The following is a 288,358-nucleotide window of genomic DNA, read 5'->3' on the forward strand; positions in this document are numbered from 1 at the left end:
TCACCGTGTAATCCTTTAACAGACAGACGCACGCTTGTCGCTGCTGCTTTGAGGATGCAAGTGCGGCTACAGCCCACACAATTCACAAAGACAGAAAAAAAAAAAGGAATATTTTTATTGTTTGTGGAGCGCACTTTGAGGGTTACACCACCCTTTAACAGACAGACGCACGCTTGTCGCTGCTGCTTTAAGGATGCAGGTGCGGCTACAGCCCACACATTTCACAAAGACCGGAAAAAAAAGAACAATATTTTAATTGTTTGTGTAGCACACTTTGAGGGTGTCACCACCCTTTAACAGACAGACGCACGCTTGTCGCTGCTGCTTTAAGGATGCAGGTGCGGCTACAGCCCACACAATTCACAAAGACAGAAAAAAGAAGAAGAATATTTTTATTGTTTGTGTAGCACACTTTGAGGGTGTCACCACCCTTTAACAGACAGACGCACGCTTGTCGCTGCTGCTTTGAGGATGCAAGTGCGGCTACATCGCACACAAGTCACAAACACGTTAAAAAATAGTTTTTTATTTTTTGGAGCACTTTGAGAGTTACACCACCCTTTAACAGACAGACGCACGCTTGTCGCTGTTGCTTTGAGGATGCAGGTGGAATCTAGACGGGATTTGGAACCGGGGACACACTACCTCCATCAATTGTCTAAATCCCACTGCACTAATGGCGGATACCGGACGCACGTCTAACACCAACATAGCAGTCAAGGCCTCAATTATACGTTTTGCTTCAGGATGACTGCTGTCGTACTTCATCCTCATCGCTAGGGACTGTTGGAGGGTCAATTGTTTAGTAAAAGTAGTGATGTTCCTACTTCCTCTCTGGGATGATGAACAACTCCCAGCAGCAGCAATAGCACTATGAGGAAGTGGTTCTTGATCTTTCCCTATTTTATTTTTATCGGAGAAAGTTTGGTCCTCCATTTATGTTATATTGATATATACGTGCGGCTAAAGCGCACACAAACACAGAAAATATTTTTTTATTTTTGCTGGAGAGTAGTGCACTTTGTGGGTTACACCACCCTTTAAGAAATGAGCCAGCCGGCTCTTTACTTATGGGACACAGGCGCACGCTTGGCGCTGCTCCTTTGTTGATGCACGTGCAGCCACAGTGCACACAAGTCACAAACACAGAAAATATATATTTTTTTGGTTTGGAGTGTACTTTGGGGGTTACAGCACCCTTTAACGGTCAAGCCAGCTGGCCCTTTACTTATGACACAGGCGCACGCTTGGCACTACTTTGTTGATGCACGTGCGGCTACTGCGCACACAATTCACAAACACAGAAAATATATTTTTTTTTGGTTTGGACTGGAGTGTACTTTGGGGGTTACAGCACCCTTTAATGGTCAAGCCAGCCGGCCCTTTACTTATGACACAGGTGCACGCTTGGCACTACTTTGTTGATGCACGTGCGGCTACTGCGCACACAATTCACAAACACAGAAAATAATTTTTTTTTTGGTTTGGACTGGAGTGTACTTTGGGGGTTACAGCACCCTTTAACTGTCAAGCCAGCTGGCCCTTTACTTATGACACAGGCGCACGCTTGGCACTACTTTGTTGATGCACGTGCGGCTACTGCGCACACAATTCACAAACACAGAAAATATTTTTTTTTTTGGTTTGGACTGGAGTGTACTTTGGGGGTTACAGCACCCTTTAATGGTCAAGCCAGCCGGCCCTTTACTTATGACACAGGTGCACGCTTGGCACTACTTTGTTGATGCACGTGCGGCTACTGCGCACACAATTCACAAACACAGAAAATATTTTTTTTTTTGGTTTGGACTGGAGTGTACTTTGGGGGTTACAGCGCCCTTTAATGGTCAAGCCAGCCGGCCCTTTACTTATGACACAGGCGCACGCTTGGCACTACTTTGTTGATGCACGTGCGGCTACTGCGCACACAATTCACAAACACAGAAAATAATATTTTTTTTGGTTTGGACTGGAGTGTACTTTGGGGGTTACAGCACCCTTTAACGGTCAAGCCAGCCAGCCCTTTACTTATGACACAGGCGCACGCTTGGCACTACTTTGTTGATGCACGTGCGGCTACTGCGCACACAATTCACAAACACACAAAAAATATAATTTTTTTAGCACTTGGGGGGAGCACCCCTGATGGACAGAGCACCCCCTGGACAACACTACAGCACCCCTTTAGGACTGGGACACTGCACAGGACTTTGGAGTGGACACAACCCCTATGGAGAACTGACTGCACAACACAGTCCAGCCAGCCCCTATGGACTTTGAAGTAGTGGACACAGCCCCTATTAACAACAGCAGCACAGCACAACACAGCCAGCCCCTATGGACTTTGAAGTAGTGGACAACAGCAGCACAGCGCAGCACAGCACAGCACAACACTACTCTGCACTACACTACACTACACAGCCCAGCCAGCCCTAACTCCCACCCTCCCTCTTCACTGTCCACAGCCGAGTGAGAAAATGGCGCCGACGCGGGTACCTTATATAGGTTCCAAAACCCGCGAGACTCGGAAGGCGGGATGATGACGTTTTGCCTCGATTTCAGATCCGAGTCAGGCGGGAAAAGTCGAGCCTGACTCGGATCTGCCTCGGATCGGGGGGGCTCGGGGGGGTTCGGATTTCAGAAATCCGAACCCGCTCACTCCTAGTTGGGACATCTAGATTGTCAGTGGTACTGGCCTGTTAAACACTGATCACCGTCAGTATAGAAGATAGCCCATAGTGCAATGCACCCTTACAGTCTTGTGTTTCTGCTTTCAGTGCTGACCAGGCAGTTAAAGTAAGACATCACTGCTGATTTCTTCTCATAGATCCTGCTGCACTCGGCTTTCAGGCTCTCACTGTAAAGAGATAAAGGATACTGGATCACTGGTGTACAGTGACATTCATCAGTTATTGCCAATGCTACAGTATGCAACAGAAGATCTTTAAATAGCAAGTAAAAAAACTGACCAATAGATACTGATACATAGCAAAGCATGTATTACTAAGTTAACGCTATAAATGTGTTGACAAAGGTTTTGACAAAGGTGTTCTACTTCTATGTGCACTATATATTTACATAAGCACTATATCATGGAAATACATGTTTATGTTAAAATAAAACCAGTTATAATTACTTTCCAATTAAACAAGCACATAGAAATAGTCTGACATGTATTCAGGATATAAACATAATGGTCTATATATCGGTATAATATAAAGGTATATATATGAATGCATAATTAATAATATGATTATTGTATTACATGCCTATTTTTGTATGAAAGTGTTACTAAAGGTGCGTACACACTAGGCGATCAGGAAAGACAGTACGATTACGACATGGGAGGTGTGGCAGCGGCAGGCCATGGCCATCTTCTCTCCTAAAGACAGAATGAGCTTCTGTGCAGAAGCTCATTCTGTCTAAGGGCCGGGCAGATGCGGATCACAGCCAAAAGTTGGAGAGCTCCGATCGTGGCAGCGTGCTGCGAGAGAGGAGGGTAGCAGCGCTGGTGGGGTTCACTGACAGTGCGGTAGGTGGGGGCAGCGACTGGTGGGGGGGGTTGCAGAGGCAGAGCCCTGGAATGCCCCTAGGTATTTGCTTATAGTGCCTATGCCTAGGGCCGGCTCTGACACAATGGATAGGAGTAGATGTACTAAACCTTAAGGAAAGATAAAGTGTAGAGAGATAAAGTACCAACCAATCAGCTCCTAACTGTCATCTCACAGGCTGTGTTTGAAAAATGACAGTTGGGAGCTAATTGGCTGGCACCTTATCACTTTCTTATCACTTTTCACTCTGTCTCCTAACACTGCTTAGTAAATAGACCCCTTTATCTCTCCAATGCTTAGTACATCTCCCCCGTATTAGGGTTGGGTATGAATTACCCGGTTCAAATCCCAACGCTGGCAGCCTGAAGGTGCAGAATCCCGACAGCGGCAGTAAGTAACCTATCCAGGGATCGCAGAGGGCTCGGATAGTGCAGGTAAGTATACATGAATGGCTACTAAACATTTATATTTATCGTGAGCCACTTCCTGTTCTATAACAATAGTCCCCTAAGTTTTCTGTTCGGGCCAATGTGTTCTCTTTTCCCGTGGTGGGTAATGTGTCCTTTTTCTTTTCACTGTGGGGGAGGGTCAATGTTTTTTTTTTTTGTGTGGGGGAGCAATGTGTGTTTTACTCTCCTGTGGGGGGGCAAGGTGTGTGTTCTTTTAATGTGTGTGTGTGTGTGTGTGTGTGTGTGTGTGGGGGGGACTATGTGTGTTTTTTTTCTTGTGGGAGCATAATTTAATAATTTTATAGTATTATGGGCCTGATTCAGAGCCGGACGCTCTGACCAGAGTGCTCGCTCTGAATCAGGGCCCTCCTACCTAAAAATGGAGCGGCCTCCTGGCCGCTTGCATAGCTGTGGGTGACCACCCACAGCTTATGCGAGCGACCAAAAAGATGGTCGCGATGGTCAAGACCATCGCGACCATCGGGCTTGCGACGAGACCCTGCGGTAGTGTGTCACTGCCGCAAGCCCAGGAGTGCTTTTGGCACTATCAGAGCCAAAAGCACTCCCACTGACATCACTAGTGATGTCAGTGAGGCCGGCTCCAGACGGAAGGCGTTCCCACGGGAACGCCTCCGTCTGGACAGCAACGCCCCCGGCACGCCCACCAAAGGGGGCGTGCTGTCAGTCACCATCGACAGCACGCCCCCTTTGGTGCGAGACTCGTATGCGGGTCTCGCGCATGCGCACGACGGAGCTCCCTCCGTCGTGCGCATGCGCATTAGGGCACCATCGACCCGCTTGTGAGTGCTCAGCGCTCGCGAGCGGGTCTGAATTAGGCCCTATGTACATAGTTAGCTCTCCAAAATTGTTGCACAGGGTGCGAGTAGACCTCGGGCCGGCCCTGATTACTAGTGTGCCCTTTACACATGTGTTTGCACTTTGTATAGGAGGAAGTACACCATTATCATTTTTAAGATGTTTGCAATGAAAAGTCAAACCAAAGCTACGTGTATTTACATGTATACATTACATTTTCAACTTGTGGGTTTAGTCATCCTTTAATGGGCAGATTTAAATATAAATTATTATGTCCACCCTGTGCCATGTCGATGTGTTGCACAGTTCTACTGGAAAATTACTTGGTAAACTGCAGTTCAAGGAAGTAGAGAATGATATTTGCACTTAACATGTAAATGTTATGCAAGGTCCATGTAGGCAGAAATCTTTCTACAGAGTACATACAAATGTTTCTGGGTTTCATTGTTACAAAACAGGGAAGGATGTTGCTTTAAATTTGGAGTTTAGCTGTAAAGTACCAGAAAGTGGACCCTGCTTGGATGATATATGTATCACTCACATGAGCCAATATGTCCCCCGGAGTATAAACTCTTGGCATGTCAACAAAGACTGTGTAACACGTAATGTCTGGTATACAGCACTAACAACATTCTGGAATAAAACAGATATTTGTTACAATTCATGTTGTAGATCTTAGCTTAGTTATATAACCTCTGCACAGTTATGAAATGACAAGTATATTATATAGTGAGTTTGTGCAGTACAATAAGAAGCTATTCACAGACGGCAAGCACATAATTCACACTCCTTTCATATTTATCCTGTAAGTTTTTTATTAGTAGTGTTGGTGGAATGGGTATGTAATGCCGGCTGTCAGGATGCCTTCTGTCAAAATACCAACAGCGGCATCCCAATGGTTGGCATCCCAATAGGGGTCAGGTAAGTATACTTACCTTCCCCCTTTCTCCCCCTAACCCTCCCTTCTTGTCGCCTAACCCTAACCCTTCCCATTCCACACTATAACCCTCCCCGTTAGTGCGTAAATCTAAGTCTCCCCCCTTCATGCCTAAACCTAACCCTACCCCCTTAGTGCCTAACCCTAACCCCCACCCCACCAATGGTGCCTAACCCAAACCCCCCTCCGCCCCCCCTAGTGATGCCTAACCCTCCCCCCTCGGGGTGCCTAACCCCCCGCAAAAATGTTGACACCTATCTTAAGTACCGTGTCAGACTTTGAGTGTTGGGATTCAGACCGGCGGCATACCATCCACTGGTCTGATAACTACATCCTGCGTTGGTGGAGGCATGTCACTAGTGTGCTAAAAGGATACTCCATTAGATGACCCAGCATAGAAGCGGTGGTAAAAAGCCATGGTAAACGCATCAGGTCTGGGGTTGCTGTGTCATAACTATGGATGCTAAACTGGCAATCAGTTTGCTGACTGGCCTTGAGGCTATAGTGGATATTAATGACATCAGTTTTATACAATGTGTACATATCAGTACTTTTGATCAAAAATGTAAAATTCCCAATCACTACTAAGCTATTCCACTCAACTGGACTATCATTTTCTACTTACTTTTGCAACAGAGCAGTCAACAGAAACTTCAACTGAGTGCAGAAACCTGGGGAAGTCCAATGCAGCTGGAAACAAGAATGGAAAGAAGTAAGGTCCGCACTGGTCAGACATCTCTGGCAAAGACATCCGAGCATACAAACCTAAATACTGTACTGGTGAAACAGACGCACCCACTGTATGGCCGCTACAATCAATCACTAATTGTACTCACTCACACTCACCAATCTGTAGCATGTTTGCTATGGAATTTAACAATAAAATAAAAATATGGTCATTTAAGTGTAACAGCTACAGACATAAGATTAGTATTAGTTTATGCGCAATAGATCATTTGAACTTGGCAATACATACTATTACAAAATGCTAGCCTTAAAATGCGATTTTTTTCGCACCGTGTATGCTTACCTTTTTGCAATCTGAGACTTGTTTTCCTCAAGTCTGACTTGAAACTCTCTGCAACTGGGGAACTGAGACCGGGGCTGAAATGGGCACAGAACTTCAGGAAGTGGGTGTGAATGTGAATGCAGTGGACGTACAGTCGCAATAAAAGTACATTAAGGGTGTGGTGTGGGCATGTATTGTATTCACAAATTGAGAGTAACTCGGCCACCAAAAAGTCTCAATTGCAGCCTCCTGAAGGGGTCTGACATGTCAGGTCTAACTCTGTGACAGCGTAGAGTTGATAGTGATTACTGCGAAGACGCTAATGGTGACTGCTTCTGATTTGTGGCAAATGTAAACAACACACCCATTTATACATATACAGAAAACAGCAGGAGCAATGTTTAAAAAAAGTCACCCTACATTGCACTAAACCCTCCTGCATGTACACTATGTAGACAAAATTGGTTGGACATCACATCGCAAGCAGAATGCATACCATTGCACACGAGTTCCAAATGGCTACTAATGTGGCGGTTTCGACAAGAACGCTTGGTCGGGAGGCCCATGCCCTTGCAGTTCTATGGAAACAACAAATGTTTTTATCAGGACGACAATGCCACCTGTCATGTTTCCAGGGTGACGCTGGACTGGTATACAGAAAATTCGGTAACCCAGATGGACTGGCCAGCTCAAAGTCCAGATCTTAACCCCATTAAGAACCTCTGGAGTGACGGGTGCGATCTAGGCTCGACATTCTTCAGTGTCACAGTTGGTTACTGTACTTAAGGCTGAATGGCAAAACATACCACCTGATGTTCTGTTGTCCAGGAACTTGTGGACAGTTTGCCAAGAAGGGTGTCTGCAGTAATCACTGCACGTGGTGGTCCTACAATGTACTGATGTCAATAAAATCTCTTCGATCTTTTTGCTGTCAGTGTCCAATCACTTTTGTGTACATAGTGTATAATTGCGAACACTTAAAATTAAAAAAAATATATTATATTTGCATCTGCTTTGAAGAGCAACTCAGATTTTTAAGCATACTTGCCAACTCTCCCTCATTGTCAGGGAGACTTCCTGAAATAGTAGCAATCTCCCTGTCTCCCTGAAGAGTCTAGCAATCTCCCTGATTGCACCTTACCCCCCATTATGAAGCTGTTATATTAAAAAAAACATAGATATATACATTCAAATTGGATCATTAGTATAATTTCCCTGCATTGGTTATAGGGCACAATCAGGGCCGGATAAGGGAGGGGCGACAGGGGCGGTCGTCCCTGGGCCCCCACACACAGAGGACCCCCACACTACTGCATGCAGCAGCACAGTCAGTGCTGCTGCATCAGCTTGGGGCAGGGCGGTAGTGTGGACGGCACATAAGTGCCGCCCGCACTACACAGCACAAACACACAGCCGCCGGCGCCGGCAGCTGTGTGTTTGTTTTAGTAGCCGATGAGAGTCACACAGACTCTCATCGGCTGCTGCGCTGCGGCCCACTGCCGGAGCCTCCGTCTTCCGGCTCCCGCAGTGGCTGATGGGAGAGACGATGACGTCTCTCCCATCATGCAGAGCGGGCCGGCCTGGGAGAACGCCAGACGGAAGAGCAGATGCCGGAGCGGGGCTTAAGGTAAGTGGAGAATTTTTTTTTTTTCAGTGTGTGTGTCTGGGGGTGGGGACAACTACTCCTAAGGGCACTGCTGCATTTGGACTACTACTAGGGGCACTGCTGTGTGGGGGGGGAAGTACTACTAGGGGCACTGCTGTGGGGGAGGAAGTACTACTAGGGGCACTGCTGTGTGGGGGGGGGAAGTACTACTAGGGGCACTGCTGTGGGGGGGGGAAAGTACTACTAGGGGCACTGCTGGGGGGGGAAGTACTACTAGGGGCACTGCTGTGGGGGGGGGGAGTACTACTAGAGGCACTGCTGTGGGAGGGGGGGAAATACTACTAGGGGCACTGCTGTGGGGGGGAGGAAAGTAGTACTAGGGGCACTGCTGGGGGGGGTATGTACTACTAGGGGCACTGCTGTGGGGGGGGGAAGTACTACTAGAGGCACTGCTGTGGGAGGGGGGGAAATACTACTAGTGGCACTGCTGTGTGGGGGGGGGACCTGCTGTGTGGGGGGGGAGTACTACTAGGGGCACTGCTGTGGGGGGGGAGGACTACTACTAGGGGCACTGCTGGGGGGGAAAGGATGACTACTACTAGGGGCACTGCTGTGGGGGGGGGAAGGACTACTACTAGGGACTTATAGGGGTACTACTAGGGGCACTGCTGGGGGGGGGAAGGACTACTACTAGGGACTTCTGGGGGTACTACTAGGGGCACTGCTGGGGGGGATTGGACTATTACTAGGGACACTGCTGGGGGTACTACTAGGGGCACTGCTGAGGATACTACTGGGGGCAATGCACACTGCTGCGATCACTACTGGGGGACACAGCATAGAGGGTGATTATTACTAGGGGTACTCCTGGGGGGACTACTGTTGAGGGGGGACTGCTACTGGGGGCATGGCTGGACTGGGCTCGTCTCTGTGTGGCTTGAAGGGGGCCCCCGCAACTTAGTTGCCCTGGGGCCCCCACAAGCCTTAATCCGGCCCTGGGCACAATGATCCCTATGCATTTTCTGAAAAGTTTTAGTGTGTTTTCATCAACATATACATCTTACTAACTGCTTTGGGGCTCGTTTACATTTGGGTGTAAGTATATTTTATGACACACCTCTCAGATGTAGCAGTACACACCCTCTGAAACGCCACGTTCATAGGTGCTGCTTTCACAATCTCCCTGAAATGCTTTTTCAAAGTAGGTAAGTATGATTTTAAGCCACTTGGTACTATAAAGTTGCATATTCCAGCCATTAACCTCCATATCTTCCAGTTCATTATGTACTGCAGTTTTTAGTATTGTAAGGTTAGTGAAGTCACACCTCTCTAGTCACATTCCAGTCTCATCTCAGGAAAGTTCGACAGGAGGGCAGATGTGCAGTCAAGGGGAGGAAGTCGCAGCTTGGGATTAGCGTATGTATCTGACTGTGAATAGGTTGCAGAGCAGCGATATTTTAGAAAATCGCACATTGCGATTGCAACAGACTATGAATAAGGCCCTAAATGTCAAAATGTTATCCAACATGAAACAGTCGGCACCACCTATAGACTGTAAGGGGTAAATTTACTAAAGGTCGATTTTAATCGATTTCAAATCGATCAACATCAATGTTGTGTTTCAGGAGCTTTTTTATATTGATTTTTAAATGTGAGTAAATGTGTGATTTAACCCCTGAAACACATCGGTGTTGATTCATCCATTAAAATCGATTGAAATTGACATTTAGTAAATTTACCCCTAAGTATGTACTGCACTATAATGAGATTTTTAAACTTGAAAACCATATTTTGACTCCTGAATTAGAGACTTTTCCAGTAATGACTGTGCCTTTATTTTTTACAGTCTGTATGTATTTAATAAATAAAATACGGACATTGTGACTTTACTCATTATGACATCTATTAATAAAATGGCATAACTAAATTAGATTTCAGCACCAATAACAGTTGCATTCCATTGATAAATTCCTTCATAGCCAGCATCCCCAAATACAACTGCTTCAGTTTGTGTAGTTTACAGATTTTTGTACAATGTTCTATTTTAAATATTTACAATAAATTAAATGTCACCATTAAATTATAGCTAGATCTAAGTTGCTTTATAAAAACAAATCACCAATATCATTTACAATTATATGCAGAAACATTTACAAACATAAAACTATCAAAATAAAAAGTTTTTTCTTTTACTATGGAGATGATTTTTCCACAAACACGAGACTTTCTATCAGCAAAACCATTAAAAAAGTCTTTGCAGTTAGCTTATTTGAGAATTAAATGGTTGCTAACAGAGAACAATAGTTTGCAGTGAGATTTGTGACATACAATATAACTTAAGTCGCCTTAAGCTCAAAGATATTGACCATAAAAATAACCTATATTGTTCGGTGCCAACTAAATATCCATTGCTGCTCTGTTAATAAGTAGTATTACAGCCCCACTCTATTACAGACAGCTGAAGCCACTCCTACATAGGAATGGCCATCGACCATCGATAATTAACAAACATCAGTGGTTAACTACCGATGGGTGGTGATTTGCCGTTGATGGCATAGATCCAATGGTTCATCGATGGCATAGATCCAATGGGCTGTCCACAAATGGTTCATCCATTGATGGACAGCCCACCGATGGCCATTCCTGCTCCTACATCATTATGACGGGATTTAATGCTGGTCAAAAAGCAGAGAAAACAGTTTCTGGAGTTACTGGTGGCTTCACTCTCTAACGCCAAGGCATTTGTGAATGTCATACAAGATATTTTGTAAATTGGATATACTTGTATTTTTTTTTTCTTGTTTTTTTTTAAGGTTAAATAGCCCTTTAAGTATACCACTGACAGTCAAACAAGACTGAAGAGAAAACAGCTCCACTGCATGATGCATAAGCACAATCCAATTCAAACATAAACTGAAATAAGAGATACATCTAACTCACGGTCTTTATAGGCGACTCCCAATGGGCCCTCACTCTCATAAACGACTAAAATAAGTGGGTACTGTTCTGTTGTCCTGGAAAGCTGCTGGACCTGCCAGGTTGGACTGATAGGGTAGGGATGTCCCTCACAGAAATAGGTCTGTCTCTCTGGTGCAACTCCAGTTTGTTTGGTGACAGTTTCCATAAATATACCCACACTGTACCAAGAGAACAAGCAGAAGACTTGAATTTACATCCTGCCACATAATAGAAAGACATTATATTGGTGACACAGTAGCATACTTGCAAACTATCCCTGATTGTCACGGAGACTCCCTGAAATAGTAGCAATCTGTAACTGTTATATACTTGGGAAAAATGGAGATATTTCAGTTCAAATGGTATAATCAGTGCCATTTCCCAGCATTGGTTATAAGACACAATGGCCCTCATTCAGACCCACTCGCGAGCGGCGGTCCGCTCGCAAGTGGGTCGATGGTCTGCACTGCGTATGCGCACGACGGAGGGAGCTCCGTCGTGCGCATGCGCGAGACGCGCCGAGCGAAGGACTTTCCTTCGCTCGGAGTGTCTCATCAAAGGGGGCGTGGTGTCGATGTTGACTGACAGCACACCCCCTTTGGTGGGCGTGCCGGGGACGTGCCTGCCAGACGGAGGCGTTCCCAAGGGAACGCATACCGTCTGAAGCCGGCCCCACTGACATCACTAGTGATGTCAGTGGGAGTGATTTTGGCTCTGATAGAGCCAAAATCACTCCTGGCCTTGCGGTTGAAAAACTCAACCGCAGGCTTTTGCTCGCAGTTTCGATGGTCGCGATGGTCAAGACCGTCGCGACCATCATCCTGCACGCTCGTATATGCTGTGGGTGGTGACCCACAGCTATATGAGCGTCCAGGAGGAAGCTCCATATTAATGGAGGTGGGCCCTGATTCAGAGCGAGTGCTCTGGTCAGAGCGTCTGGCTCTGAATCAGGGCCAATGATCCCTATGGCTACATACATTTCATATAAGGTTTCTCTTGACCACTTATATGGAACCCCTTTAAAACACAATACATGAGCAAGCCCTGAAAAGTATCAGTGTAACAAGTAGATCTTACTAACAAGTAGATCTCACAGAAAGGGTAGTGGATAAGTGGAATAGCCTCCCATCAGATGTGGTTGAAGCTAATACGGTGAAACAATTTAAACACGCTTGGGATAGGCATAAGAATATCCTTAAGAGAGACGTAAGGAGTAAATAGGGTTGAAGTTGCCTAAATGATACATGAAAAGGGGCAGACTAGATGGGCCAAGTGGTTCTCACCCTATTACATTTGGCCCTTAGTGTTACGCTATAAATAAATGATACATAAGCATAGATAAGGTTTGTGCATCTAAGTGTTGCTCCATCACAAAGATATAAAATAGATTTCCTGGATCATAAAAGGACAATAATTAACCTTTGTTTGCAATACTGCAGATAAAATGCTTACGAGTTATAATGGTGTAAGTAAATCTTCAGCATCCGGGCCTGGGGCAAGGAGAACACATGGATGGCCATCCCCTCCAGCATGTTGTTGGTTTCAGCAAAGAACTGATCAAAGCCCCAGCATTTGTCCTGGTCAGCCTCCAGGATATTTGGAAAAATGGATTTCAGCTGGGTCTTCAATCCTCTGTAAAGAAGCAGCTAACAATAATAAAAGCTCATATGTTTTATTTTGAAATCAGGTATACCTAGCATCGTAGTGTCTACCTCCAGCTGTCTTATGAATAGCTGATTGTGAGCAACACAACACAATTGTACAAGCAAAATGCCAAAGTCATTTCTTCATTAGTATTGTCATGTACCAAGTTACCTAGTGAGCGTGTCAAAGACAGCAATCTCATCTGATTTGAGGTTTTGCCCAGGCATGGGCAATCAGGGAATTCCATAGGGAATGGAAAACATAATATATATATATATATATATATATATATTACATGTCTCCAAATATTCCAATGAACTTGGAGTGGTGGACACTAGTTTAATGAGAGCCTTACTGATCAGAGATCTGGTTCTTACATTGTCTGAGATGGCAGCAAGCAGTCCCTACGGACTAATGATTATAGTGGGACTACTTTTGTATATTAATATGTGTGCATAAAATGTACACAACACAGGAAGTAAATACCCCCTAAACCCATGATTTAATGAACAATAGATGAGGCTCTAATGTGCTGTATACTTAACAAAAAAAAAAAAGAAAAGTTGCAATTAATTGAGAGGTTTGGACATTGGGGTGATGTTATATTTGCTCACGGGCACATTCTTATTACAGATCATCGGGACAGCTGCAGCTGTGACTACTGAAAGGCATGTAACATTGGGAGGGCATGGGGCTACAGCTGGAGGAAGAGACCGGCCAGGGAAGACGTCAATAAGGTAAATGTTAATAAAATTGACTGTTGCGATAATTTTCTTTTCTGCAGCCATAAGGGCCTCATTTAGGCTCAAGTGCAAAGCAAAATGAAGGGAGCAAATTTGCATTTGGTAAAAGTTAAACCATGTTTCACTGCAGGTGGGTCAAGACAGATGTGGGTTTAAGAGGGGGCATATCCTAGCTCAACTTTAATTCACAATGTAAAAATAAAGCTGCCAGGTCTGTGGAAACAAAGTAGGTTTTTAACATGTGGAAGTGAGGATGGGAGTAGACATAGTTCCACACTTAAAGTACATTAGTAAGCTGCAAGTAAGTTTTGTCATTTAATTTTGCAACTTTAATCAGTGATATTCTCCTATATATGAGACACTTTATTAAAAAGTTATCACTTGCCTATCTTGCTGGAGAAAGATGTGACAAGGGGAAACTAGAAGGGTGCTATAAAGGGACAAGTGGCCAATGAAATTGTGTTATGGTGTTTACGCTCTTATCTTGCAGTAGTCATTGTTGGATCTGGTGCGTGGAGGAGTTATATGGTAATAGCCAACTATAATATTTACACGAAAGGAGGTGGAACATCAACATACACTGGATATAGTTCTACCGGAGCACTGTTTTACAAAATGTTTCTTTGCATTTAATAAAAAGTTTAAGAATTTTGGTAGAGCGCAATTAATAAGAAGGTGACTTTTACACTCATTTTGTTTGCTCTGTTCTCATAGAGATAGGTTAACACTGTGCAGAAAAAAGTCCAACAACCTGACACAATTTCATAGACTTGTTTAATTACCAATGATGAAATCTTAGCTTGCATTCTTGTTACTACACTGCAGCCAATCACCAATCTGCCTCTGATCTAGGGGTGAGCGGGTTCGGATTTCTGAAATCCGAACCCCCCCGAGCCCCCCCGATCCGAGGCCGATCCGAGTCAGGCTCGACTTTTCCCGCCTGACTCGGATCTGAAATCGAGGCAAAACGTCATCATCCCGCCTTCCGAGTCTCGCGGGTTTTGGATCCTATATAAGGTACCCGCGTCGGCGCCATTTTCTCACTCGACTGTGGACAGTGAAGAGGGAGGGTGGGAGTTAGGGCTGGCTGGGCTGTGTAGTGTAGTGTAGTGTAGTGCAGAGTAGTGTTGTGCTGTGCTGCGCTGTGCTGCTGTTGTCCACTACTTCAAAGTCCATAGGGGCTGGCTGTGTGGTGCTGTGCTGCTGTTGTTAATAGGGGCTGTGTCCACTACTTCAAAGTCCATAGGGGCTGGCTGGACTGTGTTGTGCAGTCAGTTCTCCATAGGGGCTATGTCCACTCCAAAGTTCTGTGCAGTGTCCCAGTCCTAAAGGGGTGCTGTAGTGTTGTCCAGGGGGTGCTCTGTCCATCAGGGGTGCTCCCCCCAAAGTGCTAAAAAAATAATATTTTTTGTGTGTTTGTGAATTGTGTGCGCAGTAGCCGCACATGCATCAACAAAGTAGTGCCAAGCATGCGCCTGTGTCATAAGTAAAGGGCCGGCTGGCTTGACCGTTAAAGGGTGCTGTAACCCCCAAAGTACACTCCAAACCAAAAAAATATATATTTTCTGTGTTTGTGAATTGTGTGCGCAGTAGCCGCACGTGCATCAACAAAGTAGTGCCAAGCGTGCGCCTGTGTCATAAGTAAAGGGCCGGCTGGCTTGACCGTTAAAGGTGCTGTAACCCCCAAAGTACACTCCAGTCCAAACCAAAAAAAAAAATATTTTCTGTGTTTGTGAATTGTGTGCGCAGTAGCCGCACGTGCATCAACAAAGTAGTGCCAAGCGTGCGCCTGTGTCATAAGTAAAGGGCCGGCTGGCTTGACCGTTAAAGGGTGCTGTAACCCCCAAAGTACACTCCAGTCCAAACCAAAAAAAAAATATTTTCTGTGTTTGTGAATTGTGTGCGCAGTAGCCGCACGTGCATCAACAAAGTAGTGCCAAGCGTGCGCCTGTGTCATAAGTAAAGGGCCGGCTGGCTTGACCGTTAAAGGGTGCTGTAACCCCCAAAGTACACTCCAGTACAAACCAAAAAAAAAATGATTTTCTGTGTTTGTGAATTGTGTGCGCAGTAGCCGCACGTGCATCAACAAAGCAGCGCCAAGCGTGCGTCTGTGTCCCATAAGTAAAGAGCCGGCTGGCTCATTTCTTAAAGGGTGGTGTAACCCACAAAGTGCACTACTCTCCAGCAAAAATAAAAAAATATTTTCTGTGTTTGTGTGCGCCTTAGCCGCAGGTATATATCAATATAACATAAATGGAGGACCAAACTTTCTCCGATAAAAATAAAATAGGGAAAGATCAAGAACCATTTCCTCCTAGTGCTGTTGCTGCTGCTGGGAGTTGTTCATCATCCCAGAGAGGAAGTAGGAACATCACTACTTTTACTAAACAATTGACCCTCCAACAGTCCCTAGCGATGAGGATGAAGTACGACAGCAGTCATCCTGAAGCAAAACGTATAACTGAGGCCTTGACTGCTATGTTGGTGTTAGACGTGCATCCGGTATCCGCCATTAGTGCAGTGGGATTTAGACAATTGATGGAGGTAGTGTGTCCCCGGTTCCAAATCCCGTCTAGATTCCACCTGCATCCTCAAAGCAGCAGCGACAAGCGTGCGTCTGTCTGTTAAAGGGTGGTGTAACCCTCAAAGTGCTCCAAAAAATAAAAAACTATTTTTTTAATGTGTTTGTGACTTGTGTGCGATGTAGCCGCACGTGCATCAACATAGTAGCAGCGCCAAGCGTGCGCCTGTGTCATAAGTCAAGGGCTGGTTTGGACATCTGGTCCGGACTGAAGGACGTGCCAACAATTTCTGACAAGTCTACTGTCACTGCATATGATACTGTCCTCAAAGCAGCAGCGACAAGCGTGCGTCTGTCTGTTAAAGGGTGGTGACACCCTCAAAGTGTGCTACACAAACAATAAAAATATTCTTCTTTTTTCTGTCTTTGTGAATTGTGTGGGCTGTAGCCGCACTTGCATCCTCAAAGCAGCAGCGACAAGCGTGCATCTGTCTGTTAAAGGGTGGTGACACCCTCAAAGTGTGCTACACAAACAATAAAAATATTCTTCTTTTTTCTGTCTTTGTGAATTGTGTGGGCTGTAGCCGCACTTGCATCCTCAAAGCAGCAGCGACAAGCGTGCGTCTGTCTGTTAAAGGGTGGTGTAACCCTCAAAGTGCTCCAAAAAATAAAAAACTATTTTTTTAATGTGTTTGTGACTTGTGTGCGATGTAGCCGCATGTGCATCAACATAGTAGCAGCGCCAAGCGTGCGCCTGTGTCATAAGTCAAGGGCTGGTTTGGACATCTGGTCCGGACTGAAGGACGTGCCAACAATTTCTGACAAGTCTACTGTCACTGCATATGATACTGTCCTCAAAGCAGCAGCGACAAGCGTGCGTCTGTCTGTTAAAGGGTGGTGACACCCTCAAAGTGTGCTACACAAACAATAAAAATATTCTTTTTTTTTCTGACTTTGTGAATTGTGTGGGCTGTAGCCGCACTTGCATCCTCAAAGCAGCAGCGACAAGCGTGCGTCTGTCTGTTAAAGGATTACATCGGTGACAGCATCCAAGTAGGCATGTCAGACAGTCCGTACCTGTACTGGCAGGAAAAAGAAGCAATTTGGAGGTCCCTGTACAAACTGGCTCTATTTTACCTGAGTTGCCCCCCCTCCAGTGTGTACTCCGAAAGAGTGTTTAGTGCAGCCGGGAACCTTGTCAGCGAAAGGCGTAGGAGGTTGCTTCCACAAAATGTGGAGAAGATGATGTTCATAAAATGAATTATAAACTCTTCCAGGGAGACCAGCCTCCAGAACGTACAGAGGGACCTGTGGTTGTGGATTCCAGCGGGGAAGAATTAATACTCTGTGAGGATGAGGATGTACACAACACTGAAGAGGGTGAGGGATCGGTGGATGAGGAGGATGAGGACGACATCTTGCCTCCATAGAGCCAGTTTGTGCAGGGACAGATTAATTGCCAGCTTGTTTTGTGGGGGCCCAAACGAACCAATCATTTCAGCCACAGTCGTGTGGCAGACCCTGGCACTGAAATGTTTGGTTTGTTAAAGTGTGCATGTCCTGTTTATACAACATAAGGGTGGGTGGGAGGGCCCAAGGACAATTCCATCTTGCACCTCTTTTTTTTCTTTGCATTATGTATAGTTTGGGGCCTAGTTTTTCAAACTGCCATCCTGTCTGCCACTGCAGTGTCACTCCTAGATGGACCACGTGTTTGTGCCGCCCACTCGTATCTCTTAGCATAGTCATCCAGCTACCTTGGTGCAACCTTTTGGACATAAAAACACTATTGTGAGGTGTGAGGTGTTCAGAATAGACTGGAAATGAGTGGAAATTAAGGTTATTGAGGTTAATAATAGCATAGGAGCAGAAAAACCCACAAATTCTGTGATTTTAGCTGTTTTTATGCTTTTTTTCAAAAAAATACAGATCCAAAACACAAAACCCAGAACCCAAAACACGGAAGGGTGGTTTTGGCAAAACCAATCCAGATCCAAAACACGAAGAAAGATCCAGATCCAAAACCAAAACACAAAACACGAAAAGTGGCCGGTGCACACCCCTACTCTGATCAATTAATTTTTCAAGTGACTAAATAAACAGAAGTGGTTTTTGAAAGGCTCAGCAAACACAAAATTACCTTATTTATAAACACCTGCCCCAAGTGACTCCTCCATCCCCTGTTCCTACCCTGGTGCAGGTATTCATTGCCCTTACAGAAAAAAGCACAGGACTGCAATGATAAATGAATGAACGGTAATTTCCCAAGGCAATGCAAGGTCATTTTCCATGACAATCCTGTGCCATTTTTCAAGAGGGTGGGAAGACCTGCATTAGACATTAAACAGCAGAGCCATAACTAGACTTTCTGATGCCCTGTGCCAGAAAGAGCATTGGCGCCCCCCTCATTTTTCAAAGGGACATGATGCAACCAAAAAAGGGCCATGGCCTTATGGGGAAGGGCCAGGGAAGCTATAGGAGAGGCCAGGAGATGCTGGGGATGAAATAAGAGGAAGCTACAAGTAAGAATGATAATAAACAGAAATTTGACAGGCCCAAACAGCGCCCCCTGCCCTGTGGTGCCCTGTGCGATGGCACCGGCCACACTACCCTAACTACGGCCCTGATAAACAGAAACCTGTCATGCCATATTCTCTCTAAGGGCCGTATTCAATTGGAGGCGAAAAGTCAGTTTCTGCGTGCTTTTGGCAGAAACTTTTCGCCGATGACGTCATTTTCGCCTGTTTGGCTTTTAACCCGTATTCAAATTGAAAGACTTTCTTCAATGCAATGTAATAGGTGAAAAAGTTTCGCCTATGAATGGGAGGTGGAAAAAAGATCAGAATATGGATTTTGGGGTGCAACGTTGCGGGAACCCCCCTGCAGCCTTCAGACAGTTCCCCAAATGGTAATCTGTGTCAAAAAAATGTAAAAAAATACTTAAGGACACCCAAAAAAATTACTTTGAAAAAGGGGGTGAAAAAAAAAATTGGGGGTACAAACTTAAAAAATAGCGAACTTGACTCTGGGGGGGGGGTCCCCAAGTATGCCCCAAGTGTTTTTTTGATTGCAGGTGCTTGCGGCAGGTGGATTTTTCACGATTTTTCAACTTCACTTTAGCAACTTTTAAATATGCTGACCCCCATTTTCAAGTACCCCAAATTTGCTGGGATAAGTTATTTTCTGGAAAAAAAGCTCCTAAATACTATTCTGCACCACGTATAGAAAAACGCTATTTAACAGCTATTTAGCCCGTTTAAAAACACCAAATACCTTCAGCAAGCCAAATCGGTTGTACCATAGCTAACCCCAATATCAGAGCATCTTTTGGGGGGTGTCATTCTGATTTCCCCAAAAATGACAGTACTTTCCACATGTTTCAGTGTCGCCGGGTCCCGATTTCGCGTACTTCCATATTGAATACGGGGTAAAGCAGGGACGGCCGCAATATTTTTCCGCCTGCAGAACAGGCGAAGTAGGCGGAAAGTCCAGGCCACGAAAAAGTATCGCGGCTCGGCTCATATTGAATACGGCTCAAAATGGTGAACACTTCCAATAATTAAAATTGTAATTTGTTGCAGTAAAAAATAGCCATCATTTTATCATTGAGCAACATAATTGTTTTACTAAAATAACGAGGACACTGTACCAATAGACTCCAAGGAAATAAACATTTGAATACATCTAATTGTCTTACTCTGATAGGCGGCAGTTAACTGGCAGATCGTAAATCCACTCAATGGGGCCTCGCTCTTTCCTCTGCACTCCTGCAATGGCTCCCTGTGGCTTTTCTGTGGTTATTTTGTGCCTGTATGTTAGTAAAAGATATATAAAAATATAATAATGGCACTCCACTAACCCAGTTTTATTCATATAATACGGTCTCTCAAAAATACTCCTCAAACATTACCACTGAATTAGCAACAGTGAAGTAATTCATGTCACTGTGGAAATAGTCTACATTAGATAAGATGATCTATTAGACTATGGTTACCAAACTGTTATATACCAACTCTCCCAGAAAAAAACACATACCCTGGATACGTGCTCATACCTGGCCACAGCTCTCCTGCACATCACAATACTCTATAGTGCTGAATGCAGTCCTCCAGTGACTGCCATGATATATAGTTCCAAAGACCATTCTATTACAGTGTCTCAAATATCATGCATCATACTGTATATGGCCACCCCAATATAAGCCTATTACATAGCCCTAATACCCGCCCAATGAACATTGATACAGTTGACGACACTTGGGGCTGAATCAGCGTTGTAAGAAAGGCGGTCTCAGTTGTGACCACATTGCGTGCTAAGAAATAAGTACAAATCTTCTCCTGTGTCAGTGCTGGCTGCATCTATATCACCCGCTAGTGAAAGCAGCCGTCAACTATCAGAGCGCATTTGTACCAGTCCTATTCCTGGTGCAAGAGATCTATCCCAAATCATACAGATCTCTGCATATGACTCTGAAGAGCCTGTAATCTGCCTGCGTGCCCCCAGAGCGAGGCAGCTGAGATGCATATAGTACCACTTTGCATTGCTTACACTTGCGTATGCTTGTCTCGTACACATGCACAATGCGAAAAATCACATTGCACATAGAAAATAGAATAAGGACATTTTACAGTTACTTAAACTAACTAATTCATTTATACTATCTATGTAAATATTAGGTGCAAAATCACCTTTAAAGGTGGTGCTTTGTTTATAGACTTTACATAGTTTCTATGATTTTGTTACTAAAGTGTGTTGCAACGTTCCCCAAAATCCCTTTACCTCCTACAAGAGTTCTCCTCTCAACATATATAGATTATTGCTAATAGAGCTGTGAATTCATTAATTAAAGTCTGCATCAATAAGAATGTTTAATGTGCTTTCATAGATATACACCAGCACTGTCTCACGCATTCATGTTTATGTCAGAGATGGCCTCACACACAGCATAGGGAAAGACAAGACAACCAAGCACTCTCTGACATATGAACTGATTATATATATATATATATATATTAGGGGTGTGCACCGGCCACTTTTCGTGTTTTGTGTTTTGGTTTTGGATCTGGATCTTTCTTCGTGTTTTGGATCTGGATTGGTTTTGCCAAAACCACCCTTCCGTGTTTTGGGTTCTGGGTTTTGTGTTTTGGATCTGTATTTTTTTTTAAAAAAGCATAAAAACAGCTAAAATCACAGAATTTGTTGGTTTCTCTGCTCCTATGCTATTATTAACCTCAATAACCTTAATTTCCACTCATTTCCAGTCTATTCTGAACACCTCACACCTCACAATAGTGTTTTTATGTCCAAAAGGTTGCACCGAGGTAGCTGGATGACTATGCTAAGCGACACGAGTGGGCGGCACAAACACGTGACCCATCTAGGAGTGACACTGCAGTGGCAGACAGGATGGCAGTTAGAAAAACTAGGCCCCAAACTGTACATAATGCAAAGAAAAAAAAGAAATGCAAGATGGAATTGTCCTTGGGCCCTCCCACCCACCCTTATGTTGCATAAACAGGACATGCACACTTTAACAAATCAATCATTTCAGCGCCAGGGTCTGCCACACAACTGTGGCTGAAATGATTGGTTCGTTTGGGCCCCCACAAAACAAGCTGGCAATTAATGTGTCCCTGCACAAACTGGCTCTACGGAGGCAAGATGTCATCCTCATCCTCCTCATCCACCGATTCCTCACCCTCTTCAGTGTGTACATCCTCATCCTCACAAAGTATTAACTCGTCCCCACTTGAATCCACCACCACAGGTCCCTCTGTACCTTCTGGAGGCTGGTCTCCCTGGAAGAGCTGATAATTCATTTTGATGAACATCATCTTCTCCACATTCTGTGGAAGCAACCTCCTACGCCTTTCGCTGACAAGGTTCCCGGCTGCACTAAACACTCTTTCGGAGTACACACTGGAGGGGGGGCAACTCAGGTAAAATAGAGCCAGCTTGTACAGGGGCCTCCAAATTGCCTCTTTTTCCTGCCAGTACAGGTATGGACTGTCTGACATGCCTACTTGGATGCTGTCACCGATGTAATCCTCCACCATTCTGTCAATGGTGACAGTATCATATGCAGTGACAGTAGACATGTCAGAAATTGTTGCCAGGTCCTTCAGTCCGGACCAGATGTCCAAACTTGGTCCTGCCTGCCCTGCATCACCGCCAGCGGGTTGCTTAGGATACCTAAGTTTTTTCCTGGCAGCCCCAGTTGCGGGAGAAAATGAAGAAGGAGCCGTTGACGTGTCACGTTCCGCTTCAGCTGACAGTGTGTTCACCAGCAGGTCTTTGCACCTCTGCAGGCTTGTGTCGGCCGGAAAGAGAGACACCACATAGGCTTTAAACCTAGGATCAAGCACGGTGGCCAAAATGTAGTGGTCTGATTTCAACAGATTGACCACCCTGGAATCCTGGCAAAGCGAATGAAGGGCTTCATCCACAAGTCCCACATGCCGAGCGGAATCGCTCCGTCTTAGCTCCTCCTTCACTTTCTCCAGCTGCTTCTGCAAAAGCCTGATGAGGGGAATGACCTGACTCAAGCTAGCTGTGTCTGAACTGACTTCACGTGTGGCAAGTTCGAAGGGCTGGAGAACCTTGCACAACACGGAAATCATTCTCCACTGCGCTTGAGTCAGGTGCATACCCCCTCCTTTGCCTATGTCATAGGTGGATGTATAGGCTTGTATGGCCTTTTGCTGCTCCTCCATCCTCTGAAGCATATAGAGGGTTGAGTTCCACCGCGTCACAACCTCTTGCTTCAGGTGATGGCGGGGCAGGTTCAAGAGTGTTTGCTGGCGCTCCAGTCTTCGGCACGCAGTCGCTGAATGGCGAAAGTGGCCAGAAATTTTTCGGGCCACCCAAAGCGTCTCCTGCACGCCCCTGTCGCTTTTCAGAAAATTCTGCACCACCAAGTTTATTGTGTGAGCAAAACATGGGACGTGCTGGAATTTGCCCAGACGTAATGCCCGCACAATATTGGTGGCGTTGTCAGATATCACAAATCCCCAGGAGAGTCTAAGTGGGGTAAGCCACTGGGCGATGATTTCCCTCAGTTTCTCTAAGAGGTTGTCGGCGGTGTGCCTCTTACTGAAACCGGTGATACACAGCGTAGCCTGCCTTGTAACGAGCTGGCGTTTCTGAGATGCTGCTACTGGTGACGCTGCTGCTGTTGCTGCGTAAGGTGATACATCTACCCAGTGGGCTGTCACAGTCATATAGTCCTTAGTCTGCCCTGTTCCACTTGTCCACATGTCCGTGGTTAAGTGGACATTGTGTACAACGGCATTTTTCAGGACACTGAGGACACTTTTTCTGACGTTTCTGTACAGTCTCGGTATCGCCTGCCTAGTGAAGTGGAATCTAGACGGGATTTGGAACCGGGGACACACTACCTCCATCAATTGTCTAAATCCCACTGCACTAATGGCGGATACCGGGCGCACGTCTAACACCAACATAGCAGTCAAGGCCTCAGTTATACGTTTTGCTTCAGGATGACTGCTGTCGTACTTCATCCTCCTCGCTAAGGACTGTTGGAGGGTCAATTGTTTAGTAAAAGTAGTGGTGTTCCTACTTCCTCTCTGGGATGATGAACGACTCCCAGCAGCAGCAACAGCAGCAGCGGCAGCAGTAGGCGTAGCAATGCAGGATCCTCCAGAGGAATCCCGGATAGGAGAGTCAGTCATGCCAGTGACATGGCCTGCAGGACTACTTCCGATCCTGACTAAGGAGGAAATTGACGAGGAGGGAGTTGACGGTGTGGTTTGCAGGCTCTTTGATACAACAGGACAACGGGATTTAGGTGTCCCTGGACTGCTTACGGTCTTAGCCAAAGTTTCTGAACTTGACAGTAACTTTTTATGAACGCGCTGCAGGTGCCGTATAAGGGAGGATGTTCCTAGGTGGTTGACGTCCCTACCCCTACTTATTTCACCTTTACATATGGTACATATGGCAAGACAGTTGTTGTCCGGATTTGGATAGAAATATTGCCAGACCAAAGAGGTGGAATGTTTGGTCTTCTGCCCAGGCATGACCGTGATGGGCTTTTTCATCCCACGGACAACAACTGTCTCCCCCGGAGCCTGATTTAAACAAACCACATCACCATCAGAATCCTCCTCGCCAACTTCCTCCTCAGCGCCAGCTACACCAGTATCCTCATCCTGTTGTACTTCAACAGTGACATCTTCAATTTGCATATCAGCAAGTGGACTGTGGGTGCTCCTTTCAGCACTTGCAGGGGGCGTGCAAATGGTGGAAAGAGCCACCTCTTCCCGTCCAGTGCTGGGAAGGTCAGGCATCGCAACCACCACCACACTTGGACTCTCCTTGGGGATTTGTGATATCTTCTTAGAAAGCACAGTTCTTCGCTGTGCTTTTGCCAGCTTAACTCTTTTGATTTTTTTAGTGGGAGGAGGGCTTCCATCGTCATGTGAAGCTGAACCACTAGTCATGAACATACTAGGGATCGACCTTAGCCATTCCTTGCCACTCCGTGTCGTAAATGGCATATTGGCAAGTTTACATTTCTCTTCAGCTGATTTAAATGTCTTTTTCAAGGTCATTTTCCTGAACTTTGCCATTTGGGATTGTATGTGCCCTCTACTATGACATTGGGCATCGGCCTTGGCAGACGACGTTGATGGCATGTTATCGTCTATGTCATGACTAGTGGCAGCAGCTTCAGCACTAGGAGGAAGTGGTTCTTGATCTTTCTCTATTTTATTTTTATCGGAGAAAGTTTGGTCCTCCATTTATGTTATATCGATTTGATATATACGGCTAAACACAGAAAATAATTTTTTTTTTGGTTTGGACTGGAGTGTACTTTCGGGGGTTACAGCACCCTTAACGGTCAAGCCAGCCGGCCCTTTACTTATGACACAGGCGCACGCTTGGCACTACTTTGTTGATGCACGTGCGGCTACTGCGCACGCAATTCACAAACACAGAAAATAATTTTTTTTTTGGTTTGGACTGGAGTGTACTTTCGGGGGTTACAGCACCCTTAACGGTCAAGCCAGCCGGCCCTTTACTTATGACACAGGCGCACGCTTGGCACTACTTTGTTGATGCACGTGCGGCTACTGCGCACACAATTCACAAACACAGAAAATAATTTTTTTTTGGTTTGGACTGGAGTGTACTTTCGGGGGTTACAGCACCCTTAACAGTCAAGCCAGCCGGCCCTTTACTTATGACACAGGCGCACGCTTGGCACTACTTTGTTGATGCACGTGCGGCTACTGCGCACGCAATTCACAAACACAGAAAATAATTTTTTTTTTGGTTTGGACTGGAGTGTACTTTCGGGGGTTACAGCACCCTTAACGGTCAAGCCAGCCGGCCCTTTACTTATGACACAGGCGCACGCTTGGCACTACTTTGTTGATGCACGTGCGGCTACTGCGCACACAATTCACAAACACAGAAAATAATTTTTTTTTTGGTTTGGACTGGAGTGTACTTTGGGGGTTACAGCACCCTTTAACGGTCAAGCCAGCCGGCCCTTTACTTATGACACAGGCGCATGCTTGGCACTACTTTGTTGATGCACGTGCGGCTACTGCGCACACAATTCACAAACACAGAAAATAATTTTTTTTTTGGTTTGGACTGGAGTGTACTTTCAGGGGTTACAGCACCCTTAACGGTCAAGCCAGCCGGCCCTTTACTTATGACACAGGCGCACGCTTGGCACTACTTTGTTGATGCACGTGCGGCTACTGCGCACGCAATTCACAAACACAGAAAATAATTTTTTTTTTGGTTTGGACTGGAGTGTACTTTCGGGGGTTACAGCACCCTTAACGGTCAAGCCAGCCGGCCCTTTACTTATGACACAGGCGCACGCTTGGCACTACTTTGTTGATGCACGTGCGGCTACTGCGCACACAATTCACAAACACAGAAAATAATTTTTTTTTGGTTTGGACTGGAGTGTACTTTCGGGGGTTACAGCACCCTTTAACGGTCAAGCCAGCCGGCCCTTTACTTATGACACAGGCGCATGCTTGGCACTACTTTGTTGATGCACGTGCGGCTACTGCGCACACAATTCACAAACACAGAAAATAATTTTTTTTTTGGTTTGGACTGGAGTGTACTTTCAGGGGTTACAGCACCCTTAACGGTCAAGCCAGCCGGCCCTTTACTTATGACACAGGCGCACGCTTGGCACTACTTTGTTGATGCACGTGCGGCTACTGCGCACGCAATTCACAAACACAGAAAATAATTTTTTTTTTGGTTTGGACTGGAGTGTACTTTCGGGGGTTACAGCACCCTTAACGGTCAAGCCAGCCGGCCCTTTACTTATGACACAGGCGCACGCTTGGCACTACTTTGTTGATGCACGTGCGGCTACTGCGCACGCAATTCACAAACACAGAAAGTAATTTTTTTTTTGGTTTGGACTGGAGTGTACTTTCGGGGGTTACAGCACCCTTAACGGTCAAGCCAGCCGGCCCTTTACTTATGACACAAGCGCACGCTTGGCACTACTTTGTTGATGCACGTGCGGCTACTGCGCACACAATTCACAAACACAGAAAATAATTTTTTTTTGGTTTGGATTGGAGTGTACTTTCAGGGGTTACAGCACTCTTTAACGGTCAAGCCAGCCGGCCCTTTACTTATGACACAGGCGCACGCTTGGCACTACTTTGTTGATGCACGTGCGGCTACTGCGCACACAATTCACAAACACAGAAAATAATTTTTTTTTTGGTTTGGACTGGAGTGTACTTTGGGGGTTACAGCACCCTTTAACGGTCAAGCCAGCCGGCCCTTTACTTATGACACAGGCGCATGCTTGGCACTACTTTGTTGATGCACGTGCGGCTACTGCGCACACCATTCACAAACACAGAAAATAATTTTTTTTTTGGTTTGGACTGGAGTGTACTTTTGGGGGTTACAGCACCCTTAACGGTCAAGCCAGCCGGCCCTTTACTTATGACACAGGCGCACGCTTGGCACTACTTTGTTGATGCACGTGCGGCTACTGCGCACGCAATTCACAAACACAGAAAATAATTTTTTTTTTGGTTTGGACTGGAGTGTACTTTCGGGGGTTACAGCACCCTTAACGGTCAAGCCAGCCGGCCCTTTACTTATGACACAGGCGCACGCTTGGCACTACTTTGTTGATGCACGTGCGGCTACTGCGCACACAATTCACAAACACAGAAAATAATTTTTTTTTTGGTTTGGACTGGAGTGTACTTTCGGGGGTTACAGCACCCTTAACGGTCAAGCCAGCCGGCCCTTTACTTATGACACAGGCGCACGCTTGGCACTACTTTGTTGATGCACGTGCGGCTACTGCGCACACAATTCACAAACACAGAAAATAATTTTTTTTTTGGTTTGGACTGGAGTGTACTTTCGGGGGTTACAGCACCCTTAACGGTCAAGCCAGCCGGCCCTTTACTTATGACACAGGCGCACGCTTGGCACTACTTTGTTGATGCACGTGCGGCTACTGCGCACACAATTCACAAACACAGAAAATAATTTTTTTTTTGGTTTGGACTGGAGTGTACTTTCGGGGGTTACAGCACCCTTAACGGTCAAGCCAGCCGGCCCTTTACTTATGACACAGGCGCACGCTTGGCACTACTTTGTTGATGCACGTGCGGCTACTGCGCACACAATTCACAAACACAGAAAATATATTATTTTTTTAGCACTTGGGGGGAGCACCCCTGATGGACAGAGCACCCCCTGGACAACACTACAGCACTCCTTTAGGACTGGGACACTGCACAGGACTTTGGAGTGGACACAGCCCCTATGGAGAACTGACTGCACAACACAGTCCAGCCAGCCCCTATGGACTTTGAAGTAGTGGACACAGCCCCTATTAACAACAGCAGCACAGCACAACACAGCCAGCCCCTATGGACTTTGAAGTAGTGGACAACAGCAGCACTACACTACACTACACTACACAGCCCTAACTCCCACCCTCCCTCTTCACTGTCCACAGCCGAGTGAGAAAATGGCGCCGACGTGGGTACCTTATATAGGATCCAAAACCCGCGAGACTCGGAAGGCGGGAAGATGACGTTTTGCCTCGATTTCAGAATCCGAGTCAGGCGGGAAAAGTCGAGCCTGACTCGGATCGGACTCGGATCGGGGGGGCTCGGGGGGGTTCGGATTGCAGAAATCCGAACCCGCTCACCCCTAATATATATATATATATATATATATATATATATAAACTATGTGTATTTTGTATAAAGAGATTATTTATCTTTAAATCATTTTGACATATCTTGAATCTGTTCTGCCATATCAAGAGAATTTATTTCACTTACGCAGTTCCATAAATGGTTGTCTTATTTTGTAATGTAAGTGCAGCAAATGTTCATTCAAGTTCAAATATGAATTCACTATGAAATAGTGAGATCATTAATGACATGATGGAAAGCAGATTCAGAGAGTTAAGGGGAAACGTAATCAGGTAGAAAATGAAATAAAAATTTATTTCAACTACAGAGTTTTGGGACATATAAACTTGAACAGATTGAGGAAGGTGTTGGGGTTCAGTTGAGTATCAAGCTGGCCTTGTGTCTATGTGAAGTCACTAGTTAATAAAGATTGGATGCTCTGCATTTACAGAATTGTTTGTGTAGCTCACAAAGTGACTGACTCCACTGTGTCCAATGCCTCATGCCTCTGTGTCCAATGCCTCATGCCTCTGTGTCCAATGCCTCATGCCTCTGTGTCCATGCCTCTGTATTGTCACTAGTTCATTTTATTATTTATTTATTTATTTATTTATTAACAGTTATTTATATAGCGCACACATATTCCGCAGCGCTTTACAGAGAATATCCGGCCATTCACATCAGTCCCTGCCCCAGTGGAGCTTACAATCTATATTCCCTATCACATGCACACACACACACACACTAGGGTTAATTTTGTTGGAAGCCAATTAACCTACCAGTATATTTTTGGAGTGTGGGAGGAAACCGGAGTACCCGGAGGAAACCCACGCAAGCACAGGGAGAATATACAAACTCCACACAGTTAGAGCCATGGTGGGAGTTGAACCCACGACCTCAGTGCTGTGAGGTAGTAATGCTAACCATTACACTGTGACAAATTCATAGGCTACATTCTATTCTATTCTGAATATTACTTCATCACACACAGTGGAAGCCTCCACTGTGTGCAACCAATGGGATAGGGAATTATGGCCCTCATTCAGAGCCGTACGCTCTGAGCAGAGCGCACGCTCTGAATGAGGGCCACCCTCCATAATTATGGAGCGTCCTCCTGGACGCTCGTATAGGTGTGGGTCACCACCCACAGCCTATACGAGCGTGCAGTTTGATGACCGCGATGGTCGTGACCATCGCGACCATCGCCACTGCGAGCCGGAGCCTGCGGTTGAGGTTTTCAACCGCAAGGCCCGGAGTGATTTTGGCTCTATCAGAGCCAAAATCACTCCCACTGACATCACTAGTGATGTCAGTGGGCCGGCTTCTGACGGTAGGCGTTCCCTTGGGAACGCCCCCGTCAGGGAGGCACGCCCCCGGCACGCCCACCAAAGGGGGCATGCTGTCAATCAACATCGCCCCCTTTGATCAGACACAACGAGCGAAGGAAAGTCCTTCACTCGTCGCGTCTGGCACATGCGCGCGACGGAGCTCCCGCCGTCGTGCGCATGCACAGTGCACAACATCGACCCACTTGCGAGCGGACAGCCGCTCGCAAGTGGGTCTGAATCAGGCCCTATATCTGATCAAGACTGATTAACACAAAATGAAATATAGGAATGTGCTGGGTAAGGATGCAATGGCATTTTCTATCATTATCAAGCAGCTGAAGAGTGAAACGAGCCCCGAGGCATTGCATAAAATAAGAATACAAGCTATGGAAATAAATAAATCAGGACAGGAGGTGAAAAGGAAAGCAATTTTAAATAAATGCCACTTCAGTGTAAGGCTTTATATTATAGATTGAGCAGGGATATTAGAGAGCATAAAAACACAAAAATATTAAACTAAGAAGGATTAGTGTCTTTTTGGCTTTAATGACGAATAGATGAAAAAATAAAGCGACAGAACGGTTTCCGAGGACGATTAAGAATTAACAAGTCTCAGAATGAGATCATGATGCAACTTTTTGTTTATGAGCAGTAGTAACACTCTTTTACTTTCCCTAATTTTAAGCATGGAAAATTCAGACAACTAAAGACAAAAACCTGTAAATATTTTAAACTTTCTTTTAAGAAACCATTTGTCTTAAATTGTAAGCTTTTGTTTTATGTAATAAAGGTTGAGTCTACCATATCCAAATATTCCGAAATACGGAATATTCCGAATTACGGAATTTTTTTTGGCATGACTGAGATAATGAAACCTTTGATTTTTGATGGTACAATGTACACAAACTTTGCTTGAGCCACAAAATTATTGAAAATATTGTATAAAATGACCTGCAGGCTGTGTGTATAAGCTGTATATAACACATAAATGTATTCTGTGTGTATATTGGGGTCCCATTCCCAAGATATTTCATTATGGTATGCAAATATTCCAAAATACGGAATATTCCTTTATCCAAAATACCCCTGGTTCCAAGCAGTTTGGATATGGGAGACTCAACCTGTACTGCAATATTATTTGATATAAGTATTTGATCCTTGGGAAAGTATATTTGTTTCTGCACACTAAAATGTCTTGGAGGCAAGCTAGTTTGAAGAGCAAGCAACCAATATGTGACACAAACACGCACACACACACATGTGTGTATGTGTGTGTGTGTCTAAAACTATATTGTGACAAAAACACAGGAAAGGTTGTCAAGTGGAGATATTCTGATATTCTCTTCACCCCAGGTTTTTAGCCTTGATTGCCAGACTGTCTGTAAAGGGTGTTTAAAGGGATGTCAGTCTCTGTAGTGTGTCTCTCACTGCTTGGGAAACAGGTCAGTGGTCTGTTGAAAGACACTGCGATTTCTGAATGTAAGTGCTGTGCTAAAGACTTCTATTTTGTAAGAGGGATGCTAAGTCCTTCCACTCTGAGAGAGGGATCATTTTGTTTAGCTAGTGCCAGACAAGCCAGGATTTACTTTTATATTTTGTTTCTTGTTGTGCTCCTAATAAAACTGGCTGTGGATACTAGTACCAAGGCCCTGGACTGGTGTACTACTACTTGGCTGCTGCATGACAAGTGCAACTGTTTACCCCAGGAAATGGCACCTTTACCCTGATCTTGCCACACATGGTGGAGAATGCAACCATTGCACCTAAATTGCAGCCTAAATTGCTGGGGGTACCAAATGGATAAGCCACCCCGATCTCAAATTTATGACCTCATCCATCTCACCAAGAAGTGACTACAACCAGAGACTTTAACAAGGCGGCAGATCATGGAAAAGGTTGTTATGGACCACACAAAGGAATGAATACTCCCATTAACTAGCAAATATATATTCTGTAAATGGTGTGAGAGTACAATAAATTTTAATAAAACATATACAGTATATAAAATCACATATATTAAAATTAGTGTACATATAACTTGATAGTGTCCTGAGTAAACTATCCAATCTGCAAATGGACTATTTGAATGTACTGTAACAAGTTCATTAGTGTATCCAACTTAAATCTCATGATGTTATCGGAAGGCAGAGTGGTAATCCTGTTGGAGTGAAGGAGATTTCTTCTGCCGTTGTAATTAGTCCTGCTGTAGGAGACAGTGCATACACATTAATGCTGCCGGGGACCTAGTAATGCTGAGCCAGGGAGTTGTATCTCTACCTTCGGCTCCCTGATACAGTCCCGATATGCAGAAGTCTCAATTGCTGGTAATATTCTGCTAAAGCAATGAGCAGCAGTGATCTGTGTGAGGCTGAAAAGGTACCAGACTGCCGGTACATATACTAATTTACTTCTCTGTACTGTGTTCTACGTCTTCTATACCCCTGTAGGAACTCAATGGTATGAAGTCCCAGTACTGTGCACAATGGGTCAGTTTGTAAGTTGAGCTGGATGAATGGGAGGATTCCCGTTCACAAGTGCAGGTTGGTGAATGTCTTCCTGTTGGTGCACTATTAACTGGGTCTTATAAGGTAAGTGCAAATGTGTATGGAAGTATGTCTACAATTCTCTTAAAATCTTGGACCTATAATCAGCATTTCTGGGTTCAGGATACAGATGTAGTACAGTCTAGAAACATCGCTCAGGGTGAGGAATGAAGTTTCTAACGCATTTTCCAGTTATCCACAGATGCTTTGGGGAGCCAGATTCTGCTCTCTACCTACACTAAGACATACCATGGAAGATACAGGCAAGTTGCTGCCACAGGCTACATAGCAGATCAGCAGGCGGCTACCAGGGTGCATTAATAAGCTATTGAGGGGGCCCAGAGGCAACAACAATTGGATATTAATGAGGCAACAAAAAAAGGATGCTGAGGAAACCCAGCAGCACCAGGACCACAAAGCAAGTGATGCATCACTGTCTGGAAATACTTCCACGGATGATATAACTAACTCCAGCTCCATACAGGCTAGTCATTTTTTTCTAAAGATATTAAAGAGCGGTGATGTTAAAGTCTATCTAACTACTTTCTAAAGAACAGCGGAGAGAGAGATGGCCTAAAAATCAGTGGGTTGGCCTTTTGGCACACTTCTGGTCAGGGGAACCACACAAAGGCATATTTTGACTTAAGCCTTACTGATGCCAAGTGTTATGATAAACTAAAAACTGAGATTTTTATTCATTTTGGTGTCATGATGTCTGTTCAAACACAATGAGTTAACCGCTGGGGACTGGTGTACTACTACTTGGCTGCTGCATGACAAGTGCAACTGTTTACCCCAGGAAATGGCACCTTTACTCTGATCTTGCCACACATGGTGGAGAATGCAACCATTGCACCTAAATTGCAGCCTAAATTGCTGGGGGTACCAAATGGATAAGCCACCCCGATCTCAAATTTATGACCTCATCCATCTCACCAAGAAATGACTACAACCAGAGACTTTAACAAGGCCGAAGGTCATGGAAAGGGTAGTTATGGACCGATACCTACAATCATTGACTGCAGCTAAGCACAAGTGGGTGAGCCATAGAGAACTTAAAACAACAGACCAGCTGGTAAAGATAGTGGAGAGCAAGGAGGCAGCCGAGGAACTGTTGAATATACCCTTATGACTCCTAGTCTCACAATGGCAATGTCCAGTGAATTCTGGTAAGGTTCCAGGGAAAAAGAATGCTGGACGGTGGAATGAACTTAAAATTCCAGAAACGATAGACTTGGAACAGGTTGATTGACCAGCTTTGCCAGAAAAGTTCCTGCCTTTTATAAGACTTGATAAAAATATAATCAGATGTTTTAAATTTGGTGACTTGGGCCATGTTGCTGCTAATTATCCACTTACCTCTTACCCTAAGCAACGTGATACTGCTTATGTGAATTGCAGAGTGCTGTGTCTTTATTGGCTCAGCTAGCCTGCACTGCAGACCGCAAGTCTGATCCATATAATAATCACTGGTGAAGGCAAAAAGGTAGAGGCTAAGTTAGATTCTTGTAGTCTTGTTACTCTTGTAAAAGCCGAGTTGGTGAACCCCACAAAACATCAGGAAAAAACTGTTGGTGTAACTTGTATACATGTAGATACTTGGTATTTCGTTACTGCCGAAGTGAACATAGAAACACATTGCCTGAATTAGAGATAGATGGATTTGCAGAGCCGCACACAAGCTGAAGCTTCCCACAGCCTGACCGGGTGCTGAGCTCGCAAGAGGCCAGGAATCTACATTTCTAGAAACGGTGACTAGCCGCACCCCCGCTCCGCCCCCAAATGTCGCAGCATGTCAATCATGCTGCAGCTTGGAGGGGGAGGAGTCTGCAGGCATAATCGCAGGACCCATTCTACACATGTGCAGAACATGTCCTGCACCGGCGCAGACCTGGAAACATCAGAGGAGTACATTCATCATCGGATGAACGTACATCTCTGAATCAGGCCCACAGTGTTGTCCCACTGTAGTCACCGTGGGATTAGATACTTCTTTGATGTATTGTCATGCTATACTTGGGATACATTTTTCTCTTTTCTGTAAACTGTGGGAAACTCAACTTATCACAGAAGAAAATAACCCAGTCCCATTTGATAATGCTACTGATACAGTGGCAGTGGGAATGTTTCCCAAGTTTTCCCATTTCCAAGCATGATTGAGGAGTCAGAAATTGATGAGATCAGCAGTGGAGCGTAGAATTGTGTACCCCCTACGGAAGTAGAAGATGTTTTTGAACCAGTTGACTTTACGGCTAATCTTGAAGTGAGAAAATAATTTTTGCCTCAGAACAGCTAAAAGACCCTACTCTGGTAAAGGCTAGAGAGAATGTAAAAGTGGTTGATGGAAACCCAGTAGAGCCTGATAGAAGGTTGTCATATGGATGTGCATCAAGATTTGTTGTATCAATGTCCAAAAAGATATTGTGGAACAATTGCCCGTTCCTAAGGCATATAGAAGAATGGTGTTGGACCTAGCTCCTGATCACATAACTGCTGGATATCTAAGGGTAGAGAAAACCTATGAGAAGATTTTGCAGTGTGTTTTTCTGATAAAGGGTCGATGAAGATGTATCTGACTACTGTGCATCATGCACTGAGTATCAGGACCATGCTTCCAAGCCACAATTATATACATTCAGTCTTAAGTCTTATTGTGCATTATTGAGGACCCATTGGGAAGAATACTGTTGCTATGGATTTGGTTGGACCTCTATTAAAAAGTATCCTCATGGTCATCAGTATATTTTGGTGGTAACCAGATAACCTGAAGCAAAAACAAGTCAACAAAGACAATTACTAGGGAACTAGTATATGTCTTTAGCAGTGTGGTAATACCTAAGGAAATCCTAAGTGATCAGAGTACCCCCATTTATGTCAAGAATCATAAAAGAGTTGTGCAGCCTGTTTAAGGTTATTCAGCGAGAACGAGAGAAGATTTATACCCAACATTGCCACCATTGCTGTCCTTATGATGGACCTTATTAAGGGTAAACATACTCAAGCAAAAAACAAGTTAATTCTACTGTAATAAATCTAGAAGTATTAAATGGTAAAATATAATTATCAGGCATATCAAATAGGGTCTTTTAAAAGTTTCAGGGAACATACTCAATGGCTCCTTAAAAACCCTTTTAGGATTTGAACCATTATTGGATAGCTTCAGGGTGGAAGCAGAAGAAAATGGCCCTAATGGTGTATTATTCTCCCATTTATTTAAAATCCACCATTTAAACACACAACAAAAAAAGAAGGATTCTTACATGAACAACATCAAAAGTATTGGAGAGAGTACCAGTACAGTGCAATGCCTCATCCTGTCTAGTCTCCCATGCAATACAATTGCTGGACTTTATCTTGCTTTTATTGTGTTTAAATTGTGTGCAGTATAGTATATATATATTTATATATATATATATATATATATATATATATAAAAATATATATATATATTAGGGGTGAGCGGGTTCGGATTTCTGAAATCCGAACCCCCCCGAGCCCCCCCGATCCGAGTCCGATCCGAGTCAGGCTCGACTTTTCCCGCCTGACTCGGATCTGAAATCGAGGCAAAACGTCATCATCCCGCCTTCCGAGTCTCGCGGGTTTTGGATCCTATATAAGGTACCCGCGTCGGCGCCATTTTCTCACTCGGCTGTGGACAGTAAAGAGGGAGGGTGGGAGTTAGGGCTGTGTAGTGTAGTGTAGTGTAGTGTAGTGCTGCTGTTGTCCACTACTTCAAAGTCCATAGGGGCTGGCTGTGTTGTGCTGTGCTGCTGTTGTTAATAGGGGCTGTGTCCACTACTTCAAAGTCCATAGGGGCTGGCTGGACTGTGTTGTGCAGTCAGTTCTCCATAGGGGCTGTGTCCACTCCAAAGTCCTGTGCAGTGTCCCAGTCCTAAAGGAGTGCTGTAGTGTTGTCCAGGGGGTGCTCTGTCCATCAGGGGTGCTCCCCCCAAGTGCTAAAAAAATAATATATTTTCTGTGTTTGTGAATTGTGTGCGCAGTAGCCGCACGTGCATCAACAAAGTAGTGCCAAGCGTGCGCCTGTGTCATAAGTAAAGGGCCGGCTGGCTTGACCGTTAAAGGGTGCTGTAACCCCCGAAAGTACACTCCAGTCCAAACCAAAAAAAAATTATTTTCTGTGTTTGTGAATTGTGTGCGCAGTAGCCGCACGTGCATCAACAAAGTAGTGCCAAGCGTGCGCCTGTGTCATAAGTAAAGGGCCGGCTGGCTTGACCGTTAAGGGTGCTGTAACCCCCGAAAGTACACTCCAGTCCAAACCAAAAAAAAAATTATTTTCTGTGTTTGTGAATTGTGTGCGCAGTAGCCGCACGTGCATCAACAAAGTAGTGCCAAGCGTGCGCCTGTGTCATAAGTAAAGGGCCGACTGGCTTGACCGTTAAGGGTGCTGTAACCCCCGAAAGTACACTCCAGTCCAAACCAAAAAAAAAATTATTTTCTGTGTTTGTGAATTGTGTGCGCAGTAGCCGCACGTGCATCAACAAAGTAGTGCCAAGCGTGCACCTGTGTCATAAGTAAAGGGCCGGCTGGCTTGACCGTTAAGGGTGCTGTAACCCCCGAAAGTACACTCCAGTCCAAACCAAAAAAAAAATTATTTTCTGTGTTTGTGAATTGTGTGCGCAGTAGCCGCACGTGCATCAACAAAGTAGTGCCAAGCGTGCGCCTGTGTCATAAGTAAAGGGCCGGCTGGCTTGACCGTTAAGGGTGCTGTAACCCCCGAAAGTACACTCCAGTCCAAACCAAAAAAAAATTATTTTCTGTGTTTGTGAATTGTGTGCGCAGTAGCTGCACGTGCATCAACAAAGTAGTGCCAAGCGTGCGCCTGTGTCATAAGTAAAGGGCCGGCTGGCTTGACCGTTAAGGGTGATGTAACCCCCGAAAGTACACTCCAGTCCAAACCAAAAAAAAAATTATTTTCTGTGTTTGTGAATTGTGTGCGCAGTAGCCGCACGTGCATCAACAAAGTAGTGCCAAGCGTGCACCTGTGTCATAAGTAAAGGGCCAGCTGGCTTGACCGTTAAGGGTGCTGTAACCCCCGAAAGTACACTCCAGTCCAAACCAAAAAAAAAATTATTTTCTGTGTTTGTGAATTGTGTGCGCAGTAGCCGCACGTGCATCAACAAAGTAGTGCCAAGCGTGCGCCTGTGTCATAAGTAAAGGGCCGGCTGGCTTGACCGTTAAAGGGTGCTGTAACCCCCAAAGTACACTCCAGTCCAAACCAAAAAAAAAATTATTTTCTGTGTTTGTGAATTGTGTGCGCAGTAGCCGCACGTGCATCAACAAAGTAGTGCCAAGCGTGCGCCTGTGTCATAAGTAAAGGGCCGGCTGGCTTGACCGTTAAAGGGTGCTGTAACCCCCGAAAGTACACTCCAGTCCAAACCCAAAAAAAATTATTTTCTGTGTTTGTGAATTGTGTGCGCAGTAGCCGCACGTGCATCAACAAAGTAGTGCCAAGCGTGCGCCTGTGTCATAAGTAAAGGGCCGGCTGGCTTGACCGTTAAGGGTGCTGTAACCCCCGAAAGTACACTCCAGTCCAAACCAAAAAAAAAATTATTTTCTGTGTTTGTGAATTGTGTGCGCAGTAGCCGCACGTGCATCAACAAAGTAGTGCCAAGCGTGCGCCTGTGTCATAAGTAAAGGGCCGGCTGGCTTGACCGTTAAAGGGTGCTGTAACCCCCGAAAGTACACTCCAGTCCAAACCAAAAAAAAATTATTTTCTGTGTTTGTGAATTGTGTGCGCAGTAGCCGCACGTGCATCAACAAAGTAGTGCCAAGCGTGCGCCTGTGTCATAAGTAAAGGGCCGGCTGGCTTGACCGTTAAGGGTGCTGTAACCCCCGAAAGTACACTCCAGTCCAAACCAAAAAAAAAATTATTTTCTGTGTTTGTGAATTGTGTGCGCAGTAGCCGCACGTGCATCAACAAAGTAGTGCCAAGCGTGCACCTGTGTCATAAGTAAAGGGCCGGCTGGCTTGACCGTTAAGGGTGCTGTAACCCCCGAAAGTACACTCCAGTCCAAACCAAAAAAAAAATTATTTTCTGTGTTTGTGAATTGTGTGCGCAGTAGCCGCACGTGCATCAACAAAGTAGTGCCAAGCGTGCGCCTGTGTCATAAGTAAAGGGCCGGCTGACTTGACCGTTAAAGGGTGCTGTAACCCCCAAAGTACACTCCAGTCCAAACCAAAAAAAAAATTATTTTCTGTGTTTGTGAATTGTGTGCGCAGTAGCCGCACGTGCATCAACAAAGTAGTGCCAAGCGTGCGCCTGTGTCATAAGTAAAGGGCCGACTGGCTTGACCGTTAAAGGGTGCTGTAACCCCCGAAAGTACACTCCAGTCCAAACCAAAAAAAAAATTATTTTCTGTGTTTGTGAATTGTGTGCGCAGTAGCCGCACGTGCATCAACAAAGTAGTGCCAAGCGTGCGCCTGTGTCATAAGTAAAGGGCCGGCTGGCTTGACCGTTAAAGGGTGCTGTAACCCCCGAAAGTACACTCCAGTCCAAACCAAAAAAAAATTATTTTCTGTGTTTGTGAATTGTGTGCGCAGTAGCCGCACGTGCATCAACAAAGTAGTGCCAAGCGTGCGCCTGTGTCATAAGTAAAGGGCCGGCTGGCTTGACCGTTAAGGGTGTTGTAACCCCCGAAAGTACACTCCAGTCCAAACCAAAAAAAAAATTATTTTCTGTGTTTGTGAATTGTGTGCGCAGTAGCCGCACGTGCATCAACAATGTAGTGCCAAGCGAGCACCTGTGTCATAAGTAAAGGGCCGGCTGGCTTGACCGTTAAGGGTGCTGTAACCCCCGAAAGTACACTCCAGTCCAAACCAAAAAAAAAATTATTTTCTGTGTTTGTGAATTGTGTGCGCAGTAGCCGCACGTGCATCAACAAAGTAGTGCCAAGCGTGCGCCTGTGTCAAAAGTAAAGGGCCGGCTGGCTTGACCGTTAAAGGGTGCTGTAACCCCCGAAAGTACACTCCAGTCCAAACCAAAAAAAAATAATTTTCTGTGTTTGTGAATTGTGTGCGCAGTAGCCGCACGTGCATCAACAAAGTAGTGCCAAGCGTGCGCCTGTGTCATAAGTAAAGGGCCGGCTGGCTTGACCGTTAAAGGGTGCTGTAACCCACAAAGTACACTCCAGTCCAAACCCAAAAAAAAATTATTTTCTGTGTTTAGCCGCACGTATATATCAAATCGATATAACATAAATGGAGGACCAAACTTTCTCCGATAAAAATAAAATAGAGAAAGATCAAGAACCACTTCCTCCTAGTGCTGAAGCTGCTGCCACTAGTCATGACATAGACGATAACATGCCATCAACGTCGTCTGCCAAGGCCGATGCCCAATGTCATAGTAGAGGGCACATACAATCCCAAATGGCAAAGTTCAGGAAAATGACCTTGAAAAAGACATTTAAATCAGCTGAAGAGAAACGTAAACTTGCCAATATGCCATTTACGACACGGAGTGGCAAGGAACGGCTAAGGTCGATCCCTAGTATGGTCATGACTAGTGGTTCAGCTTCACATGACGATGGAAGCCCTCCTCCCACTAAAAAAATCAAAAGAGTTAAGCTGGCAAAAGCACAGCGAAGAGCTGTGCTTTCTAAGAAGATATCACAAATCCCCAAGGAGAGTCCAAGTGTGGTGGTGGTTGCGATGCCTGACCTTCCCAGCACTGGACGGGAAGAGGTGGCTCTTTCCACCATTTGCACGCCCCCTGCAAGTGCTGAAAGGAGCACCCACAGTCCACTTGCTGATATGCAAATTGAAGATGTCACTGTTGAAGTACAAAAGGATGAGGATACTGGTGTAGCTGGCGCTGAGGAGGAAGTTGGCGAGGAGGATTCTGATGGTGATGTGGTTTGTTTAAATCAGGCTCCGGGGGAGACAGTTGTTGTCCGTGGGATGAAAAAGCCCATCACGGTCATGCCTGGGCAGAAGACCAAACATTCCACCTCTTTGGTCTGGCAATATTTCTATCCAAATCCGGACAACAACTGTCTTGCCATATGTACCATATGTAAAGGTGAAATAAGTAGGGGTAGGGACGTCAACCACCTAGGAACATCCTCCCTTATACGGCACCTGCAGCGCGTTCATAAAAAGTTACTGTCAAGTTCAGAAACTTTGGCTAAGACCGTAAGCAGTCCAGGGACACCTAAATCCCGTTGTCCTGTTGTATCCAAGCGCCTGCAAACCACACCGTCAACTCCCTCCTCGTCAATTTCCTCCTTAGTTAGGATCGGAAGTAGTCCTGCAGGCCATGTCACTGGCATGACTGACTCTCCTATCCGGGATTCCTCCGGAGGATCCTGCATTGCTACGCCTACTGCTGCCGCTGCTGCTGTTGCTGCTGCTGGGAGTCGTTCATCATCCCAGAGAGGAAGTAGGAACACCACTACTTTTACTAAACAATTGACCCTCCAACAGTCCTTAGCGAGGAGGATGAAGTACGACAGCAGTCATCCTGAAGCAAAACGTATAACTGAGGCCTTGACTGCTATGTTGGTGTTAGACGTGCGTCCGGTATCCGCCATTAGTGCAGTGGGATTTAGACAATTGATGGAGGTAGTGTGTCCCCGGTTCCAAATCCTGTCTAGATTCCACTTCACTAGGCAGGCGATACCGAGACTGTACAGAAACGTCAGAAAAAGTGTCCTCAGTGTCCTGAAAAATGCCGTTGTACACAATGTCCACTTAACCACGGACATGTGGACAAGTGGAACAGGGCAGACTAAGGACTATATGACTGTGACAGCCCACTGGGTAGATGTATCACCTTACGCAGCAACAGCAGCAGCGTCACCAGTAGCAGCATCTCAGAAATGCCAGCTCGTTACAAGGCAGGCTACGCTGTGTATCACCGGTTTCAGTAAGAGGCACACCGCTGACAACCTCTTAGAGAAACTGAGGGAAATCATCGCCCAGTGGCTTACCCCACTTAGACTCTCCTGGGGATTTGTGATATCTGACAACGCCACCAATATTGTGCGGGCATTACATCTGGGCAAATTCCAGCACGTCCCATGTTTTGCTCACACAATAAACTTGGTGGTGCAGAATTTTCTGAAAAGCGACAGGGGCGTGCAGGAGACGCTTTGGGTGGCCCGAAAAATTTCTGGCCACTTTCGCCATTCAGCGACTGCGTGCCGAAGACTGGAGCGCCAGCAAACACTCTTGAACCTGCCCCGCCATCACCTGAAGCAAGAGGTTGTGACGCGGTGGAACTCAACCCTCTATATGCTTCAGAGGATGGAGGAGCAGCAAAAGGCCATACAAGCCTATACATCCACCTATGACATAGGCAAAGGAGGGGGTATGCACCTGACTCAAGCGCAGTGGAGAATGATTTCCGTGTTGTGCAAGGTTCTCCAGCCCTTCGAACTTGCCACACGTGAAGTCAGTTCAGACACTGCCAGCTTGAGTCAGGTCATTCCCCTCATCAGGCTTTTGCAGAAGCAGCTGGAGAAAGTGAAGGAGGAGCTAAGACGGAGCGATTCCGCTCGGCATGTGGGACTTGTGGATGAAGCCCTTCATTCGCTTTGCCAGGATTCCAGGGTGGTCAATCTGTTGAAATCAGACCACTACGTTTTGGCCACCGTGCTCGATCCTAGGTTTAAAGCCTATGTGGTGTCTCTCTTTCCGGCCGACACAAGCCTGCAGAGGTGCAAAGACCTGCTGGTGAACACACTGTCAGCTGAAGCGGAACGTGACACGTCAACGGCTCCTTCTTCATTTTCTCCTGCAACTGGGGCTGCCAGGAAAAAACTTAGGTATCCTAAGCAACCCGCTGGCGGTGATGCAGGGCAGGCAGGACCAAGTTTGGACATCTGGTCCGGACTGAAGGACCTGGCAACAATTTCTGACATGTCTACTGTCACTGCATATGATACTGTCACCATTGACAGAATGGTGGAGGATTACATCGGTGACAGCATCCAAGTAGGCATGGCAGACAGTCCATACCTGTACTGGCAGGAAAAAGAGGCAATTTGGAGGCCCCTGTACAAACTGGCTCTATTTTACCTGAGTTGCCCCCCCTCCAGTGTGTACTCCGTAAGAGTGTTTAGTGCAGCCGGGAACCTTGTCAGCGAAAGGCGTAGGAGGTTGCTTCCACAGAATGTGGAGAAGATGATGTTCATCAAAATGAATTATCAGCTCTTCCAGGGAGACCAGCCTCCAGAAGGTACAGAGGGACCTGTGGTGGTGGATTCAAGTGGGGACGAGTTAATACTTTGTGAGGATGAGGATGTACACACTGAAGAGGGTGAGGAATCGGTGGATGAGGAGGATGAGGATGACATCTTGCCTCCATAGAGCCAGTTTGTGCAGGGACACATTAATTGCCAGCTTGTTTTGTGGGGGCCCAAACGAACCAATCATTTCAGCCACAGTTGTGTGGCAGACCCTGGCGCTGAAATGATTGGTTTGTTAAAGTGTGCATGTCCTGTTTATACAACATAAGGGTGGGTGGGAGGGCCCAAGGACAATTCCATCTTGCACCTCTTTTTTTTCTTTGCATTATGTACAATTTGGGGCCTAGTTTTTCAAACTGCCATCCTGTCTGCCACTGCAGTTTCACGCCTAGATGGGTCACGTGTTTGTGCCGCCCACTCGTGTCGCTTAGCATAGTCATCCAGCTACCTCGGTGCAACGTTTTGGACATAAAAACACTATTGTGAGGTGTGAGGTGTTCAGAATAGACTGGAAATGAGTGGAAATTAAGGTTATTGAGGTTAATAATAGCATAGGAGCAGAAAAACCTACAAATTCTGTGATTTTAGCTGTTTTTATGCTTTTTTTTAAAAAAATACAGATCCAAAACACAAAACCCAGAACCCAAAACACGGAAGGGTGGTTTTGGCAAAACCAATCCAGATCCAAAACACGAAGAAAGATCCAGATCCAAAACCAAAACACAAAACACGAAAAGTGGCCGGTGCACACCCCTAATATATATATACTGATCCAAAGTCAGCCGGGCTATGGCCCTGACATTTCAGGGCCATAGCCCGGTTCTCAGGACCACATCTCAACATAAAAAGAAATACAATATGCTTTTATTGTTGTGATGTGGTCCTGAATACGTTGCTGTTGTGAAGCCTCTGAGTGCCGTTTTTTTTGGATATAATATATATATATATATATAGAATATACTATTTTAATGTGTTGCATGTTTTGAATATGTGTAATCTTTTCGTCATTAAGACTTTGTTATTATGGTTACATTTGTGGCCCATATAATGTCTGCCCATTTTAGCATTAAGCAACCACTTAACTTACAGCAGCAGCAAAAAAATATGATCTGTCATTCCACCGACTGAAGCTACAGTAGAGGCAGTAACAAGGTGTAATACCACACATTGGGCCTGATTCAGCAAAGATCGCTATTGCGATCACAACAGCGATTACTCTCGCAGTCCCACTTCGAAGATATGCTATGCTAATGATTGCAATCGCAATGACATATGCAGTCTAACATAAGGACGCCCCCTTTACCTTTACACAAATCCGTAATACTTAGCAAGACTGCAAAACCATGGGTAACATTGGGTACAATCGCAGCCTCACGCACACTTGAACAAGGTCTGACCTTACTCAGAAATTGCTATGCCAAATGCACTAAGTGAGTGCCCAAGCTGCGTATGCATGTCCCATTTATGCATGTCCCTCTCATGGCGTTCAAATGAACTGGCACGCCTGCGTTTTGCCGACCACCCTCCCATCGCCACCCCCAAATGGTACTTCCTGTCAATCACACTGCGATGGGTCTGCATAGTCACTGCGATCGCTGTCCCAGTCGCAGTAGAGGGTTCGCACACTGCGATACATACGCATATGCGAGACGCAACAATCGTCCGATTGCGTGCGTAATCGCAAAAGCGATCCTTGCTGAATCAGACCCTTTATGAGGTTATATGATAGAAAATAAGGGAAACATGTTACATATTGAGGCACACAGGAGAATCCCTTCCGAACTACAGCAGGTAGAGAAGCTAAATGAGGGTACGAAAGTGAATGATTCTGCTAAGTATGTTGGCCTTGTAGATCAAGCTGTTTGCCTTGACCCAAGGGTTGGCAGCATCTTGGAACTGGATTCTAGTTTTAAGTCACACTGTATGTTATCTCTTTCTTCTCATGTGCAAATTGTTGGCTAAAGTCACACATGGCATATCCACTGCTTCAAAAACTACTACCAGAAAATGACTCTTCTAAGAGTAAACACATGCATCAAAGGTTGGACCAAAAATATTGACACCTCTGTCACATCTCACTCTAAAACATTTTCTATTAGTAGAATGGTGGAGGATTACTTCAATGATAATGTACGGCATCTCAGTCAGGGCATGATGTATCAAGGTATGATTTTAGTATATCTTTTGTGCATTGCATTTGATGCAAACCAATGTTGTGTGTATTATTGTATTACATCAACATGTTTACTTTCAGACCTTTCGTTACATTTCTTCTTTAAGAAGCAGAACGCATGTTATTGCATATAGACTAGTCGTCTGAAGGCAAGAATATTATTACTTGATTCCAGAGTTAGGGGTCTATGAACTAAGCCTTGGAGAGAGATAAAGTGGACAGAGATAAAGTACCGACCAACCAGCTCCTAACTGTCACTTTACAGGCTGTGTTTGAAAAATGACAGTTAGAAGCTGATTGGTTGGTACTTTATCCGGGGTTGGGTATGGCATCACGACAGTCAGGATGCCTATGGTCAGAATACAGACAGCGGCATCCCGACAGTCAGAATCCCAACAGATTTCTGTAAGTACTGCATTATACCCTAACCCTTCCCCTAACCCTAAGCCTCCCCTCCCAAAGTCTAACCCTCTCCTCCCACAGCCTAACCCTACCGCTCCTGACCAGCAGTCTAACCCTCCCCTCCCACAGCCCCCCACAGCCTAACCCTAACCCTCCAGCTAATGCCTAACCCTAAACCTAACCTTAACCCTAAGGCCCATATTCAATTTGAGCCCAGCCGCAATACTTTTTCGCCTCCCGGACTTTTCGCCTACATCACGTGTTTTGCAGGCGGAAAAGTATCGTGCGCGTGCCCATGTATCGCCGTATTCAATTTGAAAGTAGGCGAAAACGGAACCTGGGGAAACTTAAACAAGTGGAAAGTACTGTCAGATTTGGGGAAATCAGCCTGACACCCCCCCAAAAGATGTTCTGACATGGGGGTTCACTATGGTACCCCCCGATTTGGCTTGCTGAAGGTATTTGGTGTTTTTAAACGGACTCAATAGCTGCTAAATAGCGTTTTTGTATAAGTGGTGCAGAATAGTATTCAGGAGGTTTTTTTGCAGAAAATAACTTATCCCAGCAAATTTGGGGTACTTGAAAATGGGGGTCAGCATATTTTAAAGTTGCTAAAGTTAAGTTGAAAAAATCTACCTGCCGCAAGCCCCTGCAATGAAAAAAACACATACTTGGGGACCCCCCCAGAGTCAAGTTCGCTAGTTTTTAACTTTGTCCCCCAACATTTTTTTTTTCACCCTCAAAATCAAAGTGATTTTTTGGGGTGTTCTTAAGTGGGTTTTTTTTTATTTTTTTACACAGTTTACCTTTGGGGGACTGTCTGAAGGGGTTCCTGCAACGTTGCACCCCAAAACCCCAATTCTGCACTTTTTTCCACCTGCTATTCATAGTCGAAACTTTTCCGCCTATTACATTGCATTGACATTCCGCCTAGGCGGAAAGTATTCCAAATTGAATACGGAGTATAATCAAAACAGGCAAAAATGACGTCAGCGGCGAGAAATTTTCTCCAAAAACATGCTAAAACGGCTTTTCGCTCCTAATTGAATACGGGCCTAAGTCTGATACTTATTGTTGGGATTCCCAGAGCCGGAATTCTGATACCTGCCGGGGTTCCGGAGCCGGTATTCTGACTGTCGGCATCCTGTCTGTTGGGATGCAGCCTACATCCCATTTGTAGCATGCTAAATAAACTTCCTATATTAAACCAGGAACTGTATTTTTTGGCCTTAGCATAATATTTTTGCATAGTTACTAGAGTTTGGGAAACAAGTTCGATATTTCAAACACATTTTCTGCAGGCATCGCAACTCCAAATGCAAAACTTCCCAAAGTGTCTAATCAGTTTGTGACCAGATGTTTCATTCCTAGTGTGAGCGATAAATAATACGGACTAGCTATTTCCTTAGTTTGAGATGGTTTTTCTGGTGGCCTTAAAGGCTGTTTGCAACTTTTTAGCAGCTGTCATAACAGAAAATATACTGTACTTGTGTGACACTCTCTGAGCAAAACTAAAACCGATTAATTTCAAAAGGGCAGCAGGCTCAGCTTTTTCCTGGAGAATAAAAAACCTTGTGTTCGACACAGCCCGTAAATGGTGCTGTACACAGAAAATATACTAAATACAGTTTCCCGGTTCCCTACCTATTTTATGGTGCTTAGGAAACACAAGACGACAATGAGACTTGTCTCATATAAGCCATAAGTGAGTCTATCTGAATGGATTTCTCTTGGGTCCATCCCATTTTAAGTTTTACAGATTTTAAAAATGCATGAACGATAAATGGAAGCAGTGCCATAGCAGGGAAACTTTGCACCAAGGCCACTGACCTTACCCCTATTACACGTGTAGTCAAGATCTCATAGAAGAGGGAGCCAGGAGCATGAAGCTGGGTTCCAGTCACATGCTTGGTTTGCTGGCTCTCCAGGCTGCACTGTGTCCTAAGAAGCACACCACGAGCTGAATATAGGTGTCCCCCCCCTCAGCCTTGTGGCATGGACAACAGAGCAAGTTGCACATCTCTGGTTATGGCTCTGCATATACAACTCTTTAATCTCGACCAGTCAGATTTTAAAGGATGTATAGAGAGTATCGGCTGCCTTAGGAAAATGAAATATTTTCCAAACTTAGGGGTGTGGTACAAATCGTTGAAGTTCTGAATGTCGACACCAGAATGTCAGCAAGGACAGGAGGCGCACATGTCCAGTGTCGATATTTACAATGTCAACACTGACATAATATTGACACTGCCAAAATATTGAAATTGTGATTGTTGACAGGTGGCATGTCGAGTATGCAGCTGTCTGTTCTGGTGGTGAGTATGCCTGATCCTTACACTAGCTCCAAACCCTAGCACCTAACCATAGCTCCTAACCCTATCTCCTAACCCTAGTTCCTAACCATAGCTACTAACCCTAGCACCTAACCCTAGCTCCTAACAATAGCTCCGAACCCTAGCACCTAACCATAGCTCTTAACCCTAGCTCTTAACCCTAGCTCCTAACCCTAGCTCCTAACCATAGCTACTTACCCTAGCTAGTTACCCTAGCACCTAACCATAGCTCCTAAACCTAGCTCTTAACCCTAGCTCCTAACCCTAGCTCTAAACTCTGGCTCCTAACCCTAGCTCCTAACCCTAGTTCCTAAAACTAGCTCCTAACCCTAGCTTCTGACCCTAGCTCCAAACCCTAGCTCCTAACCCAAGCTCCTAACCCTAGCTCCTAACCCTAGCTCCTAACCATAGCTCAGAACACCTAACTCTAACCACTGCCTAAAATTGCAATTTGGAGCAGTTAATGGCTGCTGTCACCCCCCTGTCGAGACAGACTGTCGCAGTTCCCATTTTGTGAGCCCCTTCGGTGCTGAATGGTGAAATTATACTGCTTAAGTAACAAACTCCACCGGAGTAACTGTCCGTTGAGACTCTGTGTAACCAGCTTAATGAATTATGGGCCTGATTCAGACCCACTCGCGAGCGGCTGTCCGCTCGCAAGTGGGTCGATGTTCTGGACTGAGCATGCGCACGACGGAGGGAGCTCCGTTGTGCGCATGCGCCAGACACGACGAGCGAAGGAAAGTCCTTCGCTCGTTGTGTCTGATCAAAGGGGGCGTGCTGTCGATGTTGATTGACAGCACGCCCCCTTTGGTAGGCGTGCCGGGGGCGTGCCTCCCTGATAGAGCCAAAATCACTCCGGAGCTTGCGGTTGAAAACCTCAACCGCAGGCTCCGGCTCGCAATTTCGATGGTCGCGATGGTCACGACCATCGCGGCCATCAAAATGCACGCTCGTATAGGCTGTGGGTGGTGACCCACAGCTATACGAGCGTCCAGGAGGACGCTCCATTTTCATGGAGGCCGGCCCTCATTCAGAGCGTGCGCTCTGCTCAGAGCGTATGGCTCTGAATGAGGGCCTATGGTCCATGATTACGGTGAAATCGTGTCCATACAGATAGGACTGTAATCTCTGGAGGGCCCAAACTACTGCAAACACTCCTACTCAATGGTTGCATATGCTGCCTCACGAGCGAGCAGCTTCTAGCTTAGAACATAATGGGGTGTGTCCCCCCCCCTTAGTCATCGAGTGAGCACGGCCCCCAGCCCAAAGTTATATGTGTCTGTTTGTACTATGAACCTTCATCTAAAGTCAGGTGCCTGCAGCACTGGGGCTTCAGACAGGGCTGTCTTCAGAGTGCAGAAGGCCTGTTCACAAGCCTCAGTCCAGTGTACCATTTGAGGAAGCTTCTTTTTTGTGAGATCTGTCAGGGGCTTTGCAATTGTGCTGTACTAGGGTACAAACTTGAGATAGTACCCTGCAGTCCCCAAAAAAGACATGACCTGTTTTTTAGTTCGGGAGTTAGGCCATGCAGCAATAGCTTCCACCTTCCCTGGCTCTGGACAGAGGTTACCGCCCCCTACTCTGTGCCTCAGGTACTGTACCTAACTCTCTTCAACTAGGATCCCATTTATGTGAAGCCACAACCACTGTGATTGATAGGCATGGAGCATTTAGGGGAGGCAATGTGTCTTGATCGTATCGGGGTGTGTCACATCCTGTATCTGTGATCCCATATGCAGTAAACATAGCTCTGGCGTCTCATTTACGGCAGCCATTCTACATGACCATGAACTCACTCAAGGATGTTTGCATGATCTGCCCCCGATGCTGCGTATGAGTACGCAGATGCAGACAGCGGTGATGGCTCTGGTGGGTGTTGTCAGTACAAGTCCTCGCCGCTGTTGAATTAGCATATTTTCACACATTCACAGCTGTAGCCGTGTTAGCATACAACTCTGAATCAGGCCCACAGAGTTTTTTAAAGAGTAAATATATAGTACATGAGAATTAATTGAATGAAGACATTTTATCTTGATACTTTTGTTTTCTTGAGTAGCATTTAAAAAAATAAAACAATAAAGGGAAAAAATATTTTCGCTTAATTTTTATATAGAGATTCGAAAATGTTTTGATAGATTTTGATTTCCTATAAATCTCAGACATTTATTGTCAGTAAATCAGTTTTCAAATCCATTATTACTGTACATTTACTGGGAAAACAATGGACCAATGTTTAATGTAAATTATTTTTAAACACCAAAAACTTCTTTTTTTTTTTAACACAACTTTTTGTTTGAATCAGCAATAAAAAAAAATATATGTGATTATACTATGAATAAAATCACTGATGTCTAATCAGAAGTTAAATTGAACTTCTAGCTGGAGTTGTCTGCCTCTGACACAAAATGCAGTTTGATTACTTTATTCAGCTGCCAAGTCAAAGGAATTTTCCACAGCACATTCTCATTACTAGCCGTGATCTCTTGTAGGTTAGAAGTCACATAGGCTCGGAACAATCAACATCGCCGCTTTGTAGAGAAAGACAAAGTTGAGTAAAGTTTTAAATAATCAACAGCGAGTGTAGCAAATAAAACTAGTGAAAAACAATGTACAGGGTTTTGTTTTCTACAACAATTTTTTGGGAAACTTTTTGGAAGTTTAGGTAAACCCTCAAGCAGTGGTGGTAAAAACTGTGTGGGTAGCCAAGTTTGACAAAAATGTGATCACATGTGAGTGCCAAAAGCCAATCCCCTTCTACTGTTATTTTTTTTATTATGCACTGATTATACCCTACCTCAAACATTGCTGGATCCAGTGGACATCTTGTACCTCCTGGCAGCCAACCCCATACACTTGCAGCACCTCACTACTCTTCTTCATCAGCAACCCTATGGTACCTTGGGTCATTGGGTTCACAACTACAATTTATAGGATCTCAGGGCACACAATGACAAAGAACAAGCTTAATTGCCTACCTCGTAGCCCAACTATGCTCTCCGGGTCTGATTCAGCAGCATATACAATAGCGTGGAAGCGGTTAACTTACCGCTGCCTGGAATGCCGGCCATCGGAATCCCAATGCTAGAAGTCCAACGCTGGAAGTCCGACCTGGTACTAAAGATAGATCCCAACACCTATCTTTAGCCAGACACCGAAATCCGAATGAAGGTAAGTGGGGATTGTTAGCTGCAGGGGGGAGGGTTAGCTTTAGGCACCCCCGGGGAGACTTAGGTTTAGGCAGCCCCCAGGGAGGGTTAGGCTATGGGAAGGGTGGGTTACGGTTAGGCACCACTGGGGGGAGGTTAGGGTTAGGCACCCCACCGGGGGTTTTAGGGTGCGGAAAGGGGAGGTTAGGCTTAGGCACCACTCGGGGGACTTAGGGTTAGGCACCACCGTGGGGAGGTTAGTGTTTGGCACCACTAAGGGAGGGTTAGGGGGGAGAGGGGAGGGTTAGGGTACTTACCAGCCCCAATCAGGATCTCCACTGTTCGGGCTTCCGGCACCGGTATTACATCCGCCGGGAACACATCCGTCAGCATTACATGCCGATTCCCAATAGCGATATCGAATACAGTCGTTCACATTGCGATTATGGACGCACAAAGGAATCCATTGCAGAGTGAATGACAGGCTGTCAGCGTTTGGGGGTGGTGACTGGAGAGTGGTCAGAAAAACGCAGGCGTGTCTGTCCATTTAAATGCTGTATTATGGGCGTGCATAAATTAGTCACTGGGATTGCTTACGCAGCATGAGAGCTCTCTGCGTGCGAGGAGTTTTGCAGTGTCTGCGGCTGGCCAGACCTGCTGTAAATGCAGTGTGACGAGCTGATGTGCGTTGATGGTACCGATGTTTATGCAGAAAAGTGAGGTTGGACGGATGTGAGAAAGCAGCAGTGAGCGTCCCTACGCCGGCTGTGCCTTCGTAAACATTAGCATATTTTTGCAGCTGCATTCCGTGTGAAATTGCAGCTGCAATCGCAATTGTGTACTCTGCTGAATGAGGCCCCTGTACTGTATCTAACATTACGTTAATTCAAATATTCTTATCTTGCGTGGCAGTGGGATCATTGTGCAAACCTCCACACCAACCCATCCAAAAGTTTGGATGTCACCAATGCAAATAACTTTTCGCACTGTATACTACAACAAACTGACATTAGCACATGATGTAGCATAAGCCCAGCGCATATTCACGGTACTACTACACTTTTGGTAACATTAGATACACTCCAAGCAAGAGTACATCTAATACTGCTTTTACACCTAAATCCTGGGTCTGACCCGAGATTTGGAACACAGAGCCTGATTCAGACCCGTTCGCTGAGCTGCGTACGCAAGCTATGGGCGATTATCGCATGTTTGTGCATGTGTATGCGTCAAAGAACGCATGTGCGAACCAGTCTCTGCGGCCGGGAATTGTGCACTCGTAGTACACAGACTGGACGCTATTTTAAGTGACAGATAGCGCCGTTTGTGGGTGGTAACAGGGGAAGGTGCTTGTGAACGGGGGAGTGGTGCTGTGAACGCAGGCGTGTCTGGGTGTCAAAATGGAGTTTTATGGGCGTGCATAATTAACAAAGAAGCGTCATTGTACACGTCACTTGGTTGTAGTTCAGCCTGCAGTGATTGCAGTGCTTGCGGCGGGTTAAGGTCTTCCTCAAGCGCTGCGTGAAGGTCCGATGGTTCTCGATGTCACCGATTAATCACACACTTCCTGGAGATGATGTGTACTAAGAAAGATAGGTGGGTGTCTTTATACTGGCGTGCATTCACTCTGCCATCGCTCTCTAAGGCATAGAGGGCATCCTTCCACCAGACAGTGCGATTGCGGCATTTGTATATCCGGCAAATTTTAGCTGCATGAGAGCACAGCTTAGCGTACAATCTGAATGAGCTCCACAGTTGCAAAACGGGTCAGACCCAGGACAGACATTTTCTACTGCGGCGCCGATCTGGATTATTCCCGGATCGGCGCCGTTCATACTGCACACGTGCAGTGGAACACTTCTCCCTGCGCTTGGAGATGACATAATCTCCCAGCACCGGGAAACCCGGAAGCCCCCATGCTGTAAACGGGACCCGGGTCGAATGACTCTGGGTTTCCGTTTACACTGTAGGATTTCACGGGTTGTTCCCGTGTAAAACCCTGCAAGTGACCTGGGTTGGATTGCCGAGTCACTCGACTCGAGAATCCAACCCTGGCCCCTTTTACACCAAGGAGCTACTCAGGTTAACCCTGCTATAACTCGGGATTTTAGATCTGGTGTAAAAGGGGTATTACCAACAAAACCATTTAGGCAAGTACTGTACTTGTAATTCAATATTAAAAATAAAAGATTTCATTTAGTCTATCAGCTTAAAATAATAATTAATAAGTACTTTAAATAAAACTTTTAAGAGAAATACCGTGAGGTTTTCTAACCCTTAAAATAAACCAACTACTTGGAGGTTAGAAGAGGTTAAATGTGTGTGTGTGTGTGTGTGTGTGTGTGTGTGTGTGTGTGTGTGTGTGTGTGTGTGTGTGTGTGTGTGTGTGTGTGTGTGTGTGTGTGTGTGTGTGTGTGTGTGTGTGTGTGTGTGTGTGTGTGTGTGTTTTTTTAATTATCTCACCCTTACTACAGTTATGTAGTTCCTTAATGGATTATTACTTTCAGCAGGAAGTAATCACTGAGACTGAGCTGACGTGATATTTGTTTACAATGAGTATAGTGGTCCGATTTGCTCATGTAATTAAATACGTCTAGTATAGCTATATTAGATGTATCTGGAATTCATGTTTTGCTCTAACTGTACCTCCATTTATGAATTACTAACATTATTAAAAGTTTTTTTTTCTCTTCTTTTATTTAATTACATTTTCTGGTCTTAAAATATTCACCTTTTTAAGGGCTCCCATAAAGGCACATTAGCAGTCTTAATGTAATAAGGTAATGAAATGAATTCTGTAATTTAATAAAAGTTTATTATAAAAAATAATTACTTAGTTTAAATTTAAAGCACAAAAAAAAAAGGAAACGGAAAGTGAGATCTTGTGGCATTCAGGGCCCGATTCAGACCCGTACGCTGGGCTGCGTTCGCACGTAGCCTGCCGAAGATTGCAATCTGTGCATGCGAATAAGATGCAGTACGCGTGCGAAAACCAGTCCATGCGACCGCGAAGCGATCGCCCCTTGTACATAGACGCCTCGCTAGAATGAGTGACAGGACGAGCCGTTTGTGGGTGGTGACAGGATGGTCGACGAAAACGGGGGTGTGGTGGTGCGAACGCAGGCGTGTCTGTGCGTCTGCACGCCATTTCAAAGGCGTGCATAATTAGGATGCAGCGTCATAATACACGTCACATGGCTGAATTACACACTGAAGCACTCGCAGTGCTTGCGGTAGGGTCTGGTCAGCCACAAGTGCTGCGTATGGGTCCGAAGTTACTCGATGTTACCGATTGTTGCATCCTGGAGATGACTAAGGGAAAGTGGGCATCTTCAGACAGGCTGGTGGGCGTCAAAATACACACCACGATCGCACGCCAACACATAGTGGGCGTGCTAATGCCTTGCCGTGTGATCATGAGATTTGCATACTTTGGCACCGTGCAAACGCATCTAGCGAGCGGGTCTGAATCGGGCTCTCAGTTCAAAGGGCAAAGAACAGAGCAGAATGCAGCTTAGGAGGTGGTTGAAAAGAGATGGCTGATGACAATTATGAGTGAAAATCTGATTATTGCTCTGGGTGATGCAAGAAAAATGCTCCCTCCAGTATTCTCCTCGCCATAGCTGTTGCCGGCAGCCTAGGTACCAATGATTCACTTTTTAAATACTGTCTGAACTGAATTCTGCTTCTGTCAATGTCAATTTGGAAGAACCACAGGTCAGGACATAAACTGATGAAATCATTTATAACCATGTTGGATTTCAATTAGTCCCTAAATGTATATGACAAAAAAGTGTGTGGGGGGGGTTTCGGCACAACCCTGACTGAGCTAGTTTAGAGATAGAAGATTATTGAAAGATGAATGGGAAAAAGAGAGGACAGAAAAAGAGAAAAGACAAAAGTACAATCATCCACTATAATATGGTATTAAGAGCAACATTTTATTCCTTTTTAAAAAAGGTGGGTTGTATCCTCTAAAAATGTATATATATACTGTATATAGGATTGTCAATAAAATGACATGTATACATGCACATAGTATCACATCAAATTAAAAACTTCCAATTTCATGAATATTCAGATACAGGGCCTGATTCAGACCCACTCACGAGCGGCTGTCCACTCGCAAGTGGGTCGATGTTATGGACTGAGCATGCGCACGACAGAGGGAGCTCCGTCGTGTGCATGCGCCGGACGCGACGAGCGAAGGAAAGTCCTTGGCTCGTTGTGTCCGATCAAAGGGGGCGTGCTGTCAATGTTGATTGGTGGGCGTGCCGGGGGCGTGCCTCCCTGACGGGGGCGTTCCCACGGGAACGCCTCCCGTCAAAAGCCAGCCCACTGACATCACTAGTGATGTCAGTGGGAGTGATTTTGGCTCTTATAGAGCCAAAATCACTCCGGAGCTTGCGGTTGAAAACCTCAACCGCAGGCTTCGGCTCGCAATTTCGATGGTCGCGATGGTCACGACCATCGCGGCCATCACAATGCACGCTCGTATAGCCTGTGGGTGGTGACCCACAGCTATACGAGCGTCCAGGAGGACGCTCCATTTTCATGGAGCCCGGCCCTCATTCAGAGCGTGCGCTCTGCTCAGAGCGTATGGCTCTGAATGAGGGCCACAGTTTTCTAAGCAGATTGTGTGCAGAGAGTGTATATCTGCTTCGAAAACTGTATATGAATATTCATGAAATTGGAAGTTTTTAATTGGATGTAAAACCATGTGTATGTATACATGTCATTTTATTGACAATCCTATATATACTGTAAATATTTTTAAAGGATACTACCCACCTTTTTTTAAAAAAAAGGTATAAAGTATTACTTTTAATACCATATTATAGTGGATGATTGTACTTTTGTCTTTTCTCTTTTTCCCATTCATCTTTCAATAATCTTCTATCTATAGTCTAAAGTAGCTCAGTCAGGGTTGCGCCGAAACCCCCCCACACACTTTTTTTTATATAAGTTACTACCAGCAGGGGAAGCTGTACATTTTTTTGGCTGCATCCTGTTGTATTTATTTTATTTTATTATCTTCCATATTGGTGTGCAGATAGTTTAACACTATTTATTCCACAATCCCTAAATGTAATTTACGATATGCACAAAATGCACTATTTCAACTATCTGGACTGACCAACACACTTCCAGGTTGACGCCTACAGTACATTCCGCTACTTAGACAAACCTTCCAAGTCTAGATGTGTGTCTAGGTTTGCTGGCAGGAATACAAAATCAGCACTGCAACAGGGTTCAAAAAATGCGCCCTGTGCCAGCCCACCCCCCTGACCTCGCGCACATGTCATGATTATGTCACACAGAGGGGGCAGGGCCGGCAGCACCGGTGAGTTCAGCACTGGCCGTAGCATCCTGAGGACACCCCAACCCGCTGTACAGGCTGCCGGTCTGGAGCGTCTCAAGGACACTCCATCGATGCTGCAGCAGCGATTCTGGCTGCACGGTGCCATTCTAGACACCCTGCTAGCCAGGAACAAGGGCTGGGGGGCTGCGAAGGTGATGCCCACAGAGCCCTGAGAACTGTGTGGTGGCACCGGTCACACACATCTAGTTACGGCCCTGTACAAAATCACAAGTAGCGCACAAAACTGTAAACACCACACATCAAAGTCCAGTACTGCTGAAGTGTTTGTGTATGTAGATGCTCAACCACTCACCAGTGGCGGAACTCCCAGAGACAATGGAGTCATTTGCCACCAGGCGCCAACCGTGAAGGGTGCACCTGGCTCCATTGTCACCAAGAGTTGCATGGAGAAGGAGCGCCCTACATTTGCTGGGCACCCGCTGAGTGTGTTACCAGCGGGCGCCCAGCTCATTCTCTCCCCCCGGCGTTAGCCGGAGGACGGAGCCCATTCTTGAACTCAGGCTTCTGGGTCCCGCAGTGCACTATGGGAGTGACATCATGACGTCACTCCCATAGTTCTGAGGAACAGGTGCCGGGGGTGGATGGCAGCAGGCACTGGAGCAGGATTTAAGGTAAGTATCTTAATTTTTTTTCGTATGTGTGCGTGCGTGCGTGCGTGCGGGGGGGGCACTACAGGGGGCTTATTACAGGGGGGCACTACATGGGGCTTACTACTGGGGCTTATTACAGGGGGCTTACTACAGGGGGCATTACATGGGGCTTACTACAGGGAGCACAACAGGGGGCTTATTACAGGGGGCTTACTACAGGGGGATTACTACAGGGGGCTTACTACTGGGGGCTTACTACTGGGAGCATTACAGGGGGCTTACTACAGGGGACTTACTACAGAGAGCTTACTACTGGGGGAATTACAGGGGCCTTACTACTGGGGGCATCATATGGGGGCACTACAGAGGGCATTACAGGGGCCTTATTACAGGGGGCATCATCTGGGGGCACAACAGCAGCACTACTACTGGGGGCATAATATGGGGGCACTACAGGGGCCTTACTATTGGGGGCATTACATGGGCCTTACTATTGGGGCACTACAGGGGCCTTACTACTGGGGGCACTGCATAGGGGGAACCACTACTGGAGACATTGCATAGGGGAACCATTACTGGGGGGGCACTACATAGGCAGGAACTGCATAGGGGGACCTCTACTGAGGGCACTGCATAGGGGGACAACTACTGGGGGCATTGTATAAAAGGAACTGCATAGGGTGGCGGTGGCAGCTGGGGCTGGCATATGTACTGGGAGGTTGGTATATTTTAATTTGGGAGGGTGGGGGGGCACCAATATTTATCTTGCCTCCGGGCACCTGGGAAGAAGTTACGCCACTGCCGCTCACATTGGAGGTCTTACTTAGGGCCATATTCAATTAGTTTTGCCTCGGTGAAAAAGTTTAACCTACCCGACTTTTCACTGCCTTCGTCTGTTTTGGAGGTGAAAACTTTTCGTGCTCACTCCCAATTTACTCCGTATTCAATTCCCAAACAGGCGAAAATGGGATCCGGCGAATTTGAAACAGATGAAAAGTGCAGGATGAATTGGGGGAATCACTCTGTACCCCAAAAAAAGATGGTCTGACTTCAGAAATCATCATGGTAGTTTAGTATTAGCCCTAATTGAATTAGTTAGGGAACGTAAGTTGTGGTAATTGCTTGCTCTTAGAGTCTTGGTAAAAGTGTGAAAGAATGGCATAAAGCAGTGTTTTTGGGAGAAAATAAGTAGTCTGGTCAAATTTGGGGTGCATGAAAATGGGTACTAGCATATTTTTATGTCTCTAAAGTGAAGTTTTAGAAAAAGTGAAATTTCTCCGTCATACAAGCACCTGCAATCTCAAAAACACTTGGACCCTTTGTAGAGCACCCCAAGAAGCTTATTCCGCTAGTTTTTGAAGTTGTACCCCAACTTTCTTTATTTTTGCACCAAATTTCTAAGGCGTTTATTAGAGTGTTCCGGGAATTTTGTTTTCCTTTTTTTGGGAGAATTGTCCTTTGTGGGGTTGTACAAAGGGTTCCGAGTGGTTTCCCAACATCTGCACCCCAGAATATAGATTTTGGACTTGTTTTCTCCTGCTATTCTGTGGAGAAAAAGTTTTGCCTATTTCAGTGAATTGACTTTTCGCTTAGGTGAAAACAGACTGGAATTGAATACGGAGATACATTTTCAGACAAAATTATCTCCCAAAAAAACGGGCGAAAGCGGCTTTTCGTTCCGAATTGAATACGGCCCTTAGATGGAAAATCTGCACTAGGGTTGGTGCAATTTTTGATGGTGCGACCGAATGTGATGTCAAAAGAGACGCCCCAGCATCTACGGTCACTCAAAGTGGACATCTTAGTCCTTGCACATTCATACGCATGGAGGCACATCAGGGAAAGGCTTTCTAGTGGCATTTGCATAAGGACGCAGAGGAGCGACCGCCAAAAGCTGCAGCCCATGTCCTTACCTGTGTCTACCCCCGAATCTGGCACAATGCCTTCAATATGCTCAGACCACAACCAAAACTACTAATTAGCTACATTAATAAAAAGTAGCCTCAACACAATCTTCTTGGTTTAACCCATGATGAAAGCCTGCAAATGAAGTCACATGCATGTAACATGCCTGCATTGTATACTCAGACATACAGTACAGCATGCTGGTAACTTACTGAGTGCTGCCATTTAAGCATAATATCTCCAAATTTATATGGAAGCTATAAGAATAGTAACATTGTACATTAGCATAGCCATACTCAGCGACTTTTTACTAGCAGTGTGAGTGACAGGCCACCAGCGTTTGGGAGAGTTAATGGGGATTGTCGGTCAAAATACAGGTGTGTCACGACCGTTTTTGGGGCATGTTGCTTCCAGCGTCTGCAATCCCCTACGCGGGAAACATGTGTCCAGCGCCTCACTTCCCACGGCCATTCTGCCTGACCGTAGACTTACGTAGGACTGTGACAATCAAATGATCAGCGACAGGTGCTGCGACTTTTGACACAGATGCTTCAATTTGCAAAGCCGCAGGTGGGCGTCTCTGCGCCGGTGACATTTGCAAAGTTTCGGATGGCAGCTGCGCACACAGACGCTGATACCATGCCATTAGTAACCTTTGAGGCCCATATCTGGAGGATACATATACTGTAACTGCTTCTACTCACCAATAAACAACTTTTATAGTATAAGTAATATACAAACGTTTACACAAAATGAGTCATATGAGTATGAAAATCACTTTCCGCAAATGATTGTTAATGTTTCTGTTGTATTCTGTTATAAGCACATAGTAAAATTAGTAACGTATTCCTTTGCTGGGTTTGGTTGACATGTGCCAAGTGAATTATGAAAGAAAGAACTCTACATTCTGAGCACCCCTCCCTCTGTTCCCTTTCAATTCATTACAATACAAGAACTGCTTTTCATTTGTAACCGTGTTGAAACAATGTTGTTTTTTTTTGTTCAGCATCAGACTTTGTACATGATGGGTAACACAAATAAAAGTGTTTTTCTTCAGATGAAAGCTGCTATTTAAACTGAAAGCTGGGTTCCGTGAGAAAACCTCTCATTAATAGAGATAATTGATCTCTTGTTCCTCTATTCATGCAATACGGGCCTCAGTAATAAAAAATGCGGCCTTTCAGGTGTAGATAGAGGTCAATGATATGTATGCTGACAGTGTGGCCGCTTCCACTAAGTGTCAGAAATAGTGGAATTTATCAGCAGTACAGTTCCATTGTTTTACCAACAATATATGATGACGGGAGTCAGAAGCCGGCGCATAGAATATCGGTGCCGGAATCCTGACACCTGTCAGAATCCCTGCGTCAGCATCCAGATCACGCTGGCATCCCCAAGGTAAGTAGCGGGTTGGGAGGATGGTTAGGCACTAAGGGGGAGGGTTAGGTTTAGGGTGTGGGGAGAGGAGGGGGAGATTAGGTTTAGGCACTAGGGGGGGAGAGTCAGGGTAGGGAGTGGGGATGGGTTAGGATACCTACCGATTGGTGTTGGTATCCTAACCCTGTCGGGATGTTGGCGACAGGATTTTGACCGCCGGGATCCTGAGCACCGGTATCCTGCACCCATCCCTATGATGACGTCTTAATGGTATGCAGTGGTAAAGTCGACATTCAGTATGTCATTGTCAGAATGTCGACATGGGCAAATGTTGACATTCGCAATGTTGACACTGACATAATACTGACATTGCGAATGTTGGCAGCCAGAATGTTGACAGGCACTTTTAGGGTTGCGGTTAGGGTGAGTTGAAAAGAACATAGCAAATCATATTGTCGACATGCCGACATTCGACACACAGATTTTGGCAATGTTGCTATTATGTCAATGTCGACAATGTGATTGTTGATATTTGACATGTTTATTTTCCATGCATATGAACATCCTGAATGTCGACGTAGTATACCACACTCATCTTAATATTTAGGGAGGTATTCAATTGCTGGCGAAAAGCCGTTTTCCGCGAAAAAGTTTAACCGGTGGCGTCATTTCGCCATGCGAGAACTTATCCACGTATTCAATTCCACAGACTTTTCGCCAGTGCGAAAAGTCTGCGCCTTGTAACCAGCATAAAAGATTCACCTCTGAATGGAGGTGAAAAAAAGTGCAGAATTGGAGGTTTGGGGCGCAAAGTTGCGGGAACACACCAGCAGCCATAGGACAGTCCCCCAAAGGTAAACTGCATCAAAAATACTAGATCACCCCAAATAAGTACTTTCGTTTTGGGGGCAAAAAAAGAAAGAAAAGTTGTGGGACAAACTTAAAAACTAGCGAAATAGACTTCAGGGGGTTCCCCAAGGATACACCAGGTGTTTTTTGTTTGCAGGTGTTTGCATAAGGTGCATTTCTTTATATTTTCTAAAACATCACTTTAGCGATTTTTAACAATGCTGGCACCCATTTTCATGTACCTCATATTTGCTGGGACTAGCTATATTAGCCAAAAAGAACTCCTAAATGCTATTCTTCACCACTTCTGCAAAGACGCTAATCAGCAGCAATTTAGAGCATTTCACCACCCCAAATACTTTCAGCAGGGCTACTCGGGGGTATCTATAGTGATCCCCGATGTAGTGCATCTTTTGGGGGGTGTCAGACTGATTTCCCCAAATCTGACAGTACTTTTCCCCTGTTTGAGTTTTGCCGGGATGCTTTTTTGCGCCCTTTGCAATTGAATAGGGCGAAACGCGGGGATGAGCGTGATACTTTTCCGGAGGCACAAACAACAATGACGGTGGAAAGTCCGGCAGGCGAAAAGTCCGGGACTTTTCACCGGCAATTGAATACGGGCCTTAGTCAGCTGATAAAAATAACTGTGGCCAAAAAACAGCACAAATCCCAGTTAGGAGATGTAAGTTATCATATAATATAGAGAAGAAAAAGTTACACGACGTACTGTACCTGCACATGTCTGACATAAGTCTGAAAACGGACACATCTCTAGATTATCATCACATACGCAGTCCATAGTTACCTCACTCACTCCTTCTTCTGTCTCTCTGCTCCGGCTCCTCAGGGTCCTCACACCACCCGCCGCGGCTCCTCTCTCAGCGTGATGTCATGATATCATGCAGCGCGGGCTCAGTGCTCACATGAAAAACTGTATTGCAGCCAGGTAGGAGGCGGAGCAGGAGGGCAGCCGGGTAACCGACCCACTCTATTGTTCGGCGTCAGTGGGTGAATATCAGTGGGCGCTGGTAGGAGCGGGCCCCTGGACGGGCCTGTCACTGGCCTGTCACTGTCTGTCAGCAGTCAGTAACTCATTTTTTATTGTGTGGTGGAACCGTAGGCCAGGGGGGTATAAGCAGGTGAACGGTAGAAGTGGGTGCCAGGCAGGCCCCCCAAGTGTCCTGGATTCCTGTCCCAGCAGTCCCTCCCTGATGGTGGCCCTGGATGTCAACGCTTGGGGTCACTTTGCATCCAAATCAGAATCAGGCCTGTAATGTGAGACAGGGCCAAAAAAGGGGTATATAACGCCCTGGGCTGGCCCCGCCCCCTAAACCCATGACATCATCATTGTGGCATCAATAAGCATACTGGGAACATTCAGGGCCGGATTCAGGGATATACGCACTGCCAATGTCAGACATAGTGGAGCGCATAGGCGTTTTTTATTGGGTGCACATGGGCGCCTGGGTCCAGGGTGGCCCACACCGCACACCCTGCACCCATAGATACCCATAAATACTTTCTTCTCTGCAGATTCTGATGTGCTGCTCCGCAACACCAGATCGGCAATACAGAGCAGCAAAATATCACTGGGAAAATGGCGGTGACCTGTGCATGCGCAGAAAAGATGTCCCTTGGAAAATAGGTGCAGGCGCCATTTTCCCAAAGACCTGCGCATGCGCAGTAGATTCTAGCATGAAGCCAGAATCTACCGCGCTCAGTGCGCCAACAGAGAGGAGGCTGCACATGGGCCCCCTAAACGGAGGCTGCACATGGGCCCCCTCTTCTCTTAAAACATCCCCGGTGGAGCGATTTTGTCGATACAGAGTTGTAGCAGTGATTTCAGACACACGTATAGGGAAGTGTATTTAAAATGTCCTTGGCGGTGACAGGAATGAGACAGCGCACACACTGAGATGGTCCGTCTTATGGGCGTGTTTTGGGAGTGACTCGGCCGTGACGGTGATAGCGATTTCCGTACACAGCTTCTCATTCACACACATAGGAGGCCATAGCCCAAACTACAAGTCAATAAGATATTTAAAATATTTAAAATGGCAGCAAAATTATCAGTGGAATCAAAAAGTTTCTATGCGTCAAGTCTGTTAATTTACTTCTAAGCGCGGGAAGCTAAAGTGAGATGTTTTAGTAGATGTGATTTAATGAAATCATTCACACCGGCACAACAATGTCATCAGCCATTCTGCATTGTAACAATACATTAACACGGCATTAATTAAAAATGTATTTGTCAACCCAGCCTACAGAACCATGAAAACTGCACAAAGCAGCCTCTTTACTATGTAAATGTAATATTCTAATTTGATTTTTTTTTTTATTTTTTATTGGCCTCTATTATCACTAGAAAAAGACAATGCATTCATTATCACTCACATCATGGTCATACACAAGGGCATAACTAGATCTAGGGGGGACCCCATAACAAATTTTTCACGGGCTTCCCCCTTAGCGGCTCACCGCTTGAGCTCTGTGGTTGTCCTTCAGCAATGTGCTTCCCAGATCAGGTACATCTGCTCTCCCGGGCGGCTCTGCGCCGTCTTTTCTCTCTGACTGATGCTGGGAGGAGGTGTGGCTGTGCTGAGCCTGCTGTGACACCCCCGGATCATGGCCATACCTCCTCCCAGTACCAGCCAATGAGGAGAGGCAGAGCGTAACGGGAGAGCAGATGTGCCTGCACACTGCTGAAGGAGGACAACCACAGTGCATAGCTGGCCTGGCAGCGTAATTGCAGGGTGAAGAGCTGGATCCCATAGCAGGTACACTCCCTGCACCTACGGTAGCTATGTCACTGGTCATACAGCTGGCTACATTTCCAGTGTTTTTGTTTGACCAGGTGGGAGGTAAAGTCTAGATTTTCCTCTAATGGTATAGTATGCATGATTCATGAGGTTAGAAATTAACACAATTTTCGCAACTGTTCAGCAAAAATGTTCTCTTTGTTCCACATTTTGAGTCTCATGTAGAGTTTGAAGCATTTTGCTGCAAAATGTAGGAGTAACTTCCCCACTGAAAAAGGTGCTTCTTTGTGCAGATTGCAGAGCACAACAATGCAAAACATACTTCCAGCTCCGTAAGAATACAGATGTGACAGTCAGGGGCAAACATAGGATATACTGGTGGGGGATTTCCGTAGCTCTCTCTCTCTCCACACATACTGTATACTCGTATTGCACAAACATAGTCATGCCTTCAGCATAGGGTTTGTTAATCCATCTCACTTCTGTCATATTAATTCATATTAGCAGCCCCACCTAGTGGTCAGGAAAGTAGCAGCTCAAATCTGATCTATTTTGTCCCTCCTAACATGCCTTAGCAGTCTAGCAATGCATTCTGGGCTAAAGGAGCTGTAAGCAGCCATTTCTTATTTTCACATAGTCCGAGGCAGACATCTCATATGCTCAACCCTGGTATAGCATCCGATGGTGAGTTTCTAAGCTTTAACTGTGCCATCATAGATCTGCTTAGCCAGTTATGTATGTTAGCTGTACTATGTCACACTGCAGCCTATTCCTTGCATACTGTATAACTTCATGATGTTTGCATATTCCATGTTATGTATGTTTGCCTTGCATTTCCATGTGCATATTGTAATTGCCTTTTTATTGTTTACATTTTACAGTTTTACCACGCTCATACTCGTTCATATGCACGTATCTGTGTACATTCATACAAGTTCCTCTATCGAATAATAAATTCCATTCTTCAGACCACATCTGACTGGATTATAGGAAGATAGAGTATTGGTTATGCTGTCTGCTCCAAATTTGTCAGACACATAGTGAGGGGCAGAACACACATCATACATGCCTACCCTCCCGATTCGTCCAGGAGCCTCCCGAAAATCGGGTGCCGCTCCGGGCCCCTCGGAAAGGCAGGCAAGCCTCCCGGTGACTAATCCGCTCCCCCCCGTTATAATGTAAATCCCTGGCAGCAGAGGGCAGGTGACGTGATTCGCGCTGAATCGTGTCACCGTGGTCCCGCCCCCTGCTTCACATTGCCATTAATATCGGCATTGTGAAGAGGGGTAGGGCCACCATGATGCAATCACGCTGTCACGCCCCAAACTCCGCCCCCAAAATCATGTCATTTGCCAGCCACGCCCCCTTTTTACCATGACCCGCACCCCCCCGCTGAGAATGCCCAACAGCTCCCTCCCAGAAGGAGGGAGCGAGAAGTCGGCAAGTATGATACACATACATTACACTCTACACATACACCCCATAGCAAAAGTTTTTCACAGGCCCAGCCGGCTCCAGCTCTCCTCACTATTGCTAGGAAGAGAAATGACCAGAGGTGTGTAGCCATTACATAAGTTAAACATTAGGAGCAGAATTAGATTATGGCCACATTATAACATACCTATTAAAATTAGGGAAACTAATAATTTTTTTAAAAAATAGAAGTTTTCATTTAGAATACTTACTATATGCTTTTCGCCATTCATTTAAACCTTCTGTGTCAGCTAAACAGGCAGAAATGTTAAAATGAATGGTGATTAGCATATAGTAAGCAAAATAAATGAAAAAAATATATATATATATTTTTTTTTAAATGGTTAGTCTCCCTAATTGTAATTGTGTATAATATAACGTAAATACTGGCTACATCTGCATGTAGCCCACAAAGGCTGGACAGCTTTATTTTTCAACTGCAATTTAAAATTCAGTTTGATCACTCCCCTCCCAAATCTAAGGGGTTAGGAGACAGAGTGAAAAGTGATAAGAAAGTGATAAGGTGCCAGCCAATCAGCTCCCAACTGTCATCTCACAGGCTGTGTTTGAAAAATGGCAGTTGGGAGCTGATTGGCTGGCACCTTATCACTTTCTTATCACTTTTCACTCTGACTCCTAACACTGCTTAGTAAATAAAGCCTTGAATCTCTCTTCCCATTTCTCATCTGCCCCACCTGCAGTGCAGCATGATTTTGCCAAGTGTTAGTAAGACTGCAGCCTGTAGAGGATGCTACAGGCAGTTCATAACTTCCCAGATCCAGTAGTCCCGCCCCCTATGTTATGTCATGGGTTTAAGGGACGGGGAGGCACAGGGTGCACTACTGCCCTGTTACAGCACTGTGGGCCTGATTCAGAGCCGGACGCTCTGACCAGAGCGCTCGCTCTGAATTAGGGCCCTCCTACCTCAACTTGGAGCGGCCTCATGGACGCTCACATAGCTGTGGGTTACCACCCACAGCTATAGCGAGCGTCCATTATGATGGTAGCGATGGTCAAGACCATCACGACCATCGGGCTTGCGACGAGACCCTGCAGTAGGGTCTCGCTGCCGCAAGCCCTGGAGTGATATTGGCTCTATCAGAGCCAAAATCACTCCCACTGACATCACTACTGATGTCAGTGGGGCCGGACTCAGACAGTAGGCGTTCCCATGGGAACGCCTCCGTCTGGCAGCCACGCCCCCGGCACGCCCACCAAAGGGGGCGTGCTGTCACTCACCATCGACAGCACGCCCCCTTTGGTGCGAGACCCCGAGCGACGGATTCAACGTCGCTCGCCGGGTCTCGCGCATGCGCACGACAGAGCTCCCTCCGTCGTGTGCATGCGCACTTAGGCACTATCGACCCGCTTGCGAGCGTACAGCGCTCGCGAGCGGGTCAGAATCAGGCCCTGTGTGTCCATACATCCTTGATGGATCTGCAGCCCTGATCACAAATTTTCTGAGTACATTTTGCAAACTAACAAGACACCTGGAACACACATAATAAATGCTGCCAAATGCCGTGATCGCACGCTGGCCCCCTTATGCCTTTACCTGATTGACAGAGTGAGGTGTTTATGCGGCAGGGACAGCCTGCGTTCTAGGAAATGGTGGCGGGTCGGATGTCGGCCCATTTACGTAAGCTGAGATTTACTCCATCCAACATTGCAACCTCGGTCGCAGCGCTGGAATCGCAGATGCAGCAGGAGGTATCAGACACCTCTTGCTGCATTTGCAGTTTAGCAAGGATGGAATTGCCCTGGTGCTTGTTGCGGCTTTGTAATTTCATCCTCTGCTGATTCACCCCCTCAACCCGCCGATATTAATCCCAAAATCGTGCCCTAGAATGCCGTGAGAATGGCACATGCCTAACCAAAAGTGTGAGGAAAGGAAAAAAGTATTATAAAATACTTATACTATATATATATATTTTAAAAACATTTTAAACTTCATTAAGTAAAAAAAGCAAAAAATTTCGGACTGTTTTTGGTGAAAAAAGGATTAAAGACTCATGTAAATACTGTATTGACTTTAAATAGTTCATTATTTTTTGGAAGTAGAGTGCCATACCAATACTAGAATGGTGGGCAGGAAATTGTTGGCACTAACAAGGCAACCTAGAAGCAAGGTGCAAACGGGACATTTATAAAAATTGTCAGTGATGACTATACAAATAATCCTATTTATTTTTGCTGAACTGTTTTCGCACAGTATTTTTTCTGCTATTCTTTTTAGAAATGTTCCCCATTACATTATCATATTATTTTCTTAATTAAAATTTTAATGATCATTTGTATAATGCTAAGCTAGTTTGTCACTCGCAAATTGTATATATTTTTTTTTCTCTACTTTTTTCAAACCTCTGATTATTGAGCAGTTTTGATGCTTTTGTCCAGGGAAGCTTATCATATTTGGAAGATAAATTGCTCTAGTCATCTTGTTCAAAGTGAACATTACTGATGAGAGAGCGCTGTGAACGGTGGGAGGGCGCAGAAGAACAATAAGGTACAAATTGGGATGATTTAAATTAGTTGCAGCGTGAAAAGTAGAGCAGCGCCCTAGATGCTGAAAGAAATGAACCCAAAAAAAAAGGAAAAAGAGGAAATTCTCCTGGTAATAGCGCTTTGACAATGTTCCCCCGCTTTAATTTATGCTGTTGAATCTATGCACAAAAGAGTATTGTGAGACTGTAAATAGGTATTAATGTTGCAGAGGGAGTGCGGCAGGTGGTTGCATCTTACAAATTCAGACTATTAATTAATAGTTTCCAAATTAGCAGGTTATTTGAATTTCACTGCCTGTCACCTGCCAGTTCTCCAAGTATTTAAAAGAACAAAGGTGTAATGTCAGAAAATGTATATTTTCCTGTTATCCACAAAGATTCTGCTCTGCAGGTATAAACGATTCCCTATTAAAATGAAAGAAGAAAAAAATCACAAGTATATCATTATTAAAAGAATAACATAAGACTTTGAAAGCTGTTTACGTCAGAACAAAGCAAAGATTACAGCATTTACACTATGTAGACAAAAGTGATTGGACACCCCCACGCAAGCGAAATTTATCCCATGCATACCATTGCACACTAGTTCCAAATGGCCACTGATGTGGCGGATTCTACAAGAACACTTGGTAGGGAGGCCTGTGCACTCGCAGTTCTACGGAAACAACAAATGGTTTTATAAGGGCAATGTCACCTGTCATGTTTCCAGGGCCACACTGGACTGGTATACAGAAAATTTGGTAACCCGGATGGACTGGCCAGCTCAGAGTCCAGATTTTAACCCCACTGAGAACCTCTGGGATGAATTAGAGCGACGGGTGCGTTCTAGGCTGACTCGACCTTTCTCAGTGTCACAGTTGGTCACTGTACATAAGGCAGAATGGCAAAACATACTGCCTGTTGCTGTCAGGGAACTTGTGGACAGTTTGCCAAGAAGGGTGTCTGCAGTAATCACTGCACGTGATGGACCTACAAAGTTCTGATGTCAATAAAATGTCTTTGATTAATTTGCTATCAGTGTCCAATCACTTTTGTCTTACATAGTGTAGAAATTATCATCCACTCAGATAACATTGTACCTTACAATTATACTGTACCTAGATTATTTATCATTGACATCATTCCTTTCCCCAGTGGCGGGGGTGCGGACCTGGTGTCACCCTTCGAGCGGGAGACACCAAAATACCGGGTACCCCTCAGTGACAGGGAGCTGTGCACTGTACACTAACATCACAGTGCAGAACTCAGCTCCCGGTCACTGAGAAGGAGTTGGCAGTGCAGGGAGAGTCTCTGGGGGTATCCCAGAATCTCTGTGTCACGGCTACAGAGACTTGGGACTCCTGAGGAGAGACAGGCTTAACAGGCGGTACAAACTGAGGTGGTTTAAGGAATGACCTTCTCATGAAATAGCACCGGCACGCAATGTTAAAAGTAAACAGGATTTATTCAAGGACAAACTGTGTAGAAAAGTTCTAGAAATTTAAACATAAAGTCCACATAAAGCAACGTTCGTAATATCACGACAAACAGGTACAGGGGTTAGCCCCATGAAGAACTAAAGTTCGAATAACACAAAGTTCATAGCATACACACAAGCAGGTATGGGGGTTGAGACATGGCTGAAATCAGGTAAGCGGAGATGCAGGGTTGAGCCCCGAGACGTGAGTGGAATCCGGTAAGAGGAGGCACGGGATTGAGCCCCGGGACGTGACTCAGATCCGGTATGAGGAGGTGCAAGGTTGAGCCCCGGAGCGTGACTGAGGTCCAGTATGAGGAGGTGCGGGGTTGAGCCCCGAGACGTGAGGGAAATCCGGTAAGGAGTTGAGCTTTGATGATGCAGTTGACAACTGTTGTTTTAAGATGAACACAGTGAGGCCATGAATAAATAGCAGAGCTGGGCTAATAGTATAGCGGAGAACTAATAGCAGAGTCAGGCTTGGTAAAACAGCAGAGACCCAACAGCAGCACTGGGCTCTGTAGTGCAGCCGAGAAACTGTAGCAGAACTGAACCAGGAAAAGGCCCAGCATATACCAGGCACAGCGAGGATCTGGCAAGAGTCCAAGAAAAACCTGAAGGTAACGTTGCACAGACAATTATGCTCAGTTAGTAACAGACGTTTATACCAAGTGCATGTAATCCACTGGAAGTTCAAAACATGTGACTCAGAAAGAACCAGGTTTGGGAGACCAAGTAATCACAGACCCCAGCAAGCTGACGACACCCAAGGAACAGAAGATCATTTTAACTCTCTGTATACTCCATGCGACAAACGCCAGCAGCCCGGAAGGATACTTCAGCGACCACAATGGAACCTCGGCAAGTGTACTTTATCTTTATACAGAGATACGGTTCAGGATCTGACACTCTGGGAGTGCTGGGTATGCCCCTAGAGTGATGAAACGGGGATGTGCTGTGAGGCCACTCCTCCAAAATAATAAGGCATAACAATATTCATGGGGGAACTTTCTGGGCTGTGCTCTTCCCCTTGACTGGCTTGATGGCCTGGTTGTGACATCCTGGTTGGGTGTTACAATTTGCGATCACGACTTGTCTCCTTCAAGCAGTTTACCTGGTCAGGACAGGGTTGTTCCGCCTCCCTCAGTTGCTAGGTGATCGGCACACCTCAGGAGATGACGTGTCATCCACAGCACGGGATGATTGGTCTCTCCTCCTATTTGTACACTTTGGCCTTTTGCCGCCTTGCTGACTATAGCGTTCCTGTAGGTCCACTCGGCTCAAACGCACCAGCAGCTCCCAAGCTGATACCGGCTCACCTGTCTCTCCTAAGGCTTCCCGGGCCACATCAGCAGCTTCCATGCTGTTACCGGCTAACCTGTCTCTCCTACAGCTCCATGGCCACTTCGGCAGCTCCTATGCTGTTACCAGCTAACTTGCCTTTCCTATGGCTCCCAGGCCGCACCAGCAGCTTCCTTGTTGTCACCAGCTAACCTGCCTTTCCTACAGCTTCCAGGCCGCACCATCAGCTTCCGTGCTAACACCGACTCACCTGTCTCTCTTACAGCTCCCGTGCTGCCGCCAGCTTTAAGTTTCGGAACACTATTTTGTGCATAAACTTGTACACTAAATTGCGTACCAACTCTCAAAGCCAAAGTACACAGGATTGTACACAACTTGTGCACTAAATTGCGTACCAGCTCTCAAAGCCAAAGTACACAGGATTGTACACAACTTGTGCACTAAATTGCGTACCGGCTCTCTAAGCCGAAGTACACAGGATTGTACACAAAATTGTACACTAACTTCTTTAAATTGTGTACCGGTTCTCAAAGCCAAAGTACACAGGATTGTACACAAAATTGTACACTAATTTGCGTACCAGATGTCAAAGCCTCATTTATTACTTTCTCTCTTCTACATTCGGCTACAAGCCGCACCATTGGCTCTCAAGCCACATCAATTGGGTACTTCCTTCTGCCACCAGCTCCATGCCGCACCATCGGCTCTCAAAGCCGCATCAATTGTGTACTTCCTTCTGTTACCGGCTCCAAGCCACACCATCGGCTCTCAAAGCCTCATCAATTGAGTACTGTCTTTTACAACCGACTCCAAGCCGCAACATCGGACACCAAAGCCGCATCAATTGAGTACTGTCTTCTACAATCAGCTCCTTGCCGCTCCATCAGTTCATCACCCACATCATTGACTCTCAAGTCTCCTGGATACCAGTTTCTGTTCCTGTCATTCCTCTCTCCATTGAATCCCATTGTATATCCATGTGAACCTCTATTACCTGAGTTTTAAGACCAGGCAACGAGCGGTTGTTATTGGCGGAAGACCTTGCTAGCCTGGGTTTTAGACGGTTCACATGGAGCAGGCTTTGGGATTCCTAACACTGGGTGAGCTGAGCGAGTGGCTCTGAATCAGGCCCTCAGTTCAGTATAGGCTAGATGAGAATACCTAATAATTAAGGACCCTTCCCAACTGTGACCTCAAATCCCAATAGCCACATTTTCCTTTCCCCATCTCCACGATGATTTACATGCTGTGATATTCTATTATTTTGAAGTTTTAATTTGTTGTACAGTCATAGTCAAAGCAATCTGCAAACCAAGATTTTCTTTCCCTTTAATTATTTGCAAAGTAACTAACGCTGGAGCTAAAGTGTTTTCTAATCGCAGAGAATAACATCTGTTTGTTTGTAACTTGTTGCTGCCCATCATTAGTCCTTCAGATAGCAGCGAGTTGTAATGAGACTGAAGTATAATTTAGAAAAGAAAACATTTTCTGCACTAAACTTTCCAGAGGCGGTTTTAGTTACCATGGAGCGTATTAGCACAATTTGCTTTGGAACATTGTACAAAAATAAGAATATACTATTTTCATGCACGGGTTACAAAGGTGCGGGAAGACGTCAGGAGAGAAAATGAAATGTCAACTTCAGCCAAACGCAGGGACCCTTACGTGTGGTAATGAGATGACTGTATCATGTTTATCCCTTTTGCGCAAATGAATCCGTAGGATTATTGTTACATTGTTTATAAAAATAACAATGTGAAAAAGAATTGTTAAAGAAAGATAGCAATCAGGTCGTTAAGAATAAGTAATACGCAACTTTTATAATGTGTTTTTTCTTTAATTCTGCACTTGATAAAGGGCAGTCCAAACAAATTTGTATTCTAATTCATATTTCCCAATTGATAATAAGATGTTTTGGTAATTTTTATTGACTTTTCCACTGACTTTTTTAGGAGGAAAAACAGCACATAGATAAGGTTTTTTTTAAATTTATGTCTTACGAAGGGGCATATTCAATTATGGACGGGATTCATTTAGCGGGGATTCCACGCGCGGGTGTCCCTGAGACCCCGCGCGCGAGTCCCTGCTGTTTGATTTTACCTCGCACCTCATGTAGGTGCGAGGTAAAATCAGCGTGAGACCGCTCTATTCGGCTTCGCGCGAGCAAGAATAACACTGATTCCGCAGTTCTCGCAGAATCAGTGTGTTCTCGAGTAGAAGTCATGTTTTTTGACGCGGGGGAAAATCTGTTCTATTGAATAGCTTCCCCCTGCGCCGCAGGACTTTCACCCCTCAATTACTCGCGGGAGAAGTCCCGCGGGTAATTGAATATGCCCCTAAATGTTCTTGATGGCTGGAAATATCATCCTAAATGTTTCAATTTAGTTTGAATAAATAGATATCTGGGTTAGTGCTCGGTATGCACCTGGCCGACTTATCAACTGACCAGCGGATCCGCCGACCAAGTGGCCGAATGGTAATATACACTTACCAGTCGGCAGCTCGATATGACTGGGCTGACACCACAGCTGGGTGTGCATTTAAATTTGCCTGCCCAGTTGAGATGTCAGTGTCGGCAGTCCCTGCAACAGGTGTACAGGTTGTCGGCAGGATGCCCCTACACACAGCCAGACATACCGATATATCGCTATGATATATCGGCATGGGCTGGGCTGGGCTGCAGAGCTGACGCAATATGTCTGTGAGTGTCGTCGTTCACAGACATATCGTCTGGACACATGTACAAATACACTATACGATATGTCGTTCGACGCCTCAATGACATATCTCATAGAGTGTACCCAGCATTATATAAACTCTATTTGTTTTTGTTTCTATGTTTGATTTATAAACAAATGTTACAATTTCCTGCAAATTAACCCTTAGTTCTGCCAATTCATGCAGGGTTCTATATTTTGGAATGCAATGGGGTGTTTTTCAAGTGTTTTCCAAAATGTTGTTTTCCAACAAGCAGCCAACAGAAAGAGACAAATAATGTTTTTTTGAGCCATCTTAATCTAATTAAAATTGTTATAATTTGGGAATGAAGAGGAAATTGTACAGCAGGGATGGGGAACCTCAGGCCCAGAGGCCATATAATCATTTGGTCTGGCTCGCTGAGCTTTTTTCTACTAGCCTCATCTGGCTAGCAGGGTGCCTAGAATCCGACCCTGCAGCCAGAATCTATGCAGCAGTGCCACCTGGAGTGTCCCTAGGACACTTCAGGCGGTCACACCGCTGCCCTTACAGCTCCTCGGAGCATTCCCAGGATGCTCCAAGAATTGCTGTAATCACTGGCGATTGTGGCCCCGCCCCGTGTGACATCACACAGAGGGGGCTTGGTCTGCACCGGACCCGCGAATAATGTTATATATATCAAAATGGCCCTCGGCATAGAAAAGGTTCCCCACCCTGTGGTACAGTAATGTCAGATACTCTGGAGCTGTAGTACTGTAAATACAATGGTTATAATGAAATTCAACCCCAAACTTTAAATCTTGTATTTGTTTATGTGCTTTTTGCGCCATATGACACAAGACACATGATGCAACTTAGGTAGCAATTCCCAGAGTTTAACAATCATTTCTTCATTTAACAACTATTTAGGGGCAGATTTAATGACCTGTGGTGTTAAACACACAAGTAAAATTATGGGTTGAACGGCCAGAGCTATTCATAGTTTCTGCCTTTTCCTCGCATAGTAAACCCGCACGTAATTCACACAAAAAGCATAGATTCTGCGTTAAGTGCAAGAAACTATGGGTTACCTCGTGCATTAATCCCAGAGAGTGCATTTAATGCAGATAATTCAATCTGCCCCATTGTGTATTGGGCAATCAGGATTATGTGCAATTTGAGGATTTCAGTATGTGGACACATCAATATATTAGCAAACAATCCTTTCACCAAATTCTTTGGGATACCAGAACCCCTCCAATAGCTGTATTCCAGTCCAACTGACCTAATTCAAACAGTTGGCAATGTTGTGAATGCATCTCTCTTGCAAGGCTGAATGTTAAAAAAGCAAAATGTGCAGGGACTGACTAGGACTGACAAACAGCTCTGGCAGACAGACAACACCAGCCCACATTAGGACTGACAAACAGCTCTGACAGACAGACAGCACCAGCCCACATTAGGACTGACAAACAGCTCTTGCAGACAGACAACACCAGCCCACATTGGGACTGACAAACAGCTCTGGCAGACAGACAACACCAGCCCACATTAGGACTGACAAACAGCTCTGGCAGACAGACTACACCAGCCCACATTAGGACTGACAAACAGCTCTTGCAGACAGACAACACCAGCCCTCATTAGGACTGACAAACAGCTCTGGCAGACAGACAACACCAGCCCACATTAGGACTGACAAACAGCTATTGCAGACAGACAACACCAGCCCACATTAGGACTGACAAACAGCTCTGGCAGACAGACAACACCAGCCCACATTAGGACTGACAAACAGCTCTGGCAGACAGACAACACCAGCCCACATTAGGACTGACAAACAGCTCTGACAGACAGACTACACCAGCCCACATTAGGACTGACAAACAGCTCTGGCAGACAGACAACACCAGCCCACATTAGGACTGACAAACAGCTCTGACAGACAGACACCAGCCCACATTCATGTTTTCATGCAGCCACTATACATAACTGTTCCACAGCCTGCAATGCCATTTAATATGCATTTTGCAATTGTTGTCTATATATTGGTGCTATATCAGAACGCTAGTGATGGCCAAGTGTATCATAATAAGTGTCACTAATAATTTACAAGTCATGTGTGTTTGCAGCCTCTCCAGCTGTCATCTTGTCAGTCATGGCCTCGGAATGGGGATGTGCATTCTTTGCTCATGGTGGACTAATATACACATCTGCAAATATAAAAAACAAAATGCACAATTGATTTTTACTGGCACGCTATCTGGTCCTTTAGACGCCTTAGGAGAAACTTGTGAGAAATGGGTACAGTAAGACAGGTGGCAATTACCCATCACATGTATATCAAAACTCTCCAGGAAAGTTCTTCCCAGTAATTCAAGTATGAAAGAATAATAATTAGCCATTAATCTGTATTATTAGTACAAACTCTGACAGGTGATATTGAAAGCGTCAGATATTCATAAAGTAATGGGAAAATGTCTTAGATTGTACCCACAACTTCTTATGTAACTGCCTGGTGCCGAGCCTCGGGCCTTTGTCACACGTATGTGCTGCTAATGCACAATTTCAGTAACTACTGTAACTACAGCACCTGAAAACTGCACTAAAAATAGGATATAATACTCATCCCCACCATTACATTCTACAATTCTAACTCCACACTTCACATTTTTCAATATTTATTATATATGAAGAATATGGCATGAACTATTTCTCATAGATGAAAGAACACCAGCGGCACAATATTGTTTTGGAAAAAAGCAATATATTGTGCTGGTAGAATGGATTCAGCTGTTAGGTACAGTACTCAAGTCATTAATCCCCTTTGGGATGAGGTACTGTCTGTAGCCAAGATTTTTAACAAAAATAATTGTGACAGTTGAGACATTTTACCCTTTGCTAGGGCTGTAGTGGGTGAGGTGTGATATGTTGACTGTCATTATGTTGACAAGACCATGTCGACATCATGTAGACAGTGGTGAAATGTCAACATTCTAGAATGTCGGCAAATCGTCTCTGGTAGCCCAGCGGTGAATTACTTGCTCTGGGCGGCTGCAGCATGGCTTCTGGGTCCCGACAGTTATGTGGCCATCTTTCCGGGTCATACCTAAGATGCTCTGGCACCTATTTTACCCTAGTATGGAAGCTTGTGAGCAGGGCCCTCATGCCTCTCTGTCTGTTTATACAGAGTCTTGTTTTATAATTGTGTTTCCAAATGTAAAGCACTACAGAGTCTGCTGGTGGTGTATAAATAAATGGTAACAATACTGAGACATCTAAGACAATAGGGAATTTGCTCACTTGTGTGGTTATTTTATGCCAGGGCCGTAGCTAGGGTAGTGCAGCCGGTGCCGTCACACAGGGCACCACAGGGCAGGGGGCGCTGTTTGGGCCTATCAAATTTCTGTTTATTATCATTCTTGCTTGTAGCTTCCTCTTATTTCATCCCCAGCATCTCCTGGCCTCTGCTATCTCTTCCTTGGCCCTTCCCCATGAAGCCATGGCCCTTTTTTCGGTGCATTATGTCCCTTTCAAAAATAAGGCGGGCACCAATGCTCTTTCTGGCACAGTGCACCAAAAAGTCTAGTTACGGCTCTGTTTTATGTATTGCAAATCTCCTCTAGGGGGCGAGTGGTGCAAAAAGAAAATAGTGGTGCCATCCGTGGTGAAATCAGTACTGTGTGACAGAGGTAACACTCGCAGGTACAGTGCTTCCTAGCCCAACATCACTGGTACCAAACCAAGTCATCTATAGACAAACTAGGCTTCTGTCTAGGTCCCAGTGGGCACTGAGGTGCCAAAATAACCCCAAACCATTGTTTATGTTGTTTTATGACAAATGGAGTGGAAAAGGGGTGCCACAGCCTCATGGGCTCTTAAGCCGGCTCTGCTGGGGATCCCACCACTATGACCCAACATTCACAGTGAGTCCCAAGCTACTTGGTTCTTTCGCTCTCTTTCCCACCTGAGCATCAGCACGTAGGAGATTCGGCAACTTGATGACAGCATTGACCAACACTCCAACAGAAACTGAGAGCTCGAAGGATACAAATTTCTACACAACAGACCGCGCTGATGCTTCCTCATGTTTGGGGAATCCCACCTTAGATGCTGCCACTGAAATGTAATTCTATGCAAATGATATAGGGCCTGATTTAGAGGTGGACAGATTTAGAACATCGGTCACAAGTGCCCGATATGGCAAATCTGCTCATGTACCCGAGGGCACACTGCGCATGTGTTCCCATGGTTACCACTGGCGGAAGCATATTGAAATTGCATGGAGATCCATGCAATTTCAGTAGGCATTCCAGGGGTGTGACTTTCATTGGCAGGCATGTTGGCGTGCATGGCAGGGGTGAGCCAGTGTTAGGGACTGCATCTAAAGACACAGGGCCTGATTCAGACCCACTCACAAGCCCATTGCGCTCGCAAGCGGGTCGATGGTGGCCCAGTGCGTACGCGTGAGCCCCGTAGCGAGTGAGACCTTCACTCGCTCCGGAGCTCGCTGCAAAATGGGGCGGTTGTCGATGTTGATGGACAGCTCGCCCTGTTTTGTAGGCGGGTAGGGGGGGTGGCTGAACAAATGGAGGCATTCCCAAAGGAATGCCTGCCGTTTGTGGGTGGCCCTACTGACATCACTTGTGATGTCAGTAGTGGACTTCCAGCTCTATTAGAGCTGGAAGTCCACTTGGCATTGCGAGTGCTGAGACCCTACCACAAGGGTCTCCTCACAATGCTGATGGTCGCGATAATCGCGACCATCGCCAGGCCGCTCTCACAAGCTGTGGGAGGTCACCCACAGCTCTGCGAGTGGCCTTGAGGCCGGAAAAAAAAAAAATACTCTCCGCCCACAGTTCCACTGGCACAGTGGCCATATGCCATTGAAATTCTGAGCAACTAAAGAGTTTGTCCAGTGTCCTACGGTGTGGCCAATGTCCACCCGATGGTGCAACCTAAAATGCACCACAGCAGATTAGGGTCATGAAACAGAGATGGACGGAACTGCAGAGCCGCACACAAGCAGCTGTGCCATTCAGTCCATCTCAAATGCAAGTGCAGAAGGAGGTGTCTGTAGGACCGAGGTCGTAGCCTGGGAACACCATCGCAACCAATGGTCACGATGGTTGCTCCTTTGGCCAGGCTGCAGTAGCTGAAGTTTACTGCAGCCTGGCCGGATCCTGGCAGCTGCGATGCCAAGAAATCTGTCAATAATGCTTCGGCTTAGGGGTGTGTGCTAGCGAGATCGCAGGATCCGTTCTACACATGCGCAGAACCTAAACCATCGGATATGTACGCTAACCATGATTGAGGCCCACAATTCATATAAATGTGTTTTGTCATGAAAGGGTGTAAGACCTTTGGATATGAAAATACAGAAAAACAAGTTTAGACATCTAGCAGGATCATATGAGTTTTATTATACTAAAATTATGTTTTCTGGCTTTGGCACCCTGTGTATCGTCTCTCAATTACAGCTTGACTTACTCAAAGTGTCCTTTTGAAAGTAAATGAAATGTTGTATACAGTTTATACTTTTTTACTGCTCCATAATGTAAGCAATTTCATTTCAGGGGAGTAGGAAAGAAATGAAATTATATGTTACAAATTTCTCACTGTTGTTTAAAGTACACTCATATAGAACAAATACAGCGAGTACAAAGAGCTCTCATACAACAAAGCTAAAATGTTCTATTATGTTCGGTTATGACTTAGTGATTACAACAAAGAGCTGCTCAATAAATATAACTGTGTCAGAATTAGTTGGGAGTGACAGCATAAGCATTAATATTTGATTGGAAAGAAATAGCTGAACAGAATGTACAACACTTAAGACTAATGAAATATTTGACTGCTTATGAGCAAAATAAATGCTGATAGATATCAGTGTTGCCTGTTCTGCAAAAAGCCTTTGTTGGATTTTGTTTTCTGTTTTCTATTAAGTTTCAATGGAAACTACATTTAAGAATTTGAAAGTTGTAGCAACAGCCTAATTGTGTCACTGGGGCGGCGGCAGAGTTGAAGTCAGCTGCGATACGTGCACGGATATAAACGCATAAATTAGCATAAAGTAAGTTGTACGAATCTTTGTGACTTGAGTGCCCCTTTATGACATATTTAAAAATATTATGAATTTTGCCAGTCTAGATATAATTTCTTAACGCAGTTTATTGTGTCACTGGGCGGGATGCAGTAAACAAAAAATGCGGTAAACTTCCCGTTTACCGCATTTTTCGTATGCATCATTCTGCTAGCTGCCGGGCTGTGATGTGGAGGGTAACGCCAGCTTTTGCTGGTGTTACCCTATAGAAGCCTATGGGCTTCTGCCGCATCTCGCTGCTATGAGAGATCCGATCGGATCCCTCCCAGCATGCCCTGCGGCTGCCGCGTCAGTCTGCACATGCGCAGATGGACTCCCGGGTCATAAACCCGGAAGTCCACAGTGCAGCAGAGATCGCAAAGGACAGCTCTTATCGGAAGAGCTGTCCTTTGCTGTACACATCGCATATGTTAGTGCGTATGCGATCTGTACAATGGCGATGTCCGGCGGTAAGTATTAGTGCATCCAGCCCAATAAGAGTTGATGAAAATATAGTGTTTAGCAAGTGTTTCTTGGATGGGACATGGGCTCCAATAACAGCCTGTTCTGGCGAAGAGTTAAGGCGCACATCCACATGCCGACTAGGGAAAGACAGTACGGTTACAATGTTCCCCATCCCCTGCAGTGTCTACACTGAACGATTAGTTGTTCAGTGCAGGCACCCTCCATCAACCCGGAACATGGCCAATCTGTCGTTATTGGCAGATTGACCAGCATGTTCGGGCGATGATTGATGTCAGAAACGACCAGCGGGAGTGCGCATTGCTGGTCATTTCCGACATTATAGAGCACGATTTGTGCACGACTAATTAGCGATTGCACAGTTACGATGTTGTAATCGCGCAATTGCTCATTAAAATCGCCTAGTGGATGTGCCCCTTTAGCTTATGCTATCACTTTACATTTGGGTACAGACCTGGCGATTTTAATGCACATGGGTGGCACCAATATGGGCTGAAGGGAAGTGATCTGGAGGATTCCTTCATGAAAAAAAAAGTGGAACAGTGACCCATAGGCTTCCTATGGCTAAAGCCACTGAAGATGCCGTTTGCTACCAAGGCCAAGACCTTCAAAATATGATATGGTACCCTTATTATAAATACCTATATCATAACATTTCTGCAAGCTTCTGAAAACATATATTTTTGGACAATTGGCTGAAAATTTAGTTTAATAAATATGCCCCATAGTGGGTAAGTTTACTGAAGGTCAATTTTTGTTGATTTTGTTTATTTGTACTGTTTGTAGTCATCCATTTTTCAGAGACTGCATAAGAGCAAAACCAACTTTAAAATAGAGTTTAAAACCGAATCCATTCCAAAATTGAAACTTGAACAAACAACTAAATATTTACATAGACGACTACAGGATCCCCTGATTTACTAACAGTCAGTTTGTAAACCAAACAAACATCGAACACAAAACCAACAGACAAATCACCAAAATAATAGATTAATAACAGACAGGTAATTTTAGGTTTTAAAATCCTTTCTATTGGTTAGAAATTGAATGATGGCTATAAAAAGGTATACAACCACGTGTTGGACTGTGACTGCAGGAATTATCAAAATAATTTGCAATGCTGTCCACTTTCCTGCTGTATGCAAATGACTACCTGACTGAAGAGACCCAGGAGGCAGAATTACAGGAACCACAGGGGCTTCTTGAGGTACCTCAGAGCCAACACATGCCTAGGGTCTTCTCCTCAATGCATCGCACAGGAATGAACATACAAATGCTTTGAATTGTCCCAACAACAATATGGAATGAAGAAGACAGTCCTTTTTTTTCACAAATGTTCTCCTTAATAGGTGCTCCCTTCGATGTTCAATGCCAAAATATAATAAAAAACATAAAATGCAACAAAAGGGCTGGATTTAAAAACCACCTCAAGTGCCAAAGGTTGACAGCAGTGATATTCCATATTGGGACTGATTCAGACCCACTCGCAAGCGGGTCGATGGTCGGCCAGTGCGCAATACGCGTGCCCCGGAGCGAGTGAGAACTTCACTCGCTCCGGGGCTCGCTACAAAACAGGGTGGCTGTCGATGTTGATCGACAGCTCGCCCCGTTTTGTAGGCGGGGATGGGGGTGGCTGGACAAATGGGAGGCAATCCCGAAGGAACGCCTGCCATTTGTGGGCGGGCCTACTAACATCATTTGTGATGTCAGTAGTGAACTTCCTGCTCTAATAGAGCAGGAAGTTTACTCGGGCTTGCGGGAACCGAGACCCTACCACAAGGGTCTCGTCGCAGTCCCGATGGTCACGATAATTGCGACCATCGCCAGGCCGCTCGCAAAAGCTGTGGGTGGTCACCCACAGCTCTGCGAGCGGCCTGGAGGCGGATTTTTTTTAAATTAAAAATCTGCCCTGATTCACAGCGAGCGCTCGCTCTGACCATCGCGACTATCACCGGAGCGGTCGTTAGAGCTGTGGGTGTTAACCCACAGCCTAATTACCGCAACAGAGGTGGGCGGTCAGGATGCAAGTGGCCGCCCAGTTTCTGAACGACCGCTTGCATCCTCCGACTGCCTCTGAATGAGGCCCCTAGTGTCCTCTATAAATAGAATAGCAGCAGCAGTTATAGAATGTACTGTGAAGGTGGGTACACACCTGACAGATATATCTGCTGATGATGGTCGTCATACACACTGAACGGCCATCATCTACTTGTGCCCTCGGGTCCCAGTGGCCAGTGGGCGGGACCCAGCGGCCGGTTGGCGGGTCAAGGGTGGGGGCCCTCCTCCTGGCTGCTGCTGTGTGTGTATGGGTGGTCTGCAGACATATCTGTCCATTGGCTGTGCAGCACAGCCAATACGATATGTCGGTGAACAGTGACGTTCACTGACATATCGTGGGTACACACTGGCCGACGTGCAGCAGATATGTATCTGTCAGTGTGTACCCAGCATTAGAAATAGATGTATAAATGACTAGAGGCCTCATTTATCAACAAGTTTTATCACTCACGAGAGATAAAATTTTCTGCGTATAATAAATGGCGCTCCAGTCAATCAGCTCCCAACTGTCATTTTTCTAACAGTTGTCAGTTGGGAGCTGATTGGCTGGAGCACGATTATATCATATGCCGCAAATTTTATCTCTCATTGTGAATAATAAAACTCGTTGATAAATGAGGCCCTAAGAACGCTATGTAAGACTAGTCCACTTACAGGTTTGCTCTCTTCTAGGGGTCTATTTACTTAGCTTTGTTAGGACATAAAGAGAATGGAGATAAGGTACCAGCCAATCAGCTCCTAACTGTCATTTTTCAAACACAGCCGGTGACATGGCAGTTAGGAGCTGATTGGCTGGTACTTTATCTCCGTTCTCTTTATCTCCCAACAAAGCTTAGTAAATAGACCCCTTATTCACTCCAAATATAACCACAAGTCTGTTGGTATTAGAGCTGTAATATTATCAGGAAAGACTTAGGGGGAAAATTCAATTAGGTGCGAGAATAGCTAAAATCCTGCACCTGTGGGGTTATTCCTGCAGGTGCTCGATATTTGCTATTAGGTGCTGGGTTTTAACTGCAGACACTGGATTTTTAACATTCATTCAGGTGCTGTTTTTTTTTTTTTTCATTTTTTGATCACCGGGAGGTGTTTTTCCCAGCACCTCCGAAGCACGACCAAATTTTCTTAAAATCCATATTTTTAGGAACAATGGTCGGGAAATGCTCTGGCACCCCGGCGGCACCCGTCCTAATGACTAATTAAGTTTCCAATTTCCTTATTTAGTCAGTAAATACTCACCTTCCGAAGCGGTGTCTTCTCCCTCCAGCATCGGGACCTGGTCTCCTGCAGCAGTGGTGTGTGTAAGTATGCTGTGTGAGTGTATGTAAGTATGTGTGAGTGTGTGTAAGTGATTGCATGTGTATGTGAGTGTCTGTGTGATCCCTGTGTGTGTGTGAGCCCCCCCCCTGGAGGCAGCAGCAGGGAGAACTACATCTCCCAGCAGCCATGTCCCTTCCCAGCAGACACCTCCCCTCCCAGCAGCCCCCTTGACTTCCAGCAGGGTTTTCAGTGCTGAAAACCCTGTGCACATTTTTTTTTCAAATTGAATACCGCAAGTATTGGGAGCACGCATACCCGCAGTATTCCACAATTGGTCATGAGGTCTGCATAATTTACTAAAATGTGGGGTTTTCAGAAGTGAAGATGTTGCCCATAGCAACCAATCAGATTCTACTTAACATAATGGAGGATAAAAGCTAGAATCTAATTGGTTGTTATGGGCAACACCTCCACTTCTAAAAACCCGCACTTTAGTAAATATACCCCCTAGTGTAAGGTCTTTTTGATTTATGCAAAAATACCTTAAACATGGCCACCACAGTGAGCAGTATTTATGGCACTCCATTATCAACTGGTGAGAAGCATGGCAAAGGATATTTCTGCCAACTAGGTACCAGTGCACTGATCCATATTGATTATTGGCACCTGTTTTCTTTTTCTTTTTGTTTTTTTTGTTGTAATTTGTATTTCTTATAACTAGTTCTAGAAACAGGAAAAAAAATCAGTAAAATTATTTCAGATATGAATTTTTAAAAAAAAGCACCTTTAGACTTGTCCAGAGTATGGAAGGTACTGTACATCTTATTTCAGCTTGTTACTTTCAGTGAGTACTGGAACCTTTTTTCATTGAAATTAAGTACTGTGTTTAAGGGTAAACATAGTATTGTAGACATACAATTTATTCCAACCATTTCCATATGAATCAGTCAGGTTATGAATATCATGAATTGCTCTAAAAACCAACTGCAACTTAAATGAAAATCATTAGACTCCAAGTTTTAAAAAATTCACTTTGGTGACTCAGGTGATTTGATAGTGAAGCAATATCTGGGACACTTGAGTGCTTCTGCTTACCGTATTCATGATTCTTACCACCCTGGTCCGTGGGGGAAATGTAAAGCCTACAACATGCAGGGATCGGCAAGATCCTGGCAAGTCTGTCCGAAGTACCAATCATTTTAAAGGCAACCAACCTGGTTTTACCTTTTAAATGACTACCACTTTAAAACAATCTTGCTGATGACTGCATGTGTAGGCTATTACATTTCCCGCCTTGTGTCACTGAAGTCTGTCTCAGTAGATGGCTCCCCCACAATCAGCCCAATTAGCCACGTAAGCATAGAGTATAAAGGCTTTACTATGCTAAAGTAAACACAAAGATGCAAACGACAGGTAGAAAATAATTATATCCAGATGAAAGAACATAAATGTCACTCACATTAAAGCATTTCCTTTACTGATCCTTTAATGATGAATATTGCATAACAACGAATTGACAGGCATCCAGCCAGAAAAATCTATAATATTATTAGAGGCCTTTGTTATTATTCATTGCATAATATTCGGTTGTTTGGACATTTGTTTTCTTTCCTCTCGATGAAATTGTAACTTTATAATTTAGGATAATTTTTTGTAAAAATTTTTAAACTATTTAAAATAATAGTAGGAATATTAATAGTAGGAATAATAATAATAATAATAATAATAATAATAATAATAATATTAATAATAATAATAATAAATCATTAATTTTGTATCTAATAGTGACAGGGAAATTTAGAATATATTACATTATATAGCTACATCTAAACCCACAGTTTAATTAAATATTTTGATAACATTGCTAGTAAATTTAGAATAGGCATTGTGAACTTTGCCGTGGCATAATTATCGCAAAGCTTCATGTTGTAATTTAAAGCAGTATATAATTGATTATTAAATAAAAGTGATTGATAGAAGAAGCTAAATAATTGGTTTGATCAACGTAAGTTAATGTAATATGTTAAATGGTGCAGAAAAATAACTGAAGCATTTAGATAGCAACAATTTTGCAGAGAAAAATAATGTGCCTTCTCGATGTGAAGGTGAATAATTACTGATGGCTATGGATTTTATCTTACGATGTATTCTTTTTTTCCCCATATAAGTAGCCTATTTAACACTCAGCCCTTTACTCGTGAGTGTTATGCTACATATATCTCTGGTCTGTCAGGCAGGTAACAAAACAAGTGACAGTACCAGCAATCTCTTGATAGTCGCTGACAGCAGAATGGGGTGGGCTATGGTTCACTGAAGAGTACTGGAGCTCAAATCTCCAGCATATTCTACACACATATATTAGATACCACATATGGCCAGGCTACAATTCATTACAGTTGTAACTTGGACACCATTTTAGCCAGAAACTTACCAAACTATGTTTGTACAAAATTACATTTTATTATACAAATTGCCTATTCTAAGAAGTCAACCATTGTGGCATTCAGAAAAAATAAATGTATGAAAACTAGGTATGTGCGCCGTCCCCGTGTTTTGGTTTTAGTTTTGGATCTGGTTCTCCCCTGGTTTTGGATCTGGATTGGTTTTTCTAAAACCTCACCTCAGTGTTTTGTTTTCGGGTTTTGGTTTTGGATCTGGATTTTTTCTTTAAAAATAAAAAAAACAGCTAAAATCACATAAAATTGGCCTTTTTTTGTTCCTACGGTATTAATAACCTCAATAACATTTATTTCCACACGTTTCCAGTCAATTTTGACTGCCTCACAGCTCACAATATTGATTTTTTTCATCTAGTTAAAGGGCCAATAGGTTGCATCCAATTTGCTTGCTCAAAACTGATTGATATAATTATTAATACAGTTGAAGACTGTGCAAAGATGATGGTTGGGATACCTTTGAGGATTGAAGAATTGAAAGTTGATAGTTGGTGCAGCCCCTTGCTGTAAAATTGATAATAAATTAATTAAAAAACAATTCATTGGTGCAGCCCGTGGCTAAATAATTAATAAAAAGAAATTCATTGGTGCAGCCCCTGGCTGTAAACTTGATAATAAATTAATTTAAAAACAAATCATTGGTTCCTAAACCAACCATAACATTAATTTAAAATGTCAGGCACCAATGCCCCAACCAGCACATAATGGAAAGGAAAAAGGTGCAAGATGCAATAGTCCTTGGGCGCTCCCACCCACCCTTATGTTGTATACGAAACAGGACATTCACAGTTTAACAAACCAAATATTTCAGTGACAAGGACTACCATTGTGGCTGAAATGATTGGTTTGTTTGGACCCCCATAAAACAATCTGCCAATGTGCTTTGGACATGGAAGTGAAAATGATCCCATACACAAACTGGCTTTACATTACAAGTTGTCGTCGTCCTTGTCCTCATCATCCCCATCAGTGTGTACATCCTCTTCTTCACACAATGTTAATTCGTCCCCGCTCAAATCCACCATAGGCTCCTCTGTAATTTTTTTATGTAATTGTTGGTAGAGGTCTTTCTCGTGGAATTTGTAATTCATTTTAATGAACATCATCTTTTCCACATTTGAGGAAGTAACTTCCTATGCTGATCACTGACAAGGATGCCAGCTGCACTGAAAACTCTTTCGGAGTACACACTGGAGGGTGGGCAACTTAAGTAATGCAAAATCAGTTTGTGTATGGGACTCCAAATTGCCTCTTTTTCCTGCCAGTACTGAAAGGGTATGTCTGACATGTCTATTAGGATGTTATCTCTGAAATAGTCCTCCACCATTCTGAATGGAGACCGTATCACACATAGTCACGGTAGAAGACATGTCACTACTAGGCAGTTCTCTCTGCATGACCAGTAGGCATTCTGCAAGGAAAATTTTGTTTTTTCCTCGCAGTTGCAGAAACTGAATGAGGAGATGATGGTGTTTCACGTGCAGCTGCAGCTGACAATTTTGGCACAGTTTTAGATTTCGGTTTGTTGGAAAAAACTCACAAGGTAGGACTTAAACCTAGGATCCAGAAAGGTTGGCAAAATATTTTTCAGATTTCAATAGATTGACAACTCTTGGATATTGGTGAAGTGAATCAAGGGCTTGATCCACCAGTCCGACATACCTTGCGCAATCTCTCCGTTTCAGTTCCTCCTTCATTTTCTCCAGCTGTTTTTGTAAAATTCTGATGAGGGGAATGACCTGACTCAAGCTGGCAGTGTCTGAACTAACTTCACGTGTGGCAAGTTCAAAGGGTTTGAGAACCTTTCACAACACCGAAAATATTCTCCACTGCGCTTGAGTAAGGTGCATTCCCCATCCATGGCCTATGTCATAGGCTGTTGTATAGCCCTGGATGGCCTTTTGCTGTTCCTCCATCTGCTGAAGCATATAGAGGGTAGAATTCTACCGAATTACTACCTCTTGCTTCAGCTGATGGCAGGGCAAATTTAACAGTACCTGCTGGTCATGCAATCTTCGACAAGCATTTGCCGAATGTCTAAAATGTCTGGATATTTTGCGGGCCACCAAGAGCATCTCCTGCATGCCCCTGTCATTTTAAAAAAAATGTTGCACCACCAAATTAATTGTGTGAGCAAAACATGCGACATGTTGGAATTCAGCCACATGTAATGCTCTCACAATATTGCTGGCATTGTCTGAAATCACAAACCCAGAGGAGAGTCCAAGTGGGGTAAGCCATTTAGCAATGATTTCCCTGAGTTTTTCTAAGAGGTTCTCAGTGGTATGACTCTTAGTGAATTCAGTTATACAAAGAATAGCCTGCCTCTGTATCAGCTGTCTTTTGGTAGATGTTGCTGCTGCTGTTGCTGTTGTAGGCAATAGACCTACCCAGTGGGCTGTCACAGTCATGTAATCCTTAGTTTGCCCTGTCCCACTTGTCCACATATCAGTGGTCAAGTGGACAGTGGGTACAACGGTATTTCTGAGGATATTAATAAGGTTTTTTTTAAATGTCCATCTACAGACTTGGAATTGCTGTTCTAGCGAAGTGGAATCTAGAAGGGATCTGGTAGCGAGGATACAGGACCTCAATTAACTGTTGAAAACCCACTGCAGTAATGGCGGATACTGGATCTGGTAGCGAGGATACAGGACCTCAATTAACTGTTGAAAACCCACTGCAGTAATGGCGGATACTGGACGCACATCTAATACCAGCATAGCTGTTATGGCATCAGTAATCTGCTGTGCAACTGGGTGATTATTGTCATACTTGTTTGCCCTTGCAAATGATTCTTAGACAGTTAATTGTTTTTTGGAGGATACACTACAAGTAGCCTTCCTCCTGGTCCCCTTCTGGGATGAAGATCCACTGACAGCAACAGCAGCAGAAGCAGCAACAGGCTTAGTCATCAAGGATCCTTCTGAGGACTCACAGATAGGAGAGGAGTCAATCATGCTTCGAATAACAACATTGGATGCAGCAGGACTACTCCCGATGATGAATGAGGATGTTGATGATGCAGGTGTTGGTGGTAGAGATCAAAGGCGCTTGGATCCCACAGAGAGGGAGCAGGTAGGTGACACTGGACTTGTTATGTTTTGAGTTTTGGAACTTGGCGACATACACTTTGATATTTGATGAATGCACTCCAAGTGATGTAACAAGGAGGAGGTTCCTAGGTGGTTTAGGTCCCTCCCTCTACTCACTCTTGCTTGGCAATAGTTACATATGGTTTGACAAATGTTGTCCGGATTGTATCTTGTGCGGAAATAATTCCACAATTGAGAAGTGGATTTTTTTGTCTTTTGCCCCGGCATGACAACAATGGGCTTTGGCTTTTTCAATCCATGGGCAACAACAACTGTTGCCTTACTTACACAAATGACATCCTCTGCATCAACATCCTCATCACCAACTTCTTCATCATCAATATCCTCATCATCCTTAGCGCCTTCAACTACCAAAATATCCTCCTCCATGTACAATTCCCCTGAAGCATCCTCACTGACTACATCTACAAGATGTTGACTGTCCTTCCCCACATTTACAGATAACATACAAATGTTGGAACTGGGAGGATCCTCCAGTACACTAGTATTTAGGTCTGGCTCACACATGGCAACCGTGGACATACTTGCACTCTCCTCGGGGATTTGTGATTTCGATTTCTCAGGGCACACAGTTGGCTTTTTTGGAGCTGTCTTACTTTTCTTAACAACTTTCAATTTTTTAATGGTACCACCACCACTACTACTACAAGCAGAAGGGCTATCAAAACCAGCAGTCAACATAAATAAAGGCCACAGCCTTATCCTTTCCTTGCCCCTTCGTGTAGTGAATGGCATATTGCCAATTTTTAGTTTATCTAAAGGCAACTTGCCATTCGATTTTTTTTTCTTTACTACAGTAAAAGTAGCTTTACCATATCCATGGCGTGACTTAAGCCCTGGGGCATGGGCCTTCATAGAGGACAAGGAAGTTTTCATGATGACTGCTGGCGGCAGCTACAGCATGTGGTTCTTGGCCTTGCTCTCCCTTCATGTGACAGCCCTCCATATTTTCTGCGGTCTTGAAGCAGTGTCACAAGCACCAATAGTGTAGCCAAGGTGCGGTTACAAAATTCACACAATTGCAGTCGTACGCACACAGAAAATAAATAGACAAAAGACACTATTTATTTTATTTTTTTTCGGGTCCAGAACTTGGGCTCAGAGCACAGATTGATGATGACTGGAGTCAGGCAGCACTAGATTGCATTGCTGTACAGTATCTAGCCTAACACGCACACACAGAAAAAAAATAAAAAGACAATTTTTTATTTTTTTTCAGGTCCAGAACTTGGGCCCAGATGGACACAGCAGACAGCACAGCAGTGACAGCACCAGATGGATCAGCAGTGCACCAGCCCCGGACACAGCAAACAGCACAGCACCAGCACTAGCACAGGTAAGTACTACCTCTCCCAGCCCTACTCTACCCACCCTCCCTGTTCAGTCACCACAGCCGGAGTGAAATGGCAGCCGCCGCGTGGTCCCTTATATACATAGAGACGAAAGCTCGCGAGCCGCGAGATTTCGTCTCTATGGTTTTGCCTCAGTTTGAGATCCGGGGCCGGAGGGGGAACCGAAAGCACGTTCGGTTCTCGCCTCGGATATCACAATTCGGGTCGGTTCGGATCTATGAGACCCGAACCTGCTCATCTCTAATGAAAACCCTACTTTATTATTTATTGCATCCAATTTTAGGATCTATTATATATACTGATGTATCCTCACTTACTGGGTGGCCGCACGTCATATGGCGCAAGATGTCTGGCGAGTCTGTGCCTCTCTGAGAGGAGTAGCGTACCTTATTTATATCTACATTTTGCATCTTAGTCGCATTGCAGAGGCAGCGAAAAGCCACTTACAGTGTACTAGAGGTGCTGGGCTGTAACTTTTACTGCATTTGAATTGGATTTACACCCGTACAAAGTCTCAGATGAGGATCTTCAGAACCTGGCATGAGAAAAATCTCATCGGAACCCTTTTTACACAGATTCAGATTCAGTCGCACACAGTATAAATGTCACACACTAAATTGTTCAGTGTAAGCTAGCAATGTCGTTTTGTCACTTCTGCGTGTTTTAAATATGCGAATAAGATGCACATTTTGAGCGAAAAAGACGCTCAGCGCGGTCGAGTTGCACAAGACTTTGCGCACCAAGAGGGTCTATTTGGCACAACTAAAGCAACAATTGATAAAGGATACAGGGGTTTATGTATCCAGCACAGGGGCGTATCTATAATGGGTGCAGGGTGTGCGGTGCACACGGACCCCTGGGTTCAGGGGGGCCACACAACACACCCTGCACCCATATTATCTAATAGTTACATTTCCGAGGTCTCGAGTCGGGTGTCTCAGCCCTGCACTAAATGCTGGAAAAAGGCCGCCGTGGCCATTTTTCTGGCGTTTTTCGCATACGCAGTGAGGAAATCGCTGATTAGTTGCTAAGGGTAACTTCTCCAACACTTTTCACTGTTTGATACATATAAACCCCAAAGTGATAGAGAGATAATATACCAACCAATCAGCTTCTAACTGCCATTTTACAAGCCTTGGAGAGAGATAAAGAGCAGAGAGATAAAGTACCAACCAATCAGTTGCTAACTGTCACTTTACATTTCGAAAAATGACTGGAGCTGATAGGTTTGTATTTTATCTCCATCCACTTTCTCTCTCTCCAAGGTTTAGTACATAGACCCCTGTGTTTGAATAATAACAGTAAGAAGCCGATTGGTTGGTACTATGGACCTCATTCAGAGTCGGTCGTTGCGGCCGCACGGTCGTAAGGTAAAAGGGGCCGGATATGCAAATGATGCACTCGCAAGTTGCGTCGTTAAGATGGGATCGTTAGCTGGACGAGCAAGGGGAGGATGCGGCCGTAAGACTAAAAAAAACCCCCCTTCTCGTTCGCATTACACGTCATCTCCGGGCATATAAGGATTAATCGAGACCATCGGAAACCATCGGAGCTGGTCGTAGAGCTTAAGGTTGACCTTACCTTCTCTTAAGCTCTACGATCATGTCAGTGTAAAACCTCCCTTGTCACGTGTGCTATGACACTACTTTGTTAATTATGCACTACCATAAAATGCCGTTTGCATAGTCAGGCACGCCTGCGTTCGGATCTCCACTCCCCCGTTTTCAAGCACCTTCCCCTGTTACCACCCACAAACGCCTCATTCTGTCACTCAAACTAACGACCTGGCCAAGTTCAAGGAGAGAGAAATTTCCGGTCGCAACAGCTAGTTTCCAAAGTATGATACATCTGCCCTGGCTGGTTCAACCTAGTGCTGGTTAGTGAAAGACAGTGGGAACCCCTATGCCATCCCCCCCCCTGGGCTTAGAGGCCTAGAGCTGGTTTTCGATTGGGTGGGGGAGTTCTGAGTTTTTTTCTTGTTTGTTTTACATTTTTGTATTCTTTCACACTTATGACCATGAAAGCCGGCACCAATCCTGCAGTTCTTTCTTCAAATTTGCCTTCCAAAGACAGGTGATTTCTTTGGTGAAAGATTTGCGATGGTCTCTAACAGGGCTGTATCTAGTGATCCGAGCGCCCCTGGTGTGATACCCCTGAAAGTAGTTGTTGGCAAATTCATATTTGTACATAGTAATGGAAATATATAGAATGCAATTTATTTTAAAGAATGATAATTAATGTATTTACACTGTTATGAGGCTGGAGAGCTGCCAGTATAAATGTATGTACATTAACCCCTCACTGTAGGGGGGACTTGGACTGTGCTTGCTATGGACAATAGGGGGCACCTTCCTCTATATGGCAAGTGATGTTTAAGTGACCCCCTAGCAAAGGTAAACATGGTGCAGCCTGCCCTTGCGGGACTCAGAGACTGGTGGGCACGTGCCAGGGAGAGTTCATGCAGTCGCTGGGCAGAGGGGGAGGCAAGAGAAAGCCCATAGAGGGCTATACCAAGCAGCGGTAGAGCGGCGCGAGCGGTCGGCGGGAAGCGGACCCACACGCGACCGCCGCTATGTAAGTGACTCTTGCAGGGGCCGCTGGGTAGTGGTTCCCTGAGGCAGGCGAGTGGCGAAGTGGATGTCGCGCTGAGGCACCTGAGGGCAGATAGATAAAGTGCAGGACTCACCGGAGGGCTATCGACGAGGGTCCTAGCATCGGGGCAGACAGAGTGAGCTGTGGATCCACCAGGAAGCTGTCAGGGTTGCTGCCGGGAGGAAGCAGCGTCAGCGGGTAGCCGCCCCTCAGCCTTCACCCTTCTTGGTGACTGACAGTCGGGGCGCTGGACCGGAGTGGAGAGCGCTGTCCTGGGTACTGCAACCAAGAGGACAAGGAACAGGTCTGTGCAGTTACATTGCAATTACACCTCAGCACGACATTTGGCAGACAAAGCAGATTGTTAAATTGCTAGAACAACACTATGAGTTAGAACTTGTCCTAGTAATAAGGAGAATTACAAACTATACTTATATATAAAGGCAGTGACTCTGAGGTGGTTTCATTTATTCAGCCCGTCATCACTTGTCACCATAAGAATAGTTTATTTCCTGGAAAACTCTCTCCCTTATAAAAAATAGAGAGTAAAAGCGAGAGGAGTATATAACAGAGCTGGGCAAGCAAGACAGTACAGCGAGGAAACACAGCCACCCCAGTTATACAAAATACACGCTGCAGCCACAGGGGGGGGAAATCCAGCTCTTTGTTGAGTGTTAAGAGTCCGCAGCTGAAGGAATACTGAAGTACAAGTGTCATTGTATTAGTTGACCAGGACAATCACCTCTCTTATCTACTATACTAAATAAAATATTATCCTGCAACTCGCCTTTATCTTCAGCCACAGTTGATTAACGTCAGGAAGATTATGCAGGGATCAGGTCAGACTTAAAGGAGTACAATAATAACTTCAGGTGCCATTCATAGGAATTCTCAGGCCCGGGCTTGCAGCATACAAGTATCTGCACCAATATCAGCATAGCATCAGTAGCTATCCACAGATATTAGAGGAGATATAGCTTTAAGTACTCAACTCCGTCAAACGTGCACCACCGTAAGAGATAGGCGCCAGACTTTGAGAAGTTTGATAGGTCATAGATCACCCTATCATATGTAGAAAATCCCGGGTATTTGGAAAGGTTGCAATTGTTATATTGTGAAAGGATGCTTCATATGTGGTGGATAACGGGTATTGTGTTATAGGCTTGCCATAATATTTTTCCTTTCAGCGTAAAGAAAGAAGCGTTCCTGTAAAATAAAATTACCCTGGGACAAGTGCGTAGTTACTGTGGTCATAGGTACTGGATGTATGTATTTGTTTATTGAGTTGTGAATTGCTCCTTCAAAGTTATATTGTACAAGTTTACTCCCTTGTAAAGATATCTGAAGAACTTACCTTTCACTACACCTTTGTTTTTGTGTTAATAAATCCGAAAGTGTATGAGTACCCAGTTGCCTATATTTAATACTTAGCTTCTGGTTGGATTCTGACAAATCCAGAGACAGGGAAGTGGTAAGACACTTTGCATTACACCGCACCCCAATATTTCACACTTATAGTTACTGGTGCTACACTGGCCAGGTAATGGACTGGCATGCCCCCCTCCCCCATAATTACAGGAAGTGCCCCCAGTAGCGCCCCCCCATAACGTGCCACCAGTAGCGGCCCCCACAATACATTGCCCCAGTAGCGTCCATCTCCCCCATAATGTGCCCCTAGTAGCGGCCACCCCCTATACAGTGCCCCCTAGTAGCCACACTGCCCCCATTGTGGTGTGCCAGAAAAAAAAAACCATACATACACAGAAAAAAAACAAAAAACCAACTTACCTGATCCCCGCACCTGCCGACGACCGCCGCTGTCCACTCCTCCGGGCCTGCTGTTACTCTGCACTATGGGATGGGAGAGACGTCATGACATCTCTCCCAACACCCGCTGTGGGGGGGAACTGGCTCCCTCCATGGACGCAGCAGCCAATGAGAGTCTGTCAAAACCATAGAGACAAAATCTCGCGGCTCGCAAGCTTTTGTCTCTATGTATATAAGGGACCCGCTAGCGGCTGTGTGTTTGATACTGTGTAGGGCAGAATGCTCTCACTGCGGTCTACCCTACACTTGTGGGGCCCGGGGGACTAGCGGGGCTAGTTCAATTCCCTGGTGTAGTCCACCCATTGGCTGCTGGTGGCACTGCCGGATGGCGCCCCTCCTTTGGCCGGCGCCCACTGTAATTTTTCAAACATAGCCTGTGAGATGACAGTTGGAAGCTGATTGGCTGGCACCTTATCACTGTCTTATCACTTTTCACTCTGGGCCTAATTCAGACCCGCTCGCGAGCGCTGAGCGCTCCAAGCAGGTCGATGTTAGCCCAGTACGCATGCGCACGACGGAGGCGGCTCCGTCGTGCGCATGCGTGAGACCCGGATAGCGAGACTGCCAAGCCGTCGCTATGGGTCTCGCTACAAAGGTGGCGTGCTGTCGATGGTGAGTGACAGCACGCCCCCTTTGGTGGGCATGCCGGGGGCGTGGTTGCCCAGACGGAGGTGTTCCCAAGGGAACGCCTACCGTCTGGGGCCGGCCCCAGATGTCAGTGGGAGTGCTCTCGGCTCTGATAGAGCCGAAAGCACTCCAGGGCTTGCGGCAGACGAGACCCTACCACAAGGGTCTCGTCGCAAACCCAATGGTCGCTATGGTCTTGACCGTCGCGACCATCTTTTTGGCTGCTCGCTATAGCTGTGGGTGGTCACCCACAGCTATGCGAGCGGCCAGGAGGCTGCTCTAAAATTCAGAGGGACAGCCCTGATTCAGAGCAAGCGCTCTGTCAGAGCGTCCGGCTCTGAATCAGGGCCTCTGTCTCCTAACACTGCTTAGTAAATAGACCTCTCTATGTTATATGCATACTCTTAAGTGGGTGGTAAATCAAATATTATATTGTGACTTTGTTCTTGTTTAGGCTAGATTATAGCTGTTTGGTGGTTATCCTGGCCTTTTTGTATCTATATACTGTATGGGCAACCAATATAAGCTTAATGTAACACTGCATATTATCTGAAATTATTTTCATATATCCATGAATTATACACCATATATTATAAATTATGCCATTATGAATTTCCTATGTCAAGAAAAGAATTATGAACTGGTGTGATTAATTGCTATCATGTTTGTAATGTATTCATCCATTACTTAATATTCTTTTCTATTAATCATGTTTCACTCCATGGGTTGATTTTATTCGGGTATTTAACAATCAAGCTGGCACCAGTATGTATTAATATGGGGTTTGAGCTGACCATATGTACGGTATATGAGAATATGGTAATTTTTTAATGTTTTATGGGAATATTTGTACTGTATGCATTTATATACATTTTCTGGATGACTATAATAAATCAAATTGTGGATTGTGATTTTGGGTGATATATTTTCATTTCCCATATTTCTTTTTTATGGCTTTTGGCTGGATTAACAAATTCTTCCAATTATAGTACACAATGTATGGCCTCGGGGGTCTTCCTCTCACCATCCATTTTTATATTTTAATTACACTGTATGTCTAAGTACTATCAACCATGACCCAATAGCATTTACCTCACTATAAGTTTCAGTGCTTGTATTTAGAATGACAAAGTTTGAATGTCAAAAACAAGAACTCTTGTGGTATTATGTGCTTAATTAATTGAATTGTCATACGGATGTGTCCTCATACACCTAGCCTCAATACGCCACGCGGCGCGAGATGCCAGGCACGAGTGAGCCACGCCGAGTGGTGTGGAATAGTGACCTTTTCTTTACATTTGCAAAACACCACTCTATCTGTACCAGAGAACCTGCACCTATAACCACACAGGAATTAGTATTAAATAAGTACAAAGGGCCATATCCAATTAGCCACGAACTCTGTTCGGGCTCTAATTGATCCCCGCGATCGGCGAAAAATGGGGATTTTTCGCCGATAATCCCCGATTTTCGATGATATTTTTTTCTCCCTATTCTATTCATTCGGGCGAATTAATAGGATAGTTCACCTGTTAACACATAGGAGCCGCGATAAGCTCTCAGCCCTATGTGTTCTCGCCTTTTTTGGGGCAAAAAAACGGCACTTATTGTAGATTATTTTTTGGTACACATCAGGTCCCGAAATAAAGACCCCGATAAGTGCCGTCGTCAGGCCGGCTACGGGGCTAATTGGATAGCCCCGAGAGAGCCCCGGGCGAGCTAATTAGCTGCAGTAATTTACCGCGGCTAATTGGATATGGCCCAAAGTCACCGATGAAGCGCAATGGAGCATGGTGTAAAAAAAAGCCGCGGCTGCTGCATTCGCACACAAAATCAAATTAATCAGTGCAGTATGTTAAGCAGTTTTGTCGCATCGGAGTATTATGACTAAGATGCATATTCAAAGGGAAAAAGACCGAGCAAGCAAGCGGAATCACGCTGGGCCTGGCACATCCGAGAAGGGCTGTTTGACATGACTGCCGCAGTGAGGACACATCTGTCTATGTCTGCTATAATGTCTAGCACATTAAAGACCTAGGGGTATCTATAATGGGGGGATCCAGGGGGGCCCACACTGCACACCCAGCACCCGTATCTGCATGCTTGTAGCCAGAGTCTACTGCTCTGACAGAATGAAGGGGTTCATAGGGCCGACGAGAGCCGCGCCGTGCCCAGGTGACGGGGGCGTGGCCTCATCACAGGAGGTGTGGCCACGCCCCATTAGAAATTTTTTAAAAAATATATAATTTCAGCGCACTGGGGAGTGGCGTGCAGTGGGCCCCTCAGCCCGGTGCACAGCCAATGGGGGGCGTGATCAGAGTGATCGCTCCCCCCATAGGCATAAGAGACTGCGCCGGCTGCTGCTTTAGCACCCACGAGCAGTCTCCCAGTGCAGCCCAGCACACAGTAGCATGTGCTGAGCTGCTGGGACTTTAGAGGGAGGGGGAGCGGTGCCAGATCCGGGCCCCTGCAGCAAGGCTGGGCCCGCGTAATTTGAACCCGCTCCCCCCATCTCGGTGCCCCTGGTGGTTCACAGAGGGGTCCTGATTCAGAGATGGATGCCATGGCGACATTTACGCAGATCGAGTGATTGTTTCGCCAGTGTGCATCCATAATGGCAAAGCAACGTGCACCCGCCGCAATTGCTTTGCTATTACGCTCGCACAGTGGATCCATTCGCAAAATGAGCGCCAGGTAGTCAACGTTTGAGGGTGGTAACGGGGGGAGGTGGTCAGAAAAATGCAGGCGCGTCTGACCATTTGAAATGCCATAAATTATCCATTGCGATTCCATTCGCAGCATGAGAGCGCACAGCGTGCGAGGAGAGCGGAGGTGTTTGCGGCTGGTCAGACCTTCCGCAAGGGCAAGATGGCTGCTCGAACTGCATCGATGTTGCCGATACTTACACAGGTAAGTGACGTCGTGCGCAGATGTAACGGCAGCAGTGGGCGTCTCTGTACTTGGTTGATCTTTGCTACCACTAGAATATTTTTGCAGCAGCGTTGCAACAAAATCGCAGTTGTGATCGCATTATCTTACATGTCTGAATCAGGCCCAGTGACTGCACCCGGGCCCTTTCCTCTCTTACACCATCCCTGCTATTAAGCTTTGTCTTAAAGATCGGATGAGGTCATCTCAGAGTAGGATGTTGAGTGATCATTGGGCCTGATTCAGGGCCTGATGCAGAGCCGCTTGTAAGCGGCCGCTCGTTCACTCCGAGCGATGTTCGCACATCTGCGCATGCATATGGGTTGTAATGCGCATGCGCCAACCAGTCAGTGCGGTCGGAAATCGTGTGCTCGCAAAATAGCGAATGCCTGCTAATTTGAGTGACAGAATGAGGCGTTTGTGGGTGGTAACAGGGGAAGGTGCTTGAAAACGGGTAGTGGAGATCTGAACGCAGGCGTGCCAAACGGTCAAACGGGCGTTTAATAGGTGTGCATAATTATCAAAGCAGCGTCATCGATCACGTCACTTGGTTGTCTTTTAGCCTGAACTACTCGCATGATTGCGGTAGGAAAATACTACCACAAGAATAGCGAGCAGTTCATACGCCTTTCGGTGTACTCGATTAATCAAATAAATAGCGGAGATGACGTAAGATGCGAGCGGTCAAGGGGCTTCTTTACAAAATAGCGAGCGCATGTTTTGTTCGCTCGCTCACACATAGAGGCGTCAACAGACCGCAAAGAGCGAGCGCTCAATTTAAATAGCCAGCCCCTTTTTCTGAACGAGCGTCCGCAAATAGCGTCCGGCTCTGAATCAGGCCCTCAGTTCGGATCGCAACTGCGATGGCAATAGCAATTACGCACGCAGTCTCACTACGAAGATATGGTAATGATTGCGATCGCAATGCCATACACAGCCTAACATAAGGACGCCCCCCCTTACCTTACACACATCCGTAATACTTAGCAAAACTGCAAAACCATCGGTAACATTGAGTACCATCGCAGCCTCACGCACAGATGCACAAGTTCTGACCTTACTCAGACATTGCTAACTTCATCGCACACTATGAGGCCTAAGGCTGCGTATGGCATCACAGTAGCTTATTTATGCATTCCCCTGCAACGGCGTTCAAACACACAGGTATGTCTGCATTTTGCCAACCACCCTCCTGTCACCACTTCGAAACGGTACTTCCTGTCAATCACTCTGCGATGGATCTGCACAGTCCCAATTGCAGTAGAGTGTTTGCACACACACACTGCGATGCATACACATGCGCAGAATGCAAGAATCGTCTGATTGCGTGCGTAATCGCAGTTGCGATCTATGCTGAATCAGGCCCATAGTACGTTCACATTCAATACTGGGTAAAGCTGTTTTGCTTGGTACGTCCAACTGTTCACTAGTCCCAGTGGCATCACAAGGGGGGTGCGGGCTGCACCCGGGTGTCACCCGCCGAGGGGTGACACCAAAGTGCAGACTGACACTCCCCCACAGTGACAGGAGCCGGGTGCTGCACTGTAGTATTAAGTGCAGCACCCGGCTCCAGACACTGTGAGGGAGCTGGCACTGCAACACAAGCAGTCAGCACCCCCCTTCCCAAGTAATTTTAAGAACGGGAGCACGGCGGATCGGGATCGGGCCGTGAGGCCACGCCCCATTCGCACAAGGCCATACCCCTTTTTTGGGGCGCGCACGTTAACGCTGCGCTCAAAACGTCCCTCCCCGCACAGGGTGACACAGCGGGGAGGGATGCCACTGCCAGTATGATGCAACCCACATTGTCACCTGCTTTAATAACTTTAAAAAACATGTTAAACAAAAAACAAAAACTATAAAACATACTAGGCTATATATTTTATGTTTTTCTTCAAAATTAAATAGATGGTAACAATTTTAAGTCACTTTATTATTTAACTTCCATGTGTAATGTGAATTGTACAGAATAAAGACATTTTTATTGATCTTTTTCCAAGCTACTTTTAAATGTTATGTACAATAGATAAGTCGCCATGGAATAAAAAAAACAATTTGTAGGCTTATCTAGTGAAAATAATAACTTGGCCATAATAAGTCTCTAAACATGATATCCGTTGCTCAAAACGAACTAATGAGATACTGAAATATAAAAAATATACACAAAAAGAAAAAAAGAAACAATATCCAATTGGTGCTCGGCTTTAAAATATGCAAGTTCACTTAGATATGATCAAGTTAATATTATACACATTGAATTAGAGAACAGTGTTTTGGAAAACAATCAACAATAAATTACTTGAAAGTCAAACTTTATCCACTGTGCTTTAATGAGATACGTCTCCAATCCCAGAGAACGACCTATATTCTGTGTCATTTTGTTCTCTCATTACGTTCAAAGCAATTATATGATTTTATCACATCAAATCAGTGCGTCGATAAATTCACTTAAAATAGGCTTCAGAGCTCATTGCTTTTATATTTCTAACAAACAAATACTTTACAGCTTTAAATGAAAAAAAAAAAATAGTGCAAATCATTACTTCGGGCTAAATGAAGAACACGGCATTACAAATTTTCTGCACACCCAATTGATATTCATTACGACATGTTAAACAAATACCATTTCTTCGGATACTGTATACTGTGGACGATATACTGTAAATGTCATTGTTTCATGTAATAATAAGAGCCTCCCCCAAAAGTGTCTTCTGTGTTGACATGTTAATTATATATAAAATCCAATAAAAAAATTTTAAATTTGTTTTTCAAATAAAACATTAGGGCTTACGGTGATAACTGCATCAATGCCCGAATGTGAGCACAAAATATGTAAATTGGTTGTGCGTATGCCTACAAAAAAGTATTTGCGTTACCCGTTAGCTGAGTTGGTTGCATTTTACACTTGTGGTTCCTTGCGATTAGAGAGGCAGGATGGGGGATGGAAGGGTTGGTCTAGACTTGTATAAGTACACAATAAGGCATGTTGGCATAATTATGAGTGAGGCAGTCCAGTAAGGAGACACTAATACACCTGTCAGTAGCCCTATTCCCTTGGGGGTGCCTGAGGGCTAGTGCAAATGCACACACTGATGACAATGATGGATGCCAGCACTATGCAGTCGCTTTTCATTGGCTGATTGCGGATTCAGCACTGAAGTTGATAGTGGCTGTAATGAGAAGCGGCCGTGGAAATGTCCAACTCAAATTAAGTCCTATTTTTGTCCATTTTTTAGCTATACATTTATTTTATGTATGGGGTAAAATTAAAGCTGATGCGAATTAAATTGTGTGTCCCTAAACTTCCTTTCCTATGTGTTATCACCCACTATATTGGACTAGCTCATAGATATGGATAACTTGCCTTTAAAAAACTTGCCCATAGGCTGAGAGTAGAATTATCTGCATGGCACAAGATGTAGTCAGGATACCGGCGGGCGGTATCTCGACACTGATAGCCCAACATGGGACTAAAGATAGGAGTTGAAATCCCAATGCCTATAATTAGCCCCACTATGAAATCCTGTCACCTGGCATACTGAACAAAGCTAAGACGAGTGTCTTAGGTTCTAGCCATGGGGGGGAAGTGCTAGGTTTAGGGACCCTCGGGGAAACTTAGGGTTAGGCACCGCCCTGGGAGGGTTGGGGTTAGGGTAGGGAAAGGGGGGGGTTAGGCACCACTAGGGGCGTTAGGGTTAGGTATCCCCCCGGGAGGGTTAGGTATAGTGTGCGGGGAGGGGGGGTTAGGGTTAGGCACTAACGGTGGGAAGTTAGAGATAGGCACTAGGGGGGAGGTTATGGTTAGGAACCACTCAGGGAGGGTTAGGGTAGGGAGAACATAAGGTTAGTGTGCTTACCAGCACCAGTCGAGATTTGGGTCCTTTGGTCTATTGCTGTCGGTATATGATCCAGTAGCTATTCAGCCGCCTGCATTACATACTGATTCCCTTTGTCCAGAAGGCATGGGTTTCTGCTCCTTAATGCTATAAAGCACTAAGGGCCTGATTCAGACCCGGTCGCAAGTGCTGAGCGCTCGCAACTGGGTCGATGGTGGCCCAGAGCGCATGCGCATGACGGAGCCGGCTCCGTCGTGCGCATGCGCGAGAACCAGATAGCAATGGGCACTCCGTCGCTCCAGGTCTCGCACAAAAGGGGGCGAGCTGTCGATGTTGAGTTACAGCTCGCCCCCATTGGTGGGCGGGCTGGGGGGGTGGCTGCCCAAACTGAGGTGTTCCCATGAGAACGCCTGTCATTTGGGGGCGGCCCCACTGACATCACGAGTGATGTCAGTGGAGAGATTCCGGCTCTGTTAGAGTCGAAATCTCTCTGGGGCTTGCGGCAACGAGACCCTACCACAAGGGTCTTGTCGCAAGCCCGATGGTCGCGATGGTCTTGACCATCGCGACCATCATCATGGCCGCTCGCTGTAGCTGTCGGTGGTCACCCACATGTATGCAAGTGGCCAGGAGGCCGTTCTTAAAAAAAACAAACCCCGGCCCTGATTCAGAGCGAGCGGCCATGAATCAGGCCCTAAGTTCTTTAGTTCCTGTTGCTATATCTCTTGCACTTCTGGATACTCTTTCCCAGTGCATTATTTCAAACAGCTGCAGCCCCTCCCTGAACTTGTGGACAATTATATTCATATATTGGGACAACCTGATACACAAAAAAGTCCCCCCACTACCGTACTTGTCAGCTCATTTCTGCCCAGTACAGCTGGACGTATATGTTGTCACTCTCTGCTGTTTATGAGCAAAATCTCTGCCATGTTTTCAGGCATGAGAGCTCTGAAGACTATAAAGTGTTTTTGGGGGAAGTGAAAAGATTGACACTTTTCCTGAATAGTAAGCTCTGCAGGCCAACTTTCATTCAGCCTCTAGAAAACTAGGCTATGTCCTATAACAAGAATACTTTTACACATCAAATTTTTAATATTTGTATAGGATTAACACAAACAGGAAAATAAAATTATAAATATATAGATATAAGGATAGAGGGGGTCATTCAGACCCGGTCGTTAGCGCCAATGCGCTCGGACCGGGTCGATGGCCCCCCACAGAGCATGCGCACAACGGCGCCGGTGCCGTCGTGCGAATGCGTGAGACCCACTACGACCGACAGTGCCGGTTGTAGCGGGTCTCGATCCAAAGGGGGCGAGCTGTCGATGTTGATTGACAGCTCGCTCCGTTTGGAAGGCGGGCCGGGGGGGTGGCAGCCCAAATGGAGGCGTTCCCATGGGAACGCCTACCGTTTAGGGGCGGCCCCACTGACATCACTAGTGATGTCAGTGGAGAGCTTCCGGCTCAGACAGAGCCGAAAGCTCTCCGGGGCTTACGACAAGGGAGACCCTACCCTAGGGTCTTGTCGTAAGCCCCGATGGTCGCGATGGTCAAGACCATCGCGACCATCACCTTAGGCGGTCGTAAGGCTGTGGGTGTTAACCCACAGCCTTACCACCGCAAAGAAGGACGTCTTGAAAATTCAAGAGTTCCTCCCCTCATTCAGACCGACCGCACGCTCTGTGCGACCGGCTCTGAATGAGGTCTAGAATCCCTTTAAGTGCAAGTTCATTTCACTGTGTATTTAGGGCCTGACTCACCAAGGAACGCAGCCGCGGATTTGCACGCACCCAGCCGATGTTTGCGTTCTGCTCATGCATCACAGTGCACATGCGCAAACCGGCCGCTGCAAACGGGAAGCGATCGCAATGAGTACGCAGTCCCCTCATAAAGTGATTGACAGGAAGTGGCCATTTGTGGGTGGTGACAGGGGGTGGTCAGAGAAAAGCAGGCGTGTCTGTGCGTTTAGACACCGTTCCAGGGGCGTGCATTATTAAGCCCCTGCGACGGCATACGCAGCCTGAGTACGAGATACCAAAAGGCATTTTAGCAATTTCTGAGTGAGGTCAGGTCCACCACTATTGTGCGTAAGGGTCCGTTTGTTCTCGATGTTACCGATGTTTTTGCTGTCTTGCGAGGTATACTCATAGATTTATAGGGGTAAATTTACTAAGATGGGAGTTCTATTAAGAAGTGATATTGCCCACAGCAACCAATCAGATTCTACTTCTCATTTATCTAGCACCTTCTAGAAGATAATACCTGGAATCTGATTGGTTGCTATGGGCAACATCACTTCTTAATAGAACTCCCATCTTAGTAAATTTACCCCATAGAGTCACTAAATTGCATTTAGCATATATACATGCTGATCTCCATATATAAATCATTTCAGATCTGTATATTTTTGAACTATAGGAACGATAGGAAACAAATAAAAGATTTGGGCTTTGGCAATTAAGTGGTCCCAGTATAAGAGACAGAGGGGGTCAATCAGACCCACTCGCGAGCGCAGGACGCTCGCAAGTGGGTCAATGTTACCCCAATACGCATGCGCACGACGGAGGGAGCTCCGTCGTGCGCATGCGCGAGACCCGGACAGCGACAGCCAAGCTGTCGCTCCGGATCTCGCACCAAAGGGGGCGTGCTGTCGATGGTGACTGACAGCACGCCCCTTTTGGTGGGCGTGCCGGGGGCGTGGCTGCCAGACGGAGGCGTTCCCATGGGAACGCCTACCATCTGGGTCCGGCCTCATTAACATCACTAGTGATGTCAGTGGGAGTGATTTTGGCTCTGATAGAGCCAAAATCACTCCAGGGCTTGCGGTCACGGAGACCCTACCGCAGGGTCTCGTCGCAAGCCCGATGGTCGCGATGGTCTTGACCATCGCGATCATCTTTTTGGCGGCTCGCATATGCTGTGGGTGGTCACCCACAGCTATGCGAGCGGCCAGGAGGCCGCTCCATTTTTAGGTAGGAGGGCACTGAGACAGAGCGAGCGCTCTGGTCAGAGCGTCCGGCTCTGAATCAGGCCCTGATATCGCTGGGACCCCCTACTATTTCTGCCAAGAGGTTAAATAGAGAAAAACTCCTCAAATCCTTGTTCATAATCTTGTTCAGTAGGGAAAATATTTTCATAGTCCAATATGGAATATGGAAAATAAACCATTGACTTTCTCTTGTTGTAGAAGACAGCTTAGGTTGTCCAGCACTGTGGTTGGTTTTCTTTTTAAAAGTATAGCAGAAGAACGGCTCTCAGCTGACGCAGATTTCATGTCTATTAACAGTAAGGGAATGACCATAGAGACATGTTGTCTAAATGCGTCTGATCCGCTCTTTTATCTCATTACAATAATCTCCCTCTGCAATATGAATTCGTGATTCTGTTTGCTGCCATGCAAAACCCCCCATTCTGCCATACATTACATAAACGGTTCTGCCATACATTACATAAACTGTTCTGTTATGAAGGCCACTCACTGCGTCCATGCTGTGGATATTTACTGTAAAGGGTAACAAATGATTTTAGCACTTACCTTTCGCAAAAGTTACAGATTTGCTATGTCGTTCCCCTGACCCTTCTCTCACACCCCTACACATATTGTCTGCCATCACTTACTGAATGAGGGCAGTAGGACCCCACAATACTGTAATGTACATATACCCATGGCACAAACTATGTTCCTTGTTAGTCAGGAGGGTTAACAGTTCACACACCAGAAATCAAACCATTAATAAATCAACTTTGTTGGGTACGGGATGCCTGTGGTCAGAATCCCGACGCCGGCATCCTGACAAGGTTAGGTTACCAACAGCTGTCGGTCGGTATCCTAACCCTCCCCCTCTCCCTACCTCTAACCTTCCCTCCCCGGTGCCTAAACCTAACCTCTCCGCACCCTAAACCTTACCCTCCCCCCTACTTCCTTAATCTAACCACCCCCTCCCTGGACCCTAAACCTAACCCTCCCCCCTTAGTGCTTAACTCTTACCCCTAACCATCCCCCTAGTACCTAACCCTCCCCCCTTAGTGCCTAACCCTTACCCCTAACCCTCCCCCTAACCCCAGCAGTTATCTTCGGGATTCCGGTGCCGGTATTTTGAATGTCGGAATCCCCTTGGCCGATATTATGACTGCATCCCTTTACACCAGTGTACACAACGCATAATGCTCCTGGTTAGTTAATAATTAACGTACTAGCATTTGAATCTTAATAAAGGCTTCCCTAGAATGCACACAGTTAAAACAGTTAAGCACGGTTAAGTAATAATTGTCATCATAAAAGCCCCATTTGTTACAGTAACAAGGAGAAAACTGCTTACATTTTTGTTTAGTATAATAAGATACAGGGGGTTGGATATAATAAAACATATAACAAATTACTTCTGAAAGTGAAAAAGAGTGCAAAAGTACAAATGCAATCATAAAAAGAAAAAGGGAGAAATATTACAGGAATATAAAACTTACAGAACACATAATTAATATTGTCGGTGTCCAAATATTCAATTGTAATGGAACGAACAGTTTTCCAATCCATAAGTATTGAATAAAAACATTTGTGTCATGATTCCTCATTCAATAAACCAATCATGGCCTATTATATATTTGTATATGAAAGATGATGTTTTTATGGGATTAAAAAGCTTCATTCTATTAGAAAGATGATTATTGTAGGTTTGCTTTACAGTTATTTATCATTTGCATACGATATGTTTTTCTTGTCATTGAAAAGAATTTGGCACCAGATTCCCCAAATCATGAAATAAGAAGAGCCAATATCATGACCTGGCCCTTGAGATGTTCAGTCAGTGTACAGGTAGACGGGGTCAGGGAGTGAGAAGATAGCAGCAAATTAGGAGAAGTAATGTAGTTCTTCCTCATCAGCTAATTCTGGTTGTTGGCGAGACCTGACCAGAGGTGCGGGGTCTAACTTGCTGGTGGTTTTCACCATGGACCCCTCCAATTGGGATATGGTCTTAGCGGTGCCCAATGAGCAGGTCGTGCCCCCCTGGTCAGGTACCAGGGAATTATCAAAGAACATATGGTAACTGAGAGGCTAGAATATCTCTGGAGAATATTGGTAGGTACCGATGCAGATTATCACTAGAGAATATTGGTAGAGACCGATGTTGATTATCGCTGGGGAATATAGGTAGAGACCAATGTTGGTAATCACTGGAGATTATCGGGTGAGACCGATGCTGGTAATCACTGGAAAATATCGGGGTGAGACCGATGCTGGTAATCACTGGAAAATATCAGGTGAGACCAATGTTGGTTATCACTGGAGAATATCGCTAGAGACCGATGTTGGTTATCACTGGAAAATATTGATAGAGACTGATGTTGAATATCACTGCAGAATATAGCTGCAAGAGATGAAGCACACTAGAGATATACAGCAGAGTCTAGTGAAAGAGCACTGGAGATATGAACAGAGTGGAGCCTGGAACAGCACTTCAGTAATGCCGCAACTGGCAACTTCCTGTTTCTGGAGTCCTGCTTTAAACCCTTAGGTAGCTGGTCATTGGACAAGAGAGTCAGCTGAGAGACAGCAAGGCTACCATTGGAGGAAAGTCTGGTCAGGTGAGATAGACAACATGGCTGCGCCCATGACAGCAGCCGGGGGAACTCTGCAATTTAGAATCACATGGAAGTCTTCACCGGCCCCTGGGGAGAATACTCAGCACATCACCCGCCGCTGCACCTGGCGTCTGATCGCGAGGCTGATCAGGGGAAGCCAGCTCCGCGGTGAGTAACGGCCAATCCCAGGTCGAATCCTGACATGTAATAGGGTGAGAGTTTCGAAAATGTGAGAATTTTATCACACTTTTTAAACTCAGCCAATGTAACAGAGTCCGAGAACATGGAAACCCACTTGTTTTTAGACTAAAAAAACTCACGATTTAAACTCTCATCCAGATTTTTTCCCATTTTGAAGATAAAATTCTATTAATGTAATAGTGTGAGGTTACTGCTAAACTCTCACATTTTCTAAACTCTCACCCTATTACATTTGGCCCCAAGACTTGTCTCTGAAATTTTAGATTTTCATACACAATGTGTCTGCAGCCCGGCACTATGCTATCACCCTTTCCTTTGTGGTCACTCGTCACCTGGGACTGTCACCTCTGAGCTCTTTGGAAATTAGCTGCATATGTAGGTTTGCTGGCAGCAGCACCTTGTCAATAAAAACACCTTAATATTTAAGGAAAACATTCAATTGAACTCTTTTTGGACACTCACTTTAATTCCCAAAGTCACGCTTGATATGACAAGAGGAATATTAGATGGGAACTCGTACTAGATGACTTTTGTTGTTATTGTGGCAATTGGATGTTAGTCTCCTAAACCCTACTCGCATCTATTGGAATTAATTAGCATTCCGAGTTTTCTGAATAATTTATTGCTGGACATATGTTTACTATTATTTATGTATTTGGACTCATGATAGTTTATATAAGTGATACACAAGAAAAAATAAATCACCTCTGCGTTCTGTATCATACACTGTCATTGTCAAATGTAAATAGCTATATTTACATCTATATAATAAGAGAGAAAGTGTGTGTGTGTCTGTCTGTCTTTTTGTCCTTTATGCACGGCTAGAGATTTGTACCTAGCTCCGCCAAATTTACCATGGTGGTGTAGTTTGACCAGGATTCAATTTTTGGCTATGTTTGAAGTTCGTCAGGGCTATGGAGGTCTACATGGTGCCCACCAAGTAGGCTGTGGAGTCTCTGATTTGAAATTTTGGTTTAAACAAGTTTGCTCAGAATGTCTTCCAGTGCCTAAAACTGCACTGATCTGAAGACACAGGCTGATATGTACCAGTGGGGGGCAGGCAGAGCTCCGATGGAAAATCAGTGAGTCAGAGGATCACCTGCACTGACGGTTACTAATTTCCTACAAGCACATTTTGTTATGCCCTGGTCTCCAATGTTGTCTCTGTACTACGGGAGCACCCTGCGCTGAAAAATATTTTTTCCAGCTCTGGTGCTATTCCATCTTACAAGTCGTCTCAGAGTGGGAGCATTGGATTGTAGGGCAGTACATTTACAGTGGCATCTCTTTTTTGTGAACTGTGTATTGTGAACTGCCAAAAGGACTTCAGCCGCACCTGTGCTCGGGCAGGGGTGGGGGGGGGGGGGCCACAGGAGAATCTAGCACTTGCAATGTTTCACATTTCAATGTAATTTCCTGCTGTCTGGCAATTTGAACAATGAGATTAAAGGGTAGATTTACTACTAGGGGTATACGTATTTACTAAAGTGTGGGTTTTTAGAAGTGGAGTTGTTGCCCATAGGAACCAATCAGATTCTAGCTAGAAGGTGCTAGATAAATAACAAGTAGAATCTGATTGGTTGCTATGGGCAACATCTCCACTTCGAAAAATCCTCACTTTAGTAAATATACCCCTTAGTGTCAAAGCTTAGAACCATTGGCTGCTTTGACCAATGGATTTAAAACGGCATTTTGAGTTAATGCTAAACAAGCCTGGTTTAGCATTAAACCCTATTGCCAGTTTAAATCCATCAGTCATAGCTGGTAATGATCGGCAGCTTTGACGAACTGTAACTTATTAAATCTACCCATAGGAGTTTAGCAAGTAAAACTGTGGAAGTTGCACTCATACTGTATATACGTCATCTACTGTATGTAAAAATAGTATATAACATGCAGAAATATTTTGGAAAGGTTACTGTTCTAATTACATGATATTTCTTAATATATAGTAACACATTTCATAGACTTTTATACTACGGTATATAGTAATTTTCCAAAATTGAGCACATTTGACTCTGTTATAACAATAAAAATGTATCTGACACTACAAGACAGAGGACATTTTATTTCCAGTTATGCTAAATCACAATCTACGGTTATTTCATTTTATAAATATGCATTATCCAGGCGAGCATTTCTCTGCCCAATTTAATCACTAAGCTCATTCTAGTATGTTTAAAAAATAGGATATCTTCTGCATTGATCTAATTGTGCCTCAGAATACTCACGATGACCCGTTCAACAGCTTCCAGTCCAAGACTGGAATGAAATGTTCCTCTTCATTTTATTTTTATTGCCATTTTCAGAGAGACAATGATCGTTTTAAAGCCTATTTTACTCCAGACCACTTATGTCTTTTTTAGTTGCTCGCTGCATTCAACTTTTTTCATGTACTTGAAAACATATTGTTCATTTCTTGAATTTTTGCTATGAAACAAGAATTGTTGCTATCTTTTTAATTATGAAACTACTTAATTACTGAACAGGAACAAAGCCACCCTTTTTAATTATGATGATCTATGGAGAGGCGATGCTGAAAATGGGAATTGTAATTTTCGTGAAGGGATAGATACAAAAGAAATAGACAATTAACGAGGTAGTAATTTCACTAGCTTCAAATGACGTTGACAGGGAAAGGTCAAAACATTAGTCAATGTTACTTAACTTTCACCATATAAATCACTAAATATAATAGCTCTTTTTGTTAACATCCTTGATATTTCACCAGCTACTCGTTGAATAATTATACAGTCATGCTACATTTGAATTTAAATAGCAATGCAAGTATAGGTATTTTTCTTTTATTTATTAATATGTTTAGTTGAGAAATTATAGATAAAAACTTTTAAAAGTCAATTTTAATTTTTCTCTTTCACCAAGTTAACATGAAAATACATGTGTATATTGTTTGAACACAAAAGCTCTTCCAGTTGAATGGTCTGTATCTCTTCATGATGTACTATCGCTTGGTCCTGACCAGTAGAGGCTCCAGAGGTGGGGCTGTAGCGCAGTCCAAAATTCAAATAGGGGAAACACACCAACTGTCATTTCACACGCTGCCAAACATAGATGGCTGAGACTCGCTGGCAGTTGGTGTGGTTCCCCTATTTGAATTTTGGACTGTGCTGCAGCCTCAACCCTTGGTCCTGACCATGTCTCACTTACTTTAGTTTTCAGTCGTTGGAGCAGATTACTGCTAATCGTTACTACAGGTTCTTGGCGGTTAGGACCTCGGAATTTAAAATGGCAATAACATTAAATGCAAAACTAGTTGTGCTTTATATTTAATACCATTGATGTTTTAAATTACCGTTTTAGGATCCGTTATAGGTTCATGGATCCTATGAGTTAACGCCGGCCCCTGCCTGATTTTTTTTTCAGAACCTGCTGGGCTCCTGAAAAGAAATGCCCGATAACCTTATCTGTCAGCTGCTGTATTCTGAGCTGCACTGGGACTATGGAGACTGCTGCCTCTGAGCAGAAGCAGCAGTCTCCTCTCCTATGTGGGCGTGGGGAGGTGCGATCAAACTGATTGCGCCCCCCCTCCCACCTGGTTTGCCCCTTGCTGAGGGGCTAACAGCGCACCGGCAAATAGTTATTTTTTTTTCCTCTTAAGGGCAGTGGCCACACCTCTCATGATTAGGCCACACCCCCAATAAAAGCATGCTTCGAGGCTAATTGAATTAATTAGCCAGCGTTAAAGTACCATGGCTAATTGAAATTGAATTACCCCCATAATCTCCTAGATTAGGCACCACAATGATTCAGATAGATAAACAATCATGCTTACAGTACTTTGTTATTCCAAATACATACAGTTTAAACTCTTGGGGGTAAATTTACTAAAGTGAGAGTTTTTAGAAGTGAGTTTTAAAAGTGATGTTGCCCATAGCAACCAATCAGATTCTACTTAACATTTAACTGGCACCTTCTAGGAGATAATAGCTAGAATCTGATTGGTTGCTATGGACAACATCACTTTTAAAACTCACTTCTAAAAACTCTCACTTTAGTAAATGTACCCCTTGGTCTTACTTTAAAACGCTAATAAATTAATTTCCCACTTTATCTGAGTTGGTTTAAACCTTGAGGAAAGATACAAATTCTCCACAATTTCCAACCCCAACACAGCGGCAGCCACATTCTTGTGGATCAGCAGGTAACATACACAAAAACAGAGTTGCAGATGCACTATGCGATCATTACTGTTTACATTTAAATGTATTAAATATAATTTCAGAGGTAGTTTGCATATCAATGGCCAATGATACGGGCCTGCCCATCAGCGTCCAGGTCACCTCATTGAGCAGATCCTTAACACTCCGGGGTTCACATCTGGGATACAGGGCACCCCAAAAGACAGTCCAGCCAAAGACCTCCCCAGGGCATCACACGAAAAGAAGGGTTACAGTGAAGTGTTAAAGTATCATTAGTTACTTTTACACACTTTTGAGTGTTAAGATAATAAAAGTAGAATATGTGTGAAAAAATACATAAATAATAAACAAACATGAAGGTGATATACAAAGTGACTATATGTATTAAATGGTGATGCCCTGAAGAGGTCCAGCCAGAACAGCTCAGGGGGCCCAATGTCCAAACGCTCGCCCCAAACCAACTGACACTAACAATATAAATAGGACTTACTTAAAATTATGCCTGTTGCAGTCAAATGCTAGGTCCCTGCTTAAAAACATATATGGGGGGGGCTGCAAATCTAGACTGGAGCAATCTCAAGCTTCAGATGTGTGTATAAATACACAATAAGGAGTATAGGGAGTGGCTCTAGACTGCACACCCTACTGGTAATGAAAGGTGCCATCATGCTGAGATTTTAAAGTAGTGGAAGGCTCAGAACAGGCTCCCTGGGTCAAAATTCTGCCCAGCATACACCAACGGGAGGTCCAATCAGGAACTCAACCCCCTAGTATATCTTCTGGGATCCATTGTTACTACTCTGTGAAGGTTTCATTAAAATCCATCCAGTGGAAGGCTCAGAACAGAGTGGTAACATTGGATCCCAGAAGATATACTAGGGGGTTGAGGTCCTGATTGGACCTCCCATTGGTGTATGCTGGGCAGAACTTCGACCCGGTGGAGCCTGTTCTGATTTTTCCACTGGATTGATTTGGTTGAACACTTCACAGAGGAGCGGCAATTGGTCTGGGATGCCTAATGGAGTGGCTGGGTTCCCCGGTCGTACCTCCTGGCGTAGTGTGCCGGGCAGAACTTTCCTCATGAGTGTGTTGGAAGAGCTGCTAAGCATTGATAAATTAATAACTTGAAGATTTAAAACTGGGCAACGCCGGATACTTCAGTTAGTATAATAAATACACTTATATCTGAGGTTGGGCTGAAAAGCAACATTTAATGTACTTCAGTTAGTTGTGAAATAAGGGCCTTATTCAGCAGTGCAGGCTAGTGCACTGCTAAACGCAGATTCCCGATGATCGGGAATCTGAGCAAGAGCATGACCCATCCTGTGCATGTGCAGAATGGGTCTTTGATCCCGCACGGAGACTGACAGCAGACTGTCAATAAGTGACAGTCTGCTGCCATATGTGGGCGGGGAGGGGGTGACGATGCCCTCCATTTCTCGAAACGGAGGCATGTCGCCGCCGTTGGGGGGAGGGAAAAAGCCAGGATGCATGACCCCATGAATCACCTTAGCCGGCCGATGTTCCGCAGAGTATCCAATGCACGTTGGACACTGCAGCTCGGATACATAATGCCGCAGGAGGCGTGATACCTCCTGCTACATTACCATATCTGCACCGACGGAATTGCAAAGCTGCTTGCGAGCAACTTTGCAATTTCATCTAAAGCTGAATCAGGCCGTTAATGCACAAAATTAACCCCATGCTTAAGGGGTGTAGAGTGGACATCACCTGCAGACAACATGGATACTGCAGTACATGGTCTGTTCATCCATGTTCCTGCTCTACCAGGTAACTGACCCCGTGATAGAGTAACAATGTATAATTCCAGTGCACAGTCTGAAACCTGACATTAGAAGAGGAGTTGGGCCCACCAGGGATTTCCCCTGTGCCCCTTTGGGCCAGTCTGATCCCTGCCTAGTATGCCTAGATGGGCTATTTGGCACAAACTGAAGACACAGTGTATAAGGACAGATCTGTTAATCTAGGGGTGAAGTCATTTTTTGGTAGCATCCGGGGTCCATCCTGGTGAGTCACTGCCAGCTCTCCATGAGAATTTGTACTAAAACGTTGCAATGAAAACAATGATGGATAACATTTAGGGGTCAATTTACTGATCATCCTAAATAATATTTCCCCCCATTAACAATCATTTCTTTTTGCAGCAATAAATTATTTTTGTTAGTAAAAAAATAAAGTGATAACTCACCCTATAACTTTATTGTTGCGTTCCAAACAGGTTGACCTATTGCACATGTGCGACAATTGGGCCATGTATATTCAAATTAAGGGCCTGATTCAGACCCACTCGCATGTGCAATGCGCTTGCCCGAGCCCCGGAGCGAGTGAGAACTTCACTCGCTCCGGGGCTCGCAACAAAACAGGGCGGCTGTCGATGTTGATCGACAGCTCACCCTTTTTGTAGGCGGGGAGGGGGGGTTGCTGGAAAAACGGAGGTGTTCCGGAAGGAACACCTGACGTTTGTGGGCGGCCCTACTGACATCATTCGTGATGTCAGTAGTGAACTTCCTGCTCTATTAGAGCAGGAAGTTCACTCGGGCTTGCGGGAACTGAGGGCATGATTCAGACCCGGTCGCAAGCGCTGATCGCTCGCAACCGGGTTGATGGTGGCCCACAGCGCATGCGCACGACGGAGAGCCGAAAGCTCTCTGGGGCTTGCGATGAACGAGACCCTACCATAAGGGTCTCGTCGCAAGCCCGATGGTTGCGATGGTCTTGACCATCGCGTCCATCAACATGGCCGCTCGCTATAGCTGTGGGTGGTCTCCCACAGCTATGCGAGCGGCCAGGAGGCCACTCCAAAAAAAAACCGCCCTGATTCAGAGGGCGAGCGCTCTTTCAGAGCGTCCAGCTCTGAATCAGACCCTGAGATCCTACCACAAGGGTCTCGTCGCAAGCCCGAAGGTCGTGATAATCACGACCATCTCCAGGCCGCTCGCAAAAGCTGTGGGTGGTCACCCACAGCTATGCAAACGGCCTGGCGGCAGATTTAAAAAGAAAAAAAATCTGCCCTGATAGGGAGAGAGTGCTCGCAAATAGTCAGTGCCTCTGAATCAGGCCCTAAGGCTGCTAGGCAGGGATATGAAGATTACTCTAATAATGTGTGATATTGTAGCCCATAAGACACAGTAGCTGTCGTCATTTAAAGATGGAGTTAGGCCCAAGCTCTGAAAAACTCAGCTTTTCAAAACTGATGAATTGCCCATTTTCACAGTCCCATTAGAAGGCTATGGGGGGGGGTGGCTTTTGTGATCGAAAATAGAGGGACTGCCTCAGATACATATCTCTGCAAACAGCTGTTTTCTGGGGATTGACTGCAATAATACATGAATAAATAGGCCCCCTATTAATGCTGAGCTGGATGTTCAAGGTAATAAAAAGTGAGTCATGCTTTATCCATACAGTAATATTTCCATCAAGTCAAGTAAAAATAATAACGGAAATGATTTCTATATTTAGAGGGAAAAATAAAAAAAAGCTGCCAAAAGTTATCATTCTAGTTCTTTCCAATTATCCAACTCGGATTTAAGACATAAACCACAGAGAAACTCTCTGCAGGACAAATCCTGATTATTTTCACGTAGGAAATTTTTTTGTCAAGTCGATAACGTCGCCAATTACAGCCAGTGGCAGACGAGAGAGAGCCGTAACAAAAATGATTGTTTATTTATGCTACTCCTACGAGGATAACAGTGTGTTAATTGGCTAATTAATACAAATAAAAATATATAACGGGAAACAGATAAATTCCTTTCCAACAATTTACCCTTAGGCAAATGTCATGGTATACCGTGCATTGGATGACACCTGCAAGTAATGAGAATAAGTAATGTATTTATATAGGCATGTAATTACGAGTATATAACTTAATATGTACCTCAGTCCTTGAATTCAAATTATATATTTTACCTATATCCATAGATACATAAGCAAAGATAAGATAATCATGATACTAATTGGAAAGCCAAGAAACCGAAAGCTGTAATAACTGATTCCAGTGGGCACTGAGGCCTCCGTTTATCAGCGAAGCATAACCCCTGTAGTGCTCCTTTCTGGATTTAACAAGCAGCAGTAAATCTAAGATTACCGCTGTTTGTCACAGCAATCTTTTAGATGGCGAAAGCGACGCGGTCCTCATTGCCGACAATGGAGACCCGGCGGTGCCTTTCCGGCTTCAGCGAAGCCTTCCAGGCACTGCCGGGTCCCCGTGTCATGCACATGCGCAGATGGACCATCACGCATGTGCATTTCACAAGACCCCTGTCGCTGGCAGCGTTAGGCTGCCAGCAGACCAGCGGAGGACCTCGCAGAGGAGGAGGGCTTTGCTGGTCCTCGCCGGAGGGGTAAGTGTTGGTAAATACCAGGCGATTGTTTGTTTGTATCACAGTGATACTAAATGAAAAATTGCGCTGGTGTTTTCCTTCATTGATAAATGGGAGCCAAAAAGAGATCTGTGTTTCAGATGGCAGTATACAGCTCCTATACGTGACACATGCCATGTTATTAGGTCTAACCTGTTGATATTTATTCACATTTCATAGCAACCATGACTAATTTTTTAGCAAATACATACACTTCTGACACAGACTCTCATGCCGAGTTTTTTTAATCTGCGCATGTGCACCCATTGCGCTAAGAGGGAAGGAGTTGGGTATTGAAGAGGCGGGTGAGAGCAGATAACAGCACTATCAGGGCATTTTCATGCAAAACACATCCCATACTGACAACAATAAGCACCCGTAAGCACCTGTAGGAGGTACAGTAGATCAGTTGTGGGTGCTCCAACTCTAGTGCAAAATGCGAGCTCATGATCAGGATGTGTAGTGGCTGCTTCTGATTACTGAATATCCCCGAATTCCTTATATTTGCCACTTAAGGGGGGGGGCAAAGCGGGTCAGAGCAGCAGACACTGAGGTCACTTTACTAGCTAGATATTAAAGCTGTTCAGACGTACAATTTGCCTAATTCAGAGATGTACATACATTTGATATTTCCTCAAACCTCCTCAAGAGCCGCAGTGCGCTCGTCAGTCGCAGTGCCCCAAAAGCAGCAGCATGATTAACATTCTGCTGGCATTTTTGGGCGTTGACGGTGAGCATTACAGACAACCGGGGCGTCGGCCTCATTTTCTGGGCGTGCCGAAGTCAGTGGCTGCGTCCTTGGATGCAGCTTCACTAGCCCCAGCAACGGGATCTGTCCGGACATCTTGAGTAACCTGATGGCCACTGAGATGACCAATGTTGATGCAGTTGACCCAGTGCTTCATCTTCAGATGCAGCAGCTGATCATAGAAGCCGGCAGAGCGGAATTTACAAAGATGCAGCGGCTGCCACAATAGCGCCCTTCTCTGGATCAGCCCTTATATTGTGAATGAATTGTGCCCTCCATTTGTAGTATTCATTACTATCACCCCTGGTGTATCCCATGCACTTATACAGTACTATCCTCACTGAGGTGGACACATCTCATGTATACGGCCTGCTCTGCAAGCTGAGCACAATGCGGATCTTTCCAGGGTGCATCTCCTGTTTGTGACTTGGACACAAAGGACGATTCTGAGATACTTGTAAAGCGGCCATCATTCTGGATCCCTACAGTCAGTGGCGTGACTATGGGGGTGCAGGAAGATAGGCAGATAGTGCCGCCCTGGTATCACCTGGTGATGCCTCTGCCTACAGTGAAAGGAATGCAAACAGAACGCTAATGCGACTGGGGTGTATTTACTAAGCAGTGTTAGGAGACAGAGTGAAAAGTGATAAGGTGCCAGCCAATCAGCTCCCAACTGTCATTTTTCAAACACAGCCTGTGAGATGACAGGTGGCAGCTGATTGGCTGGCACCTTATCACTTCTTTATCACTTTTCACTCTGTCTCCTAACACTGCTTAGTAAATAGACCCCTCAATGCCTGTATCCTAAGTTGCATGAATCAATGCGATCGCATTGCCAAAGTACTCTGAGAGTATCCATCAACATTATCATCAGCACTTACAGATGTGTCCTCATGCACCCAGCTTCAACTCGTCATGTGGCACAAGATGCCTAGCGCGAGTGAGATAGGCCGCATTGTGTAGCATCTTTTTTACAGCTTTTTCACTCTAATGTGCATCTTAAACATATACTATACTTATGGCATGGTCAAGAAACGTCCCTTTAGTTAGGGGTGTGTCCTCATATACATTGAAGGAAGAAACATAAATTGCATCACTGTCATGTAATCTTTATATGAAATCTGGAGATAAAGTGAGTAGTTGGTTCAAGAGGTAAAGCGTACCCTACTCACAAAAGGAACACCATAATGAATCCTATAAAGGTTTCTTTAGACAAGAAAAACTTGCAACCCACGTGTATTCCAAGGTAAGAGGTATCGTGTAACGTTCACTCACTCAAAGATAAATGATGGAAATCATACAAAGGTTTCTTTACTCTTGTGAATTGATTACATACCAAACTCACAATTTTCAGAGATTAATCTTTCACATCAAGGTTTCTTTATTTCTTTTTATCCTTTTTAATTCTTGTACTCCATCACCACTGATATATGTGGTCTCAAAGAAAACTTTGATAGTCCAATAAGATTCCAAACAATTGATATATTCATACATTACAGATAATCCCCAATACATGAAGACTCCAATAAATTATGGTGCAAAATGTAGCATAAAACATCAAAGAACACGATATAAAAACAGATATTTAGTAAAAAAATGTTTTTCCAAGAGGCAGTCAAAATCATTAGCATAATGTTCAATGAATAGAAATCCCAAATGACATACCTCTGGATCAAATAAAAATGGCACACTTCCTTAGGTCGATGCGTTTCTGCTTTCTTGGGAGCTTTTATCAAGACATGCATATGCCCTGTTTCCGCCCTGTTAAAACCCATTAACGCCCTAACAGCCATTGCAGTTACCTTCGTCCACTTTATCTCTCTCCAAGGCTTTGTACATAGATCCCCAAATCCTGATTTCTCAGTTACAATGAGATTAACTGTTTTTTCTTTTCCTCTTGTGGACAGAGGGCCTGATTCAGAGGCGCTCGTTATTTGCAAGCGCTCGCTCTGAATCAGCCTCCTGGCCGCTCGCATAGCTGTGGGCTTGCGACGAGTCCCTTGTGGTAGGGTATTGGTTCCTGCAAGCATGAGTGAACTTCCTGCTCTAATAGAGCAGGAAGTTCACTACTGACATCACGAATGATGTCAGTAGGGCCGCCCACAAACGGCAGGCGTTCCTTCGGGAATGCCTCCGTTTGTCCAGCCACCTCCCTCCCTGCCTACAAAACGGGGAGAGCTGTCGATCAACATCGACAGCCTGCCCTGTTTTGTAGTGAGCCCCGGAGCGAGTGAAGTTCTCACTCCCTCCGGGGCTCACCTGCGCACTGGCCGACCATTGACCTGCTTGCGAGCTCTATGCGCTCGCGAGCGGGTCTGAATCAGGCCCTGAATCCCATTTATTTCAGAGTTCTTTTTCTGCTACCAAACCATGAAACAAGTTACAAAACAAATCTCATAGTTTGGAGCCTATAAAAAAAAAAAAAAAGAAACAAAAACCTCTAAAGCATCAATGCCAATTGTATCGCATTAAAAAGCAGTAAAAAAAATTGCTCCAGGGTTTAATTAGAACACTGTGTTATTTTATGTTATTTTTTTTTTGTCCGTCCATTTGGTGCGTTATCAAACTGACACCATTCATTCCATTATCACCATGAAAAACACACAGTAACTGAGGTTTCCTTTTTAAGTATTTCTTGATTAATTATACTCCGCAGAGAGAATGCCCGATCTCGTCTCCACTGCTCCGTAATATTTCATGAAGCAAAGTTAGGTTCTATTTGAGAAAGTGGTGGCTTCTACATTCCATTCACATTTAATAACCTTTACAGAGCATCGTGCTCCATTTACTGCAGAAAGCCTCATGTATTAGTGAAAGATCAATATCCCTGCTAATGGCCTAAGATATATAAAACAGGGGGGAAAAAACAGAAGTTGCTCAGAGAAAATGAGAATGTTGTCGGCAAAATGGATGACCCCAAACCCCGGGATAAATGGCTTCAGTGATTTCACTGGAGTTTTTAGCAAACAGAGGGCAGACATGTACTTATTTCTACAAGACTTTCCCACAAAGGGGGATTGCATTGTTATTTTGTTATTATGTTGTACATCTTACAACAATGTGCGTCTGTGAATCATGCCGAACAGTTCAGGGCGAAAGGAAAAGAGCACTTAGTCTATTTAGCCATAAAACTTTTTTGTTGCTGCAAATTTTTGTTATTTATATGCTCTGCGAAGCGTACTTTGTCCTAGCACGATGGGAGCATCTACACAATAAAATGGTCAGCTAGCAATTTAGGTTGATTAAATTAAAAGAATGATGCTCTTTCCCAGATTAGGAAATGATATGGGAAGATGCCAGAGTGTTTAAATCACTTCTACAAGCACAAGACGTGTCGAGCTAAAGAGGATTGAATGGTGTTGTGCGAATAATTTGCACTATTGATCCAGAACACCTTACAGCTAAGGCTCTTGAAGATATCGATGCCGTTGATATAAAGTAACAAAATAAGCAACCAAGAAGTGTCACTTTCACCTAAAAAATGGTACTAACAAATTCCCCTTTACACGTGGTTGACCAAGTCTTTTTGAATTTCAACTCCCGTGTTACTGTACTTAGTAGCCGCTTGCTGTCTGCTGGGAATAATGGCCCTCATTCAGAGCCGTACGCTCTGAGCAGAGCGCACGCTCTGAATGAGGGCCGGCCTCCATAATTATGGAGCGTCCTCCTGGACGCTCGTATAGCTGTGGGTCACCACCCACAGCCTATACGAGCGTGCAGTTTGATGGCCGCGATGGTCTTGACCATCGCGACCATCGCCACTGCGAGCCGGAGCCTGCGGTTGAGGTTTTCAACCGCAAGGCCCGGAGTGATTTTGGCTCTATCAGAGCCAAAATCACTCCCACTGATGTCAGTGGGCCGGCTTCTGACGGTAGGCGTTCCCTTGGGAACGCCCCCGTCAGGGAGGCACGCCCCTGGCACGCCCACCAAAGGGGGCGTGCTGTCAATCAACATCGACAGCACGCCCCCTTTGATCAGACACAACGAGCGAAGGAAAGTCCTTCGCTCGTCGCGTCTGGCGCATGCGCACAACTGAGCTCCCGCCGTCGTGCGCATGCGCAGTGCACAACATCGACCCACTTGCGAGCGGACAGCCGCTCGCGAGTGGGTCTGAATCAGGCCCTATGACTGCTAAATGCTCAATACTGTATGTTTTATGTCTGTTCTACAACTCGCTCTATATGTCTTCTATCCCCAATTATCGCATTTCTTTAGCACCAATATTTTGTAGTTTAGCTTCCTCTCTTCTTAAATTTGTAACATGGTTAAAGGGATTATAATATTCTTCGTTTTGCCGGTTGAACATACCAATTGGCACCAGTGGTAACGTGAAAACTGGACTCTTAAGATGTCTTCCAGTCAATCAATGATATTGACTATGCCAACTTGCACGTATCTATCAAAACAGACACTGGGGCATTGTGAAGGGTTGTCTATATCCACACTGAAACTATTAGAGATTTTTAAAGGTTCTATGTACAAAGCAGTGATAAGTGACAGAGTGAAAAGTGATAAGTCTGTGATAAGGTGCCAGCCAATCAGCTCCCAACTGTCATTTTTCAAACACAGCCTGTGAGATGACAGTTGGAAGCTGATTGGCTGGTACCATATCACTTACTTATCACTTTTCACTCTGTCACTTATCACTGCTTAGTACATAGGGTCTCATTCAGACCCGCTCGCGAGCGCTGTACGCTTGCAAGCGGGTCTATGTTTCCCAAATGCGCATGCGCACGACGGAGGCACCTCCGTCGTGCGCATGCACGAGACCCTAATAACGACGGGGTAGCCGTCTTTATGGGTCTCGCACCAAAGGGGGCGTGCTGTCGATGGTGAGTGACAGCACGCCCCCTTTGGTGGGCTTGCCGGGGGCGTGGCTGCCCAGACGGAGGCGTTCCCATGGGGAAGCTCCGTCTTGCGCATGCGCGAGACCCGGACAGCGACAGCCAAGCTGTCGCTCCGGATCTCGCACCAAAGGGGGCGTGCTATCGATGGTGACTGACAGCACGCCCCTTTTGGTAGGCGTGCCGGGGGCGTGGCTGCCAGACGGAGGCGTTCCCATGGGAACGCCTACCGTCTGGGTCCGGCCCCACTGACATCATGCTTGCAGGCCTATAAATTAGCGAGGAGCAATGACTCAATTCCCATTAATATTTTATTAGAACCAAAGTTGAATTTCTGAATACAGGGATGCTGTGCGCTCTAGTTATAAGCTTCAGATATTAGGTATTAAGTGGCCTTTTATTCCTAAAAGGAATATACAACCCAGACTTGGTATTTATAATGATGTCCAATGCGTAAGGGTTCTCTCCGCCTTTGGGCTTCAGTTAAGTGTCTGCTTTTCACATGATCTTGCCCTTGTTGCTGTCACCACACTCGCAGTTTGTATATTTCTATATAACCAGACATTGTCCTGATTTCACTTCAGTCATCAGTGAAGATGCAATTGAATTACTGTACAACCCTGTAATGCATGTAATGGCGTACACTCTGTTCTGGATCATTGTGATACCACACAAAATACACTGTGGAAACGGGTCTGAATTAAATTCTGCATTGGCCTCTATGTATGTTCTAGAACATATAATATAATTAGCAACATACAACAAGCATTTATAAAAGACCAATATTTTAACAAAATCAATTTGTAGAGTAGAACCTTTGACAGAAGCAGTGATTTCTTTTCTACATGAATAATTGTCCCGGTGCTCAACTAACGTTACAAGTTGGTACAATATGGTACAATACTTCCATACTCTTCATACAAGTTTTAAGATTCTAAGGACCTGATTGTGCTTCAGACACTACGCCGATATTCATGCATGGTCGATGTATTGCCTCAGACACTACGCCGATATTCATGCATGGTCGATGTATTGCCTCAGACACTATGCCGATATTCATGCATGGTCGATGTATTTCAACTACTCATGCAACTATGGGCCGTATTCAATTAGGTGCAAAAATCTGTGATCGGTGGAAACTATCCGCCGTATTCAATTGCATAGACTTTTCGCGTACGCGGAATGTCAATGCAATGTAACAGGTGAAATAGTTTAGCCTATGAATACCCGGCGGAAAAAAGTGCAGAATTGCGGTTTTGGGGTGCAAAGGTGCGGAAACCACTCTGCACCCTTTCGACAGCCCCCCAAAGGATAAATGCGTCAAAAAATGCCAAATAAAAAAGATGAACACCCCAAAAAAGCATTTTGAAAATGAGGGCGAAAAAGTACAAATCGGGGGTACAAATGCAAAAACTAGCGAAATAGACTTTTGGGGGGTCTGTAAGTATGGGGGAGGTGTTTTTTTGATTGCAGGTGTTTGCTGAAGGTGCATTTTTTGTGGCACTGAAAACCTGACTTTAGCGATTTTTAACTATGCTTGCATCCATTTTCAAGTACCCCAAATTTGACAGGACTACTTATTTTCACCCAAAAAAACTGCTTTATGCTACTCTTCACCACTTGTGCAAATATGCTATTTTGGAGCAATGACAGCACTTTAGTACCCCCAAATTGCTGCAGTAGGGCTAATCGGGGACATCTAGATTGATCCCCAATGTTAGTGCATCTTTTGGGGAGTTCTCAGGCTGATTTCCCCAATTCTGCCAACCGCCCAACCAGAGAAGTGTGAGAGAGTCATGCCAGGAGAGAATTCAGAGTTGGCTAAAAATGAGGTTAAAGGGCCATATAGTGAGTATATATCAGGGAGGCGGCGTAGAGTCTTCCAAACTAAAAGGGTTGGTGTAATGGTCGGGTGTGCATGAGGAGACTGCGGCAAGGTAGGGAGCTAGGGGAAAATCTCAGGGCATTGCTGGGCGCAGATACCCTCCATTTCCACTTTTCTCCAGTTTTTGTGTCCTTTGCAATTGAATACGGTGAATAGCGGGAGAGCGCATGATACTATTTTGCATGCAAAAGTATCGCAGGTGCGAAAAGAATTGAATACAGCACTTTGTCGCAAAAATGTCATATTACACATGCATCCCACGTTGTGTGCTTAGAGAGGCACAGTAGCGTTTGACATGCACAGTCTCAGAAATGTATTGTAAGTGTAACGAGTGCTCTGGGGCAGTGACTGGGAGGCGGCTGTTCAGATGCACGGGGATGGCCAATCTTATGGGCGTGTTATGGGAGTGGAATCTTATGGGCGTGTTATGGGAGTGGAATCTTATGGGCGTGTTATGGGAGTGAAATCTTATGGGCGTGTTATGAGAGTGAACTTTGGGCCAGATTCAGACCCGCTCGCGAGCGAAGGACGCTCGCAAGCGGGTCGATGGTGCCCGAATGCGCATGCGCACGATGGAGGGAGCTCCGTCGTGCGCATGCACGAGACCCGGCGAGTGACGAGGAATTCGGGGGCGTGCTGTCAATGGGGCGTGGCTGCCAGACGGAGGCGTTCCCATGGGAACGCTTACCGTCTGAGTCCGGCCCCACTGACATCACTAGTGATGTTAGTGGGAGTGATTTTGGCTCTGATAGAGCCAAAATCACTCCAGGGCTTGCGGTCACCGAGACCCTACCGCAGGGTCTCGTCGCAAGCCCGATGGTAACCCAAAGCGATGCGAGCGTCCAAGAGGCCGCTCCATTTTTAGGGAGGAGGGCCCTGATTCAGAGCGAGCGCTCTGGTCAGAGCGTTCGGCTCTGAATCAGGCCCTTTGACACTTAATCGCTCACATTGGAGGCCATCCGCTATCGGAGAATCTGCACCTAGCATGTGGCTGGTGCAAGTTTCAATAGTGTGACCGATGGTGTTGGGTACGGTATGCCGCTGCTCGGGATCCCGGCGGCCAGAATACCGATGCCTGCAACCTGACAGGGTTAGGATAACTATACCAGTCGGTCAGTATCCGAACGCTACTCCTGACCCTAACCGCCCCTCCCCGCTGCCTAAACCTAACCCTCCCCCTAGTGACTATACTTAAGCCCTAATCCTAACCCTCCCCCTTACTCCACTACTTACCGTTGGGATGCCGGGATTCTGACTGGTGTCTGGATTCTGGCACCAACATTTTGACCGCCGGTATCCCAACAGCCAGGATAGTGACTACATCCCGATGGTTGCATCCAAAATGGGTGTCTCAGTCCTTGTACATTCAGACACACGACTGTACAGCAGGGAAGGGCTTGTACCCGTTTTAGCATGTAGTCGCAGACACTACAACTGCAAAAGACGTACATGAGTTCTTGACTTTATTTACTGTACTTTTTTTCTGTAATAACTTCAATGATACAATGGACCTCATTGAGACCCGCTCGCAAGCACTGAGCGCTCGCAAGCGGGTCGATGTTTAGGCCCTGTGCACGTGCAGCGGCCGAGCTGCGCGTGCATAAGCCCTGGAGCGATAGAGAAATTCTCTCGCTCCGGGGCTCGCTACAAAAGGGTCGGCTGTCGATGTTGATCGACAGCTTGACCCATTTTGTAGGCGGGGAGGGGGGGAGATTTCACAAACAGAGGCGTTCCTTAAGGAACGCCTGCCGTTTTGTGGGCGGCTGCACTGACATCAGCAGTGATGTCAGTGGGGAGCTTCCTGCTCGATCAGAGCAGGAAGCTCCCTGGGGCTTGCGGTTGCCGAGACCCAACCTCAAGGGTCTCGTCGCAAGCCCAGATGGACAAGACCATCGCGACCATCAACCTGGTCGCTCGCTAAAGCTGTGCATGGTAACCCACAGCTTAGCTAGTGACCAGGAGGCCGCACTTCAAAAGACAAGCGGCCGCCTTCATTCAGAGCGAGCGCACGCATTTTGCAAGCACCTCTGAATGAGGGCCAATATATTTCTGTTCCCAAAACTAATCATACATTTTAAAAATGATGCTACAAAGAACAGAGCCATAACTAGACTTTTTGGTGCCCTGTGCCCGAAAGAGCATTGGCACCCGCCCTCCCTCCACATTTTTAAAATAGGGACGTAAGATAGTGCACCTGAAAAAGGACCATGGCTTCATGGGGAAGGGTCAGGTAAGAGATAGACGAGGCCAGGAGATGCTGGGGATAATAGAGGAGTAAGCTACAAGTGAAAATGATAATAAACAGAAAACTGACAGGGCCGAACAGCACCCCCTGCCCTGTGGTGCCCTGTGCCATGGCACAGGTCGCACCACTTTAGTTACGGCCCTGACAAAGAAAATGCCAGTACGGCGTACTCTTAAGTACCGTCTGTATTGAAGCATTACTGTGGATGTAGTATGGTCTAGATTCTCGAATTTTCAAAAGTATTCAAATAGGAGCTTAATGTAGAAGCTAAGTACAATTATCTGAAACATCTACTGGTTCAAAAACTGTATAAAATATAATTTCCAGGGGATACTTACTGTATCAATGGATCATAGCCCAACTGAATTAAGTAGATAAGTGGTGCAAATTACTGTATGTTTACATTGTTTAGAAATTGTAATTAAAAAATTGTGTTAGATGTGTTTGCAGATATGATTTGACAATTATGCAGACAGTAACAGAAAGTGGATAAATGTGAAGTTATGTACTCTGATGCTCAAAATATTCCAGCAGTTTACACCTGAGATGAGACAATCTTGGGTACATCTATGGTTTACAGATGTCGAAGTGTAATTGTAGATCTCAAACTTAGCAATAGTATGTGATGCCAATCTGATGCCTCTGGAGCCTGCAGGATATTATCCTGTATGAAAAGGGATAAAGGCACAATGGGGAGATGTATCATTTTGCTCTTTTATGACGCACTGTCCATAAATATGCAATTCAGTTACTTCAACAGAGGATGTCAGGAAATTGAAAGATGCAGCAAAGAAACATTGGAGTTATGGAGAAAGGCTGGAATGACTGTATTTAAGAGGGGATATAGTTATGTTATTTATATTTATTACTGGCTGTCACGAACTCATCCGAACTCAACTGTGCGTATGGGTCTGATGTTTCCCGATGTTCCCAATATTTTTGCTGACTTGCGGATGTATGTCAAGGAAGGTGGGCGGCTTCATAAGCTGGTGGGCGGCTTTATATCGTGCGGCGGTCAAATTGCGATCGCATTCATTTGCATTATTTTGCAGCAAGCGGGTGCGTGCGATTGCAGACTTGCCATCCAAGCTGAATCAGGGGAATTGGTCAAGACACGGTCGGTGGGGATTTGGGTCGCTGGCCACAGGCTGGTGATTGAGTTGGCTAACTCCTACTGGAGCCTGCAGTCAGCCTCACTGTCCAATGCAGCAGCCTCTCTGTCCATAGCTGCTTTGCGATCAGCAGCCTCCATGGCTAGAGGACTGTACAAGCTGCATCACCATCATAGGGTCCGGCTCTTTCATATACTTAAGAGCCGGCTGTAGATACAGATCCATGGCAGAGTCCTCGCTGGAAGTATTGGAGGAGCCCGATCCGTGACGGGTGGGCCCTGTAACCTCCAGTACCAACCGATCCCCAACATCAGGCTAGGAATCCACTTGGTCCCCCCCAGCTCCTTGCTGATGGTCTGTGTCCATTAGAGTTTGGATCATCTGTTCCCTGGTTTGGTCCTCACTGGCCAGACCCTTCTGCATGCACCATGCCACAAGCTCTTCCTTCCTGAGCTTCTTGTAGTTTGCTGTCATCTTTGCCAGAATAAAAAAATCAGGGTTGGGGAACAGAAATTGTTCTCACTGTGTGAGCTCTATTTACTAACATTATTTTTACTAAACTAAAGTGAAAAAGGGTTTTTTCACACCCTTTTCACATTATTTTAGTATCATTTATAGTTATTACAGGGCAAATGGAGTAGAATTCATAAAATTCTACTCCAACCCCTAAGTATCACTTATTTTTAGTAAGCAGATCGCATTTCCCATAATTGTAATGGGAAACATGATCCGACCAGAGTTACTAAAAATACAATGTGAAAAAAATACCTAGGGAGTCCCTGTGATAATAACGCCACCTGGAGGTGGCGTTATCCAGGGTCTCTTCCGGTTACCGGACTCCTGCTCCACTCTGATGGGGAGAGCAGAGCCGGGAGTCGGTCCCAGTAATCAGCTGTGTGGTCTAAACAGACCGCAAGCTGATCACTGCAAAAAAAAATAGTAAAAAATAAATTAACTACCCTGACTCCAGGGACCGGTGATCGGGGTACCGGGTGATGTCCTCCCTCCGGTCAGCTGGTCTTCCATAGTGCACTGCGGCCCGGTCATCAGGTGATGACTGGAGGATATGGAAGACCCGGATCATGCAGGTAAGTGTAATTAAGAGAGGGGGGGGTCGCAGGGGGTCCGAAATCACTGTGGCGGGGCTTAGAACCAGGGGGCGGGGCTTAGCGCTGGGGGGGTAGCAGCGATGGCCGGTTGGCGCATGCGCGGGCACTTTGTCACGGTATTTTTTCCAAAAATATCATGACTAGTATGCGGATGGGATTCGCAGGGAGAGGGCTTTTTCGCAAGCTCTGTCCCTGCAAGGGATTTGTAGTAAATCCCTGTGATATTGCCTGAATTCGCAATGCAAATTCAGTCGTTATTATCACACTACAATCTGCATTCAATATACGGATTGTAGTAAATAGAGCCCTTTGACTTTTAACTAATATAAGCTTTGAGTTCTGATATTTGGCGAATTTGAGTTCCTCTTGCGGAATTACTGCCGCATTCACTTAAGTTCATATAAAAAAAACAATTACTTATCCCATTGCTGCACCGCCAATTTGTCACGAACTCATCCGCACTCAGGGCCTGATTCAGACCCAGTAGCAAGGCTGCTGGTGACAGGGGGTGGTCAATGGCATTGGGGGTATGGTGATGCAAACGCAGGCGTGTCTGTGCATCTGAACGCCATTTCAGGGACGTGCATAATTAAGACGCATACACGTCACATGGCTGAATTAAACACAACAGCACAGTGCTTGCGGTAGGGTATGCTTACCCACGAGTGGTGTGTATGGGTCCGATGTCAGCCGATTTTACCAATTGTTTAATAGACTTCCTGGACATGACGTGTGTCTAATTTCATAACGCGAACGCACGGAAAAACATAGTGGCCGTGCTAATGTCTTGCTATCGATTGCAGGATTTGCATACTTTGACTGCCGATGGCTGCGTACGAACGCAGCTTTGCGACCGGTCTGAATCAGGCCCTCAGATTGCTAGTTAAGATGGATGGTCGTGACGGTTGAGGTTTGCAGGTTACCTTATTACCAAAAACATAAATCCTGGAACCACCAAGAGTTAGCCTGGGAGATGCCCCTCCCACTGCGGCTCTTCGGTTCCGCTTCACCAGAAAAATACACCTTTAAGTCAGTAGCATGCGGCCATAGGAGTCTGTAAGTTTAAGAATCACAGAATATCACAGAATATCAAAACTAGAAAATAGGTTTTCATTTTAAGTAATCACTTCAAAGCTTATGGTAACAAAGATTATAATCATGATTAAAAGTTCACACAAGTTACTAGCAATTTCAAGAAATAAAATAAAGGGGAAAAACAAAGTTCAGGTCACCTGTGCAGGGTTGAAAAATGGCAGAAGTGAGGTCTCTTCTTAGGGATATGTTGCATTCTGATCATATGGCCTCCTCACGAAAATGAACAATGACTGATCACTGGACTCAGGTTTAATACTAGGTGGACCCTGTCCCCTTTTTCTTAGGGAAAGCTTCCCTCCCCTCTGGTTTCAAAGTATATGGGGGGGGGGGCATGGAACTCATAGAGGACGCACCCTTCCCCAGCATCCCGATTTCAGCCGGGCAGTACTGTCCCACTGTTCCACCCGTGGGCCGAAGTGGCCCACGGGTGGTCAAATGGGGGGACTGGGGACCCCAACCGCCGCAGCTGTGTGGTGGTGCCGTGACCCCGGAGTCTGAATGGATGCTGCAAGCATGCGCGTGGCATCTATTCAGCGCCATGAGAGGGCTGGGGGAAACCCAGCTAGTGAGGCTCCCCCTAGCCCGATGTTATTTGGAGGCATGCCCCTCAAATGATGTCACGTAAGGAGGCATGGCCTACGGTAATTATGCCATACCCCCAACAGCACACGGCCGGCACATGGTGCAGTTTGCCCTGGAGCCGGTCCTGGAGGAGGGGGTCACAGGAGATCATTGGAGTTTGGCATACTGGTTAAACTGACACAGTTCAGAGATCGTTTCACACCTTGCTACAATGAAATGTCCCTGACCCCCTCTAGGGTGTATTCACAGATTGCTGGGCTTCTCTAAGGTATAACTTAGACTGGCTGTCTTCCAGCCTTTTGGGCTAACAGCTTATGTGGGGCCTCCAAGCAGGGAATATCCTTGCCTTTCATCAGCACCTCAAACAGAATAAACATACACTTTGTACATGCACGTGTCTGGCTGCTCATTCCGAATTACATACCACCTGAGCTGTTATTATGATGCATTAATCATCCCTGCAGATCATATTTTTGGTGTGAGTGGGTCCCCATCAGTAGCGGCTCCAGTACAGTCCAAAATTCAAGTAGAGGAGTCACACCAACTGTCCTTACAAATGCTGCCAAACATCACTGGCCGGAACTTACAGGCAGTTGGTGTGGCTCCCATATTTGAATTTTGGACTGTCCTGCAGCCCCAACTCTAGAACCGCCACTGGACTCCCCATCATCACACTGGCCTATCAAGAACTTAAACTGTTGAATTTAAGACCCCCATAGAGGACAACAGGGAATAAAGTTACTAAGCGGGGCCTTTCAAAGCTGTTGAATCTTCTGCAGTTTCTGCCACTAGATTTAAAGGCCCATAATTTTAAACACAAAACCAGCAGTGTTTTGTATGTAAAAGTATTGTCCCTTTAAATCTGGTGACTGAAACCGCTGAAGGCACCATGTTTTTGAATAGTGCTGTTAAGTAAATTACTAAATTTAACCCCAGATTCACACTTGAGGCTGCAAGTAAAGAAATTTAGATATTTTTTTTACCCAGATAAAAAATATAAAGCAATTATTTATATATATATATATATATATATTAGGGGTGAGCGGGTTCAGATTTCAGTAATCCGAACCCCTCCGAGCCCCCCCGATCCGAGGCCGATCCGAGTCAGGCTCGACTTTTCCCGCCTGATTCGGATCTGAAATCGAGGCAAAACGTCATCATCCCACCTTCCGGGTCTCGCGGGTTTTGGATTCTATATAAGGTACCCACGTCGGCACCATTTTCTCACTCGGCTGTGGACACTGAAGAGGGAGGGTGGGAGTTAGGGCTGGCTGGGCTGTGTAGTGTAGTGTAGTGCAGTGTAGTGTTGTGCTGCGCTGTGCTGCTGTTGTCCATAGGGGCTGTGTCCACTCCTCCAAAGTCCATAGGGGCTGGCAGTGTTGTGCTGTGCTGCTGTTGTCCATAGGGGCTGTGTCCACTCCTCCAAAGTCCATAGGGGCTGGCGGTGTTGTGCTGTGCTGCTGTTGTCCATAGGGGCTGTGTCCACTCCTCCAAAGTCCATAGGGGCTGGCTGTGTTGTGCTGTGCTGCTGTTGTCCATAGGGGCTGTGGCCCTGATTCAGAGCCGGACGCTCTGACAGAGCGCTAGCTCTGAATCAGGGCCATCCTTTCTCCTTTTTGGAGCGGCCTCCTGACCACTCGCATAGCTGTGGGTGACCATCCACAGCTATAGGGAGCAGCCAAAATGATGGTCGCTATGGTCTAGACCATCGCGACCATCGGGCTTGCGACGAGACCCTGTGGTAGGGTCTTGCTGCCACAAGCCCTGGAGTGCTTTTGGCTCTATCAGAGTCAAAAGCACTCCCACTGACATCACTAGTGATGTCAGTGGGGCCGGCCCCATGGGAACGCCTCCGTCTGGGCAGCCACGCCCCCGGCATGCCCATCAAAGGGGGCGTGCTGTCAATCACCATCGACAGCACACCCCCTTTGGTGCGAGACCCATAACGGCTTGGACGTCGTTATTCGGGTCTCGTGCATGCGCATTACGGAGCCGCTTCCGTCGTGCACATGTGCACTTGGGCAACATCGACACGCTTGCGTGTGCTCAGCCCGAATCAGTCTGAATCAGGCCCTGTGTCCACTACTTCAAAGTCCATAAGGGCTGGCTGGGCTGTGTTGTGCAGTCAGTTGTCCATAGGGGCTGTGTCCACTCCAAAGTCCTGTGCAGTGTCCCAGTCCTAAAGGGGCACTGTAGTGTTGTCCAGGGGGTGCTCTGTCCATCAAGGGTGCTCCCCCAAGTGCAAAAAAATAATATTTTTTCTGTGTTTGTGAATTGTGTGCGCAGTAGCCGAACGTGCATCAACAAAGTAGCACCAAGCGTGCGCCTGTGTCATAAGTAAAGGTCCGGCTGGCTCATCCGTTAAAGGGTGCTGTAACCCCCAAAGGGCACACCAAATAATATATTTTTTTCTGTGTTTGTGAATTGTGTGCGCAGTAGCCGCACGTGCATCAACAAAGTAGCGCCAAGCTTGCGCCTGTGTCATAAGTAAAGGGCAGGGTGGCTTGTCTGTTAAAGGGTGGTGTAATCCCCAAAGTGCACTCCAAACAAAATAAAAAATTATTTTCTGTGTTTGCGAATTGTGTGCACTGTGGCTGCACGTGCATCAACAAAGGAGCAGCGCCAAGTGTGCACCTGTGTCCCATAAGTCTGTTAAAGGGTGGTGTAACCCCCAAAGTGCACTCCATAAAAAATAAAAAAATCTTCTTTTTTTTTCTGTCTTTGTGAAATGTGTGGGCTGTAGCAGTACCTGCATCCTCAAAGCAGCAGCGACAAGTGTGCGTCTGTCTGTTAAAGGGTGGTGTAACCCCCAAAGTCCGCTCCAAACAAAATAAAATAATCTTCTTTTTTCTGTGTTTGTGTGTGAAATGTATGCACATTAGCCGCACCTGCATCCTCAAAGCAGCAGTGAAAAGCGTGTGTCTGTCTGTTAAAGGGTGGTGTAACCCTCAAAGTGCGCTCCAAACAAAATAAAATAATCTTCTTTTTTTCTGTGTTTGTGTGTGAAATGTATGCACATTAGCCGCACCTGCATCCACAAAGCAGCAGCGACAAATGTGCGTCTGTCTGTTAAAGGATTACATCGGTGACAGCATCCAAGTAGGCATTTCAGACAGTCCGTACCTGTACTAGCAGGAAAAAGAGGCAATTTGGAGGCCCCTGTACAAACTGGCTCTATTTTACCTGAGTTACCAACCCCCTCCAGTGTGTACTCCGAAAGAGTGTTTAGTCAGCGTAAGGCGTAGGAGGTTGCTTCCACAAAATGTGGAGAAGATGATGTTCATAAAAATGAATTATAAACTCTTCCAGGGAGACCAACCTCCAGAACGTACAGAGTGGTGGTGGATTCCAGCGGGGACAAATTAATACTCTGTGAGAATGAGGATGTACACAACACTGAAGAGGATGAGGAATCGGTGGATGAGGAGGATGAGGACGACATCTTGCCTCCATAGAGCCAGTTTGTGCAGGGACAGATTAATTGCCAGCTTGTTTTGTGGGGGCCCAAACAAACCAATCATTTCAGCCACAGTCGTGTGGCAGACCCTGGCGCTGAAATTATTGGTTTGTTAGAGTGTGCATGTCCTGTTTATACAACATATGGGTGGGTAGGAGGGCCCAAGGATAATTCCATCTTGCACCTCTTTTTTTTCTTTGCATTATGTACTGTTTGGGGCCTAGTTTTTCAAACTGCCATCCTGTCTGCCACTGCAGTGTCACTGCTTGATGGGCCACATGTTTGTTCTGCCCACTCGTGTCGCTTAGCATAGTCATCCAGCTACCTCGGTGCAACCTTTTGGACATAAAAACACTATTGTGAGGTGTGAGGTGTTCAGAATAGACTGGAAATGAGTGGAAATTAAGGTTATTGAAGTTGATAATAGCATAGGAGCAGAAAAACCCACAAATTCTGTGATTTTAGCTGTTTTTATGCTTTTTTAAAAAAAAATAGAGATCCAAAACACAAAACCCAGAACCCAAAACACGGAAGGGTGGTTTTGGCAAAACCAATCCAGATCCAAAACACGAAGAAAAATCCAGATCCAAAACCAAAACACAAAACACGAAAAGTGGCCGGTGCACACCCCTAATACATATATATATACCGTATATATCTATCTATCTATCTATCTATCTATCTATATATATATATATATATATATATATATACATAAATATTTGTGTATATATATAAATATATATATATATATATATATATATATATATGTATATGGTTTTTTTTTAACTCTGAGTGATATTTAATATGGGAAAAAGCATGACAATTTCCTTGTTGGAAAAAATGGGAACAACTTTGGGGTGAGTTGGCCAGTTTAACATATATTAACAACATATATTGCAATTTGGAGTATAATTAGTGTATTTAGTGAGGGCAGAGCTTCTATCCATATATATATATATATATATATATATATATGAATCCTGCCTCACGGATAGAGTCCAACACTGCTTGTACCCTGGGTGAATGAGACTGCCAGTCAGGACTATAGATGGCTACATCTAGTCTACATCCAGTATACTGCACCAGGGACACCCTCCTTCTTAATTTACATATAAATATTGTTTTGCCATCCTATAGCTCCCATATGAATAAAGGTTGTATATACAGTCCTTAGGCAGACGGCACTCACAGGATAAAAGAAACATGAGGCAAGATAGAAAGAGAGAGAGAGAGTATATACAATTATTTAAGGTCGGCACTCCCATAATTAGCATCCATACAACTCCAGGTGCCAGTCATTTATAGGGAATCGGTATGAAATACCGCCGGTTCGATTCCCGGCAGCGCCTGGCCGACATCAGCAGAGTTCCCGGCAGTGGAAGCCCGACAGCACTGGAAATCCCGATCGTGGATAGGTAAGTATTCTCTAACCTAACCCCCTATCCCTAACCCTCCTTAGGGGTGCCTAACCCTAACCTCCCCCCCCAAGTGTCTAACTCTAACCCCCCCTTCCCCGCTGCCTAAACCTAAGTCCCCCGGGGGGGGTGCCTAAACCTAATCCTCCCCCCCATGGCTGTCCGCTCACGGCGCCTGGCATCCCTTCAATCGGGATGTCAGGCGGCAGCCTCCCGGTGTCGGGGAAATGCCGGGCGTCTACATCTAGACACCCGGCATTTCATCCCTCGCCGGGATATGACAGTCGGGAAGCCAGCTGCCGGTATTAAGGCAGCCGGCTTCCCGATTGTATACCCTTTATAGTACTTATATTACATCCAGTTGGACGCCACTCCATGAACTTATCAATAAATGACAAAATCAGCCTGTGAATTCCAACATTTTGGATTTCTTTATTAAATCAGTCTTCTTGGTCCCTGTAGATGGGTTTAATAAAGAAACATGAAACAATGGAATATATTGGCTAATTATGTGATTCACTTGGGTAAATGGCCACACTCTGCATGCATCAGCCAATCAATATCACATTAGTCTAGGGCAGTGGTTCTCAAACTCGGTCCTCAGGACCCCACACAGTTCACGTTTTCCAGGTTACCCCACAGGACCACAGGTGTATTCATTACTGACTGACACATTTTAAAAGCTCCACAGGTGGAGTTAAATATTTCCCTTGTGATTCTGAGAGGAGACCTGGAAAACATGCACTGTTTGGGGTCCTGAGGACCGAGTTTGAGAACCTGTGGTCTAGGGCCTTGTTACAATTAATTATTTTTATTTGTGTAACAACTTCCCCAGTGCTTTTGTCATATATCTTCCCCCTCCTGTTTCAACCTATTGGGTTGGTCAACTATAGTCCACTGACCAGGAGAATTGAAAATTTTACAATGCCAAGAACCATCTTGTTATTCTTTCGATGCTCTCTGTAATCTCAGCTACCAATTTCAAAGGAGCATGATCAGTAATTAACCTATTTTTTTTCCTAAAAGGTAGTACCTGAGTATTTCTAATGAACATTTAATTGCCAATGCTTCTTTTTCTAATGTGGCATAATTTATTTCATGTACATTAAATGTCCTACTTAACCAAATAAGAGGATGCTCTTCACCATCTTTGTTCTGAGATACTGTAGAACATCACCTATCCCTACATCCGATGTGTCTGTCTGTACGACAAATTCCTTTTTAAGGTCAGGTGACATTAAAACTGGTTGAGTGCACAGTGCTACCGTTAATGCCTGAAAAGCCATTTCTGCCTCAGGATTCCAGCTCCCTTTTCCCCAGGAACAGTCTTACCAGACATCACTGAGATTTTCTTTGAAGGACCAGAGGCCAGTGGTGTAGACACAATATTTCCTCAGCCACAACATACCTCTCCACCATTTCCACAAGCTGATCTGCTGTTTTTAGGATCCCCATGGCTCACCTATTTACTGCAGACAGGGACCATAGATATTGGTCCAAAATTACCTTTTCCATGATCTGAGGCTCTATTAGAGTCTCTGGCTTTAGCCACTTCTTGGTGAGATGGAGGAGGTCATAGATTTGAGAGTGGGGAGGTTTATCCATTTGGTATTCCCAGCAATGAACTCACTGTGCTCGAACAGACATAGTGGCACTCAATAAAGTTAAAATTTCAGTTTTGAGTTTGTCATAGAAAAACTCTCAGCTGTCTTTCAAAAGTTGTTAGATAGGCTTCAACATCGTGACTGTTTGTCATCTTTTGCAGAAATTAACTATGGAGCTATAGGGCTAGTTGTGATGTCCGGAAAAACATTTCCACACAGTGCTGCACATCTTATGAGGCACACTGTTGACCACCACCACTATGACTATTGGACCACCCTTCAGAGACTTACAGAGGTAATATTTGTCCATGTAGGAGGGTCCATGCGGTGAGGACATTCATGTGCTCAGTCTTCTATTGGATTCCCTTTTTCGGCTGACTGTTTCATCCAGTCCTAATTACGGAACTTATTCCAGTGCTTTACATTTGGTGCGGTCTATCCTATATTGCCTGACACAGGTGTATATTGAGGACATTAAGTCTACATTAATTAATTTTTTGACATGCATGTCTATTTTTATCTCAAATAGTGCCTTTTCTAATATTTTTTTATTATTTTTTGTTATTTTCTTTACAAATTGTCTTACTTGCAAGTAACAATTTTAGGTTAAATGTCATTTAGTGTTATTCTATGTGATTTATGTACTTTTGGTATTATCCAAATAAATGATTTAAAGTTTTAGCGCTGCTTTTTATATTTAAATTTCTGGTTCACCTTTGGGACTGACTATCCCTTCTTTAGCAGCTGCTTAGAGAAACCACCCTGTCAGCGCCGGTGTTATTTTTATCTGTTTGCTACAGTGCTGCTAGACACTGCCCCACCGCTTTTAAGGCTTTGTGGTCATGGTGCTGTTGCTTGCACAGTTCATCAGTAACCATTGCCGATGCTGTAACTTTGATATGTTGTACTTTTCGCAAAAAATACAGTGAGAAGGTGTCCGCTCATGCGCCTCCGGCTCACCAAACACCCCAAGTGTTATTACAGCGTCTATCAATGCTCAAAGGGGGCGTTTCAGTCCTTGCACATGCAGATGCAAACTTGTACACCACTGCATGGGCTGATACCAGCATTAGCTGCACGTGCTACTGTGGCAACAGACACTAAAGCAGTCAGAGCAATATACTCGTTTGAGTTTATTCGGTCTCTAATGAACTGATGTTAAGATAACCCTTCATATTTTAAGGTGTGTTTTACTTGTTCTAAGTCATCTTTGCTTTTTTGCATTATAATTAGAGATGTGCGGTTCGATTCTCCAGAAACCCGAATCCACCCGAATTTTATGAATCCAGGTAAATCCGGGTCACGATTCTGATCTTTTTGCGGTTTGGCTTTTTGCGTTTGGGTTTTGGACCGCATAAATTACTTGATTTCAGCTGTTTTTAAAACTTTTTATCTATTTTTTATTGAAAAAAATCCAGATCCAAAACCAAAACGCTTGAGGGTGCTTTTTTTAAAACCAAATCCAGATGCAAAACCTTGAAGGAGATATAGATCCACACCAATGAGAGAACTCGTGTTATTGGAACTTGAGGAACATTTCAATTGGATTATTGTTGCTTGAACATTGTCAGATGATTCATATGACTGGGCTGTTAATGTTGATTGTTATACTCTTATTGAGTGGTATAGGGTCAATAGAAAGGTGTGCAATATGTCTTTATGGGCCTGATTCAGTGATTGACGTTGTAGCACAAACTCTGGGTCTTTGTACACAGCCGCTGTGCTACAGTATGCAAAAGCCACAGGAGACATCTTAAGTTATAAAACGCCACTGCCGACTTCTCTGATCCAATGCTTCATCCGCAGATGCAGCCAACAGATCAATTGCATGACCATTGGACGTGATACGGTCATAATGCCGACCGCTGGGATTCCGGCGTTCCCTACCTGTCAGAATCCCGGTACCGGCATCCCAACTGATGGCATCTCGAAGGTAAATAGAGGGGTTAGGGGGAAGGTTAGGGGTTAGGGTTAGGCACTAGGGGGAGGGTTAGCGTTAGGCACTAAAGGGAGAGGGTTAGGTTTATGAAATGCAGGGCGGGGGAGGTTAGGTTTAGGCACTAGGGGGGAAGGTTAGGTTCAGGCACTGGGGAGGAAGGTTAGGGTAGGGAGAGGGGGAAGGTTAGGACACCGACCGACAGGTGTCGGTATCCTAATCCTGTCCGGATGTCAGCGTCAGGATATTGACCGCCAGGATCACGAGCAACGGCATCCCGTATCCAACCCCCATTGGACATCTGAGTAACTCTCAGGTTACTAAGGATGTCCGGGCTAGTGAAGCTCCATGTCACCGCCCCAAAAAGGCAGCAGCATGTCAATCATACTGTGGCTTATCGGACACTGCGACCGTCGACGCAGACACAGATCATCACACGCGCAGTACAGATCCCGCACATAGGCAAATCACAAAACATCAGAGTTGTGCATAAAACATCGGGTTTGCGTACAACTCTAAATAAGGCCCTGTATTAGAATGGATCTGAAAGTGAGTTTGAAGGGTCATGTCTTTGACGGAACTTCTGATGGTATTGGAGCATTACGTATGGAACTTCATGTGGGTTTAAGAATTGATGTTGAATAATGTTTAGGGGTTTTGGATTTGAGCATTCACCCCAAAAAAAAAAAAAAACACAGAAAAAATCAACTAAGGGCTTTTCTGGCTTTTTCAACGAAAACTAAAAAGGTTTTCCACATTTATCATCTATAGCAGGAAATATATTTGAGTGCTTGTTAAAGACTTACTTTCAACAAAATGTTCCTAAGACATTTTTTTTCTTGCGTGTATTCAAAATATACAACTAAAACTAATAAGAGAAGTTTTCAATCTAAGTTTTTTTTTTAAATGAAATTCTATATTGTCGGGTTATTTCGGGTCACTCTCCAGACGGAATACAAACTATAAATGTAAATACTTCAAAATGTCAAACAGTGTAATTGTGTTCACGTCTGCAAGGTAAAGAATTTATAGTGTGCTGTACCTCAGGAATTCGGTGTGTCACATTGACTATTGAAAAATAACAGATGGCTGTATTAGTATCGGCTTTGAAACTGGGAATCAGAAGGTCAATAATATTAAATTGGCAAGAAAGAAATAACTTAAAAACGAGAAACAGAAAAAAACCAGCATAACCGGTAAAATGAGATAGTTATCTTGGTAGTTTTGACATGTTTGACATTTTGTTCCTTGTTGATAACTACATAATTTACTATTCCAAACACAATTCATGTATAATAAAGAATTTAAAATTTCATCTTAGAAAAAGCACTTCCGCAAAATAACCAACAAACAAGCTACAGATACAATGTAACAATTATAATTTAAAAATCTATAGCAACATTATTGAAACTTTATATGGCACCTTACATTTTCCTGCAGGCAAATGTCTTTCTGAATAGTAATCATTTATACCCCTTTTACACCAGAGCTAAAACCCAGGTTATTGCAGGGTTAACCCGGGTAGCTCTTTGGTGTAAAAGGGGAGAGGGTTGGATTTCTGGGTCGAGTGATCCAGCAATCCAACCCAGGTACAGTGCATTCGGAAAGTATTCACAGCGTTTCACTTTTTCCACATTTTGTTATGTTACAAAGCTGACCACACATCTAAAGATTATCTGTCCAACCAGCCAACTAGTTGATTGGTTGGAATGAAAATCTGGTAAGGTATGAAAGCAAATGACAATCAGCAATTTGCTCCCAAACACCAGAAAATGGACAAAAACTGTTGTTGGAACAAATTGTTTAAATCACACATTTAACAAACTTGTCTGACGACCATTTTCATCTGCTTTCTGGCATTTAGGAGCAAATTGCTGATCATCAGTTACTCCCATACCTTACCAGATTTTCATTCCAACCAATCAACTAGTTGGCTGGCTGGATGTAAGTTGGTCTAGTGTGTGGCCAGCTTTATTCCAAAATGGAATAAATTCATTTATAAAGGTGTATGCCTTTCAAAATCATGTCCAATCAACTGATTATTACCACAGGTGGACTCCAATTAAGCTGTAGGAACAACTCAACGATGATCAGTGGAAACAGGATGCACCTAAGCTAAATTTTGAGCTTCATGGCAAAGGCTGTGAATACTTATGTACATGTGATTTCTTAGGTTTTTTTTTTCTTAAATTTGAAAAAATCTCAAAAAAAACTTTTTACACATTGTCATTATGGGGTATTGTGTGTAGAATTTTGAGGACAAAAATGAATTTATTCCATTTTGGAATAAGTCTGTAACATAACAGGGTGCCTAACCCTAAGTCCCTCTCCAGGGGTGCCTAACACTAACCCCCCCTTCCCCTAGCCTAAACCTAACCTCCCGGGGGGTGCCTAACCCTAAGTCTCCCCCGGGAACCCTAAATCTAAAGCGGCTATCCGCGCTCGGCGCCCGGCATCCCTTCGATCGGCATGTCGACGCCTGTCTTTAGACCCTTGCAGGGATATGACAGTCGGGAAGTCGGCTGTCGGGATTAGGTCCACCGACTTCCCGACTGCATACTGTATCAAGAGAAGAGGTAGTAGAGTAGGAAGATGAAAGGAGGGTAGATACTCCATCTTCATTTGTGGGCTCAAATGAAGAGGTGTCAGAGGATTAAGGGAAGGAATTGAGCAGGTTACAGGCTGAACACGAGCAAACCATTTCATTTCAGATCTTAGCAATCTTGCCCTTGAAATTGTAGGCACAGTATCTTGTTACTTTAGAAAGCCATAACATCTAAATCTACATGGAGTGTAATGGGTAGCTGGAGGCAATTCATCAAGGGCTATTGTTAGAGTTTGGATAAGGAGCGATACAGCAGTCTCAGGAGAAGAGAATGTAGAGATTGGTAAAATCAGTTGTTGCAGAGAGGTTAAAAGTTGATAAAAATGAATAGCGTTAATATATCTGCGGGTTTGAGGAGGCTCGGCAGACTTTAGTGACACAGCTTGAGGTGATAAAGAAAAGTGTGCAGGTGATAAGGTTGTGAGCTGAGAGCAGGAAATGAGTGTTGTATATTAGTATACTGTATTTGACTTAGATTAGTACATCATGTATTATCTCTACTTTTGTTTCTGGATTTGATGTATGGCGCTGTGTGCATCTTAGCAACGTTTCTTATACCCTCTCATGTTCTAGGATTAAAAGGGGGTGACTATATATCATTGTGCTTGTACGGATTAGGTATGATATGTTGACAGTCATAACGTCCGTCGACATCAAGTAGACAGTGATGAAATTTCAACATGTTAGCATGCCGACATATCAACCCTGGTGGCCCAGAGGTGACTTACCTGGTCTTGATGGCTGCAGCGGCTCCTACATAATGTAACCACATTCAGTTAATCAACATATTATTATATCTGTTATATTATTATTATTATTATTATTATTATTATTATTATTATTATTATTATCATCATCATCATTCTTGGTGCCACAAGGGGTCTACAGCTCCTTACAAATTACAGAAACAAACAGTATGAACAAAAAAAAGAGATACTTAGGGCAAAAGTTACTAAGAATCGTGTTTGACTTCTGAACCAAATCGATGGACATTGAAGGTCAAAATCACAAATGTACTAAGCAGCACATTTGACTGCCTATTTATATCTGATGGTGGTACTCATAGGTTTTCCTCCTTGTGAGATTTCTGTTATATAAGCCACTTTACGATGGACTTTAAAGCTAATAATAATTATGAATCTGATGACAGTCGGCAGCAGATTCAAAGCACTGCACAGAGCAGTATGATCTGTGCAGGCTGTATTGTGTTAACGTGTAGATAAATGAATAAAATTAAAGATAACCAGCCCTGGACCTCTAAGCCTGGGCTGGTACTGGTAAATCGGGGAGGGGCGGTGGCATGGGATCCCTCCCATTTTTCTAGTAACCAGCACTGGGCTGAGACAGCTGGGGTGTTTACACTATAGCAGGGGGAAACGGAGCGTGGGGTCACCCTGCCATAATGTAATCCCAGCCCAAACTGGTCAGCCCAGGGCTGGAAACCCTCGTAAAGTCCGGACCCCAAAAATAAAATAGGTTCCCTCGTCCTGAGGATCAACCAGCCCTGAGCTATTCCCGGCACCCCTGGTGGCGGTGGCAGTGGGTGCTGGTGTAATGGTGTAAAATATAGAAAATAATATTGTTCTATACAGTGGGACTATAGGTCTCAGCAAGCCTGCCTGGGTATGCCGGCACTTGTTGGACAACAAGTGCCAGCATGCATAGATTGTCCCACTGTAAACAAAATATAATAAAAACAACAGGACACAGATACTGAATGCAGAAGTACTTTATTGTAAAAAAAAAAAAAACAATTCATACTCCCCAATCCATGGATCGGATCCTCTTGGGTCCATGTAGAAGCCTATGGTCTTTATATAACAAAAAAATGCCTAACACAAAATGATTGGATCAGTGCCAGTAACTCCTGTTGAAGTCCATGGGGGAAGCGCTGATAGGCTGAGAAAGTGCGGAAGTGGCATTTTGTTTTATACAGTTCTATCAATTTCTTTACACTTTAACACACCATAGCCTGCACATATCATACTGCTCTGTGCAGTACTTCAGACAAGCTGACCGCACACAGGCAGGTCTATTTAAAATTTCTGTGTAGATGCAATTTTGACATAATTTTAATCTTTTTAACATCACGGTTCCTAGTAAATCCGTGATTTCTATTGTGGTTTATGTAAAGCATTCAAGGTTTTGACCAGTGGTCTAATGCTGTCTATTATATGGTGAACGGATCTGCACTCTAGAGGATATTCTAATTGTATATATCTCAGTGTTGTATATTAATTAGAGAACTGCCAGATGCTGAGTATAATACAATATTTATATGAGACACAGAGAATTATACATACATTTGAAACATGTCTAAAAACAAAATAAATAGTACAGGGACAACCCAATGTTTTTGAATTGTAGCTGGACACAAAATACTATGGTGTCATACCAATCATACAAAAAAAATTTAAATAAAATAAAAAATAATGAAATAAAAAATATACTGTATATATAAAAAAAGGGGAGTGTCGAAGTCAAATTGTCACTTTAATAAGCTGTACAATGTTCGGGAAAAAATGTGCATGATATCTATACAGTTATATGAGGATAGTGGTTAGGGTGTCACTAAGGTCGGTGTCCCATACCTGGTGATACACCTCTTACCCTGTTCCGGATGATGGATTGGTGGTATGTGTCCCCATTCTCAATGGGAAAATGGTCCGTTTCCTTGTGTTGTCACTGCTCTGAGGATTGAGTTCACACAGATAGGGACGGTGTTCTCTGCAGGCGCTGGCGTGATTACTGATGTGAATCTGTGTCTCTGCCTATACCCGCTGTTTTCTACGCGCTCCACTCCAAGGTAGGAGGAGACTTAAATGCAACCTGGTGTAACGGAGCTGAGGGGCATAGGCGATACTACTGGATCACATAGGTTGCCAATCCCATGTGTCCAATATCTTGGCCCTGCTCCCCACTCCCGTCAACCACACAGTGGATGGCGTGACCTCTGGGTCCCATGTGGTCACGAGATCCTGCGGTCCCGGTGTCACTGCTTCCTCCAGGCGGCCGCACGCTTGACTCTCTCCAGAGAAGAGGCTCTGATTTAAGCTGGTACTATCAGTTAATGGGATAACTGATAGTACCAGCCTAAATCAGATGCATTTAGTAAATCTCTGATTTGCCAACGTGGCGGGACATGGCAGAAAAAGCCCAAATCGAAGAAAAACGATTCTTAGTAAGTTTACCTCTTACAGTACAAAGCATTGTAGAACATGGACAAGGATTATAAACATTGCTGTATCAGCAGTCATGCTACGCAAATAAGCAGCAAGGCCGCCAGTTCCAAAGGTTTGGTGCCAATGTAGATGTGATAACCAGAACCCACGATACCTGGTATTACCCAAGCCTTTCAGAGAGGCAAGTACCCCTACTGTTCTAAGCTCCTAGGAATACTTAGACATGGATAGTAATTACAAGCATTACAAACAGCTTTGCTTTATTTCACAGGTACAGGATGAAAGATGTCTTCTTGTAACAACAATTTCCAGCAAGTAGTAGTAAATTAATGCACTATACATTTCAGAATTTAGTAAACATCAATCATATAATAGCATATAACATAGCATGCATAACAGTACTGTTAAAGAAATTCTATATTGAACAATATTACTTATTTATTGGGGAACTAAACAATAAATATTTTAATACTGCAATATTAAACCAAATAGATAATTGTTTCTGGAGCCTAGACTCTACTTGTGAGCTCGTTGGTGCACAATGTTTCCTTTTTAGTCCAGTAATATTTTCGGGGTGATATTTAGCTGGAGTACTGTTACGATCCTCTAGCAATTGCTAGGACCGAGATGGAGGTATTGGAGATACGTGGCACATAGAAGAACAGTCACAAGCAGAATATTAGAATAATGGCAGTAAACTAAATAAATGATATGGTGGACCAGGAGGGCCAGTACAAACACAACATGTCCATGATGTAATAAGGAGCTGAAACAATAGGACAGTCAATAGAATATACTGTAGACTTACAGTCCGAACTAAAGTTGTTAAATGGCCAGGAGGCCTAGTTGACAGCGATGCTTGAAACGTGGTGTAGAAGCAGGAATTCTGGATGGCCTAGAGGGCCTAGTAGACAGTGATGCTTGAAACATGGTATTGAAGCAGGATTGCTGTATGGCCTGGAGGGCCTAGTAGACAGCGATGCTTGAAACGTGGTGTTGAAGCAGGATTGCTGTATGGCCTGGAGAGCCTAGTAGACAGCGATGCCTGAAACGTGGTGTTGAAGCAGGATTGCTGTACGGCCTGGAGGGCCTAGTTGACAGCGGTGCTTGAAACGTGGTGTAGAAGCAGGATAGATGTATGGCCTAGAGGGCCTAGTAGACAGCGGTGCTTGAAACGTGGTATAGAAGCAGACTTGCTATATGGCCTGGAGGGCTCTGCAGACAGCGATGCTTGAACCCGGGTTACTTGGGTCACATAGAAGCCGGTGAGCAGAACACATGCAGCACGTACAGATTATAACTGGAAGTCTGGATGCACAGAAAGCAGGTTGCATAACCAAAAGTTCCACATGAAAACTCTATAGCCGACAGGGCGGCGACAGTCCAGGAAGTTCAAATAGGATCAGCTGCCAATCAGGCAACACTAGGAGGAAACATGTGAAATCCTCTGACGTCTGGGTCTCCTAGCAACCGGCAACCTAGAAGCATGGTCAGGAGCAGGAGGAATACTGGCAGGAGACAAGTCCTGGACTGGACTTATAACAGTACCCCCCCCCCTTGACGTGGGGTTGAGAACCCCCAGACCCAGGTTAATCTGGAAACTTCTGAAAGAAAAGTCTTTTCAGTCTGGGAGCATGGAATGCATCTTCCGAAACCCAGGAACGTTCCTCTGGGCCGTAAACCCTCCAATGAACCAAAAACTGTACTTTACCTCTGGAGAACTTGGAGTCCAGAATTCTTTCAACAACAAATTCCTGTTGACCATGGACAGTCACTGGACCAGGTTTGGCACTAGGCTTACTTCCAAATCTCGTGGAAGAAAAAAACGGTTTGAGGAGAGAGCAATGAAAAGTGTTGTTAATACGTAAAGAATTGGGTAGTTGCAACTTGAAAGCGACGGGATTCACTTGAGCAATGATGCGAAAATGCCCGATGAATCTAGGTCCCAATTTATGAGTTGGTTGGCGCAGCTTGATAGTAGAAAGCCAGACCAAATCTCCCTTTTTCAATAAACACTGTCTTCGATGCCTGTCAGCAATACTCTTGGAACGAAGAGAAACTTTGCAGAGACTTTGATGAACTTTGCTCCAAATACAGCGAAGCAGAGACACAGATGACGGAGTAGACATACTGGAAACATTAGGTTCAAAGGAGTTAGCTCTGTGATGCTGACCGGTGACATAGAAAAATGGAGACACAGATGAAGCTGAATGACAAGCATTGTTGAACGCAAATTCTGCCAGAGGCAAATGCAGGGCCCAATCTGAATGACATTTGGAAATTAAATAATGTAAATATTGCTCCTGAGACTGGTTGGCACGTTCCGTCTGACCATTGGGCTGTGGATGATATCCTGAAGAGAGACTGATAGAAATACCCATCGAGGAACAAAATGCTCTCCAAAATTGTGCAATGAATTGAGTGCCACGATCAGACACAATATCTAAAGGCAATCCGTGAAGTCTAAAAATCAGTTGTATAAATAATGAAGAAAGTTCTCTGGCCAATGGCAGCTTGGACAAAGGAACAGAGTGTGCCATTTTACTAAATCGGTCCACAACCGCCCAGACAACCAAACATCCAGAGGAAACTGGTGACAGTGAAACTCATTTCACATCCTCTGATTTCATTGATGTGGAACAGCAGCATCTGACCCCTTAGTACATACGTTCTGTATTTCAAACCTATAAAACACATGATATGCTCTCATACATTTAATAGAGGGACGCCTCTATGTATACAATATACTCACATATCTATTTGATGAAACGGGGTTAATTATTGATTGTGGTATACAGCTTTTTAATCATGTTATGTCTTGTTGACAAATGTATGCTATATATGTTTTGTTATGTTTGATTTTTGCCATGTTTATGAGGAATATATTTCCCAGTACTAATTATTATTATTATTTCTGTTGCGAGTTTTTGGTCAAGAGCCATTTGTGGTAATTATTTACCATATAATTTGATGATTACTAATCCCTCACATTATTTCTGAGGAGGAGGATTTTCCAAGTAGATATATCCCAGAATGGTCTCCATGACCATATAACACTGGGACTTAGTAGGTTAGTAATTACTTTTTCTACTATCCATCCCACTGCGCAACACGATTTTGAGATACTTTTGTATTGTGACTGTCTTTTTTGTTTTGTGTTATGTGTTGTACAGTGATTGCGTGATTCTTGCCTATAGATTTAGCATTGATTTTAGTAATACCGATTAAAATTTGAATTTTTATTCATTCTTTTCTTATGCTGTAATTCAGTGTAATTTTCTGTCTGGGGTGTGCCTCACTTTTTGGGGTCCTTTTTTCTCTTTTCTTTTTACAATACTGATATTACTCCAGGGAGCACCCCCTGACTTCATTATTACCCTATTGTATATCTACCGGGTATTGCTGTATCCCTGTGCGACTGCTTTTCTTCTCTTGTCCTCTGCTTTGCCCTTTTCCCTTGCCTTTTTCTCTACATCCGCTCCTTTCATGGTAAGGTCCACAATAGGAGCCACAATGGTAGAGAAAGAATTTATAAATCTCCGGTAATAATTAGCAAATCCAAGGAAACGCTGGATGCCCTTCAAAGTATTGGGCTGAACCCATTCAAGAACTGCTTTGACTTTACTGTGATCCATTGAAAATCCCACAGTAGAGATGACATAACCCAGAAAGGATACTTGAGCAACGTGGAATTCACATTTCTCCAATTTAGCAAAAAGGTGATGCTCACAAAGCTGTTGCAAAACCAAACGAACATGTTGAACATGGAGCTCTTCTGTCTTGGAGTAAATAAGGATATCACCCAAATAGACAACCACGAAAACACCCAGGAACTCTTGAAGGACGTCATTAATTAAATCCTGAAAAACAGCAGGAGCGTTAGCGAGTCCAAATGGCATGACGAGGTACTCATAGTGACCTGAATGGGTGTTGAAAGTGGTCTGCCACTCATCACCTTCCTTAATGCGAATAAGGTTATAAGCTCCTCTGAGATCAATTTTGGAGAAAGTTGTTGCTGCTCTGAGTTGATCAAAAAGTACAGAAATAAGAGGTAGCAGGTATGAGTTCTTGATGGTTATACTGTTAAGTCCTCTAAAGTCTATACATGGACGTAGAGAGGCATCCTTCTTTTGGACAAAAAAGAAGCCTGCACCGACCGGGGACTTGGATGGACGAATAAATCCTCTGGCTAAATCCTCTTTAATCTAATCCTCTGTAGCTTTACTCTCTGGAATGGACAGATAATACAAACGACATTTAGACAAATTGGCTCCAGGAACCAGATTGATGGCACAATCATATGGTCGATGTGGAGGCAATGCATTAGCTTTTTGTTTAGAAAACACATCAGCAAAATCCAAATATTGAGGAGGAATGCTACAAGCGGACGAAACTTCAGGACATTGTAGCATCCGCACACTGAGTGAAAGGCATGAGGACTGACATTCAGGGCTCCACTTAATAATCTCCCCAGGGGACCAGTCAATGGATGGATTGTGTAATTTAAGCCACGGAAGGCCCAATACAATTGGAACCGAAGGACAATGCAGAAGAAAAAATGAAATGAGTTCAATATGTAAAACACCCATGGTAAGCCGAATAAGAGGTGTCTTAGCCTTAAGAGTTCCTTTAGAGATTAAGCCTCCATCCAGGCCACAAATGGAAACTTCTTGCTTTAATGGAACTGCAGGAATCTTTAACTTCTGAAAGAATGCATAATCCATAAAATTAGCTGCTGCTCCACTATCCAAAAAAGCCTGTGTCTTGAACTCTTTATCAGCTAAATGAATGGATACAGGAACAAGTACTGAATTCTTGGAGGAACTTTAGGCTAGACCTAAGTGTAATCCCTTCTGTACACTTAGACCCTGCCTTTTAACGAATATCAAAGGACAGTCTTTTATGGAATAAGCCTTGTCTCCACAGTATATACAGAGACCTTGTGAACGTCTTCTACGCCTTTCTCCCGGAGACAGGCGAGAAGCTCCAACTTGCATAGGCTCCTCACGATCCAGTGAAGGGGGCCACGAAGAATATCGGGGAGATCTAGTAGGCAACTGCTGCTTACTCCGTCTTTCATGTAAACGACGGTCAATACGGATAACTGTCTGCATGAAGTCATCCAGAGTCTTTGCCGGGGAATATTGTACAAGAATGTCCTTTATTACCTCAGAAAGACCAATCCGAAACTGACTACGCAAAGCTGAATCATTCCAGCCTGATTCCATTGCCCATCTATGAAATTCAGAACAATAATCCTCTGCAGCTTTTTGTCCCTGTTTAAGAGAGCGAAGCTTGGATTCTGCAAGTAATACCTTATCTGGGTCATCATACAACAGGCCCAGCTGGAGGAAAAAGGCATCCACAGTCTGAAGGGCAACATGCGAGGAAGGCAGTCCAAATGCCCATGTTTGTGGATCACCCTGAAGCAGGGAAATAATAAGTCCAAGCTGAGCATTCTCCCCACATGCAGTGGCTTCTGGGTGGGCTGGTGTCTGACATCGCAATTCCGGACATGGGCGCCGCCATGACAGTCGGCCCATGTGACAGTATCTCCTTCCCAGGATAGGTGAGTGATCAGCTGACACTGTGCATCTATCAAAGGGTTTCCCTAGGTATATAACTGTTCCACAGGTTACAGGAAGTTGCCTGAACAACGGTTGTCTCCTAGCGTGCCTTAGTTGAGTTCCCGGTCCAGGTTGCTAACCTTCCTTACAGCAGCAGCAGTGTATACCATCTTTACCTGTGTGCCTCCCGTCTCTGGTGAATATCCATGCAGCAGTGTATACCATCTTTACCTGTGTACCTCCCGTCTCTGGTGAATAATCGTGCAGCAGTGTATACCATCTTTACCTGTGTGCCTCCCGTCTCTGGTGAATATCCGTGCAGCAGTGTATACCATCTTTACCTGTGTGCCTCCCGTCTCTGGTGAATATCCGTGCAGCAGTATACGCCATCTCTACTTGTGTGCCTTCGTCTCTGGAGATTTCTCAAGTAACCGTGTGTCCTTCTCCACTTGTATTCCTCCTTGATAGTGATATACGTGTCTAGAGGTTGTTACTGTACTGTTAGGATATTGTTTTGTGCCTACCCAGGCATATCCTCTCTGGGCCACGGGGGTGTTGTTTCTTTATTCCCTCGGGGCTTGGGTACCTGGTCAAAGGACCGCGACCTGCTCACGGGGTGCAGCGAAGCCCAAATCCCGCTTGGAGGGGTCACTGGCGAACACCATCCTGTGGGTTAGATTCCGCACCTTTGCCCAGGTCTCGCCAACACTCAAGACCTGTGGATGAGAAGAACATATATCCAGGCCCCTCGTCTCCGCTTTCTCCCTCAACCTAAGCCTCCCACATCTCATATTCCAGTCTCAGACGTGACAGCATGCTCCATCGTAGTCCAAAGATTTGGTCGGCTATAATGTTACGATCCTCTAGCAATTGCTAGGACCGAGATGGAGGTATTGGAGATACGTGGCACATAGAACAGTCACAAGCAGAATATTAGAATAATGGCAGTTTACTAAATAAATGATATGGTGAACCAGGAGGGCCAGTACAAACACAACATGTCCATGATGTAACAAGGAGCTGAAACAATAGGACAGTCAATAGAATATACTGTAGACTTACAGTCCAAACTAAAGTTGTTAAATGGCCAGGAGGCCTAGTTGACACCGATGCTTGAAACATGGTGTAGAAGCAGGATTGCTGGATGGCCTAGAGGGCCTAGTAGACAGCGATGCTTGAAACGTGGTGTTGAAGCAGGATTGCTGTATGGCCTGGAGGGCCTAGTAGACAGCAATGCTTGAAACGTGGTGTTGAAGCAGGATTGCTGTATGGCCTGGAGAGCCTAGTTGACAGCGGTGTTTGAAACGTGGTGTAGAAGCAGGATAGCTGTATGGCCTGGAGGGCCTAGTAGACAGCAGTGCTTGAAATGTGGTGTAGAAGCAGGATTGATGTATGGCCTAGAGGGCCTAGTAAACAGCGATGCTAGAAACGTGGTGTAGAAGCAGGATAGCTGTATGGCCTGGAGGGCCTAGTAGACAGCGATGCTTGAAACATGGTGTAGAAGCAGGATTGCTGTACGGCCTGGAGGGCCTAGTTGACAACGGTGCTTGAAACGTGGTGTAGAAGCAGGATAGCTGTATGGCCTGGAGGGCCTAGTAGACAGCGGTGCTTGAAACGTGGTGTAGAAGCAGACTTGCTGTATGGCCTGGAGGGCTCTGCAGACAGTGATACTTGAACCCGGGGTACTTGGGTCACATAGAAGCCGGTGAGCAGAATACACGCAGCATGTACAAATTATAGCTGGAAGTCTGGATGCATAACCAAAAGTTCCACATGAAAACTCTATAGCCGACAGGGCGGCGACCGTCCAGGAAGTTCAAATAGGATCAGCTGCCAATCAGGCAACACTAGGAGGAAACATGTGAAATCCTCTGACGTCTGGGTCTCCTAGCAACCGGCAACCTAGAAGCATGGTCAGGAGCAGGAGGAAGACTGGCAGGAGACAAGTCCTGGACTGGACTTGTAACAAGTACTTAGCAGTAGCTGGTTTAAGATTTAAGTGGGTGATTCAATTCAATGCGCTGTGTGGTTGGAGAATGCCGTTTATCGCACTTTAACAAGGGTGTTAAGGCGTGTTAACCGGCATTCTCTGACCTGTTAGCGCTGTTAGCGCCGTGCTAAGCAGAAAAACAGCTGTGCGCCCGGCACTTTGGTCGGATTTCTTCTCGCATTCCCATGGGGGTGCGAGAAGAAATCCTTAGCACGCCCAAACAGCGCGGTGAATTGAATAGCTTATGGCAGCTCCCTCCTGTGGCTATTCAACATCGTGTTGAATTGAATTCCCCCCAATGATACTAAAAGGAACTTTTATTGCATATTATGGTAATGCTGAGGCTCTTTCGGAGAATTATTTCAGTTTCTTACTTAAACAGCTGCAACTGTTGCCAAGTGCTTGTTATTGGAAGACAGTTACAATTCAACTTCAAAGTTACTAAATCTGGGTATCTTTAGCAGAAATCTGCTCAGTGTGAAGTTCGATTTGTCCTTTATGATAAGGGGGCGCCTGATGAAGATTCAGGTGCTTAGATTATAGCTTTCTCTCCTATCTGTGAGATTGACAGCCCTCTCTCTATCCTACCACCTCCTACGCCAATAAGACTGTATCTGCTGAGAGGAGTATAGGGTGGTAACTTGAAGTCTACCTATTACTGTGACAGGAGCCGAGTGCTGCACGTAAATGTACAGGGCAACACCCGGCACCTGTCACTGATGGGGGGTCTGCACTTTGGTGTCACCCCTTGGCGGGTGACACCCATGTGCGGCCCGCTCCCCCCGCACCCCCCTTGTGACGCCACTGCTCCAACTCGCACCTGCGATCACCAGCCTCAGTCTCCCAGCTGTTCCACAGCATTGCTGCTGGCCGTCAGTATTGGCTTGGTTCAGACGGCATCTTCTGCCGACAGCTCCAGCACCCCAACCACCTCCAGCACTTGTAATGCAGCTCCGCCTCGGTCCATCTCCAGGTCTTACTCACTCGGCTGCCAGATCCCATGAGTAAGATCGGCTGCCAGATCCCGCCAGACCACTCGGCTGCCAGATCCCGCCAGATCCCGTGACTGTGTATTGTAAACTCCACAGTCACTGCCTACAAACTGGCTCTGGGCCTGATTCAGAGCCGCTCGTAAGCGGCCGCTCGTTCGCTCCGAGCAATGTTCGCACATCTGCGCATGCGTATGGGTTGTAATACGCATGCGCGAACCAGTCATTGCGGTCGGAAATTGTGTGCTTGCAAAATAGCAAATGCCTGCTAATTTGAGTGATAGGATGAGGCGTTTGTGGGTGGTAAGAGGGGAAGGTGCTTGAAAACGGGGAGTGGAGATCCAAACGCAGGCGTGCCAAACGGTCAAAATGGGCATTTTAAGGGTGTGCATAATTAACAAAGCAGCGTCGTCGACCACGTCACTTGGTTGTCTCTTAGCCTGAACTGCTCGCATGATTGCGGTAGGAAAATCCAACCACAAGCACTGCGAGCAGTTCAGACACCCTTCGATGTACTCGATTAATCTAATAAATAGCGGAGATGACGTATGATGCGAGCGGCCAGGGGGCGTTTTTAAAAAAAATAGCGAGCGCATGTTTCGTTCGCTCGTTCAGACATAGAGGCGTCAACAGACCGCAAAGAGCGAGCGCTCAATTTAAATAGCAGGACCCTTTTTCTGAACGAGCGAGCGCAAATAGCGTCTGGCTCTGAATCAGGCCCCCAGTCCGGCTCCAGCAGTGCGGCTCTCTCTCACTTGGCAGCTGCACCACTCACTGCCCTTTCCAACCATCCTCTAACGGGCAGAGCAACAGCTTTTATCAGCCTCTGCAGTGCGAGCACCTTTCCTTCCCGCCGGGGCCATGAGACACCGCACAGCTGGCGCGTGGCCATTCACAACCTTCCTTCACACCAACATAGGAGGTAGGGGTACATATGTTTCTTCCACAGGGGTTCTGACCACATAAGTGGACACCACCATAATCATATTTGCACATGTCTTTTCCATTGGTTATTACAGTAGACAGTAGGGAAATGATGGTATAAGTGAGGGAAGGAAAAGAACAAAAGGGTAGAGGGTACCTGCTCATGAGAGCTTACATTCTAAACAACAATTTCACAATTCTAAGCATCTAAACTTAACCAAATATCAATGCTAGGTGTAACTTATATTATCCTTTAAATTATTATTAACATTTACTAATATGGTACCTTCATATTCCACTGTGCTTTACAAATGGAAGCAAAACAGTAATTAAACAGTAGTAATCCAAGACTGGGTAATAACAGACATACAAATGGGAAAAGGGTCTGTAGGTAACATTTTCAGACAGAGTAATGTCATTGGACAATGGGCCTGATTCAGCTGGAACGCACAGCAGATTGTCATTATCTCCCATACATTACCAGATTGTCATTATCTCCCATACATTACCAGGTCGTCATTATCTCCCATACATTACCAGGTTGTCATTATCTCCCATACATTACCAGGTTGTCATTATCTCCCATACATTACCAGATCGTCATTATCTAGCATACATTACCAGGTTGTCATTATCTCCCATACATTACCAGGTTGTCATTATCTCCCATACATTACCAGATTGTCATTTTCTCCCATACATTACCAGCTTGTCATTATCTCCCATACATTACCAGGTTGTCATTATCTCCCATACATTACCTCATTGTCATTTGCTCCCATACATTACCAGGTTGTCATTATCTCCCATACATTACCTCATTGTCATTTGCTCCCATACATTACCAGGTTGTCATTATCTCCCATACATTACCTCATTGTCATTTGCTCCCATACATTACCAGGTTGTCATTATCTCCCATAGATTACAAGATTGTCATTATCTCCCATACATTACCAGCTTGTCATTATCTCCCATACATTACCAGATTGTCATTATCTCCCATACATTACCAGATTGTCATTATCTCCCATACATTACCAGATCGTCATTATCTCCCATACATTACCAGATTGTCATTATCTCCCATACATTACCTCATTGTCATTTGCTCCCATACATTACCAGGTTGTCATTATCTCCCATACATTACCTCATTGTCATTTGCTCCCATACATTACCAGGTTGTCATTATCTCCCATACATTACCTCATTGTCATTTGCTCCCATACATTACCAGGTTGTCATTATCTCCCATAGATTACAAGATTGTAATTATCTCCCATACATTACCAGCTTGTCATTATCTCCCATACATTACCAGATTGTCATTATCTCCCATACATTACCAGATTGTCATTATCTCCCATACATTACCAGATCGTCATTATCTCCCATACATTACCAGATTGTCATTATCTCCCATACATTACCAGATCGTCATTATCTCCCATACATTACCTCATTGTCATTATCTCCCATACATTACCAGATTGTCATTATCTCCCATACATTACCAGATTGTCATTATCTCCCATACATTACCAGATTGTCATTATCTCCCATACATTACCTCATTGTCATTATCTCCCATACATTACCTCATTGTCATTTGCTCCCATACATTACCAGATCGTCATTATCTCCCATACATTACCAGATCGTCATTATTTCCCATACATTACCTCATTGTCATTATCTCCCATACATTACCAGATCGTCATTATCTCCCATACATTACCAGGTTGTCATTATCTCCCATACATTACCAGATTGTCATTATCTCCCATACATTACCTCATTGTCATTATCTCCCATACATTACCAGATTGTAAAAAAAAACTTACAAACCAAGCGCTTATACAAAAATAAAAATAAACATAAAAGACAGACTTAAAAAATTCAAATATAAGCTATATTTATAGCTGTTTCTATGGATATCCAAAAATTTATATTTTGTGCTAAAAATAGCATTAACTCCACCTTAATAGGGGATTTATGCCCTGTAAAGACTATTAGAGCAATTTTATTAAAGCTGTGATGTTTATAGTCTTTTCAGACCAAATGGTGGAGTGACAGATTTAGAACAGCAGTGTCCCGATGTTATTCGTTCGTGTAGGCAACTTCTACCTGTCCCTACCTTACTGTTCCCCTCTCCGGGGTTCCTCCGTGTGCCGCGGTGCTTGATGGAAGTGATAGCCGTCACTTGGTGGGACCCGCACTGGTGAAGGGTCGCTGAGTACTTTTTCCCTCCGGGGATTCTTCCTCGCGGCGCTGTCCTCACAATGCGTGGTACCCGTGGCACAGGATGATGACGTCAGACGCCGGGTGGTTCACTCGAGTAAGGTGACCAGTCTGCTGTTGAAAGTCTCTCAATCCTCCTCAACTCTCCAACGCGTTTCGAACCTGATGTGAATCTTTTACCAGATTGTCATTATCTCCCATACATTACCAGCTTGTCATTATCTCCCATACATTACCAGGTTGTCATTATCTCCCATACATTACCTCATTGTCATTTGCTCCCATACATTACCAGATCGTCATTATCTCCCATACATTACCTCATTGTCATTATCTCCCATACATTACCAGATTGTCATTATCTCCCATACATTACCAGGTTGTCATTATCTCCCATACATTACCAGATCGTCATTATCTCCCATACATTACCAGGTTGTAATTTTCTCCCATACATTACCAGCTTGTCATTATCTCCCATACATTACCAGGTTGTAATTTTCTCCCATACATTACCAGGTTGTCATTATCTCCCATACATTACCTCATTGTCATTTGCTCCCATACATTACCAGGTTGTCATTATCTCCCATAGATTACAAGATTGTCATTATCTCCCATACATTACCAGCTTGTCATTATCTCCCATACATTACCAGGTTGTCATTATCTCCCATACATTACCAGGTTGTCATTATCTCCCATACATTACCAGATCGTCATTATCTAGCATACATTACCAGGTTGTCATTATCTCCCATACATTACCAGGTTGTCATTATCTCCCATACATTACCAGATTGTCATTATATCCCATACATTACCATATTGTCAATTTCTCCCATACATCACCAGCTTGTCATTATCTCCCATACATTACCAGGTTGTCATTATCTCCCATACATTACCTCATTGTCATTTGCTCCCATACATTACCAGGTTGTCATTATCTCCCATACATTACCTCATTGTCATTTGCTCCCATACATTACCAGGTTGTCATTATCTCCCATACATTACCTCATTGTCATTTGCTCCCATACATTACCAGGTTGTCATTATCTCCCATACATTACCTCATTGTCATTTGCTCCCATACATTACCAGGTTGTCATTATCTCCCATACATTACCAGCTTGTCATTATCTCCCATACATTACCAGCTTGTCATTTGCTCCCATACATTACCAGATCATCATTATCTCCCATACATTACCAGAATGTCATTATCTCCCATACATTACCAGGTTGTCATTATCTCCCATACATTACCAGGTTGTCATTATCTCCCATACATTACCTCATTGTCATTATCTCCCATACATTACAAGATTGTCATTATCTCCCATACATTACAAGATTGTCATTATCTCCCATACATTACCAGATTGTCATTATCTCCCATACATTACCAGACTCATTATCTCCCATACATTACCAGACTCATTATCTTCCATACATTACCTCATTGTCATTATCTCCCATACATTACCAGATCGTCATTATCTCCCATACATTACCAGACTCATTATCTCCCATTCATTACCAGACTCATTATCTCCCATACATTACCTCATTGTCATTATCTCCCATACATTACCAGACTGTCATATCTCCCATACATTACCAGCTTGTCATTATCTCCCATACATTACCAGGTCGTCATTATCTCCCATACATTACCAGCTTGTCATTATCTCCCATACATTACCAGATCATCATTATCTCCCATACATTACCAGATTGTCATTATCTCCCATACATTACCAGCTTGTCATTATCTCCCCTACATTACCTCATTGTCATTTGCTCCCATACATTACCAGGTTGTCATTATCTCCCATACATTACCAGCTTGTCATTATCTCCCATACATTACCAGCTTGTCATTTGCTCCCATACATTACCAGATCATCATTATCTCCCATACATTACCAGAATGTCATTATCTCCCATACATTACCAGGTTGTCATTATCTCCCATACATTACCAGGTTGTCATTATCTCCCATACATTACCTCATTGTCATTATCTCCCATACATTACAAGATTGTCATTATCTCCCATACATTACCAGATTGTCATTATCTCCCATACATTACCAGACTCATTATCTCCCATACATTACCAGACTCATTATCTTCCATACATTACCTCATTGTCATTATCTCCCATACATTACCAGATCGTCATTATCTCCCATACATTACCAGACTCATTATCTCCCATTCATTACCAGACTCATTATCTCCCATACATTACCTCATTGTCATTATCTCCCATACATTACCAGACTGTCATATCTCCCATACATTACCAGCTTGTCATTATCTCCCATACATTACCAGGTCGTCATTATCTCCCATACATTACCAGCTTGTCATTATCTCCCATACATTACCAGATCATCATTATCTCCCATACATTACCAGATTGTCATTATCTCCCATACATTACCAGCTTGTCATTATCTCCCCTACATTACCTCATTGTCATTTGCTCCCATACATTACCAGACAGATAATCTTTCTTTGGGTACCAAGTGTAAGAGTTGTATCTATGTACATTCCATAGTCCCAGAGCCAGATTCTGAGTTGATGATAATGACAGTTGCAGGGGTGTTTCTAGAGAGGAGGGGACCCGTGTGCACTCTCTGTCCGGGGCCCCATCTTCTCTCTCCAGCGGCCGGCAGTGCTCAGCGCCACAACCGTAGACTCTGGGCAATAGAGTGTGCCCAGAGTCCACAGTGCAGGTCACCGGAAAAATGGCACCATGGCCATATTTCCGGTGTTTTCCCTACTGCGCATGCGTAAAACGCTCAGAAAACGGCCGCGGCAGCCATTTTGACAGCGCTGATACCGGCGCCGACTTGGGACTCCGGAGGCAGAGTGGTAAGTATTAAAAATATATGTGCAGGGTGTGCTGTGTGAGCCCCCCTTGACCCAGGGGCCCATGTGCACAAATCTTCAGATGCTTATTTTATTCACTTCCGAAAAATAATTTTACTGTTTAATTCTCACTTTTTTAAAATATTATTATTTTTTTTTTTTACTTGATACTGTAGAAGTATTAAAATCATACAAAAGAAAAGGTGACATACAATTTACCACTGAGCAGAAAATAATATCTGGACTTATTTGTCCATTTTCATCAAATTTACACATTTTGGTAAAATCTGTAACCAATGCCAAAACACAAGGATGACTTTGGAAACAAAACTAAAATATGGAGTGCTTTGCTTATCGCTACTATGGTGTAATAGCAATATGACATGATAGTCTGACTAAAACATACATTAAATCTATACAGGGGCGTATCTATAATGGGTGCAGGTTGTGCGGGGCACACGGACCCCTGGGTCCAGGGGGGCGCCCACACCACACACCCTGCATCCATAGTATACTTACCTCTCCGGAGTCCCACGTCGGCGCAGGGGGCCGGCACTGTAAAAACAGCTGGAAAATGGCTGCCGTGGCCATTTTCTTGACATTTGCACATGTGCAGTGCAGGGAAAATACCCGCTGCGGCCAGTTTCCAGGTGACTTGCGCATGCAATATAGACTCCGGGCGAACTCTAGTGCCCAGAGTCTATAAGTGCAGCGGTGGCCACACACAGCTCAGTGCACTGCCGGCCGCCGGAGGGATGAGAGGGGGGCCCATGTTGGAGAATGCACACGGGCCCCCAACTCTGTAGAAATACCCCTGAATCTATCTATCCTCTTTATCTCCCAAATGATATAACTGCCTGAATAAATTAGTTATGCTGCCTTGTTACGTTTGCAACGTTAGACAACATCCCTTCCCTCCCACCCCCCCTCCCTCTCTGGGACCTGGTCTGCCTGTATTGCTGGGCTTCTGTAGACTATCTTTCTGCATGTTCAGTTGATCTGGGGGAACGATGTATGATCCCATGTAGCGCTATGCGGGTGAGGGAGGGGGGTGCTGACATATCGAGCAGTCGGCTGCCCGATGGCTCCCTGTGTGGAGACCACCTGATATCTCAGCCATCGGATCAGCCGTCGCATCGCGAGGTGCATATCGCACCGTGTATGGGGGCCTTACTGACTTTTAATTCCTCTCCACATGGATAGCCAGACACTTTTCATCATTAGGCCCTGCCCTTTTATGTCATAATAATGCAAATTGTAGGTCACGGAAGACGGGGTGGGCCAACATGCCGTAATTCAGAAAATCCTCATTGTGTCCCCATTTTGACCCATTTCAATAGGACGTGGGTGTCATTCTGGAGGGTAACCTACTCTTCAGGGACTTTTTGAGACTCATAAAAAATTCAGGTGTCTCCTGGACCTTCTGGGAGAGTTACTACCTACGCTGAGCTGCAGTTACCGCATTGATTATATTTGTTACATGTTACAGGCAAAATATAAAATCTGAATACCTGGATTGTTTTTAAGCAAAACATGGTTCGATGGAACACAAGGTTGATACTGAAAATTGTCCTTCATTGTCTGTATCACCCTCCTGCATGGCTGAGGCTGGTAGTAGTCCAGGTAACATTTCAGTTTTCTGAAGTTGTTGAAAATGAAGAAGCAGATGGAGAAGAATCTGATTATAGCGGTGGCTGAAAAAATAGGGACCGGTGAGACAAAAGTTTCATCATACGACAATGATTTTATTCAATGATTCATTTTTCGCACTGCTTTATTATTTACATAATCACTGTTTTACAATGTTGATAATGGTTTCATTAGCAACTGGAGGCTCCACATGTGGCAAAAATGAAAAACAGTTTAAAGTTTAAAAAAAAGTCATTATTGCCTGAATAAATTATACATTTAAACTTAAAATATCAACTAAGATTATTTCATGAGTGGACAAAGTTATACATAATAAATTACATGTTGTTAAAGTTGTAATGCTAAATTATATCTGTATCAGGTGCTAAGAAAATAAATATTGCTTATGTATCAAGACCCCAACCCTGGACCTGATTCAGACCCGGACGCTAAGCCGCAATCGCTCGCTATGGGCAATTGTTGCCCGTCTGCGCATGTGTATGCATCGCACTGTGCATGCGCAAGCCAGTCACTGCGATTGGGAATCGTGCGCTCGTAGCACAAAGACTGAGCACTACTTTGAGTGACAGCGCCGTTTGTGGGTGGTGACAAGGGAAGGTGCTTGTGAAAGGGGGAGTAGTGGTGCGAACGCAGGCGTGTCTGGGCATCAAATGGCGTTTAAAGGACGCATAATTAGCATGGAGGCGTCTTTGTACACGTCACCTGATTGTATTTCAGCCAGCACTGATCGCAGTGCTTGCGGCGGGATAGGGTCTACCTCAAGCGTTGCCTGCATCTCCGATGGCTCTCGATGTTACCGATTAATCCTGGAGATAACGTGTTAAGAAAGAAAAGATGGCGACTTTATACACCAGCGTTCGCTCACTTCCATCACTCTCTAAGACATAGAGGACGTCCTTACGCCACATACAGCGATCACGGAATTTGCATACCCGGCCCCTTTTGGCAGCGAGCGATCGCGGCTTAGCGTCCGGGTCTGAATCAAGCCCTAAGGAATTTATTTACAAAAATTTATTTTATTTGAAAATGATAGATAGGAACATATTGGAACTTACAGGGAAATTTATCAAAGCTTGAAGAGAGATACAGTGGAGAGAGATAAAGTACCAACCAATCAGCTCCTAACTGTCACTTTACAGGCTTTGTTTGAAAAATGACAGTAGCTGATTGGTTGGTACTTTATGTCTCTCCAAGCTTTGATAAATCTCCCCAATGATGCACGACATTCTGGGGCTTCAAACATTTTGTTGCATAAGGACAGCTATTTTAAATGGCTGTACTTTAGCTCTGTGCCCAGGGCCGGGGCAAGATTCAGTCTCCCACCACCCCGCACCACAACACCCACCTCCCGGATCCTCACACAATCTACTATTAAAATAAAGATATCTCTTACTAGTTCCTGGCTGGAGATTCTGCAGTCCAGATCATGGATGTGTAGACCTATTGATGTTTGATGCAGGATGCTGTCCAGGTTTTACTGCTACACAAGAGCAAACATGGAATTTCTAGAGTGGCAGGGGGTCCAAATATTAAATTAAATAGTTAAGAGGTCAAATCAATATCCAACCTACTTTGTTAGTTTCAATGTTTTTATTTTTTACTCAAATATTGGCACCATTAAGCTTTATTTATGTCCTAAATTGAAGACCACAAAGAGAGCACCTCAGGATTGTATTTGTGTGTTACCGCTGTGTGCTATTAGATTTTATTACATGCCTGGAATTTATCTGAATAGTGTAAAACTGGGATGTGCAAGACACCCCCCATTAAGAGTGTCAGCACCAGATTGGGTTGACAGAAAAGCCAGATAACGCTAGCCCTGTTGTGTGGAGAGTAAGGCTGTGCATCTACCCCTTAAACTGGAAACCCTGACCAGGGCCGCAACTAGGGGGGCTAATAGGGCACATGCCCCAGATGCTGGACTTGAGGGGGTGACTAGGAGAGGCTGCCAAAGTGGGACGGCCCCAGGTAGTCGCACATGTGGGTTTGGGCCGCATGCCGGGAGCTGCAGGCAGCCGCCTGCAGCCCGGCCTTGAGAGACACAGATCAGCCATCAGTCTAATGTGATGCCGGTCGCAAGCCAATCAGAGCTTGCGGACCGGCAGCCAATCAGCAGTGGCTGCCAATCCACGAGCTCCAATTGGTTCGCAACCGGCACCACATAAGAGTGGCGCTGACCGATCCCTGGCATGTGGCATTTCCGTCCTGTCCTGCGCCGACCGAGCTCACCCACCATGCAGCCCCGGCAGGTAAAAGGAGAGGGCTGGCTTATTGCGAGATCCCATTTTAATGTGAAAGTCTGATTTTAATAGTGTTTCATTTGTCAGTTCTGGGGGGGGGCTGCTGTCACTGGGGGGCATTACTGTGACATAATGTGTAGTAAGGGGCATTACTGTGACATAATGTGTAGTAGGGGACATTGCTGTGACATAATGTGTAATAAGGGGCATAACTGTGACATAATGTGTAGTAGGGGACATTACTGTGACATAATGTGTAATAAGGGACATTACTGTGACATAATGTGTAGTAGGGGACATTACTGTGACATAATGTGTAATAAGGGGTATAACTGACATAATGTGTAGTAGGGGACATTACTGTGACATAATGTGTAATAAGGGACATTACTGTGACATAATGTGTAATAAGGGGCATTACTGTGACATAATGTGTAGTAGGGGACATTACTGTGACATAATGTGTAATAAGGGACATTACTGTGACATAATGTGTAATAAGGGACATTACTGTGACATAATGTGTAATAAGGGGCATTACTGTGACATAATGTGTAGTAGGGGACATTACTGTGACATAATGTGTAATAAGGGACATTACTGTGACATAATGTGTAATAAGGGGCATTACTGTGACATAATGTGTACTCTTAAGGGGCATTACTGTGCCACAAAACCACACATCCTTTTTGTGCTGTATGTTGTTGTTTTTTGTTATTGTGGGTGGGGTGCGCCAAATTACTATTTTCCTCCAGGTGACAGAAATCCTAGTTTCAGCTCTGCCCTGACTAAGTACATATTATGACCCCCAAATTCATTAAAATGACTCAATCTGGCAAAATGAAATAAAATTTTCTACTTTAATGCAAAACTAACCACAATTGTACTAACAAGGAATATACTTATCCATCCAACTCTTCCTAATGGACAGTACAAACATTTGGACCCTCACAGATGATGCCATCTTGGCTCAGAAATCCATAAACCTCCCCTTAAAAATGGCTACATTCGCACACTTGGAGCGTGACATCACAAAGGAGAATATGTACTGATTGCAGGCTTGCCTACTCTCCCGATTTGGCTGGGAGCCTCCCGAATAGCGGGGGGGGGCGGTACCATGATTCACGCTGAATCGCGTCATCGTGGCCCCGCCCCATGCTTCACAGTGCCGAACATAATGCCATTGTGAAGAGGGGGCGGGGACACAATGACACGATATCGCAGCTCCGCCCCCAACGTGTCACAGCTATCTGGACACGCCCCCCACTGTTAGCTGACAATCAGCTCCCTCCCGGAAGGAGTGAGCTGATTGTCGGCAAGTATGACTGATTGTTTGCATTTTTATACAATCGTAACTGACCCTTTTTATCTGTACGATTTATATTCTGAATCTGTTAAGGATAAGCGTTGAAAAACATTTATTATATTCAATAAATCTGCAACGGCCATTGGGAAACATTTAGGAGCTGATTCTGATTTGGAAGCAAAGCAAAAACAAGCAAGTAACTTTGCACCTGGAAAAAACACGCTGCAATTCAAGGGGTGCAATTACATTATTAATGTTTGTATATATGATGCAGGGTAAATATTGGCTGCTTCTGCATGTAGTCCACAAATGCTGGACTGATTTATTTTTTTTAACACTGCAATATAGATTGGAGTTAGGACACGCCCCTCCCAAATGTGCCTGGACACCCGTGTTTTGGTTTTGGCAAAATCACCCTCAAATGTTTTGGTTCAGTTTCTGTTTTGGCTTTCAAAATTTATAAAAAACAGCACAAATCAAGTAACTTGGACCTTTTTTGTACCTATAGTGTTATTAACATTAACTATAACATTAGTTTCCAGTCATTTCCTGTCAATTTTTATTTTGACCACCTCACAACACCTGAAATCACGAGGGAAGGTCTTAAATGCAACCCAAAATACGCAAGATCCGATTTTAGATCCGAGTTCTGAACTTGGCGAGATGTTGGGATTCGCTTCAACTCGGAGCTCCAAAGTTCAGGTGTGTTCCGTTTTCATCAAAACCGAACCGTTCATCTCTAAATATTATTGCTCTCTTTAGAAATGTACTGCAGGACTTATCAGGGTAGGTGCAATCATTTAAATTTGGAGCTGTAATTTAATTTAAAATTCCACTGTTTAATGAGAGTAATTATTTTTACTTTTTATTCCCATTTATTTTTTTTTACAAGGAGATAACGCAACAAATGTTAATCTTTCATATTTTGTTAACAACAACTTTGTACAGAAGAAAGGAAATGTTTTATTTAGCGCAAAGTTGTTCGTTTGCATAATCTTGGAGTATATTATGTGTTTTTTAACGGCGTATTAAAATTTTAATGAGACGATGCAAAGTTAATGTATTATAGGCTGTTGATTTGAAATTCTTTTATTAGTGCATAAAATGAATATCGGATAAACATACAAAATGGATCTTATGAATAATTCTATCAGCAATTCCATTTGCCAAAACACACATACAGTAATCACCACCCATCATCACTGCTAATCTGTTACCCTGATTCATGCAAATGTAGACGCAGCAAAGTTATTGTGAAGAAAGTAGAAACTGAGTTTTTTTGTGCCCTATTGCAATTAATTATTTTTATTGACCTGTTTGTTGTATAGTATATTTTTCTATGTATTGCAGTGTTTAGTCCCCATCCATTATATGAAATAATCTGTGGTTTTCATTCTCCATTGCATTAATGTGTCTCAGCATCACATTCTTTTTTAAAAACCTTTATTTTAAACCTATATGTACTCATTTACTGCTTCTAGTGCTAATGTAAGGGTGACGGACAATTTTGCCAGCTATATCATAAATACCCGTAACTATTGCATTATTTTTGTAAGACTTTTGAATATTGCCTTCCCCAATTTAAAAAATAAGATGACATAAAAAAATTTGTATTCATTTTCCTGTCGTACTTTAGTTGAGTAGTAAACTGTTTCCCGATAACTCTAAAGGCTTTTCGAAACTGCCATGTATTTGGTGGTTTTGGATGCTGGATTTCAAGGGATAATAATATTAAATCTAAAACATGGCTGTTTTTTAGTTAATGTTATTGCCCTTTTAAATCCAACACGGGAAAACCGCAGATGGGGTGACTTTGAAAAGGGTTTTTTAGTCAATTTAGACCAATGAATGCTACAAAGTGAACATTCTACTGCTGGTGGCACAAACAGGGACTATTTTACAGGCTGTTTGAAAAATGAAAGATATGAGCTGATTGGTTGGTAGTTTATCTCTCTTTACTTTATCTCTCTCCAAGGGGCTTTTTAGCAAATTTAAACCAATGGATGCTACAAAGTGAAAATTCTAATGCTGGTGGCACAAAGGGGGGTTGTTTTACAGGCTGAGTTTGAAAAATGACAGATAGGAGCTGATTGGTTGGGAATTTATCTCTCTCTACTTTATATCTCTCCAAGCATTAATACATTTCCCCAAAAGTTTTCGTTATTCCAAGCAAAGTCAGCTGCGTCTCCATTCAGTCTCACAATGACCTTTGAGCCTGCCGCCACTCTGGCGGATTACAAATAATATGTCAATGTAGGAGAGCTCTAGACAGTAAAAGACCAGATGGCAGTCGATAAAGCAAATATTTATTACTACTGCTCCCTACATACAATGATGAATTTCGATCATTGGTATATCTGTAATTGGTGCAGGGTGTGCCATTCCAACAGGCCTCGGGACCAGGGGGACCTCGCACCGCACACCCTGCACCCAGAGCTGCTGCCGGCAAGTGGGTCCCCCATGGGACTGTGAGACTCACAGAAGGCCCAGAAGATACTGACAGTGTGTGACCAAATGCAGGAGACTAGGCCATGCCCCCTAATAAACCCATGATAAATGCTATGCACATGCTATGAAGGGGACCATTTGTTCTCTCAAAACCTGGCCAAGGCCCCCGCAAGGCCACTCATAAGAGCCTGACCCCTCTAACTAGTACCTGGTTCGCCACACTCTAGGAGTCCCTGGTACCACCATCTACATGGTGTCGGCTTCCCAGTGATGTCTTCGAAAAGATGGCACCAACAAAGGTGTCGGCTTCCCAGAGATGTCTTTGGAAAGATGGCACCAACAAAGACTCTGGCACTGCTTCAGAGCCTTTGATATCTTGTGTGCATGTGTCAACCCCCTGAATATCACTGGGAAGAGGGTGCCTCATAGGAGAAGGACACACTTGTCAGAGGTGGTAGAGTGTGGAGGGGTGGTGAGTCTGCTGCTTGGAGGAGGGAGGCATGCACTGCACTTGGGCCCCCTTGGGCGTTAATACAAACCTGTACTCTGTATATACATTTCTAAAGTATCTTACTCTGCATACAATTGTGACCTGTTGATTAAACATTCTCCAAACATGAGGAAGAGACTGGACATCAAATGAAGGCTTGTTCTTACAGTACATACCCCTTCACATGGTTTGATTACCATGAGTAGGTGGAGTGATGTCGTTGCACAGGAAAGACCTTTTTGAATTGTTTGCTGCAATTCCAGTGAGTTGGTTTCTCTATTTTTTAACTTTCAGAAACATAGTTGGATTTAGTTCCGAATTTAGTAATATGAACTTTATATTTAATCATATTTCATTTTAAGATGCTGCAAGTTTTGTGAGAGTTACCTTGCAGAGGAAAACTGTTCTGTGGTAGCATTTCAGTGCTGCGCCTTGGACTTAATTTCAACTAAAATACTGTCTGTGTGGAGTTTAAGGAGCCTCAGCAGAGTTGCATGTACAGTAAGTGCACTTTGCTGATGGACATGGGTGCTACTACTACTATAGGTGCAACGGGTGCAGCTGCTATGGGGCCCAGAGCTGAGGGGGGGCCCATCTTCCTCGTCAAAGTTAAAAGTGTTACATACAGTTTTCACCATTGGATGGTACATAAGGGCCCTTACAAACTTTTGCTCTGGGGCCTTTAAATACCTAGTTACGCCCATGCTGATTGGTCTTGCAGCTTTTGGCACTGCATATGGTCTATTACTGGGCAATTCCAAATAGTGTGCATCTCAGTCACAGCCCCACTTCTGTCTGCCCCTCCCCCCTCTCAAATCTTTATGTTAAAATACTTATTTTCCCATAACAGAAGGCCCCCATACATCAGAGATCGATTGCAGCAATCGTGCAATTTGCAATCGATTGTGTATAAAAAACTTTCCCTTTTTCAATCGATTGCAGATTTCAGAATTGCCACAATCGATTGTGTATAAAAAATGTTCCCTTTTTCAATCGATTGTGGCAATTCTGCAATCTGCAATCGATTGAAAAAGGGAAAGATTTTTATACACAATCGATTGCAAATTGCACGATTGCTGCAATCAATGTCTGATGTACAGTAAGGGGGTCTTTACTGATCCAAAACTAGATGCTCACACATTAATTGGACAAGTGAGAATAGGTCCCTACTTTTTTTTAACCTTACTGTATTTTGGACATTTAAAAAGGATTTTATAGCTTGCACCAACTTTACAGGTGTCACTATTTTTTTTATTTAAAATCAGCTGTCACCCCACCACATCACCACTAGAGGCACTGCTCCTCTGAAGATCATGGAACACCTTTCAGTCTGTGTCTGACTGTCATGACAAAAAGTACAATGACAGAATTAATATACAAAATATGGCCAGTAAGAAAATGGTCTGTCAATAAATTATCCCACACCTACTGTAGATGTTCCTTTAGCTCTCTTCCAGAAAAACTGGAGTTAATGGAAGGCTAATTAATCTCAAAGACCTCATCTCAGGTTTAATGAATCAAATGAGTGTCACAATCAACAAGAGACATCAAAGCCTATTGTCATCCTGTTCCTAACTAGCCATTTCAGTGATCAGGTAATTAGCCTGGCATATCTGTGTCAATTGGCCATACAGCTACAAGCCTGTGAATTTGAAAGTCATTCCCCACTATTATGTAATGATAGAATTAACAGAGATGTCACTGAGTGTAAATGCAAAAATACAGTCATCTTAAACGGTTATCAAAACAACTTTCTACAAATTTAAGGATTTGGGAAAATCGGTGGCCCAGTTATGTTCCAAAATAAGAAGCGTATAAAGTGTGTGAATTATAACTAACTGAAAAAATAAGAGATATGGTAAGAACTTACCCTTGTTAACTCTATTTTTACGAAGTCCATAGGGTTCCACAGGATACCTTAGGGTATTGGTGATGACGTAAGGCATCGGACACCACAGAGTTAAATTTTCATCCTCCCAGGATGCACTGGGGTCCCTCTCCAAACCCCGCCCCCGAGCCAAGGCATCTCAGTTTCATAACAAGCCATAGGCCAGAGGAGGAGAACAAAGAGAAAGAAGAAAGTCTGGTATACACAAGAATCACATTCTCACCAGAAGGAGATGGAAAAACCGGTGACCAGATCAAAGCCCATCTGCAGTACAAGTGCGACAGGGCAGGAGTCCTGTGGAACCCTATGGACTTCATAGAAATAGAGATAACAAGGGTAAGTTCTTACCATATCTCTTATTTTCTACATCAGGGTCCATAGGGTATCTTCAGGATACCTTGGGGATGTCCCAAAGCAGTATCCTTTAAGGGTGGGGATGCTCCTGTGCTGGAAGGAGGATCCGCCGCCCGAACGAAGTGTCCTGAGAGGCGAAGGTATCAAATGCATAATACCTCACAAAGGTATGGACAAAAGACCACGTGGCTGCCATGCACAGCTGAACTGCAGAGGCACCACGGTGAGCTGCCCATGAAGGACCCACAGACCAAGTAGAGTGAGCTTTAAGAGAGGATGGTACAGATAGGCCCTCATGAATGTAAGCCTCAGAAATCGGCATGCAAATCTATCCTGCCAAGGTTTGCTTAGTTGCATGCCAACCCTTCTTATGGAAACCATAGAGGACAAACAGAGAATCTGATTTCCTAAATGAACTGGTACGGTCAACATAAATCCTAAGAGCCCGTACCACATCCAAGGAGGCCCCACCAGCAGATAGGTCTAGGGAAATAAAGGCCGGTACTATAATTTCCTCATTGATGTGGAAACTAGATACCACCGTAGGTAGGAACCCTGGGCGAGTGCTCAGCACTGCCCTGTCCATATGAAAAATTAGGAATGGGGGGTGACATGAAAGAGTCCCCAAATCTGACACCCTTCTGGCCGAGGCAATGGCCAGAAGAAACACAGTCTTAGCTGTGAGCCATTTTAAATCCACTGAGCCCAGTGGTTCAAATGGCAGTCCTTGGAGAGCCCTAAGGACCACAGCCAAGTCCCAAGGAGTCACAGGTGGAAAAAAAGGGAGGCTGTATGTGAAGTACACCTTGCATAAAAGTGTGGACATCAGGAAGTGTAGCAATCCTACGCTGAAACCACACTGAGAGGGCGGAAACCTGCACCTTCAGTGAAGTAAGGCGAAGACCGTGACCTAAGCCCGCTTGTAGGACAGCCAAAATCCTGGATATCTTAAAAACCTCAGGATCATAGCCTCTAGGTCGACACCATTCAAAGAAAGTATGCCACACTCGGTGGTAAATTCTGTCAGAAGCCGGCTTCCGAGCTCTGAGCATGGTGTTAACAACAGAGCTGTAAAAACCCCTGGACCTCAAGAGGGCAGTCTCAACAACCATGCCATCAAAGACAGACAGCCCAGGTCCGGGTGATGGCAAGGACCTTGAGACAACAGGTCCAGATGTAGAGGCAACCGCATCAGAGTATCTATGGATAGGCTCCTGAGATGTGAGTACCAGTGCCGTCTGGGCCATGCTGGAGCTATCAGCAGGAGCATGCTGCCTTCTTGCTTGAATTTGCAAATCACTTGAGGAAGAAGGGAGAATGGAGGGAAGAGGTACGCAAACTGGAAGGTCCACCGGACCGACAGCATCTACCAGAAGTGCCTCTGTGTCTCTTGTTCTTGACCCATACACAGGAAGCTTGTTGTTGTGTCAGGAGGCCATGAGGTCTATCTCTGGAAGGCCCCACTTGTTCACCAGTAGCTGAAACACCTCCTAGTGAAGAGACCACTCTCCTGGATGCACGTCTTGATGGCTGAAAAAGTCTGCTTCCCAGTTGAGGACTCCTGGTATGAACACTGCTGAGATGGCAGGGAGATTGCCTTCCGCCCACGCTAGAATGCGGGACACATCTGTAGGAGCCGCCTGACTGCGGGTTCCTCCTTGGCGGTTTATGTAAGCCACTGTGGTGGCATTGGGCTTTCCGTGAAGGACATGTCTTGTTTGTTGGAGGGCTTTGAATACTGCCCTTAGTTCCAAGATGTTGATTGGAAGCGCATATTCTGCTGGCGTCCACCTTCCCTGGAAGAAATGTGGACCCGACACTGCTCCCCAACCTCGATAACTGGCGTCCGTCATCATAAGGACCCAGTCCGCAATCCAAAAGGGGCGCCCCCTGTTCAGGTGAGTAGTCTGCAGCCACCAGGCTAACGACAGTCATACCTCTGGTGACAGCACTGTTGTCTGTGTCTTTATCCGGTGGGGCAACCCATTCCATCTGGAGAGGATCAACTTCTGCAGAGGTCTGGAGTGAAACTGGGCAAACTCCACCATGTCAAATATCGACACCATGGAACCCAGAAACCTCATCGCCGAGTAAATAGACACCCGGCGACTCTGCAGGCAACTGCGTACTTTTGCCTGTAATGCAGAGATCTTTTCCTCCATCACAAAGATCCTCTGATGTTGGGAGTCCAACAAGGCACTGAGATGGAGCATCCTCTGTGATGGCACCAGGGATGACTTCTTCCAGTTTATCAGCCAGCCGTGAGACTGTCAATTGCAGATGGCGCTGAAGGATCTTTGGAGACCGTGCCAACAGCAGAAGGTCATCCAGATAGGGCAACAAGTGGAACCCCTGCATCCACAGGTGGGCTGCCATGACTGCTATGACTTTGGTAAACACTCGAGGCGCTGTGGCCAGACCAAAGGGCAGTGCCTGAAATTGGAAGTGTTGGTCTCCTACTGCAAACCTGAGGAAATGCTGGTGTGCTGAGATAATGGGAATATGCAGGTAAGCATCCTGAATATCTAGCGACACCATAAATTTGAGGTTGAGGATGGGCCTGTAAGACCCATTGGGTTTCTGTACCAGAGAAATGTTGGAGTAATACCCCGATCCTCTGGGACACCGGGACCAGCACTATAACTCCAGCCTGGAGCATAGAGTGGATCACCTTCCGGAATTCCCGGGCCTTGTGTTGGCCTGACTGAAGGCCCATGGTCAAAAATCGGCTGCGAGTCCTCTGCCGGAAGGAGAGGGCGTACCCAAGTGTCTACGGTTGTGTCACACCAGCACTGGGCGAACTGAAGAACCCGGCCTCCCACTTTGGGGTCCCCCAAGGGGAGGCTCGTCCCGTCTGGCTGACGGCTTATTGTCTGACTTGGGAGTTGGACGTCATGTACGCCAAGCCTGCTTCTTTGGCTTGGCAGATTTCTTGGCCCCTCCCTGTCTAGGATAGGAATGCACTTTGAACTTACCCTGGGCCCTATAGGGCCGAAAGGACGAGGTACCGGACCCTCATGGGACTGTCGCCGATGGCAGACACACAGACTTAGCTGCTGCCAGAGTGGCCACAATTTTGTCCAGATCAGGGCTAAATAGGACCTGTCCATTAAAGGGCAAGCATTCCAATCCCTTTTTGGAATCTTTGTCTGCTTTCCAAGAACGCAACCAGAGGGTGCGGCACGCAGCCACTGCTGCTGAGGTGATTCTGGAAGTGAGTAGTCCTATATCTAAGGCTGCCTCATTAATGTACATAGCTGAGTCTCTGAGGTTACACACTAACACCACCTGCTCAGGTGATGAGTCAACGTCTAGAGACATCTCCAAGCTATCAGCCCAACGCTCCATGGCTCTGGCAAACCAGCACACGGCCATTGCCAGTCTGGACCACCCACCCCCCCCACCCCCCGCAAGGGAATAAATGGATTTCAGGCATACTTCCACTTTGCGATCTGTAGCATCCTTTAAGGAGGACATGGAGGGCATGGGCAATGTAGCGGGCATGTGACATGAGAATCCACATGTGGAGGGGTTTCCCATTTGGAAAAATAATTATCCGCAAAGGGGTATGCAAAAGCCAAACGTTTTTGAGGCTGGTACCACCTACCTGGATTTTTCCACGCCCCCTCTATATGATCCACTAACTGACCAGATAGAGGAAATACAGTGGCATCACCCTTAATATCCTTAAAGAAGGCATATTTAGATTTGGCCACGGGGGGATCGTCATCTGCAATAACCAAGGCTGCACGGACTGCACGTATAAGGCCAAGTATATATATTTTAGAAAAAAAGATATACAAATGGTCGCCAAACACTCTATTTATATATTCATAACTTGATGCTGCTCCCTTGTGAGGGGTAGTCTGCCCCTCTAATGGGTATATGGAAAAACAAAAGAAAGAGGCAGGGAGCGCACACAAGTTATGAACAATGGCCCTCATTCAGAGCCGCTCGCTATTTGCGGTCGTTCGTTCTAAAACAAGGGGTGGCTATTCAAATGAACCGTTCGCTAATTGCGGTCTGTTCACACCTCTAAGTCTGAACGAGCGAGCAAAACTTGCGGTTGTAATTTGGAAAAATACGCCCCCTGGCCGCTCGCACCATACATCATGTCCGCTATTTATTAGATTAATCGAGTACATCGTACAGCGTATGAACTGCTCGCTATTCTTGTGGTTGGTTTTTCCTACCACAATCTTGCGAGCAGTTCTGATTATAAAATGACCAAGTGACGTGGTCAATGACGCTGCTGTATTAATTATGCACACCCATAAAACGCCCGTTTTGACCTTTAAGCACGCCTGCATTCTGATCTCCACTCCCCGTTTTCAAGCACCTTCCCCTGTTACCACCCACATACGCCTCCTCCTGTCACTCAAAATAGCAGGCATTCGCTATTTAGCCAACAAACGAATTTCGGCCGCACTGACTGGTTTGCGCATGCGTATTAAAATCCGTACGCATGCGCAGATGTGCGAACATCGCTCATAACGAACGAGCGGCCGCTTACGAGCGGCTCTGAATCAGGCCCTATGATTCTCAATAGTCGTGTCTCCACTAATATATACACTGTGGTAATGAGGAAACAATTCAATCAAACCAATGGTAATTGTATAAACATTGTTTTAATTATAAATGCATAAAATAATTATGAGATAAAATCATAATCCCCTAATATCATAAAATCGGTCACACATATAAGCTTATATGAAAAAGAGGGGGGGTGATGATGTAAAAAAAATTATATATAAAATTGAAAAAGTAAAAGAGAAAAAAATGGATATTAATAAACAGTTAAATGTCTCTCAATGGAGTAATTCAGAAACAAAAGTAAAAAGAGTCTTATTTGGCATAGCACAAATTAGCTATATACCCTTTGTTGAAAATTGTGTCCAATGAAACTTTTAAAACTAACATATAGGGCCTGATTCAGACCCACTCGCGAGCGGCTGTCCGCTCGCAAGTGGGTCGATGGTCCCCACTGCGCATGCGCACGACGGTGGGAGCTCCGTCGTGCGCATGCGCGAGACCCGACGAGCGAAAAACTTTCCTTCGCTCGGAGTGTCTCATCAAAGTGGGCGTGCTGTCGATGGTGAGTGACAGCACGCCCCCTTTGATGGGCGTGCCGGGGGCGTGCCTGCCAGACGGAGGCGTTCCCAAGGGAACGCCTACCGTCTGAAGCCGGCCCCACTGACATCACTAGTCACTAGTGATGTCAGTGGGAGTGATTTTGGCTCTGATAGAGCCAAAATCACTCCTGGCCTTGCGGTTGAAAAACTCAACCGCAGGCTCCGGCTCGCAGTTTCGATGGTCGCGATGGTCAAGACCATCGCGACCATCATCCTGCACGCTCGTATATGCTGTGGGTGGTGACCCACAGCTATACGAGCGTCCAGGAGGACGCTCCATATTAATGGAGGTGGGCCCTGATTCAGAGCGAGCGCTCTGGTCAGAGCGTCCGGCTCTGAATCAGGGCCATAGTTAGTAATTTGTGCTAAGAGCACCAATATGTAATTATCCCTCCTCCTCAATCGGAATAGCCTGCTCCAGGGGTTTGCAACCGTCCAGTGTTGGTCTTTAATTTATTTATTTCGGAAGCAGGTATATAATGTATTTTTAGACTGCTGCAGCAACCAAAAATGGACTTTAGTATGGTTGGAACCTGCGGCCGTGTCTGCTCCTTAGCATGTCGTCTCCCCGTTTAACATACCTGCATAGTCCACACATGTGACAGGGACTGGTGAGGATAATTTCAGATGTAATCGGCGGCCGCCTCGATCTGTGTCCAGTAAGTAAGTTTCTCACCAGTGAATGGGTATAGGGCAGCTTGTACTGAGTGGTATAGTAATTGTCGGCAATCGGGCTCATTTTTCTCCGCTCTGCTGCCACAATAATGACCGTAATGACCTCACTAGCTGGTCATTTCTTCAGAGGAAAATGCATGCCTTTTTCCTCTGAAGAAACGAACAGCTAGCGAAGTCGAGAAACGCATCAGGAGCGGAGGAGCTGTTTGTTTTATTCCCCTGGATCACAGTCATTATTGCAGCAGCAGAGCGGAGAAAAATGAGCCCGATTGCCGACAATTACTATACCGCTCAGTACAAGCTGCCCTAAATATATATTTTAGACTTGGACTCCACATCCTTATATGAGGGAGCTCACGGTCTGAGAGGTCAAAAATCTCCCCGTCATCAGATGTTATGTCATCCTCATCATAATGAGCTGTCTGAGACATTAAAGGCCGCTTAGCAGGCTGCAATGATGACTCCCCCTGTAAAATGTCTGTCAGGTGCTGTACCGTATTGGACAATGAGTTTACCCATGCAGGTTCCTGGGGGGGCGAAAGTGGGAGACACTGGGGTACTATCAGCTGTCTAGGGAACCCCTGCATGGGTGATGACCCTACCAACTGCTGCTAGCTGGCCCACAAGGGTTGTCAGTGCCTTAGCAAAACAAGCCCAGGGCGGATCCTGCACAGGCACAGTTACAGAAATCGGGCGTGAAATTATATAACATGCCGACATAAACCTTCAGTGTGCCCAGGGCAGTTTCTAGACATTCTGGCTCCCAGTGCGAGCATTCAAAATGCGCCCCGCCCCCCCCCCCCCCCGTTATAACATTTCTGTGTGATTTGATTATGTGAAAATTGTTTAAATATAATGTGTGTATTTGTATATATATATATATATATATATATATTTATATTCATATATATATATATATATTGGTGGAAGTGGATATTTGAAGTGGGGGCATAGAGAATTAATGTGCGCACGCGCCGAAGGCACGCTCCAAAAAATGGGCATGGTCACGGGTCTACACCAGACACCCCCGGACCCCTCCTTCACCAGACACCCCTGGCCCCCTCCCTCACCAGACACCCCTGGTCCCCTCCCTCACCAGACAATTCCAGGGCCCTCCCTAACCAGACACCTCCAGACCCCTCTCTCACCTGACACCGAGCGGCAGGCGGACTTTCGGCACATGCGAGTGGGCGGGGGTGCCGGGCCACAAGCCTGGACTCTGCAGCTTTGATGCTGCAGAGTCCTTCTGTAAGGAGACAGCTCCCGGCACACGCAGGATGGAAGGGCGGGCAGTCAGCAGCGGCACACTGCAGACTCGAGGCCAGCCTTTTCAGAGCTCCGCTCCTCACTGACACGCTAGTGCGCACGGTCCGACGTCATGTCGTTACCGTGCGCTCGTGCACCAAATGGTTGATTCCGATTGGTGCTTACCTAGGGGAGGCGGAACTTACACAGGGGAAGGTCCTCCCGGTCAGTCTAAGTGGCGTTACAGCCGCCCTGATGCCGGCCATTAAATGCATTATTCTATCATTTATAGATAATGCGAAATTGCAGCAGAGGCAGTTTTGCCTATGTTAAAGGGGTCAGGCGGAGCGCCCCGTGCGATTGCACGGGTCGCCCGCCCCTAGGAACGGCCCTGAGTGTGCCCCTCACCATACGCTATTGGTACAGTACATACGGTACACTTTAGCTGGAAAGGAAATTCACGTTCACTATCAGACATGATGAGCGTAACGGAGTGTATGTGACTCCCCTCACAGACAATATTTTTACTGTGAGGCAATGAATACCCTGCAACACCGCACCGCAAGGGCTTTAGCAGAGGAAGAACAGGGATGGTAAAATGGCTCAGTCAGAAGTGAAAGTACAGCTCAGACAGCGCTAGCATTTAGGGGCCCATTTATCAAAGTTAATTTGAGGGAAATTCCCCGAAAACACCTCCCCCGGATGTATGAAGGAGGGACAGTAGCAGGTACCTCCGATACTGTATCTCTGATACCTGCTGCGATCCCTCCATTGCCGCCGGCAGCCGCCTTCCCCATTTGTTTCTATGGGGGATGCGATGCTGCCAAATGTAGCCCCTGCAGCTAACTCCATCTGAAGATAGCGACAGCTGCTGTAGTCTATGGGAACTTAACCCCAAGTCTGCTGGCGGAGGGATCTTCTAGACCCCTCCGCCGGCAATGGGCGCCGCTCATGTGCAGTCCGCGGGACTGCGCATGCGCAGCAGCCTCGCATGCACTCTGCCACATTGCAGGGACGGGTTCCTTTCGGAGCCCGTCTCCCTGCATGTGCCGGATCATACATTCAGCCGCTATGATTGCATTTTGCAATGCGGTCATGGGTGGTACTGGATGCACTGATCGCATTGCAAAATGCGATCATTAATAAATGGGCCCCATAGTCACATACAATGCAAAAATAAATCCCTGCACTATCAGCACTGAGATCAACTACACAGAGACACAGAGCCTGGTAGGAAACAGTGCAGCATACTCTGACTTTACTCTGGAGGAGAGGTATGCAGGAGGACCCAGACTGCGATGCCACCTGTATCAGCTTCCAACAGCGTTTGCACACTTCATTAGAAAAAGGCCGCCGAGGAGCAGAGAGACCGCTCTGGAGAGGCACTGTGCAGCGGGGGAGGAGCCGGATGTTAGTCAGGGATGGCACGCTCCCCTGGCATGCTATTAACCCCTGGGATGCCGCGCTGTACCGCACATGCTGCAGCCCGCTGTACCTGGGCGTCTAGTGGAAGCACAGGTTAATACCTGGCTCCACGCGCAGCCTGTCCCCAGGGAGCACCCTGCCTGGAGACCTACTGGACTGTGTTACCGGCGGGTACCCTCCGTGGGACCGCACCGCTTACCTGCCCCCTTGAATCTGGCCACAGTCCAGGTAATCCAGGGTCACCGCTAGCTGTACCGGCGTTCTGGTCCGGCGGGGTGTAGGAGCGACAGCATGGACATCAGTACTGACTGTCCATGCTTTACAGCTCATTGTGCAGCCACAGCTGCTTGTAGAAAACTTCAGGGGCCATTATAGCCCCACTCTGCTTGCAAGTGATTCGACTCCTTGCTGGACACCAACGAAACCGAGATGCCTTGGCTCGGGGGTGGGGTATAGGAGAGGGACCCCAGTGCATCCTGGGAGGATGAAAATTTAACTCTGTGGTTTCCGATGCCTGATGTCATCACCAATACCCCAAGGTATCCTTTGTATACCCTATGGACCCTGATGTAGAAATAAGGAAGATATAGGGGCATATACAATTGGACGCGAGGTTTAGCTAGTAAAAAACCTTGCACCCCTCGTGCCCAATTTAGGAATACCGTGGGTATGCGCGCTCCCGATACCCGCGGTATCCAGTTTAAAAAATAGTGGTCGTAGGGTTTTCAGCTCTCAAAAAAAAAATTCACTTACCTGCCCGGGGGTTTCAGGGGGTCTCCGCGACTTCCAGTGGCCTCCCCTCTATCTTCTTACTGGAGAGGGGGCTAGTGGGAGTCCCGGGGGCTCCTGGGAGGCTCCAGGGGCTGGTGGGAGGGGCAAGGGCTGCTGGAAGATGTAGTTCTCCCAGCGCCCATTTCGGGGGCCACACGGACAATAGGGGGTACAATGACAGTGGGGGTCGCACGCACACACACACACTCACTCACACAAACACTCACTCATACACACTTACAAACACCACACACACTGACATACTCACCCTGGTGCAGAAGAGCCGGCTCCCGACGCAGGATGAAGAAGACAGCACCGAAGAAGGTAAGTAATTATGGACTAATTAAGCTAATTGGAAACTTCCATTTGCTTAATTAGTCCTAAAGGGGGTGCCGCCAGGGTGCCAGAGCAAGTCCCACTGATTTTTCCTAAAATTCACTTTTTTAGGAAAAATCACACTTGCTCAGGAGGTGCGTGAAAAAAATCTCCCGGCGCACACACAAAAATAAAACACGCACCTAATTGAATAGCAAAAAACCCGCACCTGCAGGAAAAACTTTGCAGGTGCAGGTTTTTTGCTATTCCCACACCCAATTGAATATACCCCATAGTAATTAAGTATTTTCCTAAAATAAGTTTATTAATGCACTTAAAGTGTAAATATAATTGCAAATTGCACGATTGCTGCAATCAATTGCTGATGTATGGGGGCCTTTAGTTTTGTGCCTTACATCCTTCAAGGGCTCCTTATTTACCTGTTTTCACATGTTTTGTGTATAATAAACCTTCTGTGCACCTTCATCTGTTTGTGGGATCAGTAATCTGCTAACAAAATCAGATAATCTGTAGCCTCTAGATGAGTGTGAGATTGAGTTGATTATATGAGAAGGCCCAATTGAGGCAGATCCTTGACAACCTGTTCTCAGCAGTGAGATATTTTTCGCTTGTCGATGTACTAATAATTGCGGAACTGCCACAATTATTATCTCTCCATATCGCAGGGGATATTTTCATTTTTCATGAAAATATCCCAGCTATGAACAAATTCCCTCGATCGGGACAGCGGTTGCGGCAGGGGCTGGCAACTTTTATCCTGGGGGGCAAGCATAAGCATGTGGCCCCGAGCCTTTCTACCAGTGACTTCTATAAAATTACAGATAGCATTACAATAATCTCTATACAATCCACAAAGTATTCTACTGACAGATATATAGTAAAAAGCGCATTCCAGTGACCAATATACAAAATAGAGAGCATTATAGTGACCTATTTACAATACAGTAGCCACTTTAGTGACGACATACAAAACAGAGAGCATTATATGACCTATTTACAATACAGTAGCCACTTTGGTGAATGACATACAAAACAGAGAGCATTATATGACCTATATACAATACAGTGGCCATTTTAGCGACGACATACAAAACAGAAAACATTATATGACATATTTAGAATTAGGGGTGAGCGGGTTCGGATTTCTGAAATCCGAACCCCCCCGAGCCCCCCCGATCCGAGTCCGATCCGAGTCAGGCTCGACTTTTCCCGCCTGACTCGGATCTGAAATCGAGGCAAAACGTCATCATCCCGCCTTCCGAGTCTCGCGGGTTTTGGATCCTATATAAGGTACCCGCGTCGGCGCCATTTTCTCACACGGCTGTGGACAGTGAAGAGGGAGGGTGGGAGTTAGGGCTGTGTAGTGTAGTGTAGTGTAGTGCTGCTGTTGTCCACTACTTCAAAGTCCATAGGGGCTGGCTGTGTTGTGCTGTGCTGCTGTTGTTAATAGGGGCTGTGTCCACTACTTCAAAGTCCATAGGGGCTGGCTGGACTGTGTTGTGCAGTCAGTTCTCCATAGGGGCTGTGTCCACTCCAAAGTCCTGTGCAGTGTCCCAGTCCTAAAGGGGTGCTGTAGTGTTGTCCAGGGGGTGCTCTGTCCATCAGGGGTGCTCCCCCCAAGTGCTAAAAAAATAATATATTTTCTGTGTTTGTGAATTGTGTGCGCAGTAGCCGCACGTGCATCAACAAAGTAGTGCCAAGCGTGTGCCTGTGTCATAAGTAAAGGGCCGGCTGGCTTGACCGTTAAAGGGTGCTGTAACCCCCGAAAGTACACTCCAGTCCAAACCAAAAAAAAAATAATTTTCTGTGTTTGTGAATTGTGTGCGCAGTAGCCGCACGTGCATCAACAAAGTAGTGCCAAGCGTGCGCCTGTGTCATAAGTAAAGGGCCGGCTGGCTTGACCGTTAAAGGGTGCTGTAACCCCCAAAGTACACTCCAGTCCAAACCAAAAAAAAAATGATTTTCTGTGTTTGTGAATTGTGTGCGCAGTAGCCGCACGTGCATCAACAAAGTAGTGCCAAGCGTGCGCCTGTGTCATAAGTAAAGGGCCGGCTGGCTTGACCGTTAAAGGGTGCTGTAACCCCCGAAAGTACACTCCAGTCCAAACCAAAAAAAAAATGATTTTCTGTGTTTGTGAATTGTGTGCGCAGTAGCCGCACGTGCATCAACAAAGTAGTGCCAAGCGTGCGCCTGTGTCATAAGTATAGGGCCGGCTGGCTTGACCGTTAAAGGGTGCTGTAACCCCCAAAGTACACTCCAGTCCAAACCAAAAAAATAATTATTTTCTGTGTTTGTGAATTGTGTGCGCAGTAGCCGCACGTGCATCAACAAAGTAGTGCCAAGCGTGCGCCTGTGTCATAAGTAAAGGGCCGGCTGGCTTGACCGTTAAGGGTGCTGTAACCCCCAAAAGTACACTCCAGTCCAAACCAAAAAAAAAATTATTTTCTGTGTTTGTGAATTGTGTGCGCAGTAGCCGCACGTGCATCAACAAAGTAGTGCCAAGCGTGCGCCTGTGTCATAAGTATAGGGCCGGCTGGCTTGACCGTTAAAGGGTGCTGTAACCCCCAAAGTACACTCCAGTCCAAACCAAAAAAAAATTATTTTCTGTGTTTGTGAATTGTGTGCGCAGTAGCCGCACGTGCATCAACAAAGTAGTGCCAAGCGTGCGCCTGTGTCATAAGTAAAGGGCCGGCTGGCTTGACCGTTAAAGGGTGCTGTAACCCCCAAAGTACACTCCAGTCCAAACCAAAAAAAAAATTATTTTCTGTGTTTGTGAATTGTGTGCGCAGTAGCCGCACGTGCATCAACAAAGTAGTGCCAAGCGTGCGCCTGTGTCATAAGTAAAGGGCCGGCTGGCTTGACCGTTAAAGGGTGCTGTAACCCCCGAAAGTACACTCCAGTCCAAACCAAAAAAAAAATTATTTTCTGTGTTTGTGAATTGTGTGCGCAGTAGCCGCACGTGCATCAACAAAGTAGTGCCAAGCGTGCGCCTGTGTCATAAGTAAAGGGCCGGCTGGCTTGACCGTTAAAGGGTTCTGTAACCCCCAAAGTACACTCCAAAACAAAAAAATATATATTTTCTGTGTTTGTGACTTGTGTGCACTGTGGCTGCACGTGCATCAACAAAGGAGCAGCGCCAAGCGTGCGCCTGTGTCCCATAAGTAAAGAGCTGGCTGGCTCATTTCTTAAAGGGTGGTGTAATCCACAAAGTGCACTACTCTCCAGCAAAAATAAAAAAATATTTTCTGTGTTTGTGTGCGCTTTAGCCGCACGTATATATCAATATAACATAAATGGAGGACCAAACTTTCTCCGATAAAAATAAAATAGGGAAAGATCAAGAACCACTTCCTCCTAGTGCTGTTGCTGCTGCTGGGAGTTGTTCATCATCCCAGAGAGGAAGTAGGAACATCACTACTTTTACTAAACAATTGACCCTCCAACAGTCCCTAGCGATGAGGATGAAGTACGACAGCAGTCATCCTGAAGCAAAACGTATAACTGAGGCCTTGACTGCTATGTTGGTGTTAGACGTGCATCCGGTATCCGCCATTAGTGCAGTGGGATTTAGACAATTGATGGAGGTAGTGTGTCCTCGGTTCCAAATCCCGTCTAGATTCCACCTGCATCCTCAAAGCAGCAGCGACAAGCGTGCGTCTGTCTGTTAAAGGATGGTGACACCCTCAAAGTGTGCAAATGATGGGTTAGAACTGCGCTCTGCTGCATGGGCAGATGGGATGTGAGATGTATTGTTTGTGTCAGGGTGCTGCACCTTCCTAAAAGCAGGAGTACCGGGTCCTGTGTAACGATATAATGGGGGTAGAGGGTGCGGAGGGTGCGCTCGCCCTATGGGTGTAATGCTGGAGTAATAGTGTGTTGTGGTCTTTTGTGTTCGATGTTGTTTGTGGAGTGATGGGGTGTAGGGAGGGAAGGGGGTCTAATGGACTGGAGGTGGTGGGTGAGGAAATGAAGACAGAGGCAGAAATGGGGGCCAAAGGGTTTATTGGAAAAAAACAGTACTAATCCTGTTTGGTCCCAGGCACCCAGGTGGGGTGAGCGATCCACTTGGGGGTGTGTGTGGGTGGAGACTGGGGAGGTGAGTGGACCCTTTTAGGGGGCTCCTTTCCATGCAGTTCAATAGACCGGCACGTTACCCCTGCTGGACCTTTGGTCAACAGTCTTAGGATGTCTCGGGGGGAGGGGAGTGGTGGGTTGGCAGCGGGTCTGGCGGTTGTGGATGTACACCCTGGCGGCGTCCCGCGCAGGGGTATAAGTCTCGGAGTCACTTACCTACCGGTAGGATTTGTTGGTGAAAAAGGCTTGGGCTGCTGGTAGCTGGTGTTAGTTTCCTTTTGCAGATGCGGTGTTGGATGGCTGTTGCGGTGTCAGCGGTTGGAGGAAGCTCTGTGTGTGGTAGTGGCTTGCTGGTGCACTGTGGGGCTTGGTGCACCGCGTTGCTGGCGTTCTGTTCCCGCTGCCTGGTGGGTGCCTGCTGGTGTGGATCGCTTAGGGATTGCTGCTGGACGAACAGCTGTGAGTGGAGCTGGTGTTCTGAACCCTCTCTACCCACCACCCGCAGGGCCGCGCTGGGCATCACACCTAGCAAAGCCCTTCGCACCCCTCTTGATCACCACTCCACCTGCTAGACCCAGGCGACCACGCACCGCCCCCTGGGAGCAACCAACACCAGCTCCACTCACAGCTGTTCGTCCAGCAGCAATCCCTAAGCGATCCACACCAGCAGGCACCCACCAGGCAGCGGGAACAGAACACCAGCAACGCGGTGCACCAAGCCCCACAGTGCACCAGCAAGCCACTACCACACACAGAGCTTCCTCCAACCGCTGACACCGCAACAGCCATCCAACACCGCATCTGCAAAAGGAAACTAACACCAGCTACCAGCAGCCCAAGCCTTTTTCACCAACAAATCCTACCGGTAGGTAAGTGACTGCGAGACTTATACCCCTGCGCGGGACGCCGCCAGGGTGTACATCCACAACCGCCAGACCCGCTGCCAACCCACCACTCCCCTCCCCCCGAGACATCCTAAGACTGTTGACCAAAGGTCCAGCAGGGGTAACGTGCCGGTCTATTGAACTGCACGGAAAGGAGCCCCCTAAAAGGGTCCACTCACCTCCCCAGTCTCCACCCACACACACCCCCAAGTGGATCGCTCACCCCACCTGGGGGCCTGGGACCAAACAGGATTAGTACTGTTTTTTTCCAATAAACCCTTTGGCCCCCATTTCTGCCTCTGTCTTCATTTCCTCACCCACCACCTCCAGTCCATTAGACCCCCTTCCCTCCCTACACCCCATCACTCCACAAACAACATCGAACACAAAAGACCACAACACACTATTACTCCAGCATTACACCCATAGGGCGAGCGCACCCTCCACACCCTCAAAGTGTGCTACACAAACAATTAAAATATTGTTCTTTTTTTTCTGTCTTTGTGAAATGTGTGGGCTGTAGCCGCACCTGCATCCTTAAAGCAGCAGCGACAAGCGTGCGTAGGTCTGTTAAAGGGTGGTGACACCCTCAAAGTGTGCTACACAATAAATTAAAATATTGTTCTTTTTTTTTCTGTCTTTGTGAATTGTGTGGGCTGTAGCCGCACTTGCATCCTCAAAGCAGCAGCGACAAGCGTGTGTCTGTCTGTTAAAGGGTGTTGTAACTCTCAAAGTGCTCCAAAAAATAAAATTTTTTTTTTAATGTGTTTGTGACTTGTGTGCGATGTAGCCGCACTTGCATCCTCAAAGCAGCAGCGACAAGCGTGTGCGTCTGTCTGTTAAAGGGTGGTGACACCCTCAAAGTGTGCTACACAAACAATAAAAATATTCTTCTTTTTTCTGTCTTTGTGAATTGTGTGGGCTGTAGCCGCACCTGCATCCTTAAAGCAGCAGCGACAAGCGTGCGTCTGTCTGTTAAAGGGTGGTGTAACCCTCAAAGTGTGCTCCACAAACAATAAAAATATTCTTATTTTTTTTCTGTCTTTGTGAATTGTGTGGGCTGTAGCCGCACTTGCATCCTCAAAGCAGCAGCGACAAGCGTGCGTCTGTCTGTTAAAGGATTACATCGGTGACAGCATCCAAGTAGGCATGTCAGACAGTCCGTACCTGTACTGGCAGGAAAAAGAAGCAATTTGGAGGTCCCTGTACAAACTGGCTCTATTTTACCTGAGTTGCCCCCCTCCAGCGTGTACTCCGAAAGAGTGTTTAGTGCAGCCGGGAACCTTGTCAGCGAAAGGCGTAGGAGGTTGCTTCCACAAAATGTGGAGAAGATGATGTTCATAAAATGAATTATCAACTCTTCCAGGGAGACCAGCCTCCAGAACGTACAGAGGGACCTGTGGTTCCAGCAGGGACGAATTAATACTCTGTGAGGATGAGGATGTACACACTGAAGAGGGTGAGGAGTCGGTGGATGAGGAGGATGAGGATGACATCTTGCCTCCGTAGAGCCAGTTTGTGCAGGGACAGATTAATTGCCAGCTTGTTTTGTGGGGGCCCAAACGAACCAATCATTTCAGCCACAGTTGTGTGGCAGACCCTGGCGCTGAAATGATTGGTTTGTTAAAGTGTGCATGTCCTGTTTATACAACATAAGGGTGGGTGGGAGGGCCCAAGGACAATTCCATCTTGCACCTCTTTTTTTTCTTTGCATTATGTACAGTTTGGGGCCTACTTTTTCAAACTGCCATCCTGTCTGCCACTGCAGTTTCACGCCTAGATGGGTCACGTGTTTGTGCCGCCCACTCGTGTCGCTTAGCATAGTCATCCAGCTACCTCGGTGCAACCTTTTGGACATAAAAACACTATTGTGAGGTGTGAGATGTTCAGAATAGACTGGAAATGAGTGGAAATTAAGGTTATTGAGGTTAATAATAGCATAGGAGCAGAAAAACCTACAAATTCTGTGATTTTAGCTGTTTTTATGCTTTTTTACAAAAAAATACAGATCCAAAACACAAAACCCAGAACCCAAAACACGGAAGGGTGGTTTTGGCAAAACCAATCCAGATCCAAAACACAAAGAAAGATCCAGATCCAAAACCAAAACACGAAAAGTGGCCGGTGCACACCCCTATTTAGAATACAGTGGCCACTTTGGTGACCGACATACAAAACAGAGAGCATTATGAGTAACCCATACATATTAAAGAGAACATTCTAGTGACATATAAAATTCAGACCGTACTATTTCAGCTTTTGGTGACTTTTACAATTAACCATTCCTACGGTTTGGATGAGAATACTCTCATCAGACATAAATGTGACAGAGAGAGGCAATGGGCGATGCCAGAAACAGGGTGTCAGGGAGAAGCGGTGGGTGACGGCAGGTAGAGGGTGAAAGGCAGAGGGTGACAGGTAGAGGATAATGGGGAGATGCAGCAAGTGGTACATAGGGGGGCACTGGGCTGTATGGAAAGAGGGCAGAGATGGTGGTGGGAAAGGGGAACGCTAGGCTGAAGAAGGGGTACACTGGGCTGAACAATGGAGGGACTCTGACTGGACTGGCTGGTGAGGGGGATCTTGTTGAGGGGCAGAGGGCTGGTTGGGGAGGGAAGGGGGTAGACACTGGGGTGGGGGAGTCAGTGAGATGGTGGGGGACACTGGGCAAGATGAGATGGGGCAGTGAGAAAGACATGGGAGGCGGGATCACTGTGACTGGACTGTTTGCATAGTATCTGTGCCAAATAGAATTGCACATAGTAAATGTGCTGGGGTCTTTGAATTGTAGAGAGAGAACAGAGCAATGATCTGCAACACAAAAGATGTCATCTGTGGAGTTGTTTTTTCACATCTTTTGTTTTGCAGCTCATGGGACTCTCTCTCTGCAATTCCAAAACCCCGGCACATGTACTATGTGCAATTATTTTTTTTTTATATTCTCTTTATTTACACAATTTCAATATCACAATAAGTTTCCTCAATCATCAATATAGTCCATACGATTAATATATTGATTATTTCTAAAATCAAACATACAAAATTATTCTCTCTTTTTTTCTTTATATCAATATCCCCATAACCTACATCGACATATCTTGTTAATAAAGTTACTGGGTATACAACACTATTAAACCTGGGCACAATCCACTAATTTAGGGCCTGATTCAGAGCCGTTCGCTATTTGCGGTCGTTCGTTCAAAAACAAGGGGTGGCTATTCAAATGATCCGTTCGCAAATTGTAGTCTGTTCACGCCTCTAAGTCTGAACGAGCGAGCAAAACATACGCTCGTTTATTTGTTAAAAACGCCCCCTGGCCGCTCGCATCCTACGTCATGTCCGCTATTTATTAGATTAATCGAGTACATCGACCAGCGTATGAACTGCTCGCTATTCTTGTGGTTGGTGTTTGCTACCACAAATTTGCGAGCAGTTCTGGCTATAAAATAACCCAGTGACGTGGTCAATGACGCTGTTGAATTAATTATGCACACCCATAATACGCCCGTTTTGACCTTTAAGCACGCCTGCGTTCGGATCTCCACTCCCCATTTTCAAGCACCTTCCCCTGTTACCACCCACATACGCCTCATTCTGTCACTCAAAATAGCAGGCACTCACTATATAGCGTACAAACGATTTTTGGCCGCACTGACTGGTTCGCGCATGCGTACTAAAAACCGTACGCATGCGCAGATGTGCAAACATCGCTCGGAACGAGCGTACTGCCGCTAACGAGCGGCTCTGAATGAGGGCCTTAGTTCCTTATATGGCAGAACAGGACATGGAGAGGTCCCCTAACCTAATTAAACCCCTTACCCCCCCCTACCGCCCCACAAAGCAAACAAAACAAAAAACAACAAAAAAAAAAAACAACAACAATAATATAATTCTCTTCCTTCTCCTTTTCCATCCAATTCCATTATCTAAGCTTTCAAGTCAGGACTTATTTCCCCCTATCCTTACCAAATAATCCCTGAGAAACATATTTGTATTTTTTATTGTGTAGTTCTAGAGAGAGTTATCATATATATTTACCCTATGTATCATAAAATCTCTGAGCACTTCTTTCCTTTTGTACTGTTGACTCTACCCAGTCCATCCGAAACAAATAATACAATTTGTCTAGAAATATAGACATAGTAGGTTTGTCTGGGTGAGCCCATGTTTGTAATATTGTTTTCCGAGCTGCGGCAGATATCACCATTAATCATTTCCGTCTCCCTTGTGTATCTATACTACCCTGTGGCCTTATACCCAATATAGCCCATTCTGCCGACAGCTGAAAACCCCTTTCCACATATCGACCCACAAATCCTCCCACTGCTTTCCAGGAACGCTTAACATAACAATCCCAAAAGCAATGGTAGAGATCTGCCCTACTACCCCCACATTTCAAACATCTATTTGATTGGGATAATCCCATCTCACTACGTCTCTGTGGAGATAGATATGCTCTATGATAAATCTTATGAAACATTTCCCCATATGTTGGAATAGGGAGTAATCTACATGATTGCTTCAGGGCACCTAATAGTATATTCACTGAGAGATGGGGAAGACTTTCCCTCCATTTGATTAACCCCGTCTTGACTTCCTTATAATCTAACTGTGGACGGATAAATGCGTAATATAATGATATCGCCTTTCGTTTCATAACCCCTTGGACCAACAATCTATCCAATTGATTATCCAAATCAATCTCATTCAACTCCCGTATTACCCTACTTGTATAATATTGAGCCTGGATAAATGCCAAACCCCCCAGATTTAATCCTTCGAATTTTTCTCTTGCTTGGGTCATATTCATAGGTTTCTTCATTTGATTATTAATAAGTTGCCCAACCTTAGATAAACCCTGCCTTTTCCACACATTTACGGGAAATAGTGCTTCTCCTGCCTGAAATTTATGATTTTCCATATGGCAAATGTATTGAAAAATTAGATTTTAATTTAAATCTATGTCGTAACATTAACCATGCTTTCCTTGTAGTTATTAAGAGTGGGTTACTTTCCATATCTGGATCTATATCTATTTCCCTTAAATGTAGGAATGCTATTAAACCCATTCCTCTATGAGCAATTCTAATATATCTGGCAGAGGCACAGCATGTGAATACGAAATAAAAATAAACCCGACCTTACCTCTTTGGTGGTTTCTATTCGATGTGGAACCTCTGACGGTGCCTTCGCTATTCATGTTGGAAATTCCAATGTCCAGAAGATCACTGTTTGTGTAGGAATATAACTAGTGTCATTATTATCATACAACAGAGGTTCAACCAGATTCACCACCGGCCTCCTGTTTCGTGTCTCATCTCTCCCCGTGTCTTTCCAGCTACATGCCCCTTGTCATCTTTAGCATCCTGCTCCCTGTGTCACCTCCAACTTCCTGACCTGTCTCTTCCAGCCTCCTGCTCCTTGTGTCACCTACTGCCCCATGTCCCCTCCATCCCCGTGTCTCTCCAGCCTCCTGCCCGGTATCGTCTTCAGCTCCCTATGTCATATCCAGCCCCATATCCCCTCTAGCCTCCTGTATCTCTCCTGCCCCTGCCCTGTGTCGCCACCAGCTGCTTTACGTCAAGCTTGTCATGTCATTCAAGCTTACTACTCTGTGTCATTCTAGCCTCCCGATCCCTGAGCCACCTAAGCTTCCTGTCGTGTAGCACTCCAGTCTCCTCCCCCCTTGTCTTTCCAGCCTCCTGCCCCCTTGTCTTTTCAGTGGAATCAGTATGGGATGCTGGAAGTTGGGATCCCGGCTGTCAGAATCCTGACACTGGCATCCCGACAGAGCTAGCATACCGACACTTGTTGAGCGGTATGCTAACCCTCCCCCTTTGGTGCCAAACCCTAACCCCCCCCCCTCCAGTGCCTGAACCTAACCTCCCCCTCCCAACACCCTAAATCTAACTTTCCCCCCCTTAGTGCCTAACCCTCCCCCTAGTGCCTAACCCTCCCCCCACCCCACTACCGGTGGTCAGGATGTCTGTGCCGGGATTGTGATATGCATCGGGATTCTGTCGCCGGTAATATCAGTGCTGGCATCGCGGCCGATTTACTACAAATCCCTTGCAGGGACAGAGCTTGCTATAAAGCTCTGTCCCTGCGAATCCCCTCCGGAACCTTATCATGGTATTTTCACAAAAAAATACCGTGACAAGTGCCCCGCGCATGCACCGACCAGCCGCCGCTGCTATCCCCCTGTCGCCAAGCCCCTCCCCCATTGCTCAGCCCTGCCCCCCGCGATGGTGGACCCCCCGTGATCCCCCCTTCCTCAATTACACTTACCTACAGTTAGGCCTCCTGTGATGTCCTCTGTCGCTCCGGTCATCCACAGCTATGCGAGCGGACAGGAGGCCGCCCCCCCCCCCCCAAAAAAATGCCCTGATTCAGAGCGAGCGCTCTTTCAAAGCGTCCATTTGAATGGTCCTCTGGTAGCTGGTCCTCTTCCGGGTGGCTGACGGCTCCTCTTTGTGGCAGGGGGCGTGATATGATGTTGCAAGGTCAACGTCACGCTCCCAGCCGGGTCCCTGCGGCACACAGTGCCGCGCTTCCAGCTCACAGCGCTGCTAGCGGCGCCAGAGATCTGCTGCCCCTTCACTGTAGCGAGTGGCCGGCACAGGCACACGGTGGGGTCTTCGCTGTCGCCGGCCAGGGAGCAGGCAGAGGATGCTTGCTGACTGACAGCAAGACAGAGCTGGCTGCCTGCGGGCGGCCCCAAAGTGCTAAGATTGTACCGGCCCAGGGGGCAGATGGTCCCCCCGGCCCAGCCCGCCTCTGGGTTGCGGTAACTGGCAAAATGTAGAAATCTTTGAAGTTTGTGAAAGAAGACTTCTCAGGAAGAAGCTGACTCTGCATTGTTTGGTACATAGGGGTCAGATCGTAGTCCCTATTGATAATTATAGGGGCTACGATCTTTGGGGGTCATTCAGACCCACTCGCGAGCGGCAGTACGCTTGCAAGTGGGTCAATGGTCCCCACTGCGCATGCGCACGATGGAGGGAGCTCCGCCGTGCGCATGCGCGAGACCCGGCGAGCGAAGGACTTTCCATCTTTCCGGGTCTCGCACCAAAGGGGGCGTGCTGTCGATGTTGATTGACAGCACGCCCCCTTTGGTGGGCGTTCCGGGGGCGTGCCTGCCAGACGGAGGCGTTCCTATGGGAACGCCTACCATCTGAAGCCGGCCCCACTGACATAACTAGTGATGTCAGTGGGAGTGATTTTGGCTCTGATAGAGCCAAAATCACTCCTGGCCTTGCGGTTGAGAAACCCGACCACAGGGTTTCACTCGCAAGTCCGATGGTCGCGATGGTCAAGACCATCGCGACCATCTTGTTGGACGCTCGTATATGCTGTGGGTGGTGACCCACAGCTATACGAGCGTCCAGGAGGACGCTCCATTTTAATGGAGGTGGGCCCTGATTCAGAGTGAGCGCTCTGGTCAGAGCGTCCGGCTCTGAATCAGGGCCTTTATCTGCATGTGAAATACTACATTACAGTGTAGGCGGCTGTGACACTGTAACGTAGCATTTCACGTGCAGATACACCCACAGTCACACACAGAATATAGCCATGCCGCAAAACATTTTAATCATCAGAAGCTGTGTGTGCGCCCTATTTTCATTGCAGTGCGAATAAGACGCATTTGAAGGGAAAAAGTTGCATGAAAAAAACGCTCTGCGCTACCGAGTCATGCCACAGTATGGCGGAAAGAGAATGGCTGTTTAACGCGCAAGGAAGTAAGGTGTTTGTGGACACATCCGTATATAGGAAAGATATGCATAATCATTTTATGTAACAAACATCTTGATACATAGGCCCCTGATTAATGACTTTGTGATCTACAGAGGTAGAAAATACATACAAAAGAGAGATTTTTCGTTTATGTGCAATCTGCATTCTCTGGCGCTGACATTCAGCAAATGCATTCCTCCCAACATGACCCATTCCAGGAGGGAAAGAATGTTCTGTTCCTGGACTTCCCTCATAATATATGATTGCTATCCCCTGTGGTGAAACACCTTTCTTATCAATTAACTAGTTCAACACAAGTGATGGCAATTATACATTAAGAGGGAAGTCCTGGGACAGAGCATTTTGTACCTCCGGGAATGGGTCATGTTGTCAGGTTTGCAAATATGAAATAAATTTACAGCACTCGCTTATGGGAAAAAAATGAGTACAAAGGGAATATGTAGAACCGGAATTGGTATGTTATGCCAGGCCAGCTGTCGAGATGCCTCCTATCACAATACCAACAGCGGCATCCCGATGGTTGGTATCCCAACAGGGGTCGGGTAGTATACTTACACTCCCCCATTCTCCCCCTAACCCTAACCATCCCTTTTTGTAGCCTAACCCTAACCCTCTCTACCCCGCAAACTAACCCTCCCCGTTAGTGCCTAAATCTAAGTCTCCCCCCTTAGTGCCTAACCCTATCCCCCCAAGTGGTGCCTAACCCTCGCCCCCAAAACCTAACCCCGCTGCACTGCCTAAACCTAACCATCTCCCTCCCCCCACGGCTAACAGTAAGGACGCCCTGGACTTACCTTGTTCAGGCTGGTGTCCTTCAGTATTCAGGCGTCGGGATTAAGATAGGCATCGGTATTTTGCCGCCTATCTTAAGTCCTTTGTCAGACTTCCCTCGCTGGGATTTAGACCGGCAGCATCTCGTCTTCCAGTCTCATAACTACATCCCGTAGAACCATGCCACATTCAGAATGCCTTGTTCCCAAGGCACTGGCCTCTGGGCCTGATTCAGAGCCGGACGCTATTTGCGGACGGTCGTTTAAAAAGGGGGGCCGGATATTTAAATTGAGCGCTCGCTCTTTGCGGTTTGTTGGCGCCTCTATGTCTGAGTGAGCGAACGAAAAATGCGATCACTATTTTGTAAAGAAGCCCCTTTGCCGTTTGCATCACACGTCATCTCCGGTATTTATTAGATTAATCGGGAACATCGAAAGGCATCTGAACTGCTCGCAGTGCTTGTGGTAGGTTTTTCTTACCGCAATCACTGCGAGCAGTTCAGGCTAAAAGACAACCAAGTGGCGTGATCGATGACGCTCCTTTACTAATTATGCACTCCCATTAAACGCCCTTTTTACCGTTAGGCACGCCTGCGTTCGGATCTCCACTCCCCCGTTTTCAAGCACCTTCCCCTGTTACCACCCACAAACGGTACATTCAGTCAATCACATTAGCAGCCCCTCGCTGTTTTGCGAGCGCACAATTTCCGACCGCAATGACTGGTTTGCGCATGCGCATTACGACCCATACGCATGCGCAGTTGTGCGAACATCGCTCAGAGCGAACGAGCGGCCGCTTACGTGCGGCTCTGAATCAGGCCCTCTGTGTGGCTTAGCTACTACTGGCAACACTCACCTAAAGCTCTTAGGGCCTGATTCAGAGCTGGACGCTCTGACCAGAGCGCTCTCTCTGAATCAGGGCCCTCCTACCTTTTTTTGGAGCGTCCTCATGGACGCTCGCATAGCTGTGGGTTACCACCCACAGCTATAATGAGCGTCCATGATGATGGTCGCGATGGTCACGACCATCTTCCTGGCTGCTCGCTAAAGCTGTGGGTTTTCACCCACAGCTATACAAGTGGCCAGGAGGCCGCTAAAACAAACAGAGGGACGGCCCTGATTCAGAGCGAGTGCTCTGTCAGAGCGTCCAGCTCTGAATCAGGACCAGAGCTTGCGAGAAAGCTCTGTCACTGCGAATCCTCTCTGTACACTTTTCAGGCTATTATTCATTATATTTTTGCTACCTCCCGCTCAGCTTAAGGGAGGTATCCACTTAGCGATTTAGCCAAGCGATTGCACGATAACAACATCGTTATCGTGCAATCGCTTGCAAATCGCGCATGCATCGTGCATACATCGGGCATGTTTTGGTCAGAAGCGACCAGCGATGCGTGTGCCCGCTGGTCGCTTCTGACATCCGACATCGCCCGTACATGCTGGTCAACCTGACGATCTTGTCAGGTTCAGCATGTGCGGGGATGAGGGATGTGCCGGGACTGAATGAGTGAACGTTCGGTCTAGGCACATCACTAGCTATACAAACGAGAGCACCACAGCAATGTCGTAATCGTGCTGTCGTTTGTATATCTACAAGTGGCTACCCGCCATAACACTTACCTTCCCAAACAAGAATATTAGATCAATGCAACCTGCGCCCCACAGACCTCAGCTTAGTCCATTCTTAGGAGCACCACACCTCTAAATCAAAGTAGAACAAACAATAGAGTAATCCAAGAAAAGCGCGATCCCTTGATAATGTGTAAGTGGATATCCGTCGGGATAATATTTTAACTTGAAACAGAAGAAGAGATGTACAGCAAGTTATGCCGTCAAGACAGAAACATTTCTGATTTTTCTGGAGTCTTCCTCATAAGACTCACCTCGCCGACCCCTAAGTCCCTCCCTCCCACCGGCTCCCTAAGTCCCCCCAACTTAGAGTTAGGCACCCCCCCGGGAGGGTTAGGGTTAGGCTAGGGGGAGGGTGGGTTAGGGTTAGGCACCCCCGGGGGGGACTTAGGGTTAGGCACCCCCCCGGGGGTTTAGGCAGCGGGGAAGGGGGTGGTTAGGGTTAGGCACTTAGAGGGGGGATTAGGGTTAGGCACGTGGGGGGGAAGTTAGGGTTAGGCACCCCTAAGGAGGGTTAGGGTTAGGGTGGTTAGGTTAGTCTATACTTACCTATCCACGATCGGGATTTCCAGCGCTGTCGAGCTTCCGCTGCTTCGAACTCTGCTCCTGTCGGGCTGCCGCTGACGGGAATCGAACCGCCGGCCATGTGGCCGGCGGTATATCATACCCATTCCATCTACGTTCCCATAAAGGTTTCTTTGTTAGTGGAGGTGGATTTTCATATTCAGATATATTTCATGTAGAAGTGGTCAAAAAAGTCCTTCCACCAGTATATCGTAAAAACGTTACATTTAATAAACAAGATGAAGAAATATAGCACAACTTTTAAAAGACAAACATCCAAGAAAGATCAAAAAGGAAGCAAAAATGAATAAGGAAAAAAATTATCTTTTTGGGACACCTACCAGTGCTGCCAGGAGAACAGATAGAGGTACCACAGAGACTATACAACAAAGTCCAATAAAATTCTTTACAACAGCACCAACGCGTTTCTGACCATAGGTCCTTCCTCAGGGTGTAGCGAATGCCCAAAATGAAGGGTGTATACACACTGTGGTTCAGCAGCACCAGCCCAGGACACAGCAGACAGCACAGTGACAGCACCGGGACCAGAGACCAGATGGATCAGCAGACAGCACAGTGACAGCACCGTGACCAGAGACCAGAATGGATCAGCAGACAGCACAGTGACAGCACCGTGACCAGAGACCAGAATGGATCAGCAGACAGCACAGTGACAGCACCGGGACCAGAGCCCAGAATGGATCAGCAGACAGCACAGTGACAGCACCGGGACCAGAGACCAGATGGATCAGCAGACAGCACAGTGACAGCACCGGGACCAGAGACCAGAATGGATCAGCAGACAGCACAGTGACAGTGACAGCACCGGGACCAGAGACCAGATGGATCAGCAGACAGCACAGTGACAGCACCGGGACCAGAGACCAGAATGGATCAGCAGACAGCACAGTGACAGCACCGTGACCAGAGTCCAGAATGGATCAGCAGACAGCACAGTGACAGTGACAGCACCGGGACCAGAGACCAGATGGATCAGCAGACAGCACAGTGACAGTGACAGCACCGTGACCAGAGACCAGAATGGATCAGCAGACAGCACAGTGACAGCACCGGGACCAGAGACCAGAATGTATCAGCAGACAGCACAGTAACAGCACCGTGACCAGAGACCAGAATGGATCAGCACACAGCACAGTGACAGCACCGTGACCAGAGACCAGAATGGATCAGCAGACAGCACAGTGACAGCACCGGGACCAGAGACCAGAATGGATCAGCAGACAGCACAGTGACAGAGACAGCACCGGGACCAGAGACCAGAATGGATCAGCAGACAGCACAGTGACAGCACCGTGAACAGAGACCAGAATGGATCAGCAGACAGCACAGTGACAGCACCGGGACCAGAGACCAGATGGATCAGCAGACAACACAGTGACAGCACCGGGACCAGAGACCAGAATGGATCAGCAGACAGCACAGTGACAGTGACAGCACCGGGACCAGAGACCAGATGGATCAGCAGACAGCACAGTGACAGCACCGGGACCAGAGACCAGAATGGATCAGCAGACAGCACAGTGACAGCACCGGGACCAGAGACCAGAATGGATCAGCAGACAGCACAGTGACAGTGACAGCACCGGGACCAGAGACCAGAATGGATCAGCAGACAGCACAGTGACAGCACCGGGACCAGAGACCAGAATGGATCAGCAGACAGCACAGTGACAGCACCGTGACCAGAGACCAGAATGGATCAGCAGACAGCACAGTGACAGCACCGTGACCAGAGACCAGAATGGATCAGCAGACAGCACAGTGACAGCACCGGGACCAGAGACCAGAATGGATCAGCAGACAGCACAGTGACAGTGACAGCACCGGGACCAGAGACCAGAATGGATCAGCAGACAGCACAGTGACAGCACCGGGACCAGAGACCAGAATGGATCAGCAGACAGCACAGTGACAGCACCGTGACCAGAGACCAGAATGGATCAGCAGACAGCACAGTGACAGCACCGTGACCAGAGACCAGAAAGGATCAGCAGACAGCACAGTGACAGCACCGTGACCAGAGACCAGAATGGATCAGCAGACAGCACAGTGACAGCACCGGGACCAGAGACCAGAATGGATCAGCAGACAGCACAGTGACAGCACCGGGACCAGAGACCAGAATGGATCAGCAGACAGCACAGTGACAGCACCGGGACCAGAGACCAGAAAAGATCAGCAGACAGCACAGTAACAGCACCGTGACCAGAGACCAGAATGGATCAGCAGACAGCACAGTGACAGTGACAGCACCGGGACCAGAGTCCAGAATGGATCAGCAGACAGCACAGTAACAGCACCGTGACCAGAGACCAGAATGGATCAGCAGACAGCACAGTGACAGCACCGGGACCAGAGACCAGAATGGATCAGCAGACAGCACAGTGACAGCACCGTGACCAGAGACCAGAATGGATCAGCAGACAGCACAGTGACAGCACTGGGACCAGAGACCAGAATGGATCAGCAGACAGCACCGTGACCAGAGACCAGAATGGATCAGCAGACAGCACAGTGACAGCACCGTGACCAGAAACCAGAATGGATCAGCAGACAGCACAGTGACAGCACCATGACCAGAGACCAGAATGGATCAGCAGACAGCACAGTGACAGCACCGGGACCAGAGACCAGAATGGATCAGCAGACAGCACAGTGACAGCATCGGGACCAGAGACCAGAATGGATCAGCAGACTGCACAGTAACAGCACCGTGACCAGAGACCAGAATGGATCAGCAGACAGCACAGTGACAGCACCGTGACCAGAGACCAGAATGGATCAGCAGACAGCACAGTGACAGCACCGGGACCAGAGACCAGAATGGATCAGCAGACAGCACAGTGACAGTGACAGCACCGGGACAAGAGACCAGAATGGATCAGCAGACAGCACAGTGACAGCACCGTGACCAGAGACCAGAATGGATCAGCAGACAGCACAGTGACAGCACCGGGACCAGAGACCAGAATGGATCAGCAGACAGCACAGTGACAGCACCGGGACCAAAGACCAGATGGATCAGCAGACAGCACAGTGACAGCACCGGGACCAGAGACCAGAATGGATCAGCAGACAGCACAGTGACAGTGACAGCACCGGGACCAGAGACCAGATGGATCAGCAGACAGCACAGTGACAGCACCGGGACCAGAGACCAGAATGGATCAGCAGACAGCACAGTGACAGCACCGTGACCAGAGTCCAGAATGGATCAGCAGACAGCACAGTGACAGTGACAGCACCGGGACCAGAGACCAGATGGATCAGCAGACAGCACAGTGACAGTGACAGCACCGTGACCAGAGACCAGAATGGATCAGCAGACAGCACAGTGACAGCACCGGGACCAGAGACCAGAATGTATCAGCAGACAGCACAGTAACAGCACCGTGACCAGAGACCAGAATGGATCAGCAGACAGCACAGTGACAGCACCATGACCAGAGACCAGAATGGATCAGCAGACAGCACAGTGACAGCACCGGGACCAGAGAACAGAATGGATCAGAAGACAGCACAGTGACAGTGACAGCACCGGGACCAGGGACCAGAATGTATCAGCAGACAGCACAGTGACAGCACCGTGACCAGAGACCAGAATGGATCAGCAGACAGCACAGTGACAGCACCGGGACCAGAGACCAGAATGGATCAGCAGACAGCACAGTGACAGCATCGGGACCAGAGACCAGATGGATCAGCAGACAGCACAGTGACAGCACCGGGACCAGAGACCAGAGACCAGAATGGATCAGCAGACAGCACAGTGACAGTGACAGCACCTGGACCAGAGACCAGATGGATCAGCAGACAGCACAGTGACAGCACCGGGACCAGAGACCAGAATGGATCAGCAGACAGCACAGTGACAGCACCGTGACCAGAGTCCAGAATGGATCAGCAGACAGCACAGTGACAGTGACAGCATCGGGACCAGAGACCAGAATGGATCAGCAGACAGCACAGTGACAGCACCGTGACCAGAGACCAGAATGGATCAGCAGACAGCACAGTGACAGCACCGGGACCAGAGACCAGAATGTATCAGCAGACAGCACAGTAACAGCACCGTGACCAGAGACCAGAATGGATCAGCAGACAGCACAGTGACAGCACCGTGACCAGAGACCAGAATGGATCAGCAGACAGCACAGTGACAGCACCGGGACCAGAGACCAGAATGGATCAGCAGACAGCACAGTGACAGTGACAGCACCGGGACCAGAGACCAGAATGGATCAGCAGACAGCACAGTGACAGCACCGTGACCAGAGACCAGAATGGATCAGCAGACAGCACAGTGACAGCACCGGGACCAGAGACCAGAATGGATCAGCAGACAGCACAGTGACAGCACAGGGACCAGAGACCAGATGGATCAGCAGACAACACAGTGACAGCACCGGGACCAGAGACCAGAATGGATCAGCAGACAGCACAGTGACAGTGACAGCACCGGGACCAGAGACCAGATGGATCAGCAGACAGCACAGTGACAGCACCAGGACCAGAGACCAGAATGGATCAGCAGACAGCACAGTGACAGCACCGTGACCAGAGACCAGAATGGATCAGCAGACAGCACAGTGACAGCACCGTGACCAGAGACCAGAATGGATCAGCAGACAGCACAGTGACAGCACCGGGACCAGAGACCAGAATGGATCAGCAGACAGCACAGTGACAGTGACAGCACCGGGACCAGAGACCAGAATGGATCAGCAGACAGCACAGTGACAGCACCGGGACCAGAGACCAGAATGGATCAGCAGACAGCACAGTGACAGCACCGGGACCAGAGACCAGAATGGATCAGCAGACAGCACAGTGACAGCACCGGGACCAGAGACCAGAATGGATCAGCAGACAGCACAGTGACAGCACCGTGACCAGAGACCAGAATGGATCAGCAGACAGCACAGTGACAGCACCGTGACCAGAGACCAGAATGGATCAGCAGACAGCACAGTGACAGCACCGTGACCAGAGACCAGAATGGATCAGCAGACAGCACAGTGACAGCACCGGGACCAGAGACCAGAATGGATCAGCAGACAGCACAGTGACAGCACCGGGACCAGAGACCAGAATGGATCAGCAGGCAGCACAGTGACAGCACCGGGACCAGAGACCAGAATGGATCAGCAGACAGCACAGTAACAGCACCGTGACCAGAGACCAGAATGGATCAGCAGACAGCACAGTGACAGCACCGTGACCAGAGACCAGAATGGATCAGCAGACAGCACAGTGACAGTGACAGCACCGGGACCAGAGTCCAGAATGGATCAGCAGACAGCACAGTAACAGCACCGTGACCAGAGACCAGAATGGATCAGCAGATAGCACAGTGACAGCACCGTGACCAGAGACCAGAATGGATCAGCAGACAGCACAGTGACAGCACCGTGACCAGAGACCAGAATGGATCAGCAGACAGCACAGTGACAGCACTGGGACCAGAGACCAGAATGGATCAGCAGACAGCACAGTGACAGTGACAGCACCGGGACCAGAGACCAGATGGATCAGCAGACAGCACAGTGACAGTGACAGCACCGTGACCAGAGACCAGAATGGATCAGCAGACAGCACAGTGACAGCACCGGGACCAGAGACCAGAATGTATCAGCAGACAGCACAGTAACAGCACCGTGACCAGAGACCAGAATGGATCAGCAGACAGCACAGTGACAGCACCATGACCAGAGACCAGAATGGATCAGCAGACAGCACAGTGACAGCACCGGGACCAGAGAACAGAATGGATCAGAAGACAGCACAGTGACAGTGACAGCACCGGGACCAGGGACCAGAATGTATCAGCAGACAGCACAGTGACAGCACCGTGACCAGAGACCAGAATGGATCAGCAGACAGCACAGTGACAGCACCGGGACCAGAGACCAGAATGGATCAGCAGACAGCACAGTGACAGCATCGGGACCAGAGACCAGATGGATCAGCAGACAGCACAGTGACAGCACCGGGACCAGAGACCAGAGACCAGAATGGATCAGCAGACAGCACAGTGACAGTGACAGCACCTGGACCAGAGACCAGATGGATCAGCAGACAGCACAGTGACAGCACCGGGACCAGAGACCAGAATGGATCAGCAGACAGCACAGTGACAGCACCGGGACCAGAGTCCAGAATGGATCAGCAGACAGCACAGTGACAGTGACAGCACCGGGACCAGAGACCAGATGGATCAGCAGACAGCACAGTGACAGTGACAGCACCGTGACCAGAGACCAGAATGGATCAGCAGACAGCACAGTGACAGCACCGGGACCAGAGACCAGAATGTATCAGCAGACAGCACAGTAACAGCACCGTGACCAGAGACCAGAATGGATCAGCAGACAGCACAGTGACAGCACCGGGACCAGAGACCAGAATGGATCAGCAGACAGCACAGTGACAGTGACAGCACCGGGACCAGAGACCAGAATGGATCAGCAGACAGCACAGTGACAGCACCGTGACCAGAGACCAGAATGGATCAGCAGACAGCACAGTGACAGCACCGGGACCAGAGACCAGAATGGATCAGCAGACAGCACAGTGACAGCACCGGGACCAGAGACCAGATGGATCAGCAGACAACACAGTGACAGCACCGGGACCAGAGACCAGAATGGATCAGCAGACAGCACAGTGACAGTGACAGCACCGGGACCAGAGACCAGATGGATCAGCAGACAGCACAGTGACAGCACCGAGACCAGAGACCAGAATGGATCAGCAGACAGCACAGTGACAGCACCGGGACCAGAGACCAGAATGGATCAGCAGACAGCACAGTGACAGTGACAGCACCGGGACCAGAGACCAGAATGGATCAGCAGACAGCACAGTGACAGCACCGGGACCAGAGACCAGAATGGATCAGCAGACAGCACAGTGACAGCACCGTGACCAGAGACCAGAATGGATCAGCAGACAGCACAGTGACAGCACCGTGACCAGAGACCAGAATGGATCAGCAGACAGCACAGTGACAGCACCGGGACCAGAGACCAGACTGGATCAGCAGACAGCACAGTGACAGTGACAGTACCGGGACCAGAGACCAGAATGGATCAGCAGACAGCACAGTGACAGCACCGGGACCAGAGACCAGAATGGATCAGCAGACAGCACAGTGACAGCACCGGGACCAGAGACCAGAATGGATCAGCAGACAGCACAGTGACAGCACCGGGACCAGAGACCAGAATGGATCAGCAGACAGCACAGTGACAGCACCGGGACCAGAGACCAGAATGGATCAGCAGACAGCACAGTGACAGCACCGTGACCAGAGACCAGAATGGATCAGCAGACAGCACAGTGACAGCACCGTGACCAGAGACCAGAATGGATCAGCAGACAGCACAGTGACAGCACCGTGACCAGAGACCAGAATGGATCAGCAGACAGCACAGTGACAGCACCGGGACCAGAGACCAGAATGGATCAGCAGACAGCACAGTGACAGTGACAGCACCGGGACCAGAGACCAGATGGATCAGCAGACAGCACAGTGACAGTGACAGCACCGTGACCAGAGACCAGAATGGATCAGCAGACAGCACAGTGACAGCACCGTGACCAGAGACCAGAATGGATCAGCAGACAGCACAGTGACAGCACCGGGACCAGAGACCAGAATGGATCAGCAGACAGCACAGTGACAGTGACAGCACCGGGACCAGAGACCAGATGGATCAGCAGACAGCACAGTGACAGTGACAGCACCGTGACCAGAGACCAGAATGGATCAGCAGACAGCACAGTGACAGCACCGTGACCAGAGACCAGAATGGATCAGCAGACAGCACAGTGACAGCACCATGACCAGAGACCAGAATGGATCAGCAGACAGCACAGTGACAGCACCGGGACCAGAGAACAGAATGGATCAGAAGACAGCACAGTGAAAGCACCGGGACCAGGGACCAGAATGTATCAGCAGACAGCACAGTGACAGCACCGTGACCAGAGACCAGAATGGATCAGCAGACAGCACAGTGACAGCACCGGGACCAGAGACCAGAATGGATCAGCAGACAGCACAGTGACAGCATCGGGACCAGAGACCAGATGGATCAGCAGACAGCACAGTGACAGCACCGGGACCAGAGACCAGAGACCAGAATGGATCAGCAGACAGCACAGTGACAGTGACAGCACCTGGACCAGAGACCAGATGGATCAGCAGACAGCACAGTGACAGCACCGGGACCAGAGACCAGAATGGATCAGCAGACAGCACAGTGACAGCACCGGGACCAGAGTCCAGAATGGATCAGCAGACAGCACAGTGACAGTGACAGCACCGGGACCAGAGACCAGATGGATCAGCAGACAGCACAGTGACAGTGACAGCACCGTGACCAGAGACCAGAATGGATCAGCAGACAGCACAGTGACAGCATCGGGACCAGAGACCAGAATGTATCAGCAGACAGCACAGTAACAGCACCGTGACCAGAGACCAGAATGGATCAGCAGACAGCACAGTGACAGCACCGTGACCAGAGACCAGAATGGATCAGCAGACAGCACAGTGACAGCACCGGGACCAGAGACCAGAATGGATCAGCAGACAGCACAGTGACAGTGACAGCACCGGGACCAGAGACCAGAATGGATCAGCAGACAGCACAGTGACAGCACCGTGACCAGAGACCAGAATGGATCAGCAGACAGCACAGTGACAGCACCGGGACCAGAGACCAGAATGGATCAGCAGACAGCACAGTGACAGCACCGGGACCAGAGACCAGATGGATCAGCAGACAACACAGTGACAGCACCGGGACCAGAGACCAGAATGGATCATCAGACAGCACAGTGACAGTGACAGCACCGGGACCAGAGACCAGATGGATCAGCAGACAGCACAGTGACAGCACCGAGACCAGAGACCAGAATGGATCAACAGACAGCACAGTGACAGCACCGGGACCAGAGACCAGAATGGATCAGCAGACAGCACAGTGACAGTGACAGCACCGGGACCAGAGACCAGAATGGATCAGCAGACAGCACAGTGACAGCACCGGGACCAGAGACCAGAATGGATCAGCAGACAGCACAGTGACAGCACCGTGACCAGAGACCAGAATGGATCAGCAGACAGCACAGTGACAGCACCGTGACCAGAGACCAGAATGGATCAGCAGACAGCACAGTGACAGCACCGGGACCAGAGACCAGACTGGATCAGCAGACAGCACAGTGACAGTGACAGCACCGGGACCAGAGACCAGAATGGATCAGCAGACAGCACAGTGACAGTGACAGCACCGGGACCAGAGACCAGATGGATCAGCAGACAGCACAGTGACAGTGACAGCACCGTGACCAGAGACCAGAATGGATCAGCAGACAGCACAGTGACAGCACCGTGACCAGAGACCAGAATGGATCAGCAGACAGCACAGTGACAGCACCATGACCAGAGACCAGAATGGATCAGCAGACAGCACAGTGACAGCACCGGGACCAGAGAACAGAATGGATCAGAAGACAGCACAGTGACAGTGACAGCACCGGGACCAGGGACCAGAATGTATCAGCAGACAGCACAGTGACAGCACCGTGACCAGAGACCAGAATGGATCAGCAGACAGCACAGTGACAGCACCGGGACCAGAGACCAGAATGGATCAGCAGACAGCACAGTGACAGCATCGGGACCAGAGACCAGATGGATCAGCAGACAGCACAGTGACAGCACCGGGACCAGAGACCAGAGACCAGAATGGATCAGCAGACAGCACAGTGACAGTGACAGCACCTGGACCAGAGACCAGATGGATCAGCAGACAGCACAGTGACAGCACCGGGACCAGAGACCAGAATGGATCAGCAGACAGCACAGTGACAGCACCGGGACCAGAGTCCAGAATGGATCAGCAGACAGCACAGTGACAGTGACAGCACCGGGACCAGAGACCAGATGGATCAGCAGACAGCACAGTGACAGTGACAGCACCGTGACCAGAGACCAGAATGGATCAGCAGACAGCACAGTGACAGCACCGGGACCAGAGACCAGAATGTATCAGCAGACAGCACAGTAACAGCACCGTGACCAGAGACCAGAATGGATCAGCAGACAGCACAGTGACAGCACCGGGACCAGAGACCAGAATGGATCAGCAGACAGCACAGTGACAGTGACAGCACCGGGACCAGAGACCAGAATGGATCAGCAGACAGCACAGTGACAGCACCGTGACCAGAGACCAGAATGGATCAGCAGACAGCACAGTGACAGCACCGGGACCAGAGACCAGAATGGATCAGCAGACAGCACAGTGACAGCACCGGGACCAGAGACCAGATGGATCAGCAGACAACACAGTGACAGCACCGGGACCAGAGACCAGAATTGATCATCAGACAGCACAGTGACAGTGACAGCACCGGGACCAGAGACCAGATGGATCAGCAGACAGCACAGTGACAGCACCGAGACCAGAGACCAGAATGGATCAGCAGACAGCACAGTGACAGCACCGGGACCAGAGACCAGAATGGATCAGCAGACAGCACAGTGACAGTGACAGCACCGGGACCAGAGACCAGAATGGATCAGCAGACAGCACAGTGACAGCACCGGGACCAGAGACCAGAATGGATCAGCAGACAGCACAGTGACAGCACCGTGACCAGAGACCAGAATGGATCAGCAGACAGCACAGTGACAGCACCGTGACCAGAGACCAGAATGGATCAGCAGACAGCACAGTGACAGCACCGGGACCAGAGACCAGACTGGATCAGCAGACAGCACAGTGACAGTGACAGCACCGGGACCAGAGACCAGAATGGATCAGCAGACAGCACAGTGACAGCACCGGGACCAGAGACCAGAATGGATCAGCAGACAGCACAGTGACAGCACCGGGACCAGAGACCAGAATGGATCAGCAGACAGCACAGTGACAGCACCGGGACCAGAGACCAGAATGGATCAGCAGACAGCACAGTGACAGCACCGTGACCAGAGACCAGAATGGATCAGCAGACAGCACAGTGACAGCACCGTGACCAGAGACCAGAATGGATCAGCAGACAGCATAGTGACAGCACCGTGACCAGAGACCAGAATGGATCAGCAGACAGCACAGTAACAGCACCGTGACCAGAGACCAGAATGGATCAGCAGACAGCACAGTGACAGCACCGGGACCAGAGACCAGAATGGATCAGCAGACAGCACAGTGACAGCACCGGGACCAGAGACCAGATGGATCAGCAGACAACACAGTGACAGCACCGGGACCAGAGACCAGAATGGATCAGCAGACAGCACAGTGACAGTGACAGCACCGGGACCAGAGACCAGATGGATCAGCAGACAGCACAGTGACAGCACCGAGACCAGAGACCAGAATGGATCAGCAGACAGCACAGTGACAGCACCGGGACCAGAGACCAGAATGGATCAGCAGACAGCACAGTGACAGTGACAGCACCGGGACCAGAGACCAGAATGGATCAGCAGACAGCACAGTGACAGCACCGTGACCAGAGACCAGAATGGATCAGCAGACAGCACAGTGACAGCACCGTGACCAGAGACCAGAATGGATCAGCAGACAGCACAGTGACAGCACCGGGACCAGAGACCAGACTGGATCAGCAGACAGCACAGTGACAGTGACAGCACCGGGACCAGAGACCAGAATGGATCAGCAGACAGCACAGTGACAGTGACAGCACCGGGACCAGAGACCAGATGGATCAGCAGACAGCACAGTGACAGTGACAGCACCGTGACCAGAGACCAGAATGGATCAGCAGACAGCACAGTGACAGCACCGTGACCAGAGACCAGAATGGATCAGCAGACAGCACAGTGACAGCACCATGACCAGAGACCAGAATGGATCAGCAGACAGCACAGTGACAGCACCGGGACCAGAGAACAGAATGGATCAGAAGACAGCACAGTGACAGTGACAGCACCGGGACCAGGGACCAGAATGTATCAGCAGACAGCACAGTGACAGCACCGTGACCAGAGACCAGAATGGATCAGCAGACAGCACAGTGACAGCACCGGGACCAGAGACCAGAATGGATCAGCAGACAGCACAGTGACAGCATCGGGACCAGAGACCAGATGGATCAGCAGACAGCACAGTGACAGCACCGGGACCAGAGACCAGAGACCAGAATGGATCAGCAGACAGCACAGTGACAGTGACAGCACCTGGACCAGAGACCAGATGGATCAGCAGACAGCACAGTGACAGCACCGGGACCAGAGACCAGAATGGATCAGCAGACAGCACAGTGACAGCACCGGGACCAGAGTCCAGAATGGATCAGCAGACAGCACAGTGACAGTGACAGCACCGGGACCAGAGACCAGATGGATCAGCAGACAGCACAGTGACAGTGACAGCACCGTGACCAGAGACCAGAATGGATCAGCAGACAGCACAGTGACAGCACCGGGACCAGAGACCAGAATGTATCAGCAGACAGCACAGTAACAGCACCGTGACCAGAGACCACAATGGATCAGCAGACAGCACAGTGACAGCACCGGGACCAGAGACCAGAATGGATCAGCAGACAGCACAGTGACAGTGACAGCACCGGGACCAGAGACCAGAATGGATCAGCAGACAGCACAGTGACAGCACCGTGACCAGAGACCAGAATGGATCAGCAGACAGCACAGTGACAGCACCGGGACCAGAGACCAGAATGGATCAGCAGACAGCACCGGGACCAGAGACCAGATGGATCAGCAGACAACACAGTGACAGCACCGGGACCAGAGACCAGAATTGATCATCAGACAGCACAGTGACAGTGACAGCACCGGGACCAGAGACCAGATGGATCAGCAGACAGCACAGTGACAGCACCGAGACCAGAGACCAGAATGGATCAGCAGACAGCACAGTGACAGCACCGGGACCAGAGACCAGAATGGATCAGCAGACAGCACAGTGACAGTGACAGCACCGGGACCAGAGACCAGAATGGATCAGCAGACAGCACAGTGACAGCACCGGGACCAGAGACCAGAATGGATCAGCAGACAGCACAGTGACAGCACCGTGACCAGAGACCAGAATGGATCAGCAGACAGCACAGTGACAGCACCGTGACCAGAGACCAGAATGGATCAGCAGACAGCACAGTGACAGCACCGGGACCAGAGACCAGACTGGATCAGCAGACAGCACAGTGACAGTGACAGCACCGGGACCAGAGACCAGAATGGATCAGCAGACAGCACAGTGACAGCACCGGGACCAGAGACCAGAATGGATCAGCAGACAGCACAGTGACAGCACCGGGACCAGAGACCAGAATGGATCAGCAGACAGCACAGTGACAGCACCGGGACCAGAGACCAGAATGGATCAGCAGACAGCACAGTGACAGCACCGTGACCAGAGACCAGAATGGATCAGCAGACAGCACAGTGACAGCACCGTGACCAGAGACCAGAATGGATCAGCAGACAGCATAGTGACAGCACCGTGACCAGAGACCAGAATGGATCAGCAGACAGCACAGTAACAGCACCGTGACCAGAGACCAGAATGGATCAGCAGACAGCACAGTGACAGCACCGGGACCAGAGACCAGAATGGATCAGCAGACAGCACAGTGACAGCACCGGGACCAGAGACCAGATGGATCAGCAGACAACACAGTGACAGCACCGGGACCAGAGACCAGAATGGATCAGCAGACAGCACAGTGACAGTGACAGCACCGGGACCAGAGACCAGATGGATCAGCAGACAGCACAGTGACAGCACCGAGACCAGAGACCAGAATGGATCAGCAGACAGCACAGTGACAGCACCGGGACCAGAGACCAGAATGGATCAGCAGACAGCACAGTGACAGTGACAGCACCGGGACCAGAGACCAGAATGGATCAGCAGACAGCACAGTGACAGCACCGGGACCAGAGACCAGAATGGATCAGCAGACAGCACAGTGACAGCACCGTGACCAGAGACCAGAATGGATCAGCAGACAGCACAGTGACAGCACCGTGACCAGAGACCAGAATGGATCAGCAGACAGCACAGAGACAGCACCGGGACCAGAGACCAGACTTGATCAGCAGACAGCACAGTGACAGTGACAGCACCGGGACCAGAGACCAGAATGGATCAGCAGACAGCACAGTGACAGCACCGGGACCAGAGACCAGAATGGATCAGCAGACAGCACAGTGACAGCACCGGGACCAGAGACCAGAATGGATCAGTAGACAGCACAGTGACAGCACCGGGACCAGAGACCAGAATGGATCAGCAGACAGCACAGTGACAGCACCGTGACCAGAGACCAGAATGGATCAGCAGACAGCACAGTGACAGCACCGTGACCAGAGACCAGAATGGATCAGCAGACAGCACAGTGACAGCACCGTGACCAGAGACCAGAATGGATCAGCAGACAGCACAGTGACAGCACCGTGACCAGAGACCAGAATTGATCAGCAGACAGCACAGTGACAGCACCGGGACCAGAGACCAGAATGGATCAGCAGACAGCACAGTGACAGCACCGGGACCAGAGACCAGAATGGATCAGCAGACAGCACAGTGACAGCACCGGGACCAGAGACCAGAATGGATCAGCAGACAGCACAGTAACAGCACCGTGACCAGAGACCAGAATGGATCAGCAGACAGCACAGTGACAGCACCGTGACCAGAGACCAGAATGGATCAGCAGACAGCACAGTGACAGTGACAGCACCGGGACCAGAGTCCAGAATGGATCAGCAGACAGCACAGTAACAGCACCGTGACCAGAGACCAGAATGGATCAGCAGACAGCACAGTGACAGCACCGTGACCAGAGACCAGAATGGATCAGCAGACAGCACAGTGACAGCACCGTGACCAGAGACCAGAATGGATCAGCAGACAGCACAGTGACAGCACCATGACCAGAGACCAGAATGGATCAGCAGACAGCACAGTGACAGCATCGGGACCAGAGACCAGAATGGATCAGCAGACAGCACAGTAACAGCACCGTGACCAGAGACCAGAATGGATCAGCAGACAGCACAGTGACAGCACCGTGACCAGAGACCAGAATGGATCAGCAGACAGCACAGTGACAGCACCGGGACCAGAGACCAGAATGGATCAGCAGACAGCACAGTGACAGTGACAGCACCGGGACCAGAGACCAGAATGGATCAGCAGACAGCACAGTGACAGCACCGGGACCAAAGACGAGAATGGATCAGCAGACAGCACAGTGACAGCACCGGGACCAGAGACCAGAATGGATCAGCAGACAGCACAGTGACAGCACCGGGACCAGAGACCAGATGGATCAGCAGACAGCACAGTGACAGCACCGGGACCAGAGACCAGAATGGATCAGCAGACAGCACAGTGACAGTGACAGCACCGGGACCAGAGACCAGATGGATCAGCAGACAGCACAGTGACAGCATCGGGACCAGAGACCAGAATGGATCAGCAGACAGCACAGTGACAGCACCGTGACCAGAGTCCAGAATGGATCAGCAGACAGCACAGTGACAGTGACAGCACAGGGACCAGAGACCAGATGGATCAGCAGACAGCACAGTGACAGTGACAGCACCGTGACCAGAGACCAGAATGGATCAGCAGACAGCACAGTGACAGCACCGGGACCAGAGACCAGAATGTATCAGCAGACAGCACAGTAACAGCACCGTGACCAGAGACCAGAATGGATCAGCAGACAGCACAGTGACAGCACCGTGACCAGAGACCAGAATGGATCAGCAGACAGCACAGTGACAGCACCGGGACCAGAGACCAGAATGGATCAGCAGACAGCACAGTGACAGTGACAGCACCGGGACCAGGGACCAGAATGGATCAGCAGACAGCACAGTGACAGCACCGTGACCAGAGACCAGAATGGATCAGCAGACAGCACAGTGACAGCACCGGGACCAGAGACCAGAATGGATCAGCAGACAGCACAGTGACAGCACCGGGACCAGAGACCAGATGGATCAGCAGACAGCACAGTAACAGCACCGGGACCAGAGACCAGAATGGATCAGCAGACAGCACAGTGACAGTGACAGTACCGGGACCAGAGACCAGATAGATCAGCAGACAGCACAGTGACAGCACCGGGACCAGAGACCAGAATGGATCAGCAGACAGCACAGTGACAGCACCGTGACCAGAGTCCAGAATGGATCAGCAGACAGCACAGTGACAGTGACAGCACCGGGACCAGAGACCAGATGGATCAGCAGACAGCACAGTGACAGTGACAGCACCGTGACCAGAGACCAGAATGGATCAGCAGACAGCACAGTGACAGCACCGGGACCAGAGACCAGAATGTATCAGCAGACAGCACAGTAACAGCACCGTGACCAGAGACCAGAATGGATCAGCAGACAGCACAGTGACAGCACCGTGACCAGAGACCAGAATGGATCAGCAGACAGCACAGTGACAGCACCGGGACCAGAGACCAGAATGGATCAGCAGGCAGCACAGTGACAGTGACAGCACCGGGACCAGAGACCAGAATGGATCAGCAGACAGCACAGTGACAGCACCAGGACCAGAGACCAGAATGGATCAGCAGACAGCACAGTGACAGCACCGTGACCAGAGACCAGAATGGATCAGCAGACAGCACAGTGACAGCACCGGGACCAGAGACCAGAATGGATCAGCAGACAGCACAGTGACAGCACCGGGACCAGAGACCAGATGGATCAGCAGACAACACAGTGACAGCACCGGAACCAGAGACCAGAATGGATCAGCAGACAGCACAGTGACAGTGACAGCACCGGGACCAGAGACCAGATGGATCAGCAGACAGCACAGTGACAGCACCGGGACCAGAGACCAGAATGGATCAGCAGACAGCACAGTGACAGCACCGGGACCAGAGACCAGAATGGATCAGCAGACAGCACAGTGATAGTGACAGCACCGGGAACAGAGACCAGAATGGATCAGCAGACAGCACAGTGACAGCACCGGGACCAGAGACCAGAATGTATCAGCAGACAGCACAGTGACAGCACCGTGACCAGAGACCAGAATGGATCAGCAGACAGCACAGTGACAGCACCGTGACCAGAGACCAGAATGGATCAGCAGACAGCACAGTGACAGCACCGGGACCAGAGACCAGAATGGATCAGCAGACAGCACAGTGACAGTGACAGCACTGGGACCAGAGACCAGAATGGATCAGCAGACAGCACAGTGACAGCACCGGGACCAGAGACCAGAATGGATCAGCAGACAGCACAGTGAAAGTGACAGCACCGGGACCAGAGACCAGAATGGATCAGCAGACAGCACAGTGACAGCACCGGGACCAGAGACCAGAATGGATCAGCAGACAGCACAGTGACAGCACCGTGACCAGAGACCAGAATGGATCAGCAGACAGCACAGTGACAGCACCGTGACCAGAGACCAGAATGGATCAGCAGACAGCACAGTGACAGCACCGTGACCAGAGACCAGAATGGATCAGCAGACAGCACAGTGACAGCACCGGGACCAGAGACCAGAATGGATCAGCAGACAGCACAGTGACAGCACCGGGACCAGAGACCAGAATGGATCAGCAGACAGCACAGTGACAGCACCAGGACCAGAGACCAGAATGGATCAGCAGACAGCACAGTAACAGCTCCGTGACCAGAGACCAGAATGGATCAGCAGACAGCACAGTGACAGCACCGTGACCAGAGACCAGAATGGATCAGCAGACAGCACAGTGACAGTGACAGCACCGGGACCAGAGTCCAGAATGGATCAGCAGACAGCACAGTAACAGCACCGTGACCAGAGACCAGAATGGATCAGCAGACAGCACAGTGACAGCACCGGGACCAGAGACCAGAATGGATCAGCAGACAGCACAGTGACAGCACCGTGACCAGAGACCAGAAAGGATCAGCAGACAGCACAGTGACAGCACTGGGACCAGAGACCAGAATGGATCAGCAGACAGCACCGTGACCAGAGACCAGAATGGATCAGCAGACAGCACAGTGACAGCACCGTGACCAGAGACCAGAATGCATCAGCAGACAGCACAGTGACAGCACCATGACCAGAGACCAGAATGGATCAGCAGACAGCACAGTGACAGCACCGGGACCAGAGACCAGAATGGATCAGCAGACAGCACAGTGACAGCATCGGGACCAGAGACCAGAATGGATCAGCAGACAGCACAGTAACAGCACCGTGACCAGAGACCAGAATGGATCAGCAGACAGCACAGTGACAGCACCGTGACCAGAGACCAGAATGGATCAGCAGACAGCACAGTGACAGCACCGTGACCAGAGACCAGAATGGATCAGCAGACAGCACAGTGACAGTGACAGCACCGGGACCAGAGTCCAGAATGGATCAGCAGACAGCACAGTAACAGCACCGGGACCAGAGACCAGAATGGATCAGCAGACAGCACAGTAACAGCACCGTGACCAGAGACCAGAAAGGATCAGCAGACAGCACAGTGACAGCACCGGGACCAGAGACCAGAATGGATCAGCAGAAAGCACAGTAACAGCACCGTGACCAGAGACCAGAATGGATCAGCAGACAGCACAGTGACAGCACCGTGACCAGAGACCAGAATGGATCAGCAGACAGCACAGTGACAGCACCGGGACCAGAGACCAGAATGGATCAGCAGACAGTACAGTGACAGCATCGGGACCAGAGACCAGAATGGATCAGCAGACAGCACAGTGACAGCACCGTGACCAGAGACCAGAATGGATCAGCAGACAGCACAGTGACAGCACCATGACCAGAGACCAGAATGGATCAGCAGACAGCACAGTGACAGCACCGGGACCAGAGACCAGAATGGATCAGCAGACAGCACAGTGACAGCACCGGGACCAGAGACCAGAATGGATCAGCAGACAGCACAGTGACAGCACCATGACCAGAGACCAGAATGGATCAGCAGACAGCACAGTGACAGCACCGGGACCAGAGACCAGAATGGATCAGCAGACAGCACAGTGACAGCATCGGGACCAGAGACCAGAATGGATCAGCAGACAGCACAGGTACAGCACCGTGACCAGAGACCAGAATGGATCAGCAGACAGCACAGTGACCGCACCGTGACCTGAGACCAGAATGGATCAGCAGACAGCACAGTGACAGTGACAGCACCGGGACCAGAGTCCAGAATGGATCAGCAGACAGCACAGTAACAGCACCGGGACCAGAGACCAGAATGGATCAGCAGACAGCACAGTAACAGCACCGTGACCAGAGACCAGAATGGATCAGCAGACAGCACAGTGACAGCACCGGGACCAGAGACCAGAATGGATCAGCAGACAGTACAATGACAGCATCGGAACCAGAGACCAGAATGGATCAGCAGACAGCACAGTGACAGCACTGTGACCAGAGACCAGAATGGATCAGCAGACAGCACAGTGACAGCACCATGACCAGAGACCAGAATGGATCAGCAGACAGCACAGTGACAGCACCGGGACCAGAGACCAGAATGGATCAGCAGACAGCACAGTGACAGCACCGGGACCAGAGACCAGAATGGATCAGCAGACAGCACAGTGACAGCATCGGGACCAGAGACCAGAATGGATCAGCAGACAGCAACAGTGACAGCACCGGGACCAGAGACCAGAATGTATCAGCAGACAGCACAGTAACAGCACCGTGACCAGAGACCAGAATGGATCAGCAGACAGCACAGTGACAGCACCGGGACCAGAGACTAGAATGGATCAGCAGACAGCACAGTGACAGCACCGTGACCAGAGACCAGAATGGATCAGCAGACAGCACAGTGACAGCACTGGGACCAGAGACCAGAATGGATCAGCAGACAGCACAGTGACAGCACCGGGACCAGAGACCAGATGGATCAGCAGACAACACAGTGACAGCACCGGAACCAGAGACCAGAATGGATCAGCAGACAGCACAGTGACAGTGACAGCACCGGGACCAGAGACCAGATGGATCAGCAGACAGCACAGTGACAGCACCGGGACCAGAGACCAGAATGGATCAGCAGACAGCACAGTGACAGCACCGGGACCAGAGACCAGAATGGATCAGCAGACAGCACAGTGACAGTGACAGCACCGGGACCAGAGACCAGAATGGATCAGCAGACAGCACAGTGACAGCACCGGGACCAGAGACCAGAATGTATCAGCAGACAGCACAGTGACAGCACCGTGACCAGAGACCAGAATGGATCAGCAGACAGCACAGTGACAGCACCGTGACCAGAGACCAGAATGGATCAGCAGACAGCACAGTGACAGCACCGGGACCAGAGACCAGAATGGATCAGCAGACAGCACAGTGACAGTGACAGCACCGGGACCAGAGACCAGAATGGATCAGCAGACAGCACAGTGACAGCACCGGGACCAGAGACCAGAATGGATCAGCAGACAGCACAGTGAAAGTGACAGCACCGGGACCAGAGACCAGAATGGATCAGCAGACAGCACAGTGACAGCACCGGGACCAGAGACCAGAATGGATCAGCAGACAGCACAGTGACAGCACCGTGACCAGAGACCAGAATGGATCAGCAGACAGCACAGTGACAGCACCGTGACCAGAGACCAGAATGGATCAGCAGACAGCACAGTGACAGCACCGTGACCAGAGACCAGAATGGATCAGCAGACAGCACAGTGACAGCACCGGGACCAGAGACCAGAATGGATCAGCAGACAGCACAGTGACAGCACCGGGACCAGAGACCAGAATGGATCAGCAGACAGCACAGTGACAGCACCGGGACCAGAGACCAGAATGGATCAGCAGACAGCACAGTAACAACACCGTGACCAGAGACCAGAATGGATCAGCAGACAGCACAGTGACAGCACCGTGACCAGAGACCAGAATGGATCAGCAGACAGCACAGTGACAGTGACAGCACCGGGACCAGAGTCCAGAATGGATCAGCAGACAGCACAGTAACAGCACCGTGACCAGAGACCAGAATGGATCAGCAGACAGCACAGTGACAGCACCGGGACCAGAGACCAGAATGGATCAGCAGACAGCACAGTGACAGCACCGTGACCAGAGACCAGAAAGGATCAGCAGACAGCACAGTGACAGCACTGGGACCAGAGACCAGAATGGATCAGCAGACAGCACCGTGACCAGAGACCAGAATGGATCAGCAGACAGCACAGTGACAGCACCGTGACCAGAGACCAGAATGGATCAGCAGACAGCACAGTGACAGCACCATGACCAGAGACCAGAATGGATCAGCAGACAGCACAGTGACAGCACCGGGACCAGAGACCAGAATGGATCAGCAGACAGCACAGTGACAGCATCAGGACGAGAGACCAGAATGGATCAGCAGACAGCACAGTAACAGCACCGTGACCAGAGACCAGAATGGATCAGCAGACAGCACAGTGACAGCACCGTGACCAGAGACCAGAATGGATCAGCAGACAGCACAGTGACAGCACCGGGACCAGAGACCAGAATGGATCAGCAGACAGTACAGTGACAGCATCGGGACCAGAGACCAGAATGGATCAGCAGACAGCACAGTGACAGCACCGTGACCAGAGACCAGAATGGATCAGCAGACAGCACAGTGACAGCACCATGACCAGAGACCAGAATGGATCAGCAGACAGCACAGTGACAGCACCGGGACCAGAGACCAGAATGGATCAGCAGACAGCACAGTGACAGCACCGGGACCAGAGACCAGAATGGATCAGCAGACAGCACAGTGACAGCACCATGACCAGAGACCAGAATGGATCAGCAGACAGCACAGTGACAGCACCGGGACCAGAGACCAGAATGGATCAGCAGACAGCACAGTGACAGCATCGGGACCAGAGACCAGAATGGATCAGCAGACAGCACAGTAACAGCACCGTGACCAGAGACCAGAATGGATCAGCAGACAGCACAGTGACAGCACCGGGACCAGAGACCAGAATGGATCAGCAGACAGCACAGTGACAGTGACAGCACCGGGACCAGAGTCCAGAATGGATCAGCAGACAGCACAGTAACAGCACCGGGACCCGAGACCAGAATGGATCAGCAGACAGCACAGTAACAGCACCGTGACCAGAGACCAGAATGGATCAGCAGACAGCACAGTGACAGCACCGGGACCAGAGACCAGAATGGATCAGCAGACAATACAATGACAGCATCGGGACCAGAGACCAGAATGGATCAGCAGACAGCACAGTGACAGCACCGTGACCAGAGACCAGAATGGATCAGCAGACAGCACAGTGACAGCACCATGACCAGAGACCAGAATGGATCAGCAGACAGCACAGTGACAGCACCGGGACCAGAGACCAGAATGGATCAGCAGACAGCACAGTGACAGCACCGGGACCAGAGACCAGAATGGATCAGCAGACAGCACAGTGACAGCATCGGGACCAGAGACCAGAATGGATCAGCAGACAGCACAGTGACAGCACCGGGACCAGAGACCAGAATGTATCAGCAGACAGCACAGTAACAGCACCGTGACCAGAGACCAGAATGGATCAGCAGACAGCACAGTGACAGCACCGGGACCAGAGACTAGAATGGATCAGCAGACAGCACAGTGACAGCACCGTGACCAGAGACCAGAATGGATCAGCAGACAGCACAGTGACAGCACTGGGACCAGAGACCAGAATGGATCAGCAGACAGCACAGTGACAGCACCGCGACCAGAGACCAGAATGGATCAGCAGACAGCACAGTGACAGCACTGGGACCAGAGACCAGAATGGATCAGCAGACAGCACAGTGACAGCACCGGGACCAGAGACCAGATGGATCAGCAGACAACACAGTGACAGCACCGGAACCAGAGACCAGAATGGATCAGCAGACAGCACAGTGACAGTGACAGCACCGGGACCAGAGACCAGATGGATCAGCAGACAGCACAGTGACAGCACCGGGACCAGAGACCAGAATGGATCAGCAGACAGCACAGTGACAGCACCGGGACCAGAGACCAGAATGGATCAGCAGACAGCACAGTGACAGTGACAGCACCGGGACCAGAGACCAGAATGGATCAGCAGACAGCACAGTGACAGCACCGGGACCAGAGACCAGAATGTATCAGCAGACAGCACAGTGACAGCACCGTGACCAGAGACCAGAATGGATCAGCAGACAGCACAGTGACAGCACCGTGACCAGAGACCAGAATGGATCAGCAGACAGCACAGTGACAGCACCGGGACCAGAGACCAGAATGGATCAGCAGACAGCACAGTGACAGTGACAGCACCGGGACCAGAGACCAGAATGGATCAGCAGACAGCACAGTGACAGCACCGGGACCAGAGACCAGAATGGATCAGCAGACAGCACAGTGAAAGTGACAGCACCGGGACCAGAGACCAGAATGGATCAGCAGACAGCACAGTGACAGCACCGGGACCAGAGACCAGAATGGATCAGCAGACAGCACAGTGACAGCACCGTGACCAGAGACCAGAATGGATCAGCAGACAGCACAGTGACAGCACCGTGACCAGAGACCAGAATGGATCAGCAGACAGCACAGTGACAGCACCGTGACCAGAGACCAGAATGGATCAGCAGACAGCACAGTGACAGCACCGGGACCAGAGACCAGAATGGATCAGCAGACAGCACAGTGACAGCACCGGGACCAGAGACCAGAATGGATCAGCAGACAGCACAGTGACAGCACCGGGACCAGAGACCAGAATGGATCAGCAGACAGCACAGTAACAACACCGTGACCAGAGACCAGAATGGATCAGCAGACAGCACAGTGACAGCACCGTGACCAGAGACCAGAATGGATCAGCAGACAGCACAGTGACAGTGACAGCACCGGGACCAGAGTCCAGAATGGATCAGCAGACAGCACAGTAACAGCACCGTGACCAGAGACCAGAATGGATCAGCAGACAGCACAGTGACAGCACCGGGACCAGAGACCAGAATGGATCAGCAGACAGCACAGTGACAGCACCGTGACCAGAGACCAGAAAGGATCAGCAGACAGCACAGTGACAGCACTGGGACCAGAGACCAGAATGGATCAGCAGACAGCACCGTGACCAGAGACCAGAATGGATCAGCAGACAGCACAGTGACAGCACCGTGACCAGAGACCAGAATGGATCAGCAGACAGCACAGTGACAGCACCATGACCAGAGACCAGAATGGATCAGCAGACAGCACAGTGACAGCACCGGGACCAGAGACCAGAATGGATCAGCAGACAGCACAGTGACAGCATCAGGACGAGAGACCAGAATGGATCAGCAGACAGCACAGTAACAGCACCGTGACCAGAGACCAGAATGGATCAGCAGACAGCACAGTGACAGCACCGTGACCAGAGACCAGAATGGATCAGCAGACAGCACAGTGACAGCACCGGGACCAGAGACCAGAATGGATCAGCAGACAGTACAGTGACAGCATCGGGACCAGAGACCAGAATGGATCAGCAGACAGCACAGTGACAGCACCGTGACCAGAGACCAGAATGGATCAGCAGACAGCACAGTGACAGCACCATGACCAGAGACCAGAATGGATCAGCAGACAGCACAGTGACAGCACCGGGACCAGAGACCAGAATGGATCAGCAGACAGCACAGTGACAGCACCGGGACCAGAGACCAGAATGGATCAGCAGACAGCACAGTGACAGCACCATGACCAGAGACCAGAATGGATCAGCAGACAGCACAGTGACAGCACCGGGACCAGAGACCAGAATGGATCAGCAGACAGCACAGTGACAGCATCGGGACCAGAGACCAGAATGGATCAGCAGACAGCACAGTAACAGCACCGTGACCAGAGACCAGAATGGATCAGCAGACAGCACAGTGACAGCACCGGGACCAGAGACCAGAATGGATCAGCAGACAGCACAGTGACAGTGACAGCACCGGGACCAGAGTCCAGAATGGATCAGCAGACAGCACAGTAACAGCACCGGGACCCGAGACCAGAATGGATCAGCAGACAGCACAGTAACAGCACCGTGACCAGAGACCAGAATGGATCAGCAGACAGCACAGTGACAGCACCGGGACCAGAGACCAGAATGGATCAGCAGACAATACAATGACAGCATCGGGACCAGAGACCAGAATGGATCAGCAGACAGCACAGTGACAGCACCGTGACCAGAGACCAGAATGGATCAGCAGACAGCACAGTGACAGCACCATGACCAGAGACCAGAATGGATCAGCAGACAGCACAGTGACAGCACCGGGACCAGAGACCAGAATGGATCAGCAGACAGCACAGTGACAGCACCGGGACCAGAGACCAGAATGGATCAGCAGACAGCACAGTGACAGCATCGGGACCAGAGACCAGAATGGATCAGCAGACAGCACAGTGACAGCACCGGGACCAGAGACCAGAATGTATCAGCAGACAGCACAGTAACAGCACCGTGACCAGAGACCAGAATGGATCAGCAGACAGCACAGTGACAGCACCGGGACCAGAGACTAGAATGGATCAGCAGACAGCACAGTGACAGCACCGTGACCAGAGACCAGAATGGATCAGCAGACAGCACAGTGACAGCACTGGGACCAGAGACCAGAATGGATCAGCAGACAGCACAGTGACAGCACCGCGACCAGAGACCAGAATGGATCAGCAGTGAATACACTTCTCAGTGCACACCAGTGCTACAGTACATTTATATTTAAACACTCATCACTGCCTGTTGCCATATCTCCTGCACCACTGGTTACTCATTTCCCGGTGCCATATCACCAACAGCCTCTGCTGCCAGGATCTTACCTGAACATGTTGGGTAGCTAGTCTACCCCTTATATTGTGACAGAAAGTAAAACATCATGACTTGAAATCAGTGGGGACAAAACAGCATTGAATAAAACATTTTAAAAATCAGAAAAGTTTCCTAAACCGATTCTAACTTAAAATGCAAGTTCCAACATACTGTATTAAAGACAGTTAAACCATTTCTAAAATGGGAACATTGTGAGGCAGTAGCCAGGGCCCAAACGTGCTGAAGCTTTACACTGAGCCTGCATGCAAATGTACTTAATTAGATTTCCATGTGAACGCTCCAGCATGCTTGGAATAAGTCTCAGGTATTCGTACAGTAAGTGAAATTGTTAAAAAAAATAAATCTCTCTCCCTTGGCTAGAATGTTAATATGAGGGGAAATATGCCCTTAAACATCGGGGGTCACCTTCCTGCAGGCTAATGAATCCACATGGACCGGTGTGTGACAGACGTCTTCACATTTTCACACACTAAAATTGCTGAAGTTACAAAGTATTTCAACATGCTGCTCTTATATTTCTGATAAAATATCCTACCGGTATTTCCATCAGCCATTTTTTAATATTCGGCTACATTTTTTTCTGACAATTCACATCATTTTATAATTAATTCTTGGCAGTATGTCAGCCTTGTAGGAAGCACTAGGGCTACATTGAACACATTACATGATGGAATAGGAAAATGATGTATACCTGCCAGCTCCTAGGGTTCTGAACCATCCATTATGTCAGTCTGTGGATTCCATCACCCTTTCCTCATGTATTTAATTAGATGAGGGTGTGAACCCTTCCGGGACTTTGAGCCAATTATACCCCTTTCACACTGAAACCCCGGTGGCCGACCCAGGATAATGAACACAGGGCCTGATTCAGACCCGGACGCTATTTGCGGCCGCTTGCTGGATAAAAAGGGACGGCTATTTAAATCGTGCTCGCACTGCGTCACGTAAAAGCCGCCCACTAAGTAATAGCGAGCGGCCGCACTATGCGCTCGCACCTGTATAAAGACGCCCTTTTGCCACTCGCAACACACGTCATCTCCGGCAGTTGTAGGATTAATTGGGAACATCGAGAGCCATCGGAGCTACTTGCAGCGCTTGTGGTAGCCTTTACCCACCACAACATTGCGAGCAGTTCAGGCTAAAATACAGTCCAGTCACGTGTGTAATGATGCTACTTTGCTAATTATGCACACCCATTAAACGCCGTTCTGACGGCGGACATGCCTACGTTCGCACATCCACACCCCCGTTTACAAGCAACTTCCCCTGTTACCACCCACAAACGGCACTATCTGTCACTCAAAATAGCGGCCCGACTGTGGGCTATGGGTGAGCACTTTCCCATCACAATGACTGGTTCGCGCTCACGCATTGTGACTCATACGCATGCACAGATTGTGTAAAATCGCTCAATGCGAGCGCAGCATAGCGTCCGAGTCTGAATCAGGCCCACTGGTTGAAGCCGGAGCTTCAGATAACTTACCGCGTTCAGACCGCCCTTTGTACCCGGGAAGAGCTAGATCCCCTTCAGTTTGTGTACGATGATGTCATCAGCCAGTGTCCAATGTCATTCCCTACCATCCAAGTGGGCATAGAGGGGGAATATATTCTTGTGGCGAGCGAAGCGAGCCCACAAGGTGCCAATTTTTTTTATTTTCGTGGAAAGTGTGGGCAGAAACCTTCACTTCCACCCTCCCTCACGTCACTTCCAGGTACGGCTAGTGAAGGGGATTTATACTCTTCCCATAACTGGGCTCTCTTCCCCATACACCACTTTGCATGAACCTTACACAAAGATAGATAGCCTCCAAATATCCAGGGACTCTGGTACATGTCACATATCCCTATATCCAGGCGCTGTCCTTGCTGAACATGTAGCTACTATAATTATTTGCAGACAATAACCCTGTATAACACCTACTGTACTTTTTTAGAATCTCTCCATCAGGACCCCTCTAGCCATTATGCCATATTGCAGTAACCCCTCCCCCCAAACAACTCACATAAACCTATGGAAGAATGTCTCATGCTTCATTTGTGGGGCTCCTACCTCTAGTTACATCATACCTCCCTACCCTCTCGATTCGGCCGAGAGCATCATGAAAATAGCGTGCCGATTCCCGGCCCCCAAGGAAAGGCAGGCAAGACTCCTGGCGGCCGCCGACTCCCCCTTGCGATAACTTGAGAAACCCCTGCATGGGGGGGCGGTGCCACGATTCATGCTGCATCGGGTCATTTTGGCCTCGCCCCTACTTCACAATGCCTGTAATATCGGCATTGTGTAGCTGGGGCTGTGCGAAACAATCGCATAATTTTGCCTGCTACACAATGCTGATATTACATTTTGGCCCCGCCCACAAATGACAGTAAGATATCCGGCCACGCCCCCCTGCCATGCAGATCTGGCGGCTCCCTACCGGATGGGGCAGCCAGAGTGTTGGTAACCATGAGTTCCATGCAGGTACTCACCATGTCCCATTATGGATGCCCTCTTCACTGGACTCCTACAGTGCCTACAGTACCTTTCCTCACCAAAGGTCTGCTCTGACCTACTGTGCTAAGGCAGCACACACATTCTTGACCCCTACAGAGGCTGGCCCTGATTCACTTGTGATGTCAGTCATCACTTGTGATGTCAGTGGGGCCGGTACCAGACGGTAGGCGTTCCCATGGGAACGCCTCCGTCTGGGCAGCCACGCCCCCGGCACACCCACCAAAGGGGGCGTGCTGTCACTCACCATCGACAGCACGCCCCCTTTGTAGCAAGACCCATAGCGACGGCTTGGCTGTCGCTATCCGGGTCTCGCGCATGCGCATGACGGAGCCGGCTCCCTCGTGCGCATGCGCACTGGGCCAACATCGACCCGATTGCGAGCCCTCAGCGCTCGCCATTGGGTCTGAAACAGGCCCTCTGTAAGGTGCAGGCCCTCTTCTGTCCCCGAGGGCCTGATTCAGCGATGTACGCAATGCCGATATTTAAGCAGATCGAGGGCTATTTGCCATTGCGTATACATGTAAGCCACACTGTGTCCAAGCAATGATTGTTCTGCAAATACGCTCACACAGAGGATTCATTTGTAAAGTGAATGGCAGGTAGTCAGCGTTTGGGGGAGGTAATGGTTGCTAGGAAAACGCTGGAAACAGAGCATATTGTATTACAGCTACTTATGGTAACACTGCTGCACTGGGCAGCTTTTCCCTTTTCCTCAGCGGCTCGTGGCTGCAGCTTTTGCTGCCAGGACAGTACTCGCGTTTCCTTTAGCAATCAGTGGACCCCTTCCTTATAAGAGCTTCTTCCTCTTATATTTTTTTATTGACAGATGCTGGGAGGAAGGCTAAGCCTATGGGATGCATGGGACTAGGGGCCTGATTCAGAGCCGGACGCTATTTGCGCTCGCTCTTCCAGAAAAAGGGGCTGGCTATTTAAATTGACCGTTCGCTCTTTGCGGTCTGTTGACGCCTCTATGTCTGAACGAGCGAACAAAACATGCGGACGTTTTTTTGTAAAAAACGCCCCCTGGCCGCTCGCATCATACGTCATCTCCGCTATTTATTAGATTAATCGAGTACATCGAAAGACGAATGAACTGCTCGCTATTCTTGTGGTTGCATTTTCCTACCGCAATCATGCGAGCAGTTCTGGCTAAAAGACACCCGACTGACGTGGTCGATAACGCTGCTTTGTTAATTATGCACACCCTTAAAATGCCCGTTGACCTTTTGGCACGCCTGCGTTCGGATCTCCACTCCCCATTTTCAAGCACCTTCCCCTGTTACCACCCACAAACGCCTCATTCTGTCACTCAAATTAGCAGGCATTTTGCGAGCACACGATTTTCGACCGCACTGACTGGTTCGCGCATGCGTACTAAAACCCATACGCATGCGCAGATGTGCGAACATCGCTCGGAGCGAACGAGCGGCCGCTTACGAGCGGCTCTGAATCAGGCCCTAGGTTAGGAATAGATAAATAAACTGGCAGAAGAAGCTACTCATCCTCTCCATTTGGTTGTTTGCCCGTCCACCCTCCCTATTTAGGGGGATTGGTACGGTTGGTTGGTGTGGCTGCCTGTTGTTTGCTATAGTTACTGCTTATTGGTTGCTTTTGTTGTTCTGTGCTGTTCTCTTTCTCTTTGTTGAAGAGGCACAGACAGGTGGGAAAGTATTGCTCATAAGTGGCCACAGGGGGCACCAGAGGCAGTTGTGAGGCACCGTTTCTTTCCTGGAGATAGTTGGCACTGCCCTCATGGGGGGATGAGGTACCGTCTTTGTGTTTGGCTCAGGAGTACTTTGCTTACACAGGGAAAGTACTTATGACCTCAGATAGTTTAGTAGTGTTTAGCGCTGATAGTTGACACTTTCGTGCTATGCGCAGTGACCGTTTACAGCTGCTACAGTCAATGAGCGGGATGCACCAAAATCCGTGCATTTTTTTTTGCCGTGTACTATATTTATTGAAGTATGTAGATAAATGGGTCCTTCTAGACGGCATGGACATGGCACAGTCTCTGTGTTACAGCCGCGAATATCCACTGATAAGGACGGCTGCTGTCCATGGTTTCGATGTATCAATGATTTGGAAGAATAAAAAACATACAAACGGCAAAACCATCGCGCACGGCAAAAAATATCCACAGGAGAAAAACCGCCCGGATTTTGGCCAGGCGGTGAAAACCGGCGTGTGTGAAACAGCCCTTAGGTTTCCTGGGCCGCAGGGGCAGTGAAGGGCCGATGCAGTGTGTCATGTGTAATGATGTTGCAAGTTGCAGTACCGGTATGGAGGACAGTCAGTGACGGCGGTAACTGGGGGGGGGGCTGCAGGATTAGGGATAGAGCTGCAGTACATGCGCCGGACGGGCGGCCGGGTCCTTATTAGGTGCCGCTGATCCGTTTTGTGCCCCTGAACCTCGGGGCCCGGGACGGGTGTACCCATTGTATCCCCCTGTCGCCAGGCCTGGTCATTATACACAGATTATTCCTTCAACTCTCCTCTTGATAGCTCTGAGCGTTTCATTGCATTTTATCTACACACCGTCTTTATAGTCTTTCCATTATATTTCATTCTTACTGTTTATTGTATTGTTCGCGTTAACTGTCATTACTAACTCAGCAGAATGATATACCGTACAGATACGTCATTTGAAAAAAAAACTCTTTACCAGGGTCAGGGGACCTCTAACTGGGCCTCGGTGAATATTGATCCTTGTTAGCGTGAATTCCCAGGATAGCTGACTTTTGCTTCTTATCCCCATCCTGTGTCACTTTTCACTGCCTTCATCTGTCCACCGACTGTTAAAGGGGAATTCTCTACAGATTAATGTTTACTATTTGCCTCCCCTTGCTCCCAAGATGCACATTTTACATTCTGTTATCTACAGAGTTCGCAATAGTTGTGAGACGGGTTCACAGGACTGAGACAGCCAAATGGATATCAGCTGCTCTGGCTCTCCGGGGTATTGTCATCCTCTCTACCCATTCCTCTAACTTTACTGTGCTGTTGCAGTGTCAGGACAGGGACATAGGGAAATTATAATTCATGTAATGGCTTTAGGGGGAGGTGTATCAATGCCTGGAGAGAGATACAATGAAGAGAGATGTACTAAGCCTTGCAGAGAGATAAAGTGGAGAGAGATGTACTAAGCCTTGCAGAGAGAAAAAGTACTAACCAATAAGCTTCTAGTGGCGGCTCCAGGGGCAGGGCTGCAGCACAGTCCAAAATCCAAATAGGGGAACCACACCAACTGCCAGAGAGTCCCGGCCGCTGATGTTTGGCAGCGTTTGGAGCGGCAGTTGGTGTGGCTCCCCTATTTGAATTTTGGACTGTGCTGCAGCAACACTTCTGGAGCCACCACTGAGATCTGCAACTGCAATTTTTTTACAGGCTGGGTTTGAAAAATGACAGTTGGAAGCTTGTTGGTTGTTACAGTTATCTCTCTCCACTTTATCTCTCTCCAAGCTTTGATACAGCTCCCCCATAATCTGTAAATCTGCTTTCTGAATGAAACAATAATGATTGCCTAAAAAATATTAATATCTCTTTTTAAAGGAAATGAAATGCTTATTGCTACACTGCTAATGATGACAATGGCTGTTGCGACTGGGACAGACGGTATCAGAAAGGTGGTAGAAAAGTGATGGGTGTTCCTGGGCTATGACTTGAAGTAAACGCAGCCAGTCTCATGGGCGTGTTATGGCAGCGTCGTGGGTCTGTCAGTGCAAGCAGCTGAGGCCGTGATCAGACGGAGAAACTGTACCTGCTGGTGCAAACTTCGATGGTGCGACTGATGCTGGCGTATGAGGATGCACTAATCAGTATTACAGCGGGTGCAGGTTCTAAAAGTGGGCGTCTCAATCCTTGTACATTTGGCCGCATGTATGTAAGGGGTGAGCGGACTATGGCCCTGATTCAGAGCCGGACGCTCTGACCAGAGCGCTTGCTCTGAATCAGTGCCCTCGTCCATTAAAATGGAGCGTCCTCCTGGCCGCTCGCATAGCTGTGGGTGACCACCCACAGCATATACGAGCGTGCAAAAAAATGGTCGCGATGGTCTTGACCATCGCGACCATCGGCTTGCGAGGGAAACCCTGCGGTCGGGTTTCCCAGCCGCAAGGCCAGGAGTGATTTTGGCTCTATCAGAGCCAAAATCACTCCCACTGACATCACTAGTGATGTCAGTGGGGCCGGCTTCAGACGGTAGGCGTTCCCATGGGAACACCTACTGTCTGGCAGGCACGCCCCCAGCACGCCCACCAAAGGGGGCGTGCTGTCAATCAACATCGACAGCACGCCCCCTTTGGTGCGAGACCCCGAGCGATGGAAAGCCCGTCGCTCGCCGGGTCTCGCGCATGCGCACGACGGAGCTCCCTCTGTCGTGCGCATGCGCAGTGGGGAACATCGACCCACTTGCGAGCGTACTGCCGCTCGCGAGTGGGTCTGAATGACCCCCAATGTACACAAGGGAAAGAGTTTCTAAGCCATTTACATAAACTCGTAGGCACTGCTGCATTTGCTTTTATGTGTGACTCAGAATCAGGGCCAAGAGTAGCAGCGTTGTTTTCATGGCACCTCTAAGCCAGAAGTTTGTTATTGAATAATTCAGAAAAAAAAAATGTAGTGAAGTGAAGTACGGGCTTACAGTACATGTCATCTTTAGCTTCAGTTATGTGGTGGTGGACAGGTTTGTGCACATATTTACATTACATTGACCATAAATAATTTGAATTGGTGCTGGACCACCAACCTGAGGCACCCCTGTATGTGTCCCGAGGCACCCCAGGGTGCCACGGCGCACAGTTTGGGAACCACTGCTAACCTGTAGATGAGTGAAAATTAAAATGAAAAAGACATATAGAGGTCTCTCTCTCTATCTCATAATATTTTATACCTAAAGGGAAGTATGTAGATATTAGGACCATGCACTCTTTGGATTACTTGGATATCCTTCCTGGAAAGATTGGGGAAGTGAAACAGAGTTCAACCAATTCCATGTTAAATTTAAGAGTATGGAACATGAGGAGCATATACAGTATGCAGAGAGAATAAGGGCCCCTGGTCCGGAAAATGCCTGTTTGTGTAGGAATATAACCAATGTCATCATCATACAACAATGGTACAACCAGATTTGTGCCCACTGTGTCACTTCCTGCCCACTGTGTCTCTCCAGCCTCCTGCCCCCTTGTCACTGCAGCCTCCTGCCCATTGTTACTCCAGCCCGTCTTTCCATCCTCCTGCCACATGTAACTCCAGCCTCCTGCCCCCTTGTCACTGCAGCCTCCTGCCCATTGTCACTCCAGTCTTGTCTTTTAAGCCTTCTGCCCCATGTAACTCCAGCCTCCAGTCCCATCATTCCAGCCTCCTGCCCTCTGTCACTTCAGCTTCCTGTCACTCAAACCAGTGGCGTTCCTCTCCACGGTGTCACGCGGGGAGGGAAGTTGTGTTGCGCGGCGTAGGCATGCAGTGCCAAAAGGGGGTGTGGCCTCACATGAAGGGATGTGTTCTCATGGGAAGGGGGCGTGGCCTCGTGGCCAAACCCCCGTGGTCCAGTTATCACTGGGAGCCCGGAGGCAGGGTGGGGTGCCAGAGGTGCATGCAGTGGCGGCTGGCTCCCTCATAGTGTGAGGAGCCGAGTGCTGTATTTAATTATACAGTGCAGCACCCAGCTCCTGTCACTGAGGGGGAGTCTGCACCTTGGTGTCACCCCTTGGTGGGTGACACCTGGGTGTGGCCCGCACCCCCGTTACCCCCCCTTGTGATGCTACTGACTCAAACACCCTGTCTTTCCAGCCTCATGCCCCATGTCTCTCTAGCCTCCTGTCCATTTTACTTCAGTATCCTGTCCCATCACTCCAGCCTCCTATGTTTCCAGCGTTCTGCCCCTTCTCACTCCAGTCTCCTGCTACATCACTCCAAAGCGAGCAGCTACTGGAGAAGAGAAGTTGTTCAGACAGCTTCCTGTTCCTGGAGTCCTGCTTTATACCCTTAGGTAGCTGGTCATTGGACGAGAAAGTCAGCTGAGAGACTGCAAGGCTACCATTGGAGGAAAGTCTGGTCAGGTGAGAAATACAATATGGCTGCGCCCATGACTGCAGCCGCGGGAACTCTGCAACCATCGCAACCATCGGGCTTGGGATGAGACCCTTGTGGTAGTGTCTCGTCCACCGCAAGCCCCAGTGAACTTCTAATAGAGCACGCGTGATGTCAGTAGGGCAGCCCACAAACGGCAGGTGTTCCTTTGGGAATGCCTCCGTTTGTGCAGCCACTCCCCCCCCCCGACCTGCCTACAAAACGAGGCGAGCCGTCGATCAACATCGACAGCTGCCCTGTTTTGCTGCGTTCCTCGAGCGAGTGAAGTTCTGCCCGTCCATCGACCCACTTGCAAGAGCTATGCACTCACGAGCAGGTCTGAATCAGGCCCCGAGTTCACGGCTGCAGGGCAGTCATGGAAAGGTGGTGGAGGAATCTTCTTGGACCCTTCTTCACAACCCATAAGAAGCAGCTGGGCACGAGGAATTAATGCCGTCTGAAGATGGCGTGGGTTCCCGCAAGCAAACTCTGAAACCTTTAAGCTTTCAGAGATTGCTGAACACTAAGTGGCCCCATCGAGACCCTAATAATAAAAGGGCCCATTACTTAAAACATGCAGAAACTCAGTGTGTAACGGGCCCATTGAGGGTGATGAATAGACCCCATAATATTAGAAATCACTGATGAGTTCTATGACCATATAAAAGTATGAGGTCGAAGGCTATAAGCTCTTATACATGTTATATAAATCTTAATAATTTACAGTGTTGAGTACATTACCTCCTACAATGCACATATTTTCCTAAAGAACCCTATAGTATTATAATAATATTAATAGCGTAATGATAAATTCTGTTCTGGCAGTCACACACAATAGCCGATGGTCGTGTGCAAAGAAACCGTCTATTGTCTACCTGACATCCAGGAAAAGAATTATAAAATGTTGCACCGAAGCTGACGGACAATACACCCAAACATTACACAATTCCCTGCGTTCTGCATAATAAATTTCACATTGTCAGTTGTGAAAGGGCCTATTATAAATATATTGTCTCATAGAGCTACATATTAGATTGGAAAGCTCACTTTTCAGCACAAAGTCAGGGAAATGCTGAATTGTGTTTCTTTTTGTTGAAATGTTGGAAAATGACACAAATGTAATAAATCATCTTTCATTTTTAGCAGCTCATTAGGGCTGTATTCTGAGATAAGAAAAACCTGGCGCCCAATCAAGGTCACTTATGGACATGCTTTTATTACAGGGAAATGATTGCCATATCGTTCGTAATGGTAAAGTAAAAAAGAAAATGTTTAGGCGGCGTAGACAAGCTATTAGCAGAGAACAAAATGTGTGCAGCGTGATCAATAGATGTATTTTATTAAGTTAATCATTAGCCTGCCATTAAAAGGCCAGGCAGGCTAATACTACACAGGTTCTCAAACTCGGTCCTGATGTCCCCAAACAGTGCATGTTTTCCAGGTCTCCTCACAGAATGACAAGCAAAATAATTATCTCCACCTGTGGATCTTTTAAAATGTGTCAGTGAGTAATGAATACACCGGTGCACCTGTTGGGTGACCTGGAAAACGTGACCTGTGTGGGATCCTGAGGACCGAGTTTGAGAACCACGGTCCTACTATATCAAGTTTTACAGCCTCTTACTAGTGGCCTATTTCAGTGGTTTTCAAACTCGGTCCTCAGGACCCCACACAGGTCACATTTTGCAGGTCACCCAGCTGGTGCACAGGTGTATTCATTTCTCACTGACAAATTTTTAAAGATCCACAGATGGAGCTAATTATTTAACTTGTGATTCTGTGAGGAGACCTGGAAAACATGCACTGTTTGGGGTCCTGAGGACCGAGTTTGAGAACCTGTGGCCTATTTGATTAGATCAACTCAGAGTTGCAATAGCAGCGATCGCCTTTGATGGCTAATAACTGACATGTAAGCAATTAAGATGAACATGGAACCAAGAAAGGTAAACCTGTTTAGCATAATCAAATGCAAGGGATGACTCAACGGTCCAAATAAAAAAAAAAAAAAAGGATGCATTTTTATTAGAGATGTGAGGTTCTGTTCTCCAAAAATCCGAATCCACCCGAATTTCATGAATCCGGGTAAATATGAGTCGCGGTTCTGATCTTTTTGTGGTTCGTATTTAAGATCCGGATTTTAGATCCGGATTTCGGGTTTTGGATTGCGTAAATTACGATTTTAGTTGTTTTTAAAAACTTATCTATTTTTTTTTTTTTTTATAAAGCTCCAGATCCAAAACCAAAAACCAAAACACTTGAGGGTGGTTTTGCAAAACCAAAACCGAAATACGAAGTTGTATTCAGATCCAAGTAGGAAATCCAAAACACGGTGTCGGGTCACATCCATAGTCAGAGCACAACTCTAGTTTTTTATAAATCATGTGGATTTATCTATATTAAACTTGATAATTTAACTTAATCACTGGGCAGATATATTCTGTCATGGAATGTACAGTGTATTGTGACTCTTGTTCCTACAGTACTCGTTTGGTAAATGGTGTTTATAGAGTACAATTACAACACAGAACAGGCATATAAGACAGAACCTCAGCAACATTATTCTGCCAACAATATTTGGGTTTACGTTTCAACACCCAAAATCAGAAAACGTTTTCCAGGCTGAGTGTTTGATGCTTAACGCTGTCATGAAAATGACATACAGTAGCTGTGGAGGCAGTGGTAAGTCTTGTCCACATTCAGAATTTAGACACCAGAATATCGACAGATTCTGAATGTTGGCAGTCAGAATGTCGACATGACCAATAGATAGAAAATCAATATGTAGACATGTATTAAGGTCGACAGAGTTAAATTGTCGACACATTCCGAATGTTGCCATTCAATGTGTCGACATTAAAGTGTCAACATGTTTTCTTTTTCATGACCCTAAACCTAACCCTAAAAATCAACACCATAAAACGTATGTCGATATTTTAGTGTCGACTTGATAAATGTTGACATTCTGAATGTGTCAACATTTTAACCATATTTACCTAAATGCATGTCTACATATTGATTGCTGACCTATTGACCATGTCAGCATTCTGACTGTTGACCTTCAGAAGCTGTTGCCAGTACGGTGTCGACATTTTGAATTTCAATCTTCTGAATGTTGATATGTCGACCGGATACCACTGTGTACAGAGATTAAATATAAGCCCCCAGTGTATTGCTCAGGGCTCTACTCTATGATCAGGGGCGTAACTAGAACTTTGTGGGCCCCATAGCAAAATTTTAAAGGGGCCCCTCCAACTCGGGTCTCAACCAGAATTATACATTGTATATAATATATATATATATATATATATATATATATACACATACATACACACACACACATATACACAAATCCACGATCTGGCACTCTCTGGAAAATGCAGGTACTATGCCGGTTGCCTTCCACAGCAAAACTCAGAGCAAGATTACTGAAATACAAAATCCCACAGGTGGCACTCCAGACTGGTAAATAAGGTAACACTTAATACGGCATAAAGTGCAATGTTTCAACGCATTTATTAGCGTTTTTGTCAAGCCAAATATAAACAATGCTACAACTTACCAAGCTTTAAATAACAAGCATGACTTGTGTAAGCCCGACGCCACTGGCTGCATCTGGTGCCGGAAACCGTCAATGCAGGAAGTGACGTCCAAGCCCCTCCGTTACCATAGTGATACATATACAACAATAAACATACAACACATACATTTAAAAAAAACTGTACAATACAGCATGCATATATAAACGTGAAACAAATGAATAGTTCACAGCATCTAGTGCTATGGTGACATAATAGTAGAATTTATACAATAAAATTACTTAATCTGAAAAACCAGAATAAGACTGGATACAAATAGCTGCAGCATATAAAGGTGCAACTAGCTTAATACTCCCCTAGTAGAACAACAATGCTGCATGGCTCACACTCAATATATAGATCTTGAATGTAAAACTCACAGGTGATAAATATTGATCAATATGTATCACATAACTGGATCAAAAAACAGCCATCTAAGTGGTTAACTGAAACACTGTAACCCCAGTGTCTCATTCAACCCACGAGGGGACAAGGTGTCTAGCTTGATGATCCATCGTGTTTCAACCTGTAACAAATCTCTGTGTATATATACATATATAAAATTCTACTTGTATTCAGATATATCCATATATATATATTCACATTTTCAGAATGCTGATCAGCAGCAAGCAGGACTGAGCCTGCCTGACACCTCTCTAGAGGATCAGTCACTCACCCGGCCTTCACGGAGCTCAGCTCACTGGTCTTGGAGTTTGGACAAGGCTGCTTCTCAACATGGCGCGGACCGGTAAAGGGGCGGTACTTATGTGACGTCATGCTTTGTGACGGTACACGGCACGGAGGAGACGCAGACACTCTGCATATGTAAGCACCGCGGTGCAGGGAAGGCTATAGATTCTTGTATAGATGCCTTCCACCGTGCCATCAGTGTCATAGTAATAGATGCTGGTGGTTGATTCCCTGCGGAATGGGCCGGCAACAGAAATCTTGGGGCCCCGGTACACCGATATCTCTGGGGCCCCCATTCCCTCTACTCTCCCCCCTCAACCCCACCCCAGAGGGTGGCATTAAAAAAAATGTGTGTGTGTGTATATATTTATTATCCACTCTAGCACTTCAAAGAAATGCTAATAAGGCATGGCACCACAGGGATTTTGTGAAAGATACCTATCTAATAAAGGTGCAATGGTCGATATTCTGGGATTATGCAGAACCCCGTTCTCAAGACTAGCATACATCCATATAGATATATAGATATATATATATATATATATATATATAGTGTTCGCTCTAGGAGCAGGGTGTTGATATTTTAATTTTGTATCACTACAGTTTCTGTAGTGAGACATCACTGCTAAAATGTGGCCTCTGGTCAGCACCCTGCTCCTAGAGTGAACTCATACATTGTGTGTGTGTGATATATATATATATATATATACACACATACACACACACATAGTGTGTGTATATATATATATATATATATAGACACGCACACTAACACACATATATACATAAATTCATACATAGACACACGCACATTTGGAAGTAGCAGCAGAATTAAAGAAAAAGTAAGCTGACATACCACACCGCACTCTGGGGGTGAAGGCTCATGCTGCTGCATTGCCTGTCATTGTGGCTCCAGGGTGGGGCTGCCAAAGAGAGTGTTTGCAGATGCAGAGGTGGAGGGGTGCTGCAGTTGCTGTATGGCAACTCACTGTACACGGGGGCGGCACTTATTTCCTGCTCCCTCGCTGTGGACTGCCATGCTGCTCTTCTCAGACCGCGGCTGTATGGAAGAGCCGGCGGTTGGGGCAGCATCATGCGTGATGACGTCACGCGTTGCGACGCCATTCATAAGCCTTGTACAGGACAGGACCGCCGGACCGGACTAAACAACGGCGGTAAGGGGGGTGTTGGGCGGCTTCAATTTTTTTTGCTTATTTGCAGAACGAGGCGAACGGGCAGCCGTCCCGGAGCATTTCGTTTCTGAATAACTATTAGGTGTCAGGCCCCAACCTCGGGGCCCCTCTGGACATCAGGGCCGGGGGGGGGGAGTCTAAAAATAATTGCATGCTTAATCCGGTCATGGGTGCAGGGGTTGCTTGCTGGGCCGGCGGGCCCCCTAAGCCACCGGGCCCCATAGCAAGTGCACCCCCTGCACCCTCTATAGTTACGCCACTGTCTATGATCCACAATGAGAAAAGCGGACACTGAGGATGCCCATATATTACACTGGTGAAGGGGGGCTTCATCTTGATCAGTATGGGAGCCAGGAATAGCTTCCTTAAAGGTTTTTTCACTGCAATGTGAAGCTATGTGCAATATGTACTAAACATCCTGTGTGTCCCCAACTTCAGAGTTATGTGGCGTGGTCAAATGACATAACATAGATAAAACCGACTACCAATGGGATTAAATTAGTGCCAGCATAGATCATCCAAAATGATTCCTCCTCACAGGGAGACAGATGATAAAGTACTTGATACCTGCAATTGTGTAGCACTGTGCAAGTAGATTCAGGGCCTGATTAATTACGAAACGCTATTGCAATTGCAGCTGCGATTACGCACGCAATCTCATTGTGAAAGTAGTGTAATGAGTGCAATTGCAATGCCGTTGCAGCCAAACATAAGTACGCCCACTTTACCTTACACGCACTCGTAATACTTAGCAAGTCTGCAAAACCATCGTTAACATCGAGTACCATCGCAACCTCACGCACACTTGCACAAGCTCTGACCATACTCAGGAATTGCTAACCTTATTGCACGCAGTGGAAGCCCAAACTGCGTATGGCATCGCAGTGGATAATTTATGCACACCCCTGTAACAGAATTAAAAGACACTAGCACGCTTGAGTTTCGCCGACTTCCCCCCATCACCACCACCAAACACTCACTTCCCGTCACTCACTCTGTGATGGGTTTACTCAGTCACTGTGATCCTAGTCCGATCGCAGTGAAGTCTTCACGCACATGTGCTGCGATGCATGCGCACAATGCAACAATTGGCCGATTGCGTGCATAATTGCAGTTGCGATCGTTAATGAATAAGGCAATTAGATCTCACCATGGGAATCGCATTCAGCAGTGCCCAGGTTTGCGTCTTTTGCTGGTCGCAGGTCTATGACTTTATGCAAATACTGCAAGCCCTTTCCCAGGTGCACAGCAATGAGTCGAAATGTGCAAGGATTGAGACGCAAACTTGGGGCATCTTTAGATGATCAAACACCTCATGCTGCATCATAAGACAAAGCCATAGGCCACACCATCGAAACTTGCACTAAACCCATGCTAGGTGCAGAGTCTACATCAAATGATGTCCTCCAATGTGCAATTGTGCGTCTGCAACCAGTACATCTCCGTGCATCAGTTTCGCCACCTCCCAGTCACTGCCCAAGAATGCCCAATACATTTTCAAGACATGTCTGAAACTGTGCAACTGAATTGCAACTGCAACTCTGTGTGCGCGGATTGGGGACGCATGCTCAGTGCGACTTAGCCCTATACGCAGAAGAAATAAAACGCTCAACTGTGTCCATCATCAGCAGTACATCGCACTCAGAATCAGCCCCTCTGTGTGTAGTGAGAGTCCACAATACTTGGGACTGGAGTTAGCACACATTGGGCCTGATTCAGACCCGCTCCCGAGCGCTTAGTGCTCGCAAGCGGGTCGATGGCCGGGCAGTGCGCACGCAAGAGCCCCGGAGTGAGCGAGAAATCACTCGCTCTGGCGCTCGCATCCAAAAGGAGTGGCTGTCCATGTTGATCGACAGCTCGCCCCATTTGGTAGGCGGGTCGGAGGGGGTGGCTGGCCAAACGGAAGCATTCCCAAAGGAACGCCTGCCGTTTGGTGGCGGCCCCACTGACATCACTCGTGATGTCAGTGGTGAGCTTCCAGCTCTATTAGAGCCAGAAGCCCACTGGGGCTTGCGGCAGAGGAGACCCTACCACAAGGGTCTCATCGCAAGCCGCGATGGTCGCGACCATCACCTGCCCGCTTGCTAAAGCTGTGGGTGGTCACCCTTCAGACCTGCGAGCTGCCTCCGGTAGCGAGCGGGACTGAATCAGGGCCATAATGCAAGCAACCAACAATTGTTCTTCACCTTGGTAATGCCTCAGATGAAATAGGATGTACTCGAGGGAAACACATCAGCCTGATGCTACACAGTTGCATTTGTATGCTACACGGGATCATTATTATCCAAGGCTTTCCATTACCAAGGTGAAGAAAAGTGGACGATCCTTCCATTTTTCATGGATGTCATTGTATTATGCTATATACAGTACATTTAGCTTTACATACAGCATATGCACCTGTTTCAGTGGCGTATCTATAATGGGTGCACGGGTGTCCACACTGCACACCCTGCACCCGTATAATTAGTATACTTACCTCTCCAGAGTATCATCTTGACCAGTTCTTCAGAATTGAATCACCGGGAAATGGAGCAGCAGCCATTTTCCCAGGGATTTGCACATGCGCAGTAGTGATGTCCCCAGTACCAAGGTGCAGGTGCCATGTTCCTGGAGACCTGTGCATGCGCAGTAGACTCTGACAGTCTTCAGGAGAGGAGGGGGCTGCACATGGACCACCTCCTCACTGCACATGGACCACCTCCTCTCTTTAAATGCCCCTGGCCTGTTTTACTGCCTCATCTGTAAGAACATGCAGACCCACTATAGGAAAGTACCTCCATGCAATGGTCATGTAACTGATGTATTGATTGTTCCCATATGAAACAGAGCTGCAGTAACAGACACTTCAACTCATGGTCATTCCAAAATTCATTGTCTCTCAATATTCTCTCTATTTCACAAGAATAAAACTCTTTACTACAATACATGAGAGGTCACATAGGAATAATCCAGAAATCAATATAAATTAGTTTCTGGAAAAACCATCTTTATTATAACAGTTTTGTATTAAACCAAGTTTATATTTTGCTGCGGAATTTGGCCTCAAGTGTTCCCAGTCCCTCCTCAATCACACATCTGAATTAATGGACTGTCGAATGGCTTTCTGTAGAATGGTGATGGAAAAAGAGGAGCTTGTACGGTACTGGTATACTGCTGTAATGTTGCGCCCCTGTGAAATGGCCTATTCCACCCCAAAACTCAATTAGCTCTGTTATACTTGTATTAAACCATACTGTATAATGGGATGGAGTTATTATACCTAAAGCCGGCATCCCAGCTGACAAAATCCCAGTGCCGGAATGCCACTAGGTGGCCAGAAGACTGCCACCGGAATACCAACAGTAGTGGAGATGCCAACGCTGGAATGTCGACAGCCGGGATGCTGATCTTAAGTATACCGAGGCTGGTTAGGTCTTAGCTGTGGGTGGAGGGGGAAGGGTTAGGTTTAGGCATCACGGGGGGGATTAGTGTTAGGCTAGGGGAGGGGGAGGGTAGGGTTAGGTGTCCCCAGGGGTGGGTTAGGCACCACTGGGGGGGGATTAGGGTTAAGCACTAAGGGGAGAGGGTTAGGTTTAGGCACCAAGGGGGGAGGGTTAGGTTTAGGCACTAACGGGGAGAATCAGAGTTAGGGTGGGGGGGAGGGTTAGTGTTAGGATGCAGAAACAGAGGGTTAGGGGTAGAGCAAGAAGGGGGCAGCGTTATCATCCTGGGCATCGGGATGCCGATGTCGGTATATTGACAGCAGTCATCCCGACTGCCGGGATTTCATACCGAGTCCTGCATAGCAATAAGCCGAACTCTTGTGGTCCCTGTAAAATTATTTAACCAAAATACCAAAAAGGAGCAAATGCGTGACCCATTACAAGGTTTTATACATGCCTTTATCATTAGAGACTTTGTTTATCCTTTGGAAAATTTATTGTAAGTCAAAAGTAGAGTCAATGAAATGAGCTGGAACTCATCCAGTCTGCTCTATCCATGGGTGTTTCACAGTTGTTATAACTTTATGTTTTTCTCCCACGGTTAGGACTCATGAATTCATTCAACATGATCATCTTGGTGAAATGATTTAGACTAATAGCTTACACATCTTCTATGGCAGTGGCCAAAACTGAGTCGATTTTGACAAATCCCCAATGATTAAAACCCACAGATTTCACAGATTATTATTTCTGATAGTGTAATCACATAAGAAGTCAAGGGATGGCTATTTAAGATTTAGAAAAACCCAATTAAGAGAATTGAAAAGTGCAAAATAGGGAGTACACCAACTTAATATTCTTGGTCAGAGTTTATGCATTGAATGCAGCAGCCCATTAAAGTTAATGGGCAGTCCAAAGTCATCAATTTCATGGGTCATATCCCATTCCTCTTGAATTATTTTCAAAACAACGATGTCGTATAAATGTATTGATTAACGAGGGAACCAGGTGAGTAAATTTTCTTCACAGTCTGAGACTTTAGTTAATTAGCTAATTTCAAATGAAGACCACACTTCAATACATTAGCGCAGCACCTTTCTTAATGCTCAGATATTTTGGAGACTAGATTTTAAAGGCATAAGGTACTAGAACTGTCCAATTATTGGTTCCACAATCAAGCATAATGCATATTACTTCTGTGTATATTTAAATATTAGAAAGTCTATGTAGAGTGGAAGAAGCTGTTTTATGGAATGGGATTGAAATACCGGCGGCTTCAAATCCCGACAGTGACAGGCCGACAGGTGAAGATTCTGGCGGTCGGTGGTAAGTATACTAATTCTCCCCTCGCCCCCCCTAACCCTTCCTAGGGGTACCTAACCCTAACCTCCCTCCCTTGTGCCTATCCCTAACCCCGCCTTCCTCTAGCCTAACTCTAACCTTCCACAGGGGAGTGCCTAACACTAAGTCCCCCCGGGGGTCCCTAAACCTTACCCCCCCATCCCCAGGCTAAGTGTATACTTACCCACCAGAGAGGACGATCGGTCCGGCGTCCTTGGAGCTGGGATTAACATAGGCATCTGTATTTCAACACCTACTGTATGTTAAATCCCTTGCCGAGATTACGCTGTCGGGATTGACGTGGCTGCCGGTCTCATAATTACATTTTATGGCCCAAAGCCTCAATGTTGCAATTTGTTCCTAATGGATTGATAGACTGCATTCTCATGAATGCTAGATTAGTCAACTTTGTGTATCAAAGATATGGCTGGTTCCAAGAACACTACTGTAACCTGCGTTCTTATAGACATTGATTCATCCCATTACATATTTGCTACTATTGTATATATGCAGGGCTGTAGGGAGGGCTGAGCGAGTGGTGCCATCACCTAGGCACAGGGCCCTGGGGGTGGCTCTGAAGCTGTCCCACACTACCTGCATCTGGCTAGTAGGGTGCTTGAAAATGCACCATGCAGTCAGTAGCATGGCTGCAGTGCTGCATGGAGCACCCAAGGGTCTATTCTAGGTGTGCTGAAGCTATTATTTGTTATTCCATTGTTGCCCCATTGTTCCATCATCACCTACCTTCAGTACCAGATTAAGGTGCACATGGGCCTGGAGCTGAAACTGATGAAAGGCCCAATGTGTGTCGCCGGAGGGGGCGTGGCCAGCATCGCAGGACTGCGACTAGTGATGTGGTAGGCATGACCAATGCTGTGGGGGTGTGGCCTGGGCGGCGGGGTGTGGGTAGCACATAAATGGGATGGGGCAGTGAAGGAGGCAGACCGAGGTGACCCAGATGTCTGTAAGAGTGTGTGTATTGACACACTAGTGGACAAGGTCATAAGGAGGTCTGGGCCGACTTCACAGACTTTAGGCTGCTCAGCTACTCTGTCCCTTTAGGTGCTGAGGGGGCGCTGAGACCTTATGTTGTGCATGGAGAGCTTGTGAAACCTTTCACTGCGCTGCAGTGACCTCTTTATTATGTCCTGGACCAGGGGCGTAACTAAAATTTTGTGGGCCCCACGGCAAAATTTTAAAGGAACCCTTCCCCCCATAGATTTTATAGAGACACATCTCTCTGCAGTGTTACACCGCAGTGAAATGGGGGTGTCCCTGCTGCTGACTTTCATTTTTAATGCAAGCATACAGCTGACTTGTTTTAAACTGAATAACCCTATACAGTATATAAAAACATGTAGAGGGGCACTCACAGCTCAGTAGATAAAGTGCCGGGCTGTCTTCCTTGTATTAGTATAATGATCCAATGTCCATACCAAACGGAACAGGTGGCACTCCCACGTACTTCATAAGTAAATGTTCTTTATTAAGCCAACGTTTCAAGGCCCGGCAAGCCTTGGCATCAGGGTGAAACATTGGGTTAATAAAGAACATTTATGAAGTCCATGAGAGTGCCGCCTGTTCTGTTTTGTATGGACATTGGATCATTTTATATATATATATATATATATATTAGGGGTGTGCACCGGCCACTTTTCGTGTTTTGTGTTTTGGTTTTGGATCTGGATCTTTCTTCGTGTTTTGGATCTGGATTGGTTTTGCCAAAACCACCCTTCCGTGTTTTGGGTTCTGGGTTTTGTGTTTTGGATCTGTATTTTTTTGAAAAAAAGCATAAAAACAGCTAAAATCACAGAATTTGTAGGTTTTTCTGCTCCTATGCTATTATTAACCTCAATAACCTTAATTTCCACTCATTTCCAGTCTATTCTGAACACCTCACACCTCACAATAGTGTTTTTATGTCCAAAAGGTTGCACCGAGGTAGCTGGATGACTATGCTAAGCGACACGAGTGGGCGGCACAAACACGTGACCCATCTAGGAGTGACACTGCAGTGGCAGACAGGATGGCAGTTAGAAAAACTAGGCCCCAAACTGTACATAATGCAAAGAAAAAAAGAGGTGCAAGATGGAATTGTCCTTGGGCCCTCCCACCCACCCTTATGTTGTATAAACAGGACATGCACACTTTAACAAATCAATCATTTCAGCGCCAGGGTCTGCCACACAACTGTGGCTGAAATGATTGGTTCGTTTGGGCCCCCACAAAACAAGCTGGCAATTAATGTGTCCCTGCACAAACTGGCTCTACGGAGGCAAGATGTCATCCTCATCCTCCTCATCCACCGATTCCTCACCCTCTTCAGTGTGTACATCCTCATCCTCACAAAGTATTAACTCGTCCCCACTTGAATCCACCACCACAGGTCCCTCTGTACGTTCTGGAGGCTGGTCTCCCTGGAAGAGCTGATAATTCATTTTGATGAACATCATCTTCTCCACATTCTGTGGAAGCAACCTCCTACGCCTTTCGCTGACAAGGTTCCCGGCTGCACTAAACACTCTTTCGGAGTACACACTGGAGGGGGGGCAACTCAGGTAAAATAGAGCCAGTTTGTACAGGGGCCTCCAAATTGCCTCTTTTTCCTGCCAGTACAGGTATGGACTGTCTGACATGCCTACTTGGATGCTGTCACCGATGTAATCCTCCACCATTCTGTCAATGGTGACAGTATCATATGCAGTGACAGTAGACATGTCAGAAATTGTTGCCAGGTCCTTCAGTCCGGACCAGATGTCCAAACTTGGTCCTGCCTGCCCTGCATCACCGCCAGCGGGTTGCTTAGGATACCTAAGTTTTTTCCTGGCAGCCCCAGTTGCGGGAGAAAATGAAGAAGGAGCCGTTGACGTGTCACGTTCCGCTTCAGCTGACAGTGTGTTCACCAGCAGGTCTTTGCACCTCTGCAGGCTTGTGTCGGCCGGAAAGAGAGACACCACATAGGCTTTAAACCTAGGATCGAGCACGGTGGCCAAAATGTAGTGGTCTGATTTCAACAGATTGACCACCCTGGAATCCTGGCAAAGCGAATGAAGGGCTTCATCCACAAGTCCCACATGCCGAGCGGAATCGCTCCGTCTTAGCTCCTCCTTCACTTTCTCCAGCTGCTTCTGCAAAAGCCTGATGAGGGGAATGACCTGACTCAAGCTGGCAGTGTCTGAACTGACTTCACGTGTGGCAAGTTCGAAGGGCTGAAGAACCTTGCACAACACGGAAATCATTCTCCACTGCGCTTGAGTCAGGTGCCTACCCCCTCCTTTGCCTATGTCATAGGTGGATGTATAGGCTTGTATGGCCTTTTGCTGCTCCTCCATCCTCTGAAGCATATAGAGGGTTGAGTTCCACCGCGTCACAACCTCTTGCTTCAGGTGATGGCGGGGCAGGTTCAAGAGTGTTTGCTGGCGCTCCAGTCTTCGGCACGCAGTCGCTGAATGGCGAAAGTGGCCAGAAATTTTTCGGGCCACCCAAAGCGTCTCCTGCACGCCCCTGTCGCTTTTCAGAAAATTCTGCACCACCAAGTTTATTGTGTGAGCAAAACATGGGACGTGCTGGAATTTGCCCAGATGTAATGCCCGCACAATATTGGTGGCGTTGTCAGATATCACAAATCCCCAGGAGAGTCTAAGTGGGGTAAGCCACTGGGCGATGATTTCCCTCAGTTTCTCTAAGAGGTTGTCGGCGGTGTGCCTCTTACTGAAACCGGTGATACACAGCGTAGCCTGCCTTGTAACGAGCTGGCGTTTCTGAGATGCTGCTACTGGTGACGCTGCTGCTGTTGCTGCGTAAGGTGATACATCTACCCAGTGGGCTGTCACAGTCATATAGACCTTAGTCTGCCCTGTTCCACTTGTCCACATGTCCGTGGTTAAGTGGACATTGTGTACAACGGCATTTTTCAGGACACTGAGGACACTTTTTCTGACGTTTCTGTACAGTCTCGGTATCGCCTGCCTAGTGAAGTGGAATCTAGACGGGATTTGGAACCGGGGACACACTACCTCCATCAATTGTCTAAATCCCACTGCACTAATGGCGGATACCGGACGCACGTCTAACACCAACATAGCAGTCAAGGCCTCAGTTATACGTTTTGCTTCAGGATGACTGCTGTCGTACTTCATCCTCCTCGCTAAGGACTGTTGGAGGGTCAATTGTTTAGTAAAAGTAGTGGTGTTCCTACTTCCTCTCTGGGATGATGAACGACTCCCAGCAGCAGCAGCAACAGCAGCAGCGGCAGCAGTAGGCGTAGCAATGCAGGATCCTCCGGAGGAATCCCGGATAGGAGAGTCAGTCATGCCAGTGATATGGCCTGCAGGACTACTTCCGATCCTGACTAAGGAGGAAATTGACGAGGAGGGAGTTGACGGTGTGGTTTGCAGGCGCTTGGATACAACAGGACAACGGGATTTAGGTGTCCCTGGACTGCTTACGGTCTGAGCCAAAGTTTCTGAACTTGACAGTAACTTTTTATGAACGCGCTGCAGGTGCCGTATAAGGGAGGATGTTCCTAGGTGGTTGACGTCCCTACCCCTACTTATTTCACCTTTACATATGGTACATATGGCAAGACAGTTGTTGTCCGGATTTGGATAGAAATATTGCCAGACCAAAGAGGTGGAATGTTTGGTCTTCTGCCCAGGCATGACCGTGATGGGCTTTTTCATCCCACGGACAACAACTGTCTCCCCCGGAGCCTGATTTAAACAAACCACATCACCATCAGAATCCTCCTCGCCAACTTCCTCCTCAGCGCCAGCTACACCAGTATCCTCATCCTGTTGTACTTCAACAGTGACATCTTCAATTTGCATATCAGCAAGTGGACTGTGGGTGCTCCTTTCAGCACTTGCAGGGGGCGTGCAAATGGTGGAAAGAGCCACCTCTTCCCGTCCAGTGCTGGGAAGGTCAGGCATCGCAACCACCACCACACTTGGACTCTCCTTGGGGATTTGTGATATCTTCTTAGAAAGCACAGTTCTTCGCTGTGCTTTTGCCAGCTTAACTCTTTTGATTTTTTTAGTGGGAGGAGTGCTTCCATCGTCATGTGAAGCTGAACCACTAGTCATGAACATACTAGGGATCGACCTTAGCCGTTCCTTGCCACTCCGTGTCGTAAATGGCATATTGGCAAGTTTACGTTTCTCTTCAGCTGATTTAAATGTCTTTTTCAAGGTCATTTTCCTGAACTTTGCCATTTGGGATTGTATGTGCCCTCTACTATGACATTGGGCATCGGCCTTGGCAGACGACATTGATGGCATGTTATCGTCTATGTCATGACTAGTGGCAGCAGCTTCAGCACTAGGAGGAAGTGGTTCTTGATCTTTCTCTATTTTATTTTTATCGGAGAAAGTTTGGTCCTCCATTTATGTTATATCGATTTGATATATACGTGCGGCTAAACACAGAAAATAATTTTTTTTTTGGTTTGGACTGGAGTGTACTTTGTGGGTTACAGCACCCTTTAACGGTCAAGCCAGCCGGCCCTTTACTTATGACACAGGCGCACTCTTGGCACTACTTTGTTGATGCACGTGCGGCTACTGCGCACACAATTCACAAACACAGAAAATAATTTTTTTTTGGTTTGGACTGGAGTGTACTTTGGGGGTTACAGCACCCTTTAACGGTCAAGCCAGCCGGCCCTTTACTTATGACACAGGCGCACGCTTGGCACTACTTTGTTGATGCACGTGCGGCTACTGCGCACACAATTCACAAACACAGAAAATAATTTTTTTTTGGTTTGGACTGGAGTGTACTTTCGGGGGTTACAGCACCCTTAACGGTCAAGCCAGCCGGCCCTTTACTTATGACACAGGCGCACGCTTGGCACTACTTTGTTGATGCACGTGCGACTACTGCGCACACAATTCACAAACACAGAAAATAATATTTTTTTTGGTTTGGACTGGAGTGTACTTTCGGGGGTTACAGCACCCTTAACGGTCAAGCCAGCCGGCCCTTTACTTATGACACAGGCGCACGCTTGGCACTACTTTGTTGATGCACGTGCGGCTACTGCGCACACAATTCACAAACACAGAAAATAATTTTTTTTTGGTTTGGACTGGAGTGTACTTTCGGGGGTTACAGCACCCTTAACGGTCAAGCCAGCCGGCCCTTTACTTATGACACAGGCGCACGCTTGGCACTACTTTGTTGATGCACGTGCGGCTACTGCGCACACAATTCACAAACACAGAAAAAAATTTTTTTTTTGGTTTGGACTGGAGTGTACTTTCGGGGGTTACAGCACCCTTAACGGTCAAGCCAGCCGGCCCTTTACTTATGACACAGGCGCACTCTTGGCACTACTTTGTTGATGCACGTGCGGCTACTGCGCACACAATTCACAAACACAGAAAATAATTTTTTTTTGGTTAGGACTGGAGTGTACTTTCGGGGGTTACAGCACCCTTTAACGGTCAAGCCAGCCGGCCCTTTACTTATGACACAGGCGCACGCTTGGCACTACTTTGTTGATGCACGTGCGGCTACTGCGCACACAATTCACAAACACAGAAAATAATTTTTTTTTTGGTTTGGACTGGAGTGTACTTTCGGGGGTTACAGCACCCTTAACGGTCAAGCCAGCCGGCCCTTTACTTATGACACAGGCGCACGCTTGGCACTACTTTGTTGATGCACGTGCGGCTACTGCGCACACAATTCACAAACACAGAAAATAATTTTTTTTTTGGTTTGGACTGGAGTGTACTTGGGGGTTACAGCACCCTTTAACGGTCAAGCCAGCCGGCCCTTTACTTATGACACAGGCGCACGCTTGGCACTACTTTGTTGATGCACGTGCGACTACTGCGCACACAATTCACAAACACAGAAAATAATATTTTTTTTGGTTTGGACTGGAGTGTACTTTCGGGGGTTACAGCACCCTTAACGGTCAAGCCAGCCGGCCCTTTACTTATGACACAGGCGCACGCTTGGCACTACTTTGTTGATGCACGTGCGGCTACTGCGCACACAATTCACAAACACAGAAAATAATTTTTTTTTTGGTTTGGACTGGAGTGTACTTTCGGGGGTTACAGCACCCTTAACGGTCAAGCCAGCCGGCCCTTTACTTATGACACAGGCGCACGCTTGGCACTACTTTGTTGATGCACGTGCGACTACTGCGCACACAATTCACAAACACAGAAAATAATATTTTTTTTGGTTTGGACTGGAGTGTACTTTCGGGGGTTACAGCACCCTTAACGGTCAAGCCAGCCGGCCCTTTACTTATGACACAGGCGCACGCTTGGCACTACTTTGTTGATGCACGTGCGGCTACTGCGCACACAATTCACAAACACAGAAAATAATTTTTTTTTTGGTTTGGACTGGAGTGTACTTTCGGGGGTTACAGCACCCTTAACGGTCAAGCCAGCCGGCCCTTTACTTATGACACAGGCGCACGCTTGGCACTACTTTGTTGATGCACGTGCGGCTACTGCGCACACAATTCACAAACACAGAAAATAATTTTTTTTTTGGTTTGGACTGGAGTGTACTTTCGGGGGTTACAGCACCCTTAACGGTCAAGCCAGCCGGCCCTTTACTTATGACACAGGCGCACGCTTGGCACTACTTTGTTGATGCACGTGCGGCTACTGCGCACACAATTCACAAACACAGAAAATATATTATTTTTTTAGCACTTGGGGGGAGCACCCCTGATGGACAGAGCACCCCCTGGACAACACTACAGCACTCCTTTAGGACTGGGACACTGCACAGGACTTTGGAGTGGACACAGCCCCTATGGAGAACTGACTGCACAACACAGTCCAGCCAGCCCCTATGGACTTTGAAGTAGTGGACACAGCCCCTATTAACAACAGCAGCACAGCACAACACAGCCAGCCCCTATGGACTTTGAAGTAGTGGACAACAGCAGCACTACACTACACTACACTACACAGCCCTAACTCCCACCCTCCCTCTTCACTGTCCACAGCCGAGTGAGAAAATGGCGCCGACGTGTGTACCTTATATAGGATCCAAAACCCGCGAGACTCGGAAGGCGGGAAGATGACGTTTTGCCTCGATTTCAGATCCGAGTCAGGCGGGAAAAGTCGAGCCTGACTCGGATCGGACTCGGATCGGGGGGGCTCGGGGGGGTTCGGATTTCAGAAATCCGAACCCGCTCACCCCTAATATATATATATATATATATTATAATTATAAATTCTGCCCCAGAACTCTGCATTTCTAAGTGTGATAATATTATAATACATCACTCATATAGGGAAGCGCTAGCCCAGATCCTTAGTACCCACCAAGGCCCAGCTTCCACAAGGATTTCTGCAGTCCTCAGTCTCTCTCTGACTCTGGGTTATATATCCCAATGAGACATAACCCCTTCACCACTCTTTAAAGGGGTTATGTTCTCTGTTCAGTATTTAACAAACAGCAGTAGGCTTACCTTGTATATATATATATATATATATATATAGTGGTAGAAGCACTGGAGGATTATGGGATTGCATATATGTGTGTCCCAGATTCCTAACATATGTGTTTTAAAAACACCAGGAAAAGTCTGTTATGCCAAACAGACCAGAAGTGTCGGCTTTTGGTAAAAGCCAGATAATGGGTCCTAGGGGTGTGGATGTGAGAAGAGAAGGGAGGGCTCCATCCACAGGCCATTCCAGATGTTGGGCCTTTCAGTCTGAGAGCAGGCTGATTAGTAGTTGCACCTGGAAGTGGCTCAGATAAGCTGTGTTAGGTTTTTGTTCAGTGTCTCACATACCCTGGGGAGAAATAGACACTGAGGTTTATTCAGAGACACTGTGATATGTGAAAGTGCTGTGTTTGTGGTAAGGCAGTAGGCCCTGCCACTTGTAGAGAGGGAATAACCTGTCTAGTTAGTGCCCAGACGGGCTAGGACTTATTTTTATGTTTTGTATATTTCGTGATTTACATTACACAATAAAACTGGTTCTGACCAGTTTGCACGAAAACCCTGGACTGGTTTGCTGTTTCCTGGTTGCTGTGTGTAAGGAGGTGTCCATCTACCCCAGGAGAGGGATCCCCTACCCCAACTATATCACAATATATATATATATATATATATATTCCACATATATATATGCACACACACGCCCATACCTCCCAACTGCCCCACTTTGGGCGGGACAGTCCCATTTTCCTGGGACTGTGCCGCTGTCCCACCCATGGGCTGCAGTGTCCTGTGGTGTGGGGGGGAAGTTGCATACAGGCCACATCTGCATGCCCACTCGGCACTGTTGGTGACACTTTTGCTACCTAATGTTTGCTTTAGTGCAGTGGCGTATCTGTACTTGGTGCAGGGTGTGCGGTGCACACCTAGTCATTATACTTACCTTGCGCAGCTGCTAACACGATAAAGGAATCACCAGGAAAACAGCACAAGCCCAGTGCAAGAGTCTACCTACCATGCAGATGCTCTGGCACAAGGGGGGAGGGGCCACACTTGGACACCACACATGGACCCCCTCCCCCTCACAATGACCTGCTCCCACTCATATACTAGTGCAGACCATTCTCACTGAGCTTTCCATCTGCCAGGATATCAACCCAATATCTCTCTCACTGTACAATTTTGTGGTTATCCACCATGGACAGTGCCGACTGTCTACACCTGGTACAAGGCCGTCTCGAAGCTCGTTCCTCCCGGCCACACAAGGGCACCACCAAATAGTGGGGTGAGTCACAGACTGGCAGGGCAGGCTAAGGTGCTGAGGGCACAGTGCTGACTATGGCTGGCCTTGGTGTGGTGAAGACTCTATAAATTGATGTTGAATGCTTCTAACTCCAAATAATGAATGCAGGCGATTGCAGGTGGATAATTAGTGAGAAAATTAGGAGCAGAATGTTCTCTTATTGTGACGAGGATCCTGGTTAGAGGGGAGCAGGCATGTTATATACAGTGTAGTTCTCGAGATAAGCAACATTTTCAGAACTGTTATGTTAAGTACAGGGCGGGTTCTAGACCAAGTGGAGCCCAGGGCAAAAATTTCCTTTGGTGCTCCCTACTAAAAATGGACATATGTCAGTTTAATCATAACAATACGTGGCACAAGGCATGGCGTGGGTCACTTGTATCAGACATCTCACTTTTTTTTTTACCCAGATTACGTACTTTTTTCTTGTATTTTGAGTCTTAATTAAATATGAGTATAATAAAGTGTTGGTACAGTTGTACTTATTGTAGGTTTATTCTCAACATCCATTTTCTAATATAGTGTGAAGATTTACATTACTGCAAAACAGGTTGCTCTTTACATGTAATGTAAGGTATCCATAATTTCTCTCACAGGCTGCTAGTAGACCTAGGGCCCACCCTGAGCTGCCATTCATCCAAACACCCTGCAGTATTTATTTGATAACAGGCTCATTATTATTTGATTTTTGTCCAAAGTGTCCCTTATATACATTGGAGCTAAAGTGCTTATGCTAATATACCACCACATTTTTATTCCTTTTTATTGATATTGGTTCTTATATGATCGTAAGGTGAAACCTGTGTGATATTAACGCCACTCTTGCTGTTTAGAAATGTAATGATATATGTTTAGGTGGTCTCTAGGAACTTACATTCATCTATATAGCACCTAAATAAAGTCTGTGTCATTGGAACCCTTACCACAGCCCAAAGTTACCACATCACACCTGAGGTGCATGTCAGTAATCCATGTGGGCGTCACACAAAGATTTTATGCAATTCAGACTCTGAGGGGTAAATTTACTATTGGTTGATTTGCAGCACGATTTGAGGAGTGATTTAGCACTTCTCAAATTGACTCAAATCGCATGCAGTGAAAACCGTTTTTTCACTCCATTTACATTTACTTGCTGGGACCTGCAGTTCTATCGGAAAGACAATGTTTATTTATATCTCTTTTTACGCCACACTGTCACAATCAACCTGCCACCCACCACCCAGGGGTGGGGGGGGTAGCCCCGGGCTATCAGCCCAGGCTAGGGGTGCCCTGGAGAGGGAGACCCGTTTTTTTGAAGGGGTCTCCAACTCCCCAGGGATCCCTGGCCTCGGCTGACTAATGGTCAGGGCTGATGCTGCGGCTGGGGGGTCCGGTGATAGGGCTCCCCTGGCTGTGGCATCAGTCCCCCGTTAGAAAGGGTCCAGTGCTGGTTCTGGATCTTACAGGGGAAACCTACGCAAATTTTTCTCTGTAAATCCAGAACCAGCTCTGCTTCCCATAGCCCAGTGCTGGTTGTACTAAGTACAGGGAGACCCTACGTCATTTTTTACCTGTACTTAGTCAACCAGAACTGGGATGGCAAAGTCGAGGGCTGGTTGTGTTTTGGAAGGTGACCTCACATCAATTTTTTTCTTAATTTAACTCTTTAATTACTTTTTACAGTCAGATACAGGCAGGCATTTCACTGATGTATGCATGTATCTGTGTCAATCCGACCTGCTCATGCTCAAATCAAAAGCATGAAGCAGGTCTATTGTTTTGGGGATTTGAAGTCCGATTTTGAGGACGATTTCAAATCGAATGATATTAAATAAGGGTTTTGTGTTGGGCTATGTAAAAGTGCCAATGTTTTTCCGAGGGTTGATTTGAGGGCGATTTGAGTCTAAAACTAAATTCGATTTGAAGTCCGATTTTACATGTGATTTGGCCTTTAGTAAATACTCAAAACCAAATCGAATGAAAATCGCACCTCAAATCACTCAAAATGCCAAATCAACCTTTAGTAAATTTGCCCCTGAGTGTCAAAGAATACAGCTTTTTTATTTATGTTTCTTTTCTCTTCAGTCAGATACTATTTTGTACATTATTAATGTCATTTATTGACATTTTTCCCCTCAGCTCACTTTAAAATTGTAAAGGAGAAAAGTGGATAAAAGCAATCATAGAGTAAGACCATATTCCTCATTCTGTAAGCTGCAGATTTATGCCAAGGGTACCCTTTGTCGAAGCTGAGTAATTGGATGAGACAAGTTCAGTTTAAAATTGAATCGCGGCAAAGCCATCTTGCGACTGGCCGCAAGACGCCATCTGGGAAATTGAGATCGCAAGACGACATTTTGCGAATGGCTGCCTAAGCGTCATTTTAGATAAACTCACACTTTAGTACACATGGCAATAATACTATTAGCACCATGCGATTGCATCTTCCTTCATTTCTCATATACACAATAATACGCATAATAGCGCTGTTAACTAGTCGCATATTAGCGAATGCATAAGAAAAACACTGTTTAGTAGCTAAATGCGCATGCATCTGTCCCCAGTTAACTAGCGTCTTCATATCAAACCCTGTACACTCACACATTACATATTCACTTACAATGTTCCATTAGCTTTAAGGTATAAGATTTAAGTTTGTTCAGTTAGTATAAATGGTGTGAAATAAGGATATTTGATAACTAAGGTTTTATACATGCTAAGAAAGCCGTGTTTGGTTTTGTACTGATGCGTACTCTTTCCACAGTATTCCGGTGATATCGGTGGGGAGATCGCATCATGCATTCTCGAGTTATGGACCGCAGACACTTCAAGCAACAAAATGTATTAACTGTTAGGATGTTGCAGGGGGCGGGAGGGCAGAGACCCCCAGTTGTTAGAGGCTGGGAGAGTCTATTTGAATCAGCCTATTAAATGCTCCGTAACAGATGTATCCCCTTTGGGAGCCAATAGCATCAGCAACAAACTTTTCTATTGTTTTGTCTATCCCTGGGGGGTATAAATATGTGTGCTCCAACACTGGGTTTTTAGTCTTCATACTGAATGCTGATAGACGAGGGGTTTCTTGTTGATGCCTAACACCTGGTACCGGAAGTGCTGCATATGTATACTGTACTTGGGTCTGTATAATTCCTTTGCACCTAAATTGTGTCTGGATTAATTGCGTGTAACTGACTGTACTTTTACTTGAATAATACTTGTGCTTTGGAACCACAGATTCCAGGTCTTAAGTCCTTATTTACTGTATGGCTGCGTACGCAAATTAGCGTCATCCTTAGAAGGTATTGGCAGATATTAGAGGGTATAGGTAGGATATTAGAAGGTATAGGAAGGTGTGTATAAAGGCTCTGATCCAGTATCGTTAGTTGGGGGCTCGTAGTGAAGTCATTTACCTGCTCACACAGTACATACAGCTATCGATATTTCAGCAAAGGGTGGAGTGGCTACATGCAGGGTTTGCCTGCAACCGCTTTGTGCTGAAAGATCGCTATCTGTCTCCATGTGAATCAAGGAAACTGACTAGAATCCAGGGACAAGAGAGGAAAAAGTTTGTTTTCCTCTGTTGATAGAACCTTACGTTTAAAGGGGTGCCGCAGTACTGAGTACACGGCTAAGTCGCAGATTTGCACACAGCAAAGACGCACTTTTGTGTACGCAGCTAAAGGTTGTCATACGGTTGTGTGGTAGTCGAATTATTGTGTATGCATCTGGTCGCACAATAGCGTATACGTACTTCCGGTTGTGTTGCCACGTGTTTGAACAAAGCCGTTGAGGTTTACATTTTTCAATTATTATCAATATCTGGGTTAACGTGTATTTTTCTGCACAGGAAAAAGTGTGTAACAGTGAGTGTTTTGTTGGTAGGGGTAACTTGTTCCCTACAGTTAAAGTACCGTATGATCTTTAAGGGCTAAGTGCTAGTCGCTCGGTAAGCATCTTTACCGTTCTATACACAGTAGCAGGTGTACATGTTGTCTTTGTTGTAGAGAGGTGCGTGGAAGTGGCCGACATATAAACTTCCATAGGTGTGGAAGTTGCCAAACTAAATCTTATCCGGGTGTGGAAGTTGCCTTTTTCAAATCTTATCCAGGTGTGTGGGCGCCGCCGACTTAAATTGTCCACAGGTAAGTGAAAGTATCTTGTTTGTCTTTCACCAGTTTAAATCTTCATTGAAAAGCATAGGATTTTGTCTCAGAATGGGAGCCACGCAAACAGTAGAGATGTTAGACAATGATGTGCTGCTAATGGAGGCGCCGATTGGATCGGCTCGTCGTATTATGCATACTAAGTACGGTACTTATGCAATAAGGTATTGTGATGTATGGTTTAAAATGACGATGAAGAGTGTTAGACCATTTCCCAGAATTGGCAGTTTTGATAAACATGTATTAGATAATGTCCGGGATCACATCAGTCTGATGTGCTCCCGAGAGAAAAAGGTTAAATATTATGAATGTCTAAAACTGTGGCAGCATGAAGGGGATGAGTGGCTTAAAAATGTGCCAACGACGCAAACTAGCATCACAAGCACATTGCCAGAGAATACATCCACAGCGCTAAATTGCAATACGGGCGAGCCGCAAAATGGCGCGCATGTGCGGCAAGGTAGCATTGTGGAGAGTATTGCCAGCAGTTCACGCTCACCTCCCTCACCTTATGAGGATGGAGGTGCAAGTACAGTTACCAAAAATAATCATAAAAATGTAACAAGCAATTTGTACCTCTCTTAAGCAACCATAAAGAAAATGTTTATGATGTGGATGATGAGCCTATTGTAATGTTCTCCATTTACCATGCTGTGCAGATGATAGATGCTGCATCACCACAATCACGAGTGGTGCCGCCATCTTCATCGGTAACAGCAAGGGAAGTGTTAACACCTGCTGCACCCGTAGAGGAAGTTGTTCATAACATACATAGCAGCAGCAGACTAAACCCCCAGCCAGGTAACCAGGTCAAAGGTAGCAGTGCTACCGGTCTGCATCCCATTCGGACAATAACCGTTCCAAATGGAAATGCAGATGCAAACGATATAGTGCCCATGAGGGAAGTAGTAATGCATTGTCCTTGGACAAGAGCAGAAATAAATTTCCCCGATCCCAAAAAGGAACTAGCCAAATGTCAAAAAATTTTGAGAAATTTGGGTACTTCACATGAGCCAACTAATAAAGATTGGCGTGTGGTGTTAAGGGCCTGTCTACCATGCCATACCGACGTGCAAAATTTATCACGGATTGTGTATTGGATGGTGACGTTCCCTTAACCGACCAAGTAAATCAAGGTAACATTTCCCGCATTGTAACTCAATTGGGTATATATTTTCCGGTAGTAGTTAACTGGAATAAAATTTTCACCATTAAGCAAAAAGAGAGTGAAACTGCAGAAGATTATTGCGATCAGGCTCTGCAGGCTATCACCCAGTACACTGGGATAGAGGATATTAAAGATAGCACTCACCACAGGGGAATAATAGTCACGGTACTTGTGGACGGTCTGAAAGAGAGTTTAAAAACTCGGGTTCAGACCTCACAGCCTGGCTGGCAGGGACTCACAATAGATGTACTCATAGAAACCGCCATCGAACATGATAAAAACATCTCAAAGAAGAAAGAAGCCCAGAGCAAAAAACTTATGGCTGTCAGTATCCAAGCTCTGGAGGGAATGACGGTAACATCACAGCCAACAGACACACTTGCACTTGCACACACACTTACATCTGAACAAGTATGTGCCCTCACTAACCCTACACATCAACAAACACAACTCTATCCCACTAATCCGACACAACCACAGGTCCCATACTACTCACAAACTTCTTATCCCCCACAATACCCTTACCCTCCCTATCCTTACCCATATCCACCACCTTTACCCTCTGCTCAAACTTCACAACAACACATGTCTTCACCCGATTCACGAACATGTTTTAACTGTAAACAACCAGGACACTTAAGTAGAAACTGTACAGTAAAAAGAGTAGGAACCCCAAATCAGGGAAGACCTGGATATTCCCATAAGGGATATGCACAGAGGCCAGCAAATGTCCAGCAGGCACCAGCTCCAATTGTGGCCGTAAATGCTTTATTGGAGAATGGTAGCCAACGCTAGGGGTCAGGTCACACCTGTAGATTACAGATAATCAGGTTAACGGGAAGTACTAGGGAAGAACCAGTCATGATGGTTGATGTAGCTGGTACTGAATATCCTTTTCTTGTAGACACAGGGGCGACCGGGTCAGTGATAAAATCTCCCGTTAATTTACAGGTGACCAATGAGACAGTACCAACAATGGGTGTAACAGGTAAAGTGGAACATTATCCTTTAATAAAGTCCACAGAGGTTACTATTGGGCCGTTGCATACCAGGCATTCTTTCCTCCTGGCTGCTGCGGCTCCTACTAACCTGCTGGGCAGAGACTTGTTATGTAAGATGGGATGTGTTATATATTGCACCCCTGATGGTGTATTTTTAGATATCCCAGAGAGAACGTAATACGAGGTGCGGGATATATTGAACAATCCCCAAAGGATAATGTATCACTCTACAAGTTTAAATGAAAATCCATCTCAGATAAATGAAATGTTGTCCCTAATTCCAGATTCCCTTTGGACTAAAGATGGACAGGACACTGGATTAATGGCAAACGTAAGCCCCGTAATGGTAAATTTAAAAAGCAGTAGGCAAGCTCCAAAAATTCCCCAGTACACACTAAAACAGGAGGTAGAATTAGGGGTTTTCCCAATAATTGAGCGATTATTGCAACAGGGAATTTTAGTTCGTACAGCTAGTGTAGCCAACAGTCCCATCTTTCCAGTGAGGAAGAGTGGTGGGAGGGGTTATAGGCTGGTACAAGACCTTAGAGGTGTTAATAAGGTAGTAGAGAGCCAATTCCCTGTAGTGCCAAATCCAGCTGTCATTCTGATGCAGATCCCACCAAATGATACCCATTTCACTGTCATTGACCTCTGTTCTGCTTTCTTCTCTGTGCCTCTCCATCCTCACTGTCAGTTTCTATTCGCATTTACATACAGAGTTTTACAATGCACATGGACACGGTTACCCCAAGGTTTCATAGACAGCCCCAGTATCTTCTCCCAGGCATTGCACGACTGTTTACAATCTTTTCAACCTGCCAATGGATCTGTTTTAATTCAATATGTGGACGATTTATTGCTATGTTCTGACTCATTTATGTCATGTTTGAATGATACTAAACTTTTGTTACTTCATCTCTCGCAAACAGGACACAATGTGGCTAAGGACAAACTACAGCCGTGCCAATCCAGAGTAAAATATTTGGGACACTGCCTAACCCAGGGGTTATGACATCTTACAACAGATAGAATCCAGGCCATACAAAACATGACACTGCTGCAGAATCAACAGCAAATTTGTACCTTCTTGGGAATGTGTGGATACTGTAGAATGTGGATCCCAGGTTTTTCTATTTTGGCCTTACCTTTACAGGAATTAGTCTCTTCCTACACACAGAGGAACCAGAGCAGGATTTCCTTAATCTTAAGGATAATCTGACAAAAGCTCCTGCATTGGGAATACCTGATTATGAAAAACTTTTTGATTTGTATTGTACGGAAGCCGATGGTTGTGCTGCAGGTGTCCTTACACAAAAACATGGTGATACCAGTAGGCCCGTAGCATACTACAGTGCCCAGTTGGACACTGTGGCAAGATCACTCCCCACTTGTTTGAGAAGGGTAGCAGCTACCGCTCTATTGGTGAGTAAAATTGAGGACGTAGTATTGGGTCATGATATGATTGTCTACACTCCCCATGCTGTATCTGCTCTGTTGAACTCAGCTCAAACCAGACGCATCTCTTCAGCTAGGTTTACCAAATGGGAACTAGCACTAATCGCTCCTGCAAATATTACTGTTAAAAGTTGCAGTACGCTGAATCCAGCAACATATCTACCATATGTACAACATGATGTACAAAGGGTGGAAGGAGAGGAGTTACTGGTGGGAGGTGAGTTCAGCAGACATAATGATATGCACGATTGTATGACATATCTGAACCAGACCTTTACTGCTAGACCTGACATACATGACACACCTTTAGAGAATGTGGATGTGACCTTTTATACGGATGGGAGTTGTCATAGACAAACAGACACAGGTGATTTATTTTCCTGATTATGCTGTTGTAAATGACACAGACATCATAGAAGCTAAACCTCTTGGTCCTCCTCACTCAGCCCAGGTGGCAGAGTTAGTAGCACTAACTAGAGCGTGTGAACTGGCAGCAGGCAAATCTGCCAACATTTACACTGACTCGAGGTATGCGTTCAGGGTGGTGCACGATTTTGGGGCTCTATGGCATCTGAGAAATTTTATGACAGCAGCAGGCACACCAGTTGCACATTCCCGACATATAAAACATCTTTTAGAAGCAATCCAACTGCCCAAAGCGGTGGCAGTAATTAAATGCAAAGCACATACATGTGAGGATGACACGGTGTCACTGGGCAACAACAGAGCCGATGAAGCTGCAAAATGGGCAGCAGGGTTAAAAATGTTTTCTCCAACTGAAACAATTATGTCATTCCAAACAATTGATATGCTGAAATTAATTGAGATGCAAAATTTGTGTTCAACTCAGGAAAAATCCATCTGGAAGTCCAAGGGATGTGGGCAAGAGTCCTCCGGGCTCTGGAGGGACGGACAAGGTAAGCCAGTAGCCCCCAAGGCATATTACCCCAGCCTGGCTGAGGCAGCACATGGTCTGACTCATCTGGGCAAACAAGGTATGTGCAAGTTGGTGAGGGCATACTGGTGCGCACCAGGTTTTTCTTCACAAGCAGAAAAGATAGCAATGTCATGTCTGACCTGCTTGAGAAAGAACATAGGGAAAGCGATCCCTACTGAAACGTCCTACATTCCACCGACTGATGGACCTTTCCAGGTGATACAAATTGATTTCATCCAATTACCACCCTGCAGGAACCTTAAGTATGTATTAGTGTGCACAGACGTTATTTTCTAACTGGGTTGAGGCCTACCCAGCGGCCACTAATACTGCTGCGTTTACTGCCAAGAAAATAGTTCAGGAATTTGTATGCAGGTACGGTATCCCTAGAATCATTGAAAGTGACAGGGGTACTCATTTCACAGGTGATGTTTTTCAAAATATGTGTAAGCTGATGGGTATTAATAGTCGACTTCATACCCCCTACTGACCGCAAGCCAGTGCCAAGGTAGAGAGGATGAACGGGACTATTAAAAATAAGCTAAGTAAACTCATGGCAGAGACTGGACTAGGATGGCCAGAAGCGTTACATTTGGTTCTACATAGCATAAGGACCACTCCTAGACCTACTCTGAATCTGACCCCATTTGAAATATTGTTCGGTAGACAACCTCATTTGATTATAAGTCCACAGGAAGACCTGAAGGGTAACTACGAGGTAACTTAAAGTATCTTATATCAATGAGTAAGCAGTTAAAGCAACAGCAGCAGAAACTGAAATTGTTGTCTAATGATATGCCTGAAACTAACTTTCATGATGTTGAACCAGGAGAATATGTAATGATCAGAAATTTCTTGCGTTCAGGTTGTTTGACTGATCGGTGGGAAGGTCCGTACCAGGTGCTGCTGGCGAGTACTACATCTTTGAAGGTGGCCGAGAGAGATACCTGGGTCCATTCCACTCACTGCAAAAAGGTCAATCAACCGGTGGAGAAACAAGTTGGAGACAAGACTGATAGTATGGACCTGTCACTCGCGAGCTTGTTCCGGGAGGATTGAAAAGATTATAGTGAGATACCTGAACTAAAAGAAACTTGCAGGTTTTGTTGTGACAATGGATGGGCCTGCTGTGTTCATTTTCATATTCTCTTTTAGAGTGTTCACCATCTTGGTCGGTTCGGGAATATCCAGTTTCTGTGATAGGAGACCGATCGAGGAAATGGGAGCTGATGGCAGTGCTGATGGAGTGGAGTCAGGAGGAGTACGATGCCAATCAGGGGAGTGTCTGACCAATCTTAGTACTGTTATTGTTAAGAGAGCTGTCATTCCGTATACTCGGGGATGGTGTGGAGGTTTATCGTCTGAAGATTCCTGTATTTGTGAGCTTTGTGGGTCCCTAGTTGATGATAACTGTATCCAACGGTGCCAACCTAAATATAACCCGTACTGGGGTGGGTATCCTTTAGAGGATTATCATAGCATGGTAGGCAAAGTGTTAAATCAAACTGATTGCTGGGTGTGTTCACATGTGCCACAGGGACAGCATAATGTAGGGTTGGTGCCATTTTCGCTGAATATCATGGAAATTTTAGAATTACAAAAAGGGAAAACATTGGATGGAAAATTTCTCTCATCCAAACCACCTCATTTCAAATTATATCAATTCCAAGTAGATAGATCACTTTTGTGTTTAAACATAACCAACTCCAATAAACTTGGGAGTTGGGAAGTGACAGGGAATAATCAGACGATGACCTTCTCACAAAGAGCTGATAATGAGTCCATAAACCATGATCTGTTATGCTCAATTAAATCTGGTGGGAGACATTTTAGGTATAGGTATACATTGAGTTTCATCAAAGAAATTATTGGTAAGGTGCCAAATGGTTATTGTGCTAAGATAATATAACCAGAAACTTGCATGTGCCAGATGGAAGACCCAGAAATAGGATTGTTTGCAAGGGAAATGTGCTTAATGATAATGATGCATACCATTCCTTATGTTCTCCCTGATAATGTATATTTCATATGTGGAAGAAAAGCATATAAATGGCTCTCCCCGAGTTCTGAAGGTTTGTGTTACCTGGGAAGAGTAGTACCAGAAGTTATGACCCTCACACATGTTGAAATGCTGGGTATACATAAAAACACACCGTCACCATATCTTCACACACAATATGAACACAGAGGCAAAAGAAATATGATACCTGGTGACGTGCATAAAGCCACTCAGTTAATCAGTGAGACTACTGGCTTTCAAGTTTTAGTCACATTGGATCCCACCAGGATCGCTCGGGGTACATAAAATTTTAGATATATTCAGGAACATGATAAATTGATAGATAATATCACCGAGATGTACGATGACACATCCAGGTATACAGGGAGAGAATTACAAGCGTACAAGAAAGAACTGGTGCAACACAGGCTAGTGTTGAATTATTTAACTGCTGTTACTGGAGGGTATTGTGTAACGTTGGCCACCCAATTTGGAGTAAAATGTTGCACCTATGTCACCAATGATACTAGCGACCCCAAGGAGGTGATAGACCGAAAGATGGATGAAATTCTGCAGCTAAAATGGGAGTTTCGTAAGAATCATAACGCTTCAGTGGCTGAAGTAGGGGAAAAGATAGAAGGATGGGTTTCATGGCTGAACCCAGTAAAATGGTTCTCAGGTCTAGGAGAATGGGTCCAGGAAGTGATCAGCAGCATAGGCAAATTCTTGATCCTTATACTAATTGTCATCATAGTAATTGGCATATGCGTCAGGTGTGTTCCTATTGTGTTGAAGTTTGGAAAATGTAAAAATAGAGTAAAATGTAAGAACGAAACTATGATGGTGGTCAGTAATGACAATATGAATACCGAGGTAAATATAGAACTGCATTACAACCCTGAACTAGGAAATACCATCATTTGATGTATTATATTTAGACATGCATAGAATGTATTATTGAAATGTTTTTTTTAGAACACCTCAGATAATGTAAAGTTTCAATTCCCCTTCAAGGCTGCTTTTATAAGACTGGTGCATTCCCACACCTTTCACATGATCTTCCAAGATCCGCGGTGTGCATATAATAGTAGTTTTATGTCCCCACCCAGAGACACATTATTGATGGATTAAGAACCACCTTGTGCCATCCCACAATAACACTATAACACTAAATAATATATAAATGTAAGCCTAAATTAAATTCTAATAGCAGATTGTGATAGCATGTTGTTTGCTATCAAAGAGTGGACTGTCGAAGCTGAGTAATTGGCTGAGACAAGTTCAAATTTACAATTGAATCACAGCGACGCCATCTTGCGACTGGCCGCAAGACCCCATCTTGGAAATTGAGATCGCAAGACGCCATTTTGCGAATGGCCGCCTAAGTGCCATTTTAGATAAACTCACACTTTAGTACATGTGGCAATAATACTATTAGCACCATGCGATTGCATCTTTTATCATTTCTCATATACACAATAATACGCATAATAGCGCTGTTAACTAGTCACATATTAGCGAATGCATAAGAAAAACACTTTTTAGTTGCTAAATGCGCACGCATCTGTCCCCAGTTAACTAGCATCTTCATATCAAACCCTGTACACTCACACATTACATATTCACTTACAAGGTTCCATTAGCTTTAAGGTATAAGATTTAAGTTTGTTCAGTTAGTATAAATGCTGTGAAATATGGATATTTGATAACTAAGGTTTTATACATGCTAAGAAAGCCGTGTTTGGTTTTGTACTGATGCGTACTCTTTCCACAGTATTCCGGTGATATCGGTGGGGAGATCGCATCATGCATTCTCGAGTTATGGACCGCAGACACTTCAAGCAACAAAATGTATTAACTGTTAGGATGTTGCAGGGGGCGGGAGGGCAGAGACCCCCAGTTGTTAGAAGCTGGGAGAGTCTATTTGAATCAGCCTATTAAATGCTCCGTAACAGATGTATCCCCTTTGGGAGCCAATAGCATCAGCAACAAACTTTTCTATTGTTTTGTCTATCCCTGGGGGGTATAAATATGTGTGCTCCAACACTGGGTTTTTAGTCCGTGCCGAATGCTGATAGACAAGGAGTTTCTTGCTGATGCCTAACACCTGATACCGGAAGCGCTGCATATGTATACTGTACTTGGGTCTGTATAATTCCTTTGCGCCTAAATTGTGTCTGGATCAATTGCGTGTAACTGACTGTACTTTTACTTGATTAATACTTGTGCTTTGGAACCACAGATTCCAGGTCTGAAGTTTTTATTTTCTGTATGGCTGCCTACGCAAATTAGCGTCATCCTTAGAAGGTATAGGCAGGATATTAGAAGGTATAGGCAGAATATTAGAAGATATAGGAAGGTGTGTATAGAGGTTCTGATCCAGTATCGTTACCTTGTATTTCTTATTTTCATGTATTGCTAATCACACCTTGTAACCTATGAAGAGCACACAAGATGGCTGCCTCACCTGGTGCTCTCTTGTGTAGAATAAACAATGCATGGTTCTGATGATTTAGCAAGGATCTCTCTTAGTATTTTTTATCTGTAGTGCGCATAAAATGGCTGCCTCACCTGGATCCTTTGTGGGTAGGATGAATAATCCTTGGAATTGATGACCCACAATGGCTGGTACTGTATTTGTATTTTATTCATGGTTTCTGTATTTTATGAAAATCTAAACATCTGTATTATGTTCATAGTATCTGTAGAGCGCTTCGAGTTCTATAGGAGAAAAGTGCTATATAAATGTAATATTATTATTATTTTGTATTTTATTTATTATTGTTACTACTTAGCAGGAGTTTATGACCCATGTATGGTATTTTTGAACTTGCATTAATCTCTCACATACAAAGATAATTTTTCCCTGCCAATTCTTGATCACATATTATTCAGAGGCATCGATCCATTCTCATAATTTCTCCTTAAAGCCCTCTGATTTGCATTGTCACCTCAGTGTTTAGGCTCTAAGCCTGCAGATCTCACACCTTTACCTGTACTTTATCTAAGCTAAGCCTTCATCCTCTCAGCCTCCCTTCCACCATATTACTTCCATTACCAACTCTGCTCTCATTTACCTCGCCAGGCCTCACTTCAGCCTCTTCACCTTGGGAGAGCATTTATTAATAAATAAAAATAAAGACAACTTCAAGCAAAATATATATAAAAAAATAATTTAAGCTTTTATTTAAAGTAAAATGTAAACTTTTTTTTTATTTACAGCATTCTGCATTATAAAATAGAGAATTCAGAACCAATATTGATACAGAATTCTTAAGGTGCATATCCACTACATGAGCGTAAGAACGACTGTACGATTACAACATTGTAATCGTTCAATTGTTCATCATCCTGTGCAGTGGATAATGTGCCCACACTGAACGATATGTCACTAAGTGCAGGCGCCATCCCTCATCCCCGAACATGCACAACCTGACGATATCGGCAGCTTGGCCTGCATGTTCAGGAGATGGCAGATGCCGGCAATGACAAGCGGGAGCGCACATCACTGGTCATTACCGGCATATTCACTGCATGATTAATGAACGATTGCATGATAATTATGTTGTAATCGTTCAGACGCTCAATTTTATCGCGTAGTGAATATGCACCTTTACACTCTTGTCCTATAAGAGGAACAAGATGGCGGAAACCTCATGACTCACAAAGAATCATCCTTCAGCGCTCAGGAGAGGAAAAACCCCCTGTGGAGGAAACCTCTGGGGACCCATGGCTGAAGGACTGCCTGTCCCTCTAGGCATTAAGAGGCTATGCAGAGTTTTCCCAAATCACCCACCCACCACTAACCGTGCATAACCCGTCATCCCTTCTGTCACCTCAATCTGCTACTTTGACCTATTACCCTGCCGGTGATAAACGCATTTGCACGTCGATGGCGAGCGCATGTCTACAGTGAGAGATAGAAAAGAGAGTGACAGACAGGGGAAGAGGGCATGGGAGGGGGGAGACAAGACAGAGAGGGGAAGAGGGGGGTGGGAAGAAAAAAACCCTATCACCCCCTTAGTATTTAGAGCTCCATGTAAGAAAGAGTCATGATCCCTTTAGTACTCATTTCTGATGCTAAAAGGGGTGATGACTGCAATGTTATATTCAGCAAACAGCTCTAACGCTGTTTCTGAAGTCCCCACAGGGTTTGAGCTCTATGCACATACACAGACGGTCATCAGATATGTACATTAGTCAGTGACCCATCGCCGTCAGCGTTATGTTGCCAGCAACACAGCAGAGGATGCAGCGGAGGAGAGGGACCTCGCTGGACAGATAAGTGATGGTAAATACCAGCGGCATATTCATATGTAACACGAAACAAAATATGCCACCGGCATTTAGTCACTCTTACATGGAGCCCAAAGTATAATCTAGAGGTAATATTTACTAATGACAGTATTGGATAAAAACAAATAACTAAAGCACATTATGCTGTAATTCTCTCACACCCCTGCACATTAATAACAATGGAACAGGCTGCTTGGCATACCGGGCTTAGGAGGCAGAGCGTAAAGAATGTAATTAAGAACAGTATAGTCCCATTCAACACCCACCTCCCAGGTGGAGCACTGTGTAAAGGAATTAATTAGGAACAGTATAGTCCCACCCAGACAGTCCCCACTGAACACCTATAAGAGATGTCCCAGATGCAGCCGCTTTGGGCTATAATGACACTAGGTGTGAGATTTTGATTTTATCCAATACTGCCCTGTCCACGCGGTCATAAGTCATATTATAGTAGTCACGCTGTCTGCCGACGCATGGAACTAAGCTGCCCTTATCTTTGTCCAGTCACTAACCTTATGCCAGTATCTCCTGCTGGTGTGTGGTGCAGTGTCAGTGACCTGGTAGTGTATGAGAGAGGCAGCAACAGCAAAGCCCTGATACAGGCAGTTACCACTATGACATCACAGCATGACCTCACAGACTCCAACAGAGACTGGTTATTTCTGGTTTGAGGCCCCTGGTGTCTTTTGTATGACTGACCTAAGAGAAATGTGATGTCACTCCTACTTTACAACTATTACATTCACATCAGATTATTATTATTTTTATGGCAGGGTTTCCCTATTAATCTTTGGCTATATAGGGCTTTGTATGAACCCAATTTCACTGTGGTTACATTGTTTGAGTTCATGAGAAGGCGGCGGAGGGATCCGCTCGGATCCCTCTTCACTTCCCCGGAACTCCTTTTCATAGGAAGGAGCAGGGCTACGAGAACAAGCTCTGTCTGAAGATGACACTTGTTCTCGGAAGCAAACTCCTATAACTTTCAGTTTTCAGAGTTTGTTGAATTAGTGATCACTTTACTTCACAGGTTCTCAAACTCGGTCCTCAGGGCTCCTCACTGAATCACAAGTTAAATAATTGGCTCCACCTGTGGATCTTTTAAAATGTGTCAGTGAGTAATGACTACACCTGTGCACCTGCTGGGTGACCTGGGAAACGTGCCCAGTGTGGGGTGCCCTGAGGACCGAGTTTGAGAACCACTGCTTTACTTTCATTAGCCGGGGGCCACAGCACTACTGCTCATGTACGGTCTTCTGACCGCACCTGCACATAGTGGTGAGAGAGGGTGGATCCCTCTGCTAGCAAACTGTAGCCTATAGGTTACAATGGCTGACACCATCTTCACATTCCGGAGTTTGGCAAATTTGTCAAGGAAACATCCTCCATGGGTTTCTATGGGGGCTTCTTTTGTGGTCAAAAATGGGGGTCTGCAGCAGATACAGTATCTCTGATATTTTCTGTGGTCCCCTGTAGATACATCATATTTGTGGGTACCCAAAAAATAGTTGTTGTTTTTTTTTGAGGGGGTATCATGCAAATTTTAGTTGCTAAATATACCCTTAAACATATATATCTTCTGTGGTGCAGTCCAGAGGCAGGGCTGTTCATTTTAAAATTGAATAAAAATAGTATTTACGGTGACTCACATCGGTGTGTCTGATCCAGAAGGTTGAATAGCATTTTACAGTGTTAATTCTAAATGCAAAATCACATTCTAATTATAAAATGTGATTAAAAACAAACACCTTCATATTCGTCATTATCATTTAAAAAACAAAAATGGGATTTTTTTTTTTTACCCTGAATTTAATACAAATGGAAATGACAACTAAGAAATATGAATATGCAGATGCTTTTTTGCAGGTCCATAATTAGGGGCATCCACAAGGCTGAGAGAGCAGTTCCGTCCCTGCCCAGAGTCAACATTATTCGGCTTGAAGGGCCTGAGAGCTGCCTTAGCATGTGCTCAGCTCTCTGCTTCCTGGTTCCGTCCCCTCCCCTGTGGCAGAATGACGCCCTGTTCTAAATGAAATCCTAAGTGAACCTTTCTTACAGACTATTCAACTCAAGTTGGCTAAAACATTGAAAATAATCTTCCTCAACTCTTGTGTTTGTATTTGTATCAAACCAATGCAAAACATTCCTATTTCTATTGATGAATGGGTTCGGATCTCCGAGATCCGAACCCATCCGAATTTTGCAGAGCCGAGTCGGATCCAAGCCGGCTCGGGTTTTCCCGCCTGACTCGGATCTTAAAGCGAGGCAAAACATCATCCCACCGTCATATCCTCGCGAGTTTTGGATTGTATAAAAGGTTCCGCGCTCACCGCCATTTTCATTCCGGCTGTGGAGAGTGAAGAGGAAGCAAGGGAGGGGCTGTGCTCTTGTTGTCCATAGGGGCTGGCTGCTGTTGCTGACTTGCTGTGCATAGGGGCTGGCTGCTGTTGTCACTTGTCATAGGGGCTGGCTGCTGTCCATAGGGGCTAGCTGTATTCCATAGGGGCTGGCTGTTGTCCATAAAGGCTGTGTTGTTGTCCACTCTATACTCTATAGCTGTGCTGCAGACAGAAGAGGGGGGCTTTAGTGGCTCCTGTGTCACTGCAGTCCATAGAGGGGTGCTGCTGTGTTGTCCAGGGGGTGCTCTGTCCATCAGGGGTGCTCACCCCCCCAGGGTAAAAAATAAATAAAAATAATCAAAGTGGGGGTTTTTTCTGTGTGTGTGTACATGCGTTAGCCGCACTTATCAACAATGTAGCTGCACAGGGGTGCTGCCTCATTCAGTGGTGCTCTCCCCCCAATGTAAAAAAAAATTAAAATTAATCAAAGTGTTTTTTTTTCTGTGTGTGTGTACGCGTTAGTCGCACTTATCAACAACGTAGCTATGCAGGGGAGCTGCCTGTGGCTGCACCAATTATAAAGTATCAACTATTCTTACAGCCAGTGGCTGCACCAATTATCAAGTATCAACTATTCTTACTTCAGCCAGTGGCTGCGCCAACTATCAATTCTTACTTCAGCAAGTAGCTGCACCAACTATCAACTATCAATTCTTACTTCAGCAAGTAGCTGCACCAACTATCAACTATCAATTCTTACTTCAGCATGTGGCTGCACCAACTATCAACTATCAATTCTTACTTCAGCAAGTGGCTGCACCAACTATCAACTATCAATTCTTACTTCAGCCAGTGGCTGCACCAACTATAAACTATCAATTCTTACTTTAGCCAGTGGCTGCACCATCAACTATCAATTCCTCCTTCAGTCAGTGACTGCATCAATTATCAACTATCAATTTTTCAATCCTTAAGGGGTACCCCAACCATCATCTTTGCACAGTCCCCAACTCTATTTATCACTCAGTTTTGAGCCCGCTAGCTGGATGCAGCCTTTTGGCCCTTAACTAGATAAGAAAAAAATCAATATTGTGAGCTGTTAGGTGGTCAAAATTGACTGGAAATGAGTGGAAATAAATGTTTTTTATGTTAATAATACTGTAGGAACAAAAACAGTTACATTTTATGTGATTTTTCCCTGTTTTTATGACTTCTTTAGAAAAAATCCAGATCTAAAAGCAAAAAACAAATCATGGAAGGGCGGTTTTGGCAAAACCAATCCATATCCAAATTCAGAGGAGATACAGATCCAACACCAAAACCAAAACACAGGGTCGGCTCACATCTCTAATTTCTATTAAAAAGAGAATCTCAGTTCTGTTGCTGGACAGAAAATTTTCTTTGACTGGGACCAAAGAAAGACTTGTTTCTTTAGGTCAATTCTTTGCTAGAGGATTTGTTAATGAAATATACAGTACTTCAATCATGAATATTTCTAAAGTCAAGTCTTTGTTAACTTTATTCTCAATTTAAATAAACTTGATTAGATCATTGTTTGATGCAACTTTTTTCTGGTGTTAAACGTAGTAGAACTCCTATAATAAAGCTAATTTACTTGATTTAGGGTCTATTACTAAGGGCAGGACATGGATACTCATATGTAAAATGCTAGAGCAGTTTAATATAAATAAGTATAGCTGTAGAACTAACTGTACTTAATGTTGTGTCTATTGTGTGACAGTGCCTTGAAAAAGCTACATATTCAGTGGAGGTCAAAATTCTTTTGGACCGGTGGTGGCTCCAGGGTTGGGGCTTCAGCACAGTCCAAAATTCAAATAGGGGAACCACACCAACTGCCACTTGAAATGCTGCCAAACATAGATGGCCGGGAACCGCCTGGAGCAGCCACCGGTTTGGACCACACAATTTTCCAGGGTAACCCCAGCGCATAAATGTCTGAGTTATTACACATGGTTAGGTCAGTGAACGCTAGTAAGGTTAAATTAGTAGTAGTTTATGTATTTATTTATTTATTTATCAACAGTTATTTAAATATCACAAGCATATTTGGGAACAAACAGTTATAGAACAAGACTGGGTAATAACAGACAGACATAGAGGTAAGAGTGCCCTGCTCGCAAGCTTACACTCTATAGCAGGGACATGCAGTCAGGGTAGATAGGGGAGGCAGAGCCATACCTGTCCGACTGCAGAGTTTAGGCTATAAAAATGTTTAGAATAATACAAAGAAGATATACATATAAATATCTTCTTTGTATTTTGATAATTTTTATAGGCAAAACTCACCAAATTGTAGCACTCCTTGGAAATACAGAGAGAGATGAGGTAGTAAGAGCTCAGCCTCACCTCTGATAGCTCAGACAATGCCTAAAGCTGGAGGCTGGGCCACAAAGCAGCCAATAAAACACAGAGAAAAAGAACTAATGGATGCATGCCTCACTGTGAGCGGGTGTGCCTTGAGCTCTTATGGGTACCTCTGACGATCAGGTGACTAGTCTAGGAAGTACTCAGGCATCAAAGACCTAACCCCACACTGAAAATTGAGCAGTGCTTGAGGCTTTCAATCAGTAGGTAAAAAAAATATTTTATATATTTAATCATAGATAATTAAAACATGTATGAGATGCAAATAAATACTAAAACACATGCATAAAGAGGAAGTTTCCCCCAAAACATTAAATAAAATAATGAAAATCAAGAAAATATCACAACTAATGTAAATAATTGTAGCACTGAGGGATAATGTGTTGTTTAGAAAGACCTTTGCATTCGTTCAGTATAAAAGTGCTAAAATAGCGATTTGTATCCAGGAAAGGTTCCAGATAAATTGTATCAGTCTCTAGTTGCAAACAGTAATAATGATGTGATTAGATGTGATGGCCACAAACAATTGTCACAATTGCAGTGGGACCAGACAGAGTAGAATTCAGCAATTATGGTCACCGTGGTCCGTCAGACACCAAATCACCAATGCGCATATAGGGGGTCATTCAGTACGCTCGCAAGTGGGTCGATGGTCCCCACTGCGCATGCGCATGACGGAAGGAGCTCCGTCGTGCGCATGCGCGAGACCCGGCGAGCGAAGGACTTTCCATCGCTCTGGGTCTCGCACCAAAGGGGGCGTGCTGTCGATGTTGATTGACAGCACGCCCCCTTTGGTGGGCGTTCCGGGGGCATGCCTGCCAGACGGTAGGCGTTCCTATGGGAACGCCTACCGTCTGAAGCCGGCCCCACTGACATCACTAGTGCGGTTGTGAAACCCGACCACAGGGTTTCACTCGCAAGTCCGATGGTCGTGATGGTCAAGACCATCGCGACCATCTTGTTGGACGCTCGTATATGCTGTGGGTGGTGACCCACAGCTATACGAGCGTCCAGGAGGACGCTCCATTTTAATGGAGGTGGGCCCTGATTCAGAGCGAGTGCTCTGGTCAGAGCGTCCGGCTCTGAATCAGGGCCATAATGTGATCTTACATCCCTGTAGGAGTGAATTCCTACATAAATACCTGAATGAGTCCTGGTGTTATCACCGAGTGGGGCGGGTGGCCGAGAGCCCCGGGGCTCTCTGCCACCGAGATCACTGAAGGCGATCTTTACGGTGTAGGGCAATCTCTCCCGCTGGGAGACTCCGTCTTTCCCCGAACTTCATGATCTGGCAGCGGCTGTTACCCTCGGTAGTGCGCAAGTGATGACTCTCACGCTGCAATGAAGCCGGGTGTTAGATGGTGGTCGGCAGCTGCAGACTGCAGAGCACCTACCCGGAACCAGCTCAGTGAGCCTGTTGCATGGGCAGCGGCTTCCCCACTCAAGTCCTCTGTGTGTCCTGTACACAGTGGTGTGCGCAAGGTCCACGGATAATCAGCTGCCAATATAAACCAGCAGATGGTCCCAAATAGCAGATGAGGTCTGGAAATACTGGATAGCTTGCAAGTGTCTCGTTAGCAATGGCCCATGCAGTGACTTGCCTTGCCTTGAGCTCTGATGGGCACCTCTGACGATCAGGTGACTAGTCTAGGAAGTACTCAAGCATCAAAGACCTAACCATCAGAGCTCAGCAGCACTGAGGAGAGACGGACACAAAGGAGAAAAATGTGAGGGTCTGCTGTGGACAACAGGACACTGTCTGGGGGCTTGGAAATCACTGTAACAGCATAGGGGGTTTCCCTGCAGACACCAGTAGCTGGCACCTCATCATTATGCAGGGATTGGCAACTTCTGTGTAAGGCTGGGTACACACTACACAATGTGTACCCAGCACAACATCGCTCTGATACTAAACAGTGCCTCCCCACCCATTGACTTCACCACACATTCCTAAGCCAGATTATAGAGGTTCTTGGTGGTCTGTACGATCTAGTCACACACGAATGTTGGCCTAGGATAAGGATGTGAAAAAGAGAAAGTATGTAAAGTTAGGTATGGACTGTATATAGGGGATGTAATTTGGTATAACAGCTTATGTGCGTGGTTCTGGGATTTCATAAGATTGTCTAGAGATGTGAGATTTCAGGGATATTAACCGTGAATGGGAGCAAGTAATGAGTGAAGATGAGAAACGTAGATCTTGTACAGAGCAAAGAGGTTGGGTTGGAATATATTGTGAAATGAGTGAAGAGATGTACAGTATGTTGGTGTAGTTTGGTTAATAGTCTTATGTGTAAGTTAAAGTGTTTTATATTGAATTCGGTAGTATACAGATAACCAATGGAGGAATTAATAGACGATTAATGTTTAAAGAGGTAGATCAGCATCGCAGCTGTATTCAAAATGGATTGTAGTGGCAAGAGTCTGTTTTAGGGAAGACCAGTAAGGAGACTATTGCAATAATCAATGCAGGAGATAATGAGTGCAAGAATTACAGTTTTTGCAGTGTCTTGTGTAAGGTAAGGTCATATTCTGAAAGGTTTTTTAGAATATGTAACATGGTTAGGAAAAAGATTGAATCTGGGGAACAAAGGACAGTTCAAAGACGACACCAAGGCAGCAATCTAGTGGGGTGGGGTTGATTGTCCAGTTATCAACAGTGTTAGTTATCAGTTTGGTAAATACTATTGGCCGTTGGAAATATTATTCATTTTGTTTTATGAAGATTAAGTTTGAGGTGGTGAGATGACATCCAAGATGGAATGGCAGAAAGACATTTAGTAACTTGAATCAATACAGATGGTGGTAAATCTGGGGAGGAGTAGTAGTGTTCATGCTAGGCTGTTTTGGTGGCACCCCGCTAAACAGCCTGTGGGTGCCGTCCCCATCGGCAGACATCAGTGTCCTGTGGGTGGGGAAAACTGCAGTGCAGCAATCATCCAGCATCTATTCACAGAGAAGAGAGAGCTTGGGGGCAGTCCGGCATGTCTGTAAGTGCGGGCAAGAGACATTAAAAGGGCACACATCTTAAAGACACCCCCTCTTTTGTTGTGACCATGCCCCCTTTTCAGACGTGCTTTTCTCTGGCCCTGTCTGGCGCCGGACTGAGAGTAAACATTAAGTAGGTAGATTTGAGTATCATCTGCATACAGATTATGCTGAAATCCAAAAGAACTGATATGTTTGCCAAGAGACATGATATAGATTGAGAAAAGCAGAGGACCTAAGACTGAGCCTTGCGGTACTCCTACTGGTAGAAGTAGTGAAGAGGAGGTAAAGTCAGAGAAACCAAAACTGAAAGAGTGATTAGATAAGTAGGGTGAGAACCTGGATAGGGCTGTATCCTAAAGACCTAGGGATTGTAGTGTTTGTATGAGAGTAGAGTGGTCAACAGTGTCAAATGCAGCATAGATATATAGAAGAATCAGAAGTGAGTAATGGCCTTTAGACTTAACAGTGATCAGATCATTCACTACCTTAGCCAGTGCCTTCTCTGTGGAGTGTTGGGAATGACAGTCTGACTGAAGTGGGTCCAATAAGTTGTGCGAGTAAAGAAAGTGGGTGAAGCGGGTGTAGGCAAGTCTCTCAAGTATAGTAGCTTGGTGGGGCATGGGAGCTGGGTGATGGGGCAGTTATTTGAGAGAGGGTTAGGATCAGAATTTTTTTTAGAATAGGAGTAATCACTGCAAGCTTGAATACTGATGGAAATAAACCTGTAGAGAGAGAGGTTACAGATTTTAGTTAGGTTGGGATGATCCCAGGACACAATGCTCTACTGATTTGTGATGCTATGCTCTATTTATTTGTTATGATTTCTGATCAAGAGGAGAGATAATAGAATAGGAGGATGAGAAGAGTGTAAATACTTCATCTACATTTGCGGGATTAAATGAAGAGAATGTGCCAGAGGATCCAGGTAGGGAATTTAACAGGTCACTGGCTGAGGAACAGCATACCATTTAATTTTGGATCCTATCAATTTTGTCCTTGAAATAGGAGACAATGGGCCTGATTCAGACCCACTCGCGAGCGGCTGTCCACTCGCAAGTGGGTCGATGGTGCGCATGCACAAGACGCGACGAGCGAAGGACTTTCCTTCGCTCGTTGTGTCTGATCAAAGGGGGCGTGCTGTCAATGTTGATTGACAGCACGCCCCCTTTGGTGGGCGTGTCGGGGGCGTGCCTCCCAGACGGAGGCGTTCCCAAGGGAACACCTACCGTCAGAAGCCGGCCCCACTGACATCACTAGTAATGTCAGTGGGAGTGATTTTGGCTCTGATAGAGCCAAAATCACTCCGGGCCTTGCGGTTGAGAAACTCAACCGCAGGCTTCGGCTCGCAGTGGCAATGGTCGCGATGGTCAAGACCATCGCGACCATCAACCTGCACGCTTGTATATGCTGTGGGTGGTGACCCACAGCTATACGAGCTTCCAGGAGGACGCTCCATAATTATGGAGGTGGGCCCTGATTCAGAGCGAGCGCTCTGGTCAGAGCGTCCGGCTCTGAATCAGGGCCAAATCTTGTGCATGCATAGTAGAAAGGTGGGTTGGTTTCGTTAGGTGTAATATGTGATTTAAATGCACTGAGGTCGTGAGTTCGATTCCCACTATGGCCCTAACTGTGTGATGTTTGTGTATTCTCCCCGTGCTTGCATGGGTTTCCTCTTGGTACTCCGGTTTCCTCCCACACTCCAAAAATATACTGTATAGGTAGTTTAATTGGCTCCCAACTAAATTAACCCTATTGTGTATGTGTGTGTACATGTGGTAAGGAATATAGGGCCTGATTCAGAGCCTCTCGTAAGCGGCCGCTAGTTCGCTCCCAGCGATGTTCGCACATCTGCGCATGCGTATGGGTCGTAATGTGCATGCGCCAACCAGTCATTGCGGTCTGAAATCGAGCACTCGCAAAATAGCGAGTTCCTGCTAATTTGAGTGACAGGATGAGGCGTTTGTGGGTGGTAACAGGGGAAGGTGCTTGAAAACGGGGAGTGGTGATCCGAACGCAGGCATGCCAAACGGTCAAAACGGGCATTTTAAGGGTGTGCATAATTAACAAAGCAGCATCATCAACCACGTCTCTTGGTTGTTTCTTAGCCTGAACTGTTCGCATGATTGCGGTAGGAAAATCCTACCACAAGCACTGTGAGCAGTTCAGATGCCTTTCGATGTACTCGATTAATCAAATAAATAGCGGAGATGACGTAGGATGCGAGCGGCCAGGGGGCGTCTTTACAAAATACCGAGCGCATGTTTCGTTCACTCGCTCAGACATAGAGCCGTCAACAGACCGCAAAGAGAGAGCGCTCAATTTAAATAGCCGGACCCTTTTTCTGAACGAGCGAGCGCAAATAGCGTCTGGCTCTGAATCAGGCCCATATATTGTAAGCTCCACTGAAGAAGGGACTGATGTTAATGGCCAGATATTCTCTGAAAAGCGCTGCGGAATATGTGTACGCTATATAAATAACTGGTAATAAATAATAATAAATAAATGAGAGATTGGAAATATGTTTGTTTGGCAGTGTCCAGAGCCTTATTATAAGAGTGGTAGATAGTCTTATACAGTATGTGAGAAAGTTTCTTGGAGTACGAGATTTACATCACTGACATTCTACTTTATGTGAGAGTTTTTGTAGGTGTCTAGTTACTTTGGAATACCATGGCTGACATCTAAGTCTATGTGGAGTGTATTGGGTAGCTGGAGCCACTTCATCGAGGGCTATTTCTAGAGTTTGGTTAAGGAGTAATACAGTAGTCTCAGGAGAAGTGAGAGGGGCGTATCTATAATGGGTGCAGTGTGTGCAGGGCACACCCTGCAACCATATTATTTTAAACTCACCTGTTCTTGGTCCCGCGGCCATTTTTCCGGCATTCTGCGCATGCACATTAGTCTCTGGGCACTAGAGTGTGCCTGGAGTCTACTGCGCAAGTGCAGAAAACCGGAAAAATGGCTGTGGTGCTGACACCAAAAGTGGGACCATGAACAAATGCTCCGGTGGCTGGAGTAGCCATGCCAGTCGGCTGCCGGCCACCGGGGAGAGAGGAGGGGGCCCCGTATGGGGAGTGCACATGGGCCCCCTCCTCTCTTAAGATGCCCCTGGGAAGTGAATGTAGAAATTGGTGAGAGTAGTTGTTGCAGAGAGGTGGATAGTTGTTGAAAATTAATAGCGTTAATATTTATGTGGGTTACAGGAGGATTGGAAGACTCAGTGACACTGAGCTTACAGTAATGGAGGAGAGCATGCAGATAGATAGCCGTAACAGGGAGAAAGAAGTGAAAATCCTGATAGAATGTACTTCAAACTATGCAAATGTGAGTGATGGAACCTGTGGTAGAACTGTGTATGTCTAAAATTGAGACAACCCCACCTCCTTTACTGTTTTCAGGCCTGGAGTTATGTGTGAAGTGAAGACCACATGTGAAAGTGCTGCAGGGGAGGCATTGTCCGATTGAGTGAGCCATGTTTCTGTTATAGCCAGAAGGTTCAGGTTGTTAGAGATGTAGTTCATGGATGTTAATTTGTTACAGACAGAGTGTACATTCCATAAACCACATTTTAGTGATAGAAAAATAGGGGGGTAATTCCCTCACATTGTATGTCGTATTATTGGTGCTCCCAAAAGTCAGACGCTGGACAGAATTGTATAGAATTTCTTTCTTTTTTTTGGGGCACTCTTTAAATAAATTTGTTGAAATCATGAACATATTAAAATATAACTTTTATTACTATACCTTTAAATATGTCATACAGTGTAATATGTGTACACCTATTCATAATCTTTAACAATATTTCAGTATGGCTGGTATTGACATATCATACCAATAAAACGGCGAAAATATAATGAGAGATCTCGACTATATTAAAGATATCTTAATTGCTGCATATACAAAAACTGGAACTATCCTCCATACACAATTAAGTGAAAGGTTGTCCAGATTTAAATAAATCATCACTTAACAGCTGACCACAGATAACGACACCGAATTCAGATAACAAGACTCATCAATTATACACAAATTACTCACTGACGTGTGGTGAGGTCAATGGCTGGGGAGGCACACATGGAGATGGGTCTGAGTGCTGGGAGTCTGTCTCATCCCCCTACTCACTGTAACTCTCCCCTCATTACACTTCGCTTCAGTGTCCATTGTTTCTCCTACCTGCATCACTGTGTCTTCTCTTGCTTCTGCTGACTGAGCTCCTATCTCTAAACACTGCAGTGCACTTCCTGGTCACATGACACATCCAAGGTGTCAATCAGTGCTCATGGCTCTCCCCCCCCCCATACTCAGAGGCATGCTTCTATTAGCTCTCTTTCTGTGTAGCTTACTGTCCATGGTTTAGCCCCACCCCCAGCTCTGAAAGTAGTGCCTTATTATACAGAGGTGAGGCTGAGCTGTTGCTGTCTCATCTCTCTGCAGTCCCAGGGAGCTATAAAAATTATTACAATATACTAGGGGTGAGCGGGTTCGGATTTCTGAAATCCGAACCCCCCCGAACCCCCCCGATCCGAGTCTGATCCGAGTCAGGCTCGACTTTTCCCGCCTGACTCGGATCTGAAATCGAGGCAAAACGTCATCATCCCGCCTTCCGAGTCTCGCGGGTTTTGGATCCTATATAAGGTACCCGCGTCGGCGCCATTTTCTCACTCGGCTGTGGACAGTGAAGAGGGAGGGTGGGAGTTAGGGCTGTGTAGTGTAGTGTAGTGTAGTGCTGCTGTTGTCCACTACTTCAAAGTCCATAGGGGCTGGCTGTGTTGTGCTGTGCTGCTGTTGTTAATAGGGGCTGTGTCCACTACTTCAAAGTCCATAGGGGCTGGCTGGACTGTGTTGTGCAGTCAGTTCTCCATAGGGGCTGTGTCCACTCCAAAGTCCTGTGCAGTGTCCCAGTCCTAAAGGAGTGCTGTAGTGTTGTCCAGGGGGTGCTCTGTCCATCAGGGGTGCTCCCCCCAAGTGCTAAAAAAATAATATATTTTCTGTGTTTGTGAATTGTGTGCGCAGTAGCCGCACGTGCATCAACAAAGTAGTGCCAAGCGTGCGCCTGTGTCATAAGTAAAGGGCCGGCTGGCTTGACCGTTAAAGGGTGCTGTAACCCCCGAAAGTACACTCCAGTCCAAACCAAAAAAAAATTATTTTCTGTGTTTGTGAATTGTGTGCGCAGTAGCCGCACGTGCATCAACAAAGTAGTGCCAAGCGTGCGCCTGTGTCATAAGTAAAGGGCCGGCTGGCTTGACCGTTAAGGGTGCTGTAACCCCCGAAAGTACACTCCAGTCCAAACCAAAAAAAAAATTATTTTCTGTGTTTGTGAATTGTGTGCGCAGTAGCCGCACGTGCATCAACAAAGTAGTGCCAAGCGTGCGCCTGTGTCATAAGTAAAGGGCCGGCTGGCTTGACCGTTAAGGGTGCTGTAACCCCCGAAAGTACACTCCAGTCCAAACAAAAAAAAAAATTATTTTCTGTGTTTGTGAATTGTGTGCGCAGTAGCCGCACGTGCATCAAGAAAGTAGTGCCAAGCGTGCGCCTGTGTCATAAGTAAAGGGCCGGCTGGCTTGACCGTTAAGGGTGCTGTAACCCCCGAAAGTACACTCCAGTCCAAACCAAAAAAAAAATTATTTTCTGTGTTTGTGAATTGTGTGCGCAGTAGCCGCACGTGCATCAACAAAGTAGTGCCAAGCGTGCGCCTGTGTCATAAGTAAAGGGCCGGCTGGCTTGACCGTTAAAGGGTGCTGTAACCCCCAAAGTACACTCCAGTCCAAACCAAAAAAAAAATTATTTTCTGTGTTTGTGAATTGTGTGCGCAGTAGCCGCACGTGCATCAACAAAGTAGTGCCAAGCGTGCGCCTGTGTCATAAGTAAAGGGCCGGCTGGCTTGACCGTTAAGGGTGCTGTAACCCCCGAAAGTACACTCCAGTCCAAACAAAAAAAAAAATTATTTTCTGTGTTTGTGAATTGTGTGCGCAGTAGCCGCACGTGCATCAACAAAGTAGTGCCAAGCGTGCGCCTGTGTCATAAGTAAAGGGCCAGCTGGCTTGACCGTTAAGGGTGCTGTAACCCCCGAAAGTACACTCCAGTCCAAACCAAAAAAAAAATTATTTTCTGTGTTTGTGAATTGTGTGCGCAGTAGCCGCACGTGCATCAACAAAGTAGTGCCAAGCGTGCGCCTGTGTCATAAGTAAAGGGCCGGCTGGCTTGACCGTTAAAGGGTGCTGTAACCCCCAAAGTACACTCCAGTCCAAACCAAAAAAAAAATTATTTTCTGTGTTTGTGAATTGTGTGCGCAGTAGCCGCACGTGCATCAACAAAGTAGTGCCAAGCGTGCGCCTGTGTCATAAGTAAAGGGCCGGCTGGCTTGACCGTTAAGGGTGCTGTAACCCCCGAAAGTACACTCCAGTCCAAACCAAAAAAAAAATTATTTTCTGTGTTTGTGAATTGTGTGCGCAGTAGCCGCACGTGCATCAACAAAGTAGTGCCAAGTGTGCGCCTGTGTCATAAGTAAAGGGCCGGCTGGCTTGACCATTAAAGGGTGCTGTAACCCCCGAAAGTACACTCCAGTCCAAACCAAAAAAAAAATTATTTTCTGTGTTTGTGAATTGTGTGCGCAGTAGCCGCACGTGCATCAACAAAGTAGTGCCAAGCGTGCGCCTGTGTCATAAGTAAAGGGCCGGCTGGCTTGACCGTTAAGGGTGCTGTAACCCCCGAAAGTACACTCCAGTCCAAACCAAAAAAAAAATTATTTTCTGTGTTTGTGAATTGTGTGCGCAGTAGCCGCACGTGCATCAACAAAGTAGTGCCAAGCGTGCGCCTGTGTCATAAGTAAAGGGCCGGCTGGCTTGACCATTAAAGGGTGCTGTAACCCCCAAAGTACACTCCAGTCCAAACCAAAAAAAAAATTATTTTCTGTGTTTGTGAATTGTGTGCGCAGTAGCCGCACGTGCATCAACAAAGTAGTGCCAAGCGTGCGCCTGTGTCATAAGTAAAGGGCCGGCTGGCTTGACCGTTAAAGGGTGCTGTAACCCCCGAAAGTACACTCCAGTCCAAACCAAAAAAAAAATTATTTTCTGTGTTTGTGAATTGTGTGCGCAGTAGCCGCACGTGCATCAACAAAGTAGTGCCAAGAGTGCGCCTGTGTCATAAGTAAAGGGCCGGCTGGCTTGACCGTTAAAGGGTGCTGTAACCCCCAAAGTACACTCCAGTCCAAACCAAAAAAAAAATTATTTTCTGTGTTTGTGAATTGTGTGCGCAGTAGCCGCACGTGCATCAACAAAGTAGTGCCAAGCGTGCGCCTGTGTCATAAGTAAAGGGCCGGCTGGCTTGACCGTTAAAGGGTGCTGTAACCCCCGAAAGTACACTCCAGTCCAAACCAAAAAAAAAATTATTTTCTGTGTTTGTGAATTGTGTGCGCAGTAGCCGCACGTGCATCAACAAAGTAGTGCCAAGCGTGCGCCTGTGTCATAAGTAAAGGGCCGGCTGGCTTGACCGTTAAAGGGTGCTGTAACCCCTGAAAGTACACTCCAGTCCAAACCAAAAAAAAATTATTTTCTGGGTTTAGCCGCACGTATATATCAAATCGATATAACATAAATGGAGGACCAAACTTTCTCCGATAAAAATAAAATAGAGAAAGATCAAGAACCACTTCCTCCTAGTGCTGAAGCTGCTGCCACTAGTCATGACATAGACGATAACATGCCATCAACGTCGTCTGCCAAGGCCGATGCCCAATGTCATAGTAGAGGGCACATACAATCCCAAATGGCAAAGTTCAGGAAAATGACCTTGAAAAAGACATTTAAATCAGCTGAAGAGAAACGTAAACTTGCCAATATGCCATTTACGACACGGAGTGGCAAGGAACGGTTAAGGTCGATCCCTAGTATGTTCATGACTAGTGGTTCAGCTTCACATGACGATGGAAGCCCTCCTCCCACTAAAAAAATCAAAAGAGTTAAGCTGGCAAAAGCACAGCGAAGAACTGTGCTTTCTAAGAAGATATCACAAATCCCCAAGGAGAGTCCAAGTGTGGTGGTGGTTGCGATGCCTGACCTTCCCAGCACTGGACGGGAAGAGGTGGCTCTTTCCACCATTTGCACGCCCCCTGCAAGTGCTGAAAGGAGCACCCACAGTCCACTTGCTGATATGCAAATTGAAGATGTCACTGTTGAAGTACAACAGGATGAGGATACTGGTGTAGCTGGCGCTGAGGAGGAAGTTGGCGAGGAGGATTCTGATGGTGATGTGGTTTGTTTAAATCAGGCTCCGGGGGAGACAGTTGTTGTCCGTGGGATGAAAAAGCCCATCACGGTCATGCCTGGGCAGAAGACCAAACATTCCACCTCTTTGGTCTGGCAATATTTCTATCCAAATCCGGACAACAACTGTCTTGCCATATGTACCATATGTAAAGGTGAAATAAGTAGGGGTAGGGACGTCAACCACCTAGGAACATCCTCCCTTATACGGCACCTGCAGCGCGTTCATAAAAAGTTACTGTCAAGTTCAGAAACTTTGGCTAAGACCGTAAGCAGTCCAGGGACACCTAAATCCCGTTGTCCTGTTGTATCCAAGCGCCTGCAAACCACACCGTCAACTCCCTCCTCGTCAATTTCCTCCTTAGTCAGGATCGGAAGTAGTCCTGCAGGCCATGTCACTGGCATGACTGACTCTCCTATCCGGGATTCCTCTGGAGGATCCTGCATTGCTACGCCTCCTGCTGCCGCTGCTGCTGTTGCTGCTGCTGGGAGTCGTTCATCATCCCAGAGAGGAAGTAGGAACACCACTACTTTTACTAAACAATTGACCCTCCAACAGTCCTTAGCGAGGAGGATGAAGTACGACAGCAGTCATCCTGAAGCAAAACGTATAACTGAGGCCTTGACTGCTATGTTGGTGTTAGACGTGCGTCCGGTATCCGCCATTAGTGCAGTGGGATTTAGACAATTGATGGAGGTAGTGTGTCCCCGGTTCCAAATCCCGTCTAGATTCCACTTCACTAGGCAGGCGATACCGAGACTGTACAGAAACGTCAGAAAAAGTGTCCTCAGTGTCCTGAAAAATGCCGTTGTACACAATGTCCACTTAACCACGGACATGTGGACAAGTGGAACAGGGCAGACTAAGGACTATATGACTGTGACAGCCCACTGGGTAGATGTATCACCTTACGCAGCAACAGCAGCAGCGTCACCAGTAGCAGCATCTCAGAAACGCCAGCTCGTTACAAGGCAGGCTACGCTGTGTATCACCGGTTTCAGTAAGAGGCACACCGCCGACAACCTCTTAGAGAAACTGAGGGAAATCATCGCCCAGTGGCTTACCCCACTTAGACTCTCCTGGGGATTTGTGATATCTGACAACGCCACCAATATTGTGCGGGCATTACATCTGGGGAAATTCCAGCACGTCCCATGTTTTGCTCACACAATAAACTTGGTGGTGCAGAATTTTCTGAAAAGCGACAGGGGCGTGCAGGAGACGCTTTGGGTGGCCCGAAAAATTTCTGGCCACTTTCGCCATTCAGCGACTGCGTGCCGAAGACTGGAGCGCCAGCAAACACTCTTGAACCTGCCCCGCCATCACCTGAAGCAAGAGGTTGTGACGCGGTGGAACTCAACCCTCTATATGCTTCAGAGGATGGAGGAGCAGCAAAAGGCCATACAAGCCTATACATCCACCTATGACATAGGCAAAGGAGGGGGTATGCACCTGACTCAAGCGCAGTGGAGAATGATTTCCGTGTTGTGCAAGGTTCTCCAGCCCTTCGAACTTGCCACACGTGAAGTCAGTTCAGATACAGCCAGCTTGAGTCAGGTCATTCCCCTCATCAGGCTTTTGCAGAAGCAGCTGGAGAAAGTGAAGGAGGAGCTAAGACGGAGCGATTCCGCTCGGCATGTGGGACTTGTGGATGAAGCCCTTCATTCGCTTTGCCAGGATTCCAGGGTGGTCAATCTGTTGAAATCAGACCACTACATTTTGGCCACCGTGCTTGATCCTAGGTTTAAAGCCTATGTGGTGTCTCTCTTTCCGGCTGACACAAGCCTGCAGAGGTGCAAAGACCTGCTGGTGAACACACTGTCAGCTGAAGCGGAACGTGACACGTCAACGGCTCCTTCTTCATTTTCTCCCGCAACTGGGGCTGCCAGGAAAAAACTTAGGTATCCTAAGCAACCCGCTGGCGGTGGGTGATGCAGGGCAGGCAGGACCAAGTTTGGACATCTGGTCCGGACTGAAGGACCTGGCAACAATTTCTGACATGTCTACTGTCACTGCATATGATACTGTCACCATTGACAGAATGGTGGAGGATTACATCGGTGACAGCATCCAAGTAGGTATGTCAGACAGTCCATACCTGTACTGGCAGGAAAAAGAGGCAATTTGGAGGCCCCTGTGCAAACTGGCTCTATTTTACCTGAGTTGCCCCCCCACCAGTGTGTACTCCGAAAGAGTGTTTAGTGCAGCCGGGAACCTTGTCAGCGAAAGGCGTAGGAGGTTGCTTCCACAGAATGTGGAGAAGATGATTTTCATCAAAATTAATTATCAGCTCTTCCAGGGAGACCAGCCTCCAGAAGGTACAGAGGGACCTGTGGTGGTGGATTCAAGTGGGGACGAGTTAATACTTTGTGAGGATGAGGATGTACACACTGAAGAGGGTGAGGAATCGGTGGATGAGGAGGATGAGGATGACATCTTGCCTCCGTAGAGCCAGTTTGTGCAGGGACACATTAATTGCCTGCTTGTTTTGTGGGGGCCCAAACGAACCAATCATTTCAGCCACAGTTGTGTGGCAGACCCTGGCGCTGAAATGATTGATTTGTTAAAGTGTGCATGTCCTGTTTATACAACATAAGGGTGGGTGGGAGGGCCCAAGGACAATTCCATCTTGCACATCTTTTTTTTCTTTGCATTATGTACAGTTTGGGGCCTAGTTTTTCTAACTGCCATCCTGTCTGCCACTGCAGTGTCACTCCTAGATGGGTCACGTGTTTGTGCCGCCCACTCGTGTCGCTTAGCATAGTCATCCAGCTACCTCGGTGCAACCTTTTGGACATAAAAACACTATTGTGAGGTGTGAGGTGTTCAGAATAGACTGGAAATGAGTGGAAATTAAGGTTATTGAGGTTAATAATAGCATAGGAGCAGAAAAACCTACAAATTCTGTGATTTTAGCTGTTTTTATGCTTTTTTAAAAAAAAATACAGATCCAAAACACAAAACCCATAACCCAAAACACGGAAGGGTGGTTTTGGCAAAACCAATCCAGATCCAAAACACGAAGAAAGATCCAGATCCAAAACCAAAACACAAAACACGAAAAGTGGCCGGTGCACACCCCTACAATATACAAAGAACATGTTTATAAGTTATAAATATCTTCTTTGTATTATTGTAATCATTTTTATATGAAATCTCAGGAGTATCTGCCTCCCCTGCCTGCATGCTCCTGAAACTACTACACTATAATATTAATATTAAGTATATATGTGATAAACATTACATATGCTTTACTCTGATTAGATATATCTCCTCTCCCAATTTATAACATATACTTAAAATATCATGAAGCAGTTACCAATTTTCATAACGTGGATCACACTGTGTACTCTCACATGTATTCCAAACCATTTATCAAAACAATTAGCATTTTTCATCAAATAAATGGCATGCGTCATAAATATGAGAAGCATCACAACAGTTCCCGTCAGTTTTTCCACTGTTTCAAAATCTGCTTTTTAGTAAATCCAAGATACTGTATCTATAGCTCTAATAAATAAATAAAAAACCTTTACAAGGATCTGATGTTCAGTTGTGTTCTAAAGTCTGTATTCCCATCAGGTTTGCCTTTATTAAATCAGTTGATTGCAAAACCAACATAAAACCACTGCACAGCCCTGAAACTGATGCTTAGTAAATGGGATGTGGTCAATATTCCAACAGTGGAGATTCTGGCGGTCATTATACTCAAATCTACATATCTTCCCCAGATTTGTCACCATCTGTGCTGGTCCGTGTCACTGAATGTCTCACTGCCCTTTCATCTTGGATGGCATCTCGCCACCTCAAATTTAATATATCCAAAACAGAATTAATTATATTTCCACCTGCCAATAGTAGTTACCAACCTGATATCTCTATCACTGTTGACAACTCGACAATCAACCCCACCCCACAAGCTCGTTGCCTAGGTGTCATCCTTGACTCTGAACTGTCCTTTGTTCCCCACATTCAATATGTCTCAAAATCCTATTACATACATCTAAAAAACATAGCCAAAATTCGACCATATTTTACACAAGACACTGCAAAAACTTTCCCACATTGACTATTGCAATAGTCTCCTTACTGGTCTTCCCAAAAACAGACTTTTGCCACTACAATCCATCTCGAATGCAGCTGCGAGGCTGATCTTTCTCGCCAAGCATTCATTGTCTGCTGATCCACTCTGTCAGTCCCTCCACTTGCTACCAGTCTTCTAACATATTCAATATAAAATACTTACACTCACACATAAAGCTATTTACCAAACCACACGAACATATATCTCTTCACTTGTCTCAAAATATCTCCCAACCCGACATCTCCGCTCAGCACAAGATCTGCGTCTCTCATCCACATGCATTACTTGCTTCCATTCATGGTTACAGGACTTTTTTCGGGCTGCACCCACCCTGTAGAATGCTCTCCATTGCACAATAAGACTTTCCGTTAGTCTGCAAACATTCAAGCGTTCCCTGAAAACTCACCTCTTCTGACAAGTCTATCAGACTCCAGAACCTCCCACACAACCTTCCTAACTTCCATATTGAATTACATCACCTCTCACAGTCCACACATAACCTCACACATAGTTTTTTAATTGAAATCCTCCTGACCTAGGCCAACTTTCCAGTGTGACTGGATCATACAGGTCATACAGGTCACCTCTGCAATCTGGACCAACTTGCAATATGTAGCAACTATCCTTGTGTATCAACACCTATGTCCCTATAGATTGTAAGCTTGCGAGCAAGGCCCTTTTACCTTTATGTCTCTTACAACCCAGTTTTGTTCTATTAATGTTGTTTCAAATTGTAAAGCACAATGGAATATGCTGCGCTATATAAGAAACTGTCAATAAATAATAAACAAATAAATTATACCAGTGCCAGAATCCCAACACCTGTCAGAATCCAGGCACCTGCATCCGACCAATGGAATCCTGAAGGTAAGTAGCAGGTTTAGTGGATGGGTTAGCATTAGGGCTAGGGGTTAAGGTTAAGCACTAGGGGGAGGATTAGGGATAGCCACTAAGGGGGAAGGGTTAGATTTAGGGTGCAGTGAGGAGGAGGTTAGGTTTAGGCACTAGGGGGGAGGTTAGGTTCAGGCACTGTAGAGGGAGGGTTAGGGTAGTGAGAGGGAAAGGGTTAGGATACTGACCCATAGGTGTCGGTATCGTAACCCTGTCGGGATGCCGGCATTGGGATTCTGACCACCGGGATCCTGTGACGGAATCCCACTCCCATCCCTTAGTAAATATACCTCCAAGTATTAGCTCCGCATTCTACAATATGGTATATGATAAGTTGACCAACTCACACCAAAGTCTTCCCCGCTGGTCAGTTCTTCACTCGATATTGCTCAGAAATTGAAAGACGATAATTGCTTAAATGCTTTTTTCTCCACTAGATATCACTCAGATTTTTTACTTTTGGTCTTGACTGAAGGCTATCTGCACACACTCTGTAAAGGTAAGACCTCCACAAAGCATATCAGCTAATAGGGAACCTAGGGTATCATTTGACACTAGTTGAAGATAAGGTTTATGTACAGATTTGTCGTGCAAACTTTTCATATCCAAGACAATGCAGGGAACAAGGTGCTGGAAAAAAGATGGTTCCGGTCTGCAGAGGCTGGAGTTCTTTGCTGTATGCGTGACCAGGTCACATATTTCCTAATCACAGTGGTTGTGGATGGTGTCAATTAGCTGAAGTTTTGGTGCATTTCTATTATAATGGGGTTAATGATCCAGAGAATTAATCCAATTTTCATTTATGAAGCAGGGAGGATTCTCTTCCATGTTAGGATAAATTAGCATTATTCTTCTGGATCAACAAAATTCAAATTTAAGGATGGCTTAATCTGCTAGACCTACTGTATGTCTTTCCATTTTTGCTATGTACTGTATATAAACTGGTCCGGGGTATTTGTGGTCCCTAGACCATAGTACAGGCATTGCTTTCCATAGAGTTATGGGGGTTGATGAGGATCTGGGACATGTTGCAACAATACAACCACTTATTGTTGCAAAGAAATGTCAACTCTCTTTGAGATATAATAAAGTTGAACATTAATTTGGTCAATTATTAAGTAACTTATTAAGTAGCTCTGCCAGGTCATCCTGTTTCCTTTTTTTGCATTTGTAACTTGACAATTTAAAAATTTTTTTTTAATTTATCCACAGATCTGTAGAACATTTCCTGATCCAACTAACCACTGATAAAAAAAGATGGGTACTTGTGCACTTTACACACTCATTGCAGAGAGAACCCAAGTGTCCTGCACTCATTATTATTATCAATCATGGTAATGTATAAATCCCCTTCACAGAGAGGACCCTGACGTCATCAGCCAGTGTCCAGCGTCATTCCCAGTGTCCAGCGTCATTCCCTACCATCCAAGTGGGTATAGAGGGGGAATACGATCTTGTAGCAAGCCACTGAGCCCAAAGCGTGTTGAGCACAGCGAGCCCGCAAGGGGACAACTTTCTTCTTTAGGTGGGGACAACTTTCGGTACTTGTACACAAGTACCATTTAAAACATTAATTGGGTTCTCTCTGAAATGAGTCCGTAAAGTACACAAGCACCAAAAGATGTATATAGTACTGTATGTTTTACAGATAATCTATATCGTCTTATTGTCTCTATATTGTCTTATACTTGTTATAGGGAAAGACATAACATTTTTAATAGAGATTTGCGCAGACACCCATGTTTTGTTTTTGGCAAAACCACCCTCAAATGTTTTTTTCTGTTGTGGTTTTTGGTTGTATTTCTTTAAAATTGATGACAACAACTAAAATCATGTAATTTGGACCTGTTTACATGCAATCCAAATCCCCAGGTTTGTGTTATAAATATGAGTTCTGAACTTACAGCAGACCCAAACTGAGACTCAGTTCTACTCAGGACTGGACTGGCCCACAGGTGTACAGGGGAAATTCCCGGTGGGCCCAACTGCCTGAGGGCCTCACTCCTTTCTCTAGGGATCAGTGACTTGGTGGAGCAGGATCATGGATTAGCCCTCCTGCCATTCAAATAGGATGGTCTTGACACACCCCTGTCCCCTCATTTATAAAGGAGCCCTGTTCTTTGCCTGCCCTCTCTAAAGGTTGGCTAACTTCATCTGTGGTGGATGGTCACAACCGAAAAGCTTACCACTGAATCCCTGGTGGACCCTTCATGCCTCAGTCTGATACTAAGAGCCGTATTCAATTTGAGCTGAGCCGCGTTAAGTTAGCGCAGACCAGACTTAACGCTGACTTCGCCTGTTTTGGAGGCGGTAAATTAACACGCGCGTGCACGCTTTACCCAGTATTCAATTAGAAAGTACGCGTAAACGGGACCTGGCGATGCTTTAACAAGCAGAAAGTACTGTCAGATTTTTGGAAATCAGCCTGACACCCCCCAAATGATGCTCTGACATGGGGGTTCACTATGGTACCCCCGAATTTGGCTTGCTGAAGGTATTTGGTGTTTTTAAATGGGCTCAATAGCTGCTAAATAGCATTTTTCTATTCTATTCTGATGCAGAGTAGTATTTAGGAGTATTTTTTCCAGAAAATAACTATTCCCAGCAAATTTGGGGTAATTGAAAATGGGGGTCAGCATATTTAAAGTTGAAAAAGTGAAGTTGAAAAAATTGTGAAAAATCCACCTGCCGCAAACACCTGCAATCAAAAAAACACTTGGGGCATACTTGGGGACCCCCCCAGAGTCAAGTTCGCTAGTTTTTAAGTTTGTATCCCAACATTTTTTTTTTGCCCCCCTTTTCAAAGTAAATTTTTGGGGTGTCCTTAAGTTTTTTTTAAAAAAATTTTTTGACACAGATTACCTTTGGGGCACTGTCTAAAGGCTGCATGGGGGTTCCCGCAACGTTGCACCCCAAAACCCCAATTCTGCACTTTTTTCTGCCTGCCATTCATAGGTGAAACTTTACCGCCTATTACATTGCATTGACTTTCCGCCTAGGCGGAAAGTCTTTCAAATTGAATACGGGGTAAATACAAAACAGGCGATAATGACGTCATCGGCGGTAACTTAACGCGGATCCGGACTTAACGCTTCAAATTGAATACGAGCCGTACCATGGGCATGTTATGGGAGTGTCGTTGGTGTGTTTCATACCTGGTTGTGAACTCAGATGCTTAATCGCTTACATTGGAGGACATACACTGAAGGAGCATATGCGCTTAGCATAGAGCAGGTGCAAATTTCGATGATGTGCCCGATGATGAACGTCCCAGTCCTCGCACATTCAGACGCACACTTGTACACACTTGTACACCGGGGCAAGGGCTGATACTAGCATTTGCATATAGGCGCAGACACGACTTCAGCAAAAGATGCTAAAGCGGTCGCAGCAGCATGTGACACAGAATTGTTTTACAATGATTTTATGTTTTAGTATTACTGTATACTGTAAGAAGTATTCATGTGTGCCCTGTATCAGATTTGCTGTTTTATTTATGGGCTGTTGGTAAGAAGGAAATGATAAAGAATTAAATGAGTTTTCCAGCATTAGCAATTCCGATGAGAGTTGGCTTGGGGTTAGATCTGTGTTCGGTAATTTATGCTTTGTTAGAAAAGTTGATAATTGAGGTTTTTAGAAAATGCATAAAAGTCAAGTGAAAAAACTAAAAATACTGAGCAAGATGAAAATACGAGATATCACTTGTCAAAAACGAGAGAGAGAATCTATTTACTGAGACACTTTAATTATACAAAGGAAGAAGCCTCATCAACCTCATCAATCTGTATAATATGCATACCCAGTGCTTAAAGTGGTCCTAGAGATGTGGTGGAACTCTCCCACCCCCGCCCTTGGCACTTTCTTAATATAGGGACAGCTCGCCATAGGCGCGCACCACAAAAAGGGGTGTGGTCTCAAAAGAAAGGGGTGTGGTCTCAAAAGAAAGGAGCGTTGACACACAATAGTATCCCCAATTCAAACTACGCCACATAGTAGCACAATCTTATTCACATTACACAGCACACAGTGCCCTTAATTGACACTACACTACATAGTAGTGTCCCTTATAACACACATTAGGGCCCCTTATAGTACACAGTAGTGCCCCTTATACACAATGTCCACAGTAGCAGTGCCCCTAATATGCATAATGCCCACAGCAGTAG

General features: G+C 46.2%; 1 protein-coding gene across 1 annotated transcript; it reads right to left on the reverse strand.

Annotated features, from left to right (window-relative positions):
• Positions 1-2,751: 2,751 nt before the first annotated feature.
• Positions 2,752-148,719, reverse strand: LOC148509528 (inhibitor of nuclear factor kappa-B kinase subunit epsilon-like). The gene is made up of 9 exons (XM_088443002.1): positions 148,537-148,719; positions 147,353-147,457; positions 146,991-147,190; positions 19,932-20,042; positions 12,779-12,958; positions 11,309-11,505; positions 6,379-6,443; positions 5,358-5,449; positions 2,752-2,857 (listed from the first exon to the last, which is right to left on the reverse strand). Exons 1-9 carry the CDS (start codon positions 148,717-148,719, stop codon positions 2,752-2,754), a joined length of 1,239 nt encoding a protein of 412 aa, XP_088299128.1.
• Positions 148,720-288,358: the final 139,639 nt, after the last annotated feature.

Source organism: Taudactylus pleione, unplaced genomic scaffold (genome assembly GCF_031769625.1).
Source record: "Taudactylus pleione unplaced genomic scaffold, aTauple2 ptg000321l, whole genome shotgun sequence".
NCBI classification, from domain to species: Eukaryota; Metazoa; Chordata; class Amphibia; order Anura; family Myobatrachidae; genus Taudactylus; species Taudactylus pleione.

What these genes read in the sequence shown, in the direction of transcription:
- LOC148509528 (XM_088443002.1), bottom strand. Translation starts at nt 148,719, where the DNA reads ATGACTTCATGCAGACAGTTATCCGTATTGACCGTCGTTTACATGAAA. An exon ending in GCGTAGAAGACGTTCACAAG is followed by an intron (nt 147,458 to 148,536) that starts GTCTCTGTATAT and finishes GCTGTTTTTCAG; the next exon opens with GATTTAATTAATGACGTCCT. An exon ending in TTGACTGCTCTGTTGCAAAA is followed by an intron (nt 5,450 to 6,378) that starts GTAAGTAGAAAA and finishes GTTTTATTCCAG; the next exon opens with AATGTTGTTAGTGCTGTATA.